This window comes from Carcharhinus amblyrhynchos, chromosome 4 (genome assembly GCF_965287045.1).
Source record: "Carcharhinus amblyrhynchos chromosome 4, sCarAmb.v2.hapA, whole genome shotgun sequence".
NCBI lineage: Eukaryota > Metazoa > Chordata > Chondrichthyes > Carcharhiniformes > Carcharhinidae > Carcharhinus > Carcharhinus amblyrhynchos.
The window spans coordinates 1,309,206-1,583,625 of NC_137327.1; the positions used below are offsets into that span (position 1 = coordinate 1,309,206).

General features: G+C 44.9%; 4 protein-coding genes across 14 annotated transcripts in view; 3 read left to right on the top strand and 1 right to left on the bottom strand.

The window, feature by feature from the left end:
* The window catches only part of galns (galactosamine (N-acetyl)-6-sulfatase), a 49,505-nt gene extending 26,297 nt beyond the window's left edge, over window positions 1-23,208 (top strand). Inside the window, exons 10-14 of the mRNA XM_080186633.1 lie at window positions 3,805-3,941; window positions 5,720-5,822; window positions 11,716-11,837; window positions 16,050-16,167; window positions 22,981-23,208. Coding sequence (XP_080042759.1) covers window positions 3,805-3,941; window positions 5,720-5,822; window positions 11,716-11,837; window positions 16,050-16,167; window positions 22,981-23,067 — 567 coding nt within the window. The 3' untranslated portion in view covers window positions 23,068-23,208. The remainder of the gene's footprint in view (window positions 1-3,804; window positions 3,942-5,719; window positions 5,823-11,715; window positions 11,838-16,049; window positions 16,168-22,980) is intronic.
* Window positions 23,209-54,633: 31,425 nt separating this feature from the next.
* On the top strand, window positions 54,634-234,249 carry zc3h18 (zinc finger CCCH-type containing 18). Of its 11 annotated transcripts, none has more exons than XM_080186637.1 (20): window positions 54,634-54,766; window positions 66,635-67,380; window positions 85,914-85,998; window positions 90,555-90,703; window positions 90,938-90,952; window positions 101,226-101,318; window positions 105,103-105,251; window positions 108,727-108,759; window positions 111,749-111,860; window positions 114,614-114,891; window positions 177,130-177,318; window positions 179,131-179,268; window positions 188,165-188,299; window positions 196,339-196,488; window positions 197,750-197,890; window positions 201,879-202,039; window positions 211,455-211,630; window positions 212,572-212,668; window positions 217,773-217,878; window positions 228,094-234,249. In XM_080186637.1, exons 2-20 carry the CDS (start codon window positions 66,652-66,654, stop codon window positions 228,317-228,319), a joined length of 3,162 nt encoding a protein of 1,053 aa, XP_080042763.1. In that variant the 5' UTR covers window positions 54,634-54,766; window positions 66,635-66,651; the 3' UTR covers window positions 228,320-234,249. The 11 variants fall into 11 exon arrangements, with proteins under 11 accessions (XP_080042763.1, XP_080042762.1, XP_080042766.1 ...); XM_080186636.1 differs by lacking the exon at window positions 54,634-54,766 and adding an exon at window positions 54,830-54,979; XM_080186640.1 differs by lacking the exon at window positions 54,634-54,766 and adding an exon at window positions 54,830-54,979 and having other exon boundaries at window positions 114,617-114,891.
* Window positions 234,250-242,529: 8,280 nt separating this feature from the next.
* Window positions 242,530-243,570, top strand: LOC145341727 (interleukin-17C-like). The gene is made up of 3 exons (XM_080186588.1): window positions 242,530-242,568; window positions 242,854-243,119; window positions 243,330-243,570. The coding sequence occupies exons 1-3, from the start codon at window positions 242,551-242,553 to the stop codon at window positions 243,568-243,570; spliced, it is 525 nt and encodes a 174-aa protein (XP_080042714.1). The 5' UTR covers window positions 242,530-242,550.
* Window positions 243,571-251,649: 8,079 nt separating this feature from the next.
* LOC145341728 (interleukin-17C-like) lies at window positions 251,650-252,690 on the bottom strand. Its single transcript, XM_080186589.1, has 3 exons — window positions 252,652-252,690; window positions 252,101-252,366; window positions 251,650-251,890 (listed from the first exon to the last, which is right to left on the bottom strand). Exons 1-3 carry the CDS (start codon window positions 252,667-252,669, stop codon window positions 251,650-251,652), a joined length of 525 nt encoding a protein of 174 aa, XP_080042715.1. The 5' UTR covers window positions 252,670-252,690.
* Window positions 252,691-274,420: the final 21,730 nt, after the last annotated feature.

Below are 274,420 nucleotides of genomic sequence, written 5' to 3' on the forward strand. Positions count from 1 at the left end.
CTCACACACACGCACCCTGCTCATACACACACACCTGCTCTCACAAACACACATCCCTGCTCATACACACACACATACACACACCTGCTCACACACACACACACACACACCTGCGCGCACACACACACCTGCTCTCACACACACGCATCCTGCTCATACACACACACCTGCTCTCACACACACACATCCCTGCTCATACACACACACATACACACACCTGCTCGCGCACACACACACACACACACGCACCCTGCTCATACACACACACCTGCTCACACACACACACACACCTGCTCAGATACACATACCCACCCTGCTCACACACACACACACCCTGCTCATACACACACACCTGCTCACTCACACACACACACACCTGTTCACACACACACATCTGCTCACACACACACACACCCACCCTGCTCACACACACACACCCTGCTCATACACACACCTGCTCACTCACACACACACACACCTGCTCACACACACACACATCTGCTCTCACACACACACACCTGCTCGCGCACACACACTCACACACACACACACACACACCTGCTCGCGCACACACACACACACACACCTGCTCACTCACACACACACACCTGCTCAGATACACACACCCACCCTGCTCACTCACACACACACCTGCTCACACACACGCACACCTGCTCGCGCACACACACACACACACACCTGCTCACTCACACACACACACCTGCTCAGATACACACACCCACCCTGCTCACTCACACACACACCTGCTCACACACACACACACCTGCGCGCACACACACACCTGCTCTCACACACACGCATCCTGCTCATACACACACACCTGCTCTCACACACACACATCCCTGCTCATACACACACACATACACACACCTGCTCACACACACACACACACTTGCACCCTTCTCATACACACACACACCTGCTCACTCACACACACACACCTGCTCAGATACACATACCCACCCTGCTCACACACACACACACCCTGCTCACACACACACACCCTGCTCACACACACACACCTGCTCACACACACACACCTGCTCACACACACACACCTGCTCACTCACACACACCCTGCTCACACACACACATCTGCTCACACACACACACACCCACCCTGCTCTCACACACACACACACACACACACACACCTGCTCACACACACACACACCTGCTCAGATACACATACCCACCCTGCTCACACACACACACACCCTGCTCACACACACACACCCTGCTCACACACACACACCTGCTCACACACACACCCTGCTCACACACACACACCTGCTCACACACACACACCTGCTCACACACACACACCTGCTCACACACACACACCTGCTCACACACACACACCTGCTCACTCACACACACCCTGCTCACACACACACACCTGCTCACTCACACACACCCTGCTCACACACACACACTGCTCACACACACACACACCCACCCTGCTCTCACACACACACACACACACACACACACCTGCTCACTCACACACACACCTGCTCACACACACACACACCTGCTCACTCACACACACCTGCTCACTCACACACACACCTGCTCACTCACACACACCTGCTCACACACACACACCTGCTCACTCACACACACACCTGCTCACACACACACACCTGCTCACTCACACACACACCTGCTCACTCACACACACCTGCTCACTCACACACACCTGCTCACTCACACACACCTGCTCACTCACACACACCTGCTCACTCACACACACCTGCTCACACACACACACCTGCTCACACACACACCCTGCTCACACACACACACCTGCTCACTCACACACACCTGCTCACTCACACACACCTGCTCACTCACACACACCTGCTCACACACACACACCTGCTCACTCACACACACCTGCTCACTCACACACACCTGCTCACTCACACACACCTGCTCACACACACACACCTGCTCACACACACACACACCTGCTCACACACACACACCTGCTCACTCACACACACCTGCTCACACACACACACCTGCTCACTCACACACACCTGCTCACACACACACACCTGCTCACTCACACACACCTGCTCACTCACACACACCTGCTCACACACACACACCTGCTCACACACACACACCTGCTCACACACACACACACCTGCTCACACACACACACCTGCTCACTCACACACACCTGCTCACACACACACACCTGCTCACTCACACACACCTGCTCACACACACACACCTGCTCACTCACACACACCTGCTCACACACACACACCTGCTCACACACACACACCTGCTCACTCACACACACCTGCTCACACACACACACCTGCTCACTCACACACACCTGCTCACACACACACACCTGCTCACCACACACACACCTGCTCACTCACACACACCTGCTCACACACACACACCTGCTCACTCACACACACCTGCTCACACACACACACCTGCTCACTCACACACACCTGCTCACACACACACACCTGCTCACACACACACATCTGCTCACACACACACACACCCACCCTGCTCACACACACACACACACACACACACACACACCTGCTCACACACACACACACCTGCTCACACACACACACCTGCTCACACACACACCCTGCTCACACACACACACCTGCTCACACACACACACACCACCCTGCTCTCACACACACACACACACACACACCTGCTCACACACACACACACCCACCCTGCTCTCACACACACACACCTGCTCACACACACACACACCCTGCTCTCACACACACACACACACACACACCTGCTCACACACACACACACCCTGCTCACACACACACACCTGCTCACACACACACACACCTGCTCACACACACACACCTGCTCACACACACACACACCTGCTCACACACACACACACCTGCTCACACACACACACCCTGCTCACACACACACACCTGCTCACACACACACACACCTGCTCACACACACACACACCTGCTCACACACACACACCTGCTCACACACACACACACCTGCTCACACACACACACACCTGCTCACACACACACACCCTGCTCACACACACACACCTGCTCACACACACACACACCTGCTCACACACACACACCCTGCTCACACACACACACCTGCTCACACACACACACCCTGCTCACACACACACACACCCTGCTCACACACACACACCTGCTCACACACACACACCTGCTCACACACACACACCCTGCTCACACACACACACCTGCTCACACACACACACCCTGCTCACACACACACACACACACACCTGCTCACACACACACACCTGCTCACACACACACACACCTGCTCACACACACACACACCTGCTCACACACACACATAAATGTAAACAGAGACATGGTGCTAATACTAGCGAGGAGTGTCAGTAACAAGGGAGAGTACGCACACGTTATCCTTACCCCCACTTTACTGATGTCATGTCCCTCAATCAGACATTGAATGCCTTTAAACGACGGAGACACTGGGAATTCCGCAGTAACTTCAATGGTGTTTACGTTTAAGGCTTCCCGTGTGCCAAGTCCCCAGCCTGGCACTGGCATCCTAACTCAGTTGGCAGCAAGGCTGGAAGGTCAGCAGCTGATCTCCGGACATGGACTTTGGGCTGGAGGAAGAAGGCCGTACAATCCCTCCCAATAAATGTCCCTCTGACACCAAACTCACCACAGGGAAAGGCTTAAATTTCACCCTGGAGTCTTGGAACTGATGTTTGTTTTGTGGTCGCAGGTCAGTCACCAGCTGGGCACTGTCATGGATCTGTTTACAACCAGCCTGACCCTGGCTGGGATCCAACCACCTACTGACCGGCAACTGGATGGGATTGACCTTTCACCAGTGCTGTTGCAGAATAAAATTATCAGCAGGTACATGTTTGATTCAGGGAGGAGAGTGGGATATTTATTTTTCTTAAAAATGATAGCTGTTCATTGTGGGGAGAACTGTTGAACTGTTAGAGCCTGAAACTCGAGAGAAAACTTTCCACTGTAACTGAGATCAGAATCAAACATTCCAGATCATTTATATACAGAGTAAAGCTCCCTCTACACTGTCCCCATCAAACACTCCCAGGACAGGTACAGCACGGGGTTAGATACAGAGTAAAGCTCCCTCTACACTGTCCCCATCAAACACTCCCAGGACAGGGGATAGATAGAGTAAATGGTGGTAAGCTTTTTCCGCTATTAGAAATGGATAGAACGAGGGGTCACGGGCTTAGGGTGAGGGGGGCTAGGTATAAGACAAATATTAGAGGGCAGTTTTTCACGCAAAGGGTAGTGGGGGTGTGGAATGCACTGCCGAGTAAGGTGGTGGAAGCAGGCACGCTAGGGTTGTTTAAGAGTCACTTAGACAGCCACATGAGCGGTCTACATATAGGGGGATATAGCAGGCCTAACTAAACATTGTAGGCTTGGGATTACGTTTTTGCCTCAGGGATGTTACAGTCTTTGCCTGTTTAATAATGAATTTTTTTGTCTCCACAGGCATTTAAGTCCAGCAAGGGGCATGCATGCGGCAGGTTGTAGTGGGCTGCTCTTGGACGTTGCTTCGGGAGTTGCCTATTGCTTCATGTCGTTAGTGTGCTTAAACTGGACCATCTCGAGGGCAACATGACAGCTCAGAGACTATCTCTGTTGCTGTGCGGACACATGGATTTGGGCCTGTGTCTGTGGGAGTTTGCACGTTCTCCCCGTGGTTGCGTGGGTTTCCTCCGGGTACTCCGGTTTCCTCTCACATCCCAAAGATGTGCTTTTAGGCTGATTGACTGGGTACTAAATTGTCCCTATATTGGACCTCCCTGATCCTCGCACATTAGGCGTAGACTAAAATCATGAATAGGACACTGAGACAGTGGGACGGCGGCGCGGGCTCGTTGGGCCGAAGGGCCTGTTTCCCGTGCTGTGTTGTTCTTTGTTCTTTGTTCTTTGACAGGTACAGCACGGGGTTAGATACAGATTAAAGCTCCCTCCACACTGTCCCCCCATCAAACACTCCCAGGACAGGTACAGCACGGGGTTAGATACAGAGTAAAACTCCCTCTACACTGTCCCCATCAAACACTCCCAGGACAGGTACAGCACGGGCTTAGATACAGAGTAAAACTCCCTCTACACTGTCCCCATCAAACACTCCCAGGACAGGTACAGCACGGGCTTAGATACAGAGTAAAACTCCCTCTACACTGTCCCCATCAAACACTCCCAGGACAGGTACAGCACGGGCTTAGATACAGAGTAAAACTCCCTCTACACTGTCCCCCATCAAACACTCCCAGGACAGGTACAGCACGGGGTTAGATACAGAGTAAAGCTCCCTCTACACTGTCCCCCCATCAAACACTCCCAGGACAGGAACGGATTGCTAGATTTGATACAGGCCACTTTGGCCAGACTGATTGTACACCAGACTCCTGAGGAGATAGTGGTCTATTTGCTGTGATCTGAATTTCAGTCCAGATCCTGGAAATTAAATTTGTCACAGGATTACAGAGATTATATTCTCCCTCCCTCCTTCCTGAAGTATCAGAAATTTCAAAATTAATTTAATTCTGGATTTCACTGTCTATCTTCTGGTAAAATGTGAGTCGTATGATGAGGATTTTATTGTTGAGTTTTATTGCAGCTCCTGCTTTCTCACTCTGCAGGCCAGTGTTTTATTACCGAGGGAATGAACTGATGGCTGTGCGCCTCGGACTGTACAAGGCACATTACTGGACATGGACTAACTCCTGGGAGGAATTACAGCGGGTGAGATTCTCCATGGACTGAAGCAGGAGCAGGGAACACACTGGGAAACAGGCTTGATAATAAGAGGACAAAACAGGCTTGATAATAAGAGGACAAAACAGGCTTGATAATAAGAGGACAAAGGGGATGAAAAGGAGATAAAGCCCAAGCACGCTGAATACTGCCAGAGAGAAAGAAAGAGAAAGCTCAACATAATATATTGCCTTATCCTATCTCTCAGAACTATGTTCTCTACAATTAGTAACTCAGTTAAAGTGAGAACTCGACCATGTGCAACAAAATCCCACCAACAGCAGAAGATAATGAACTATTTTTGTGTTTCTGCTGTTGCTGGCTGAGATTCGAGAATGTGGACCAGCCAGGAACCAGAAAGAGAATGGAAGAGAGAAGCGAAAGTACATGTTGGTCCTTTAGAAGCAGAGAGAAATTAATAAGGGAATGATGAAACATTAGAGATAGTCAACAAGTATTTTGTGTCTCTTTACAGGGGAAGTTATATTCCCAGAAATAGAGGGTAATCTAGAGGCTAGTAATGGTGAGGAAATTCACGTAATTAATACCAGCAGAGAAAAGATATTGAAGATCCTCAAGAGACTAAAATGCTTTATTAAAAGGCAATTGGAGTACTAGAATAAATACAACTTTCTACAATTATACTGAGCTTTGTTGAGACCAGGGGATGTATTTTCCCACTCTGCCCAACATGGGAATTGGAGCAAGCGAGGGACGGTCTATGGAAAGGCCCATTGAACTGGAGTGGGATTTTCCAGTGTTGGGGTAAGTGCAGCCGGAAAAACCTCACCCCACATCTTGAATACCCTTTGCAGTTTTAGTCTCCATAATTAAGGAAGGATATACTTGTAGCCAAGCTTCACTAGATTGGAGTCAGATTTGAGAGTTGTCTCATGATGAGAGGCCAAGTAAATTGGATCAATGAAGGAAGGAGAAGTGACCTCATTAAAACATCCAAAATTAGGATTTGGTTCAATAGGATGGACACTGAAAAGTTGTTTCCTCCTGGCTGGGGAATCTGGAACATGAGGGCACAGTCTCAGGTTCAGGGACTGACCATTTAGGACTGAGATGAGGAGAAATCTTTTCACTCAAAGGGTTGTGAACTGTTGGAATTTTCTACCTCACAGAATTATGGATGTTCCATTGTTGAATATATTTAAGGTTGAGATAGACAGAGATTTGACCTCTCAAGGAATCGAGATAGATAGGGAGCAGGTGGAAAAGTGCAGTTGATACCTAAGATCAGCCATGATCGTAACGAATGTAGAGCAGAATGAGGGTCACAAGGTCTGCTCTCATTTTTATTCATAATGTTCCCATCTTGGCAAGATCTTTGAACAGTTGAATAATATTATGAGGGATATACATGGGAAGAAAGGTTTCCCCTTAGTAGAGAGGTCGATAACCAGGGGCATAGATTTAAGGTAAGGGGCAGGAGATTTAGAGGGGACTTGAGGAAAACATTTCCACCCAGAGGGCGGTGGGAATCTGGAACTTGCTGCCTGAAAGATCAGTGAAGTCAAGAAGCCTCAACACTGAAGAAACATTCAGAAACATAATAGCATAATCAATTCAAATCAAAGTGAAGGAAAATGGGATTAGAATAGATTGGTGCTTGATGTTCAGCATAAATATGATGGGCTGAAGGGCCTCTTTCAGTGATATAAAACTCTCTGAGTCCCAGTGGAGCTCTGCATTCACCTGGGCTATAAAATTCCCCCATTATTTCATGTTCCATGTTGTGTTACCAATATCTATTGGTCCTTGTGCATGAGTCGCAAAAACCCAGCCTGCAGGTGCAGCAGGTGGTCAGGAAGGCGAATGGGATGCTGGCCTTCATAGCGAGGGGGATTGAATATAAAAGTAGGGAGGTCTTGCTGCAGCTATATAGGGCATTGGTGAGGCCGCAGCTGGAGTACTGTGTGCAGTTTTGGGCGCCGCACCTGCGCAAAGATATTTTGGCCTTGGAGGGAGTGCAGAGGAGGTTTACTAGGCTGATACCAGAGTTGAGGGGGTTGAGCTATGAGGAGAGGCTGAATAAACTGGGCTTGTACTCGTTAGAGTTCAGAAGAATGACGGGAGATCTCATTGAGACGTATAAGATGATGAATGGGATGGATAGGATAGAGGTGGAGAGACTCTTCCCGCTCAAAAAAGACAGTAGGACTAGGGGGCACAGCCTCAAGATAAAAGGGGGGCAGTTTAGAACGGAGTTGAGGAGGAACTTCTTCACTCAAAGGGTGGTGAATCTCTGGAATTCTCTGCGCGTTGAAGTGGTGGAGGCTGCCTCGCTAAATATTTTTAAGATGCGGGTTGATGGGTTTTTGATAAGAGAGGGGATTAAGGGTTATGGGGAGAGGGCGGGAAAGTGGAACTGAGCAGCGACAGATCAGCCATGATCTTATTGAATGGCGGGGCAGGCTCGAAGGGCTAGATGGCCTACTCCTGCTCCTATTTCTTATGTTCTTATGTTCTATTCAGCACCAACATTCTGGAACATTAATAACAGCTTTCTTTTCTACAATTTGTCCCATTTACCCCGGCTGAGAGAAGAGGGAAATAAATTCCCTATTCCCTCAGGTTCCCACTTCTGATCATTGTCCAGTGACCCTTGGGTTAGAGAAGAGTAATCAACCAGGGTTCATCCTCCCAATCACCATTCAATAATCCCTGTGTTTGAGAGAAATCAATTTGAGCTGCTGCTCACTGCCCAGTGACTCTGGGTTAGAGAGAGAATAGAAATCTCCAGTGAAGATTCCTGCTCCTGATTACTGTCCAGTGTGCCCTGGGTTTGAGGAAATGGAAATGAGCCAAAGTCTTTGTGCTTGATCACTTGTTGCACTGGCTGCTGGAACCACATTCAATGTGGAAATCTGGTCAACTCCCCATTAAGAAGTCTCACAACACCAGGTTAAAATTCAACAGGTTTATTTGGTAGCAAAAGCCACTAGCTTTCCATTACCCAGCTCCCAATCAGTCAGATCCTCCCTTCCTCCGGATGTGACATATTCTGAATAAAACTGTCCAGAATTTCCTGCTGATCTCTGTAGTGTCAGTCAGTCCAGTTCAATTACATTGCAACTGGAAAGATTTGAGATGGAGACATTACTGGAGACCTGTTTGCTCAGGACATTATCACCGTCCACAAACTGTGACCCTCTGCAGTTCAAACACAACCTGCTCTGCCATATCTTAGCCATAGAATCCCAATAATGCAGAAGGAGGCCATTCAGCCCATCAAATCTGCACCAACAATAATCCTATCTTAATCCTATGTATTTACCCTCCTTACCCCCTGAAACTAGGGTCAATTTAGCAGCATCGATCAACCTAACCCATAAATCTTTGGACTGTGGGAGGAAACCAGAGGAAACCCACACAGACACGGGGAGAACGTGCAGACACCACGCAAACAGTGATCCAAGGCCGGAATTGAACCCAGGTTCCTGCTGCCCGTGAATAAATTATTTTATTTAATTAAGTAATTAATGTCTTTATTTGTAGGCATATCAAGTAGTTTAACGAGTGGAGCTAGAAATTGAATGCAGTACTTATACTTTTGTAGTTCTAATTTAAATTCCCACCGATCCGCATGTTTCATTAACACCTCTGCACTTCACATCTCGGATTTTGCTGTCTCCCACTCCCATTCTCAGCCACTCAGGTCAAATCAGTACCTCTTCCCTCTGTGCAACTGACTCACCAAGTAAGGTCACAGCACGCTCCATCAAGCTGGATTGCATTGCCACTTAGAGTCATAGAGGTTTACAGCATGGAAACAGGCCCCTCGGCCCAACTCATCCATGCCACCCTTTTTTTTAAACCCCAAAGTTAGTCCCAATTGCCCGCATTTGGCCCATATCCCTCTATGCCCATCGTACCCATGTAACTATCTAAATGCTTTTTAAAAGACAAAATTGTACCTGCCTCTACTACTACCTCTGGCAGCTTGTTCCAGACACTCACCACCCTCTGTGTGAAAAAATTGTCCCTCTGGACACTTTTGTATCTCTCCCCTCTCACCTTAAACCTGTGCCCTCTAGTTTTAGACTCCCATGCTTTTGGGAAAAGACATTGACTATCTACCTTGTCTTTGCCCCTCATTATTTTATAGACTTCTGTAAGATCACCCCTCAAACCTCCTACGTGCCAGAGAAAATTGTCCCGGTTTATCCAGCCTCTCCTTATAATTCAATCCATCAAGTCCCGGTAGCATCCTAGTAAATCTCTTCTGCATTCTTTCTAGTTTAATAATATCCTTTCTATAATAGGGTGACCAGAACTGCACAGTTTTCCAAGTGTGGCCTTACCAATGTCTTGAACGACTTCAACAAGACGTCCCAGCTCCTGTATTCAATGGCCTGACCAATGAAACCAAGCATGTCGAATGCCTTCTTCACCACTCTGTCCACCTGTGACTCCACTTTCAAGGAGTTATGAACATGTACCCCTAGATCTCATTGTTCTGTAACTCTCCCCAATGCCGTACCATTAACTGAGTAAATCCTGCCCTGGTTCAATCTACCAAAATGCATCACCTTGCATTTGTCTAAATCAAACTCCATCTGCTATTCGTCAGCCCACTGGCCCAATTAATCAAGATCCCGTTGCAATCAGAGATAACCTCTTTCACTGTCCACTATATCCTCAAACTTACTAACCATGCCTCCTATATTCTCAGTCAAATCATTAATACAAATGACAAATAACAGTGGGCCCAGCACTGACCCCTGAGGCACACCACTGGTCATAGGTCTGCAGTTTGAAAAACAACCCTCTACAACCACGCTCTGGTTTCTGTCAAGAAGCCAATTTTGTATCCGTTTAGATACCTCACCCTGGATCCCGTGAGATTTAACTTTATGCAACAATTTACTTTGTGCATAAAGAAAATCCCCTGTATTTATATCAATTCAAATTCCAAAGCCCTGATTCAGGCCTGCTGATTAGGTTCTAACTAACCGAGCAGCTGCCACCAATATGCAGCTTATTTACCACTGACCAAGGCAGAAACGCCCCACATGTTAGGTTAAAGTCAAGTTAAATAATACAAAACCTGACTAGATCTTTAGAAAGAGACCAACTGTGAAAATTCCCTCATGTAGCAAATGCCTCAAGTTAGGGAAGTATTCTGCCAGAGCAGTACTCTGTGGAGCTGGACTTCATGCAAGGATTAGGGTTATACAGGACTTCATGGCCACAGCATTCCCAGGATCCCACTTATGGTTAGCTGCAGCCGAGTTATTGCAGGCTCCTAGAGAGGCAGCAAATTTACTGCCCTTTCAATTTGAGACAGTCCATTTGACAGAAGATTTAATGCAGAAAAGGCACGAGAGTGCAAAGGAGATGAGCTCAGACAGTGTCAGAGCCAGAGGTTTCACACAGAAAGGAAGGAGGTCATTGTGCAATGGCACCTTACCCAAACAAGCAGTCACAGCTGGAGTATAGAGTTAATGGTGTAGTGGTATTGTCACTGGATTAGTAATCCAGAGACCCAGAGCAAGATTTGGGGACTAGGGTTCAAATCTCACCATGACTGCAATTTGAATTCAATAAAAATCTGGAATTCAGTAAAAATCTAATGATGACTTGATTATTGCAAAAGCCCATCTGGTTCACTGATATCCTGTAGAGAAGGAAATCTGCTGTCCTTACCCGGTCTGACCTACATGTGACTCCAGGATCCACATCCACAGCAGTGTGGTTGGCTCTTAACTGGCCTCTGAAATGGCCTTAGGGAAGGTCGATGATAGGTGGACAACAAACACTCGTCTAACCTCTCACAACCCTCATCCCCCATGTTCTCATTGTCTACTGGTGACTAAACAATTCTGACAGAATCTTTCCCAAAACTTAATTGTGTTTTATTTCATTTCAGGGAATTAACTTCTGCCCAGGACAGAATGTGACGGGTGTCACGACACATGATCAACAGGACTACACCATCCAACCCCTGCTCTTCCACCTTGGGAGGGACCCTGGAGAGAAATACCCTATCAGGTAATGGGGAGGGGGGGATCAGAAAAAATAAAATAAATAGGAAGCAGGCAGCTAAGGTAATTGTGGGACCTCAGCTGAAAGAGGCGGGTGAATTGATAACAGCAAACAAAGAAATGGCAAATGAGCTAAATAAATTTTTTGTATCAGTCTTCACTGTGGAAGACATTGCAAATATTCCTAAGATATCAGATGGACTGATTTCAAATAACATGATAGAACTTACAAAATTCCCAAACACAAGGGATAGAGTATCAGAGAAACTCAAGGGGCTAAAGGCAGACAAGTTGCCAGGACCCAATGAACTGCACACTAGGGTGTTAATGGAAGTGGCTGCAGAGATAGTGACCCATTGCTTGAAATTTTTTGTAACTCGCTAAATTTAGGAGGGTACCAGAAGATTGGAAAACAGCCAATATGACATCGTTGTTCAAAAAGGGAAAAGGGCAGAAGGCAGGGAGCTATAGACCAGTTAATTTGACATCTATTATTGAGAAGAAGCTGGGGTCAATAATCAAAGAGGAAATAGCTAATTCCTTAGGAAAGCTGAATATTATCAAACCTAGTCAACATGGTTTTATGAAAGGTAAATCATGTTTGACAAACCTGCTTGAATTCTTTGAGGATGTAACAGGGAGAGTAGATAGAGGGGAACCTGGAGATGTAACGTATTTAGATTTCCAAAAGGCATTTGACATAGTTCCGCGTAAGAGGCTGGTGCATAAAGTAAAAGGCAGTGTGTTAGCATGGAGTGAAAACTGGCTGTTACATAGAAAATAGAGGGTTGGAAATAAAGAGTCATTTTCAGAGTGGAAAGATGTAACTAGTGGAGTAGCACAGGGATCAGTTCTTGGCCCACAATTGCTCACTATTTACATTAATGACCTGGAAGAAGGAACAGAATGTAAGCTTTCCACATTTGCTAATGATAAGACAGGTGGAAGGGCAGGTTGTGATGAGGATACTGGGACTCTGCAATGGGATAGAAATAGACTGGGTGACTGGGTGAAAACCTGACAAATGGAGTTTAATGGCATGCACTTCGACCGGAGAAATCAAAAGGCATATTATTATCTAAATGGAGAGACTGCTGGTGAGTGAAGTGTAGAGGGATCTGGGTGTTCTAGTGCATGAATCACAAAAAGCTGGCAGGCAGGTGCAACAAGTAGTTAAGAAGGCAAACGGCATTTTGGCCTTTATTGCAAAAGGGCAGAGTTTAAAAATAGGGAGGTTTTGTTGTGATTGTACAGAGTGTTGATGAGACCTTGCTGAAATACTGCCACAATTTTGGTCCCCTTAACTAAGAAAGGATACAGTAACACTGGAGGCAGTCCAAAGGAGATTCACCAGGTTAATTCCTGGGATGAGAGGGTTTCCTGTTGAGAGAGACTGAATAGTCTGGGTCTGTATTCCTGGGAGTTTAGAAGAGTGAAGGGTGACCTTATTCAAATATAAGATCCTGAGGAGGCTTGACAGAGTAAATGGTGAGATGTTTTCACCAGTAGGACAGCCTACACGGGGACACAGCTACAAGATAAAGAGCCAGTCATTTAAAACTGAGGAATGTAGAAATTTCTTCTCGCAGAGGGTGGTGAATCTCTGGAACTCTGTGCCCCAAAGGGTGCTGGAGGCTGGATTATTAGAAGTATTTAAAATGGATAAATATTTGATAGATCGATGAATAGAGGGCTATTAATTAGATTCCAGTCTGTAACTCACTCCCAGGTATCTGTTATTCTATATATGAACCATCCCAAAACTCTCAATTAGATTCCAGTCTATAACTCACTCCCGGGTATCTGTTATTCTATGTATAAACTGCCCTGAATCCCTCGATTAGATTCCAGTCTGTAACGCACTCCCGGGTATCTGTTATTCTATATATAAACCATCCCAAAACTCTCAATTAGATTCCAGTCTATAACTCATTCCTGGGTATCTGTTATTCTATATATAAACCACCCCGAACCCCTCGATTAGATTCCAGTCTGTAATTCACTCCCGGGTATCTGTTATTCTATATATAAACCACCCTGAACCCCTCGATTAGATTCCAGTCTGTAACTCACTCCCGGGTATCTGTTATTCTATATATAAACCACCCCGAACCCCTCGATTAGATTCCTGTCTGTAACTCACTCCCAGGTATCTGTTATTCTATATATAAACCACCCCGAACCCCTCGATTAGATTCCAGTCTGTAACTCACTCCCGGGTATCTGTTATTCTATACATAAACCACCCCGAACGCCTCAATTAGATTCCAGTCTGTAACTCACTCCCGGGTATCTGTTATTCTATATATAAACCACCCCGAACCCCTCGATTAGATTCCAGTCTGTAATTCACTCCCGGGTATCTGTTATTCTATATATAAACCACCCCAAACCCCTCGATTAGATTCCAGTCTGTAACTCACTCCCGGGTATCTGTTATTCTATATATAAACCACCCTGAACCCCTCGATTAGATTCCAGTCTGTAACTCACTCCCAGGTATCTGTTATTCTATATATAAACCACCCCGAATCCCTCAATTAGATTCCTGTCTGTAACTCACTCCCAGGTTTCTGTTATTCTATATATAAACCACCCCGAACCCCTCGATTAGATTCCAGTCTGTAACTCACTCCCGGGTATCTGTTATTCTATATATAAACCACCCCGAACCCCTCGATTAGATTCCAGTCTGTAACTCACTCCCAGGTATCTGCTATTCTATATGTAAACCACCCCGAACCCCTCGATTAGATTCCAGTCTGTAACTCACTCCCGGGTATCTGTTATTCTATATATAAACCAGCCCGAACCCCTCGATTAGATTCCAGTCTGTAACTCACTCCCGGGTATCTGTTATTCTATATATAAACCACCCCGAACCCCTCGATTAGATTCCAGTCTGTAACTCACTCCCGGGTATCTGTTATTCTATATATAAACCACCCCGAACCCCTCGATTAGATTCCACTCAGTAATTCACTCCCAGGTATCTGTTATTCTATATATAAACCACCCCGAACCCCTCGATTAGATTCCAGTCTGTAACTCACTCCCGGGTATCTGTTATTCTATATATAAACCACCCCGAACCCCTCGATTAGATTCCAGTCTGTAACTCACTCCCGGGTATCTGTTATTCTATATATAAACCACCCCGAACCCCTCGATTAGATTCCAGTCTGTAACTCACTCCAGGGTATCTGTTATTTTATATATAAACCATCCCGAACCCCTCGATTAGATTCCAGTCTGTAACTCACTCCCGGGTATCTGTTATTCTATATATAAACCACCCCGAACCCCTCGATTAGATTCCAGTCTGTAACTCACTCCCGGGTATCTGTTATTCTATATATAAACCACCCCGAACCCCTCGATTAGATTCCAGTCTGTAACTCACTCCCGGGTATCTGTTATTCTATATATAAACCACCCCGAACCCCTCGATTAGATTCCAGTCTGTAACTCACTCCAGGGTATCTGTTATTCTATATATAAACCACCCCGAACCCCTCGATTAGATTCCAGTCTGTAACTCATTCCCGGGTATCTGTTATTCTATATATAAACCACCCCAAACCCCTCGATTAGATTCCAGTCTGTAACTCACTCCAGGGTATCTGTTATTCTATATATACAGTAAAAAGTCTGACAACACCAGGTTTTAGTCCAACCTATTTATTTGATAATATACTCACTAGCTTTCGGGGTTACCCCCTTCGTCAGGGACTAACCCCGAAAGCTAGTGAGTATATTATCAAATAAATAGGTTGGACTAAAACCTGGTGTTGTCAGACTTTTTACTGTGTTTACGCCAGTCCAACGCCGGCATACCCACATCATTCTATATATAAACCACCCCAAACCCCTCGATTAGATTCCACTCAGTAACTCACTCCCAGGTTTCTGTTATTCTATATATAAAGCATCCCTCAATTAGATAGCTTCACTGTCCTTTCACAAGTTCCACTCTGTGGTTGGACAGCCCAAAAGCCCTCCATGTAAAAAGAGAAGTTATCCAGAGTTAACTGACCAGCTTCTAGCTGCTGAGATTATTCAGCAAGACTTGTTTAACGAACTCTGTGAGGCATGTTGGGCCATGAAGCCTTGTCTTGACTGAAGCTGAGTTTTATCAGAGAACACCTTTTTACACAGTTAATGCCCTGAAATTGCAGATAGGATCCAGCTTTCTCTGACTGTCATTCTCCACTTACAGGGTTTCCCACTGGGAATATGAGGCAGTAATGATAAAGATCACAGACGTTGTGCAACATCACAAAGCGTCCCTGGTGCCGGGAGAGCCACAGCTCAATGTCTGTGACCAGGCTGTCATGGTGAGTGGTTAGAATCATTCCATAAAGCACTGATTATAAACTCCAGCATTTACATACAAATTATTAAATATCCATGGAGGGGCTGAAAATAAAACTCTACCAGCGGCGTCACTGCCACCTGCTGGTCACAGTTTAGATTGCGTGTGCTTCGCCAGTCCCTCAGAGTCGAGAATGACTTCCTTCCACGCACTGACAAAGAGTCAACCAGGCTCGAAACGACAACTGTTCTCTCCACACAGATATTGTCAGAAGATGGAGAAGAGCTTTGGTGCGATGACAAAGCTTTGCTTGACCCCAGTCTGAATGTGAATTGTGCTTATGGTGGATCTGTAGATCAGGATCACAGTTTGCATGTCATTGTGGAATAGGGTGGAGGATTTTGGGGAAGCAAAAATGGAGGAGGACTCTCCATAATCGCTCATGGCTGACAATGTGAAAGGCCTTTGTGAGGTCAAAGAGGGCCATATACAAGGGGTTGGTGCTGTTCCTGCATTTCTCTTGTACTTACTGCATGGTGGAGATTGTGTCCAGTGTACCCCTCAGTGGGTGAAATCTGCATTGTGACTCTGGGAGGAGCTCTTCAGGCACAGGGAGAAGGTAATTGAGGAGGAATCTTGATGACCTTCCTTTTGGCTGACAGGAAAATTCCTGTGTAATTACTGAGTCAGATTTATCACCTTCTTAAAGATGGTTCCAGTTATGTGATCTTTGAGACCTCCTGCCATGTTCCAGTTAGATACAGGAAACAAGGGCATCTTTTCTCACCAAAAGTGCCACTGTGCCATGTTTCAGTCTTTCGATGGCGATTCCATTTTTCCTGACCCTTGTCATTCTTTAGCTGTTGGATAATCTTTTCTATCTGGTGCTGCCTTGGGGCTGTGCTGAGATGGTGATGGGAAGTGGGATGGAGTCAGGACACTCATGTTAAAGACAGAGTTTCTGTTAAGGAGGTTTTTGAAGTGCTCCTTCCTGCAGATCTCTTTGTTCTTGATGAGAACCTCTCCATTCTGGACCAGAAATGGCCTGAGGCCTTTGGTTCTTGGGCAATAGGTGGCCTTCACTGTTCTAAAGAAGCTCACACTTCCTGGCTGTCGGCACTTTCTCCACACACCATCTGTTCTTTAGTCTGTGAGTTTTTTGCTGGACCTCAGCTGACAGCCCTCTGCAGAGCCACTTTCTCTCTCTACGGAGCCGCTTTCTCTCTCTACGGAGCCGCTTTCTCTCTCTGCAGAGCCACTTTCTCTCTCTACGGAGCCACTTTCTCTCTCTGCAGAGCCACTTTCTCTCTCTACGGAGCCACTTTCTCACTCTACGGAGCCACTTTCTCTCTCTGCGGAGCCACTTTCTCTCTCTACGGAGCCACTTTCTCTCTCTACGGAGCCGCTTTCTCTCTCTGCGGAGCCACTTTCTCACTCTACGGAGCCACTTTCTCTCTCTGCGGAGCCACTTTCTCTCTCTACGGAGCCACTTCCTCTCTCTACGGAGCCACTTTCTCTCTCTACGGAGCCGCTTTCTCTCTCTGCGGAGCCACTTTCTCACTCTACGGAGCCACTTTCTCTCTCTGCGGAGCCACTTTCTCTCTCTACGGAGCCACTTTCTCTCTCTACGGAGCCACTTTCTCTCTCTGCGGAGCCACTTTCTCACTCTACGGAGCCACTTTCTCTCTCTGCGGAGCCACTTTCTCTCTCTGCGGAGCCACTTTCTCACTCTACGGAGCCACTTTCTCTCTCTACGGAGCCACTTTCTCTCTCTACGGAGCCACTTTCTCTCTCTGCGGAGCCACTTTCTCACTCTACGGAGCCACTTTCTCTCTCTACGGAGCCACTTTCTCTCTCTACGGAGCCACTTTCTCTCTCTGCGGAGCCACTTTCTCTCTCTGCGGAGCCACTTTCTCTCTCTGCGGAGCCACTTTCTCTCTCTACGGAGCCACTTTCTCTCTCTACGGAGCCACTTTCTCTCTCTGCGGAGCCACTTTCTCTCTCTGCGGAGCCACTTTCTCTCTCTGCGGAGCCACTTTCTCTCTCTACGGAGCCACTTTCTCTCTCTGCGGAGCCGCTTTCTCTCTCTGCGGAGCCGCTTTCTCTCTCTGCGGAGCCGCTTTCTCTCTCTGCGGAGCCGCTTTCTCTCTCTGCGGAGCCGCTTTCTCTCTCTGCGGAGCCGCTTTCTTTCTCTGCGGAGCCGCTTTCTCTCTCTGCGGAGCCACTTTCTCTCTCTGCGGAGCCACTTTCTCTGCGGAGCCACTTTCTCTCTCTACGGAGCCACTTTCTCTACGGAGCCACTTTCTCTCTCTACGGAGCCACTTTCTCTCTCTACGGAGCCACTTTCTCTGCGGGGCCACTTTCTCACTCTACGGAGCCACTTTCTCTCTCTACGGAGCCACTTTCTCTCTCTACGGAGCCACTTTCTCTGCGGAGCCACTTTCTCACTCTACGGAGCCACTTTCTCTCTCTGCGGAGCCACTTTCTCACTCTACGGAGCCACTTTCTCTCTCTGCGGAGCCACTTTCTCTCTCTACGGAGCCACTTTCTCTCTCTGCGGAGCCACTTTCTCTCTCTGCGGAGCCACTTTCTCTCTCTGCGGAGCCACTTTCTCACTCTGCGGAGCCACTTTCTCTGCGGAGCCACTTTCTCTGCGGAGCCACTTTCTCTGCGGAGCCACTTTCTCTGCGGAGCCACTTTCTCTCTCTACAGAGCCACTTTCTCTCTCTACGGAGCCACTTTCTCTGCGGAGCCACTTTCTCACTCTGCGGAGCCACTTTCTCTGCGGAGCCACTTTCTCTCTCTACAGAGCCACTTTCTCTCTCTGCGGAGCCACTTTCTCTCTCTACGGAGCCACTTTCTCTCTCTGCGGAGCCACTTTCTCTCTCTACGGAGCCACTTTCTCTCTCTACGGAGCCACTTTCTCTCTCTACGGAGCCACTTTCTCTCTCTACGGAGCCACTTTCTCTCTCTGCGGAGCCACTTTCTCTCTCTACGGAGCCACTTTCTCTCTCTACGGAGCCACTTTCTCTCTCTGCGGAGCCACTTTCTCTCTCTACGGAGCCACTTTCTCTCTCTACGGAGCCACTTTCTCTCTCTGCGGAGCCACTTTCTCTCTCTGCGGAGCCGCTTTCTCTCTCTGCGGAGCCGCTTTCTCTCTCTACGGAGCCGCTTTCTCTCTCTGCGGAGCCGCTTTCTCTCTCTACGGAGCCGCTTTCTCTCTCTGCAGAGCCACTTTCTCTCTCTACGGAGCCACTTTCTCTCTCTACGGAGCCACTTTCTCTCTCTGCGGAGCCACTTTCTCTCTCTACGGAGCCACTTTCTCTCTCTACGGAGCCACTTTCTCTCTCTGCGGAGCCACTTTCTCTCTCTACGGAGCCACTTTCTCTCTCTACGGAGCCGCTTTCTCTCTCTGCGGAGCCACTTTCTCTCTCTACGGAGCCACTTTCTCTCTCTCAGCTGTCTGTCTCACTTGGGAAGGAGCATTTTTCCCAATTCCCGGATTCAAGTCCCACTGTGACAGAAGGTGGAATTTAAATTTAGTAAAATATCTGAAATTAAAAGATTGTCAATTGTCCGAAAATCCCATCTGGGTCACTAATGTCTTTCGAGGAAGGAAATCTGCCATCCTTACCTGGTCTGGCCTACATGTGACTCAGACCCCAGCAATGCGGTTAACTCTGAAATAGCCAAGCAAAGCACTCAGCTTTTTTCAACCGCTACAAAGAAAACACAAAGGAATTAAACCAGACGAATCACCCAGCATTGACTGTAGCACCAGAAATAACAACAGCAAACATAGGCCTGTCAACCCTTCAAAGTCCTCCTTACTAACATCTGGGGAGAGCTGTCTCACAGACTAGGCAAGCAACTGCCTGGCATAGTCATTCTGACAAAATCATACCTTGCAGATAACATCCCAGACACCACCATTAGCATCCTTGGATAGGTCCTCTCCCAACAGCAGGACAAACCCAGCAGAGGTGGCAACACAGTGGTATACAGTCGGGAGGGAGATGCTCTGGGAGTCAGTAACATTGACTTTGGACCCCATGAAGTCTCATAACACCAAATCAAAAATGGGTAAGGAAACCACCTGCTGATTACCACATACCATTTTTTTAGGTGTCCAGATCACCGATTTGTCCTGGTCCCCATATGCTCCATATAGTTAAGAAAACCCATCAATACAACTCCTTCCTCAGAAGACTAAGGAAATTTGGTATGTTAACTAGGATTCTCACCAACTTTTATAGATGCACCATAGAAAGCATTCTTTCTGGTTGTATCACAGCTTGATATGGCTCCTACTCTGTCCAAGACGGCAAGAAATAACAAAGTGTCCTGAATGTAACCTAATCCATCAGGCAAACTAGCCTCCCATCCACTGACTCTGTCTACACTTCCTGCTGCCTCAGAAAAGCAGCCAGCATAATTAAGGACCCCACGCACCCTGGACATTCTCTCTTCCACCACCTTCCGTTGGGAAAAAGATACAAAAATCTGAGCTAACATACCAACTGACTCAAGAACAGCTTCTTCCCTGCTGCCATCAGACTTTTGAATGGACCTACCATGCAACAAGGTATTCATTCTCTATATCCTAGCGATGACTGTAACACTACATCCTGTACTCTCTCCTTTCCTTCTCTATGAACAGAATGCTTTGTCTGTATAGTGTGCAAGAAACAATACTTTTCATTGTATTCTAATACATTGACAATAATAAATAAAAACACTTCCCCTCTCAGCTGATGAATCAGTGCTCCGCCATGTTGAACACCACTTGGAGGCAGCATTGAAGGTGGCAAGGATGCAAAATGTATTCTGGGTGGAGAACATCAGTGTCCATTACCAACAGTGGCTCAGTGGACCCACCTGAGACCGAGCTGGCCAGGTCCTTAAGGACATCGCTGCTAAACTGTGACTGCAGCAGGTGGTGAGGCAACCTAAAGAGAGAAAAACTACTTAGAGAGCTCATCTTCCCCAACCTGTCCATTTCAGAGTTTTACCCTGGGAACATATTCCTTTGGATGAAAATTCTCACCTTCATCCTGACTTACTCATTTTCTATCTGTGAAATGTCAATCTTCCCCATAGGAAACTACTAGTAAAACCGTAAGACATGGGAGCAGAATTAGGCCACTCGACCTCAATTTTATCCAAATCATAGAACATAGAACATAGAACATTACAGCGCAGAACAGGCCCTTCGGCCCACGATGTTGCGCCGACCAGTTACAAAAACAATGACCCACTAGCCTATACCAATCCCTTTTTGTCCATAAACCTATCCAGAGATCTCTTAAACGCCCCCAAACTAGACGCATTTACAACTGCAGCAGGCAGGGCATTCCAATCCCTCACCACCCACTGGGTAAAGAACCTACCCCTGACATCCGTCCTGTAGCTACCCCCCCTTAATTTAAAGCCATGCCCCCTCGTGCTAGCTTTCTCCATCCGAGGAAAAAGGCTATCACTATCCACCCTATCTAAACCTCTAATCATCTTATATGTTTCAATAAGATCCCCTCTTAGCCGCCTTCTTTCCAACGAAAACAACCCTAAATCCCTCAGTCTCTCCTCATAGGACCTCCCCACCATACCAGGCAACATCCTAGTAAACCTCCTCTGCACCCTCTCCAACGCCTCCACATCCTTCTTGTAATGCGGGGACCAGAACTGCACACAGTACTCCAAGTGCGGCCGCACTAGAGTAGTGTACAGTTGCAACATTACACTGCGACTCCTAAATTCAATCCCCCTACCAATAAACGCCAAGACACCGTACGCCTTCTTAACAACCTTATCTACTTGATTCCCAACTTTCAGGGATCTATGTACACACACACCTAGATCCCTCTGTTCATCCACACTATTCAAAGTCCTCCCGTTAGCCCTATACTCGACACATCTGTTGCTCCTACCAAAGTGAATTACCTCACACTTCTCCGCATTAAATTCCATCCGCCACCTCTCGGCCCAGCTCTGCAACCTATCTAAGTCTCCCTGCAGACTATGACACCCTTCATCACTATCTACCACACCTCCAACTTTGGTGTCATCAGCAAATTTACTAATCCACCCAACTATACCCTCATCCAGATCATTAATAAAAATTACAAACAGCAGTGGCCCCAAAACAGATCCCTGAGGCACACCACTCGTAACTGTACTCCATGATGAATATTTACCATCCACCACCACCCTCTGTCTCCTATCTGCTAGCCAATTCCTGATCCAATTTCCTAGATTACCCACAATCCCATACATCTGCATTTTCTGCAGAAGCCTACCATGGTGAACCTTATCAAACGCCTTACTAAAATCCATGTATACCACGTCAACTGCCTTGCCCCCATCCACCTCTTTGGTCACCTTCTCAAAAAACTCAATAAGGTTAGTAAGGCACGACCTTCCCGCTACAAAACCATGCTGACTATTTCTAATCAATTCATTACACTCCAAATAACTATAAATCCTATCCCTAATAATTTTTTCTAAAACCTTGCCCACAACAGAAGTAAGACTCACCGGTCTATAATTCCCAGGGAAGTCTCTGTTCCCCTTCTTAAACAAATCATGAAAACATAAAATGCCAGTGAGCGTTGAGCAATGATTTCCCAAAGGAGACTTGACAACAGCCACTTGTCACCACCCCAAAAAACTGCTTTGAGCTGATATCTTAGTGTATCAACGCACTTCAGTTATTGGAGTCCGCTGGCACGGAAAACAAGGTAATGCAAAAAGCCCCTTTCCACACAGAATAGCAATGGATGGTAAATGGTGATTTTGGCGAAGTTATTAATTAACCTTTTCCATTTTCTGCCATCAGAATTGGAGTCCTCCGGGTTGTGAAAAGCTCAACAAATGTCTGAAAATTCCAAGGTCTAACCCATGGAAATGTGAATGGCCACATTAATATTGTTCACAGGGATCACAATTCACACTGGATCCTGGATAGTCAGCATCAACATTCCCAGGACAGCTGTACCAAAGTGAAAGACAACACATTGTGATGCTACTGTACCTTTAAAAAATATATTTTCAATTATGTCCTCTGCATTTTGTAAGGAAGCCTGTTTAGTTTTTGTTTTCCATTGTGGCACCGGCTACCTGCTTAGGTATCTTTTTAAAGAATAGCGAAAGAATGAAGTACTATGATGTGCAGATGCTGCCATTGGACTGAGGTAGGCACAGTAAGAGGTCATAACACCAGATTAAAGTCTAACAGGTTATTTGGTATCACGAGCTTTCAGAGTGCTGTTCCTTCATCAGGGGAGTGATGAAGGAGCAGTGCTCCGAAAGTTTGTGATACCAAATAACCTGTTGGACTTTAACCTGGTGTTGTGAGACTTCTTAAAGAAAAGGTCAGCACAGGGACAGGCCCTTCGGCCCTTCAAGACTGTGCTGATCATGATGCTCTAAACTTTAAAAAAACCTTCTGCCCTTACTTGGTCCGTATCCCTCAATTCCCTCCCTAATCATGTACCTCTCCAGATGCTTCTTAAATGTTGCTAATGTGCCTGCTTCCACCATCTCCTCTGGCAGCGCGTTCCAGACATCCGCCACACTCTGTTTGAAAAACCTTCCCCACACATCTTCCTTAAACTTTCCCCGCTCACCTTGAACCTGTGCCCCCTTGTAATTAACACTTCCACCCTGGGGAAAAGCCTCTGACCATCCACCCTATCTATGTCTCTCATCATTTTGTAGATCTCTATTAGGTCTCCCCTCAGCCTCTGTCTTTACAGTGAAAACAAGACTAGTTATTCAACCTCTCCTAATAGTCAATACGCTCAAGACCAGGCAATATCATGGTGAACGTTTTCTGCGTTCTCTCCAAAATTTCCACATTCTTCTCGTAACATGGTGACCAGAATTGCACGCAGTTTTCCAAATGTAGCTTAACCAAGGTTTTATATAGCTACTACATGTTTTCCCAACTCCTGTACTCAATACCCCAGGTGATGAACGGAAGCATGCCATAGACCTTCTTAATCACCTTGATCACCTGTATTGCCAATTTTAGAAAACTGTGGACTTGCACGCCTGGACCCCTCTGTACATTGTTGCTGCTTTAAATGACTTAAATGGAGTTTTGTTTATTTTTAACCTGGGCCTAATGGAATGTGCTGGAGTTTCAGGAATTTACAACCCTTTTGAATTGTCGGGAGATGAATGATTGACAGGTCAGGTGACAAGTTCTTCTACTTTCAGTTTTTGGCTGGTGGCTGCTGTTTTACTTAGGTGTGTGGACTCCTGGCTGAAGGCAGTGTCTCTCTCTCTCCCTGTTATTAGAAATTCTGCTGTGTTGGAAGCAGTTTTTCTTGCCTTTCTGGAGGCTAATAACTAGAGGCCAGCAGTGGCATTGACTCGGGAAGTTAGAGTTTCAATTCTATCCAGGTGACTAATTCATAGCAGGTATTGCTGAGCTGCAAAATCACTTGAGCATCCTTATTTTCTGTGCTAACTCTGGGGCAGGTGTATGTTTATGAGAAGGTTTGTTGTATTGGAACACTGCATTTAATCATTCAGGTTTATACAATATCATGATTTTTTTTATTGTAATTGGTAAAAGTTATTGCCAATTTTCTTTCTATGTGTTAACTATATTTTTAAATAAACTTTGTTTGATAAAAGCTCCCTGGTGGGTCATTTGAATCATACCTGAAGTGAAACATTACATGTTTACCCTAACCAAATTCAAACTACAAAACTTATAGTCCAGGCTGACTTCATAAAATACCTTGGAGTGGGTAGCACAGTGGTTAGCACTGCTGCCTCAGCGCCAGGTTTGATTCCCGGCTTGGGTCACTATCTGTGTGGAGACTGCATGTTCTCCCTGCCTCTGCATGCTCTGGTTTTCTCCCACAGTCTGAAAGGTGCTAGTTAGGTACGTTGGCCATGTTAAATTCTCCCTCAGTGTATCCAAACAGGCACCAGAGTGTGGTGACTGGGGGATTTTCACATCGTTTCATTGCAGTGTTAATGTAAGCCTTGTGACTAATAAATACATTTTACTTTTAGTTCTTGACCTGGATTATAATAACCTTCAGGAACTATTGCAGTGAGAGTCAGCATCTTCAGGAACTGTTCTCCAGTCAAAATCCCTGGAATCATTAAAAAACAATTGCAACGTGTTGGGGGGAAGATGGTGTGGAAAAGTTTGGAACCTCTCTGGATGTCAAATATAAAGAATAATCACAGAGACACTTTGAACAGATCAAGCAGCATCTGTGGAGAAAGAAAGTTAACCTTTATTTAGGTCAATGACCTTTAGTCCATGGTGGTAACAGAAAGTCTCATCCTCAACACCAGTGCTCCACAAGGCTGTGTTCTCAGCCCCCTACTATACTCCTTATACACCTATGATTTGTGGCCAAATTCCCCTCCAATCCAATTTTCAAGTTTGTTGATGACACCATAGTGAGTAGGATCTCAAACAATGATGAAACAGAGTACGGGAATGAGATAGAGAATCTGGTGCGGCAACAATAATCTGCCCTTCAATGTCAACAAAACAAAGATCGTTATTGACTTTGGGAAGTATTGTGGAGGACATGCCCCTGTCTATATAAATGGGGACAAAATAGAAATGATCGAGAGCTTCAAGTGTTTAGGTGTCCAGATCACCAACAACCTGTCCTAGACGCCAAGCCAACACTATTGTTAAGAAAGCCCACCAAATGCCTCTAGTTTCTCAGAAAACGGAGGAAATTTGGTATGTCCACGATAACGCTCACCAATTGTTCCTGATGTACAATAGAAAGCATTCTTTCTGGTTGTATCCTGCTCTGCCAAAACCACAAGAAACTACAAAGGGTCACAGATGAAACCCAGTCCATCACACAAACCAGCCTCCAATCACTGACACTGTCTACACTTCCCGCTGTCTTGGAAAAGCAGCCAGGATTAAGGATCCCGTGCACCCTGGACATTCTCTCTTCCGCCTTCTTCCATCGGGGAAAAGATACAAAAGTCTGAGGTTACACACCAATTGACTCAAGAACAGTTTCTTCTCTGCTACCGTCAGACTTTTGAATGGACCTACCTCGCATTAAGTTGATCTTTCTCGACACCCTAGCTATGACTGTAACACTACATTCTGCACTGTCTCGTTTCCTTCTCTATGTACAGTATGCTTTGTTTGTGTATTGCAAAAGAAACAATACTTTTCACTATACTTATTCAGGTGACAATTATAAATCAAATCAAAATTAAGTGTAGACATCAGGCTACTTCTTCTTCCAGGGGAAGGGATGTTCCAATACCGCACTCGGCCCGCTAAAAGCGATGTTCACTCTACAGTACCACACTCCGGCCACTAGAGGTGCTGCTCTATCAAGCAGTACCGCATTCCGGCCCCTAGAGACGCTGTTTTCGATGCAGTACCGCACTCTAGCCGCTAGTGATGCTGTTTTGGATGCAGTAAAAAGTCTGACAACACCAGGTTTTAGTCCAAACGATTTATTTGATAGTAAACGCACAAGCTTTCGAGGTTTCCCTCTTCGTCAGGTGAATGGAGAGTTCTGGCCTCAGACAGAGCATATAAAGCACAGACAGTGTAGAGATTACTGATTAGAATGCGAATCTTTACACCTAACCTGCTGTTCAAGACCTAAAGTGGCCGACAATGTGTGTGGAAGGAGTACTGATCACAGGTTAAAGGGAGTGCAGAGCAGGTTTACTAGGCTGATACCGGAGTTGAGGGGATTGAGCTATGAGGAGAGGATGAATAAACTAGGCTTGTACTCGTTAGAGTTTAGAAGAATGAGGGGAGATCTCATTGAGACGTATAAGATGATGAATGGGATGGATAGGATAGAGGTGGAGAGACTCTTCCCGCTCAAAAAAGACAGTAGGACTAGGGGGCACAGCCTCAAGATAAAGGGGAGGCGGTTTAGAACGGAGTTGAGGAGGAACTTCTTCACTCAAAGGGTGGTGAATCTCTGGAATTCTCTGCCCGTTGAAGTGGTGGAGGCTGCCTCGCTAAATATTTTTAAGAAGCGGGTTGATGGGTTCTTGATAAGAGAGGGGATTAAGGGTTATGGGGAGAGGGCGGGAAAGTGGAACTGAGCAGCGACAGATCAGCCATGATCTTATTGAATGGCGGGGCAGGCTCGAAGGGCTAGATGGCCTACTCCTGCTCCTATTTCTTATGTTCTTATGTCTCCAGACAGCACAGTGAGTGAGGTTTTGCAAACCCAGGCAAGTCACGGGGGTTACAGATAGTGCGACATGAACCCAAGATCCCTGTTGAGACCGTCCTCATGTGTGCGGAACTTGGCTATCAGTCTTTGCTCAGAGACTCTGCACTGTCGTGTGTCGTGAAGGCCGCCTTGGAGAACGCTTACCCGAAGGTCAGAGGCTGAATGCCCGTGACCACTGAAGTGTTCGCCAACAGGAAGGGAACAGTCTTGCTTGGTGATTGTCGAGCGATGTTCATTCATCCGTTGTGGTAGCGTCTGCATGGTCTCCCCAATGTACCATGCTTCGGGGCATCCTTTCTTGCAACGTATCAGGTAGACAACATTGACCGAGTTGCAAGAGTATTTACCGTGTACCTGGTGGATGGTATTCTCACGTGTGATGATGGTATCCATGTCGATGATCCAGCATGTCTTGCAGAGGTTGCTGTGGCAGGGTTGTGTGGTATTGTGGTCACTGTTCTCCTGAAGGCTGGGTAGTTTGCTGCAAACAATGGTCTGTTTGAGGTTGTGTGGTTGTCTGAAGGCAAGAAGTGGGGGTGTGGGGATAGCCCTGGCGAGATGTTCATCTTCATCAATGATATGTTGAAGACTCCGGAGAAGATGTCGTAGCTTCTCTGCTCCGGGGAAGTACTGGACGATGAAGAGTACTCTGTCCACTGTGTCCTGTGTTTGTCTTCTGAGGAGATCGGTGCGGTTTTTCGCTATGGTGTGTTGGAACTGTCGATCTATGAGTCGAGCACCATATCCTGTTCTTATGAGGGCATCTTTCAGCGTCTGGAGGTGTCTGTCACGATCCTCCTCATCTGAGCAGATCCTGTGTATACGGAGGGCTTGTCCGTAGGGGATGGCTTCTTTAACATGTTTAGGGTGGAAGCTGGAGAAGTGGAGCAATGTGAGATTGCCTGTGGGCTTGCAGTACAGTGAGGTGCTGAGGTGACCGTCCTTGATGGAGATGCATGTGTCCAAGAATGCAACCGATTCTGGGGAATAGTCCATGGTGAGTCTGATGGTGGGATGGAACTTGTTGATATCATCGTATAGTTGTTTCAGTGTTCGTTATGAGGCCAAAGGAAGAAAATGTCATTGATGTAGCTAGTGTATAGCATTGGTTGAAGATTCTGTGCAGTGAAGAAGTCTTGTTCGAACCTGTGCATGAAGATGTGCATGTAGTACCACACTCTGGCCGCTAGTGGCGCTGTTCCACCATGCGGTACCACACTCTGGCCGCTAGTGGCGCTGTTCCACCATGCGGTACCACACTCTGGCCGCTAGTGGCGCTGTTCCACCATGCGGTACCGCACTCTGGCCGCTAGTGGCGCTGTTCCGCCATGCAGTACCGCAGTCTGGCCGCTAGTGGCGCTGTTCCGCCATGCAGTACCGCATTCTGGCCGCTAGTGGCGGTGTTCCACCATGCAGTACCGCATTCTGGCCGCTAGTGGCGCTGTTCGACCATGCAGTACCGCACTCTGGCCGCTAGTGGCGCTGTTCCGCCATGCAGTACCGCACTCTGGCCGCTAGTGGCGCTGTTCCGCCATGCAGTACCGCACTCTGGCCGCTAGTGGCGGAGTTCCGCCATGCAGTACCGCACTCTGGCCGCTAGTGGCGCTGTTCCACCATGCAGTACCGCACTCTGGCCGCTAGTGGCGCTGTTCCACCATGCAGTACCGCACTCTGGCCGCTAGTGGCGCTGTTCCACCATGCGGTACCACAGTCTGGCCGCTAGTGGCGCTGTTCCACCATGCGGTACCACACTCTGGCCGCTAGTGGCGCTGTTCCACCATGCGGTACCGCACTCTGGCCGCTAGTGGCGCTGTTCCGCCATGCAGTACCGCATTCTGGCCGCTAGTGGCGGTGTTCCACCATGCAGTACCGCATTCTGGCCGCTAGTGGCGCTGTTCGACCATGCAGTACCGCACTCTGGCCGCTAGTGGCGCTGTTCCGCCATGCAGTACCGCACTCTGGCCACTAGTGGCGCTGTTCCGCCATGCAGTACCGCACTCTGGCCGCTAGTGGCGCTGTTCCACCATGCAGTACCGCACTCTGGCCGCTAGTGGCGCTGTTCCACCATGCAGTACCGCACTCTGGCCGCTAGTGGCGCTGTTCCGCCATGCAGTACCGCACTCTGGCCGCTAGTGGCGCTGTTCCGCCATGCAGTACCGCACTCTGGCCGCTAGTGGCGCTGTTCCGCCATGCAGTACCGCACTCTGGCCGCTAGTGGCGCTGTTCCGCCATGCAGTACCGCACTCTGCCCGCTAGTGGCGCTGTTCCGCCATGCAGTACCGCACTCTGGCCGCTAGTGGCGCTGTTCCACCATGCAGTACCGCACTCTGGCCGCTAGTGGCGCTGTTCCGCCATGCAGTACCGCACTCTGGCCGCTAGTGGCGCTGTTCCGCCATGCAGTACCGCACTCTGCCCGCTAGTGGCGCTGTTCCGCCATGCAGTACCGCACTCTGGCCGCTAGTGGCGCTGTTCCGCCATGCAGTACCGCACTCTGGCCGCTAGTGGCGCTGTTCCGCCATGCAGTACCGCACTCTGCCCGCTAGTGGCGCTGTTCCGCCATGCAGTACCGCACTCTGGCCGCTAGTGGCGCTGTTCCGCCATGCAGTACCGCACTCTGGCCGCTAGTGGCGGGGTTCCGGCAGGCGGTGCCGCTGCTTTGAGTGCTCCACAATTTAAATCCTGCTGTAATGCAAGTTAATTTTTGGTTAATTAGGAAAGGCAGCGTGGAATAGATAAATAAAAGCAAAAAATGCTGAACAAATTCAGCGACTTTAACGACATCTGTGGAAAGAGAATAGAGCCAACATTTCGTGTCAGGATGACCCATTGTTACCACAAAGGAACCCACTACCCCTGCAACAACCACCTGGCAGTGCCAGGGTACTGCCCAGTATGGCACCATCCCTGTGGGGGCTACACTCAACTGTGCAGCTCTGATGATTTCTGCACCCTAGGTGAATGGCATGGGGGATTTGTCATGATTCATGTTGCTGTACTCTCATGCTAACATCAATAGATAATTTAACATACGGGATAATGATCTTGAAATTGAGGCAAATGGGGATGTTAAATATTAAAGTCAAGATTCCCATTATGTCACTGGTGGGGTTGTGGGGGCAGGGTCAATTGCAACAGGCAATTCTGCCAGCTTCAAAGCTGTTTTGGGATTCTGCAGTATTCTCCATTCCTCTTGCTATTTCCACCCCCTGAAAATGGGAGCAGAAGATTCCATCACTATGGCTACAAGAGCAGGTCCAAGGGTGGGAATCCTGTGGTAAGTAACTCATCTCTTGACTCCCCAGAGCCTGTCCATCATTGATAAGACACAAGTCAGGATGTGATGGAATACCCTCTACTTGCAGTTCCAACAGCATTCAAGAAACTCAACATCATCCAATAGAAAGCAGCCCGCTTGAATGGCTTCCCTTCCACAAACATTCAATCCTTCCTCCACAGATGAACAGAGACTTTCATGTGTAAACATAGAAACATACCATGATGGTGTGCACCATCTACAAGGAACTCACCAAGATTCCTTAGGCAGCATCTTCCAAACTCGTGATTTTTACCATCTAAAGGACAAGAACATCAGATACCTGCAAACACCACACCTAGAGATTTCCTTTCAAGTCACTCACCATCCTGACTTAGAAATGCATTCACTGTCCTTGGATCAAAATCCTGGAACTCCCTCCCGAACAGTACTGTGGCTGTATCCATGCCTCAGACTGCAGTGATCCAAGAAGGCAGCTCACCATCACTTTCTGAAGGGCAATTAGGGATGGGCAATAAATGCTGGCTAGCCAGCGATACCCACATCCTGTAAATGAATTTAAAATTGGCATGTGACAGAAGTTCATAGTGTGCCTGGCGAAACTTAAATTCAGTTTATGAAATCTGGAATTCAAATCTACTTATCAGTAATGATGACCATGAACCATTGTTGTAAAAATCCATCTGGTTCACTAATGCCCTTTAAGGAAGGAAATCTGTTATTATTACCATGTCTAATCCACACGTGACTCCAGACCCACAAGAAGCCATTCAGTTCAAGGGCACTTAGGAGTTCCATCTCCCATGAAAGAATAAAAAAGGAATAAAAACCCTGTGTAATGTTTTGGTTGGGCCTCAGCTAGATGATTGTCTCCAGTTCTGGGCACCAAGCTTTATGAAGAATATAAGACATTAGGATACAGGAAAGATTCATGAGAATAGACAGGTTGCATCTAAACTGGAAGGACATAAATATTTTGGCCAGGAGGTTTGCTGGTGTCACAAGGGAGGATTTAAACTAGTTTGGCAGGGGGTGGGAACCAAAGCAAAGGTAAATTAGCTGAAGAGGAAGCAGAGAGTAGGGGCGGTAAGACTCAAAGAAACAGCAGGCAAGGGTGGGGTTGCTAATCAAAGAGGGTCTGGTAGACTGAAGTGCATTTGCTTCAATGCGAGAAGTGTAACAGGTAAGGCAGATAAACTTAGAGCTTGGAATAGTACTAAGAACTATGATGTTGTTGCCATTACAGAAACTTGGTTGAGGGAAGGACAGGATTGGCAGCTTAACGTTCCAGGATACAGATGTTTCAGGCGGGATAGAGGGGGATGTAAGAGGGGTGAGGGAGTTACACTACTGGTTATGGAGAATATCACAGCTTTACTCTGGGAGGACACCATGGAGGACTCATACAGTGAGGCAATATGGATGGAGCTCAGGAATAGGAAAGGTGTAATCACAATGTTAGGGGTAATGTGGGCTACCCAACTGCCAGTGGAAGATAGAGAAACAGATATGTAGGCAGATTTTGGTAAGGTGTAAAAGTCACAGGATTGTTGTGGTAGGAGATTTTAATTTCCCCTATATTGACTGGGATTCACTTAGTGCTAGGGGAATGGATGGGGCAGTGTTTGTAAGGAGCATTCAGGAGGGTATGTAGATAGTCCAACTAAGGAAGGGGTCATACTGGATCTGGTGTTGGGGAATGAGCCCAGCCAGGTGGTCAATCTTCCTCTATGGGAGCAGCTCGGGAACAGTGACCACAATTCAGTAAGCTTTAAGGTACTGATGGATAAAGGTAAGTGTAATCCTCAAATTAAGGTGCTAAATTGGGGGAAGGTTAATTATAACAATATTAGGCAGGAACTGGAGAATGTAGATTGGGGGCAGATGTTGAAAACTTCCAACATACCTGATGTTGAGTTGCCCTCAAAGTGTAAGTTGATAGGGATTCAGGACCTGCACATTCCTGTAAGGATGAAGGATAAGTGTGGCAAGTTTTGGAACTTGGATAACGAGAGATATTGTAAGTTTATTCAAAGAGAAAAGGGAAGCAATTGTCAAAGTGAGGAGGCTAGGAACACATGAAGCAAGTGTGGAATACAAGGAAAGTAGAAAGAAACTTAAGCAAGGAGTAAGAAGGGCTAAAAGGGGTCACGAAAAAGTGTTGGCCAGCAGGATTAAGGAAATTCCCAAGGCTTTTAATACATATATAAAGATCAAGAGGGTAGCCAGGGAGAGGGTTGGCCCACTCAAGGACAAGGGAGGAAATATTTGCATGGAACCAGAGGAAGTGTGCGAGGTATTAAGAACATAAGAACATAAGAAATAGGAGCAGGAGTAGGCCATCTAGCCCTTCGAGCTTGCCCCGCCATACAATAAGATCATGGCTGATCTGAAGTGGATCAGTTCCACTTTCCTGCTTTCTACCCATAACCCTTAATTCTCTCATCTATCAGAAATCTATCTACCCGTGACTTAAATATATTCAGCAAGGTAGCCTCCACCACTTCAATGGGCAGAGAATTCCAGAGATTCACCACCCTTTGGGTGAAGAAGTTCCTCCTCAATTCCATTCTAAACTGCCCCCTGCCTTATTTTGAGGCTGTGCTCTCTAGTTCTGCTATTCTTTCTAAAGCGGGAAGAATCTCTCTATCTCTACCCTATCTAGCACCTTTATTATCTTGTAAGTCTCTATAAGATTCCCCCTCAGCCTTCTAAACTCTAACAAGTACAGACCCAGTCTATTCAATCTCTCTTCACAGTCTAACCCCCTCATCTCCAGTATCAGCCTAGTGAACCTCCTCTGCACTCCCTCCAAGGCCAATATATCCTTTCGCAAGTGCGGCGACCAAAACTGCACACAGTACTCCAGTTGTGGCCTCACCAGTGCCCTGTACAGTTGCAGCAAGACCTCCCTGCTTTTATATTCTATCCCCCTCGCTATAAAGGCCAGCATCCCATTTGCCTTCCTGATCACCTGCTGCACCTGCAGACTGGGTTTTTGCGATTCATGCACAAGGACCCCGAGGTCCCTCTGCACCGTAGCATGCTGCAGCTTTTCACCCTTTAAATTATAATCCCTCCTACTATTATTTCTACCAAAGTGGATAACCTCACATTTGCTAACATTATACTCCATCTTCCAGGTCCTTGCCCAGATCCCTCTGCAGACTTTCCACGCCCTCTGCGCAATTTGCTTTTCCACTCAACTTCGTGTCATCAGCAAATTTTGTTACCCTACACTCAGCCCCCTCCTCCAGATCCTCTATATAAATTGCAAACAGTTGAGGCCCCAGCACCGATCCCTGTGGCACTCCACTAGTCACCAACTGCCAACCAGAAAAGCACCCATTGATACCAACTCTCTGCTTCCTGTTAGATAACCAATCCTCTATCCACGCTAACACCTTACCCCCAACTCCGTGCACCCTAACCTTCTGCAGCAACCTTTTGTGAGGCACCTTATCGAACCTTAAATGAGTACTTTGCGTCAGTATTCACCAAAGAGAAGGACTTAGTGAATGATGAATCTGGGAAAGGGTGTTTAGATAGTTTGAGTCATGTTGAGATCAAAAAAGAGGTATTGGGGTTCTTGAGAAACATTAAGGTAGACAAGTCCCCAGGGCCTGATGGGATATACCCCAGAATAATGAGAGAGGCAAGGGGAGAAATTGCTGGGGTCTTGAGAGAAATCTTTGTACCCTCACTGGCTAAAGGGGAGGTCCCAGAGGATTGGAGAATAGCCAATGTTGTTTCTTTCTTTAAGAAGGGTAGCAAGAATAATCCAGGTAATTACAGGCCAGTGAGCCTTACATCAGTGGTAGGGAAATTATTGGAGACGATTCTTCGAGACAGGATTTATTCCCACTTGGAAATAAGTGGACGTATTAGTGAGAGGCAACACGGTTTTGTGAAGGGGAGGTTGTGTCTCACTAACTTGATCATGTTTTTTGAGGAAGTGACAAAGATGATTGATGACGGTAGGGCAGTGGATGATGTCTACATGGACTACAGTAAGGCCTTTGACAAGGTCCCTCATGGCAGACTGGTGCAGAAGGTGATGTCGCATGGGATCAGAGGTGAGCTGGCAAGGTGGATACAAAACTGGCTTGGTCAAAGAAGACAGAGGGTTGCCGTGGAAAAGTACATTTCTGAATGGAGGGCTGTGACAAGTGGCATTCCTCAGGGATCAGTGCTGGGACCTTTGCTGTTTGTAATGTTTAAAATTATTTGGAGGAAAATGTAACTGGATTAATTAGTATGTTTGAGGACGACACAAAGATTGATGGATTTCCAGATAGCGATGAGACCATCAGAGGATACAGCAGGATATAGATCAGTTGGAGACTTGGGCAGAGAGATGGCAGATGGAGTTTAATCCGGACAAATGTGAGATAGTGCATTTGGAAGGTCTAATACAGATAGGAAATATACAGTAAATGGCAGAACGCTTAAGAGTATTGATAGGCAGAGGGATCTGGGTGTACAAGTACATAGGTCAATGAAATGGCAATGCAGGTGGAGAAGGTAGTCAAGAAGGCATACGGCATGCTTGCCTTCATTCCACATCTTCACTCAAAGGGTGGTGAATCTCTGGAATTCTCTGCCTGTTGAGGTGGTGGAGGCTGCCTCACTAAATATTTTTAAGATGCGGGTTGATGGGTTTTTGATAAGCGAGGGGATTAAGGGTTATGGGGAGAGGGCGGGAATGTGGAACTGAGACACGACAGATCAGCCATGATCTTATTGAATGGCGGGGCAGGCTCGAAGGGCTGGATGGCCTACTCCTGCTCCTATTCCTTATGTTCTTATGTTCTTATTGGTCGGGACATTGAGTTTAAAAATTGACAAGTCATGTTGCAGCTTTATAGAACCTTAGTTAGGCTGCATTTGGAATATAGTTTTCCTTTTTCTTTTTTTTCTTTTCAGAAGGTTTATTCTTATTTTTCCCCAGAGTGAAAAAACAAAAAAAGTGCCAGGCAAGATGTTGGAACACTCCTCTTGCAGGATGTGGGAGATCAGGGAGACCTCCAGTATCCTTGACGATAACACCTGCAAAACATGCATCCAGCTGCAGCTGCTAGCAAAGCGTGCTAGGGAACTGGAGAAGGAGCTTGATGACCTCTGTCTAATTTGGGAGAATGAAAAGGGAGGCAGTTACACCTAAGCAGCAGAGCACAGGAAATTGGGTTACTGTAAGGAGAGGAAATGGAAATGTGAAAGGACTGGCAGAGCAGGGTTCCCCTGGGGCCATTCCCCTCCACAACAGGTATACCGAATTGGATACTTTGTGGGGGATGCTTTACCTGGGACAAGCTGTGACAGCCGGAACTCTGATACCGAGTCTGATTCTGCAGCGCGAAAGGGTGGGAAGAAGAAGAGGAGAGCGGTAGTGATGGGGGACTCGATGGTTAGAGCTACGGACAGGAGATTCTGTGGTCGGGACAGAGACTCCCGCATGGTTTCTTGCCTCCCGGTGTCAAGGTCAGGGATGTCTCTGATCACGAGCACAGTGTTCTAAAGTGGGAAGGTGATCAGCCAGATGTCTGGTACACATTGGTACCAACGACGTAGGTAGGAAGAGCGAGGAGGTCCTAAAGAGAGAGTATAGAGAGCTTGGAAGGAACTTAAAAAGCAGGACCCCGAGAGTAGTAATCTCAGGATTGCTATCTGTACTACGTGCCAGTGAGGGTAAGAGTAGGATGCTTGGGCAGATGAACACGTGGCTGACGAACTGGTGTAGGGGGCAGGGTTTCAGATTTCGAGATCATTGGGACCTCTTCTGGGGCAGGTGGGACCTGTGCAAGAGGTTACATCTAAACTACAAGAGCACTAATATACTTGCAGGGAGGTTTGCTAGTGTTATTGGGGAGCGTTTAATCTAGATTTGCAGGGGGATGGGAACCAGAGTGCCAGAGCAGATAGTGGAGCGGGGGTAAAAAGACAGGTTAGTTCAAGCAAAATCACAAATGGAAGAGTTGAGGGTGGTGGAAATAATCTTTTGAGGTGTGTCTACACCAATGCCAGGAGTATTGTGGGGAAGGCAGCTGAGCTGAAGGTGTGGATTGACAGGTGGAAATATGACATTATAGCCATTAGTGAAACTTGGCTACAGCAGGGGCAGGACTGGCAGCTCAATGTTCCAGGGTTCCAATGTTTCAGGCGTGATAGAGGCAGAGGGATAAAAGGTGGGGGGTGGCATTGTTGGTCAGGGAGAATGTTACAGCGGTACTCAGGCAGGATAGGTTAGGGAGCTTGTCTACAGAGGCCCTATGGGTGGAGCTGAGAAACGGGAAGGGTATGACCACATTAATGGGGTTGTATTATAGACCACCCAATAGTCAGAGAGAATTGGAGGAGCAAATCTGCAGAGATAGCAAACAACTGCAGGAAACATAAAGTTGTGATAGTCGGGGATTTTAATTTTCCACATATAGATTGGGACTCGCATACTGTTAAAGGTTTAGACGGGGTAGAGTTTGTAAAATGTGTTCAGGAGAACTTTCTACATCAGTATATCGAGGTGCCAACTAGAGAGGATGGATATTGGATCTCCTATTGGGAAATGAGTTAGGGCAGGTGATGGATATGAATGTGAGGGAACACTTTGGATCCAGTGATCACAATGCCATTAGTTTCAACCTGATCATGGATAAGGATAGATCTAGTCCTCGGGTTGAAGTTCTGAACCGGAAAAAGGCCAAATTTGATGAAAAGAGAAGGGATCTGGGAAGTAGGATTGGCACAGGCTGGTCTCTGGTAAGGATGTAAATGGAAAGTGGGAGGCCTTCAAAGAAGAAATTTTGAGAGTGCGGAGTTTGTATGCTCCTGTCAGGATTAAAGGCAAAGTGAATAGGAGCAAGGAACCTTGGTTCTCGAGGGAGATTGTAACACTGATTGAGAGGAAGAGAGAGTTGTATGAAATGTACAGGCAGCAAGGAACAGATCAGATGCTCAAGGACTATAAAAAGTGCAATAAGCTACTTAAGAGGGAAATCAGGAGGGCTAAAAGAAGACATGAGGTTGCTTTGGCAGACAGAGTGAAGGAAAATCCAAAGAGCTTCTATAGGTATGTTAGGAGCAAAAGGACAGTGAGGGATAAAATTGGTCCTCTTGAAGACAAGAGTGGTAGACTGTGTATGGAACCAAAAGAGATGGGGGAAGATACTAAATGGGTTTTTTGCATCTGTATTTACTGAGGAAACAGGCATGGAGTCTATGGAAACAGGGCAAACAGGTGGGGAGGTCATGGAACCTTTACAGATTAAAGAGGAGGAGGTGCTGGCTGTCTTGAGGCAAATCAGAGTGGATAAATCCCCAGGACCGGACAGGGTATTCCCACAGACCTTGAAGGAGGCTAGTGTTGAACCTGCAGGGGCCCTGGCAGACATATTTAAAATGTCAGTATTCATGGGGGAGGTGCCAGATGATTGGAGGGTGGGTCATGTTGTTCCGCTGTTTAAAAAAGGTTCCAAAAGAAATCGAGAAAATTATAGGCCAGTAAGTTTGACGTCAGTGGTGGGCAAGTTATTGGAAGGTGTGATAAGGGATAGAATCTACAAATATTTGGATAGACAGGGACTTATTAGGGAGAGTCAACATGGCTTTGTGCGTGGTAGGTCATGTTTGGCCAATCGATTAGAGTTTTTCGAGGAGGTTACCAGGAAAGTGGATGAAGGGAAGGCGGTGGATGTTGTCTACCTGGATTTCAGCAAGGCCTTTGACAAGGTCCCTCATGGGAGATTAGTTAAGAAGGTTCAGTCGCTAGGTATAGATGGGGAGGTAGTAAATTGGATTAGACACTGGCTCAATGGAAGAAACCAGAGAGTGGTTGTGGAGGATTGCTTCTCTGAGTGGAGACCTGTGACTAGTGGAGTGCCGCAGGGATCAGAGCTGGGTCCACTGTTGTTTGTCATCTATATCAATGATCTGGATGATAAATGTGGTAAATTGGATCAGCAAATTTGCTGATGATACAAAGATTGGAGGTGTAGTGGACAGTGAGGAAGGTTTTCAAAGCTTGCAGAGGGATTTGGACCAACTAGAAAAATGGGCTGAAAAATGGCAAATGGAATTTAATGCAGACAAGTGTGAGGTATTGCACTTTGGAAGGACAAACCAAAGTAGAACGTACAGGGTAAATGGTAGGACTCTGAAGAGTGCAGTTGAACAGAGGGATCCGGGAATACAGGTACAGAATTCCCGAAAAGTGACGTCACAGGTGGATAGGATCGTAAAGAGTGCTTTTGGAACATTGGCCTTTATAAATCGGAGTAACAAGTATAAAGGTTGGAGTGTTATGGTAAGGTTATATAAGGCATTGGTGAGGCTGAATTTAGAGTATTGTGTACAGTTTTGGTCACCTAGTTACAGGAAGGATGTAAATAAGGTTGAAAGAGTGCAGAGAAGGTTCACAAGGATGTTGCTGGGACTTGAGAAGCTGAGTTACAGAGAGAGATTGAATAGGTTAGGACTTTATTCCCTGGAGTGTAGAAGAACGAGGGGAGATTTGATAGGTGTATAAGATTTTGATGGGTATCGATAGAGTGAATGCAAGCAGGCTTTTTCCAGTGAGGCTAGGGGAGAAAAAAACCAGACGGCATGGGTTAAGGGTGAAAGGAGAAAAGTTTAAAGGGAATATTAGGCGGGGGGGGCTTCTTCACACAGAGAGTGGTGGGAGTGTGGAATGAACTGCCGGATAAAGTGGTAAATGCGGGGTCACTTTTAACATTTAAGAAAAACTTGGACGGGTTTATGGATGAGAGGGGTGTAGAGGGGTATGGTCCAGGTGCAGGTCAGTGGGACTAGGCAAAAAATGGTTTGGCACAGACAAGAAGGGCCAAAAGTCCTGTTTCTGAGCTGTAATTTTCTATGGTTCAAATGTTCAATTCAGGTCGCCACACTATCAGAAGGATGTGGAGGCTTTGGAGAGGATACAGAAAAGATTTACCAGGATGTTGCCTGGTATGGAGAGCATTAGCTATGAGGAGAGGCTGGAGAAACTTGGTTTGTTCTCACTGGAGCAATGGAAGTTGAGACGTGACCTGATAGAAGTCTACAAGATTATGAGAGGCATGGACAGAGTGGATAGTCAGAAGCTTCTTCCCAGGGTGGAAGAGTCAATTACTAGGGGGCACAGGTTTAAGGTGCAAAGTTTAAAGAAGATGCAGATCTTTTACACAGAGGGTGGTGGGTGTCTGGAACTCATTGCCAGGGGAGGTAATGGAAGCGGATACGGTAGTGACTTTTAAGGGGCATCTTGACAAATACATGAATAGGATGGGCATAGACGGATATGGTTCCTGGCAGCGTAGGGGGTTTTAGTTCAGTCGGGCAGCATGGTTAGTGCAGGCTTGGAGGGCCGAAGGGCTTGTTCCTGTGCTGTAATTTTCTTTGTTCTAATGGTTCCAGGAATGAGAAGCTTTAATCATGCAGATAGATTAGACAAGTTGGGACTTTTCCACTTGGAAAAGAGAAGGTTGCAAGGAGATTCAATAGATGAGATGATAGATGAGATAAATCATATCTGAATGGAGCAGATGGGGATAAACTGTTTCCATTGATGGAAGGATGAAAAATCAGAGGGCACAAATTTAAAGTTTATTTATTAATCACAAGTAGGCTTACATTAACACTGCAATGAAGTTACTGTGAAAATCCCCTAGTCCCACTGTCCTGTGCATGTTCGGGTACACTGAGGAGAGTCTAGCATGGCCAATCCACCTAACCTGTATGTCTTTTGGACTGTGGCAGAAAACTGGAGCACCCAGAGGAAACCCATGCAGACATGGGGAGAACATGCAAACTCCACACAGACAGTGACCAAAGCCGGGAATCGAACCCGGGTCCCTGGCACTGTGAGGCAGCAGAGCTAACTACTGTGTCATTGTGCCATCCTAAAAGGTTTTGTAGACCTCTATCAAGTCTCTTCTTAGCCTCTGTCTTTCCAGTGAAACTCAAAAGTCCAGTGAACTCAAAGGATTAACTCTGATTCTCCCTCCACAGGTGCTGTCAGACTTCCAGCGTTTTCCAGCATTGTCTGTTGTTATTTCAGATTTCCAGCATCCACAGTACTTTGCTTTGACTTTAGGATTTGAAATGTGCTGCCTGAGAACAGGATTCAATAGCAGCTTTCAAAAGACAAATAGATCATTTTCTAAAGAAGAAACATTTGAAGGCACAGTGAAAAGGCACAAGATGAATTGAAGTTGCGTCAGCAGAGACAAAGGGGCCGAACGGCCTACTTCTGTGGAAATGTTTTCTCTGATGATAGTGAGTCATTGGAACTCCCTCAAAAGACAGTGGAAGCAAAGTCTTTGAATATTTTTAAGGCAGAGGTAGATAGATTCTTGATATACAATGGGGTGAAATGTTATCAGGGGAGATAAGAGTTTACACTCAAATCATAGAAACACAGAAATTAGAAGCAGGAGTGGGCCATTTGGCCCTGCGAGCCTGCTCTGCCATTCATTACGATCATGGCTGATCTCAAATTCAATATCCTGATCCCTCGTACTCTCCCCCCCAAATTCCTTGATCCCTTTAGCCCCAAGAGCTAAATCTAATTTATTTTTGAAATCAGACAACATTTTGGCCTCAACTCCTTTCTGTGGTAGTGAATTCCACACATTCACCACCCTCTGGGTGAAGAAATTTCTCCTCATCTCAGTTCTAAAAGGTTTATCCCTTATCCTCAAACTATGACCCCGAGCTCTGAACTCCCCCACCATTGGGAACATTCTTTCTGAATTTACCCTGTCTAACTCTGTTAGAATTTTATAAGTTTCTATGAGATCCCCTCTCACTTGATAGTCAGCAGCTAGTTCCAGACACCTGGCCTATAGACAAGGAAAATAAACCATGCATTGGACAAGGGAGTGATTCATGTTCTAATATCCAGACACAGTTGGAATGCCTAAAAGGTAGAGGAAACAATATTCGACTGAAGACCTCACATCAATTGGATATTATAATGAAGCAAGTGTAAGATGATTGTGATTGTTTTTAAAGACTACTTTTATATGACGTAGCCTTTATTAATAACTATGATTGGATGGAGATAACTCCTATTCTTCTAATTGATAGAACATAGAACATAGAACACTACAGCACAAACAGGCCCTTCGGCCCACAAGTTGCGCCGATCACATCATCACCTACCAACCTACAGACCTATCTATAACCCTCAATCTCATTAAACCCCATATACTCATCCAGGAGTCTTTTAAAAGACCCCAGCGAGTTCGCCTCCACCACCACTGACGGCAGCCGATTCCATTCACTCACCACCCTCTGAGTGAAAAACTTACCCCTAACATCACTTCTGAACCTCCCTCCCCGCACCTTAAATCTGTGTCCTCTCGTAGCGACCATTTCAACCCGGGGAAATAGCCTCTGAGAATCCACCCTATCTATTCCTCTCAACATTTTGTAAACTTCTATCAGGTCGCCTCTCAACCTTCGTCTCTCCAGGGAAAAGAGTCCCAGCTCCCTCAACCTAACTTCATAAGGCATGCCTCCCAGTCCAGGCAACATCCTTGTAAATCTCCTCTGTACCCTTTCAATAGCTTCTACATCTTTCCTATAGTGAGGCGACCAGAACTGCACACAATACTCTAAATGAGGCCTGACAAGGGTCTCATAAAGTTCCAGCATTACCTCCCGACTCCTAAACTCAATCCCTCGATTAATGAAGGCCAGTACACCATACGCCTTCTTGACCACCTCCTCCACCTGCGAGGCCGATTTAAGAGTCCTGTGGACCCGGACCCCAAGATCCTTCTGCTCCTCAACACTACTCAGACTTCTGCCCTTGATAGTGTACTCGTTCATCCCGTTGGTTCTGCCAAAATGGACGACTACACATTTATCCGCGTTGAAGTCCATCTGCCACTTCTCCGCCCAGTCCTGCATCCTATCTATGTCCTGCTGCAACTTTTGCCATCCTTCCAGATCATCCACAACACCACCGACCTTCGTGTCATCAGCGAACTTACTTACCCATCCCTCCACTTCCTCATCCAGGTCATTTATGAAAATGACAAACAACAAGGGTCCCAGAACAGATCCTTGAGGCACTCCGCTGGTGACTGACCTCCATTCAGAAAAAGCCCCATCCACAACCACTCTCTGCCTTCTGCAGGCAAGCCAGTTCTGGATCCACAAGGCCAAAGGCCCTTGGATGCCATGCCCTCTCACCTTCTCAAGAAGTCTTGCATGGGGGACCTTATCAAACGCCTTGCTGAAGTCCATGTACACTAAGTCCACGGCACTTCCTTCGTCAATGTGTTCAGTCACATTATCGAAGAACTCAACTAGGCTTGTAAGGCACGACCTGCCCTTGACAAATCCATGCTGACTATTCCTGATCATGTCAAACCTCTCCAAATGTTCGTAAATCTTGTCCCTCAGAAGCCTCTCCATCAGCTTACCAACCACTGAGGTCAGACTCACCGGTCGGTAATTTCCCGGGCTATCTCTGTTCCCTTTCTTGATATATGCTAATTATTTGTAAATGAAACTGAGGCTTTAATTTCCTATGTATTTCTAAATGTTTTACTCTGAATGGTCTGAACAACTTCATTCAGAGTCATTTAGCTATAGTATGCTTTAATAAATCATCTTGAAACCACTCTGTGTCTTTGTCTGACTACTTGAGGGGAAAGATAGTTTCAAATACAACCAAATCATCATAACAGGATGAGCTTTGACAACAAAACATGAGCTTTGACAAAGAGTCACATGGACTCGAAATGTCAGCTCTTTTCTCTCTTCACAGATGCTGCCGGACCTGCTGAGATTTTCCAGCATTTTCTCTTTTGGTTTCAAATTCCCGCATCCGCAATACTTTGCTTTTATCATAACAGCCCTGATGAATGAGCAGCGCTCTGAAAGCTCGTGCTATCAAATAAACCTGTTGGACTTTAATCTGGTGTCGTGAGGCTTCTTAATGTAACAGCCCTGGAAAAGTAGCAGCCCAAGGGATCTAGGACAATTTTGCAAACAAGATCCAAAATTAGCTGAGTAGCACGAAGCAGAGGGTGATAGTCAAAGGTTATTTTTGTGACTGGAATCCTGTGTTCAATGGTGTACTACAAGGATTGGTGCTGGATCGATTGCTGTTTATAGTGTACATAACTGATCTGGACATGAGGCATGGTAAGTAAGTTCACAGTTGACATAAAAATTGTGGTGTGGTAAATAGTGAGGAGATTACAGGATGATATAGAAAAGACTGCTTAGATAGGCAGAACAGTGGCAAATGGAACTTAACCCTGAAAAGTGTTTGGTAATGCATTTTGGGAGGACTAACTAGGCAAGGGAGTATACAATGAATGGTCAGATCCTAGAAAGTAGAGGATCAGAGGGTCCTTCGTGTGCATTTCCATAGATCTCAAAAGATAGCAGGACAGATAGATAAAGTGGTTACAAAGGCAAATGGGATACTTGCCTTTATTAACCGAGGCATAGGATATAAGAAGAGGGAGGTTATTGTTGAGCTGTATAAAATGCTGGAATATTGTGCAGTACTGGCCACCACATTATAGGAAGGGACTGCATGAGAGAAGGTGCATAATTTTCTATGTGTGAAACAGTCAAGGGACTGGACAACAAGAATGTGAGAAAGCAAACAAGGATGTCAATAATGCTTTGCAGAAATTGGAAGTATTTTTATTTTAATCCAAAGCTGTCATTATTGCTTACTTGCAGCACTTCAATTTATGGAGTAAAGTTTAAAGTTTATTTATTATTGTCACAAGTAGGCTTACATTGACACTGCAATGAAGATACTGTGAAAATCCCTTAGTCACCACACTCTGGCACCTGTTCATGTACACTGAAGGTCAATTTAGCATGGTCAATATGTCTAACCAGTATGTCTTTTGGTCTGTGGGAGGAAACTGGAGCATCCAGAGGAAAACTCACGTAGACATGAGGAGAATGTGCAGACTACTCATGGTGACTCAAGCCAGTAATTAAACCTGGGTTCCTGGCGCTGTGAGGCAGCAGTGCTAACCACTGTACCACCATGATGCCTATTCATTTTACAATATAAAGTATCAGAGTCCCATGCTAATGCATTATCAGACTTTTACCTTATGAACAGATGCCACAACTAGCTTTGCTAGTGTTCTTTATTTTTTGGTGGCAGATCATTTTCCTGTGGTAGCTTCTCAAGTTCAGAGACATATGAGAAATTATCTCATGCTGGAGAATATGATGGATACGATATTGAAAGGAACAATAGCTGGAATGGGTCGTAAGCATCCTGATTTGAAACCAGATGTGTCCAGAAAGCTTGAGTTGACCGTCCAAGGTGGGTGTTTATTTTGGAGAATCTGAGTGATCAACCACAGAATCCTAGAAACCCTACAATGCAGACAGTTGCCATTCGGCCCATCGAGTCTGCACCAACAACAATCCCATCCAGGTCCTATTCACATAACCCCACACATTTAACCCGCTAATCCCTCTAACCTACGCATCCCAGGGCACTAAGGGGCAATTTAGAATGGCCAATCAACCTACCCGCTCATCTTTGAAGTGTGGGAGGAAACAGGAGCACCCTGAGGAAACCCATCCAGACATGGGGAGAATGTGCAAACTCCACACAGACAGTGATCTGAGCTGGGAATTGAACCTGGGTCCCTAGAGCTGTGACGCAGCAGTGCTAACAACTGTGCCATCCTAGATCATGCTGCTCAGCATGGAAGAGTCTTTAACAACTACATGAAGAACATCCTGGTATAGTCTGGATGAAAGAATTAGCATGTAGTTATTTTCGGTGACTGGGTCTGGATTCTCAGATCGAAGAAAAAGAGGGATAGTGTCAAGCCTGTGCCTGAGTAAGAAATACACCACTGTTGTCTCCTTTGCACTCTTGCCTAAAATGTCATGGCAAGGTCTGTATTAGATTTTGTTGGTCAATCTGAAGGTTACATATTCTTAATCATAATTGATGCACACTCAGAGTGGCCAGAAGTTAGAATCATAGAAAAAGTACAGCACAAACAGGCCCTTCGGCCCACAAGTTGCGCTGATCTTATCTCTACCTACTAGGCTTACCTATAACCCTCAATCCTATTAAGTGCCATGTCCTCATCCAGAAGTCTCTTAAAAGACCCTAACGAATTTGCCTCCATCACCATGTTATCATGATTTTGATTTATTGTCACATGTATGAATATACAGTGAAAAATATTGCTCCTTGCAGCTATACAGACAAAGCATACCATAGATAGAGAAGAAAAGGAGAGGATGCAGAATGTAATATTAGTCACAGCTAGGATGTAGAGAAAGATCAACTTAATACAAGGAGGCCCATTGGCAACAGGGAAGAAGCTATTCTTGAATTGGTTGATACGAGTTCATACTTTTGTATCCTTTTTCCCGATGGAAGAAGATGGAAGAGTATGGCCAGTGAGCCTGGGGTCCTTGACTGTGTTGGCTGCTTTTCCGAGGCAGCGGGAAATGTAGACAGAGTCGATAGGGAGACAGAGATGGGGGACCGGTTTGCATTATGGACTGGGCTTCATTCATGACCCATTGTAGTTTCTTTCAGTGTTGGACACAGCAGGAGCCATATCAAGCTATGATACAACTAGAAAGAATGCTTCTATGGTACATCTGAGCAAGATGGGGAGAGTCGTAGTAGACATGCCAAATTTCCTTAGTCTCCTAAGAAAGTAGAGGCATTGTTGGATATCTACTACAACCGAACAAACAATTGAACAAAGAACAAAGAGAACAATGAACAAACTACATTACAGGAACAGGTCCTTTGGCCCTCCAAGCCTGTGCCAATCATGATGCCCTTACTAAACCAAAAACAAAACCTTTTGCCCTTACTTGGTCCGTGTCTCCATTCCCTCCCTATAAAGGTCCCCATCCAGATGCCTCTTAATTTGCTAATGTGCCTGCTTCCATCACCTCCTGTGGCAGTGCATTCCAGGCACCCACCACTCTGCATGAAAAACCTCCCTGCACATCACCCCTAAACTTTCCCCCTCTCACCGTAAACCTATGTCCCTTTGTAATAAGCCTCTGACTATCCACCTTGTCTAATCCTCTCATAATTTTTTATCAGGTCTCCCTCTGTCTTTCTGATGAAAACAATCCTGGTTTATTCAACTTCTCATAGTCAACAGCCGCGAGACCAGGCAACATCCTGGTAAACCTTCTTTGCACTCTCTCCAAAGCTTCCACATCCTTCTGGTAGTGTGATGAGCAGAACTACATGCAATACTCCAAATGCGGCCTAACCAAGGTTTCATATAGCTACAACATAATTCCCAAATATTGTGCTCAGTGCCCTGGCTGATGAAGGCAAGCATGCCGTATACCTTCTTAATCACCGTGGCCACCTGTGTTGCCACTTTTAGAGAACTGTGGATCTGCACACCCAGATCCCTCTGTATGTTAATGTTCTGAAGAGTTTTGCCATTTATAGAATAATTCACACCTAAATTTGATCCTCCAAAATGTATCAACCTGCATATGTCCAGATTAAACTCCATCTGCCATTTCTGTGCCCAGGTCCCTAATCTATCTATATCCTGTTGTATTCTCTGACAATCCCTGGCACTATCAGCAACTCCACCCATCTTTGTGTCATCTGTAAACTTACTAATCAGACCCCCACATGTTCCTCGAGATCATTTATATATACTGAAAACAAGACAGGTCCCAACTCTGATCCCTACAGAACCTCATTAGTTACAGATCTCCATTTTGAAAAGCACCCTTCCACTGCTACTCTCTGTCTTCTATAACCAAGTCAGTTCTGTACCCATCTAGTCAGTCCACACTGAATCCCATGTGATTTTAGTTTTTGTACCAGACTGCCATGTGGAACTTTGCCAAATACCTAATTAAAGTCGATATAAACTACAGAGAAATGTGAGGTAATTCACTTTGGTAGGAATAACAGATGTGTTGAGTATAGGGCTAACGGGAAGACTTTGAATAGTGTGGAGGAGCAGAGGGATCTAGGTGTATGTGTACATAGATCCCTGAAAGTTGGGAATCAAGTAGATAAGGTTGTTAAGAAGGCATACAGTGTCTTGGTGTTTATTGGTAGGGGGATTGAATTTAGGAGTCGTAGCGTTATGTTGCAACTGTACACAACTCTGGTGCGGCCGCACTTGGAGTATTGTGTGCAGTTCTGGTCCCCACATTACAGGAAGGATGTGGAGGCTTTGGAGAGGGTGCAGAGGAGGTTTACCAGGATGTTGCCTGGTATGGAGGGGAGATCCTATGAGGAGAGGCTGAGGGATTTGGGGTTGTTTTCGCTGGAAAGAAGGCGGCTAAGAGGGGATCTTATTGAAACATATAAGATGATTAGAGGTTTAGATAGGGTGGATAGTGATAGCCTTTTTCCTCTGATGGAAAAATCTAGCACGAGGGGGCATGGCTTTAAACTAAGGGGGGGTAGTTATAGGACAGATGTCAGGGGTAGGTTCTTTACCCAGAGGGTGGTGAGGGATTGGAATGCCCTGCCTGCTGCAGTTGTAAATGCGCCTAGTTTGGGGGCGTTTAAGAGGTCTGTGGACAGGTTTATGGACGAAAAGGGATTGGTTTAGGTTAGTGGGTCATTGTTGTTGTTTTTTTTATTTTAACTGGTCGGCGCATCATCGTGGGCCAAAGGGCCTGTTCTGCGCTGTAATGTTCTATGTTCTATGTACATCCACAGCCCTTCCCTCATCAATTTTCTTTGTCATCTCTTCAAAAAACTTAATCAAGTTGGTGAGACATGACCCTCCCCATACAAAACTATGCTGTCTATCACTAACTAATCCATTTTCCTCCAAATGTGCATATATCCTGTCCCTCTTCTCCAAAACATTCCCACCACTGTTGTCAGGTTCACTGGCCTATTATTTCCTGGATTATCCCTGCTTCCTTTCTTAAACTGAAAAGTGTGACAAAACTTTTGTAAGATTTGATAAAATGGAAAAATTATTAGTTCAGTTTACTTCTCAAGAGTAAATGGTATTCAGCATATAAAATCCACACTTTATCATCCATAATCAGTGATTTGTTGAAACATCCTTTAAAAGCTTCAAGAGAGCAAGGTTCATTATCATGTTATGTGAATAGCCTTTTGGCATCATATAGAAACACTACTCCTGTGACTACCTAAAGTTCACCTGCATCACTAGTCATAAAGAGAAAGTTGACAACTACATTTGATTTTTATTATCTTCCAGAAACTTTAGAGATAGTACAGTGTCAACAACAATCTCAAGTTTCTAGAAGGGAAATGAGAGCAAAACAGCACTCAATTCAACAAGATCAAGTGTTCACGCATAATAATGCAATGAGTGAGAAACCGGTCCAATTTCTTACACAGTTCAAACTGAAGATGAAATAGTTTGGTGACGCCATGCTAATTGTTGTCATCTCAAAATGATTTCTTTCGTCCCTAGTGTTGCGAATACTAGTACAAAAGCCTTAGTTGAATCTAAGTTGCCTGACGATTCTGTCTACGTGATTATTTGTGTGAGGATGATGCAGAATTAGTTCCAGGTGTTGTCTACTGAAGATCTGAAACATACTCCTAGGTTTAAAGCAGACAGCCAAATTCTAGAACACTGTATACCATCAAACAGGAATAGACATCCTCCTCACCGACTTTTTATTGATTGTGTATAATGATTAATGGTGCGTAATACTGTGTCCAAAGTGTTATTGATCGTATGTATAACATTGTAGTAACTTGTTGTCAGGACCACAAAAGCGGGAGGTATGTTACATATTTATGTGGTTCCATGATTGTTTTAAGAGCTGATCACATGATTTGATGCTGCTGTCATTAGGGTGTTTTATAGGCTGCTGCTTCACTTCATTTCCTGTTCTGTGCAGAGAACATCTCTTTCAATGCATCTACTGTACGTTACCATAAGACATAGGAGCAGAATTAGGCCACTCAGCCCTTCGAGTCTGCTTCGTCATTCAATCATGGCTGATATTTTTCTCATCCCCATTCTCCTGCCTTTTCCCCATAACCCTTGATCCCCTTATTAATCAAGAACCTATTTATCTCTGTCTTAAAGACACTCAATGACCTGGCCTCCACAGCCTTCTGTGGCAAGAGTTCCACAGATTCACCACTCTCTGGCTGAAGAAATTCCTTCTCATCTCTATTTTAAAGGTTCATTCCTTTAGTCTGAGGTTGTACCCTCTGGTTCAAGATTTTCCTACTAGCGGAAACATTCTCTACACGTCCACTCTATCCGGGCCTTGCAGTATCCTGTAAATTTCAAGATCCTCCCTCAAGCTTCTAGACTCCAATGCGTACAGACCCAGAGTCCTCAACCATTCCTCATACAACAAGCTCTTCATTCAAGGGATCATTCTTGTGAACCCCCTCTGGACTCTTTCCAAGGCCAGCATATCCTTCTTAGATATGGGGCCAAAACTCCTCACAGTCTCAGAAGTACTTTTAATCAATGGGCACAAATCACATCTTTACTTTTTGTATAAAATTTACAATCCCTAATAGAGTAAGGATGTTACAATCACTTCTTCAAAAAACTCCAGCAAATTAATTAACCATAATTTTCCCTTGACAAGTCTGTGCTGGCTCTCCTTATTGAACCCACATTTATCCATGTAACTCTCAACTTTGTCCCAACTTATTGCCTGTCGAAGTTTCTCCACCACCAATATTAAACTGGCTGACATATAATCGCTGGGCTTATTCTTTACATCCTTTTTTGAACAAGGAGGTAACATTTTCAATTCTCCAGATCCCTTGAATCTAAGAAAGACTGATAAATTCTGGCCAGTGCCTCCACAATTTTCAGCCTCACTTCCCTCAGATTCTTTATTTGATTTATTGTCACGTGTATTGGGATATAGTGAAAAGTATTGTTTCTTGCACGCTATACAGACAAAGCATACTGTAAATAGAGAAGGAACGGAGAGGGTGCAGAATATAAGGTGCAATAAGAAGTCTCACAACACCAGGTAAAAGTCCAACATGTTTATTTGGAATCATGAGCTTTTGGAGTGCTGCTCCTTCATCAGGTGAGTGTAGGGAGGTTCACAAACATGGCATATATAGACAGAAACACAATTGCAAGATAATTACAGATTGGAATGTGAAGAATGGTTGGACTGCGAGTCTTTACAGGTAATCAAGTCTTTACAGGTACAAACAGTGTGCATGGAGAAAAGAGTGTAGACAACATTGACTTTCCACCCATGCTGACTGTCCCTAATCAGTCCTTGCCTCCCTAAATGCTTGTAGATCCTGTTTCTCAGAGTACCTTCTAACCAACTTATCCACTACAGATGTTAGGCTTACCAGCCTGTAGTTCCCAGGCTTTTCCCTGCAGCCCTTCTTAAACCCTCCAATCTTCAGGCACCTCATCTGTGGCTGTCGATGATTCAAATATCTCTGCTAGAGCACCCGCAATTTCCACCGCAGCCTCCCACAACGTTCTGGGATACACTTCATCAGGTCCTGGGGATTTATCTATCTTGGTGCACTTTTAGACTTCCAGCACCTCTTTCTCTGTAATATGTACACTCCTCAAAACATCACAATTTATTTCCCCAAGTTCCCTAACATCTATGCCTTTCTCAACAGTAAATATTAATGAGAAATATTCATTTAGGATCTCACCCATCTCTTGTGGATCCGCACCCTTAAGAGGTCCTACTCTCTCCCTAGTTACTCTTTTGCTCTTTACATATTTGTAGAAGCTCAGAGAGGGGCATGTCGTCCATGATGCTTCCTGAAGTCAATGACAATCTCCTTCATTTTAGTGACACTGAGGGAGAGATTATTGTCGTCACACCAATTCACCAGATTCTCTATCTCTTTCCCGTACTCTATCCCATCATTGTTTGAGATCCAACCCACTATGGGCAGCACGGTGGCGCAGTGGTTAGCACTGCTCTTCACAGAGACAGGAATCTGGCTTCGATTCCTGACTTGGGTCACTGTCTGCGTGGAGTTTGCACATTCTCCCCGCGTCTGCGTGGATTTCCTTCGGGTGCTCTGGTTTCCTCCCACAGTCCAAAAGACTTGCTGGTTAGGTGCATTGGCCTTGGTTTACCTGAATAGGCGCTGGAGTGTGGCAACTGGGGGATTTTCGCAGTAATTTCATTGCAGTGTTACTGTTAGTTTACTTGTGACCCTCATAAATAAACTTTAAAAACCTTACACTGGTGTCATCAGCAAACTTGAAAATCAAATTGGGGTTAGGTTTAGGCACATTATCGATACTTAAGCACAGACACCATATCCAACATTTTCAATTTTAAATGTTACTAGTGTCAGAATTACTTCCTTCCTTGGTAACATGATTTTGAGATGCCAGCATTGGACTGGGGTAAACACTGTGTTTACTTCCTTGGTAACGACAGATGTGTTCATTGAATACCTCAGGTATGCCTTTTTTGATCCCTAATCGGCCCCCTTTCTTTTCCATCTTTTTACTATTTATACCCCATAGAAAACTTCTGACATTCCTTTCATCGTAGCTGTCAGTTTCTTTTCATGCTCTTGCTTTCACTTCAGTGCTGATGAAGTCATCTAGACCTAAAACATTGGCTCTACTCTCTTTCCAGATGCTGTCGATCTGCTGAGATTTTCCAGCATTTTTCTGAACCTTTAAATGATCATTGCACTCTAAATGTTCCCCCACTGACACTTGATCCACTTGGCTTACCTTATTCCCAGGAATCAGCTCTTACAGAACCTACTTTCTCATTGGACTAAAAACATTCTGCTGCAAAATCTCTTCCTGAACACACTCTAGGTGCACGTGCCTCTCGCTTCCCTTTGCATTACTATTATCCCAGTTTATATTCAAATAAAGTTCCCTTTTAACCACTCTATAATTTTTGCACCTCTCAGTGGTTTCCTTGCAGATTTGTTCTTCTCTGTCTTTCCCACTCCTTGGTGATCTCTCAGCTATATCGAGAAATGTAATTGCTCCCTTTTTTCCTTTCTTAGCTCTAATGAAACAGATTCTGTCCTAGACACCTGTAGACATCCTCTCTCTAGCACTGCAAAATTCTCCTTAATGAATACTGCCAGCCTTCCTTTTCTACCTTTCCTGAACACCTTGTTTCCAGGAATATTTAACACTGTCTTCCCCTTCTTTGGGCAAGGTCTCTTATAACCACATCATATTTCTACGTCAATCTGCACCTGTAACTCATCAGTCTTATTTACCACAGTCTGTGCATTCACATACATGCACCATGACCCTGATTTACACTTTCTCCCTTACTTTGATCCCAGCTAATATCTTACTATTTCTGACTCCAGTATTATGTAACTCCCCTGGTATTCTCCATTCCTCATTGATAACACCTCCTCATTCCCACAGCTGTACCGGGTTAGTTTAAATACAGAGAACACGCTTGCCGTGGTGCGTCATACCGTGGCACCCCTCGCCCTGACATGCCGTGGGGTGACACCCCTCACTTAGGTGTACTGTAGGGTGACACCCTTCACCCCGGGGGAACGTGCGGTGACACCCCTCTTCCTCGGGTGCTGGAGGGTGACACTTCTTACCCTGGTGATGCTCCTAACCCGAGTGACACCCCCTCACCCCATACAGTGACATCCCTCATCCTAGGTGAACTACAGAGTGACAGCCCTCACCCCAGGGCGCTGTAGGGTGACAGCCCTCACCCCGGGGCGCCGTAGGGTGACAGCCCTCACCCCGGGGCGCCGTAGGGTGACAGCCCTCACCCCGGGGCGCCGTACGGTGACAGCCCTCACCCCGGGGCGCCGTACGGTGACAGCCCTCACCCCGGGGCGCCGTACGGTGACAGCCCTCACCCCGGGGCGCCGTACGGTGACAGCCCTCACCCCGGGGCGCCGTACGGTGACAGCCCTCACCCCGGGGCGCCGTACGGTGACAGCCCTCACCCCGGGGCGCCGTACGGTGATACCCCTCACCCCGGGGCGCCGTACGGTGACAGCCCTCACCCCGGGGCGCCGTACAGTGACAGCCCTCACCCCGGGGCGCCGTACGGTGACAGCCCTCACCCCGGGGCGCCGTAGGGTGATACCCCTCACCCCGGGGCGCCGTACGGTGACAGCCCTCACCCCGGGGCGCCGTACGGTGACAGCCCTCACCCCGGGGCGCCATAGGGTGACAGCCCTCACCCCGGGGCGCCATAGGGTGACAGCCCTCACCCCGGGGCACTGTAGGGTGACAGCCCTCACCCTGGGGCGCCGTAGGGTGACAGCCCTCACCCTGGGGCGCCGTACGGTGATACCCCTCACCCCGGGGCGCCGTAGGGTGACAGCCCTCACCCCGGGGCGCCTAGGGTGACAGCCCTCACCCCGGGGCGCCGTAGGGTGACAGCCCTCACCCCGGGGCGCCATAGGGTGACAGCCCTCACCCCGGGGCGCTGTATGGTGAAAGCCCTCACCCCGGGGCGCCGTAGGGTGACAGCCCTCACCCCGGGGCGCCGTACGGTGATACCCCTCACCCCGGGGCGCCATACGGTGACAGCCCTCACCCCGGGGCGCCGTACGGTGATACCCCTCACCCCGGGGCGCCGTAGGATGACACCCCTCACCCCGGGGCGCCGTACGGTGACAGCCCTCACCCCGGGGCGCCGTACGGTGACAGCCCTCACCCCGGGGCGCCGTACGGTGACAGCCCTCACCCCGGGGCGCCGTAGGATGACACCCCTCACCCCGGGGCGCCGTACGGTGACAGCCCTCACCCCGGGGCGCCGTAGGATGACACCCCTCACCCCGGGGCGCCGTACGGTGACAGCCCTCACCCCGGGCGCCGTACGGTGACAGCCCTCACCCCGGGGCGCTGTACGGTGATACCCCTCACCCCGGGGCGCCGTACGGTGACAGCCCTCACCCCGGGGCGCCGTACGGTGACAGCCCTCACCCCGGGGCGCCTAGGGTGACAGCCCTCACCCCGGGGAGACTCCCACTACTCTGACTAGATCTGGAAATTGAGCCCGCCTCCCTCTGTGAAGTTCCTGGTCAGCTGATCAGAGGTGTCCAATGGGATGTGAGTAATGGCGGTCGGTTTGCTGTGTGCTTTCTAACGGGTTCGCGGTGCCAGCCTGTCCCCGCGGCCTACCTGCTTGGCCGGCCGCACCGAGCCGGGCCCGAGGAACCGCCGCCATTCCGCCCGGTGAGTGAGGGGGCGGGGCCCGCGCGCGGTCAGCTGACTGCCCCCTGGCCAATGGGCGGCCGCTAATGGCGGCGCTGCCCGGCTCGCGCGCTCGCTGCTGCCCCGAGCCCGGCCTCGCGCTCCCGCCGTTACCCTGGTTACCCGGCCCGGCCTCGAGCCCCGAGCCTGCAGCTTCGAGCCCGGAGCCCCAAGAGCCAGCCCGAGCCCGGCCAGGTGAGTGAGAGACAGAGCCGGGGGCCGACAGCCTCGGCAGCACCCCCCCCAAACCCCGTCCCCTCACACACACAGGCCCCGGCCCCGAGACCAGAGCCAGCCAGGTGAGTGAGTGAGAGAGAGCCGGGGGACCCACACTCGCGGCAAACAACCCCCCCTCCCCTCGGCCCCGAACCCGGCCCTTAGGCCTCGGCCTGCGCTGCCTTATCTCCTCATGGGCGGGAACGGGAGAGTAGGCCAGCATGGTCCAGGCCTCTCCGTAGGCCGGGCCGGCGGTGCTGTGAGAGCAGCGGGCGCCTCGCACATATTGGGCCTGGGAGTGGGATTGAGCACGGCCTGGCTGCCGGGAGAGCTGGCTCACATTCACTCCTCTGGGGCAGCACTGAGCTGGAGTGAGCCCCTGTCTGAACAGTGGCCGCTCCCCCTACTTTGTGCAGGCCTGAGGCCTCAGTTCCCATCTCCCAAGTTGGCCTTGTGTTCAGACTGGTTCCTGTAAATGCTGGCAGAGCCCTGTCTCTCATCCACAGCTCCTTACAGTCTTCCTGCTGCCTTCCCCGGGGTGAGGTGAGTTCCCACCCCCTGCCCTCTCGTCGGCAGCAGTTTGTGGTCACTGTGTCCAGTCAAACAAGTTCAGATTTCGGAGAAAAGTGCCAGGATCCCAAGGAACCCTCATATTTGCAGTGAGGGGTCCCAGGATCTGTGCTGTCTAAAGTCACACTTTCTCAATATTGAAGTTTTGCAGCAAGACCATCTATATAAGCTTTATCCACACTGCGGATGGTTTAAACGTGAAGCACAAGCATGTACTGGACACGGGAAAAGTTAACTTTATTTGGACTATTGGCAAATTCAGGAAATGGATGAACTTCAGCCCAAAAGATAGTGAAATGTTTTGACAGACTTGCCTTTTTCAAGTCTTTTGTTAGATTAGAGAAATGAAATAGTGCAAACTTCTAACAAATTTGAAAAGAAATGTGCTAAGGTGAATGGTACTTTAATTCTATTGTACAAATGCAGTGCTTTAAAGGAGTTCCTTCACTGTCACTCATCGTCCAGAATCCCTATCGTTAACGTAAACACGATACAGTCTGACACAGTGGCTCAGTCGTACAGTGTTTTATAGATGTATAGTCATAGAGGTTTACAGCATGGAAACAGGCCCTTTGGCCCGACTTCAGTATTGGAGCAGAAGTAGATCATTTAGCCCATCGAGTCTGCTAAATTCATTCAATGAGATCGCAACTGGTCTGATATGATAATCCTTGACTCCACTTTCCTCCCTTATCCCTATAACCCTCGATTCTCTTACTGATTAAAAATCTGTCAGTCTCAGCCTTGAACATTGTTAACGACCCAGCCTCAAAAGCTCGTTGCAGTAAAGAATTTCACAAATTTACTCCCCTCTGAGAGAAGTTCTTCATTTTGTTTAAATGAACAACGGAGCTTATATAATAATGCAAGTGACTAAGTTGCTCTGTGGAGTCTTTAGCAGTGACTGTGTGCGCTTGTCAAATCTCAAGTATCTCGGCTGAAGACAATGAGCATTTTGGACCATTTACGTAGTAAGTTGCAAGATTTATTGTTGAGCTGCTTTGTGTTTTTCCAGGTTGGTCTGAAGCTACATGTTTAATTTCAGTTAGCTGCTAGATTGCGGGTTGGTTAGTGGCTGAATCTGTTTTGTATTGTGACCTAATTGTATTTGACTGACTTCACAAATGGAACTTCGGCACACTGATCTATTTTAATTTGCCCACTGAAAAATGTACTGTTGGTATGATATCGCATATACAAGCCATGATAATCCAAATTCAATTTCCAGTGTGCTGAATATTTGCTCTCCAGGTAAGTTGGAGACGTTTGATTTGGTTGTTAAAGCCCCTTATCGGATGGGAAACCTAAGCCACTGTTCTCAGAAGATCAGTGACTTCTGGTCTCCTACAGCTGATGTAGGAGGGAGGGTTTTAGATATCTGGACCATTGGGGTCTCTTCCAGGGCAGGTGGGACCTGTACAAGAGGGACAGGTTGCATCTAAACTGGAAGGACATAAATATTCTGGCCAGGAGGTTTGCTGGCGTCACATGGGAGGATTTAAACTAGTTTGGCAGAGGGTGGGAACCAAAGCAAAGGTGAATTAGCTGAAGAGAAACCAGAGAGTAGGGCCAGTAAGACTCAGAGCAAACAGGGTATTGTTGCTAAACAGAGGGTCTGGTGGACTGAAGTGCATTTGTTTCAATGTGAGAAGTGTAACAGGTGAGGCAGATGAATTTAGAGCTTGGATTAGTACTAGGAACTATGATATTGTTGCCATTACAGAGACTTGGTTAAGGGAAGGACAGGATTGGCAGCTTAACGTTCCAAGATATAGATGTTTCAGGCAGGATAGAGGGGGATGTAAAAGGGGTGGGGGGATGCACTGCATGTTAGGGAAAATATCACAGCTGTACTGCAGGAAGACACCACGGAGAGCTCATACAGCGAGGCAGTATAGGTAGAGCTCAGGAATAGGAAGGATGCAGTTGCAATGTTAGGGGTTTACTATAGGCTGCTGAACTGCCAGTGGGAGGTAGAGGAACAGATATGAAGGCAGATTTTGGCAAGGTGTAGAAGTAACAGGATTGTTGTGGTACGAGATTTTAACTTCCCCTACATTGACTGAGACTCACTTAATCCTAGGGGCATGGATGGGGCAGTGTTTGTAAGGAGCATTCAGGAGGGCTTCTTGAAACAGAACGTAGAAATTGTTTCAAGGGAAGGGGCCATACTGGATCTAGTATTCGGGAATGAGCCCGGCCAGGTTGTGGATGTTTCAGTTGGGGAGCAGTTTGGGAACAGTTACCACTGTAAGCTTTAAGGTACTGATGGATAAAGATAAGTCTAGTCCTCAAGTAAAGGTGCTACAATGGGGGCAGGCTAATTATAACAATATTAGGGAGGGACTGGAGAATGTACATTGGGGCGGATGTTTGAGGGCAAATCAACATCTGGCATGTGGGAGGCTTTCAAGTGTAAGCTGGTAGGGATTCAGGACCAGTAGTCCTGTAAGGATAGAACATAGAACAGTACAGCACAGTGCAGGCCCTTTGGCCCTCGATGTTGTGCCGAGCTATGTCCAAACCCAAGATCGAGCTATCCAATAACTTCTTGAAAGTTCCTAAAGTGTCCGACTCCACTATCACAGCAGGCAGTCTATTCCACACCCCAACCACTCTCTGAGTAAAGAATCTACCTCGGACATCTCTCCTATATCTCCCACCATGAACCTTATAGTTATGCCCCCTAGTGACAGCTACATCCACCTGAGGAAATAGTCTGTGATAATGAGAGATATTGTGAGCCTAGTCAGAGAAAAAGGAAGCATTTGTCAAGGCTAGGAGGCTGGGAACACACAAAACAAGCGTGGAATACAAGTAAAGTAGAAAGAAACTTAAGCAAGGAGGAAGGAGGGGGTTAAAAGGGGTCACGAAAAACCATTGGCCAGTAGGATTAAAGAAAACCCCAAGGCTTTTTATACATATATAAAGAGCAAGAGGGTAGCCAGGGAGAAGGTTGGCCCACTCAAGGACAAGGGAGGGAACCTATGCGTGAGCCAGAGAAAATGGGTGAGGTATTAAATGAGTACTTTGCGTTGGTATTCACCAAAGAGAAGGACTTGGTAAATGATGAGTCTGGGAAAAAACGTAGATAGTTTGAGTCATGTTGAAATCAAAAAGGAGGTGGTATTGGGGTTCTTGAGAAACATTAATCATAGAAATCATAGAAACCTTACAGTACAGAAAGAGGCCGTTCGGCTCATCGAGTCTGCACCGACCACAATCCCACCTAGGCCCTAACCCATATCCCTCCATATTTACCCGCTAATCCCTCTAACCTTGCATTTCAGGACACTGGCTATGCTAAAAATTGCCCTTAATCAACCTAACCCGCACATCTTTGGAAGGAAACTGGAGTACTTGGAGGAAACCCACGCAGACACGAGGAGAATGTGCAAACTCCACACAGACAGTGACCCAAGCCGGGAATCGAACCCGGGTCCCTAGAGCTGTGAAGCAGCAATGCTAACCATGTGCTACTGTGCTGCTCAAAGGTAGATAATTAAGATAGTCAAGTCTCCAGGGCCTGATGGGATGTACCCCAGAATACTGAGAGAGGCAAGGGAGGAAATTGCTGGGGCCTTGAGAGAAATCTTTATATCCTAATTGGCTATAGGGGAGGTCCCAGAGGATTGGAGAATAGTCAGTGTTGCTCCTTTGTTTAAGAAGGGTAACAAGAATAATCCAGGTAATTAAAGGCCGTTGAGCCTGAATAGGGAAATTATTGGAGAGGATTCTTTGAAATAGCATTCTTTGAGACAAGATTTATTCCAACTTGGAAATAAGTGGATGCATTAGCAAGAGTCAACGTGATTTTGTGAAGGGGAGGTCATGTCTCACAAACTTGATTGAGTTTTTTGAGGAAGTGACAAAGATGATTGATGAGGGTAGGGCAGTGGATGTTGTCTACATGGACTTCAGTAAGGCCTTTGACAAGGCCCCTGAAAGCAGACTGGTGCATAGGTGGAGACGCATGGGATCAGAGCTGGCATGGTGCATGCAGAACTGGTTCGGTCATAGAAGACAGAGTATAGCAGTAGAAGGGTGCATTTCTGAGGATGGGATTGAAGAGATATGGTCCCTGGAAGGATAGGGAGTTTTAATTAAGTTGGGCAGCATGGTCAATGCAGGCTTGTTCCTGTGCTGTAATTTTCTTTGTCCTTCGTTGTGCTGGGTCTTGACTATGGGGGGGAATCTGCGTTAACAGTAATGCTACACATTCGTTTGTCAGTATCCATTGTCAGGCACAGACATGAAAAATGCGTAATTGCACAAAATAAGAGAGGTGCATGGGGCCCATGAAGTAATTAACAGCCTCGAGAGAGAAGGAAATCGAGGGTGGTGATGGAACAAAGAGTACTGCACGCTGCAAAATAACCTGCTCCCAAATCCACAAAATAGATGCAGATCTATTACATCTGGTAGTCAGCTTTGTAATTACAACTTATTGAAAGGTTTTGTCGGCAAAACAGTCAGAGATTCCAGAACTGAGTTCAAAATTTGTCCATTGGAGATTTTTTTAAATTGTCTTTCTTTTGCCCCCACACTCCTTGCTATGTGATTGTCATGCCCCTGCTTGGCAATAGTGTTTAAATTTATCGTCTTAGGGCTCTTCTGCAATTATTGACAAACTTCAGCAGCCCTGTGCCCTGATTTCTGTTATTCCAGAAAATGTCTTTTGAGTTGGAACAGAAACATAGGATATTTAGGATAGTGGATCCAGATGAATAGATGCTTGATCATCTTGCTGGAACCATGAGATTAGATGTCTGCACTTTTGAAAACTTTTGGCCTTGATCTTTAATGAACCTTTAGTGGGGTGGCACAGTGGTTAGCGCTGGCACATCATGACCAAGAACCTGAATTCAATTCTGGCCTTGGGTGACTTAGTGGAGTTTACACATTCTACCCATGTTTGTGTGAGTTTCCTCCTACAGTCCAAGTGTGTTTGGGTTGGGTTGATTGTCCTGCTAAATTGCCCCTTAGTGTCAGGGGGATTAACAGGGTAACAATGTGGGTTATGGAGATTGAGCCTGGGTGGGATTGTTGGCAGTGCAGGCTTGATGGGCTGAATGGCCTCCTTTTGCACTGTAGGGACTCTATGATTCTTCCTTCTTTCCCACACTCCCTCCTCGCTAAAATATGCTTGACTGCTGAAATGAACTCAGGGTCAACATAGTGTTAGAATATTGTGGACTGTTTCAAGTGCTGAACATAGATGAAACATTTCCTTCTAAATTAACCCCCTTTAAAAAACCTTGAGAATTTGGATGGTGTATATGTACTGTATATATTTCCATTGTACACAATTGTATTCTTCAGTGCTGCTTAGATAGTGAAAGTAACTTGAACATGCATTAGGGAACATAAACATTGTTCTGTTTTGAGTCTTGCCATTCAAATCAATAACTAAAGGACCGAAACAGGACATATAAAAGTCGATGACTGGAATTCAGTTGGAATTTGCATAGTTGCTATTTTATTCTCAGATGTTCCACAGCCAGAAGCTATAGAATTCTTACAATTCAGAAACATACCATTCAGCCTATTGAGCCTGCACTGCCTCTCCAAAGGATTACCCATGCAGGCCTTCCCCTCCTAATCCTGTAGACCTATCATGGCTAAATCACCTAACTTGCACGTCTTTGGACTATGGGAGGAAATTGGAGTACTCGGAGGAAAGCCACACAGACACAGAAGAATGTGCAAGCTCCACACAGACACTCAAATCTGAAATTGAACCTGGATCCCTGGTGCTGTCTTTGATTCTAGTAGTTTTAAGGAATATCCTGTGAGGACACCCAAGCTATGACTGTAACACTACATTCTGCACACTCTCGTTTCCTTTTCTATGAACAGTATGCTTTGCGCAAGAAGCAATAGTTTTCTCTGTATGCTAATACATGTGACAATAAATCAAATCAGTGCTAACCATGATGCCACTATGCTGTCCAAATGGCTTAGAAAAGACGAAAAGAAACAAGGAAACTACAGACCTGTAAATATAAAATCATTTAAAGGGAGCTTTGTGGAATCAGCTCATACTTAGAATAATAATAATCAGAGTAGCTGAACGCTTAGGCAAGTATGAGCTGATCAAAGAAAACATGAATTTGTCCAGGGAATCCATTTCTGATAAATCTTCTTGATTTTCTTGAGATATTTAACTTGAATGAGGAATATCTTTAGCTATTGTTCATATAAACTTCAAGATAGTCATAGATTTACAGCATGGGAACAGGCCCTTCAGCCCAACTTGTCCATGCCGCCCTGTTTTTAAAACCCCTAAACTAATCCCAATTTCCCATGTTTGGCCCACATCTCTCTATACCCATTGTACCCATGTAGCTATCTAAATGTTTTTTAAAAGATAACTTGCATCAAGTTCTGTTCCCCCTTCACCCCTATGCTCAGTAACCTACATTGACTCCCAGTTAAACAATACCTCAGTTTCCTGTAATTCTGGCCTCTTCACCATCCCATATTTTAATTCCTCCATCATTTGTGACTATGCTCTTGGCCCAAAGAGCTTCCCTTCCATAAACCTCTCGACCATTTCCTTTAGACACTTTCTAAATCCATCTCTTTGAGAAAGCTTTTGATCATCATATCTCCTTATGGTAGCTGGGTTTTAGATTTTGTTTGATAATGCTCCTGTGAAGCACTTTGTAACATTTAATTACATTAAAGGAGCTGTGTAGGTGCAAATTGTTGTGTTAAAGCTAAGTAAAGGATTGATAGAGTAGACAAGAGCAAAACTATTTTCTCCAGTAGGAAAATCCAGAACAAGGTAGCACTAAGTTAAAGTTAAGCTGTTTGGGTGTGATGACTATGAGAGGGCCACTATAGAATCATAAAATCCCTACAGTGCAGAAAGAGATCATTTGGCCCATGGAGTCTGCACTGACTCTTGAAAGAGCATCTTGCCCAGGCCTATCCCCATAACCCCATGCATTCACCATGGCTAATCCACCTAACCTACATGTCTTTGGACTGTGGGAGGAAACCCATGCAGATACGTGCAATCTCCCTACAGACAGTTATCTGGGTCCCTGATGCTGAGAGACAGCAGTGCCAACCACTGTGTTACTGTGCCATGGAGGTTAAAGAGAATGGGCCTTTACTGTCAAGTTTAGAAGCTTGCGAAATAATCTCACAAAAATAGTAAGATTCTGAGGAGTTTGACAGGGTAGGTGGTGAGAAGTTGTATTTTTGGTGGGAGTGCCTTGAATTAGGGAGCATTGTCTCAGATTAAAGGGCAGATCATTTAAGTCTGAGATGAGGAGAAATCTCTTCAATCAAGGTTGTAAATCTTTGGATGTGTTGTCATTGAATATATTCAAAACTGAAATAGATTTTTGGATTCTTAAGGCAATCTGGCAGTTTTGGAATTGGACAATAGTGTGGAGCTGGGGTCAAAAGTCAGCCAAGATCTTCTTATTAATTGGTAAAAGCAGGAGAGAAGTTTAGCAAGGAAATCCCAGAACTTGGGACTGAGGCAGCTGAAGGCATAGCTATTGGTTGTGGAGCAATTAAAATAGCAAGTATGCTAGATGCCATTACTGGAGGAGTTTTTTCTATTCATTCATGGGATTTGGGAATCTTTGGTTGGGCCAGCAATTATTGTCCATCCCTAATTGCCCATGAGCTAAATGGCTAGTTACATCATTTCAGAGGGCAGTTAAGAGTCACCCACATTGCTGTGGGTTTGGAGTCACATGTAGGTGAGGACAGCAGATTTCCTTCCCTAAAGGACATTAGTGAGCTAGATGGGTTTTTACAACAATCAGTAATGGTTTCATGATTGCCATTATACTATTTAATTATAGATTTTTATTGAATTTGTAAGTGAGGATCTTTCTTAATGTCCTGAGTTCTGAACCCAACATATAAAAACATGTTTTCACCATTCACCCCATCAAAATGTTTCATAATTTGAAGACTCCTCAATCAGATTATCTGCTAATTTTTGTCTTTAACAGAGAAAAGAGCCCCCATCTTCTCTGATCTTTAAGATGTTTTATTTGCTTTGCTGTACAAGTTATTGATGGTCTCTCTAACTTCTGATATCACCTTAGTTATTTATTTTTATAGCTTCTTTAATGTCGTGACTGATTTTTTTTCCTACCAAAGTTGATAACTTCACATCTTCCACATTATATCCTAATCTGCCATGTTCTTGATCAATCACTTAAACTGTTTTGAATCCCCTTGAAGCCTCTTCACAACTCTCATTCCCACTTAGTTTTGTGTCATCAGCAAACCTGTAAATATTGCAGTGAATCCACACATGGATTTAGGTTGTGAACATCTGCGGCCCAAGTACTGACCCTTGTTCAACCCCAAGAGTCACAGCCTGCCAATGTGAGAATGACCCATTTATCCCTACTCTGCTTTCTGTCTGCTAACCAATCCTTCATCCATATCCGTTTTTTGCCCCAATCTCATGAGTTAAAATTTTATTCACTCCCGAACTGTGTGGAATCTCATTGAAAGCCTTCTGGAAATCCAAATACACCAGATCCACCAGCTCCCCCTGATCTATTCTTCAAATTATACCCTCAAAAATCTCCCAACAGGTTGGTCAAAGATGATTTCCCTTTCATAAATCCATATTATCTCTGCCCAGTCATTATTTTCAGTTTCAATATTTTCCACATCCTTTTATAGATTCTAGCATTTCCCATATGATTAATATTAGGCTAACAAGACTAGTTCCCCATTTCCTCTTTCAAATAGTGTGGTTATATTTGCTACCTTCCAATCTGCAGGAACTATTCCAGATTCTGGAATTTTGGAATTTGACCAACAATGCATCCACTATCTCTACAGCCATCTCATTCAATACTTGGGTATTGCTGAGAAAAAGAGACATGGTGAAGATTTTCATACTCGACTCATCAAGGCATGTTGGAAGAATACCAGTATAAGGGGAGAACAACAATTTGTACTGAAGAGAATGCTGATTGGTTGGCAAATGGACTCTGGTAGAAGTGTTGCCATGCAGAATGCACCAATTGATAGTGACTGACATGATTCAATAATTGTTTGAAATTTAAACCAGGCAGCTTGACCCTGATTCAGCAAATGGCTGTCATTTGTTCAGCTGAAGTAAGCACAATGTGTGTACCTGTTCTTTCTGTGTGTAAGGAGCAGGGCTCTGTGTAATAATATATGTAGCTTCCAGTATGCATAAATGCGCCACTCTGTGAGCATGAATGACAATCCTAAATTGGTTGTCACACATTCGTTCTTAGCACACTGAGGATTATCTAGCAAATGTTGTCCAATCACAGACTTGCATCAAATGTTGGACTTTGTGTTTTGAGTTTCCAAATACAGGTGGTTTGGGTATGGTCTGTATCTTGTCCCAACCATTTTGCAATGGACAGGCTGTTTGATATGACCCATGCCAGTCTTTGAGACATTTAACCTACATACTTAACGTTGCACTGGCATTGAAATTCATTCATCACATTATTTATTTGTGTGATAGGCAGATGGTCTTTTTGCATTGATAACAGCACCTGTTACTGGTGAATACTACTCGAGTTATGACAGCATTGTATTTTTAAATACTTTTGAGATGCAGAACATCAGGGATTTATTCCATAAATTTCTCTAGTATTACTTCTTTATGAATGAGTTTCTATCAGTTCCTCATTCTTGCTTGTCCATTAATTCTGTAGTGTTCCTGGGAGGATTTTGTAACTTCCTCCATGAACACAGATGCAAAATATTTGTTAGTTTGTCAGCCATTCCCCATTATAATTCTGTCTCTGTGTGCACTGGGCCCATGTTTGCCTTTGCTGGTTCTTTCCTTTTTATTTCCTGTAGAGGCTTTCACAGTTGTTTTTGTATTTCCCTCTTTTACTTTTCATGTTCTGTTTTCTCTTTCTTTACATTTTCAGTCATTCTTTGCTGAATTCTAAAATGCACCCAATCCTCAGGCTCACTACATTTGTTGACAACTTTATTAGCTGTTCCTTTGAGCTAATACAACTTTTTAACTTGCGAGAAATGATCAACTGTAACCTCAGCTGGAGTATGATATCCAGTTTTAGGCCCCACACTTCAGGAAGCGTGCCAGGGTGTTGGAGAAGGTACAGAAGTGATTTACTGGCGTTGTACCAGGGATAAGAGACTTCAGTTATGGAGAGACTAGAAAGCTGGGTTTGTTCTTCTCAGAACAGAGAAGGTTGAAGTGTGATTGAAGGCCCCATGATTACTGAATTACCCTTGCTACACGCACCTCTAATTTCCTGATGTCGACTGGGCCCTACTTTACCACTACTGTTTGTTGACCTGTTAACTCCTGCCATTGTTTGCTGCCCTTGATGTTTCTTAGCTCTGGGAAATTTCTACCCCTCTCTCCCTGAACAGCATTGATACAATTTGTTGACTGCACCGATGTTGTTGTCTCCTTCAGTTCTGATTCTGCTGATTCTGGCCCTCCTTTCTTAAATTTGATCCCATTGTTAATTCTGTAAGTCAGCACTGGATGACCCACCTGCTTGTTATCTTGCTAAGATGTAATTGGCTTGGTTTCCAAGCTGTCTATTCTAGGTTGCCGCTTTGCTTTTTGGCTAAAGAGTATTTTTGCTGCCTTAGTTCATTCTTGACACTTCTCATCATGCACTTCAAATGGCTGTAACTATGACTCTAGCTCTCACTCTGACACTGGGTCATCCAGACTTGAAACGTTGGCTGTATTTTTTCTCCACGTATGCTGTCAGACCTGCTGAGATTTTCCTGCATTTTCTTTTACTGTTTCAGATTCCAGCATCCGCAGTATTTTCCTTTTATATTAGGCTGTAAAATGCTCTTTAGTTTAAAATTTCTGCTCTTTCCCCTTGGGATATATGTGTTTTGATTTTGTAGAAAGTTGATAGACCTGTGACTGAATTTTAAGAGTATTGACTATTCAGCTTGCTGTGGAACTTTGAGTCTGAAAATTTAGTGTAATGTTAATATGCTTAAATTCATAGTGAACTCAATAAAATGGGGAAAATGGCGGAGCACCCTGTGGGTGAAATATATTCACGTACTTTTCTCTTGTAACAGAATAACATTGTTCTCCAATGGATGTCCCTGATAGTCCTGATCGTGACCCTCGTTCCCCAGAGGACCAACTCTCTGAAGATGATGATCTTTTGCTTGAGAGAGGGCACGAAAACGATGATGAAGTGGATATAGGCAAACATTCAGACAATGATGGAGAATGCAATGACTCTGAGGATAATGACCATTGCAGTGATGCTGAGAATCACAGTATTGGTGAACCTGACAATGAGGGGAGTCGGGACGATGGGGAAACCCACGAATCAGAGGTGGAAGAGGAGGAGGAAAAGTTGAGAGAGGAAGGAGATTACAGTGAAGAGAGTGGAAATGACGGCGATAATGAGGAGCCACCTAAAGACTTGGATGCAGAATCTGACCGAGACAATGTTACAAGTCCAAAAAGAGTTTGCAATGCTGAACAAACTGAAAAGGCTGTCTCTGAGAAGCAGGATTCTCAGGCTGATGAGGAGGCTGCGAATGATTCCAAGGATGAAGCATCCTCTGTCATTAGGGACCTGGATGAACATGAATTGGACTATGATGAGGAGGTTCCTGAAGAACAGCCAGGGACTGTGACTGAAGACAGTGAGAAGCAAAGTACAGAGGAGAAAAGTAGTGATTCACCAAAGGAGGGGGAAATGGAAAAAAGTCAATTTGAAGAGGGAAAGTCTGAAAGAGACAGACAGGATTCATTTCGTGAGAGGAAAAAAGATGAGGATGATGGGGAGCTTGATGAAGGAGAAGTTGAGGTATGATCTTAAATAATTTTATTCCAAGCAATTATAAAATCCTTGTACTCTTGTATAGTATCTTGTACTCTTGCTTTGTTGTGTCTGCTGTGGTAGAGGTCTGGGTGTCTTGGTATAGTCCATGAATGATAAAATGTTAGCATGCAAGTAATTAGGAAAGCAAATAGAAACAAATGTTTGTCTTTATTGCACAGCGGATGGCATATAAAAGTAGGGACATCTTGCTGCAAATGTAAAGGGCATTGGTTCGACTGCATCTAGAATTCTTGTATAATTTTGGCCTCCTTATTTAAGGAGGCAAATACATGTATTGGAGGCAGTCAAAGAAGGTTCATTTGGGTGAGTTTTACAATGGAGGGGATGGCTTATGAGGCGAGGTTTAACATGTTGGGCCGAAAATCATTGGGAGTTTAGAAGCACAAGAGGTAACCTTATTGACACAATTCTGAGGAGGCTTGACAACGTAGATGCCGAGATGATGTTCCCCTTTGTAGATGAATCTACAACTAGGGGGCACAGTTTCAGAATAAGGGATCTTCTGTTTAAAACTGAGGAGGAGGAATTTATTCTTTCAGACAGTCATTAGTCTTTGGAATTCTGTCCCAGAGAATAATGGAGACTGGATCATTGCATATATTCAAGGGTGAGTTAGATGGATTATTGATTGGCAAAGGAGTCAACCAAAGGAAGGGACAGCCAGGGAAGTGGGGCTAAAGCCTTGATCAGATGAGCTTTGATCGTACTGAATGGTGATGCAGGCTCGAGCAACCAGTTGGCTTACTCCTTCTGTAGCTTGCTGGTGTCAAACTCTTCTGATACATATTACGAAAAGAAATTGATTGTCAGTGTATCGCTCTTTCACTTCCATTCTCCTTGTACCCTAACTTCTCCCTGCCCCTCTGGCCATCTTCATCATTCCTCTTTGATTTTTCCTTCCCATTTTTGCATTCTCCCTCTTCTCTCTCCTGGTTACACCTTTCCTGGTGCATCAGATCTGCCTCTCTCCTGGTGTGTGCCAGCTGTGGTTCTCTCCTGGTCACACCTCTCCCTGTGTGCCAGCTGTGGCTTTCTCCCAGTTGTTCTTCTCATATGTTCTGTGGTTCTGTCCTGCTCACTCCCATCTAGTTGTGTCAGCTCAGGCTCACTGGCTAGTATTTTCACTTTTGGGTCAGAAATTGAATGTTCAAGTTCCAGTCTTGGACTTGAGCACAAGAATCAAGGCTGGCACTCCATAGCAGAACTCCCCCTCAGCGCTGCACTGTCAGGGCTCTTTCTTTTGGCTGAGACATTAAATCCAGGCTCTGTCTGCTTGTCAGGTGAATGTGAAAAAAGATTCCATGGCACTATTTTGAAGAAGAGTAGGACATATTTCCCTGGTGTCCTGGCCAATATTTATTCATCAGTCAATATACGCAAAAACAATTGTTTGATCATTCTCACACTGCTGATTCTCAGAGTTTGCTGCATGCAAATTGGTAGCTGCAATTCCAACAGTGAAAGATGCTCGACAAACACTGGTCTTTACTTTCTTTTTGATCTTTCTGCTAATGACTGACTTTAAGACAGATTTTTTTTGTCATTAAAAATCATTAATGATGTGGCTTTTGAAGATGATGTGAACTGTAAAGAGGAAGGTATAAAAGTTCAAAAGGGTCCCTGTGCCTCGGGGATCAGTGCTGGACCCAGTGTTATTTGTCATTTATATTAATGATTTGGATGAGAATTTCGGAGGCATGATTAGTAAGTTTGTAGATGGCACCAAGATTGATGGCAGAGTGGACTGTGAAGAAGGTTACCTAGGATTGCAACAGGATCTTGATCAATTGGGCCAGTGGGCTGAGGAATGGCAGATGGAGTTTAATTTAGATAAATGCGAGGTGATGCATTTTGGTAGATCGAATTAGGACAGGACTGACTTAGTTAACGCGAGGGCACTGGGGAGAGGTATAGAACATAGATCTAGGGGTACAAGTTCATTGCTCCTTGAAAGTGGAATCACAGGTGGACAGAGTGATGAAGAGGGCAATTTGACATGCTTGGTTTCAATGGTCAGAACGTTGAATACAGGAGTTGGGACATGTTGTTGAAGTTGTACAAGACATTGGTAAGGCCACTTGGAATACTGTGTACATTTTAGGTCACCCTCTTACAGAAAGGATATTATTAAACTAGAAAGAGTGCAGAAGAGATTTTCTAGGATGCTACTGAGACTTGATGGTTTGAGTTATAAGGAGAGGCTGGATAGACTGGGACTTTTTTCTCTGGAGTGTAGAAGGCTGAGGGGTGATCTTGGAGGTCTATAAAATAACGAGGGGCATAGATCAACAGATAGTCAATATTTTTTCCCAAAGGTTGGGGAGTCTAAAACTATAGGTTTAAGATGAAAAGGGAGAGATAAAAAGTGTCCAGAGTGGCAATTTTTTTCACACAGAGATGGTGAGTGTCTGGAACACGCTGCCAGAGGTGGTAGTAGAGGCGAGTACAATTTTGTCTTTTAAAAAGCATTTAGACAGTTACATGGGTAAGATGGATATAGAGGATATGGGCCAAATGCGGACAATTGGGATTAGCTTAGGGGGTTTAGGAAAAAAGGGCGACATGCACAAGTTGGTCCAACGGGCCTGTTTCCATGTTGTAACCTCTATGGCTAAGTCTCCTGGCCTCATAGACTGCATCCCAGGGCACTGAAAGAGATGGCATGGGAAAGACCAAATGCACTAGTGGTAATTTACCAAAATTTGCTGGACTCTGGGGTTGTTCCTACAGATTAGAAGACAGCAAATGTGATGCCACTATTTAAAAAAAGAGGTAGACAAAAGGCAGGTAACGAGAGGCTGGTTAGCTTAACTTCTGCAGTAAGGAAAATGTTTGAATCTATCATCAAAGGAGAAATAGTGAGACATCTGGAAATAAATTGTCCCACTGGAAAGATGCGGCATGGGCTCATGAAGGGCAGGTCATGCCTGGCTAATTCGGTGGGGTTCTTTGAGAATGTTACGTTCTCAGTAAACAATGGGGAACTTGTGGATGTGGTTTATCTGGATTTCCAGAAGGTATTTGAAAAGGTGCCACACCAAAGGCTGCTGCGTAAGGTAAAGATGTATGGCATTACAGGTAATGTATTAGCATGGATAGAAGATTAGTTAACTAACAGAAAGCAAAGAGTGGGGGTAAATGGGTGTTTTTCTGGTTGACCATCAGTGACTAATGGTGTGCTTCAGGGATCAGTGTTGGGACCATAATTGTTTACGATTTGCGTAGATGATTTGGAGTGAGGGACCAAGTGTAGTGTGTCAAAATTCACAGATGACGCTAAGATGAGTGGCAGAGCAAATTGTGCAGAGGACACTGAAAGTCTGCAAAGGGATGTAGAAAGCTTAAGTGAGCGAGCCAGGGTCTGGCAATGGAATACAATGTTGATAAATGTGAGGTCATCCATTTTGATAGGAATAACAGCAAAATGGACTATTATTTAAAAGGTAAAACGTTGCAGCATGCTACTGTGCAGAGGGACCTGGGTGTCCTTGTGCAGGAATCTCAAGGAGATGGTTTGCAGGTGCAGCAGGTCATTAAGAAGGCAAATAGAGTTTTATCCTTCATTGCTAGAGGGATGGAGTTTAAAAACAGTGAGGTTATGTTGCAGCTGCTTCAGGTTCTGGTGAGGCTACACCTGGAGTACTGTATACAGTTTTGGTCTCCTTACTTGAGAAAGGATGTACTGGCACTGGAGGGGGTGCAGAGGAGATTCACTAGGTTGATACCAGAATTGAGAAAGTTGGCTTATGAGGAGAGGATGGGGCTGTACTGATTGAAATTCAGAGAAATGAAGGGAAATCTTATAGAAACATATAAGATTATGAAGAGCATAGGTAAGATAGAAGCAGGGAAGTTGTTTCCACTGGCAGGTGAAACTAGAGCTAGGGGACATAGCCTCAAAATAATGGGGAGCAGATTTAGGATCGAGTTGAGGAGGACCTTCTTTACCCAGAGATGGATCTGTGGAATTCCCTGCCCAGTGAAGCAGTTGAGGTTACCTCATTGAATGTTTTTAAGGCAAGGATAGATAAATTTTTAAACAGGTAGATGAATTAAGGGTTATGGTGAGCAGGCGTGTAAGTGGAGCTGAGCCCAGGAAAAGATCAGCCATGACCTTATTGAATGGTGGAGCAGGCTCAAGGGGCCCCATAGCCTACCCCACTCCTAGTTCTTATGTTATTATTAAACTTCTACGATTCTATGACATAGACAAGTTGAAGTGGGCAGATAGGTGGCAGATGAAGTTCTGTGTGGAGAAATGTGTGGTGACTCACTTTAGTAAGAAGAATGTGGAGAGACCATACAAAATATAAAATACAACTCTAAAGGGACTGCTGGTCCAGAGAGATCTGGGTGTATAGGTGCATAAATCACTGAAGGTCGCATGAGCATAGGTTCAGAGAGCCTTTAATAAAGCATATCGTATCCTGGGCTATATTAAGAGCCATGGAGTGCAGGAGCTTATCTCCCCTTTCTCCACTGGCTTCCTATCTCTAGCTTCCTTTTCCAAGGAATTATTGGAGCAGGAGTCGGCCATTAAGCCCCTTAAGCCTGGTCACCATTCAACTAGATTATGGTTGATCATCTATCTCAATGCTACTTTCCCATGCAATCCCCATATCGCTTGTTTTTAACCACTTCTCACATGCTATCTTCTTTCTGCCTTCCCAATCACATCTCTCTCTCCTCCTGCCTAGAATAAGGATGCTCACCACTGATATTCTCCTTCCTACATTCTAGCTCGCATCCATTCTCTTCAAATTTTAATGTTAGAATATGTCATGAATAGTTAAAAAAAAACTTTATTGATAAACTGCCTGGTATTACAGGTTTACAGCATGGAAATAGGCTCTTCTGCTCAACTTGTTCATGCCACTGTTTTTCTTTAACCACTAAGAAGTCCCAGATTCCAATTTCCCTGGATACCCATCCTACCCATGTAATTGTCTAAATGCTTTTTAAAAGATAAAATTGTACCCTCCTCTACTACTACCTCTGGTAGCTCGTTCCAGACCCTCGCCACCCTCTGTTTGAAAAAATTACCCCTCTGGATCCTTTTATATTTCTCCTGTCTCACCATAAAATTTTATCTGTCTAAACTGCAAAAGTGAATTCTAGCCTGGTGATTTATCCACTTTCAGGGATGCTAAATATTTTTATTTCTTCCCTCACTATGTTTACTTCATCCAGTAGTTCACACTCCTCCTCCTTAACTAAAATGGCTGCTTTGTTCCTTTTATAATAAGTATTCATTAAGATCCATGCCACCTCTTCTGCCTGGTGCATGTTACCTTTTTGGTCTTTAATGGCATTACTCTTTCCTTAGTTATCCCTTTGATCCTTTTGAAAGCATAGAACACCTTTGGGCTTTTTAGATTTTACTTGCCAATATATTTTCATATCTTTTCATTGCTTTCCTAATTTCTCTGTCAATTTTGTGCCTGCACTTCCTACGCTGAAGCTTTCAGCAAGATTGAGCTCTTGGTATCTGACGTTATGGATAGGCAATAAATGTTGACCTTGCCAGTAATGTTCAGATCCCAAATATGAATAAAGATAAACATATGCCTCTGTTTAATGCCACAGTTGTTTCATGGTCCTAGTTAGATTCTTAATTCTAGGTATTTTATTGAGCTTTTAAATTCCACCATCTGCTGTGATGGGATTTGAACCCAAGTCCCTGGAGCATTATCTTGGGTCACTGGATTACTAGTTAAGTGACAAAACCACTTTGCTGCTGTCTCCCCAAATATCATTATTTGCATTATTGGTCCAAACTTGGGTGTACTGAGTGCAATTTCTCGATCTCAAAACCTGGAAGTATTGTGCACAGCAAGGAGGACAGTGAGAATGCTAACAGTTTATCTAATTTCTACTTCATTGGTGCCATGGCTTCAGTTGCATAGGCCCAGATCTCTGGAATTTCCTCTCTAACTTGCATTGTCCTCCAAGACAGTTCTTAAAACTTGTCTTTGATCAAGCTTATTGGTCATCTGACCTAATACTACTACTATGATTTGGTGGATTACTTGTTTTAAAATGCTGTTGTGAAGCACCATGAGACAGTTATAATGTCAGAGGAGCAATACATATGCTGTTGCTGCTAAACTTAAAAGTAGAGTGTGAATGAGTGACTGCTGACTGTCAATAAGAGCTGAATAAATTGAACAGTGACCACCTCAAGCAATGTAGCTTTCAGCCTTGTGGTACAATGCAGTGGTGTCAGGTGCTGCTCTTGTTCTGAAATGTGGTGAAGATGCTGGCGTTGGACTGGGGTAAACACAGTAAGGAGTCTCGCAACACCAAGTTAAAGTCCAATTGGTTTATTTGGTAGCAAACACCACTAGCTTTTGGAGTGCTTGCTGCTCCTTTGTCAGGCAAGTGGGAGATCTTTTCACAAATAGGGCATGTAAAGACACAAACTCAGTTTATGGAATAATGATTGAAATGCGAGTCTTTATAGATAATCAAGTCTTAAAGGTACAGACAGTGTAAGTGGAGAGAGCATTAAGCACAAGTTAGAGATGTGTATTGCCTCCAGCCAGGACAGTTAGTGAGATTTTGCAAGTCCAGGCAAGCCACGAGAGTTACAGATAGTGTGACATGAGCCCAAGATCCTGGTTGAGGCCGTCCTCGTGCACAACTTAGCTATCAGTCTTTGCACAGCGACTCTGCACTGTCGTGTGTTGTGAAGGCCGCCTTGGAGAACGTTTACCTGAAGATCAGAAGCCGAATACCCATGACTGCTGAAATGTTCCCCAACAGGAAGAGAACAGTCTTGCCTGGTGATTGTCGAGCGGTGTTCATTCATCCATTGTTGTAGCGTCTGCATGGTCTCCGCAATGTACTATGCCTCGGGACATCCTTTCCTGCAGCGTATCAGGTAGACAATGCTGGCCAAGTTGCAAGAGTGTGGATGTGTACCTGGTGGATGGTGTTCTATTGTGAGATGGTGGCATCCGTGTCGATGATCTGGCATGCATGGGTATTTGGCCTCTGATCTTCGGGTAAGCATTTTCCAAGGTGGCCTTCACAACACACGATGGTGCAGAGTCACTGAGCAAAGACTGATAGCCAAGTTCCGCACACATGAGGACGGCCGCAACCGGGATTTTGGGTGCATGTCACACTATCTGTAACCCTCGTGACTTGCCTGGACTTGCAAAATCTCACTAACTGTCCTGTCTGGAGACAGTACACATCTCTTTAATTTTCCTTAATGCTCTCTCCACTTGCATTGTCTGTACCTTTAAGACTTGATTAGCTGTAAAGACTCGCATTTCAATCATTATTCTGTAAATTGAGTTTGTGCCTTTATATGCGCTGTTTGTGAAAAGATCTCCCACTCCCCTGATGAAGGAGCATCAAGCTCTCTGAAAGTTAGTGGCATTTACTACCAAACAAACCTGTTAGACTTTAACCTGGTGTTGCAAGACCCCTTACTGGTTCTGAAACTCGGAGCTCATGCTCCTCCGGAAGAAATGTCCTGGAATTCCCCCACCAAGTACATTCGGTACTGAAATGACCAGCAATCCCTGTATTCGTCTACTATTTAAACTAGCCAGAAATAAGACTCAAGTCTACTTATTGGTTGCTAAAGTAACCAATTATTAGACCAGCAACTAAATTTCTTAGTTTCATCTATTGCCATACGTTAGAGAGAGAAAGGACAATGTTAACACTAAGCATTTAATTACTTGCCTGCTGACCTGTGATATTAGAGATGGATAACATGCAGAGAAGGTTCACTAGATTGATTGTTGGTAGGGAGGGATTTTCTTATAAGGAAAGGTTGAGTAGCTTGGGGCTCTACTCATTGGCATTTAGAAGGATGAGAGGCAACCTTATTGAGACAAAGAATTCTCAGGGCTCGAAAGGATGGATGTTGAGATTATCTCCCCTTGCATGAGAGACCAAGACCAACGGGCAAAATCTCAGTGAAGGATTTCCCATTTAAGGCAGTGATGAGGAGGAATTTCTTCTGTGGCTGTGAATCTGTGGCTGTGGAGAGTCTGCAGAAGGATCTAGATAGGCTGGGCGAATGGGCCAGGAAATGGCAAATGGAATTTAATGTTGGCAAGTGTGAGGTGGTCCACTTTGGTAGGAAGAATGGTAGGAAGGACTATTACTTACGGGGCGAAAAACTGCAGCAGGCGACGGTGCAGAGGGACCTCGGGGTCCTTGTGCATGAGTCGCAAAAACCCAGCCTGCAGGTGCAGCAGGTGGTCAGGAAGGCGAATGGGATGCTGGCCTTCATAGCGAGGGGGATTGAATATAAAAGTAGGGAGGTCTTGCTGCAGCTGTATAGGGCATTGGTGAGGCCGCAGCTGGAGTACTGTGTGCAGTTTTGGGCGCCGCACCTGCGCAAGGATATTTTGGCCTTGGAGGGAGTGCAGAGGAGGTTTACTAGGCTGATACCGGAGTTGAGGGGGTTGAGCTATGAGGAGAGGCTGAATAAACTAGGCTTGTACTCGTTAGAGTTTAGAAGAATGAGGGGAGATCTCATTGAGACGTATAAGATGATGAATGGGATGGATAGGATAGAGGTGGAAAGACTCTTCCCGCTCAAAAAAGACAGTAGGACTAGGGGGCACAGCCTCAAGATAAAGGGGGGGCGGTTCAGAACGGAGTTGAGGAGGAACTTCTTCACTCAAAGGGTGGTGAATCTCTGGAATTCTCTGCCCGTTGAAGTGGTGGAGGCTGCCTCGCTAAATATTTTTAAGAAGCGGGTTGATGGGTTTTTGATAAGAGAGGGGATTAAGGGTTATGGGGAGAGGGCGGGAAAGTGGAACTGAGCCACGACAGATCAGCCATGATCTTATTGAATGGCGGGGCAGGCTCGAAGGGCCAGATGGCCTACTCCTGCTCCTATTTCTTATGTTCTTATGTTCTTATGAATCTATGAAATTATTTACTGTGGAAGGCTGGGTCATTAAGTATGTTCAAGGCTGAGATAGATTTTTAATCTGTAGTTGAATCAAGGGTATGGGAATAAGGTGAGAAAGTGAAGTTTATTAGCATATCAGATCTGTCATGGTCTCATTGAATGGTGGAACAGACTCAATGGGCTGAATGGCCTATGTCTTTGGTCTTACCTAAAAGACACAAATTTGAAATTTTGAGCCTGGGAAAATGTTTTGGTGATAATTGGAACACTGAAGTTCCTTTTATCAGAAACTGGTGGAGCAATATCTGTAATAGCTTTGAATAAGCAAGTAGGTAAATATTTAGATTCACAGAATTGCCCAGCGCAGGATGAAACATTCAGCCCATAATGTCTTTCATCTCACTGGAAGACCCATCCACATAGTCCCAATTCTTTGCTCTTTCTGCATCTTGTTTACATTTTGCTTTTGTGCTACTTATCTTTGTGTTATCTTTAGTGAATCTCTTCTGTACCCTGTCATGCCTCCATAATGTTTTTTGCGCTAAGAACATAAGGAATAGGAGCAGGAGTAGGCCATCTAGCCCTTTGAGCCTGCCCTGCCATTCAATAAGATCATGGCTGATCTGTCGTGGCTCAGTTCCACATTCCCGCCCTCTCCCCATAACCCTTAATCCCCTCACTTATCAAAAACCCATCAACCCGCATCATAAAAATATTTAGCGAGGCAGCCTCCACCACCTCAACGGGCAGAGAAATCCAGAGATTCACCACCCTTTGAGTGAAGAAGTTCCTCCTCAACTCCGTTCTAAACCGCCCCCCCTTTATTTTGAGGCTGTGCCCCCTAGTCCTACTGTCCTTTCTGAGCAGGAAGAGTCTCTCCACCTCTATCCTATCCATCCCATTCATCATCTTATACGTCTCAATGAGATCTCCCCTCATTCTTCTAAACTCTAACGAGTACAAGCCTAGTTTATTCAGCCTCTCCTCATAGCTCAACCCCTTCAACTCCGGCATCAGCCTAGTAAACCTCCACTGCACTCACTCCAAGGCCAAAATACCCTTGCGTAAGTACGGCGACCAAAACTGCACACAGTACTCCAGCTGCGGCCTCGCCAATGCCCTATACAGCTGCAGCAAGACCTCCCTACTTTTATATTCAATCCCCCTCGCTATGAAGGCCAGCATCCCATTCACCTTCCTGACCACCTGCTGCACCTGCAGGCTGGGTTTTGGCGACTCATGCACAAGGACCCCGAGGTCCCTCTGTATCGTCGCCTGCTGCAGTTTTTCGCCATGTAAGTAATAGTCCTTCCTACCAAAGTGGACCACCTCGCACTTGCCAACATTAAATTCCATTTGCTAGTTCCTGGCCCATTCACCCAGCCTATCTAGATCCTTCTGCAGACTCTCCACACCCTCCACGCAATTTGCCGTTCCACCAATCTTGGTGTCATCAGCAAATTTTGACACCATACACTCGGTTCCCTCCTCCAGATCACCTATATAAATGGTAAATAGCTGAGGCTCCAGCACCGACCCCTGGGGCGCTCCACTAGTCACCAACCGCCAATCCGAATAGCACCCATTAACCCCCACTCTCTGCCTCCTATTTGACAACCAATCCTCTATCCGCGCTAACACCCTACCCCCATCTCCATGCCCCCTTACCTTCTGCAATAACCTCTTGTGAGGTACCTTGTCAAACGCCTTCTGAAAATCAAGAAAGACCACATCCACCGGCTCTCCTCTATCCACCGCCCTAGACACATCCTCATAGAACTCCAATAAATTTGTCAGACACAACTTCCCCTTAACGAAACCGTGCTGTGTCTGCTCTATCAAGCGATTCCCCTCAAGATGCCTCGCTATTTCCTCCTTGATGACGGATTCTAACATTTTACCTACAACAGACGTTAAACTAACCGGCCTATAATTCCCTGCCTTTTGCCTGGCACCCTTTTTAAACAACGGCGTAACATTAGCCATTTTCCAATCTTCCGGCACTTCCCCGGAATCCAGCGACGTTTGGAAAATAACCACCACGGCATCCACTATCACCTCCGCCATTTCTTTCAGAACCCTCGGATGCATTCCATCCGGTCCTGGGGACTTGTCCACAATCAGTCCCTCCAGTCTGTCAAGCACCGCCTCTCTAGTAACAATAATGTCATTGAGACCCTCCAGTCCTTCCACCTTTCCATCGCTAACACCCGGCAACTAAGTTGACAAGTATGCTGTGACAATTGTCCTTTTAGTCTGTTATGTGATTAAGAAAAACAGGATTTTCTGCTTTTAAGTTTTTAATATTTGTATGTCCTCTTCTTTCTTTCCTGACATACCTAACCCCTCTCAGCATTAAAATTGATTTGACTTCTGTTTATCTGATCTCCTGTCCCTATAATTGCCTTTTAACTATATTTTAATTTCATTTGCAATAATTAATATTGTGGGGTAGATTTTCATTTTAATGTCTGGCATTGCAGATAAACATCTGTTATAGAAATCAAAGAACAAAAACAGCCTGGGAAACAGGCCCTTCGGCCCAGTGAGCCCGCACCGCCATTTTAACATTACCCCCTCCACCCATGACCCTTATCTATTGTTTTATGGCAACCCACATTGAGGGAAACTAATTTAGGGACAATTTATTACTCCCAATCAGCCTAATAGCACATCTTTGGGGTGTGGGAGAAAACCAGAGTACCCGGAGAAAACCCATGCAAGCACGGGGAGAATGCGCAAACTCCCACAGACACTGGCCCAAATCTGTGTCTGCACAGCAAACAGTGATAGTCACTGAGCTGTCGTGTTGCCCAGCATCTGGTCCAGTTTAAGCACACACTAGGCCACTCTCGAACATCCAAGAGCAGCCCAAGTACGACCCTTCGTGTGTATGCCCCTCGTCGGACAACAAGGCGGACCGACTTAAAACCTGTGAATTAAAAGAGAAAAACATTATTATCTTACCACATCCTTTTACCTTACCAGGGATGTCCCAATGCTAATGAACCTTATTTAAAACAATCTCCTATATCCTCCCATCTCCAACCCACTCATGTGCCTGTCTAAGTTACTCTTAAACAACTCCAGCGTGCCTGCCTCCACCACCTTACTTGGCACAGCATTCCATACCCCCACTACCCTCTGTGTGAAAAACCTCCCTCTAATATCCGTGTTATACCTCTCCCCCGTCACCTTAAGCCCATGGCCCCTCGTACTGTGTGTCTCTAACATAGGAACTAGCTTACCTCTGTTTACTCTATCTATACCCTTCATAATCTTATACACCTCTATTAGATCCCCCCTCAGTCGCCGTCTTTCAAGGGAAAACAGCCCCAATTTGCTCTGTGATTTGGAAATGCAAACTCAGCATTTTCTACAACAAACAATTGATCTACAGCGCAGGTTTCTGTTCATGTAGAAGTTGGAAATTTGCCCATATGTCCTTGTTACTCACATCTAAATTATATGCATATATGATCAACAGTTGTCTAACAATGACCACTGAAAGACATCATTATGTATAATTTGGTCTGAAAAATTATTAACCATTACTTCCTGTTCCTCAATCAACTTCTGACCAATGCTCCCACACTTCTTTATCAGTGTCCCTTTATTCTATCAGCAAGTCTATTCATGCAACAACTTATGACATATAAATACATGTATAAAGCTGTGTTGAGAACTGCTGGTTCAATTAATCAGTCAATTTGGATACATGAAGTGTGAATTAAAAAAAAAATATTTTGATGGTGCCTATTCTGCGCAATGGACATCCTAAAAGTCCGAAAGATGTGTTGGTTACTTGGATTGGCCATGCTAAATTCTCCTTCACTATTACCCAAAAAGGCGGTTCGGGTATACTGAGTGTGGCAACTAGGGGGTTTTCTCAATAGTTTCATTGTAGTGTAATGTAAGCCTACTTGTGATACCAATAAATAAACTTTAAAATGTGTTTTAGAGCTAATGAAGTGCTTTTGTAGTATAGTCATTGTTGTAAAGTAGGAAATCTGGCAGCCAATCTGTGCACAGCAAACTCCCACAAACACTAATGTCATAATGGTGTAAATCTATTTGTGATGTGGTTAACTAACTTGTTGGTGGTTTTTCAGGAAGTAATAGAGTGGGTTTAATGCAGTTGATTGATATATATGGACTTCGAATAGGTATTTGATATGTTTCCACACAACAGACCCATGAGCAGAGTTAGAGTTCATGGAATTAAAAGCATGGATATGCGTTTGGCTGAATGACAGGAAACAGAGTAATGGCTAATGGGGGTGTTCTTTGGACAGAAATATGGCTTGTAGACCTTCACATTGTCTGCACCTTTAAGACTTGATTAGCTGCAAAAACTCGCATTCTAATCAGTATTCTGTAAACTGAGTGTGTGTCTTCACATCCCCTGTTTGTGATCAGAACACTCCACTCACCTGATGAAGGGTCAGAGGCCCAAAAGCTAGTGGCTTTTGCGACTAAATAAACCTGTTGGACTTTAACCTGGTGTTGAGAGACTTCTTACTGTAGTAATGGTAATAATGTAGTAATAATGGTAGGAAGGATTATTACATACGTGGAGAAAAACTGCAGCAGGCGACAGTGCAGAGGGACCTCGGGGTCCTTGTGCATGAGTCGCAAAAACCCAGCTTGCAGGTGCAGCAGGTAGTCAGGAAGGCGAATGGGATGCTGGCCTTCATAGCGAGGGGGATTGAATATAAAAGTAGGGAGGTCTTGCTGCGGCTGTATAGGGTATTGGTGAGGCCGCAGCTGGAGTACTGTGTGCAGTTTTGGGCGCCGTACTTACGCAAGGATATTTTGGCCTTGGAGGGAGTGCAGAGGAGGTTTACTAGGCTGATGCCGGAGTTGAGGGGGTTGAGCTATGAGGAGAGGCTGAATAAACTAGGCTTGTACTCGTTAGAGTTTAGAAGAATGAGGGGAGATCTCGTTGAGATGTATAAGATGATGAATGGGATGGATAGGATAGAGGTAGAGAGACTCTTCCCGCTCAGAAAGGACAGTAGGACTAGGGGGCACAGCCTCAAAATAAAGGGGGGGCGGTTTAGAACGGAGTTGAGGAAGAACTTCTTCACTCAAAGGGTGGTGAATCTCTGGAATTCTCTGCCCGTTGAAGTGGTGGAGGCTACCTCGCTAAATATTTTTAAGACGCGGGTTGATGGGCTTTTGATAAGAGAGGGGATTAGGGGTGATGGGGAGAGGGCGGGAATGTGGAACTGAGCCACGACAGATCAGCCATGATCTTATTGAATGGTGGGGCAGGCTCGAAGGGCCAGATGGCCTACTCTTGCTCCTATTTCTTATGTTCTTATGTAGCATTCTCCAGGGGTCAGTGTTGGGACCCTTGCTCTTTCTCATACATATTGACTAGACTTTGGGGTATCAGACATGATTTCAAAATTTGCAGATGTTACAAAACTTGGAAGCATTGTGAGCCCCGAAGAGAGCAGTGTAGAACTTCAAATGATGTATGAGGAGAGATTGGCTAAGTTAGGATTGCTTTTGCTGGTGTTCAGATGAATGAGGGGGGGATCTCATTGAAATTTATAAAATTCTAATAGGATTAGAAAGGGTGAATGCAGGTAGGACATTCCCAATGGCGAGGGTGTCCAGAACCAGGGGTTGCAGTCTGAGGAGTCGAGGTAAACCATTTAGATTTTTCTTCACCCAAAAAGTGGTGCGCCTGTGGAATTCATTAACACAGAAAGTAGTTGATGCCAAAACATGGAATGTATCCGAGAGGTGGCTAGAACAAGAACAAAGAAAAGTACAGCACAGGAAGAGGCCATTCAGCCCTCCAAACCTGCGCCGATCATGATGCCTGTCTAAACTAAAACATTATGACTTAAAGTCCATGTCCTTCTATTCATCTAGTCGCCTCATAAATGCCGCTGTTGTACCTGCTCCCACCACTTCCCTGGTTAGTGTGTTCCATTCACCACTCTGTGTAAAGAAAAAAATCTTGCTTTGCACATCTCCTCTAAACTTTTCCCCATGCACTTTAAACCTGTATCATCTAGTACTTGATTTTTCTACTCCAAGAAAGCGCATCTGACTATCCACTCTGCCCATGCCACTCAGAATCTTGTAAACCTCTATCAGGTCACCCATCACCCTCCGTTGTTCAGTGAGAACAAACCAAGTTTATCCAACCTCTCCTCATAGCTAATACCTGCCAGACCAGGCAACATCCTGGTAATCCTCTTATGTACCCTCTCCAAAGCATCCACATCCTTCTGGTAGTGTGGCAACCGGAAATATACACTATATTCCAATTGAGGCCTAACTAAGATTCTGTACAGTTGCAGCATGACCTGCAAATCTTTATACTCAAAGCCCCAGACATAGTACTTGGGATGAATGGAATCAAAGGTTATCCTCCCCCAGAAGCAGAGAGAAAGCAGGATTAGGCTATTGAGTTGGATGATCAGCCATGATTGTAATGAATGGTGGAGTAGGCTTGGAAAGCCAAATGGCCTCCTCCTGCTCCTATCTTCTATGAATCTATGAAAAGGACACAGACAAGTTGATGGAGTGGGCTATCAAGTGGCAGATTCAGTTCAATACATGGACGTGTGAACTGATTCTTTTTGGTAGATAGACCCCCCCCCAAAGTCCATGCATTATCTACAAGGCACAAGTCAAGAGTGTGATGGAATACTCCCCACTTGTCCAACAACTTGTCCGCAGGTCCAACAACACTCAAGTAGCTTGACACCATCCATGACGAAGCAGCCTGCTTGATTGGCACCAAATCTACAAATATTCAATCTCTCTACCACTGATGCTCAGTAGCAGCAGTGTGTACTGTTATTGAAGTGGAAATTTTCCTGATTCTTGACTGTGGTCGAAAGACTCAACAAAGTTTGTTCCAACAAAATAACTTGTCTTTATTTCCGAAAGACTGCATGCAGTATTGGCAGAAACTTGAGTTCAGAGAGCCGTCATTACGACTTGCTAATTCTTCCTCAAGTCCGCGCTTACGTAAAGAATCAGTTCAGTATTTATACATAATCTTTATCAGTTTGCATGACCAGTGCTTATTCAGGAATTTGATCAACTAGTAGCATCATAAGTAATGTCATAAATAATGGTACAACTTGCTGACTTCCTAGAACTCTTTGGCTCATCATTCATACTTTTATCTTGTCCTTTTGATAGAATAGAAGAAGGCCGATGACTTTGTCACCTCTGACCTTATCTTGTCTCACTCATACAGCTCTAGGTCATGTGGAGTCAGCCTTATCAGAGATTAGGCACAGCTTGACCTTCTCCAGTCTTATTCATGTCTCAGGTTATGCAGAGTCAGTTTCCCTTATTTTGTACCAAATACTTGACCAATTTTCCCATCGTGCCACTACTTCGTTCATACAACTTCACATTACTATCTACAAGATGCACTGCAGCAATTCCCAAAGATTCTTAGACAGCACCTTCCAAACCCACAACCACTTCCATCTAGGAGGACAAGGTCAGCAGATACATGGGAACATCACCACCTGCAAGTTCCTCTCTAAGCCACTCACCATCCTGACTTGGAAATATGTCACAATTCCTTTGCAGTTGCTGGGTCAAAATCCTAGCATTCTCCTTACAGATGCTGCCAGACTTGCTGAGATTTTCCAGCATTTTCCCTTTTGGTTTCAGATTCCAGCATCCTCAGTAATTTGCTTTTATCCTGGAATTCCCTCCCTAATGGCATTGTGGGTCAACCCACAGCACGTGGACTGCAGCGATTCAAAAAGGCAGCTCACCACCATCTACTCAAGGGCAACTAGGGATGGGCAATGAATGCTGGCCAGCCAGTGACACCCATGTCCCACAAATGAATTAAAAAAAGAACATGGAGAGACAATAGGGACAGTATAGAAAGCAGGTACAATTCTAACAGGAGTGCAGGAGCACAGGGCAGGGCATGCCGAAAGATTTTATTAGTAGGGGCATAGAGTACAAGAGCAAGGAGGTTATAATAAACTTGTATAAAACACTAGTTCAGCCTCAATTGGAGGGAGGACGTGGAGACATTGGTGAAATGGTCCAGAAGTAAGAAACTTCAGTTAAGAAGATAGATTGGAGAAGTTAGGACAGTTTCTCTTGGAGAAGACATGGGTAGATAGGTTTTTGGTAGGCAAGGGGATTAAGGGTTATGAGGAGAAAGCGGGAAAGTGGAACTGAGCCACTTCAGATCAGCCATGATCTTATTGAATGGCGGGGAGGCTCGAGGGGCTAGATGGCTTACTCCTCCTGTTTCTTATGTTTCTTATGCTTAGAAGAGGAGGCTGAGAGGAAATTTGTTTGAGCTATTCAAACTCATGATGGGACTGGATAGAGTAGATTGGGAAAAATTTCTCGCTGGTGAAATAATCGAGATGAAGACAGCGTAGATTTAATCTGATAAAAGAAGCAATGGAGACATGAGGAAAAACATTTTCACAGCAAATGGCTAAGATCTTGAATACACTGTGCTGGAAGCGGGTTCAATCAAGGCAATTGGATTATTATCTGAAAAGGAATAACGTGCAGGGTCATGGAGAGAAGGTGGGGGAGTGGCACTAGGTGATTTGCTCATTGAGAGCCATCATGATACAGTGGACTAAATGGCCCCCTTCTACACTGTAACAACTCGTGAGATTCTATGATTTGAGGTGATAAGTATCAGCCAAGAGGTTGAGTTAGCTCATCTACTGTTGAAAATAGTGCTATGGGATTATTTGCATCTGGCCTACCCCTTCCAACTATACACAGGATCCTACTAATTTCTGGTAGTGAAGTACAGTTGAAATTCCGGAGCCACTGAAGTCACTTTTATAAAATCAGATGGTTGCTCCCATTAATGATGTGTCTTGTTCAGATTTTAGTATTTGTATCTTGGATGAAATGAGTCCTATTCATGTGAAATGAGTCCTATTCATGTGAACTGAATGGTCTGTGTTACTATATTATATCATTTATGTAAAACATTCTATCACTATTGACAATAGTCAAACAATAGGGGCAGCATGGTAGCGCTGCTGCTTCACAGCTCCGGGGTCCTGGGTTCGATTCCCAACTTGTCTGTGTGGAGTTTGCACATTCTCCTTGTGTCTGCGTGGGTTTCCTCCAGGTACTCTGGTTTCCTCCCACAGTCCAGAGACGTGTGGGTTAGGTTGATTGGCCGTGCTAATAAATTGCCCCTTAGTATCCTGGGATGCGTAGGTTAGAGGGATTAGTGGGTATAACATGTAGGGATATGGGGGTAGGGTCTGGGTGGGATTGTGCTCGTTGCAGACTCGATGGGCCGAAGGGCCTCTTTCTGCACTCTGTGATCTATGACAAATTATGCAGAGGTGTAAGTAATTTGAGGAAATAAAAAGTTTGCATAAGCTGTCATCCTCAAACATTGGGGACGTGAATTATTGTGGCAGTATATTGGAATCCAGTGTCATTACTGATGAGCAAACCTAGAACATGCTTTGGTAAATTCTCCAGCTGTGAATGTTGTAATCAATCTTGAATTTGGCCTTGCCTGCTTCCAACATTGGCTCCTACTCCAGGACTGCTAATGCCAGTTGTATTTGTTGTTTACACTCTGCCTCCTTTTTTAACCTGTTATTAGGATGATGACCTTGAGGAAGGCGAAGTAAAAGATCCCAACGAGAGAAAAGTCCGACCAAAGCCCGTCTGCAGATTCTACATTAAAGGTAATCACTGACTTTGAAGGACTGGAGGTAGAATAATTTGTCAGTGTTTGTGGGAGTTAGAATCTGCATCAGGTACCTCCCTGAAGTTTGCACATCACCTCCTCTCATATGGATGCTCTTATTGAATTTATGTTTAGATGTAAATTTAGTAGTTGTTTTTTCAGCTTGCAGTTGAGCTGAGGCATGATAAGAAAATGAAATTTGCATCAACTATGTTAACAGACGCATGCTGTTCCCAGTGAAGGCTTAATGGTGTTCTGTGTGCTTGTTGTGTAATTTGTTCTTGTGTCTAAAATTACTGGATTTTCTTTGAGAATTTTGGTGGCAGTAGCTGCACCATTCCAATTAGATTACCATTTTTTCATTTGCACTTGAAATGTTCCCTAGAGGTGGATTTGGTCCTTAGACTCTCTAGATCGCTGGTATTCCTTTCTTAGGCTCCTTTCATGGGCCTCCTCTTGCTGTTGGGTGTCCTCAAAGCATTGTGTCCCTTCCATCGGGAGGTTCCCCCAAGTTCCTTCTGAACAAGGGTCTCCCAGGCATTGACGTCTATGTTGCATTTCTTGAGGTAAGCCTTCAAGGTGTCTTTGAAGTGTGTCCTTTGTCCGCCTCTTGCTCCAGAGCCTTCCTTGAGCTGGGTGAAGATGATTTGCTTTGGCATTTGGGACTCTGGCATCCTAAGCATATGGCCAGCCTAGTGGAGTTGGTTTTGGATTATCACGGTCTCGATGCTGATGCTCTCGGCTCCTTCAGGAATGCTGTTACTAAGCCTGTCCTCCCAGCTGATGTAGAGAATCTGTCTCAGACTGCATTGATGGTACCTCTCCAAGGCCTCAAGGGGGCATGTGTACTTAGTCCAAGTTTCTGAGCCACGTAGAACAGTTGGGAAGATGATTGCCTTGTACAGGAGGGTCTTGGTTTTAGCATGAATGTCACAGTCTTTGAAGACTCGTCCTTGAGTATTAGAAAGTGGTGCTTGCAGATTGGATATGATGTTGGTTCCCTGCATCAGTGTCAGCCATAGATGAGCAATGCCCCTACCTGAGGAGCCAGTGTTCCACTTGTGGGAAAGTTGTTGAGTTTTCTTCTCCACAAGAAGGTATAACTACTGCCATATTTCCTCAGCTGCCCTTTGCCTACTCTTTGGGTCTTTTGCAGGGCAGTGATATGAGTGTTGCATTCACAGGCAACAAGGTCCTGTCTCCTTCTCCAGTCGTCACAGGGCTCCTCCCTCTGTGGCCAGATCTTAGACTTCCTAACCCACAGACCACAATCACTAAGCATCAGCAACAACAGCAGCTCCACGACCATCCTCAACACCGGTGCGCCACAAAGCTGTGTCCTCAGCCCCCTACTACATGCCTGTGGTTGTGTAGCCAAATTCCCCTCCAACTTGATTTTCAAGTTTGCTGAGGATATTACCGTAGTGGGTCAGATCTCAAACAGTGATGAGACAGAGTACAGGATTGAGGTAGAGAATCTGGTGAACTGGTGTGATGACAAGAATCTCTCCCTCAATGTTAACAAAACAAAGGAGATAGTCATTGACTTCAGGAATCATATTGGAGGATGTCAACAGAGTGATGTGGAAATGGTTGAGAGTTTCAAGGCATCCAGATCACCAAAGATGACACAAAGATGTATGAAGAAAATATACAAAGAAAAGTACAGCATAAGAACAGGCCTTTCGGCCCTCCAACCCTGTGCTGATCATGATGCTCTCGCTAAACTAAGAAAAAACTTCTGCCCTTTCTCGGTCCATATCCCTCTCTTTCTTCCCTATTCATGTACCCATCCAGATGCCTCTTAAATATTGCTAATGTGCCTGCTTCCACCACCACCTCTGGCAGTGTGTTCCAGGCACCTACCACTCTGCATGAAAACTTTTCCCCTCATATCTCCTTTAAACTTTCCCACTCTCACCTTGGATCTTTAATTACTTTAAAATTCAACCCACTGAACTATAGTTTGCTTTTGTTGGGGTTCTGTGATGTGGAAAAATTAACTAAAGTATGTCAATGTGGAGCAACAAAATTGTGAGCAGGAGTCTAAGAAGATTTAGGTGAACATGTGATATAAAAATATAAACAGTAGCTGGATTAGGCCATTCTGCCTCAAGTCTGTTCTGTCATTCAGTTTAATCATGCCTTACCTTTGACCTTAATTCCATTTTCCCACCCTACCCCCGTATCCCTTGATTCCTTGAGCATCCAAAAATATTTCAGTCTCAGGATTGAATATTCTCAATGACTTCAGTGTCCACAGCCTTTTGGGATTGAGAATTCTTAAGATTCACAAACTTCTCAGTGAGCAAATTCTTCCTCATCTGCATTCTAAATGGCCAATACCTTAATCTGAAGCCATGAATAGTGCTGTAGTTCTCAACTCAAGCAAAGGGAAATAGTTTTCAAAGAAAATAGGGAGGAAGAAATAAACAATTTAAAAAGAAATCCTCCATGATTTTCTGTCAGGGTTGCTCGCAGTAATATCCGAGATGAACCTTTAAGAACATAAGAAATAGGAGCAGCAGTAGGCCATCTAGCCCCTCGAGCCTGCCCTGCCATACAATAAGATCATGACTGATCTGATAGTGGATCAGTTCCACTTACCCAGCTGCTCTCCATAACCCCTAATTCCCTTATTGATCAGAACTCTATCTACCTGTGGCTTAAATACATTTAATGAGATAGTCTCCACTGCTTCAACGGGCAGAGAATTCCAAAGATTCACTAACCTCAGAGAAGAAGTTCCTCCTCAACTCTGTTCTAAATTGACTCCCCCTTATTTTGAGGCTGTGCCCTCTAGTTCTTGTTTCCTTTCTAACTGGAAATAATCTCCCTGCCTCCACCCTATCTAGCCCCTTCATTATCTTATATGTCTCTGAGATCACCCCTCAGCCTTCTAAACTCCAACGAGTACAGGCCCAATCAATCTCTTCTCAAAAGCTAACCCCCTCATCTCTGGTATCAACCTGGTGAACCTTCTCTGCACTCCCTCCAAGGCCAATATATCCTTTTGCAAATAAGGGGACCAAAATTGCACACAGTTGCGGCCTCACCAGTACCTTGTACAGTTGCAGCAAGACCTCCCTGCTTTTATACTGCATCTGATATTCCATCCTATACTTGCTGAGTACATATTTAAACTAAATTTATAAAATTCCACAGAACTGGCCCAATCTTTTATACTCCAAATTAATTCCTGGAAAGTCCAGAACAACCATGAGGTATTGGTGATCTTATCCTGTTCATGGCGAAGGGCAGTAATGCTTTCTATATATGTATAAAAAAATACATGGTGAAAGCTGGAAAGGATTACAAAAATTTGTCCCTCAACAGGTAAAATGATTGCTTCTTAATTGGACGACTGTGTCTATAGTCGCCGTTTTGGTAGACAGGACTAACTGAGCCTATCATAGTGACTGCTGTGATTGTTACAACCCTGACACGACCCAATGGTGAAGAACAATTAGCAGGAAAGCATAAAGGAGACAGCACTTTTCAAATTCACATCCTTCATCAGACAACAAGCAATGTCTAAAATGGACAGTGTCATTGGTGATGCATTCAAACAGTATAGCCTGGATAAGACAGATTGGAATGTAGATGATTGGAACTCAATCTGAGTTCCTTAGTTTTAATTATTAACTTTACAATCCTTATCCAAAATTAAAAGACTTTGAGGCTTGATGTACCTTTACATTAACACTGATACCTGAAGAATTCCTTGCTTGTCTTCAAATAGCCTAACTGGAACTGCCAAGCAAGGCCTTTGTTTTAACATCACTTCCAAAAGAAGGTATTGAGACTTTATTTTTTGAATACGTTATGGAGAAATGCAGCAAGGTTGGGGTAAGGAGGGAGAATTTCAGAGCACAGGAATATCTTGTTCTCCGTGCTCTGCTAGAGGGTGGAGCAGGAGCACACGTAGCCAGGCTTTGATGAGAAGAGGACACAGGACTGGAGAATGTTGCTGAGGTGAAGAAAGAAGGATCTTGCATTTATATAGCACCTTTCACACCTTCAAAGCCCAATGTGCTTTGCAGCTAGTTCTATTCACATGTTATATAAAAACTGCTGCCAAGTTATGTACCTCAGTCTCCCACAAACAAGTGATTTACCAGATAAATTATTATTTGTGGGATGAAGGGTGGCCAGTACTCTAGGAGAACTCCCAGCTTTCCTTCAAGTCCATGTCACCACCCAACAAGATCTGTTTAATGTCTTTCTGAAAAGTGGCAGATGCACAATCTACAATAGTTCAGTGACACTGTGTCAATATGATGTTTAAATCCTGGTATGGAGCTTGATCCCACAAATTTTACTGAAGCTGAGAATACTACTGTTCCAAGCCAACATGGAACACTGATCGCTCAAAATCACTGCCCCACTGGGGAGGACGTGTCATTCATTCTAACTCTGTTAAGTCTAACTAAATATCCACATAGATTAGCAAATAAAGATTAATTGAGTCCTTCACTGTTGGTTTGTGTTGAAACATGACTACTATGTTCTGGTTGTTCTGTCTTTTGAGTATTTAAATTTGTTGTTTTGTAGGTAACTGCACATGGGGAAATAATTGTCGGTTTATTCACCCGGGAATAAATGACAAAGGAAACTATTCACTGATAGCCAAACCAGATCCATTTTCACCTAATGGAGGGCATCACCTGGCTCCCCACCCATTGATGCAGGCTAACCCTTGGGTAAGTGATCATCGGTTGCTGTAATACTGAAATGGGCCATTTGGCCCATCAAAACTGTGATGGTGCTTTCGTTTGAATGAGCTGCCTCATCTAATCTTTCTCCCTTTTCATTCAATTATTGAAATCCCCTGAAAAAATATTTTTGAATTCTTTCCAATAGCCAGCCCAGAATCTTAAAACTAAATAAATATTTTCCGCACTTTTTAACAACCTGATTTTCTGTTTTCTTTCTAGGAAACGCACATCTTGGTGAGTAAGCTAAATTTATAAAATTCCACGGACCTGGCCCAATCACACAGTTATAAACTGTATCACCAAAAGCTTCCTAAACTGAGAAAGTTATAGTGGCAGGAGGAATTGTGAGAGAAGATGGAAGGGCAAAAAAAAGCTAAGGAGAGATTAGGGTATGTTTTAGAATGTGGAGGTGCCAGAGTTGGACTGGGGTAATCACAGTAAGAAGTCTCAACACCAGGTTAAAGTCCAACAAGTTTATTTGGCAGCACAAGCCACTAGCTTTTTAGAAACCATGAGGTTCAGTAAATGTTCAACCAGATTTGGGGGGTTCAGGTGCATAGCTCCTTAAAATGCCACAGATACAGAAACCAGTTAAGAAGGCCAGTGGAATCTTATCTAAAGGGCTGGAGTATAAGAATGCAGGTGTTATGCTGCAGTTGTACAAAACTCTAGTTAGACACCACTTAGAGCACTGAGAGCAGGTATGGGCACCACACCTTACGAAGGATGTTTTGGCCATGGAGGGAGTTCAATGCAGGTTTGCAAGAATGATATTTGGACTTTGGGAGTTAAGTTACAAGGAGAGATTCGATAAAGTAGGTTTTTATTCTCTTGAATTCAGAAGGTTGAGGGGTGATCTGATAAAGTCTACAAAATATTTCCAGGGAAGGCAGGGTGAATAAGGATAAACTGTTTCTATTGGTTGAAGGCTCTGGAAGCAGGGCCATAATCTAAAGATGAGGCCAAGCCATTCAGGAGAGATGTTAGAAACACTTTTACACACAGAGTGGGGGAGCTTTGGAATCAGCGGTGGATTCTAGTTCAGTTGTTAGGTTTACGTCTGAGGTAGACAAATATTTACTGAATAGGGGTATTAAGGGATATGGGTCTAGGGCAGTTACATGGAGTTTGGCCACAGTTCAGCCATGATCTTATTGAATGGAGGAGTGGGCTTGGGGACTGAATGACTTACATCTGTTCCAGAGTTCTTATGGTTCCTGAATTCAGATCACCCCTGTCTCATGTGCTAATACCATCATTAAATAACAAGACCACCCCTCCACTTTTTCTTAACTTCCTGCCCCTCCGAAGTGTCATGTATCCCTCAATATTCAGGTTCCAATCTATGTCTGTAATCGCTCACAGATCGTACGTATGATATTCCACCAATAGGACTGAAGACATGCTCCACATCTTTCCATGCTCTAGCCAATCTGTTCCAGAACAGCTATGACACTGGCATCTAACCAGAAACATAGAAAATTCCAGTACATGTTCTGTACATGAAAAACAGGACAAATCAAACCTGGCCAATTACCACCCTATTGGTACTCTCAAACATCAGTAAAATGATGGAAAAGGTCATCAACAATGCTATCAAGTGGCTCATGCTTACCAATAACCTGCTCACTAATGCTCAATTTGGGTCCTGCAGGGCCACTTAGCTTCTGACCTCATATCATGCTTGGGTAAGGCACGTAAAAGAGCTGAACTACAAAGGTGAGCATTACTACTCTGGACATCAAGGCTGCATTTAACCAGTAGCCCCAGCAAAACTGGAGTTAATGGGAAAGCAGAGGCAAACTCCCTGTTAATTGGAATCATATCTAGCACAAAGAAAGATTTTGTGGTTGTTGGAGGTGAAGCATCTCAATTCCAGGACATCACTGCAGGAGTTCCTCAGGCTAGTGTCCTAGGCCCAACCATCTTCAGCTGCTTCATTAATGACTTTCTTTCTATCATAAAGTCAGAAGTGTGATGTTCATAGCACTGTTTGCAACTCCTCAGAAACTGAAACAAAAACAGGAAACGCTGGAGAAATTCAGCAGGTCTGACAACATCAGTGGAGAGAGAAAAGAGCCAACGTGTCAAGTCTGGATGACTCTTGCTGGAGCTCTGCTGGAGGGTCATCCAGACTCGAAACGTTGGCTCTATTCTTTCTCCACAGATGCTGTCAGACCTGCTGAATTTCTCCAGCATTTTCTGTTTTTGTTTCAGATTCCAGCATCTGCAGTTTTTTGCCTTTATCCTCAGATATTGAAGCAGTCCGTGTTCAAATGCAGCAAGACCTGGATGATATCCAGGCCTGGACTGGCAAGTGGCAAATAACATTTGCACCACACAAGTGCCAGTTACTATCGGATGATGCCACCAAAGAGCAGCAAGTAGATGAACAAACAGAAAGGGCCTTGTATGACACCAGCGCTAACATTGTAGGAAAGGGAAGTGAAGCATTGCAAATGATACTCATTTCGATTAGCTAATACTGGAGCCAGACAGTTAGTCTCACCCTGCTGAACAACATGAACTGGAAGAAGAGAATATAGCCAACCATGCCAAAGATTGCAGGCAGAAGGTGAGAAGGGATTGTTTATCTTTGTCTCTGTCACGTAGCTTGATAGATATATTCCGGGCAAGAGGGGGATCAATTTCTATATCCCTAATTTCTTCTCTTACTACCCATCTATAAATGGGTGTTTGTTTTATTCTGATTTTCCCCCATTGTAAGTGGTGGTGTATTCTTCCCAACCCTTAAACCCGGAATGTTCCACTCCTTTAGAATAACACGCATTGCAAACTCAAGATATAAAAGGTTTGGTTATTTTTACACACACAGAAGAGCTGTTTGGCAGCTTTGCCCCTTTTGCATTCATACAATACAAAGATGAGTAAGGGAAAAGAATGAGGTTCAGGGACTGACCACAATAAAATGCAAGTTGGGGCTTTTACATGTATCCAGAATCCACAATCAAAAATCTAATGAAATGTTCCTTCAGAGGGGAAGTTGGACTGTTGCAAAGAGACGTTCACTACAGTTGAAGATATGTAAAGTTGCATTGTCTTGAAGGTTATGCTCCTGTGATTTGCTGTTTTGATGAGGAGCCAGGGCTTCAGGGGCCTTTGTCCACTTTCACACTGTTCAGAAACTTCCAAAGACTAGCAGATGATCTGCTGGAGCCATTTTATTAGCCCAGCATTTGTCCATTTTGAAAAAGAGAAAAAATATAGAATAAAGTAATCCAGCTATTTTTTCTTTATGAATGAATAAATTCATAGAAGGAATTCCAGTTTCCAGATCTACGATCAGGGGGCTTTAGAACACTCGGGGCTGGGTGTGGGTTAGATTGTTCTGCGCAATGCACAAGGGACTGCTGGACATCTCTACTCTGGGATTGCCAACCCCAGGAACCTCACAACTGAGCTGCCCTTGCCTGTTCAGCACCATTCACAACTCCTCAGATACTTGAAAGAAAAACAAATGCTGGAGAAACTCAGCAGACCTGACAGCACCTGTGGAACCTGTTCACCTATATAAGCTGGGGTTTAGTTGCTTGGACCAAGGGACGGGGGTTAGGCCAAGGGTCAGGAGAAAAGGCTATTTTAAAGGGTCTTTGGCTATTTTGGGGGATCCTAGTTTGGGGGCTAGAACAATTGAGAGAGTTCCAGTTTTTGGTGCTCACAGCAACAGGTGGAAGTTGGCCCCTGAATTTGGGGAGCCTTTCTAGGCTGGGATGACAGAGTTGACCTTCTGGCTGGGTTTCTTCCACAATCCATACTGGATATGGCTTTGGTGCAGTAACCTGGTGAGTTAAGTGTAGGGTTCAGTCTGGCTGGGGTCCTCACCAGTGAATTGTTATGGTTCTGGCTTCCAGGGCACTACAGCCCCCTGGGGAGGATGGTCAGCCCTGGCTATACCTCCAGTGGCTTATTAACTGGATGATGCATCACCTTCATTCTTTCCAGGCAAATTTGACAACTTCTCGGCTCCACATTTAAGACTCCATAAAATAATCAGTGAAATCAATCATGGCTTCCTGACCAGGCCTGCTGGCGTGGGAGAGGGCACTCCCCTGGCATGTTTCAGGTTCTCCAGAACACCCTGTAATGGAAGTGCTGCCCCAGCTACTTTCCCTGCTGAAGGCAGGTTTCTGTCCTGCTCTGGGATACCTGGTAATGATGTGGTTTAAGTCCAACTGATTTATTTGATAGTAAACGATCAAATAAATTTACTATCAAATAAATCGGTTGGACTTAAACCTGGTATTGTCATACCTGGTAATCTCAGTAAGAAGTCTGTCAACACCAGGTTAAAGTCCAACCAGTTTATTTAATAGTAATCCCACAGGCTTTTGGAAATGCTGTTCCTGGTGGGTTTACTATCACATAAACTGGGTGGACTTTAGGTCTTGAATAACTTTTTTGTTTCTGTCTTCACGGAGGAGGACGTGAATAATTTGCCAGGTGTTAGCGATGGAAAGGTGGTAGGACTGGAGGGTCTTAATGACATTACTGTTACTAGCGAGGCGGTGCTTGACAGACTGGAGGGGCTGATTGTGGACAAGTCGCCAGGACCGGATGGAATGCATCTGAGGGTTCTGAAAGAAATGGCGGAGGTGATAGTGGATGCCTTGGTGGTTATTTTCCAGACGTCGCTGGATTCCGGGGAAGTGCCGGAAGATTGGAAAACGGCTAATGTTACGCCGTTGTTTAAGAAGGGTGCCAGGCAAAAGGCAGGGAATTATAGGCCGGTTAGTTTAACGTCTATTGTAGGTAAAATGTTAGAATCCGTCACCAAGAAGGAAATAGCGAGGCATCTTGAGGGGAATCGCTTGATAGAGCAGACGCAGCACGGTTTCGTTAAGGGGAAGTCGTGTCTGACAAATTTACTGGAGTTCTATGAGGATGTGTCTAGGGTGGTGGATAGAGGAGAGCCAGTGGATGTGGTCTTTCTTGATTTTCAGAAGGCGTTTGACAAGGTACCTCACAAGAGGTTACTGCAGAAGGTCGGGGGACATGGAGTTGAGGGTAGGGTGTTAGCGTGGATAGAGGATTGGTTGTCAAATAGGAGGCAGAGAGTGGGGGTCAATGGGTGCTATTCGGATTGGCGGTTGGTGACTAGTGGAGTGCCCCGGGGGTTGGTGCTGCGGCCTCAGCTATTTACCATTTATATAGATGATCTGGAGGAGGGAACCGAGTGTATGGTGTCGAAATTTGCTGATGACACCAAGATTGGTGAAACGGCAAATTGTGCGGAGGGTGTGGAGAGTCTGCAGAAGGATCTAGATAGGCTGGGCGAATGGGCCAGGAAATGACAAATGGAATTTAATGTTGGCAAGTGTGAGGTGGTCCACTTTGGTAGGAAGAATGGTAGGAAGGATTATTACTTACGTGGCGAAAAACTGCAGCAGGCGACAGTGCAGAGGGACCTCGGGGTCCTTGTGCATGAGTCGCAAAAACCCAGCCTGCAGGTGCAGCAGGTGGTCAGGAAGGCGAATGAGATGCTGGCCTTCATAGCGAGGGGGATTGAATATAAAAGTAGGGAGGTCTTGCTGCAGCTGTATAGGGCATTGGTGAGGCCGCAGCTGGAGTACTGTGTGCAGTTTTGGGCGCCGTACTTGCGCAAGGATATTTTGGTCTTGGAGTGCAGAGGAGGTTTACTAGGCTGATACCGGAGTTGAGGGGGTTGAGCTATGAGGAGAGGCTGAATAAATTAGGCTTGTACTCGTTAGAGTTTAGAAGAATGAGGGGAGATCTCATTGAGACATATAAGATGATGAATGGGATGGATAGGATAGAGGTGGAGAGACTCTTCCCGCTCAAAGGACAGTGGGACTAGGGGGCACAGCCTCAAGATAAAGGGGGGGCGGTTTAGAACGGAGTTGAGGAGGAACTTCTTCACTCAAAGGGTGGTGAATCTCTGGAATTCTCTGCCCGTTGAAGTGGTGGAGGCTGCCTCGCTAAATATTTTTAAGACGCGGGTTGATGGGTTTTTGAAAAGAGAGGGGATTAAGGGTTATGGGGAGAGGGCGGGAATGTGGAACTGAGCCACGACAGATCAGCCATGATCTTATTGAATGGCGGGGCAGGCTCGAAGGGCTAGATGGCCTACTCCTATTTCTTATGTTCTTTTGTTAACCTGGTGTTGACAGACTTCTTACTGAGTTTACCCCAGTCCAACGCCGGCATCTCTACATCGTATCTGGTAATCCCATGGATCTCCTTCCAAATTCAGAAAGGTAGTTTTGGGTAGTAGCCAGCCCTCCAATTCACCCAGCAGGAGCGTACGCTCGTTTTGGTTTAATTCTGAAAGGGAAATTCCTCATGAAACGAACGTCTGTTTCAGGACTTCCCAGGCATCCCTGTGGAAAAAATGTTCCATGCAGCCAGACCTCCTCCTCCTCCTCCTTCAGTAGGGATATGAGCTCCCTTTTTAACTTTGTAGGATGGTCTGGGGTCTTTCAGTGCCTCTATTTAAAGCTCAAAAGAAGGATTTTTCTTCCCATTCCAAGTGGGACAAAAGTGGTTTTTATGCTGTGGTTGGGCAGATACTTGGTTGGAGGGATTCAAACACTGAATTCTGGGAAAGACAGTCAAAGATTGTCTGCCATATCCTTCAAGTCTACACCCCTTGGACTTAAGGAAGCAGGGAACAGGGTGAATGGCCAGGATGAGTAATAGTTTTATTGAAGACATCTAAAGTGGTGGTGAAGTTGCAGTTGACCAGATTAAAAACTAGAAATGTTGTGATGAAAAGAAGGCTAAAGGCTAGATAGTTGTGGTTCTGAAAATGCGGTTGTAAGTAATTTGGGCAAAAGATTTCTTTCTGGGCTGGACATGGAAGAGGTTGTTGGTGAGATTCATATAAGCATGCCATTAAAAACTGCATTGGTAGAGATTGATCCGGTTAGCTTAAGGGATCCTCACAGACTACTTTGTCGCTAATATTGAGACCATCTCAGCCACAAGTGCAATCTGAACTGAGCTGACCAAGGTGGTTGATGTACAGTAACTTTCAAACAATTGCAATTCACTGAGATTTCTGTACTACTCAAAGACTTGCTGTCAGGATGCAAGTTGAGGTTGATCCCAGCCTAGTTTAGCTGCCATCTTCAGGCTCAGCAAAGCATTGCAGCTTGTGGTAACCACCTGCAGGTGATAATGTTGAGTTAAACTAGCTGCAGTGCAAACCTCAGTGTTGTGATCCCAGCTAATATTAGCGACAAGTGAGATCCCAGGATGGAACCCCATTTAATAGATCCTAACTTTTTAGTTTCATGTTTAGAGACATGGAAGAGCAGTGACAGGACTGCTGATGTACTTTTAACAAAAGAACAAAACATTTATTAAACAAAATAATGAATACAATACACTACTACTTCACCTCAGCTATATCTTCACAGATACACACACATTTGTAAGGTTAAAAGTTACAACAAAAATCTTATACTCTATTGATCTCAGTAAATACACAGCTTATGTAAATCGAGAAAAGAAACATGGCCAGATGCCACACTCTAAAACCAAGTGACAGATGCCACCCAAAACATCATCTTGGATCACAGTATGAGCCAACTTCTTTCACTGCTGCTCTGGCTTTCACACAGGGATTTCCAATCTTTGTTCCTGAAGCACGTGGCTCGGAATCTTCTCCCAAACAGCACTTTTACTTGGATAACTTCACCGAGAATCCATATCCAAGATTTCGGCTTCTCTGATGATGTTTCTGTGCCATGGATCACCACGTGCATACAGTCTTCCATGCAATTTCATATATACCCAGCTATACCAGCAGAACACTATGTTTCACAGGCTGTGTTAAAGTCTGCACCATGCAGCCCTGTCTTTAACGAGAAGTCATTGCTCCTCATTTTAACTTCATTTGACTTCACAGAGCTCCTAGGGCTACCTCTGCCCCATTCCTAGTTTCTGGGACTTTTGTTCTTTAGCTTCTGCGACTTGCTGTCTGTTTGTGTGCAATCTGCAAGAGTTTCTGTGGAATGCTCCTTCCCACTGGGTTACCTGGTTTCAGATTCAAGTTTAAGTGTTTATGTTTTTCAGTGTGCGATTCTGATGCAACAGCTTAGTGTTTTTTAATCCTGTAATTGTTTTTACATCATAAAAGCTTCCTTATGATGCAGGCAATTTTAAAAGTGAAACTGGACAGACTTTCTGGGTACCTTTTTAGCATAAAGCTAAATTAAAGTTTTAACCCGTAGCGCACAAATACAGAAACAAATTGACCATACTTAAGCTTTTACCTTGTCCCTCACATACATAAAAAATAAATTAGTATATAAATTACTTTATATACAAATATAAATTACTATTTTCTAACATCAGTAAATATCATTAATCGCTGAGCAGGTTCTGCGTACGTTCACAGTCTACAGTGTCCAGTACTTTGCTTATTGTAAGATTGACTTTGTGCTGCTGTTTATTGATTGAAATATGGTGGGTGGTGGGGGAGGCAGTTACATTTGATTCGATAGTACAAAGAATGTCTTAGTTTACATTTTTCTTTTTTTTAAACACAACAATATAACTGGCACAGTTCGACACAATCATTTCGCCATATAGAAAAAAACAGTTGGTTTGTCTAACCCAGTGTTTTGACATAAAAAGGAAGATGGAGAGAAAAAGAACAAAATACTAAGAGGGAGAAGGGCACACACCCTTGTGTACATTGTACTGGGGACTGTATTGCATGTTCTAGGAAAGCCTTGCAGTAGTAAATCTGACACTGAAACCTGTATGTATCAGGTAGGGATCCAGTACTTTTAGGAATGGGTTTGACTTGGATCAAAGTATACAAGTTAGAAATTCTATTGGAATACACTCATAATTTTGTGCCAGTTCTGTACAGAAGGTGACTTGTCATTGATCCAAGAACGTAAAATATTTTTCTGTGCTACAAATGTTAGAATATGATGTAATCTTTTCTCATTTACATCAATTTTATGTTTATGTAGAAGCCCCAAAATCAAAAACACAGGATCCATCTCAAAGCTTGCATCAAATGTTTTTTTCCAGCTCTTTAAGTATACCTGACCAATAGTTTCTTAAAAATTTTGATACCAGATCAGATATAATCCACTATTACAAATTTACATTTTTTAGCAAAGTTGGAGGCATGGTGGGGTCCATCTTGATCCTTAAACTTGGTGTAATATACAGTTCGTGTAGAGTTTTTAGTTGGAATGCCTTTGCTGTATTACAGACAGAAATTTTATTTGCATTCTCCCAGATAACCCCGTAGATCTCTTCATCTACGTTCACCGTGAGTTCCTTTTCCCAAGTCTGCAGTACCTTTTGTGTATTGTCAGGATCTAGAACGTAACATGTCATAAAACATGCTAATTAGTTGCTTTGGTTCCATAAACATTAATTTTTTTCTATAGTAGAGACACTGGCATTAAGATGCAAAGTTGTTTTATTGAGAATAAAGTCCCTAATTTAAATCTCAAGTATTAAAAAAGTGTCTGATGATATCACATTGTTGACACAGTTGCTCAAAAGATAATGAGGAGGTCTCTCTAAACAGGTCCACCAACCTTGAGAGTCCCCTGTCACCCCAAATGTTAAAACCACGGTCCATGAGAGTTGGAGGAAAATCAGGATTTCCCTGTATCGGAGTGAGAGCAAAAGATAGAACAACCTTCCCTCTAAACTACAGGCTATTTTCCAAGCTCTGAGTATTATTAGATTCTTACATTTGCCTGGTACAGTTTTAAAGCCTCTTAAGAAACAAAAGAGTTTGTAAAGAATGTTCAGTCTGACAAACCTCAGCATCAAGCCAAATGGAAAGGGTCTCTTCTTGTCCATTCTGGCATAAATCTCAGATGAGAGGCTAGCTGATGGCACCCAAGGCTTTTTGATCTTTAAATTGCAATTTTGCCAGTTTTAAGCAAGGTTTCTTTTTGATCCATATGGAATGGCAAAGCCTCAGACTTGGCAAAATGTATTTTATAATCTGAGAGGGCCAAACTAACCAATAATGTCAGTGAAACAGGAGCAGAAATTTTAGGCTTAGACAAAAAAAAGTAACATGCTATAAGCATGTAATTTTATACTGCTTTCCACCTATAGTCAAACCAAATACCAAAGGGTTCTGTCTAATTGCCTCACTATTGACGTTATAGCAATTGCAAACAACAATGGGGATAGAGGGCAACTCTGCCAAAATTATCAGATATGTAACAGTGGGAACTGCAGCAAGTGGGTTTTTATAAAGTGTTTGTGTCCATTTAATAATATTCCCCCCACCCAATCCAAATTTGTGTGTGTTTGCATTCTAATTACCAGATGAGGAATAATTTAGTTTCACCGTATTGCTGCTACCTCCTGCTAGCTCCAGTAGATGGCGGTCAGTTTCTACTGAATGTTGAATTTACTGTGTGAGCTGCTGTTTGAGTCTGAAACTGCTGGAAATTGGGATCCAGGTTGCCATTGTTAAAGCTCTACACAGAATTATACAATGTTGTTTTCACAAAGGATTCTCTCATTCTAGGGTGCTCCAGTAATTGATGAATTGATGCCACCCATTCCGTTGGAACCTCCAGCAGAGAGCGCATGGGAGAGAGGCCTGCGACATGCAAAAGAGGTAAATCGACACTCACCTAAAATTGCACAAATTAATTCATCATTCTCACTCGAATGACAGCAGGTCTGCTGCCCCATCCCCAGGGCAGAGTGCCTTCCATACTGATTGGAATGTTGGCCTGAATTATGGGCTTTGAGTATCTGGAGTGGGATTTAAACCCATAACTTTCTGACCCCAGTTAGAATGTTTTTCACTGAGCATTGGCCCCAGGAACCTTGATGCACTAGCTACAAGGTTGTGGATATGTAGGGGTTGAGAATGGAGAGGCTGCTGGGTGTTAGGCTTGGTTTGCCAAATGACCTATTCCTGCTCCATGTGATTGGAATCATTTGACAAAAATAATTCCAACTTGAATTTAAGATATCGCATTCAAGACATCAGATCCAATACCTGAGGCTGCCAGTTACTCAGATTCTTTAGAGACAAATGTGTGGATCTGGAGGTGACTGAAGGGGGGAGGGTCAAAGTGAGAGTAAGGAGTGAATTGAAGCACAGAAGGTCAGGGGGCATGGAGTTGGGGGTAGGGTGTTAGCGTGGATAGAGGATTGGTTGTCAAATAGGAGGCTGAGGGTGGGGGTTAATGGGTGCTATTCGGATTGGCGGATGGTGACTAGTGGAGTGCCCCGGGGGTCGGTGCTGGGGCCTCAGCTATTTACCATTTATATACATGATCTGGAGGAGGGAACCGAGTGTATGGTGTCGAAATTTGCTGATGACACCAAAATTGGTGAAACGGCAAATTGTGCGGAGGGTGTGGAGAGTCTGCAGAAGGATCTAGATAGGCTGGGCGAATGGGCCAGGAACTGGCAAATGGAATTTAATGTTGGCAAGTGTGAGGTGGTCCACTTTGGTAGGAATAATGGTAGGAAGGACTATTACTTACGTGGCGAAAAACTGCAGCAGGTGACAGTGCAGAGGGACCTCGGGGTCCTTGTGCATGAGTCGCAAAAACCCAGCCTGCAGGTGCAGCAGGTGGTCAGGAAGGCTAATGGGATAGAACATAGAACATTACAGCGCAGAACAGGCCCTTCGGCCCACGATGTTGCGCCGACCAGTTAAAAAAACAATGACCCACTAATCTAAACCAATCCCTTTTCGTCCATAAACCTATCCACGGATCTCTTAAACACCCCCAAACTAGGCGCATTTACAACTGCAGCAGGCAGGGCATTCCAATCCCTCACCACCCTCTGGGTAAAGAACCTACCCCTGACATCCGTCCTATAACTACCCCCCCTTAATTTAAAGCCATGCCCCCTCGTGCTAGCTTTCTCCATCCGAGGAAAAAGGCTATCACTATCCACCCTATCTAAACCTCTAATCATCTTATATGTTTCAATAAGATCCCCTCTTAGCCTCCTTCTTTCTAGTGAAAACAACCCCAAATCCCTCAGTCTCTCCTCATAGGACCTCCCCTCCATACCAGGCAACATCCTGGTAAACCTCCTCTGCACCCTCTCCAAAGCCTCCACATCCTTCCTGTAGTGGGGACCAGAACTGCACACAGTACTCCAAGTGCGGCCGCACCAGAGTTGTGTACAGTTGCAACATGACGCTGCGACTCCTAAATTCAATCCCCCTACCAATAAACGCCAAGACACCGTATGCCTTCTTAACAACCTTATCTACTTGATTCCCGACTTTCAGGGATCTATGTACACATACACCTAGATCCCTCTGCTCATCCACACTATTCAAAGTCCTCCCGTTAGCCCTATACTCGACACATCTGTTATTCCTACCAAAGTGAATTACCTCACACTTCTCCGCATTAAACTCCATCCGCCACCTCTCGGCCCAGCTCTGCAACCTGTCTAAGTCTCCCTGCAAACTATGACACCCTTCCTCACAATCTACCACACCTCCGACTTTGGTGTCATCAGCAAATTTACTAATCCACCCAACTATACCCTCATCCAGATCATTAATAAAAATTACAAACAGCAGTGGCCCCAAAACAGATCCCTGAGGCACACCACTCGTAACCGAACTCCATGACAAATATTTACCATCAACCACCACCCTCTGTCTCCTATCTGCTAGCCAATTCCTGATCCAATTTCCTAGACTACCCTCAATCCCATACATCTGCATTTTCTGCAGAAGCCTACCATGGTGAACCTTATCAAACGCCTTACTAAAATCCATATATACCACGTCAACTGCCTTATCCCCATCCACCTCTTTGGTCACTTTCTCAAAAAACTCAATAAGGTTAGTAAGGCACGACCTACCTGCCACAAAACCATGCTGACTATCTCCAATCAATTCATTACTCTCCAAATAACTATAAAACCTATCCCTAATAATTTTTTCTAAAACCTTGCCCACAACAGAAGTAAGACTCACCGGTCTATAATTCCCGGGGAAGTCTCTGTTCCCCTTCTTAAACAATGGGACAACATTCGCTATCCTCCAATCTTCCGGTACTATACCAGAGACCAATGACGACCTGAAGATCAGAGCCAGAGGCGCTGCAATCACCTCTCTTGCCTCCCAGAGAATCCTAGGGTAAATCCCATCCGGACCAGGGGACTTATCTATTTTCAAACCCTCTAGAATATCCAGCACATCCCCCTTATCAACTGCAATACCGTCTATTTTACACCCCTGCAACCCAGTGTCCTCCTCAGCTATATTCATGTCCCCCTGCGTGAACACCGAAGAGAAATATTGGTTCAATGCCTCTCCAATCTCTTCCGGTTCCACACACAACTTCTCTCTACTGTCTGTAACTGGCCCTAATCTTGCCCTAACCAACCTTCTGTTCTTGACATACCTATAGAACGCCTTAATCCTATCAGCCAAAGTCTTCTCATGTCCTCTTTTAGCCCTTCTCAACTCACTCTTCAACTCCCTCCTAGCCAATCTAAAGCTTTCTAATGCTCTACCTGAGCCCTCAAGCCTCATCCGAACATAAGCCTCCTTTTTCTTTTTAACCAACGAATCAACTTTTTTAGTGCACCACGGTTCCCTAGCCCTACCAAATCCTCCTTGCCTGACAGGGACATACCTATCACGGACTCGCAGTAGCTGCTCCTTGAAAAAACTCCACATTTCGGACGTTCCCAGTCCCTGGATGCTGGCCTTCATAGCGAGGGGGATTGAATATAAAAGTAGGGAGGTCTTGCTACAGCTGTATAGGGCATTGGTGAGGCCGCAGCTGGAGTACTGTGTGCAGTTTTGGTCGCCGCACTTACGCAAGGATATTTTGGCCTTGGAGGGAGTGCAGAGGAGGTTGACTAGGCTGATACCGGAGTTGAGGGGGTTGAGCTATGAGGAGAGGCTGAATAAACTAGGCTTGTACTCATTAGAGTTTAGAAGAATGAGGGGAGATCTCATTGAGACATATAAGATGATGAATGGGATGGATAGGATAGAGGTGGAGAGACTCTTCCCGCTCAGAAAGGACAGTGGGACTAGGGGGCACAGCCTCAAGATAAAGGGGGGGCGGTTTAGAACGGAGTTGAGGAGGAACTTTTTCACTCAAAGGGTGGTGAATCTCTGGAATTCTCTGCCCGTTGAAGTGGTGGAGGCTGCCTCGCTAAATATTTTTAAGACGCAGGTTGATGGGTTTTTGATAAGCGAGGGGATTAGGGGTTATGGGGAGAGGGCGGGAATGTGGAACTGAGCCACGACAGATCAGCCATGATCTTATTGAATGGCGGGGCAGGCGCGAAGGGCTAGATGGCCTACTCCTGCTCCTATTTCTTATGTTCTTATGGATTGTTAGTGTGATGTTTAATTGAAGTTTGTCTTCAGTCTTTAAACCTTTTACTTTCAGATGCTGAAAAAAGCCACCATCAGGAAGGAGCAAGAACCAGACTTTGAGGAAAAGCGTTTCAATGTCACCATTGGAGATGACGATTTTGATAAGGAAAATGATTTTTATCGGGACTGGAATTACCATGTCAGAAGAGACAGAGAGCCAGGGTGAGCATTGAGAGCACAGAAGCTAGTTACTGTGTTAAATATAAACATGCTGCCTGCTGGGTAATGAGCAAGCAATCTGCTTGGGCTCCTGCACTCAGATAGGATAACGGAGCTAATGGCTCATTTAGTCTCTTTGTTTTCATATTAGATTCAAGGTGGCAGCAATGTTCTGTTCCAGATGTAGCTAATTTGTTTTGTACACTAATGATATCGAGTAACAAGACTTTATCATTGTCACCCCTCTTTACACCCTGTGAATAGTAGACATCTCGGGTGGGCTTTACCGAGCAGACCGCTGCAAGTTTCGTGGTAGGTTGAGGTGGCCTCCCATTGACTGGTGACAGGATCATAGAGTTATAGAGGTTTACAGCATGGAAACAGGCCCTTTGGCCCAACTTGTCCATGCCTCCCTTTTAAAACCCCTAAACTAATCCCAGTAGTTCGCATTTGGCCCATATCCCTTTATACCCATCATATCCATTATTTATCTAAATGCTTTTTGAAAGACAAAATTGTACCAGCCTCTACTACTATCTCTGGCAGCTTGTTCCAGACATTCACCACCCTCTGTGTGAAAAAATTGCCCCTCTGGACACTTCTGTATTTCTCCTCCTCACCTTAAACCTATGGCTTCTAGTTTTAAACTCCCCTACCTTTGGGAAAAGATATTGCCTAGCTGTCTTGTCAATGCCTCTCATTATTTTATAGACTTCTCAAACCTTCTACGCTCCAGTGAAAAAAGTCCCAGTCTATTCAGCCTCTCCTTATAAATCAATCCATCAAGTCCCGGTAGCATCCTAATAAACCTTTTCTGCACTCTTTCTAGCTCAATAATATCCTTTCTATAATAGGGTAACCAGAATTGTACACAGTATTCCAAGTGTGACCGTACCAATGTCTTGTACAACTTCAACAAGACGTCTCAACTCCTGTATTCAATGGCCTGACCAATGAAACCAAGCATGCTAAATGCCTTCTTCACCACTCTGTCCACCTGTGACTCCACTTTCAATGAGCTATGAACACGTACCCCTAGATCTCTTTGTTCTGTAACTCTCCCCAATGCCCTACCATTAACTGAGTAAGTCCTGCCCTGGTTCAGTATACCAAAATGTATTACCTCGCGTTTGTCTAAATTAAACTCCATCTGCCATTCATCAGCTCACTGGCCCAATTGATCAAGATCCTGCTGCAATTGGAGATGACCTTTCTCATTGTCCACCATGCTACCAATCTTGGTGTCATCTGCAAACTTACTAACCATGCCTCCTATATTCTCATCCAAATCATTAATATAAATGGCAGTAGACCCAGCACTAATCTGAGGCTGGTCACAGGCCTCTAGTTTGAAAAACAACACTCTACAGCCACACTCTGGCTTTTGTTAAGAACAGATTAGAGTCCAACCAGTTTATTTGATAGTAATCTTACAAGCTTTCGGAAACGGTGTTCCTTTGTCAGGTTTGTGGAAGGTTCTGATCAGAGGAGGGCATATAAAGTCATTCACAGTTTACAGAATACTGATTAGAATGCAAGTCTTTACAGCTAACCTGCTTTTCAAGTCTTAAAGATGCAGACAACTTGAGTGGAGATAGCTGTCTGGTTTTGCTAGTTGTTGCTGACCTTCGGGTAAGTGTTCTCCAAGGCGGCCTTCACGACACACGACAGCGCAGAGTCGCTGAGCAGAGACTGATAGCCAAGTTCCGCACACATGAGGACGGTCTCAACAGGGATCTTGGGTTCCTGTCACACTATCTGTAACCCCCTGACTTGCCTGGGTTTGCAAAACCTCACTCACTGTGCTGTCTGGAGACAATACACATCTCTGTAACCTGTGATCAGTGCTCCTTCCACTCACATTGTCGGCCATTTTAGGACTTGAACAGCAGGTTAGGTGTAAAGACTCACATTCTAATCAGTAATCTCTAAACCGTCTATGCTTTATGTGCTCTGTCTGAGGCCAGAACTCTCCATTCACCTGACGAAGAGGGAAACCTCGAAAGCTTGTGCGTTTACTATCAAATAAATCGGTTGGACTAAAACCTGGTGCTGTCAGACTTTTTACTGTGTTTACCCCAGTCCAACGCTGGCACATCCACATCTTTGCTAGTTGTTAACAGGGTTTCCTGTTGAATGCACCCCTTATCCCCATGGCAGGGGCATGCATCAGCTGAACTGGAAGATCCCACTGGCGTGAACGGCCAGGAAGTTCCAGCCTCGATTTCCTTGCCTAATTTAGAATACCCATGATTTTTGGTTAACCCTATTTAAAATTTCCATTTTTATTTCTATGTTCCCGATATCTCAAACTGCTGATAGTATTGAGTCGACATATTGTGAATTAGGATTCATCCACAAGTAAAACAGCTGCATGAAGAACAGTCCTTTTAAGTCCATGAAATTCAATTAATTGCATCAAAATCAAAGCAGTTGAACTGAGCTATTCTTCAAGGATCTGAATGCCAAAGCGCACAGTGTAGGGCAGTGGATTGGTCCAATTGGAACAATAATCAATAGTACAACTCCACTTTTAAAAACTGGGTCTGTAATTCTTCCTTTCACCCAGAGTATTGTTGGTATTTTCCTGATTTGCAGAAGTCCTTATTTGGTGACTAGCAAGCCATTATCAAAATAGTGAAGCTGGATGTATTAAATAATCAGAGTGCTCCCTGAGGGAGAGAGGTGACAGTTGAATCGAGGATCCTGTTGTTGATGAGGGCCAGCCATTTTTCCCATGAAAATGCGCATGTGTCTTTCTAAACCAGATCAGCATTACAATTGCCCCTGTTCCTCCTGCAAGGCTGATTGACCTTATTTGTACTAACTCTTTACTCCAGCCACTAGGAGCTGGCCAGGACACTACTCTGAAACCAGGGGCCCCTAATTCTGTGCTGAGCACTGAAGGCACTGTGCAACGATCCTAGCAGTTGTTTGCTCAGCCATTGGATATTAGGAAGGGTAATAACAAGGCACAGCCATATCTGAGGCCTCATCAGTAGGGATGAGTGTACCAGGATGAGTTCTTGGAGTAGCTTTAACGGTGAATGCATGCCAAAGAAACATAATTAAAAGTTGCCACCCTGGACTATGGCTGATACTGTTTCCAGGTTTGGACATTGGAATGTAATGCTGCGGTTGGGAGTATTTGGGATAAGTGTCAATGGTATGACTGGTTCATTATCCTGGAGAGTTTGTTGAAGGAGTTGTTGATTGTTAAGAAGTTGTCACGATGCCACCTTGACCAGGTTTGAGTTAGGCAAATTTATTGCTGCTTTAGTTACTGCTGTTAAGCAAGTGCCCCAACTATCACATTCAGCTGGAAAAATGAGACCTTGGCATTTGGTTCAGTAATTGAGCATGACTAAACTTCTAAGGCTGCTAATGAATTTAGGGTTTCAGCTCCTGTTCAAAGCATAGATAAATTTGAAAAACCAACCAAATAAATCCTTCTTCTACTTTCCTTCAAATGCACCAGCGACTTGGAGTACAGAGAGGCAATCAGTTACGGGTAAGGACTTTCACAGAATATTCTTCACCATTCTCAATGTTTTCATTCATACATATGCTGGTCAGACTGTACACCCTGTCTGAGCTCGAGCTTTGCATGAATATCATTGCTAATTTCATCTCTGAAACAAAGAAAGGAGGGGGAGACTGGAAGAATTTGTTCCCTGTATGTAGGGGGGGAATTTGCAATCCTTACTTGGTCTGTAATGTATGTGACTCCAGATCCACAGCAAGATGATTGACTCTTACCTACCTTCTGAAATGGCAAGCAAACCACTCCATTGTATTTTAATTAAAAACTGATCTCTGTGAATAAATTAAGACTACAGACCTTTAACAACTGGCAACAGCAGTCCAAGAGGCAAAGCAAACCTAATCTCGAGGATTAACCCATCCCTATTGAGCTCCTTTATAATTACGGTGTTGATTTTTTTTCTTCTCTTTCCTCCAAAGTCATTTTTACTCTAAATGAGTTAGAGTTGTATAAATGAAAGGGCTTACACAACTTGACCTCTCTGCCCAGTTTCACTGTGAAAGTGCCAGTATAAGTGACATTGATTTGAGAGTATTGTGTATATATAGACAGGTATGCTCATTTCAATCTTGATTGTAAAGTTCTGGGTTTGTTTTTGTTTATAAAGCGAGATTCTTCCAGTCCTTCTGCTTAAAATGCCAATCTTCTGCATTTCAAGCATATACCTTGTGCTTTTTCCAAATCACCATCCTTGGCACTCCAGTAGGAATTAACCATCCCAAACAGGCATGGCTGCTGAACACGCTGATGTCAAAACCAATGATTGCACAAGAAATATCCGCAGTATTCTTGTCTGGATACTCTAATAAAGATGACACATTTGCGCTGGGCTAGTGGTCCAAGGGAATAAGTTGGGCTGCCAAACGTTGGGATATGAACTGCTATTCATGATTCTCCATGGAACAGGTTCCCAATTCCACCAGGACTAATCGTAGCAGCTGCTCCCTCGACCCCACCATGATCGAGCTGCATTGAAGCATCAAGTAATAGGTTTTTGATCCAGTCATGAAAGGGAAATCATGTTTGACATACCTAGTAGCATAGATAAAGGGGAAACCAATGGCTTTGGTGTATTTGAATTTTCAGAAAGCCTTTGATAAAAAAAAGTCCCTCATCGGAGGTTAGAGTGAAAAAATTAAATCACACGGGATCAGGGCCAATATTTTAGCATGAATTGAGAATTGGTTGGCAGACAGGAAACCGTAGGAATAAATGGGTATTTTTCAGAGTAGCAGGTAGTGACTTGTGGGATACTGCAGGGATGAGTTCTTGGGCTCCACCTGTTTTCAATCTGATGAGAGAATAAAATGTAATATTTCCAAGTTTACTGTCAACATGAAACTTGGTGGGAATATGAGTGGTGAGGAGAATGTTAAGAGACTTCAGGTGATTTAGACAAATTGAGTGAATGGGCAAATACATGGCAGATGCAGTATAACTTGGATAAATGTGAAGTTATCCACTTTAAAGTTTATTTATTATTGTCTCAAGTAGGCTTACATAAACACTGCAATGAAGTTACTGTCCTTTAAAATCTCTAAGTCGCCACACTCCAGTGCCTGTTCGGGTGCACTGAGGGAGAATTTAGCATGGCCAGTGCACCTAACCAGCATGTCTTTTGGACTGTGGGAGGAAACCAGAGCTCCCAGAGGAAACCCACACAGCAATTGGGAGAACATGCAGATGCCACACAGTGACTTAAGCCAGGAATTGAGCCCAGGTCCCTGACTTTGAGAGGCAACAGCACTCACCACTGTGTCACCATGCAGATGGAGAAACAGAATGGCAGAGTTCTGTTTAAATGATGATAGATTGGGAAATGTTGATGTACAAAGTGACTTGTGTATCCTTGTACACCAATCACTAACAGCAAGCAGTTAAAAAGGCAAATGGTATTTTGGTTTTCATTGCAAAAGAACTTGAGTACAGGAGGAGCTGTGCAGGGCATTGGTGAGACCACACTTGGAGTAGTGTGTGCAATTTTGGTCTCCTTACCCAAGAAAGATTATACCTAAGGATAGACACAGCAAAAGTTCACCAGACTGATTCATAGAATGGCAGGATTGTTGTATGGGTTGACTAGGCTGGCATTTGCTGGAGTTTAGAAGAATGAGGGGACCTCATAAATTTACAAGATATAGGAGCAAAATTAGCCCATCAAGTCTGCTCATCCATTTGATCATGGTTGATATGCTCATCAAATATATAAAATTTGGACAGGGCTGGGCAGACAGGATGCAGAGATGTTGTTTCCTCTGGCTGGGGGAGAAAGGGTTCTAGAACAAGGGGTCACAATCTCAGGATACAGGTAGGCTATTTAGGATTGACCTCAATCAGTGGTGAACCTGTGAAATTCTGTACCACGCAAGGATGTGGAGGCAAAATCATTGAATATATTCAAGAAGGAAAAAAGTAGAATTTTTGACTCTAAAGGCATCAAGGAATGTGGAGATTACAGGAGTATGGTGTTAGGATCATGGATCATTAATCTTATTGAAAGGTGGAGCAGTCTTGAAGGGCTTAATGGCTTATTCCTCTTTTCTGTGTTTCTATTAAAACTCTCACTAGTTCAGTGTGCTTGGTGAACTGAGATTTATGAATAGGCACTGTCCTTGATGAATGTACAGATTGGACATGATGATACGAATGGTCCCACTGGGCTCAGAATTCCTATTCCTTATCGTTATCGAGCAACCACACTTCACCTAGTGGGGAAGTATTTATGAGAGGGCAGGATTAGACTGTTTGTGTCCAGCCCAGATGAACTGGTTGCTAGATTTTGTTGTCTAATCCTTTGCACAAAGAGTCATTAGTTGGGTCATCGCGGCTGCAGATAACCATAGAGCAACCGAAGTCACCTTTCTGTTTTTGGTGTGTTGTGAACACTCCTAATTCACACAAGATAGAATGGAAATTTGAATACACAAACTTAAGGTATGTTTTTCTTGGCCCTTAGGCCTGACCCCTATATAACTCCCTACTACGAACATGAAGTTGAACGGTACTGGCGTGATGGACAATACGAGAACTTCAGAGTCCAGTGGACAGAGGCAGACTATCATTATAGAGTAAGTATTTTGATAAATAAAGCATATTTCATTAAATATTACCCAATATTTCTGTTCATTCAGATCCTTAAATCAGTTCCTGCATTGAAATTGAGTTGATTTGCTGACAGTAAAAATGAGCTGTAGCTGTCGGAGTCATCGAGGTGGACAAGCTTGTTAGGGAATTGGCCTGTTTAACCAGCTGCAGGAAGAAGGCCAGAGCTTTTTCTTCATTTCTCTGTTCCTTCATTAATCCAAACATGGGCCACAGAATTAGACAGTTTAGGTAGCCAAAGCCCAGAACCCCATATGCTTTTTTTGTTTGAAGCTTTCAGTTGGTGGGCTCAAGCTCTGCTTGTCCCTAATTTGTTCCTAACCCGAAATTGTAGCCACTGTTAAAGGCTGGGCATCTGATGGGATCTGTGCACCCCAAGATTTCCACTGCTACTGCTAATCGAAGCTGAGTTGTTGTTAGAAGCTGTTTGCTTATTATTGCATTGAGGAAAGTGCTGATTTCTGCACGAGTAAACTATGATCGTAAAATTAGAACTGAATTTAGGTTTTGCATTAACACCATGGAAAAGGACACTTTTTGATTGTGTAACCTCTTTACATCAGAGGACCTATAAACTAGCGCAGAAACCAGTCATTTACCCAGCCAGCCCATGTTGTTTATTTTGCACACAGGCTTTGTCTGTTCTACCCCCCCTTTAAAATATTAAATCTAAAAATTAACATCAAGTTCTCTCTGCCATCTTTTGGATATTAATTCAGGCAGTTGGATAATTCAGCATTTTCAATGTATTAACTTGGAATGAATGAAAGTAGACTATTTTAATTCCTGGATACATTCAGCAGGTCAGGTAGTATCTTTGGGTAACACAAGTGAAGTAACACAAACATTTGGTTCAAATTGGGAGGCATCATAGATAAAGGGCATCGATAAAAGAATTGGACAAAGGGTGGGTGGAGCACACAGGCAGGAAAAGGTGACCAAAGGAGAGGGGATTGGTTTGTATTCTTGGTGTCAGCCTCCTTTCCTCTTTTATCAGGCTCTAGATTCATTAGATCCCACTTCTGCTTTGTTGTTTTCTCGTGCTTTACTTCACCTTGCTTATTTCCCAGCCTTTTAGCTGTACACACTCTCATTTCTTATTTCTTACATTATGCCTCATATTATCTCATTCCTGTATAATTTCATCTATTTAATAATCTGTGATTTTCACTTAAGTAATTGTGGTTCATTCTACTTTTTACGATAAAATCAGAAAATGTGGGTAATATTGACAGCCTGGAAGCAACTTGGAGTGAAAAAGTGTTAGTCTTCCAGGTCTGTAACCTCTCCAGAATATGAGCAAGGTCACAGACCTGAAACACAAACTCTCTTTCTCTCCACAAATGATTCCTGACCTGTTTGAGTATTTCCAGCATTTTCTGTTATTATTTTAAATTGCTGACATCTGCAGTTCTTTGCTTTTGGATTCTATTGTACTTGTTTTGTCATTGTCCTTTGCATCTGTCTGTTCATAGCTAATATCTTTCACTTCATATGAAGGGTCCACAGCTAAACATTAACTTCTTTCTTCACAGATGTGCCCCAACCTGATTAGTGTCTCCTGCAGTTTTTGGCTTTGTTTCAAAGTTCCAGCATCTACAAAACTGTTTTTTGCCTTTTTCATTCCAGCTCTCATGGCCACATATTCCATCTTGATCTGAGTCCCAGAATTGTAACTGGGAAAGATGAAAGGAAGGACTATTAACTCATGTTAAAAGATGCTCCATTAACACCAGTTATTGTAATGACTTAATCTGGGATTGTGTTTTGACCTCATCTGCCACACCCCCTTCCTATTGTGCAAATCTGCAGGAAATATTTACACTTGAAATAGCCCTTACAAGCATTACCTACCAATAATTACTCAGGCATGGAAAATATTTCACAATGTAATACTATTGAGAAATCGGTCGCCTGAGTGAGTTCTGAAGTGAAATTAATCCCTTTTTTCAACTTTGATCCTCCTTTCCTGCATTCCTCTTTCTGAAGGCTATGGTCTTTCTATAGCCAGGAACTCATTACTCTGCTCAACCTGATCAATTCCTCCCTTGTGTGATGGCCACACACTCACTCCAACAGTGGTCTGGGATGTGATCCTTTTCTCCATCCTTTAATCAGAGACCTCTCTGACCTAGCTAAAATAACCTAGTGCAGTACAGAGTGAGAATTTAATCTGTGACCATCTATTTTGTTCTATTCTGTGCGACTTGATACAGCACTATAACTAGTGCTGGTGTTACTACCCACTGCTACAGTCTGGTTTCTCTTGATCCTATAAATATTAGTGCTACTGTGGATGGCACAGTGGTTAGTTAGCACTGCCACCTCACAGCATCAGCAACCTGGGTTCAATTCTAACCTTGAGTGTATGTGTGGAGTTGGTACGTTATCCCTATGTCTACGTGGCTTTCTTTCGGGTGCTTTGGTTTCCTCCACACTCCGAAGATGTGCATGTGAGGTAAACTGGCTATGCCAAATTGCCCCTTAGTGCCCCAAGATGTGTAGATTAGAATCATTCGCCATAGTAAACATGTGGGATTCCAGGAATAGGCAGGGAAGAGGGCCTGGGTAAGAAGCTCTTAAGAGAATTGGTGCAGATGCAACGGGCTGAATAGTGTCTTCTGCAGTGTGTAGGGATTCTGAGTCAGGAGGAGTGAAAGACAAATATTATTGCTTCTTTAAGAATGGATGTAGAATGCAATCTTCTTTTCCTATCCAGCAGGAAAGGGAGCGGGAAAGAGAACGAGAAAGAGAGCGAGAAAGAGAACGTGACAGACACAGAGAACAGCGGGAAAGGGAAAGGGAAAGAGAAAGAGAACGAGGAAACAGGATACGAGAGAGAGAGCGGGACAGAGAGCGTGAACGTGACAAAGAACGGCAACGGAGAAAAGAAGAGTGGGAGAGAGAGCGTGCAAAGCGAGAAGAAAAGGATAGAGCGCAAAAAGACCGCGAGCGAGAGAAAGAAAAACCAAAGCAAAGATCACCGCCTCCAGCAAGGTAACATTTGTTCAATGTTCTGGTCACCTATCGCCTTTATAAGGGCAATGTTTTGGCATTGATTGTATCAATATTAGTAATATGCATGATGTGTATGTAATTTCCTTCGACCCACTCAGAGTAGCTGTTACATTTGAGTACCTCATGCTGATGCCTGTGAAATCCTAGTATCTGATGACTGGGAGAAAACTGTGACGAGCAGCAGCTGCACCTTCAATACTTTTTGTTTTGTTAACCAAGACATTGCATGAAATTAATTGCACAAAAAGTACCTAGCTGTATGTCATCAATATAGATCTTCCTTGACCCTCTTGATGCACATTGTGGTGCACAATATCGAGCCACCCAGAAAGGAAGGGCTGAGTATCCATCCCTCCTTGTGCTCAGGTCATGGTTGGAATACGGCAGCTGACCCCAACTTCTCAAGATCAGGGAGGAGGCAGGCAGCCACAGTTCCTGCTGCCAGTTGTTATCCAGTGGCCACAGCTGGGAGATGAAATAACAGGTTCAGACAGGAACTCCTTTGCAGTGTTCTTTGCTTCCAACCCACCCTTAATTTCAATAATTTGCTGCCACTCACTGTCTTAGCCCTTGCATGGAATAAGAACAATAAAAATTACAGCACAGGAACAGGCCCTTCGGCCCTCCAAGTCTGCACTGACCATACTGCCCGTCTGAACTAAAACCTGCTACCCTTCCAGGGACCATATCTTCATTCACATGTTGAATGGTCATTGAAACCCTATGGAGTTGTGCCCTTCAATCATCTGTAGTCACTATCCCTTCGAAAAGGAGACCAATGTGCAGAAGAATCTATAATAGTGTGTGTTCATAAAAGGGTGTGTCCCTCATGCACATGTGTACACTTTTATATAGTTGCATTTTTGACTATGGTGATAAACACTACAGATGTAGTGTGTCTAGAATCCTGGCATGAGTCAGTGATAGCTGAATTCCTCTGTTTGACAGTTCAGGACAGCAATTCATTTAGATGTTTAATGTGTTTTACATTGACATGAAAATGAGACTGCACAGGCATCCTGGGGCTAACCACTAATCACAACATCCATATCTGGCTGCACCTTTATGATTAAATGTCTTTGTACCTGACTGTCGTGATGCCCTTATTGAACTCCTCCCTATCTTTGTTGTGAACTGGTGTCATTAAACTCAGTTCTGGTTATCTTAATCCATATTCTCATGGCCTGATTGAGAATTTTACCAGGTATTTACTAAGTCATCAACAGCAAGAATGAAGAGGAAATGAGCTACAAGTTGTCAAGGGGAATATACTGTTTGTAATTTGAGACCAAGCAGGAAGTTTGGGAATGAGCTTTCAATGTTTACAAGTGTTTTGTGTGTATAGGGATCGGACTTTCAGACTTTAGTTATGAAATTTCACCCCTTTTTCTGGGACCTGTCACAATAACCACATTGGAAATCCAGTGACAGTTGGCTTTTTAGTCGATAGTGACAATAATTGCTTCCTGTTCTATTTATAACTGTAAATAGGACTTGATGCTTCAAATAGGTTTTCTCTCAGGATCCAGCTTAGGTTGGTCAGTCACTCAGTCAGTAGGTTGCTATAAGTCTATCACCGACAGCCCATTTACTATCTGCTTGTTATCTACCACTCTTCAATTCACCCATTCCCACTTTTGTTTTGGACTCCTGTATTCAAACACATCCAGAACATCAAACTTCAACCATATATAGATTAGAAGCCTTGCTTATACCGGAGTTGAGGGGATTGAGCTATGAGGAGAGGCTGAATAAACTAGGCTTGTACTCGTTAGAGTTTAGAAGAATGAGGGGAGATCTCATTGAGACGTATAAGATGATGAATGGGATGGATAGGATAGAGGTGGAGAGACTCTTCCCGCTCAAAAAAGACAGTAGGACTAGGGGGCACAGCCTCAAGATAAAGGGGAGGCAGTTTAGAACGGAGTTGAGGAGGAACTTCTTCACTCAAAGGGTGGTGAATCTCTGGAATTCTCTGCCCGTTGAAGTGGTGGAGGCTGCCTCGCTAAATATTTTTAAGAAGCGGGTTGATGGGTTTTTGATAAGAGAAGGGATTAAGGGTTATGGGGAGAGGGCGGGAAAGTGGAACTGAGCCACGACAGATCAGCCATGATCTTATTGAATGGCGGGGCAGGCTCGAAGGGCTAGATGGCCTACTCCTGCTCCTATTTCTTATGTTCTTATGTTCTTATAAAAACATAGAAGATTTGCAGCCTGAAGGAGGCCATTTAGCTCCTCATGTCTGTGTCAGTTTAACAATAGGTGTCCAGCCTTCCAGTATTTGGTCTGTAGACCTGTTGGACACTGCGTTCACATCTAGGTATTTTTAAATGTGATGCGGGTTTCTGCTTCTACCACCCGTTCAGGCAGTTAGTTTCAGATACCCATTCCCTCCAGCTGAAAAGACTTCTCCTCAACTCCTCTCTAATCCTTCTGCTAATTACTTTAAGTCAGTGCCACTGCTCTTTGGTAAGGGAAATCGCTGTGGCACTCCACTAGTCACCAACCGGTATAGCACCCATTGATACCAACTCTTTGCTTCCTATAAGACAGCCAATCCTCTATCCACGCTAACACCTTACCCCCAACTCCGTGCACCCTAACCTTCTGTAGCAACCTTTTGTGAGGCACCTTATCAAATGCCTTTTGGAAATCTAAAAATTCCACACCCACCGGTTCCCCTCTGTCTACCGCACTAGTCACATCCTCATAGAAATCCAATAAATTTGTCAAAGATGACTTCCCCATAACGAATCCATGCTGCGTCTGCTCGATCAAACCATTCTTTTCTAGGTGCCTCGCTATTTCTTCTTTGATGATGGACTCTAGCATTTTTCCAACTACAGACGTTAAACTAACCGGCCTATAATTCCCTGCCTTTTGTCTGCTACCTTTTTTAAAAGCGGCGTAACATTAGCTGTTTTCCAATCTTCCGGCACTTCCCCGGAGAACAGCGAATTTTGATAAATAGGACCTCAAACAATGATGAGAGTGTACAGGAATGAGATAGAGAATCTGGTGAATGAGTGTGACAACCAGAATCCCTCAATGTCAAAATGAAGGAGATTGTCACCGACTTAAGGAAGCGTAAAGGAAAACATGTCCCTGTCTATATCAACAGGGATGAAGTAGAAAGGGTCAAGAGCTTCATGTTTTTAGGTGTCCAGAGCATTAACAACCTGCCTTGGTCCCCCCATGCTGATACTATAGTTAAGAACGCCCACCGGCACCTCTGCTTTCTCAGAAGACTAAGGAAATTTAGCATGTCACCTACAGCCCTCACTAACTTTTACAGATGCACCATAGAAAGCATTTTCTGGTTGTATCACAGCTTGGTATGGCCCCTGTTGTGCCCAAGACCGCAAGAAACTACAAAATCATAGAAACTCTACAGTGCAGAAGGAGGGCATTCGGCCCATCGAGTCTGCACCGACCACAATCCCACCCAGATCCTACCCCATATCCCTACGTATTTACCCGCTAATCCCGCAAACCTACGCATGTCAGGACTCGGGCAATTTTTAGCATGACCAATGACCTAATCCCTTTGGACTGTGGAAGGAAACCAGAGCACCCGGAGGAAACCCACACAGACATGAGGAGCATGTGCAAACTCCACACAGTGACCCAAGCCAGGAATCGAACACAGGCCCCTGGAGCTGTAAAGCAGCAGTGCTAACCATTGTGCTACTGTGCTGTCTACGTGACAGTTCGTGAATGTAGCCCAATCCATCATGCAAACTAGCCTCCCATCCATTGACTCTGTCTACACTTGCCGCTGCCGCAAAAAAGCAGCCAGTATAATTAAGGATCCCATACACCCCGGACATTCCCTCTTTCACCTTTTTACTTCGGGAAAAAGATACAGAAGTCTGAGCTAACGTACCAACCAACTCAAGAACAGCTTCTTCCCTGCTGCTGTCAGACTTTTGAATGGACTTACCTCATATTAAGCTTATCTTTCTCTACATCCTAGCTATGACTGTAACACTACATTCTGCACTCTCTCCTTTCCTTCTCTATGAATGGTATGCTTTGTCAGTATAGCGCGCAAGAAACAATACTTTTTATTATGTTAATACGTGTGACAATAATAAATCAAATCAATGGAGAGAAAAATAGAGAAAATGTTTCTTGTCTGTATAACTCTTCCTAAGAGCTCTGAAGCACGGTCATGCAGACTTGCAACATTGCTGCTGTATTTTTTCTAGAGTGGTGCTCTCAGATCTGTTGAGCCTTTTTTCAGCATCTTCTGTTTTTATTCCAGATTTTCAGATCAGCAGTATTTTGCTTTTGTCTTTGTATTGATTTTTAAAAACTGCAAATACTGCAACATTAAATTAAGTTTGGCCATGCTCAGTGGTGGCACTGGCCTTTCAGTCAAAAGGTTGCCACCTCAAGGCCAACTCCAGGACTTGAATATGTAATCTATGACTAAGTGCAGTACAAATCTTGTGCTGTTTTCATTTTATTTTACATTTCTGATTGTTGCGTTGGCTTATGGTGCTAATCTTCAGATGAGATATTAATATGCTGTAAGACCATATGAGCAGAATTAAGCATCTCCCAGCACCAGCAACAAGAGCAGAAGAACCCCTGACACAACATTAGCAGTATTCTAGAAAATCTGCCGGCCATACCATGACTATAACGGAAATGAACAAATTTAACATCAGTCCTGATGACAACAGCAGCAGCACTAACAGCAATGAATACAACTACCCAGAAAATGCTCCACCATTCAGTTATGGCTGATATTTTTCTCATCCACATTCTCCTGTCTTTTCCCCATAACCCCGATCTTCTTATATATCAAAAACCTATCTATCACTGTCTTAAAGACACTCAATGACCTGGCTTCCACAGCCTTCTGTGGTAAAGAGTTCCACAGATTCGCCACTCTCTGGTTGAAGAAATTCCTCCTCTGTTTTAAAGAATTGTCCCTTTAGCCTGACGCTGTGCCCTCAGGTTCAAGTTCTTCCTACTGGTGGAAACATTCTCTCCACATCCACTCTATCCAGGCCTCACAGTATCTTGTAAGTTTCAATAAGATTCCCCTCTCCAAGGTCAGTACATCTTTCCTTCGATATGAGGCTCAAAACTGCTCTCAGTACACCAAATGGGGTCTGACCAGAGCCTTATACAGCCTCAGATGTACATCCCTGCTCTTGTATTCTAGCCCTCTCGACATGAATGCTAACATTGCGTTTGCCTTCCTAACTGCTGACTGAACGTGCAAGTTAACCTGAAGAGAATCTTGAACAAGGACTCCCAAGTCCCTTTGTTTCTGATTTCCTAAGCATTCTCCATTTAGAAAATAGTCTATGCCTCCATTCCTCCTTCCAAAGTGCATGACTTCACACTTTTTAACATTGTATTCCATCTGCCACATCTTTGCCCACTCTCCTAACCTGTCCAACTCCCTTTGCACCCCCCCCCCACATATCTTTGTATCATCTGTAAACTTAACAACAGTGCCTTTAGTTTCTTCTTCCAAATGGTTAATGTATATTGTGAAAAGTTGTGGTCCCAGCACTGACCCCTGAGGCACACCACTAGTCACCAGCTGCTGTCCTGAAAAAGTCCCCTTTATCCCCACTCTCTGCCTCCTGCCAGTCAAAAGTCTGACAACACCAGGTTTTAGTCCAACCTATTTATTTGATAATATTCTCACAAGCTTTCGAGGGGTTACCCTCTTCGTCAGGTGAATCACCTGACGAAGAGGGTAACCCCTCGAAAGCTTGTGAGAATATTATCAAATAAATAGGTTGGACTAAAACCTGGTGTTGTCAGACTTTTTACTGTGTTTACGCCAGTCCAACGCCGGCATACCCACATCATGTCCTGCCAGTCAGCCAATCCTCCATCCATGCCAGGATCTTACCCTTAATACCATGGGCACTTAACTTATTTAACAGTCTCCTATGCGGCCTTTTGGAAATCTAAATGAGTCATAATCACTGCTTCTCCTTTATCTAACTTCCTTCTTGTCTCCTCAAAGAACTCTAACAGATTTGTCAGACATGACCTCCTCGTGATGAAGCCATGCTGACACAGTCCTATTTTAGCACTTCCAAGAACTCTGCAATCTCATCTTTAATAATGGACTCTCAAATATTGCCCATGACTGAAGTCAGGCTAACCTGCCTATAATTTCCTGTCTGTTGCCTTCCTCCCTTCTTAAATAGCGGTGTTACATTAGCTGCTTTCCAGTCCTTTGAGACCCTCCCTGCCTCACGTGATTCCTAAAACATCACCACCAGTGCCTCCACAATTTCCTCAGCTATCTCTTTTAGAACCCTGTGATGTAGTCCATCCGGTCCAAGTGACTTATCCATCTTCAAACCTTTCAGTTTCCCCAGAACCCTTAGAGCATAGAGCATTACAGCGCTGTGCAGGCCCTTCGGCCCTCGATGTTGCGCCGACCAGTGGAACGAATCTAATGACCCTCTAACCTAAACTAATCCAATGTTATCCATATGCCTATCCACTGACCATTTGAACGCCCTTAAAGTTGGCGAGTCCACAACTGCTGCAGGCAGGGAATTCCCCGTCCTTACTACCCGCTGAGTAAAGAACCTACCTCTGACATCTGTCCTATAATTATCACCCCTCAATTTAAAGCTATGTCCCCTCATGTTAGCCATCACCATCTGAAGGAAAAGGCTCTTACTGTCTATCCTATCTAACCCTCTGACCATCTTGTATGTCTCAATTAGGTCACCTCTAACCTTCTCTCTAACAAAAATAACCTCAAGTCCCTCAGCCTTTCCTCATAAGACCTTCCCACCATACCAGGCAAAATCCTGGTAAACCTCCTCTGCACCCTTTCCAATGCTTCCACATCTTTATTATAATGCGACAACCAGAACTGTACGCAATACTCCAAGTGCAGCCGCACCAGAGTTTTGTACAGTTGCAACATGATCTCTTGGTTCTGAAATTCAATCCCTCTACCAATAAAAGCTAACATACCGTACGCCTTCTTAACAACCTTATCAACCTGGGTGCCAGCTTAGTGATGGCCACTACACTCACCTGTGCCCCCTGATTCTCCTGGAGCTCTGGCATCCCACTGGTGTCTTCCACCATGAAGACTGATGCAAAGTAACTATTCAACTCCTTTGCCATTTCTCTGTTTCCTATTATTACTTCTCCAGCCCCATTTTCTGTGGTCCAATGTCTATTTTTGCCTCTCTCTTACCTTTTATATATTGAAAAAAAACTTCTCCTATCTTAACATAAGAAATAGGAGCAGGAGTAGGCCATTTAGCCTCGCGCCTGCCCCGCCATTCAATGAGATCATGGCTGATCTGAAAGTGGTTCAGTTCCACTTACCCGGCTGCTCCCCATAACCCTTAATTTCCTCATCGATCAGAAATCTATATACCTATGACTTCAACATATTTAACAAGGTAGCTTCCACCGCTTCAATGGTCAGAGAATTCCAGAGATTCACTACCCTCTGAGAGAAGTTCCTCCTTAACTCTGTTCTAATCTGACCCCCCTTATTTTTGAGGCTGTGTCCTCTGGCTCTTGTTTCCTTTCTAAGTGAAAAGAATCTCTCTGCCTCTACCCTATCTAGCCCCTTCATTATCTTATATGTCTCTATAAGATCCTCCTCAGCCTTTTAAACACTGAGTACAGGCCCTATCTACTGGATCTCTCCTGATAAGTTAACCCCTTCATCTCTGGTATCAACCTGGTGAACCTTCTCTGTACTCTCCCCAAAGCCAATATATCCTTTCGCAAATAAGGGGACGAAAATTGCACACAGTACTCCAGTTGGGGCTTCACCAGTGCCCTGTACAGTTGCAGCAAGACCTCCCTGCTTTTATATTCTATCCCCCTCGCTATAAAGGCCAACATTCCATTCGCCTTCTCGATCACCTGCTGCACCTGCAGACTGAATTTTTGCGATTCGTGCACAAGGACCCCAGGTCCCTCTGCACAGTAACATGTTGTAATTTTTCATCATTTAAATAATAGTCCATTTTACTATTATTCCTTCCAAAGTGGATAACCTCACACTTGCCAACGTTATACTGCATCTGCCAGATGCTCGCCCACTCACTCAGCCTATCCAAATCTCTCTGCAGACTCTCCGTGTCCTCCATGCAATTCGCTTTCCCACTCATTTTTGTGTCATCAGCAAACTTTGTTACCCTACACTCGTCCTGTGTATATGGTAAACAGTTGAGGCCCCAGCGCCAACCAATGCAGTACACCACTAGTCATCAACTGCTAGCCAGAAAAGCACCCATTTATTCCAACTCTCTGCTTCCTGTTAGATAACCAATCTTCAATCCACGCTAACACTTTACCCCCAACTCCATGTACCTTAATCTTCTGCAGCAACCTTTTGTGAGGCACCTTATCGAACGCCTTCTGGCAATCTAAAAACACCACATCCACCGGTTCCCCTCTGTCAACTGCACTAGTCACATTTCCATAAAAATCCAGTAAATTTGTCAAACATGACTTTCCCTTCATGAATCCATGCTGCGTCTGCTTGATCAAACCATTCTTTTCCAGGTGTCCTGCTATTTCTAATTTATTGATGGATTCTAGCATTTTCCCAACCACGTTCGTTAAGCTAACCGGCCTGTCGTTACCTGCCTTTTGTCTACTTCCTTTTTTAAACAGTGGCGTAACAGTAGCTGTTTTCCAATCAGCCGGCTCTTCCCCAGAGTCCAGTGAATTTTGATAAATTACTACTCACGCATCTGCTATTGCATCTACTATTACATCTGCCGTTTCTCCCAGTACCCTGGGATGCATTCCATCCAGGCCTGGGGACTTGTCTACCTTCAGTCCCATTAGTTTACCGAGCACTGCCTCTTTAGAACAGCACAAACAGGCCCTTCGGCCTACATGTTGCGCCATTCATATCCATGTAATAGTAATCGTTTTAAGGACCTCACCCCCTACAGTCCCACAACTGTTAATATTTTATAAGTTATTTGTGTCCTCTACCGTGAAGACCAACACAAAAAAACTTGTTTAAGGCCTCAGCCATTTCCACGTTTCCCATTATTAAATTCCCTTTCTCGTCTTCTAAGGGTGCAACATTTACTTTAGCCACTCTTTTCCTTTTTATTTATTTGTAAAAACTTTTACTATCAGTTTTTATATTTTGCACCAGTTTAGTTTCGTAATCTATCTTTCCTTTCTTTACTGCTTTCTTTCTTGTTCCTCATTGTCTTATAAAGCTTTCCCAATCTTTTAATTCCTCACTAGTTTTGGCCACTCTGTATGCATCAGTTTTTAATTTACTACTCCTTTATTTTCTTCGTTATTCATGGCTGGTTATCCCTTTGCTTACATTCCTCCTTTATCACTGGAATATATTTTTGCTGAGTACTCAGAAAAATATCCTTAAAAATCCTCCACTGTTCCTCAGCTGTCCTACCAACTAGTCTGTGCTCCCAGTCCACATTAGCCAATTCTGTCCTCATCCTATCGTACTCCCCTCTGTTCAAGCAGAGGACACTGGTTTGGGACCTACTTTCTCGCCCTCCATCTGTATTAGAAGTGCAACCATATTGTGATCACTCATCCCAAGAGGATCCCTCACAAAAAGATCTTTAATTCTACCTGTCTCATAACACAGTACCAGATCCAAGATAACTCGCTCCCTTGTAGGTTCTGTAACATACTGTTCAAGGAAACTATCCCGACAGCATTCTAAGAACTCTTCTTCAAGTCCACAGTGTCCGACTTGTGTCAACCAATGAATATGCAGGTTAAAATCCGCCATGATTATTGCCGTTCCCATTTTGCACGCATCCGTTATTTGCTTATTTATAGCCCACCCACCTCAAAGTTATTATTTGGGGGCCTATGAGGAGAGACTGAGGGATTTAGGGTTGTTTTCGTTGGAAAGAAGGCGGCTAAGAGGGGATCTTATTGAAACATATAAGATGATTAGAGGTTTAGATAGGGTGGATAGTGATAGCCTTTTTCCTCGGATGGAGAAAGCTAGCACGAGGGGGCATGGCTTTAAATTAAGGGGGGGTAGCTACAGGACGGATGTCAGGGGTAGGTTCTTTACCCAGCGGGTGGTGAAGGATTGGAATGCCCTGCCTGCTGCAGTTGTAAATGCGTCTAGTTTGGGGGCGTTTAAGAGATCTCTGGATAGGTTTATGGACGAAAAGGGATTGGTATAGGCTAGTGGGTCATTGTTTTTGTAACTGGTCGGCGCAACATCGTGGGCCGAAGGGCCTGTTCTGCGCTGTAATGTTCTATGTTCTATGTTCTATGTTCTATAGACCATGCCCACCAGCGACTTTCTCCCCTTCCTATTCCTTATCTCCACCCACAACGATTCCACGTTTTGCTCCATAGAGCCTATATCGTCTCTCACTACCGCCCTGATATTTTTTATTAACAGAGCTACCCCACCTCCTTTTTCTTCCTGTTTATCCTTCCTAAATGTCTGATACCCCTGGATATTCAGTTCCCAGTCCCGGTCACCCTGCAATCGCGTTTCTGTAATGGCCACTAGATCATACCCATTTGTACTGATTTGTGCCATCAACTCATTCACTTTGTTTCGAATGCTTTCTGTGTTCAGGTAAAGTGTCTTTATGCCAGCCTTTATCTGGACCCAATTTGTTGAAACGCTATCTTTTATATTACTGGCTAGCTTGATCTTCTCCCCCCTTATTGCTTTTAGTTGTCCTCGGCTCACTTTCAAAGGCTTCTCAATCCTCTGGCTTCTCACTAATCCTTGCCACTTTGTATGCTTTCTCTTTTGCCTGGATGCAGTCGTTGACTTCCCTCGTCAGCCATGGATGCTTTGTCCTCCATTAGCGTGTTTCCTCCTCCTTGAGATGAATTTCTGTTGTGCCTCCTGAATAAATCTCAAAAACTGCTGCCATTGCTGTTCCACTGTCTTCCCTGCTAGGCTCCCTTTCCAATCAACTCTGGCCAGCTCCTCCCTCATGTCTTTTTCCTCCCTCGCTGTCTGCTCAAGTGAACAAGTTCGACTGTATAACCACTAATTGAAGAGCAGGGGAAATTGCCTGGTGTTCTGATCAACATTTTTGCCCTCATTGCCACCACCAAAACAAGTGAATTACATGTGTATCTGTACAGTGTCAGGGTGAGTGAGTGAAGGTGAGGGTGGGTGTGTGGGGGTATAGGTGAGTATGCTACGTACAAATTGACTTCTCAACAGAACTGTCTGTTTAGTGTGGACGAACAGAGGGATCTAGGTGTATGTGTACATAGATCCCTGAAAGTTGGGAATCAAGTAGATAAGGTTGTTAAGAAGGCGTACGGTGTCTTGGCGTTTATTGGTAGGGGGATTGAATTTAGGAGTCGCAGCGTCATGTTGCAACTGTACACTACTCTAGTGCGGCCGCACTTGGAGTACTGTGTGCAGTTCTGGTCCCCGCATTACAAGAAGGATGTGGAGGCGTTGGAGAGGGTGCAGAGGAGGTTTACTAGGATGTTGCCTGGTATGGTGGGGAGGTCCTATGAGGAGAGACTGCGGGATTTAGGGTTGTTTTCGTTGGAAAGAAGGCGGCTAAGAGGGGATCTTATTGAAACATATAAGATGATTAGAGGTTTAGATAGGGTGGATAGTGATAGCCTTTTTCCTCGGATGGAGAAAGCTAGCACGAGGGGGCATGGCTTTAAATTAAGGGGGGGTAGCTACAGGACGGATGTCAGGGGCAGGTTCTTTACCCAGCGGGTGGTGAGGGATTGGAATGCCCTGCCTGCTGCAGTTGTAAATGCGTCTAGTTTGGGGGCGTTTAAGAGATCTCTGGATAGGTTTATGGACGAAAAGGGATTGGTATAGGCTAGTGGGTCATTGTTTTTGTAACTGGTCGGCGCAACATCGTGGGCCGAAGGGCCTGTTCTGCGCTGTTATGTTCTATGTTCTATGTTTAAGCAGATAGGTGCAAGGAAACAGAAAATGCTGGAAAATCTCAGCAGAGCTGACAACAACTGTGTGGAGAGGATAGAGCTAATGTTTCAAGTTGGCTCTGACAAAGGATCATCTAGACTCAACATTGGCTCTCTTTTCTCCCCACAGATGCTGTCCCACCTGCTGAGATTTTCCAGCAATTTCTGTTTTTGTTTCAGATTTCAGCATCCAAAGTATTTTGCTTTTAGCTTAGGCAGGTGAAAGGTTGGAGATGGGCATTGATAATGAGGTAGTTGTAGGCAAGCCCAGGTATAGAAATATTGGGCTCCTTTTTCTGAGCCCTTTAACCTCTTTCCCTTACTATGCACTCCAACATCTTCCAGACAGGTCTGAAGAGCGAAGGAAACAGCACCCAAACAACACCCCATGAAGTATGGAAGAGAGGAGAGATTGGGGAACCTGTTCAGTACAACATGTTGGCTGAATAGCTTGTCAATGGAGCTGATCTAGGCCCAGATTGGTTGCTTTGAACACTGACCAGTCTGACAGTAATCAAAATAGCCAATCCAGGGCTTAGGCCATCCCAATTTAGTAAGAAGTCTCACAACACCTCGTTAAAGTCCACAGGTTTATTTGGACTTCTTCATGTCCTGATGCAGGTGCTGTGCTCTCAAAGTTCATAATTCCAAATAAGCCTGTTGGACTTTAACCTGGTGTTGAGACTTGTTACTGTGCCCACCCCATTCCAATGCTGGCATCTCCACATCATGGCTCCCAACCTGATTGATAAGTTATCTGGCCAATGAGCATCCACTCTTCAGGCACCTGGTTGTAAATAGACTTATAACAGGAAGGATATGCGATCAGAAGCTCAGCTCAGGATCAGATAAGATGGTGTGGTTGAGAACAGAATAGTGGTGAGAGTGCTGAGTTTGGCTGGGGTGATGGCTAAGGAGAATGGCTTCACCAATGTCCAAATGAAGGAAATCACAGTGATGGAATGGTTAAAATCCAGAAGGAGGCCACTCAACTTGTCGTGTCCTTGTTGACTTTCTGTAAGAGCTACATAACTAGTCCCACTAATTTACCTTTTTCCAAAAGCCATGTTTTTTTTTTAGCTGCAGGCAATTTAGTTGTTGAAAGCCATGATTGAATCTGCCCTCTCAACATTCTGTCAGTGCACTCCAGACCCTAAACCATTCACCATGTAAAAGCATTTCTGTTTATGTCACTGCTGCTGCTTATGTCAAATGTCTTACATCAGTGTACAGGGATTCAAGGACAGGAGGGATAATGTACACTAGAGAGGATGTACTTTATCACATTGACTAAGGTTGTTACAGTGCTGCGGCACAGGTAAAAACATGAATGGAAAGATTCACTGAGTTGTGGGAAAGTTGGGCACACCCTAAAGATGATGGAGTACATACACATGCAGTATGTTTGTAACATTCCTTTAAACACACATCTGTGACCAAGCCCTTCCTGCTCCTTTGGAGTAATATTTATTCTTTCCCTTCCTCTATGTAACGACATGGGCATTTTTCTATGTTATAAAGATATAAATGAAAGTTGTTGCTGATCTCTGGGGAGGAAAGTTTACAAAGAGGAAGACTGAAATCATTTGCATGTTAGGTCATGTTTTTCATAAAGTTGAAAGATCATGTTTTGTGGATGATTATCTCAAAGATTCATTCATGGTATGCATTGAAATAGATCTGATCATGTTACCAAGATTGAATGGGTTGGAAATATAGCCCCATGGAACTATAAATAGAAAGGCTATTTTTAGCTATGATCTAATTATGCAGAAGAAATTAAAAATAAACTGAGTGGGAAAGATCTTCTGGCCAGCTAAATTACATTAGAACATAGGGGAATTCCTGGGAACTCTCCAATGAATACTGAGGACCTGGCTTCTATTGCAACTTGAAACCTAATTTAAATAGGCACACTCAACCTAGTCTCAGTAGGTGGTGACTGTGAGTACGTTGTATTATCCTGTCAAATTCTTTTTTGAATTGTGCAGCATTTGAGAGAATGGCCACACCATCCTTCTCAGTAACATTTCTTCCATTTTCCAGCTGGGTGGCAGTGCCCAAGCCGGATTCACCCCCCCAACCATCCAGCTCCACCTGTTGATAATTCCACTGTCTCTGATCTCTGATCAATCATGGTGCTTGTTTTGTCTCCGGTTATATTGAGAAGACACAAATCATTGTCTTTGGATCCCATCTCAAATTTTGTTCTAAAAGCACCAACTCCATTTTCTCCCCAGTTACTGAGTCTGAAACAGCCTGTTCACAACCTTCATATTTCAAAAGGTCGTGAATGTAGCCCAATCCATCACGCAAACCAGTTTCTCATCCATTGACTCTGTCTACACTTCTCGCTGCCTCAGCAAAGCAACCAGCATAATTAAGGACCCATACACCCCAGACATTCTCCCTTTCACCTTCTTCCTTTGGGAAAAAGATACAAAAGCCTGAGGTCACATACCAACCGACTCAACATTTCTTCCCTGCTGCCAGAAGACTTTTGAATGGACTTACCTTTCATTAAGTTGATCTTTTTCTGCAGCCAAGCTATGACTGTAATGCTACATTCTGCACGCTCGTTTCCTTCTCTATGAATGGTATGTTTTGTCTGCATCGCATGCGAGAAATAATACTTTTCACTGTATGATAATACATGTGACAAATTAAATCAAATCATATTTGACCTGAACTTCTGAACCACATCCTCTGCAGTACTAAGACTACTTGCTTCCATTTAGAAACACTTTGTCCCCGCTTCTGTCTCCACACATCTGCAGCTGAAATCCACATCTTTGGTGCTTCTAGACCTCGTAGTCTCCTGATAAAATCCTCCCTCTGTAGACTTGAACTCATCCAGAACTGAATTTGTGAATGCTTCAACCTTATCTTTTGTGCTGATGTGAGAATGGGGATATCTCTGGAGCCATCGTCTCCTGTGTGTTGTTTAATTGTCTATCACCATTCACAACCGGATATGGCAGAGAACTACAGAGCTTCAGATCTGATGCTTCGTTGTGGAATTGCTTAACTCTATCTATTACTTGCTGCTTATGCTGTTGGGCATCAAGTAGTCCTGTGTTGTAGCTTCACCAGGTGACACGTCATTTTTATGATGCGGGAATGCTGGCATTGGACTGGGGAATGCTCCGAAAGCTTGTGCTGCCAAATAAACCTATTGGACTTTAACCTGGTGTTGTGAGACTTCTAACTGTACCTCATCTTTATGTATGCCTCGTGTTGCATCTGGCATGCCCTCCTCCACACTTCATTGAACCAGGATTGATCCTTGGCTTGGTAACAGTAGAGTGGGGGATACTCCGGACCGTGAGGTTACAGATTGTGGTTGAGCACAATTACAGTAGCACAATGGTTAGCACTGTTGCTCACAGAACCAGGAACTGGGTTCGATTCCTGGCTTGGGTCACTATCTGTGTGGAGTTTACACATTCTCCCTGTATCCACATGGGTTTCCTCCGGGTGCTCTGGTTTTCTCCCACGTTCTGAAAGACATCCTGTTTAGGTGCATTGACCCGAACAGGTGCTAGACTGTGGCGACTAGCGGAATTTCACAGTAATTTCATTTCAGTGTTAATGTAAGCCTTACTTGAGACTAATAAATAAACCTTAACTTTAACTTCTGCTACTGATGGTCCACAGCACCGCATGGTGCCCAGTCCTAAGTTGTAAAATCTGTTAGAAGTCTATCCAATTTAGCACCATGTATCCTCCTCCTCCACCACCACGCCCCCGCCCTGCCCCCCTCTAGCTTTAGACTCCTCTATCTTTGGGAAATGATGTTGATTATCTAACTGATCTATGCCCCTCATTATTTTATAGACCTCTAAAATCACCCCCAAGTCTCCTGCGCTCCAGGGAGAAGAGTCCCAGTTTATCCAGCCTCTCCTTTACCTCAAACCATCAAGTCCCGGTAACATCCCAGTAAATCTTTTCTGCACTAACAAAGAACAGTACAGCACAGGAAACAGGCCCTTCGGTCCTCCAAGTCTGCACCGCTCATCCTTCCAACTGGACTATTTGTTTGTATCCCTCCATTCCCAGTCTGTTCATGTGGCTATCCAGATAAGTCTTAAACGATCCCAGCATGTCTGCCCTTACCACCTTGCTTGGCAGGGCATTCCAGGCCTCCACCACCCTCTGTGTAAAATACATCCCTCTGACATCTGTGTTAAACCTTGACCCCCTCACCTTGAACCTGTGACCCCTTGTGTTTGTCACCTCTGACCTGGGAAAAAGTTTCCCACTGTTTCCCCTATCTATGCCCTTCATAAGAACATAAGGAGTAGGAGTAGGTCATCTAGCCCTTCGAGCCTGCCCCGCCATTCAATAAGATCATGGCTGATCTGAAGTGGATCAGTTCCACTTTCCCGCTTTCTCCCTATAACCCTTAATTCTCCTGCCTATCAGAAACCTATCTACTCGTGACGTAAATATATTCAGTGAGGTAGCATCCACCACTTCAACGGGCAGAGAATTCCAGAGATTCACCACCCTTTGAGTGAAGAAGTTCCTCCTCAACTCCGATCTAAACTGCTCTCTCCCCCCCCGCCCCAAATACTGAGGCTGTGCCCGTGCCCTCTAGTCCTGCTATCCTTTCTAAGCGGGAAAAATCTCTCGACCTCTACCCTATCTATCCCCTTCATTATGTTATACATCTCTATAAAATCCCCTTAATTTTATACACCTCTATTAGGTCGCCCCTCATCCTCTGTCTTTCTAGGGAGAACAACCCCAGTTTACCCAATCTCTCTTCATAGCTAAGACCCTCCATACCAGGCAACATCCTGGTAAACCTTTTCTGTACTCTGCCCAAAGCCTCCACATCCTTCTGGTAGTGTGGTGACCAGAGTTGGATGCAGTATTCCAAATATGGCCTAACCAACGTTCTATATAGCTGCAACATCATATACCAACTTTTATACTCTATGCCCCACCCTATAAAGGCAAGCTTGCCATATGCCTTCTTCACCACCTTCTCCATCTCGTTGCCACCTTCAAGGATCTGTGGACCTGCACACCCAGGTCCGACTGTGTGTCACTCTTTCTAGTTTAATAATATCCTTTCTATAATAGGGTGGCCAGATCTATGCCACCAAGTTCTGGACTCCCCCACCATTGGGAACATTCTTTCAGAATCTACCCTGTCTAATCCTCTTAGAATTATATCAGTTTCTATGAGATCCCCTCTCGGTCTCCCAAACTCCAGTGAATATAATCCTAACCGATTTAGTTTCCTCATATGACAGACCAGCCATCCCAGAAATCAGCCTGGTAAACCTTTGCTGTACGCCCTCTATAGCAAGGACACTCTTCCTCAGAACACCTCAGAGATCCTTAAGGGGGAGGGGAGCCAGCCCCAAGTCGTGGTTCATGTAGGCACCCATGACATAGGTAGGAAAAGGGATGGGGATGTAAGACACAAATTCAGGGAGTTAGGGTGAATGCTTAGGGCTAAAACAAACAGAGTTGTTATCTCTGGTTTGTTACCCGTGCCACAGGATAGTGTGGAGAAGAATAGAGAGAGAGAACATTTGAACCCGTGGCTAAAGGGATGGTGCAGGAGGGAGGGTTTCAGATACATGGACAATTGGGGCTCATTCTGGGGTAGGTGGGACCTCTACAAAAGGGATGGTCTGCACCTGAACCAGAGGGGTACCAATATCTTGGGGGCAAAATTTGCCAATGCTGTTCAGAGGGGGGATGGGAACCTGAATTGTAGCTCCACTGTACAGGAGGTTGAGAATAGGGAGGTCATGGATAAGGTTTCTAGGTCGCAGCAGCGTGTTAGCAGATGGGAGGGTGGTTTGAAGTGTGTATACTTTAATGTTAGGAGCATACGCAATAAGATGGATGAACTTGCAGCCTGGATTGGTACCTGGGACTTCGATGTTGTGGCCATTTCAGAGACATGGATAGAGCAGGGACAGGAATGGTTCCGGGGTTCAGATGTTTCAGTCAGCAGAGAAGTTGGTAGAAGAGGGGGAGGCGTGGCATTGCTGGTCAAGGACAGTATTATGGTGGCAGAAAGGAGGTTTGATGTGGACCTGTGTATTGAGGTAGTATGGGCTGAAATTAGAAACAGGAAAGGAGGTCACCCTGCTGGGAGTTTTTATAGGCCTCCAAAAAGTTCCAGAGATGTAGAGGAAAGGGTTGCAAAGGTGATCCTGGATAGGAGCGAAAGTAACAGGGTAGTTGTTATGGGAGATTTTAACTTTACAAATATCGATTGGAAAAGCTATAGTTCAAACACGTTAGAGGGGTCAGTTTTTGTCCAATGTGTGCAGGAAGGTTTCCTGACACAGTATGTAGATAGGCCGGCAAGAGGTGAGGCCACATTGGATTTGGTACTGGGTAATGAACCAGACCAGGTGTTAGACTTGAAGGTAGGTGAGCACTTTGGTGATAGCGACCACAATTCAGTTATGTTTACCTTAGTGATGGAAAGGGATAGGTATATACCGAAGGGCAGAAGTTATAGCTGGGGGAAAGTAATTATGAGGCGATTAGATGAGATTTAGGATACGTAGGTTGGAGTAGGAAACTGCAGGGGCTGGGAATAACTGAAATGTGGAGCTTGTTCAAAGAGCAGCTACTGCCAGTCCTTGATAAATATGTACTTGTCAGGCAGGGAGGAAGTGGTCGAGCGAGGGAACCGTGGTGTACTAAGGAAGTTGAATCTCTGGTGAAGAGGAAGAGGGGGGCTTATGTAAAGATGAGACATGAAGCTCAGTTAGGGCACTGGAGAGTTACAACTTAGCCAGGAAGGAGCTAAAGAGAGAGTTAAGAAGAGCTAGAAGAGGACATGAGAAGACTTTGGTGGATAGGATCAAGGAGAACCCTAAAACTTTCTATAGGTATGTTGAGAATAAAAGATTGATTTGGGCAAGATTAGGGCCAGTCAGGGACAGTAGTGGGAAGTTGTGCGTGGAGCCTGAAGAGATAGGAGAGGCACTAAATGAATATTTTTCGTCAGTATTCACGCAGGAAAATGTCAGTGTAGTCGAGGAGAATACTGAGATGCAGGCTTTTAGACTAGACGGGATTGAGGTACATAAGGAGGAGGTGTTAGCAATTTAGCCTAGGATTTTCTGTGAGGCTGAGGAGGAGATTGCAGAGCCTTTGGCTTTAATCTTCATCTCGTCATTGGGTACAGGTATAGTGCCAGAAGACTGGAGGATAGCAAATGTTGTCCCCTTCTTCAAGAAGGGGTATCAGGTGCTCACACGGTGAAGCCTTCCATTGTTTGCTGGAGCAGACGAGTGAAGGAGCAGAGAGACAGATAAGAAATTACCTGTTTAAATAAGTTTAAAGCACTTTTGTAGTAAGAACTTACCTTGTAGAACTGTTTAAATCATTTAAAAGCATTTTTGCGGGCTTTTTGTGTTTACCGCTTTAAGAATTCTAAGGGAGTGGATAGCAGGGAGTTGTGGGGGAGCAGTCTTTAAAACAGCGCCAGGTTTAAAAGGAGGCCTGGTATAGACAGCGGGCAGCGGAGTGAGAGGGAAGCAGGGTGTGCTATTAGGGCTTAGGAGCAAAGAGCTAGGGAGAAAAAGGGCCAGGTAAGTTCGTGTTGAAATTTTCAATACTACTACAGTGAATAATGGAGGGGCATGTGATGTGTTGTTTCTGTATGATGTGGGAGCTGGTGGACCCCAGGGTCCTTCCCAGTGACCATGTCTGCAGTAAGTGCAGGTTGCTGGAGGAGCTCCAGCTCAAGGTAGATGAGCTGGCCTCTGAGCTACAGACACTGAGGCTCATCAGGGGGAGAGAGGGTGCCATTGTCAATGGGGTGCAAGTGACATCCACACCCCCTAGACTGGCTAACTCTAAGGGTCAGGAACAAGAGGGGGGTGGGGAGCGGAGGAAGGAGGGTGGGGAGCGGATGCCTCAGCCTCTCAATCTGCATAACAGGTTTGAGGTTCTTGCTTCCAGTCTGGACGAGAACGAGGGAGGTGAGGTTGGTGAGCAAACTGCACACAGTACAGTGATGCAGATGCAGGATATAGGCAAAGAGAAGGCGAAAAGGAACGTAGTAGTAATTGGGGATAGTGGGGTTAGGGGTATTGACACTGTCCTTTGTCGCAATGACAAAGTGCACAGAAGGGTGTGTTGTCTGCCTGGTGCTCGGGTACGGGATGTCGCATCTGGGCTGCAGAGGAACCTGGAGTGGAAGGGTGAGAATCCGGTCGTTGTAGTACATGTGGGTGCCAACGACGTAGGCAAAATGCGAACTGAGGATCTGGGGAGGGAGTATGAAAAGCTGGGAATGGAATTAAAAAGTAGAACCGACAAGGTGGTTATCTCTGGGCTACTGTCTGAACTGAGTGCAGACAGGCGTAAGGTTGATAAGATTAAGGAAGTGAATGGGTGGCTCAGGGATTGGTGTGGGAGGAATGGGTTTGAATTTATGGGGCATTGGCATCAGTACTGGGGTAGGTGGGACCTGTTCAGGTGGGATGGGGTTGGTCTGAACCGTGCTGGAACCAGAGTCCTGGCGAATCGTGTAAATAGGACTGTAGACAGGGCTTTAAACTAATTGGGTGGGGGGGGGGGGGGGGGGGGGGGGGGGGGGGCGGCGACGACGAGGGTAGGTGACATAACGGGGGCTAAAGTTAAGGAGAGGGTACAGGTAAGGGAAGAGGCTGAGGATGCCCCAATAATAAAGGGAGTAGGGGGCGTGAGTATGGTTGGTGGCGTTCCGGCAAATAGGGTCCAGGTGAAGGCTGGGATGAAGGCACTTTATCTGAATGCACGAAGCATTTGGAATAAAGTGGATGAGCTGGTGGCGCAGATCAGCACAAATGGATATGATCTGGTGGCCATTACAGAGACGTGGCTGCAAGGTGACAGGGACTGGGAGCTGAATGTCCAGAGGTATCAAGTGTTTAGGAAGGATAGGCGGGAGGAAAAAGGGCGGGGGGGGGGGCGTAGCTCTGCTGATTCAGGATAGCATCAGGGTGGTAGCAACGGATGATATAGGAACCAAAGAGCAGAAAGTGGAATCGTTGTGGGTAGAGATTAGGAACAGCAAAGGGAGGAAGACGCTGGTGGGCGTCGTCTATAGGCCCCCGAATAATGATCTGGAGGTGGGGCGGGCTGTTAACGCGCAAATAAGTGCGGCGTGCAGGAATGGGACGGCCGTAGTTATGGGGGATTTCAATCTGCATATTGATTGGCCGACCCATGTTGGACGCGGTGGGCTCGAGGAAGAGTTCTTGGAATGCTGCCGGGATAGTTTCCTTGAACAGTGTGTGTTGGAGCCGACGAGGGAACGAGCTATCTTGGATCTGGTGTTATGTAATGAGGCGGGAAGAATTAGGGACCTTGTGGTGAAGGATCCTCTTGGGGAGAGTGATCATTGTATGGTGGAGTTTCTGATGCAGATGGAGGAGGAGAAAGTGGGTTCCCGGACACACGTCCTTTGTTTGAACAGAGGGGAGTACGGTAGGATGAGAGAAGAATTGGCGAATGTTGACTGGGGGAGTGCGTTGGAAGGTAGGTCTGCTGAGGAGCAGTGGAGGATCTTTAAGGAGATCTTTCTTGGCGCTCAGCAGAAATTTATTCCGATGGTTAAAAAGGACCGTAGGAGGAGAGGCAATAAGCCGTGGATAACGAAGGAGGTGAAGGAAAGTGTTAAATCAAAAGCGGAGGCGTTTAGAGTAGCTAAGAGTAGTGGGCGAGAAGAGGATTGGGAGAGGTTTAAATGTCAACTAAAATTGACAAAGAAGTTGATAAAGAAGGGTAGGAGAAACTATGAAGCTGGGCTAGCGCTTAATATAAAAGAGGATAAGAAGAGTTTTTATAAATATATAAAAAGGAAGAGGCTGGCTAGGGTGAACGTTGGACCCTTAGAGGATGAGAGGGGGGACTCAATGGTAGGGGGTGGGGAAACGGCTGAGGTCTTGAATAACTTTTCTGTTTCGGTCTTCATGGAGGAGGACGTGAATAATTTGTCGGGTGTTAGCGATGGAAAGGTGGTAGGACTGGAGGGCCTGAATGACATTATTGTTACTAGAGAGGCGGTCCTCAACAGACTGGAGGGGCTGATTGTGGACAAGTCCCCAGGACCGGATGGAATGCATCCGAGGGTTCTGAAAGAAATGGCGGAGGTGATAGTGGATGCCTTGGTGGTTATTTTCCAGACGTCGCTGGATTCCGGGGAAGTGCCGGAAGATTGGAAAATGGCTAATGTTACGCCGTTGTTTAAGAAGGGTGGCAGGCAAAAGACAGGGAATTATAGGTCAGTTAGTTTAACATCTGTTGTAGGTAAAATGTTAGAATCCGTCATCAAGGAGGAAATAGCGAGGCATCTTGAGGGGAATTGCTTGATAGAGCAGACGTAGCACGGTTTCGTTAAGGGGAAGTCGTGTCTGACGAATTTATTGGAGTTCTATGAGGATGTGTCTAGGGCGGTGGATAGAGGAGAGCCGGTGGATGTGGTCTTTCTTGATTTTCAGAAGGCGTTTGACAAGGTACCTCACAAGAGGTTACTGCAGAAGGTAAGGGGGCATGGAGTTGGGGGTAGGGTGTTAGCGTGGATAGAGGATTGGTTGTCAAATAGGAGGCAGAGAGTGGGGGTTAATGGGTGCTATTCGGATTGGCGGTTGGTGACTAGTGGAGTGCCCCAGGGGTCGGTGCTGGAGCCTCAGCTATTTACCATTTATATAGATGATCTGGAGGAGGGAACCGAGTGTATGGTGTCAAAATTTGCTGATGACACCAAGATTGGTGAAACGGCAAATTGCGCGGAGGGTGTGGAGAGTCTGCAGAAGGATCTAGATAGGCTGGGCGAATGGGCCAGGAACTGGCAAATGGAATTCAATGTTGGCAAGTGCGAGGTGGTCCACTTTGGTAGGAATAATGGTAGGAAGGACTATTACTTACGTGGCGAAAAACTGCAGCATGCGACGGTGCAGAGGGACCTCGGGGTCCTTGTGCATGAGTTGCAAAAACCCAGCCTGCAGGTGCAGCAGGTGGTCAGGAACGCAAATGGGATGCTGGCCTTCATAGCGAGGGGGATTGAATATAAAAGTAGGGAGGTCTTGCTGCAGCTGTATAGGGCATTGGTGAGGCCGCAGCTGGAGTACTGTGTGCAGTTTTGGTCGCCGCACTTACGCAAGGATATTTTGGCCTTGGAGGGAGTGCAGAGGAGGTTTACTAGGCTGATACCGGAGTTGAGGGGGTTGAGCTATGAGGAGAGGCTGAATAAACTAGGCTTGTACTCGTTAGAGTTGAGAAGAATGAGGGGAGATCTCATTGAGACGTATACGATGATGAATGGGATGGATAGGATAGAGGTGGAGAGGCTCTTCCCGCTCAGAAAGGACAGTAGGACTAGGGGGCACAGCCTCAAGATAAAGGGGGGTGCGGTTTAGAACAGAGTTGAGGAGGAACTTCTTCACTCAAAGGGTGGTGAATCTCTGGAATTCTCTGCCCATTGAAGTGGTGGAGGCTGCCTCTCTAAATATTTTTAAGACGCGGCTTGATGGGCTTTTGATAAGCGAGGGGATTAAGGGTTATGGGAAGAGGGCGGGAATGTGGAACTGAGACATGACAGATCAGCCATGATCTTATTGAATGGCAGGGCAGGCTCGAGGGGCTAGATGGCCTACTCCTGCTCCTATTTCTTATGTTCTTATGAGTAGAGACCATCCTGGGAATTATCGACCGGTGAGCCTTACTTCTGTTGTGGGTAAAGTTTTGGAAAGAATTATAAGAGATAGGATTTATAATCATCTAGAGAGAAATAAATTGATTAAATATAGTCAACACGGTTTTGTGAAGGGTAGGTTGTGCCTCACAAACCTTATCGAGTTCTTTGAGAAGGTGACCAAAGAGGTGGATAAGGGTAAATCAGTTGACGTGGTGTATTTGGATTTTAGCAAAGCGTTTGATAAGGTTCCCCATGGTAGGCTACTGCAGAAAATACAGATGCATGGGATTGAGGGTGATTTAGCAGTTTGGATCAGGAATTGGCTAGCTGATAGAAGACAGAGGGTGGTGGGAAATATTCAACCTGGAGTTCAGTTACATGTGGTGTGCCTCAGGGATTTGTTATGGTGCCACTGCTGTTTGTCATTTTTATAAATGACCTGGATGAGGGTGTAGAAGGATGGGTTAGTAAATTTGCTGACGACACCAAAGTCGGAGGAGTTGTAGACAGTGAGGGTGGATGTTACAGTTTGCAGAGCTGGGCTGAGAGGTGGCAGATGGAGTTTAATGCGGAATAGTGAGAGGTGATTCACTTCGGAAAGAGTAACAGGAGTACAGAATATAGGGCTGATGGAAGGACTCTTAGTAGTGTCGACGAGCAGAGAGATCTCGGTGTACACTTGCATAGGTCCCTGAAAGTTGGCACCCAGATTGTTAAGAAGGCGTACAGTGTGTTAGCTTTTATTGGTAGAGGGATTGACTTTCGGAGCTGAGAGATCATGTTGCAACTATACAAAACTCTGGTGTGGCTGCACTTGGAGTATTGCGTATAGTTTTGGTCGCCGCATTATAAGAAAGATGTGGAAGCACTGGGAAGGGTGCAGAGAAGGTTTACCAGGATGTTGCCTGGTGTGGTGGGAAGGTCTTATGAGGAAAGGCTGAGGGACTTGAGGTTATTTTCGTTAGAGAGAAGAAGGTTACGAGGTGACCTAATTGAGACATACAAGATGATCAAAGGATTGGATAGGGTGGACAGTGAGAGCGTTTTTCCTCGGATGGTGATGGCTAACACGAGGGGACATAGCTCTAAATTGAGGGGTGATAATTATAGGCTGGATGTCAGAGGTAAGTTCTTTAATCAGAGGGTAGTAAGGGTGTGGAATGCCCTGCCTGCAGCAGTTGTGAACTCGCCAACTTTAAGGGCATTCAAATGGTCAGTGTATAGGCATATGGATAATATTGGAATTGTTTAGGTTAGAGGGGTCATTAGATTCGTTCCACTGGTCGGTGCAACATCAAGGGCCGAAGGGCCTGTACTGCACTGTAATGTTCTATGCCCACAATACTCCAGAAGTGGTGTCACCAATGTTCTATACAATTGCAGCAAAACATCCCTATCCCTGTACTTGAATCATCTTGCTATGAAGGCCAACGTACCTTGAGACATTGATAGGGTGCAGAGCTGGGCCAAAAAGTGGCAGATGGTGTTTAACCCTGATAAATGTGAGGTGATTCATTTTGGTAGGACAACCTTGAATGCAGATTACAGGGTCAACAGCAGGGTTCTGAGGAATTGGAGGAACGGAGAGATCTTGGGGTTCATATCCACAGATCTCTGAAGGTTGCCACTCAAGTGAATAGAGCTGTGAAGAAGGCTTATAGTGTGTTAGCGTTTATTAACAGGGGGTTTGAGTTTAAGAGCCGTGGGGTTATGCTGCAACTATACCAGACATTAGTGGGACCACATTTGGAATATTGTGTGCAGTTCTGGCCACCACACTGTAAGAAGGATGTGGAAGCATTGGAGAGAGTGCAGAGGAGATTTACCAGGATGATGCCTGGTTTTGAGGAAAGGTTGAGGGAGCTGGGGCTTTTCTCTTTGGAGCGGAGGAGGATGAAAGGCGACTTAATAGAGGTTTATAAGATGATGAGAAGGATTGATAGAGTGGATGTGCAGAGACTATTTCCTTGGGTGGATGTAGCTGTTACTAGGAGGCGTAACTATAAGGTTCGTGGTGGGAGATATAGGAGGGATGTCCGAGGTAGATTCTTTCCTCAGAGAGTGGTTGTGGTGTGGAATGCATTGCCTGCTGTGATAGCGGCGTCGGACACTTTAGGAACTTTCAATCGGTTATTGGATAGGCACATGGAGCACACCAGAATTATAGGGAGGGGATAGCTTGATCTTGGGATTGGACATAGCTCGGCACAACATTGAGGACCGAAGGGCCTTTGTACTGTGCTGTTATGCTCTATGTACCATTTGCTGCCTTTATTGTCTGCTGTATCTTCGCACCTATTTTCAGCGGCTGATGCATGAGGACTCGAAGGTCTCATTGAGTATCCACCTCTTTCAGTTTTTACATCCATTCAAGTAACAATCTGTCTTCCTATTGTTGCTACCAAAGTGAGTAACTTCACATTTATCCACGTTTATATTGCATCTGCCGTGCATATGTCCACACACTCAGCTGGTCCAAATCATGCTGAAGCATCTCTGCATCCTCCTCATACTCACCATCCCACCCAACTTTATATCATCTACAAATTTGGAGGTAATACATTCTGTTCCCTCTTCCAAATCATTAATTTATGATGTGAACAGTTGGGGCCCTTGCACAGACTCTTGCAGAACCCTATTATCACTGACTGCACAATCAGAAAAAGACCCTTTGTTTTTGCAACACTTTGCTTCCTATTTGCTAACCATCTTCCTATCCATCTCAAGACATTACCTGCGATTCCATGTACTTGAACTTTACATCGTAGTCTGTTACATGAGACCTTGTTGAAAGCTTTCCAAAAGTCTAAATAAACCACATCCACTGGTTTCCCTCGGTCAACTCTACTCGTTACATTCTCAAGGAACGTCTTGTTGAAGTTGTACAAAGCATTGGTAAGATCACACTTGGAATAGTGTTTACAATTCTGGTCACCCTATTGTAGAAAGGATATTATTAAACTAGAGAGAGTGCAGAAAAGATTTACTAGGATGCTATCAGGACTTGACGATTCGAGTTATAAAGAGAGGATGAATAAACTGGGACTTTTTTTTCTCTGGAGTGTAGAAGGCTAAGGGGTGATCTTATAGAAGTCTATAAAATAATGAGGGGCACAGATCAGCTAGATAGTCAATATCTTTTTCCATAGGAAGGGGAGTCTAAAACTAGAGGGCATAAATTTAAGGTGAGAGGGGAGAGATAGAAAAATGCCTAGAGGGGCAGTTTTTTCACACAGGGTGGTGAGTGTCTGGAACTAGCTGGCAGAGTAGTCGTAGAGGCAGGTACAATTTTGTCTTTTAAAAAGCATTTAGACAGTTACACGGGTAAGATGGGTATTGAGGGATATGGGCCAAATGTGGGCAATTGGATTAGCTTAGCAGTTTAAAAAGGTGGCATGGACAAGTTGGGTCGAAGGGTCTGTTTCCATGCTGTAAACCTCTATGACTCATAGATTCGTCAAGTATGATTTCAAAGAACAAAGAAAATTACAGCACGTGAACAGGCCCTTTGGCCTTCTAAGCCTGCACTGACTATGCTTCCCAACTGAACTAAAACCTCCTACCCTTCCGGGGTCTGTATCCCTCTATTCCCAACCTGTTCATGTATTTGTCCAAACGCCCCTTAAAACTCACTCTTGTAAATCCATGCTGACTTTTTCTGATTCTCCCAGTGCCTTCCATATGCTGAGTTATGAAATCCTTGATAATACGCTCTAGCAACTTCCCCAGTTAGGCTCACTGCTCTATAGTCCCTTGTTTCCTCTACCTCCCTTTTTGAATAATGGTGTTACATTCACTACCCTCCAATCTGTAGGAACTATTCCAGAGTCCAAAGAATTTTGGAAAATAACCATCAATGGATGTACTATTTCAAGGGCCACTTCCTTAAGCACTCTGGGATAAAGATCATCAGGACCTGGAGATTTATCCAACTTTAATCCCATCAATTTCCCCAAAACCATTTCTCTACTAACGCTGATTTCCTTCAGCTCCTCGCTAAAACTTGTTTCTGTCAGCACTTCTGGTGCATTATTCGTGTCTTCCTTTGTGAAGACTGAAGCAAAGTACAAATTAAATTCCTTTATTTTTGTCAATCCTTTTCTCTTTACATATCTATGGAAACTTTTATAGTGAGTTCTTGTGTTCCCCACTAGCTTGCTTTCATACTCGATTTTTCTCTTCTTAATCAATCTCTTAGTCCTCCTTTGCTGAACTTTAAACTGCTCCCAATCCTCAGGCCTATTACTATTTTTCTTCCAATTTGTTTAGAATCGTAAAAACCCTACAGTGCAGAAAGGCCATTTGGCCCATCGAGTCTGAATTGACCACAATCCCACGCAGGCCCCACCTCAATTCCCTACATATTTACCTGTTAATCCCTCTAACCGATGCATCTCAGGACACTAAGGGACAATTCTAGCATGGCCAATCAACCTAACCCGCACATCTTTGGACTGTGGGAGGAAACCCACACAGCCACGGGGAAAATACGCAAACTCCACACAGACAGTGACCCAAGCCGGAATCGAACCCAGGTCCCTGGAGCTGTGTAGCAGCAGTGTTAACCACGGTGCTACTGTGCCGCCCAGTATACTACTACTTTGAATTTGATACTGTCTCTAATTTCCCTTGTAAGCCATGGTTTGGCCGCAATTTCCTTGTACTCTTGCACCAAACAGGAATAAACAACATCTGGTGTTCATCTATTTGCTCTTTAAATGCCTGCCGTTGCCTGTCCACTATCTTTCCTTTCAGTAATGTTTCCCAGTCTATCATGGCCAATTCGTGCCTTTTTTTTTATTCACTCGTGGGACATGGGCATCGCTGGCTGGGTCAGCAATTATTGCCCATCTCTAGTTGCCCTTGAGAAGGTGGTGGTGAACTGCCTTCTTAAATTGCTGCACTCCATGTTATCTATGTCATATTATCATAGTTCCCTTTATTGAGATTCAGAACCCTGGCCTCAGAATCAACTACATCACTATCCCACCTTGATGAAGAATTCTACCTTATTATGGTCACTCGTCCCCAGGAGTTCTCTCATAACTAGATTGCCAACTAATCCTTTCTCATTGCACAACATCCAGTCCAAGATCACTTGTTCCCTTGTTGGTTCGTCAACTTATTGGTCTAGAAAACCATCCTGTATGTGCTCCAGAAATTCCTCCTCTATTGTACTGTGATTAATTTGATTCTCCCAATCTAAATGCAGATTAAAGTCGCCCATAATCTCAGATGTTCACTTAACATATACATCTTTGATTTCCTGCCTAATTCTTTTTCCAACATTACCACTACAGTTAGTGGCCTGTATACCACCCCCACCAATGTTTTTTGCCCCTTGTTTCTTAACTCCATCCATACAGATTTGACATCATCCATGCTTATATCTTTCCACAATATCAATATCATCTTTAAAAAACAATGCAACTCCATCACCTTTTCCTCTCCATCTGTCCTTCCTAAACACTAAATAGCCCTCAATGTTTATTTCCCGTCCTTGCTCACGTCTGCGTAATGCCAACTATATCAGACCCCTTTACATCTATTGGTGCAACTAATTCATCTGTTTTGTTTCAAATGCTCCGAGCAAACCTTAAGGTGGGTATTTTTAACATTTCTTTTCCCTTTCCTACCATTTTATACTCGGTCTTCATCTGCCTCTGGCCATTGATTTCTCTGCTTATCACTTTCCTTATTCGCCTTACTCTCTTTCCTTTTGTTCTTAATTCCCCTGCTCTGAATTCTTACATTGGTTCCCATTCCCCTGCCATATTAGTTTAAACCTTCCCCAATCACTCTAGCAAATATACCCCCTTCCAGGGACATCGTGGTGCAACAGATTTGGCTGTTGCTGTTTTCCCCTGAAAGGCCATTTCTCTCAACAGTATCCAAAATGCTCTATCTATTTTGCAGGGGAATAGCCACAGGAGATTCCTGAACTGCTTGCATAGCTGTCTTGCTGTACCTGGTGGTCACCCATTCCCTTCCTGTGGAATCTGAATCTGTGGTATGGCTATCTCTCTATACACGCTATCCATGATACTCTTGTGAATGCTCCACAGTGTCCCCAGCTGCTGCTGCAGCTCTGAAACACAGGCTTCCAGGAGCTGCAGCTGTATACACTTCCTGCACACATGCTGGCCCCGGGCACTGGAAACATTCCTGGTCTCCCACACGTAGCACGAAGAGCACACCACGGTCTGGAGCTTTCCTGTCATGTCTTACTCCTTTAAATTAAACTTTTGAAAGATGTTTTGTTTCAGATTCTATCCAATTCACTAGGGTGCCTCTTTTCTGTCCTTCGTTACTACCAAATACAACCTTTACAAACTATAAACCCCAGAAATTACCTTTGAGACTACAAGCAATAAAATTTTTAAATACTTATCTGACCTTTCTACTTTTCAATCAGCCCTTTCCCTTCTGTCCTCTATTACTGCAGCAAGGCAAGACTACACCTTGCTTGTACTCCTCTCAGTACCCTTTTTTTGGTTAGAAGCGGGAGGGAGGGAAACATTAGTGTAGTGTTCCGATTTTAAAACCACCCTGACACCAGTTCTTACTCTATCATGAATGCTGGGAGAAATCCTCTGCCACCTCTGCTGGATGTTCTTTTCCTGTTTGTCTCAGGAGGGGTTCTACCTCTACCCACTATACAGTCAGACTGACTGTGGCAACTTCTCCCAGCATGCCACTCGGTGAAGTCTCTCTGCTGGAGGAGTATTGATTCATCAGCTGAGGGGCAGGCGGGAGTGAGGGGCTGTTGGGATGGTGGTGGGGGGGGGGGGGGGGGGTGATAATCAGCTGGTGCCAAAAGACTTCATGATCCAGTATCTGTGTTGAGGATTCTCAGGGCAACTCCCTCCCGACTGTATTCAACTGTGCTGCCAGTTCTGCTGGGTCTGTCCTGCTGTGGGACAGGACATATCCAGGGATGTTAATGGTGGTGTCTGACACTTTGTAAGGAATGCTTGACTAGTCTGTGGCACAGCGCTTCCAATTTTGGAACAAGCCCCCAGATGTTAAGAAGGAGGATTTTGCAGAGTTGACAGGGCTGGGTTTGCCATTGTCATTTCTGGTATCTCGGTGAATGCCGGGTGGTGTGTCCAGTTTGTGTCCAGTTGGAGGGATGTCAGAAGTTGCAACGAGACATAGATAGGATGCAAGACTGAGCGGAGAAGTGGCAGATGGACTTCAGCCCGGACAAGTGTGTGGTGGTTCCATTTGGCAGGTCAAATGGGATGAAGGAATATAATATTAAGGGTAAGACTCTTGGCAGTGTGGAAGATCAGAAGGATCTTGGGATCTGGGTTCATAGAACTTTCAAATCGGCTTTGCAGGTAGAGGATGTGGTTAAGAAGGCGTATGGTGTACTGGCCTCCATCAATCGAGGAGTTGAGTTTAGGAGTTGGGAGATAATGCTGCAGCTGTATAAGACCCTGGTCAGACCCCACTTGGAGTACTGTGCTCAGTTCTGGTCGCCTCATTACAGGAAGGATGTGGAAGCCATAGAAAGGGTGCAGAGGAGATTTACAAGGATGTTGCCTGGATTGGGAGGCATGCCTTATGAGGATAGGTTGAGGGAGCTCAATTTTTTCTCCTTGGAGAGACAAAAGATGGGAGGTGACCTGATAGAGGCGTATAAGATGTTGAGAGGTATTGATCGAGTGGATTCTCAGAGGCTTTTTCCCAGGGCTGAAGTGGCTGCCACAAGAGGACACAGGTTTAGGGTGCTGGGAAGTAGGCACAGAGGAGGTGCTGGGGTAAATTTTTCACTTGAGTGTGGTGAGTGCATGGAATCAGCTGGTGGTGGTGGCAGTGGTGGTGGCGGCGGCAGTGGCGGATTCGATAGGGTCTTTTAAGAGACTTTTGGATTAGTACATGGGACTTCGTAAGATAAAGGGCGTAGGGTAAGGATTATAGGTATATAGGTATAGGGATATGTTTGGCACAACTTGTGGGCCAAAGGGCCTGTTTGTGCTGTAGCTTTTCTATGTTTCTATGTCATCATTAGCATTCTAATTCCAGATTTTATTGAATTCAAATTTCACCATCTGCCCTGGTGGGATTTGAACCTGGTTGCTCAGTATATTACCATGTGTCTTTGGATTACTAGTACAGCGACAATACCACTACACCACTACCTCCCCTAAAATTAGGGATTTGTAATTCCAGGTTTTTTATTTAGAGTGTAAATATGTGGTGGGATTTGAGCCAGGGTCTCAAGAGCGTTTACATGGAGGTCTTGTTACTAGTCCACTGACAATACCATTGTTTGATTTGATTTGATCTGAGTTACTGTCACATGTATTAGTATACAGTGGAAAGTATTGTTTCTTGCCCGTTGTACACATAAAACATACCATTCATAGAGGAGGAAAGGAGAGAGTGTAGAATGTAGTGTTACAGTCATGTGTGTGATCTATTACAGTATAGGCATACTAGAGTGTGATATGTAAAATACAGTAAGATCAGGGAGGTGGTAAAAGAGGGGGAGGTGTGGCATTGTTAGTCAGGGACAGTATTACGGTGGCAGAAAGGACATTTGTTGAGGACTCGTCTACTGAGGTGGTATGGGCTGAGGCTAGAAACAGGAAAGGAGAGGTCACCCTGCTGCGTTTTCTATAGGCCTCCAAAAAGTTCCAGAGATGTAGAGGAAAGAACTGCAAAATGATTCTGGATACAAGCGAAAGTAACAAGTAGTTGTTATGGGGAATTTTAACTTTACAAATATTGACTGGAAAAGCTATAGTTCGAGTACTTTAGATGGGTCAGTTTTTGTCCAGTGTGTGCAGGACGGTTTCCTGACACAGTATGTAGATAGGCCAACAAGAGGTTCACAGGTCAGCGCAACATCAAGGGCTGAAGGGCCTGTACTGCGCTGTAATGTTCTATGTGAAAGTATAGGTGTACCAGTGTGTGATCTGGAGTAACTGATGGTGTTCACTTCAGAAGAGGAATCAGTTCTGATTTTATTTACTAACTCGAGATAGATTAGTCACTTGCCTTGAGGGCTGCATCCACTTTATTAACTGAAGCCAGAGAGAGGCAAAGGCTGTATGTTATAACAAATATGCAAATTGTTTTTGGAGGGCAGCCAATGTTGCACCTTTATTCCATGAGGAAAAAGAAGGAAAAGCTGAGTAACTATCAACTAATGAGGTTAAAGTCAATTGTGGGCAAGCTCCTAACATCCTTAATTAATCATTAAGCATTTAGAAATGGATGCGTTGATCAAGTGCTGACACTTTATAAGGTTTTTATAAGGGAAAGTCATGTTTGACAGGTTTGAGAAGAGCTTTTGAGGATGTAGTTTGGACAGATCACAGATTAGGAATTAATGCAGGTGATGTACTGTATATAAATTTTCTGAAGGTGTTCAATGAAGTTTCAAGAGGTCAGTTGGAAAGTATTTATCTTATTGTGCACAAGGAATTCTTATCAGGAAATTGGTGATGGTCGGGCAATGAATAATTTGGTTAAATGTGTGTTTCTCAGGTTGACAGTGAATTGATTAGCATATTGTAACTTCTGGGGTCAATGCTTGTTCTGTTTTATAGGTAATTTGGACTTGGACATTGAGAATTTAAAACATGGAATGTAGAACAGTGCAGGCCGTTCTACCCTCGATGTTATGCCGAGCTTTGTCCGAACCCAAGGTCAAGCTATCCCACTCTCTATCATTCTGGTGTGTTCCATGTGCTTCTCCAATAACCGCTTGAAAGTTCCTAAAGTGTCTGACTCCACTATCACAGCAGGCAGTGCGTTCCACACCCCAACCACACTGAGTAAAGAATCTACCTCAGACATCCCTCCTATATCTCCCATCATGAATCTTATAGTTATGCCCCCTAAAACAGCTACATCCACCTGAGGAAATAGTCTCTGAATGTCCACTCTATCTATCCCCCTCGTCACCTTATGAACTTCAATTAAGTCACCTCTCATCCTCCGGTCTAAAGAGAAAAGCCCCAGCTCCCTCAACCTTTCCTCATAAGACCTACCCTCCAAACCAGGCAGCATCCTGATAAATCTCCTCTGCACTCTCTCCACAATGCTTCCACATCCTCCTTATAGTGAGGTGACCAGAACTGCACACACTATTCCAAATGTGGTCTCACCAGGGTCCTGTACAGTTGCAGCATAACCCCACGACTCTTAAACTCAAACCTCCTGTTAATAAATACTAACACACTATAAGCCTTCTTCATGGCTCGATTCACTTGAGTGGCAACCTTCAGAGAGCTGTGAATATGAACCCCAAGGTCTCGCTGTTCCTCCACATTCCTCAGAACACTGCCGTTGACCCTATAATCGGCAGTTAAGTTTGTCCTACCAAAATGAATCACCTCGCACTTATCAGGGTTAAACTCCATCTGCCACTTTTCGGCCCGGTTCTGCATCCTATCAATGTCTATTTGCAGCCTACAAGAGCCCTCCACCTCATCCGCTGTTCCATCAGTCTTGGTGTCATCAGCAAATTTATTAACCCACCCTTCAGCCCCTTCTTCCAAGTCATTGATAAAAATCACAAATAGCAGATGACCCCGCACTGATCCCTGTGATACACCGCTGGTAACTGGCCTCCAGTCTGAAAATTTTTCCTTCCTCCGTCTTCTATGAGATAGCAAAAAGTCTGACAACACCAGGTTTAAGTCCACCCGATTTATTTGATAGTAAACTCACAAGCTTTCGGGTTTGTCCCTTCGTCAGGTGAATAGAGAGTGCTGGCCTCAGACAGAGCATATAAAGCACAGACAGTTTACAGATTACTGATTAGAATGCGAATCTTTACACCTAACCTGCTGTTCAAGTCCTAAAGTGGCTGACAATGTGAGTGGAAGGAGCACTGATCACAGTTTAAAGAGATGTGTATTGTCTCCAGACAGTACAGTAAGTGATGTTTTGCAAACCCAGGCAAGTCACGGGGGTTACAGATAGTGCAACATGAACCCAAGATCCCTGTTGAGACCGTCCTTGTGTGCGCAGCTTGGCTATCAGTCTTTGCTCAGCGACTCTGCGCTGTCGTGTGCCGTGAAGGCCGCCTTGGAGAACGCTCACCTGAAGGTCAGAGGCTGAATGCCCATGACCACTGAAGTGTTCGCCAACAGGAAGGGAACAGTCTTGCTTGGTGATTGTTGAGCGATGTTCATTCATCCGTTGTCGTAGCGTCTGCATGGCCTCCCCAATGTACCATGCTTCAGGGCATCCTTTCTTGCAACGTATCAGGTAGACAAAGTTGGCCGAGTTGCAAGAGTATTTACCGTGTACCTGGTGGATGGTATTCTCACGTGTGATGATGCCATCCATGTCGATGATCCAGCATGTCTTGCAGAGGTTGCTGTGGCAGGGTTGTGTGGTATTGTGGTCACTGTTCTCCTGAAGGCTGGGTAGTTTGCTGTGAACAATGGTCTGTTTGAGGTTGTGTGGTTGTCTGAAAGCAAGAAGTGGGGGTGTGGGGATGGCCCTGGCGAGATGTTCGTCTTCATCAATGATATGTTGAAGACTCCGGAGAAGATGTTGTAGCTTCTCTGCTCTGGGGAAGTACTGGACGATGAAGAGTACTCTGTCCACCGTGTGCCGTGTTTGTCTTCTGAGGAGATCGGTGCGGTTTTTTGCTGTGGCGCATTGGAACTGTCGATCTGAGTCGGGCGCCATATCCTGTTCTTATGAGGGCATCTTTCAGCGTCTGGAGGTGTCTGTCACGATCCTCCTCATCTGAGCAAATCCTGTGTATACGGAGGGCTTGTCCGTAGGGGATGGCTTCTTTGACATGTTTAGGGTGGAAGCTGGAGAAGTGGAGCATTGTGAGATTGCCTGTGGGCTTGCAGTACAGTGAAGTGCTGAGGTGACCGTCCTTGATGGAGATGCATGTGTCCAAGAATGCAACCGATTCTGGGGAATAGTCCATGGTGAGTCTGATGGTGGGATGGAACTTGTTGATATCATCGTATAGTTGTTTCAGTGTTCGTTATGAGGCCAAAGGAAGAAAATGTCATTGATGTAGCTAGTGTATAGCATTGGTTGAAGATTCTGTGCAGTGAAGAAGTCTTGTTCGAACCTGTGCATGAAGATGTTGGCATATTGAGGTGTGAATTTGGTCCCCATGGCTGTACCATGTGTCTGGATGAAAAACTGGTTGTTGAAGGTGAAGACATTGTGGTCCAGGATAAAGCGGATGAGCTGTAAAATTGCATCTGGAAACTGGCAGTTGTTGGCGTTGAGTACTGAGGCAGTCGCAGCAATGCCATTGTTATGGGGGATGTTGGTGTAGAGCGCTGAGACATCCATTGTGACAAGGAGTGTCCCTGGTTCAACTGCTCCATGTGTGCTGAGTTTCTGTAGGAAGTCCATAGTGTCGTGACTTGGGTTCTAGTCGCACTATCTGTAACCCCCGTGACTTGCCTGGGTTTGCAAAACATCACTTACTGTACTGTCTGGAGACAATACACATCTCTTTAACCTGTGATCAGTGCTCCTTCCACTCACATTGTCGGCTACTTTAGGACTTGAACAGCAGGTTAGGTGTAAAGATTAGGTGGACAAGTCCCCAGGACCAGATGGAATGCATCCAAGGGTTCTGAAGAAAATGGCGGAGGTGATAGTGGATGCCTTGGTGATTATTTTCCAAACGTCGCTGGATTCCGGGGAAGTGCCAGAAGATTGGAAAACGGCTGATATTACGCCGTTGTTTAAGAAGGGTGGCAGGCAAAAGGCGGGGAATTATAGGCCGGTTAGTTTAATGTCTGTTGTAGGAAAAATGTTAGAATCCGTGATCAAGGAGAAAATAGCGAGGCATCTTGAGGAGAATTGTTTGGTAGAGCAGACGCAGCATGGTTTCGTTAAGCGGAAGTCGTGTCTGACGAATTTATTGGAGTTCTATGAGGATGTGTCTAGGGCGGTGATAAAGGGGGGGCCGGTTTAGAATAGAGTTGAGGAAGAACTTCTTCACGCAGAGGGTGGTGAATCTCTGGAATTCTCTGCCCGTTGAGGTGGTGGAGGCTGCCTCGCTAAATATTTTTAAGACGCGGGTTGATGGGTTTTTGATAAGCGAGGGGATTAAGGGTTATGGGGAGAGGGCGGGAATGTGGAACTGAGCCACGACAGATCAGCCATGATCTTATTGAATGGCAGGGCAGGCTCGAGGGGCCAGATGGCCTACTCCTGCTCCTATTTCTTATGTTCTTATTCGCATTCTAATCAGTAATCTGTAAACTGTCTGTGCTTTATATGCTCTGTCTGAGGCCAGAACTCTCCATTCACCTGATGAAGGGACAAACCCGAAAGCTAGTGAGTTTACTATCAAATAAATCGGTTGGACTTAAACCTGGTGTTGTCAGACTTTTTACTGTGTTTACCCCAGTCCAACATCGGCATATCCACATCATGACTTCTATGAGATAGCCAGTTTGTTATCCAATCGGCCAAACTTCCTTCTATCCCACACCTCCTTACTTTCTTCATGAGCCGACCATGGGGGACCTTATCAAACGCCTTAGTAAAATTCATGTACACGACATCAACTGCTCTACCTTCGTCTATACACTTAGTTACCTCCTCAAAGAACTCATTCAGATTTGTGAGGGAGGACTTAGCCCTCACAAAACCATGCTGACTATCCCGAATTAAGCTACATCTTTCCAAATGGTCATAAATCCTATCCCTCAGGACCCTTTCCATTTAATATTGAAATGTACTAATGACAGGTGGCAGATACAGTTCAAGTGAGGTGATTTATTCTGAGGAGAGAAAGCAAAGAATGGTTAAAAAAAAATACATTTACTAGGAATTCCATCAAAGAGCCAGCACAGATATAATGGAATGAATGGTCCCTTTCTTTAGTGTATGGTTCTGTGGTACTATCCCAGAGTAGACAGCTGAAGCTGATGGGTGAGAGTAGGCACACAATGATAGTGTCAGTATGTGTTTTGTCCTGGAACAATAATCTTGAGGCCTGATAGAACATGCAAGTAGAAATGTGTGGATGGAATGCCACTCAGTTTGGATTCAGAAAAGGATGAGTAGGATTACCGGATTATCAGAGGGATGAATGATCTTGATTCATTAGGCCACAGGCAGCCAAAGGGACCTGGCAAACAGCATTGACAGGTCGCAATGAAAAAAGGACATTGACCATAGTAGATTAGCTGAAGTTTGCAAAGTGTGGAGGTGGGGTAATTGAGGTAAGTGCTAAATAAATCAATCATTGTGGTAATGATAAAATGGAAACTGGTTTCAAAAACTGGTTGGAGTGGCTGAAAGCAGTATAAACCAACAGCATAATCATAGATGATAAAGGCTTTTGCAACAGATCATGGGTGAAGTAAAAGGCTCGGCTGAGTATCACAGTCTTGCAGCGTTGGATTTAGACTGTAGAGTTAGCAGGGGAGAGTGGATGTTGAGTTAAAAGTATGTTTGTTGACATTGAATTAATGGAACCCTGATTCGACCAACACTTCAAGAGCCATTAAGCTTGGTGAATGCGGCTTGAATCTATTGTGAAATATCAAGACAGCATCGCCTTATGTTCTGTGCTCAGTTCTAAAACAAACCTGATTGTCAAATCATTCTGCTCACAAGATGTAACCTCTTGTTAATTGCTTTATTCCCATATGCAATGGGAACATGCAGTGTTAGCATTCATGTCGAGAGGGCCAGAATACAAGAGCAGGGATGTACTTACAAGGCTGTATAAGGCTCTGGTCAGACTGCATTTGGAGTATTGTGAGCAGTTTTGGGCCCCTTGTCAAAGGAAAGATGCGCTGGCCTTGGAAAGGGTTCAGAGGCGGTTCACAAGGATGATCCCTGAAATGAAGAGCTTGTCGTATGAGGAACAGTTGAGGACTCCGGGTCTGTACTCGTTGGAGTTTAGAAGGTTGAGGGGAGATCTTATTGAAACTTACAGGATACTGTGAGGCCTGGATAGAGTGGACATGGAGAGGATGTTTCCACTAGTAGGAAAACTAGAACCAGGGGGCACAACGTCAGGCTAAAGGGGCGATCATTTAGAACAGAGATGAGAAGGAATTTCTTCAGCCAGAGAGTGGTGAATCTGTGGGACTCTTTGCTGCAGAAGGCTGTGGAGGCCAGGTCATTGAGTGTCTTTAAGACAGAGATAGATTCTTGATTAATAAGGGGATCAGGAGTTATAGAGAAAAGGCAGGGGGATGGGGATGAGAAAAATATCAGCCATGATTGAATGGCGGAGCAGATTCGATGGGCCTAGTGGCCTAATTTTACCTCTGTCTTATGGCCTTGTATTCCTTGATTTCCTGAATATCCAAAAAAAATTTGATTCTGCCTTGAATATTAACACTCAAAGCTTCCTGCAGTAGAGAATGCCAAAGAAATTTCTACTCATCTCTGTCCTTATTGTGAGTCTGTGACCCCTGTTCAAGACTGTTTAATGATACCAGTTTAAACCCCTTAACAATTTTATATGTTTCAATATGATCACTTCTCATTGTTCTAAACTCTGGGAACATAGACCTAGTATGCTCAATCTCTCCTTCTGATAAGCTGCTCATTGAGGAAGCAGCTTTACCCCATGTAAAACATCTCTGCAGCTTCTCTCCCAACTCCTCTTCAAGCTAATCTCATCCTAACTTCGATGGCAGTGGGCTAATTGGATCACAATTAGCACCAGTACAGACTTGCTGGGCCTCCTGTTTTGTACAAATCTGTGGGACTGTTAAATGGCTCAACTTGTAAGTACTTGGATACAGCTGAAGCATCTCCAGCAGTGTCTGTTCTTCCCAATCCCAATCCATCCCTGATTTTCCAAGATTCCTCAAGAATCTATTCTTGGCCACCTCTTCTTCATTTGCTGCTGCTCATCAGGAACATTTATTTCGCGATCGAGGATCAACCTCTCTAGATGTGATGCCATCTGGCTGTGTCTCGCTTGTCTGATTTCCAGTGCTGCATGAGTCATGTCTTCATCCTTTTCAATATTGAAAGATTGAAATTATTCCCTTCAGCCCCCACACTGGATCACTGTCTGACCACAGTCTCCAGCTGAGCATGGTTGTTCTCAGCCTCAACATCTTATTTGATCCCAGCTGAAATTCTCAGCTTCTCCATTACAAATTCCACCTACTTCAGTTCAGCAACATTACACACCCTTGAAACCCACATCCATGTTATCATCCCTTCCATGCTCTTGACTTTTCCAACATTCTCACTGTTGCACTCAGTCCCTTTCCTCCATAAATGTCAATTTATATTAAACTCAGCTGCATATAACTTATCCAACTAAGTATTGCTCACTTGCTCATGTCTTGCTGATCTACATGGGCTCCCAATCACCAATAAATTAAATATTGAAATAGCATACTTGTATTTAAATCCTTCATGGCCTCACTTCTAGTTAATCTCCATAATCATCTCCAACATATCCATCCATCCTTTTGAATGCACTGTTCTTCTGATAGCAGCCTCCTGTATGTCTTGTGATCAGTGGCAGCCACCACCTGCCCCACCTCTTCTCCCTCCTCACACTGGTGTACTTCTGCTCCCAACTTTTTAACAAACCTTCGGTAATCCATGTTGATCTCATTTATCATTAACTATTCCAACTTAGAGTTAGATCAGCAGGCGACGGTGCAGAGGGACCTCGGGGTCCTTGTGCATGAGTCGCAAAAACCCAGCCTGCAGGTGCAGCAGGTGGTCAGGAAGGCGAATGGGATGCTGGCCTTCATAGCGAGGGGGATTGAATATAAAAGTAGGGAGGTCTTGCTGCAGCTGTATAGGGCATTGGTGAGGCCGCAGCTGGAGTACTGTGTGCAGTTTTGGGCGCCGCACCTGCGCAAGGATATTTTGGCCTTGGAGGGAGTGCAGAGGAGGTTTACTAGGCTGATACCGGAGTTGAGGGGGTTGAGCTATGAGGAGAGGCTGAATAAACTAGGCTTGTACTCGTTAGAGTTTAGAAGAATGAGGGGAGATCTCATTGAGACGTATAAGATGATGAATGGGATGGATAGGATAGAGGTGGAAAGACTCTTCCCGCTCAAAAAAGACAGTAGGACTAGGGGGCACAGCCTCAAGATAAAGGGGGGGGCGGTTCAGAACGGAGTTGAGGAGGAACTTCTTCACTCAAAGGGTGGTGAATCTCTGGAATTCTCTGCCCGTTGAAGTGGTGGAGGCTGCCTCGCTAAATATTTTTAAGAAGCGGGTTGATGGGTTTTTGATAAGAGAGGGGATTAAGGGTTATGGGGAGAGGGCGGGAAAGTGGAACTGAGCCACGACAGATCAGCCATGATCTTATTGAATGGCGGGGCAGGCTCGAAGGGCCAGATGGCCTACTCCTGCTCCTATTTCTTATGTTCTTATGTTCTTATTATTTCTTTTGAGAGAGTCAAGGACCTCAGGAGCAGCATACCAAATCCTGTGATAAGTATAGATTCACAGCCATTGTTCAGAAGGGAGCAAAATGTATTCTTGAAAGCAGAAAATAGTAATTGGATTCTTGATGGGTTAGAGTGGTCTCTGGAACTCACCTTGTTCCTTTTAAGGATTGAAGAGCGTTTTTTTTGTCTTTCACAGGAAATTGTGTGATGGATAGCAAGATTTGAATCTATATGTACATAAGAACATAAGAAATAGGAGCAGGAGTAGGCCATCCAGCCCTTCGAGCCTGCCCCGCCATTCAATAAGATCATGGCTGATCTGTCGCTGCTCAGTTCCACTTTCCTGCCCTCTCCCCATGACCCTTAATCCCCTCTCCTATCAAAAACCCATCAACCCGCGTCTTAAAAATATTTAGCGAGGCAGCCTCCACCACTTCAATGGGCAGAGAATTCCAGAGATTCACCACCCTTTGAGTGAAGAAGTTCCTCCTCAACTCCGTTCTCAACCGCCCCCCTTTTATCTTGAGGCTGTGCCCCCTAGTCCTATTGTCTTTTTTGAGCGGGAAGAGTCTTTCCACCTCTATCCTATCCATCCCATTCATCATCTTATACGTCTCAATGAGATCTCCCCTCATTCTTCTTAACTCTAACGAGTACAAGCCCAGTTTATTCAGCCTCTCCTCATAGCTCAACCCCCTCAACTCCGGTATCAGCCTAGTAAACCACCTCTGCACTCCCTCCAAGGCCAAAATATCTTTGCGCAGGTGCGGCGCCCAAAACTGCACACAGTACTCCAGCTGCGGCCTCACCAATGCCCTATACAGCTGCAGCAAGACCTCCCTACTTTTATATTCAATCCGCCTCGCTATGAAGGCCAGCATCCCATTCGCCTTCCTGACCACCTGCTGCACCTGCAAGCTGGGTTTTTGCGACTCATGCACAAGGACCCCGAGGTCCCTCTGCACCGTCGCCTGTTGCAGTTTTTCGCCCCGTAAGTAATAGTCCTTCCTACCATTCTTCCTACCAAAGTGGACCACCTCACACTTGCCAACATTAAATTCCATTTGCCATTTCCTGGCCCATTCGCCCAGCCTATCTAGATCCTTCTGTAGACTCTCCACACCCTCCGCACAATTTGCCGTTCCCCCAATCTTGGTGTCATCAGCAAATTTCGACACCCTACACTCGGTTCCCTCCTCCAGATCATCTATATAAATGGTAAAAAGCTGAGGCCCCAGCACCGACCCCTGGGGCACTCCACTAGTCACCATCCGCCGATCCGAATAGCACCTGTTGACCCCCACTCTCTGCCTCCTATTTAGAACATAGAACACTACAGCACAAACAGGCCCTTCGGCCCACAAGTTGCGCCGATCACATCATCACCTACCAACCTACAGACCTATCTATAACCCTCAATCTCATTAAACCCCATATACTCATCCAGAAGTCTTTTAAAAGACCCCAGCGAGTTCGCCTCCACCACCACTGACGGCAGCCGATTCCGTTCACTCACCACCCTCTGAGTGAAAAACTTACCCCTAACATCACTTCTGAACCTCCCTCCCCGCACCTTAAATCTGTGTCCTCTCGTAGCGACCATTTCAAACCGGGGAAATAGCCTCTGAGAGTCCACCCTATCTATTCCTCTCAACATTTTGTAAACTTCTATCAGGTCGCCTCTCAACCTTCGTCTCTCCAGGGAAAAGAGTCCCAGCTCCCTCAACCTAACTTCATAAGGCATGCCTCCCAGTCCAGGCAACATCCTTGTAAATCTCCTCTGCACCCTTTCAATAGCTTCTACATCCTTCCTATAGTGAGGCGACCAGAACTGCGCACAATACTCCAAATGAGGCCTGACAAGGGTCTTATAAAGTTCCAGCATTACCTCCCGACTCCTAAACTCAATCCCTCGATTAATGAAGGCCAGTACACCATACGCCTTCTTGACCTCCTCCTCCACCTGCGAGGCCAATTTAAGAGTCCTGTGGACCCGGACCCCAAGATCCTTCTGCTCCTCAACACTACTCAGACTTCTGCCCTTGATAGTGTACTCGTTCATCCCGTTGGTTCTGCCAAAATGGACGACTACACATTTATCCGCGTTGAAGTCCATCTGCCACTTCTCCGCCCAGTCCTGCATCCTATCTATGTCCTGCTGCAGCTTTTGCCATCCTTCCAGATCATCCACAACACCACCGACCTTCGTGTCATCAGCGACAACCAATCCTCTATCCACGCTAACGCCCTACCCCCAACTCCATGTCCCTCGACCTTCTGCAATAACCTCTTGTGAGGCACTTTGTCAAACGCCTTCTGAAAATCTAGAAAGACCACATCCACCGGCTCTCCTCTATCCACTGCCCTAGACACATCCTCATAGAACTCCAGTAAATTTGTCAGACACGACTTCCCTTTAATGAAACCGTGCTGTGTCCGCTCTATCAAGCAATTCCCTTCAAGGTGCCTCGCAATTTCCTCCTTAATGACAGATTCTAACATTTTATCTACCACAGACGTTAAACTAACCGGCCTATAATTCCCCGCCTTTTGCCTGGCACCCTTCTTAAACAACGGCGTAACATTAGCCGTTTTCCAATCATCCGGCACTTCCCCGGAATCCAGCGACCATGTTTGGATGGCACTGGCTTAATGAAGCAGATTATCTGGTTTTAGCTGTTTCACATTCGCAATTTATTTTCTTCCTACTCTGAAATGCCCAGATAGAATGCTACTGTTGTGCTCCTGTCGAGTGACTAAGTGATGCAACATTGCATGTGAAAAGTCAGCACAATGCTGTGACCACATTGCACATTCATTTCCCTTTTGCTACAACACACAGGGAATGTCACACAATTTAATGGTAACTTCAGAAGAAGGGCAGCCTCCTAAAGACCCAGTCTTTTAAAAGGATTTTAGGACTCAGGTTTAAATTAGGAAAAATTTTACTCGACAGGATGCTGGGAACAATTCACACTAGCTGTTTTCTTTGTATTGTTGGATTAAAAACATTTTAAAGTTACAATATGATTGCCCTCCAGGTACCTTCAGAATTATGACATCCATGGGTGTGATATCCGCATTTCAAGTGAAACCCCCTTTAGATATACAATGAATGCAAAACCCTCTCTTTTTAATGTATTAAAGTTTTTATGTACAACACGTGTTTCCAATGTTCCTCTGAAATCATACGTAATTACTCCACCTTGTTGTGAATGCTTCTCTCATTTCAACTTACCGCTGTAATATGTTGATGTTTGTATTAAGTCTCAATTTATGTTTCCCAAGTTGGGCACTCCACATCCTCATTCATCGCAAAATTACCCACATTTGTGTTGTTTTTACTCCTGTCTACCTCCACTTTGTGGCCAATACTATGCAGTGCTAATGATAAATAGTGGTGTTTTCTCACAAAAGGTTAATTTACAAGGTTAGATCACATGGCGTTAGGGATAATTTATTATCTTGGATAGATGATTGGCTGATGGACAGAAGAGAGAGAGTTGGGATAAATGGGTTTTCTCTGGATGGCAGGAAGTAACAAGTGGAGTGCCACATGGTTCGGTCCTTGGGCCCCAGCTACTTACAATCTATATTAACTTGGATACAGGGATGGAAGGCTCTGGAGCCAAATTTGCGGATGAAACAAAAATAGGCGGACAGTAAATTGCAATGAGAAAATAACCTTACAAATGGAAATAGATAGATTAGAAGAGTGGGCCAAAATGTGGCAGATTGAGATTAACGTGGGTAAGTGTGAGGTGGTGCATTTTGGTTGGAAAAATTGGAAGGCGACTTACTGTCTAAATGGGGAGAGACTCCGGGGTGCTCTGGTGCAGAGGGATCTGGGTGTCCTCGTTCGTGAGTCACAGAAAACTAGCATGCAGCAAAAAAAGGCTTGCCTTGCACATCTTCTCTATCTTTGTAATTCTCTTCCCACAGCTTCCTTCTCCTGCCATACCATGGCCAAAGGCATTACTATGTCTCAGTAATTACATTTGATCATTGAATGTACAGTAAGTCCTCATTCAGAGTTGTGGTTGCCTTTGTATTTGCTGCTGATCCTGCTTCTCGAACCACCCGCTTGTCACACATCACTGACCCTCCCAGTCACTGCATACCTTCCTCTTGTCAACATTCTGCTATGTGACTTCTGCCTCTCCCTAACCCACCGTCACTGGCAACCTTCTGACTCTCCTGCTCCCCCACCCACTCTTAGTGCTGACCCTCCATTTTGTGGCCTTTCCCGCTCCCTGACTCGCCCTCTTGCCGAACTTCCCTCATATTTTTTAAACCATGACCCCAATTCTGGATTCTCCCAAAAGAGGAAGCATCCTCTCCAGAAACACCCTGTCAAGACCCATCAGGATCTTAGATGTTTCAATGAACTTGTCTTTAATCTTCGAGCAGATACAAACCTGGCCGTCCAACCGTTTTTCATAACACAGCCTTCTCTGAATTGCTTCCAACACATTCACATCTTTCTTTAAATAAGATGACCAATACTGTGCAGTACTCTGGATATAGTCTCGCCAGTGCTCCAAATAATCTCCTTACTTTTGATTCAGTTCCTCTCACGTTAATCAATAACATTGTATAATGTAGAAACTAGAAACAAGAGAATGCCCTTTGAGCCTGCTGTGCCATTCATTTTGATCATGGCTGATTGTCAAATTCAACATCCTGATTTCCCCCCTGCCCCCCAATAGCCCTTGATCCCTTTAACTACAAGAGCTGTATCTAATTTCTTCTTGAAATCACAATCGCAAAATGTGGATGTAAGTTGTTCGCAAAAATCACAATAATTGCAATTTACTATTTAGATGAAATAATCTTATTTTGTCCATTAGTTCTTTTTCATATTGTTTCATGGTAGCTTTTTCTCTGCTGCCATGAGACTTTTAAATGGACCTACCTTGCATTAAGTTGATTTTCTCTACACCCTAGCTATGACGGTAACATTGCATTCTGCACTCTCTCGTTTCCTTCTCTGTGAACGGTATGTTTTGTCTGTATAGCATGGAAGAAACAATACTTTTCATGTATGCTAATACATGTGACAATAAATCAAATCAAAAATCAAATCAATGTTTTGGCTTCTACTTTGTGGTAGTAAATTCCACACATTCATCACCCTCTAGGTGAAGAAATTTCTTCTCATCTCAGTTCTAAAAGGTTTATGCCTTGTCCTTTAATCTATGACTCTTAGTTCTGGACTCCCCCACCATCGGGAACATTCTTTCCGAATTCTCTGTATCCTGGTTTCCTGAAGTTAGGTCAGTCCTCTCCAATGTGCTAATATCATCGTTAATTAACAGAGCCACCCCTCCATCTTTTCCTAGCTTTCTGTCCTTTCGAAATGTCATTTATCCTTCAATATTCAGGTTGCAAACTATGAACTCTTGCAGCCATGTCTCCATAATGGCTATCAGATTGTACTAATCTATTTCTGTTTGTGCTATCAGTTCACCTGTTTTGTTTCGAATGCTAAGTGTATTCGAGATATAGTCGTCAGAATTCTACTGCCCTGCCTGCCACGGAATCAGGAGCGGCAAGGGACAGAAAACGGAAATGTCCACTGACTTCGGGCGGGAATTGCTGGTCTCGCTCAAGCAAAGCTGTAAAATAGTTTTGTCCTTTTATTATTTTGTAGCCTCTAGCCCTATCTACTGATTACACTTAGATTTATACTCTCTACCCTTTTCCATTACATCTGTTTATCATTTTCCATATTAATATCTTCCATATTAATACCTTGTCGCTATTTTATAACTTAATCTTCCCAAATTTAATTCCTTGTCCCCATTATTTGGTTTAATTTTTTTTTACCATAGTTATGTGGCTTGCTAGAACACTGGCTCTTCCACAGTTCAGCTGAAGACTATCCCAACAGTCCTGCCTCACTTTCCCCTGTACTAGAGCTGATACCTCATGTACCAGCACCCATTTCTACCACACCAGTCTTTGAGTTATGCATTTACTTCTCTAATCTTTCTTGCTCTATGCCAATTTGCACTGGCTCAGGTAATAATCCAGAGGTTATTACTTTTGAAGTTCTGCTACTTGGTGCCTAGCTCTTCATACTGAAAATACAGAGCCTCTATCTTCATCCTGCCTATGTTGATACGTCTGAATAGAGACGTAGAAGGTAGGAGCAGGAGGAGGCCATTTGACCCTTCCAGCCTGTTCCACCATTCATTAAGATCATGACTGGTCATCCAATTCAATAGCCTAACCCTGCTTTTTCTCCATAACCTTTAATCCCATTTGCCCCAAGTGCCATGTCCAGCCGCCTCTGAATACATTCAATGTTTTGGCATCAACTACTTCCTGTGGTAATGAATTCCACAGGCTCACCACTCTTTGGGTGAAGAAATGTCTCCTCATCTCTGTCCTAAATGGCCTCCCCTGAATCCTCAGACTGTGATCCCTGGTTCTGGATTCATCCACCATCGGGAACATCCTCCCGGCATCTACCCTGTCTAGTCCCATTAGAATTTTATAAGTCTCAATGCGATCCCCACCTCATTCATCTGAATTCCAGTGAAAACAATCCTAACCTAGTCAATCTCTCCTCATACATCAGTCCTGCCATCCCCAGAATCAGTCTTGTAAACCTTTGCTGTGCTCCCTTGAGTGCAAGGACATCCTTCCTCAGAATAGGAGACCAAAACTGCGGGTGAGGCCCTGTATAATTGCAACAACACATCCCTGCTCCTGTGCTCGAAACCCCTCGCGATGAAGGTCAACATGCCATTTGCCGCCTTTACCGCCTGCTGCACCTGCATGCTTACTTTCAGTGACTGCATTCTTCAACATTTCTGGTATCTTTTGTATCCTATTTTGTGAAGATAGAACCAAAGTATGTATTCAGTTACTCAACCATTTCTTTGTCTCCAATTATACATTCCCCCATTTCTCCCTTCACCAACCTCTTCCTCTTCACGTATCTATAGAAACTCTTACTGTCAGTCTTTATGTTCCCTGCAAGCTTACTTTCGTACTGTACTTTCCCCTTCTTAATCAATCCCTTGATCCTTCCTTGCTGAATTCTAAACTGCTGCCAACCCTCAGACCTATTATTTTTCTTGGCCAATCTATATGCTTCTTCCTTAAATTGTATACTCTCTCTAATTTCTTTGTAAGCCTTGGATTGGCCCTATTACCTATTTTGCTTTTGTGCCAGACAGGAATAAACAGTTCGCCCATGCATTCTTTGAATGTTTACCATTGCCTATCCACAGTTATCCCTTTAAGTAACTCTCCCCAATCTATCAAGGCCAACTCACGCCTCATATCCTTATAGTTTCCTTTATTAAGATTCAGCATCTCCCTCTTGATAAAAAAAAATCTATCATGTTATGGTTGTTCATCTCTAGGGGTGTCATACAGCTAGATTGGCAATGATTCCTTTCTCATTACACAGTACCCAGTCTAAGATGGCCTGCTCTCTAGTTGGTTCCTCCACATACTGGTCAAGAAAACCATCCCGTGTACACTCCAGGAATTCTTCCTCTACGGCATTGTGGCTACTTTGATTTGCCCAGTCAAAGTGCAGATTAAAATCACCCATCATCACCAATATTCCCTTCTCACATACATCACTAATTTTCTGTTTAATGCCATTCCCCATGTTACCGCAGTTTGGGGTCTGTATATGACACACACTAATGTTTTTTGCCCCTTGGTATTTCTCAACTCTACCTGTACAGACTCCATGTTGTCAGAGCCAATATCCTTTCTCGCTATTGTGTTATTTTCTCTTTAACCAGCAGTGCCACTCCACCACCTTTTCCCTTGTGCCTGTCCTTCCTAAATATTGAATACCCTGGGACATTCAATTCCCACCCCTGGTCACCCTGCAGCCATGTCTCCATAATCCCAATTATATTGTACCTGTTTACATCTATCTGCTCGATTAGTTCATCCATTTTATTGCAAATGCTCTGTGTATTAAGGCACAGAGCCTTTTAGCTTGTCTTTTTAACATTGTTTGCCTTACTCCCAATATTTTTCTCTATAGTCCTGTTTGAACTTTGTCCTTGGTTTCTCTGCCTATCACTTTTCTTATTCCCTTTTCTACCGTTTGTTTTTGTCCTTGCTCCCTCCTTGTCTGACTCCTTGCGTAGGTTCCCATCCCCCGGCATCAAACCTTCCCCAACTGTTCTCGCCAACAGTCCCACTAGGATATCAGTCCCAGTCCTGTCCAGGTGTAACCCGTCCAATTTGTACAGATCCCACCACCCCCAGAACCGATCCCAATGCCCCAGGAATCTGAAGCCCTCCCCCTGACACCGTCTCTTCAGCCACATATTTATCCGATATATCTGTCATTTCTACTCTGACTAGCAGGTGGCACTGGTAATAATCCTGAGATCACTGCTTTTAAGGTCTGACTTCTTAACTTTCTTCTTAGCTCCCTGTATTCTGCTTTTAGGACCTCATCCCTTTTTTTCACCTGTGTCGTTTGTACCGATGTGTACCATGACCAATGGCTGTTCACCCTCCCCCTCCAGAATGTCCAGTGCCTGCTCTGAGACATCCTTGACTCCAGCACCATATCACAATAACTCCTTCCTGAGTTTTGATAATAAACTAGACCTTTGACACACTCAATAGATTGTAAAGTTTAACAATCTGATAATATTTCATTCATGACACCTAACCAACTAGTAATTTTATGGATGCTTGTATTCCAAACCTATAATAACAAATTTAAATCTGAAAATTAGTAATTAAAATTTCCTTCCATCATTCAGAAACAATTGCATCATTTTGCATATTGTCTACGTTCATCCAATATTTCCAATACAAATTGAGGAAGTGCATCCTTTACCTCATCATGAATGGAATGGGTGATTAATTCAGTCATTTATTAGCTTCCTTTGTCATTTTTAAGTTCTGTTTGCATGCCACAAATTACACCCTGAGACAATATTCCAAAGAACCTTCTTTCCAGAACTTCCTTTGGAATTAGCCCTCTTGAAGTTTTGCCTTTTTTCTTTGCATGATATGTTGAATTCACTTGGAATGAAAGACAGCGATTTTGTTTCTCTAGTTTTTGTACTGTTATTTGCTCAATGGAAATCTGAAATTTTCCTATTTCATTTCCATCTGCCCCAGCTCTGAATTAGCCAGGGGATTCACATTTTGGCAGTTCCATATATCAGTGAAAGCTACCACCTTCCATATCACAACTGAAATTGGGAAGTTCACATTGAAAGATTAGCTTGTCGCTTAGAAGCAATGACAGAAACTATCATGGCGAGTCAGGAAATGGCAGACACTTTTGTGTGTCTTCACAATAGAAGGCATAAGTTTTACATGTGGAGGTGGTGGCATACTGATATTCCCCCAAGGCAACATCTAGGGACTTGGGTTCAAATTCTACCATGGTAGATGGTGAAATTTGAATTCAGTAAAAATCTGGAATTAAAAGTCTAATAATGACCACAAAATCATTGATTTTTTTTGCACAAAAAACCCGTGTCAGATCGTTCCCGGGTCGCAGAAAGTGGAGTGAAAATTGGTAGCGATGGCCCCCTTATCCACCCCCTCACTACCCAGATCGATTGTGGCCTCCGGGCCCCCCACCATTACTACCACCACCACTGATCTGAATATCTGGAACGTGCTGCCTGGAGAGGTGGTGGGAGCAGGTACGATGGCAACATTGAAGGAGCAGATAGACGAATACACGAATAAGATGGGAATGGAAGGATACAGACTCCGTAAATGCATATGGTTTTAGTTTAGGCAGGTATCATGATTGGCCCAGGCTTGGAGGGCCAAAGGCCCTGTTTCTGTGCTGTACTTTGTTCTTGTTCTTTGTTGCCTTAACCATCTCCTTTTGACATTCAAAGGCATCGCCATCGCTAAATCCTTCACCATCAATATCCTGGGGGTAACCATTGAGCTGAGACTTAACTTGATCAGCCATATAAATGGGCAGGTGGTGGTATAGTGGTATTGTAGTTGGACAAGTAATTCAGAGACCCAGGGTGATGTTCTGGGGAGCTGGGTTCGAATCCAAACAATCCAATAAAAATCTGCATTAAAGGGCTAATGACCATGAATCAATTGTCATTAAAGACCTGTCTGCTTTACTAATGTCCTTTCGGGAAAGAAATTTGCCATCCTTTCTTGGTTAGGCCTATGTGTTACTCCAGATCTTAAATTTCCTCTGAAATGGCCCAACAAGTTCATGGATAATAGCGGCTGTCCCGACCAGTGAGACCCACATCTCATGAATCAATAGAAACTCAAGATTACCCAGGACACAGTAACCCTCCTATTTGGTACTCCATTCACCAACATTCAGTGCCAACCCATTGGTGCATACAGGTTCACTGCAGCAATTTGCCAAACCTCCTTTGACGGCACTTACCAAACACATAACCTCTCCCACCTTGAAGGACATACATGGAGATACCACAATCAGTAAGTTCCCCTCCATGTTGGGTTGATGTATTACTTAGGACTTTATCATCATTTCTTCATTGGCATTGGGTCAAAATTCTGGAACTCCCTCTTTTACAGCACTGTGGGTGTACCTCATTGACTGCTGTGGTTGAAGAACAAGACGCCACCATCTCGAGGGAATAGGCAATAAATGCTGACTTAGCAGGTGGTACTCTCATCCCATGGGGGGAGAAAAACCCAATGGGGGAGGGAGTCCAATCTGAACCCAATCCTGCACTCCTCAGACCAATCCTGTATGTCTCTGCAGGACTCGCTGATAACTGGGAGACAAAATCTCAGGTCTTTCTTTCTCCTTCCCTCGACAGCCCAGGAATACTTGGGTAGCTATGGTAGGCCACCACTACTGGTAAATTTGACTGTGGTCTCAATACCTTAGTGCAATGCTGTGTTGTGCAGTTTCCCACTGGTCTTCATGCCTATCAGAATGAACAGTTTAGGCTTCCGATGCCATTTTATCAGCCAGTTGTAAATGCATTGAAAGTGGTGTGGTTTAGAGAGAGCAGGCCACAAAATATTTCAGATAGTTATTAGCCTGTTTAAACACTTCTAAACAAATGTGTTGCGTTAACTATGAAGTCTTAGTGTGGAGATGTGGAACAACAGAAGAATGGTGGCACAATGGTAAGCACTGCTGCCTCACAGTGTCAGGGACCCGGGTTCAATTCCGGCCTTGGGTCAATGTCTGTGTGGAGTTTGCACATTCTTCCCATGTCTGCGTGGGTTCCCACCAGATGCTCCAGTTTCCTCCCACAGTCCAAAGATGTGCAGGTAGGCTGAATGGCCATGCTAAACTAACCCTAGTATCAGGGAGATTAGCAGGTTAAATATGTAGGATTACGGGAATAGGGCCTGGGTGGGATTGTGGTCAGTGCAGACTCTATGGGCTGTAGGGATTTTATTCTGTGAACACTAGAGATCAGTATTCAGTAATTGAGATGGTACAAATTTAATCAAATTATTTCCACCAATACATGTCAGCCGCATTAAAATGAATTGCACTATTTACTATCAGGTGTATAGCACAGCAATTGGCTGCTTTGGTCAAGGTGAATGACAGTTATGCTAGTGTTTTGGGTTGACCTGATTGTGACCTTCTCTCCACTACCACTTGTGACCGAATAAATAGCAAATGATTCCTTGTACTATTATTGTGTAATGTAGTAATTAAGGAAGTTTGCACAACAATGATTTTTGTTGTAATAATTGCAATTGCTGCGACGTCTGGTATAACAGTTCAAAATTTTCTGAGCCTTTTGCTGGATGGCTTGGACATATGTTGTGATCTATATTGGGTTTGTCCTTTTACTTCTATCTCTGAAGCAGGCAGAAATTTTAAGATTTCTGTAGTAACTTGCCATGCAATTTTCATGAGGGTTTAATTTCTTTTATGGATATGTATGCTAAGCACAGCATTTGCTGCCCTTGAGTTGAATGACTTGTTAGGCAGAGGGCCCTACAGAATCAATTATATTGCTGTGGGAGTCTCATGAGAAGTCTCACGACTTTCCACACACCTGACGAAGGAACACCGTTTCCAAAATCTTGTGGGTTTACTATCAAATAAACTGGTTGGACTTTAACCTGGTGTCGTGAGACTTCTTACTGTGTTTACTCCAGTTCAATGCCGGCATCTCCACATCAGGAGTCTCTTGAGGCCAGACGAGGCAAGGATGGCAGATTAGGACATTAGTGAACTGAATGGGTTTTTGTGACAATTGATATTTTTGTGGTCACCATTAATGAGGCTAACTTTATATTCCAGAATTATTAATTGAATTTAAATGCCACAAGCCGCCATGCTGAGATTTGAACTTGTATCCCCAGGGCATTAACTTGGGTTTCTGGATTAGTGGTCCAGTAATGTTACCACTACTGCATTATAAAGTGATAGATCAATGGTAACTCAGTAGAAAACACTCTATAGCATGTTCAGTATAGTCCCTCTAACTTGTTCACTACTGGGATCACGTTTTCAATTTGAGATTCTATTTTGTAAGTGGAAGTAATGAACTGGTGCTTAAAAAAAATAAGGTTTATTTATTAGTCACAAGTAAGGCTTACGTTAACACTGCAATGAAGTTGCTATGAAATTTCCTAGTTGTCACAATCCAGTGGCTGTCGGGTCAATGCACCTAACCAGCACGTCTTTCAGAATATGGAAGGAAACCCATGCAGCCATGGGGAGAACGTGCAAACTCTGCACAGACAAGCTGGGAATCAAACCCAGGTCTCTAGTACTGTGAGGCAGCAGTGCTAACTAACCACTGTGCCACTGTGCTACCCTTGGTGTGAACTGTCGTAATTAGTGTAAACATTTCCTGTAGACAGTAAAGGTAAATAAATCATTCCCACATTCTGAGGTGTCGCATTTGAATGGAGCATGTAATATTGCAATAGCTGAGATCACAAGGAGCAGGAATAGACAATCAAACCTGCTTATTCCTCTAACCTAAGGGAGGGGGTGAGGGAATATCAGGCAAGATCTTTCTTTCTTTTTATCTAGAGGGAATGGCAGGAAAGGCAGTGCAATGTTCCTCCTGCAGGATGTTTGGGGTGAGGGATGCCGTCAATGTCCCTGCTGATTTCACCTGTGGGAAATGCAACCATCTCCAGCTCCTCAAAAACCACGTTAGGAAACTGGAGCTGGATGAACTTCGGATTATTTGGGAGGCAGAGGTGATCATAGATAAAAGCTTCAGGGATTTTGATACTCCGAAGAATGAAGATAGATGAGTGATGAGAGGGGCTGGGAGGAAGCAGCCAGTGCAGGGATCTCCTGTGGTTGTTCCCCTCAGCAACAAGTATATCTCATTGGATACTGTTGAGGGGTGACCTACCGGTGGTAAGCCAGGGTGACTGGATTGCCAGCACTGAGTTCGTCCCTGTACCTCAGAAGGGAAGGGGGGGCGAGCAGGAGAGCAATAGTAATTGGGGACGCGATGGTTAGAGGGACAGATAGGAGGTTCTGCGGCAACAAAAGAGACTCACGGATGGTATGTTGCCTCCCGGTGCAAGAGTCTATGATGTCTTAGACTGTGTTTTCAGGATCCTTAAGGGGGAGGAGGATCAGTCACAGAGCAGTTGATGTCGTGTACTTAGATTTTAGTAAGGCGTTTGATAAGGTTCTCCATAATAGGTCATGAAGAAAGTAAGGAGGTGTGGGATAGAAGGAAACTTGGCCGATTAGTTAAGAAACTGGCTATCACAGATTATGGGGATAGAGCCTGGGTGGGGCTGTGGTCAGTGTATACTTGATGGGCCAAATGGCCTCCTTCTGCACTGTAGGATTCCATGCTTCAAAATTGAACTATCCACAGAAAACTTGAAACATTAGCTCTTCTCGCGCCAAAGAAGCTGTCAGACCTGCTGAGATTTTCCAGCATTCATGGTAATTTGCTTTCATCAAAATGACAGTGATGAGGTAATGTGTTTTTATGATGTTGATTGTGGAATAAATGTTGGCCAAGGTACAGGGGAATAACTCAAATAAAAGCAAAATACTGTAGATGCTGGAATTCTGAACTAAAAACAGAACATACTGGATTAATTCAGCAGGTCTGGCAGCATCTATGAATTATAGATCATAGGATCATACAATCTACAGTGCAGAATTGAGTCTGCACCAATAACAATCCCACCCAGGTCCTATCCCTGTAACCCCCGTGAATTTACCCTCTGCATCCCCCTGACACTAAGGTGCAATTTATCATGGCCAATCAACCTAACTCGCATATCTTTGGAGTGTGAAGGGAAAGAGAGTTAACATTTTGACTCCATACGACTTCTACAGAACTGAAAAGGGGTAGAAATATGAAGAACTATATACTTGAGGAGTGGGGCAGAATGGAAAGTTAGTGATAGTTTGGAGCTAAGGAGAGATTGACAAAGGTGACATGGGCATGACACCAGCTGTTAATGGTGCCGTTATGGACTGAAGAGCATTAATAGTGGCAAAGGTAGGAGAGCAGATTGTGTTAATGGGAGAACAGAGATCAGTGCTCAGTGAAAGCAAGTCTGAAGAGCAAGGGGCAGTGGCCATGTGAAGCGGGGGTGGGGGTTGTGTTGGGACAAACCAGAGGAACTGAATAACAGGAAACAAAAGGGGGGGGATCAAGATGGAGGGGAAAGTTCACGTTCTAAAGTTGTTGAACTTAGTGTTGAGCCCAGAGCACTATATCATGCCTAATTAGAAGATGTGTTCCATTTTCTGTGTTTCTCTCTCCAGAAATGCTACCAGAGCTGCCGAGTTTCTCCAGGATTTTCTGTTTTTATTACTGGGATTAACTCCCTTGCTCTGATGCAAAGTAGTATGGTATCTATTTATGTCCACCTGAGGGGTCATGTAGGCTTCAGTTTAATGTCTCGTTTAAAAGGTGGCGCTCCTTCCAGTACTGCGCTGGATTGTCAGCCTAGGTTTTTATGCTCAAGTGAACCCAAAACTGACAACTGATCTACAGCTGCCACGAATAGAGATGTAAGGCAACAAAAAATGCAAGGAAGTTGTACTAAACTTTTATAAAATACTGGTTGGTTCTCAGCTGGAGTATGTTTCCAACTCTGGGCATCAAAAAGTCTTGGCTTTACAAGCAGATGCAACTGAGATTTACTGGAATAGCACCAGAAATGAGGGACTTCTGTTACTTGGAGTGCCAGGACTAGCTTGGATTATTCGCTTTAGAGCTGCAGAGTTTCAGAGAAGATTTAATCGGCTTGTTCAAAGTAACAGAGTTTTGATAGAGTAAATACAGAGAAACTGTTTCCAGTGCAGAAGGTCAATAGCTGAGTGAAATTTAAGGGAATTGGCAAAAGAACAAAAAGTGACGTGAGAAAAAAAATTTACACAGCGAGGCAGTTCCAGGATTTTGATATGCAGAGGCAGTTTACACAGTTTTTAATTATTTGTTAACAATTTTGATAATGAAGGGGGCATGAATCACATAAAAAATTGACCACGTGATTGATAGTAAGGAGGATTGTGTAGACTGCAGGTAGATATCAGTGGAATGCTGAGGTGGACAGAAAAGTGATAAGTGGAGTTCACATTGGAGAAGTGTGGGGTGATGCATTTGGGAGGTCAAACAAGGTAAAGGGAGAAAACTGAAAGTTTTAGAGGAAGTGAGAAACCTTGAGTGAATCACATAGAACAAAGAAAATTACAGCATAGGAACAGGCCCTTCAGCCCTCCAAGCCTGCACCGACCATGCTGTCCAACTTAACTAAAATCCCCATCCTTCCGGGGACCATATCCCTCTCTTCCCATCCTATTCATGTAATTGTTAAGACTCTCCTTAAAAGTCACTACCGTATCCACTTCTACTACTTCCCCCGGCAATGAGTTCCAGGCACTCGCTGCTGTCTGTGTACATAAGAACTACAGGCAAGAATAGGCCATCTGCCCCTCGAGTCTGCTCCGCCATTCAATAAGATCATGGCTGATCTTTTTGTGGACTCAGCTCCACTTACCTGTCCACTCACCATAACCCTTAAAAACATTCAATGAGGTAGTCTCAACTGCTTCACTGGGCAGGGAATTCCACAAATTCATAACCCTTTGTGTGAAGAAGTTCCTCCTCAACTCAGTCCAAAATCTGCTTCCCCTTATTTTGAGACTATGCCCCTAGTTCTAGTTTCACCCGCCAGTGAAAACAACTTCCCTGCTTCTATCTTATTTATTCCCTTCATAATGTTATATGTTTCTATAAGATCTCCCCTCATTCCTCTGAATTCCAATGAGTAAAGCAGTGTAGTTTTGAGTGTAAAAAATCTGTCTTGTACATCTCTTTTAAACTTTGCCCTTCGTACCTTAAACCTGTGCCCCCTAGTAATCAACTCTTCCACCTGTGGAAAAAGCTTCTGACTATCCACTCTGTCCGTGCCTGTCATAATCTTGTAGACTTCTAATAGGTCACCCCTCAACCTCCAAAGAACGAAGAACATTACAGCACAGAAACAGACCCTTCAGCCGTCCAAGCCTACACCGACTTAACTAAAACCCCTACCCTTCCTGGGACCACACCGCTCTATTCCCATCCTATTCATGTACTTGTCAAGACGCCCCTTAAAAGTCATTACTGTATCTGCTTCCACTACCTCCCCGGCAACGAATTCCAGGCACCCGCTACTCTGTGTGTAAAAAATCTGCCTCGTACATCTCCTTTAAACCTTGCCCCTCGCACCTTAAACCTATGCCCCCTAGTAATTGACCCTTTCATCCTGGGAAAAAGCTTCTGACTATCCACTCTGTCCATGCCTCTCATAATCTTGTAGACTTCTGTCAGGTCTCCCCTCAACCTCTGTCATTCCAGTGAGAACAAACCAAGTTTCTCCAACCTCTCCTCATAGCTAATGCCCTCCATACCTGGCAACATCCTGGTAAATCTTTTCTGTACTCTCTCCAAGCCTCCACATCCTTCTGGTAGCATAGCGACCAGAATTGAACACTATATTCCAAGTGCAGCCTAACTAAGGTTCTATAAAGCTGCAACATGACTTGCCAATTTTTAAACTGAATGCCCCAGCTGATGAAGGCAAACATGCTGTATGCCTTCTTGACTACCTTCTCCACCTGCATTGCCACTTTGTGACCTCTGTACCTGTACACCCAGATTCCTTTGCTGATCAATACTCCCAAGGGTTCTGCCATTTACTATATATTTCCTAACTGTATTAGACTTTCCAAAATGCGTTACCTCACGTTTGTCTGGATTAAACTCTATCTGCTATCTCTCTGCCCAAGTCTCCAGCTAACCTATATCCTGCTGTATCCTCTGATGGTCCTCATCGTTATCTGCAAATCCACCAACCTTAGTGTCGTCTGCAAACTTACTAATCAATTCAGTTACATTTTCCTCCAAATCATTTATATATATTACAAACTGCAAAGGTTCCAGCATTGATCCCTGAAGAACACCACTTGTCATAGCCCTCCATTCAGAAACGTACCCTTCCTCTGCTACCCTCTGTCTTTTTTGACCGAGCCAGTTTTGTATCCACCTTGCCAGCTTACCTCTGATCCCAAGCGACTTCACCTTCAGCACCAGCCTGTCATGAGGGACCGTGTCAAAGGTCTTACTGAAGTCACGTAGACAACATCCATTGCCCTACCTTCATCAATCATCTTCGTCACTTCCTCGAAAAACGAATCAAGTTCATGAGACATGACCTCCCCTTCACAAAACCATGTTGCCTCTCACTAATACATATATTAATCATTTGGATGAGAATTTACGAGGCATAGTTAGTAAGTTTGCAGATGACACCAAGATTGTGGACATAGTGGACAGTGAAGGAGCTTATCTAGAATTCCGACAGGATCTTGATCAATTGGACCAGTGGGCTGCTGAATGGCAGATGGAGTTTAATTCAGATAAATGCAAGGTGATGCACTTTGGTAGATTGAATCAGGGCAGGACTTACTTAGTTAATGGTAGGACGTTGGGGAGAGTTATAGAACAAAAGTCATTGAGGGGCACAGGTTCATAGCTCCTTGAAAGTGGAGTCACAGGTGGATAGAGTGGTGAAGAAGGCATTCAGCATGTTTGGTTTCATTGGTCAGAACATTGAATACAGGAGTTGGGATGTCTTGTTGAAGTTGTATAAGGCATTGGTAAGGCTACACTTGGAATACTGTGTACAGTTCTGGCCACCCTATTATTAAAAAAAATCATTAAACTAGAAAGAGTGCAGAAAAGATTTACTAGAACAGCACCAAGACTTGATGGCTCGAGTTGTGAGGAGAGGCTGGATAGACTGGGATTTTTTTTCTCTGGAGCATAGGAGGCCTAGGGCTGATCTTAGGTCTATAAAATAATGAGGGGCATAGATCAGCTAGATAGTCAACATCTTTTTCCAAAGGCAGGGGAGTCTAAAACTAGAGGGCATAGGTTTAAGTTGAGAGGGGAAGATACAGAAGGGTCCAGAGGGGCAATTTTTCCACACAGAGGGTGGTGAGTGTCTGGAAGAGTAAACGCAGGTACAATTTTGCCTTTTAAAAAGCATTTAGACAGTTCATTGGCAAGATGTGTATAGAGGGATATGGGCCAAATGCGAGAAATTGGAACTAGCTTAGTGGTTTAAAAAAAAGTGCGGTATGGACAAATTGGGCCGGAGAGCTTGTTTCCACGCTGTAAACCTTTTTGACTCTATGATCTATCTCACTCCAGCTGACTGGTCCTGTGCAAGCTCACTGGTCTTCCATCCTCAATGATGGAGGAGCCCAGCACATCAATGCAAAAGATAAAGCTGAAGCATTCATAGAATCTTCAGCCAGAAGTGCCAAATGGATGATCCATCTCAGCCTCCTCCAGTAGACCCCAACATCTCAGATTCCAATATCCAGCCAATTCGATTCACTCCCCGCGATATCCAGAAACGGTTGGAGGCACTGGATACTGCAAAGGCGATGGGCCCTGATAACATTCCAGTGATAGTACTGAAGACTTGTGCTCCAGAACTTGCTGCTCCCCTAGCCAAGCTCTTCCAGTACAGTTACAACACTGGCATCTACCCAACAATGTGGAAAATTGTCCAGGTATGTCCTGTACACACAAAACAGGACAAATCCAACCCAGCCAATTACCACTCAGTCTACTCTTGATCATTCGTAAAGTGATGGAGGGGTTCATCAACAATGCTGTCAAGCAGCATTTAGTTAGCAATAATCTTTTCAGTGACATTCAGTTTGGGTTTCGTCAGGGTCACTCAGCTCCTGACCTCATTACAGCCTTGGTTCAAACGTGGACAAAAGAGCTGAATTCCAGAGGTGAGGTAAGAGTGACAGCCCTCGACGTCAAGTGACAGCCCTCGACGTCAAGTGACAGCCCTCGACGTCAAGTGACAGCCCTCGACGTCAAGTGACAGCCCTCGACGTCAAGTGACAGCCCTCGACGTCAAGTGACAGCCCTCGACGTCAAGTGACAGCCCTCGACGTCAAGTGACAGCCCTCGACGTCAAGTGACAGCCCTCGACATCGACCAAATGTGGCATCAAAGAGCCCTAATTAAACTGGAATCAATGGGTATCGGGGGCAAATTCTCCGCTGGTTGGAGTCGCACCTGACACACGAAGATGGTTGTGGAAGGTCAGTCATCTCAGCTCCAGGACATAGCAACATAAAAAATAGGTGCAGGTGCAGGTGTAGACCATTCGACCCTTTGAGCCTGCACCATCATTCAATTTGATCATGCACTTTCAGTATCCCACTCTGGCTTTCTCTCCATATCCCTTGGTCCTTTTAGCTGCAAGGGCCACGTCCAGCTCCCTCTTGAACATATCTAACAAACTAGCCCAACATCTTTCTGTGGTAGAGAATTCCACCGGGATTTTATATGTTTCTGAGATCTCTGCAGGAGTCCCTCGGAGTCTAACAATTTTCAGCTGCTTCATCAATGACCTTCGTTCCGCTGTATGATCAGAAGTGGGGATGTTCGCTGATGATTGCACAATGTTCAGCACCATTCGCAACCCCTCAGATATTGAAGCAGTCCATGTTCAAATGCAGCAAGATCTGGATAATATCCAGGCTTGGGCTGACAAGGGGCTGGTAACATTCATGCCACACAAATGCCATCACCAGTAAGAGACACTCTAACCGCCAGCCCTTGACATTTACCATCATTGAATCCCACACTGTCAGTATCTTGGGGTTATCATTGACCAGAAACTCAACTGGACTCCCCACATAAACACTGGCTACAAGAACAGGTCAGAGGTCAGGAACACAGCAGCGAGTAACTCACTTCCTAACTCCCCAAATCCTGTCCAGCACCTACAAGGTACAAGTCAGGAGTGTGATGGAATATTCCCCACTTGGCTGGATGGGTGCAGCTGCAACGACACTAAAGAAGCTTGACACCATCCAAGACACAGCAACCCGCTTGTTAGGCACCAGATCCAGAAACATCCACTCCCTTCACCACCGACACTCAGTAGCAGCAGTATGTGCTATCTACAAGATGCATTACAGCCAATTAATCAAAGATCCGTAGACAGCACCTTCCATCACCGTGACCATTTTCATCTGGAAGGACAAGGGCAGTAGATACATTGGGAGCACCACCACCTGCGAGTTCCCCTCCAAGCCACTTAACACAGTGTCTTAGAAATATATCAGCCTTTCCTTCACTGTTGTTGGGTCAAAATCCTGGAATTCCCACTCTAACAGCATTCTGAGTCAACCACAGCACATGGACTGCAGCGATTCAAGAAGGCAGTTCACCATCACCTCCTTAAAGGCAATTAGGGATGGGCAATAAATGCTAGCCAACCAGCGATGCCCATGTCCCATGAATGAATAAAACAAAGTTCTAGTCCTCACCATTTTTAGCCATGTCTTTGTCATTGCCAGTACATGTTCCACGTAGCTATTTGTGCCAAACTTACTCACCATACTTCATTCATTTAAGTGCACGTATTCTGAGCTTGTCTTTGTATTCCTGGTTGTCTTCCCTATTCTGCTATCTGTTTTGGTACTACTACTTGGACGAGAAACACATTCATGCTTTTATGGAGCTTAATCCCTTGTCCTACTTCTATATGGTGCTATCCAGTTTAGCTTAAACCCTTCCCACAAGGACGTTCTGTTGAAATGCAGTGTTTGAATAGGTGCCCCATAATTGACCACAGTGCCCCAAGAATCTGAAGCCCTCAGTTATTACCACTTAAAACTCAGGGGTGGAGGAACCAATTTCCGGGGACAGCATAATATTGCACTAGTTGATGAACTTTAGCCAATAGTTGTGCGAAGCTGATCTTTAAGACTAGAATATAGATACTAACCATCTATATTGTAATTTCTAGCCGGCAAGTAGAACCACCCAAGAAAGAAGCTGCTCCAACAGCTACTGTAAAACGGGCAGATGAATGGAAAGACCCTTGGCGCCGATCCAAATCGCCCAAAAAAAGACCCGTTTCAACAACGTCACCAGGCCGTGGGCGCAAGCGACGAAGAACATCTGGATCATCTGTTTCAGTCTCTGGCTCATCGAGGTACGTTGGATTTTGGGGCTAAGTACATTTCAACACACCTTTCATCAAATCTAAGGCCATTTGCAAAATGGTTTTAAAAATGGGAAGATGCCACTTCCATGGCTTTCCCACTCCTCCTTGCCGGGGATGCTCAGTTGCCTTCACACAAAGGTCATGGCGAAAGGATTGGAGACCTGGGCCCTTCCCTTTAAAAATCACTTGAGTTTGCAGTGTTTCCCTTAGGAAAAGAGATTTGCCAGGGCCTTCTGTAAGCAAAGTCCAATCATACTATTTAAATGGAAATGGGATGGGTGGTAGGAGAAACAGTACGGGTGTGTGTTTGCAGTCTTCTGTTTTGGTTTCCATCTGCACTGTGGACTAGGCACTTCATCGCAGTCATACATAGAAAAGGTGATGCTGTGGCCTATCCTGAATCTTCACTGGATCTGGGGAGAGGCAGAAGAATTTCAGCTAGCCTTTAAATATTTAGATGCATGGGTAAATTCCAAACAGGATGTATTGGCTGCCAATGGAAAATCCAGCCAGAAGATGCCATTCATCAGGCCAGCCTGGAAAGCCTATGATTTTTGTTGCAGCTCACTGGATAGAACTCTTGCACTTGATTTAGAAGGTTGTGGATCCACACTTCCACTCTAAATCTAATCTAAATCTCCTCTCCACTACTGGATACATGCTTCACTGTTGGAGATATTTTATGTCAATTGATACAATAAGACAAGGCCTCATCTGCCCCTCAGGTGAACACAAATGACCCCATGACTCAGGGCAGGGGACTTTCCTTCTCAATCATAATCACAGCAAATTGTCTGCTTGGCCATCAGTGTTGTGAGATACTCAATGAATATTTCATAGCATTGACTGCACTTCAGAAAGTACTTCATTGATTGAGACTGTTTGGGTGTGCCATGAGGCCACAAAAGGTGTTGTTTTTCACTAAGCCCCATAAGCATTAAACCAAAATCCTTCCCTTCCCCTGCCTCCGCCCCATCCCCTGCCAAACATCTTCTGGACCATATGACTGCAGATGAATGCCAGAACTGTGCAATTAGTAATGGTCTGGCACATATGGGGTTAATATGATACCGGGTACAATACTGCCCACACAGTGATATCAGAAAGCACGTGGCCGAATTCCAGGGTCAGTCTCGTGTTGGACAGAGCTGTGTGTACCAACCAGCATGGAGATTGCTCCCAGCTTGTACCCTTTACTGTACATTTAAAAATAGTTCTGAGTCAAGAAAAACAATAATTTTCATTGTATACTAAGACTTGACAATAAATCAAATCAAAGCGATGCATTTGAATGTGCTGTTCTAGTCTTGTGCCAGGAGTGGGGAAAGGATGACAGGAAAATCTAGCTGAAGCATTCTGTTTGCCATCAATGTGTGATTTATAATTCCCTGTCTCCAGCCAGTGTCATCAACCCAGTGAAATGTAGAGTCTGCATCCAGTATAGACCTTCCAAATTTACTTTTACCGTATGCACCTGCAGCTTCCTAGGAATATAGCATTAAGAATGGCCTGCAAAGTTGCCGTGTTTTGGAGAGTTGTGTGTTTTAGTGTGGAACAAAATGCAGTTTTAGTGCCTGATTGAAGTTCAGTGGTTAATTTACTGCAGCCTAGCTCATGCCTCTTGTTAGATGTTATACCGACCTATAGCTTCCTGCTACCTGGTTTCCCTCTTGAATAGAGGTGTTACATTTTCAGTTTTCCAATCTGCTGGGTTTAGTGTTATCCTGCTATCTGTGTCTGTTTACTGCTCTAAACTATGATATTTGGAAGTCAGCATTGCTTTTTTAAAATCTTTTTCAGGTCGTCTTCTCGTTCTTCTTCCTATTCAGGATCTGGCTCATCCAGGTCACGATCAAGGTCGCACTCAAGATCTTCCTCTTACAGCTCCTATTCCAGCCATTCCTCCAGACACAGCTCCTATTCTGGAAGCAGATCAAGGTAAGATTCAAAGCCCATACTTCTAGAATGCAACAGCATGAATATGGATGCATATGCTGTGTCCATCTTGTATCCTGTTTTCAGTTCAATGGATGAACTCTTTTGTATTTCCTGCTCCATAAGAACATAAGAAATAGAAGCAGGAGTAGGCCATCTAGCCCTTCGAGCCTGCCCCGCCATTCAATAAGATCATGGCTGATCTGTCGCTGCTCAGTTCCACTTTCCCGCCCTCTCCCCATAACCCTTAATCCCCTCTCTTATCAAAAACCCATCAAGCCGCGTCTTAAAAATCCCCACTGGTAGAGATATCACAAGTTAGGAATTTGTTTTAAGAAATAATTAAGTATACTAAGCAAATGGTTGGCCTCTTGTGAGTGACTGTTGTTGGGGTTGTGATGGACCAGTCTGTCCAACTGCACACACCTGACAAGTTCACTTCTGACATTCACAAGGTAATCACGGGTAGATACCGTGACTTCCCAAAAGTCACGGGTAGATAGGTTCCTGATAGACAAGGGAATTAAGGGAAAGTGGAACTGGTCCACTTCAGATCAGCCATGATCTTATTGAATGGTGGGGCAGGCTTGAAGGGCTAGATGGCCTACTTTTGCTCCTATTTCTTATGTTCTTAATCCATGTACTTGACCTGCTTTTGTGTTGACCAAGGATTTCACTTAAAGAATAAGTAGAGTTCAAAGAAGCAATTGGGTGCAAATATTTGGAAGTCAAATTTAGCTGCTTGTTTTATCATTGCTGTTAAATGATTTTCCAAACAGAGGGACTCCTAGTCAAATCACACACAGGTGGAAGGGGGAGCTTGTGGTTCTACTACAACTTCCTCATCTATTTTCAGACAAAAGGGAAAGCCTGCAGTTGGACTGCAATATGTAAAATCTGTTGTTGAGATCAGAGTGTCAATAAGGAAGTGTCCAGTTCCACTTTATCCCTAAAAGAATTTTCAACACTGAATATAATTACAATTAGTTCTCTTTTTGGAACAAATTACTCTTTTCAAATGTGAGAACTGTAAAGTAGTGGTACTGGAGGGCTCCAATTATCTAATTGTAGAGTATAAGCTGTATGCCAGTTAACCTAACATCTGTCGAAGGGAAATTGCTAGAATCTATTATTAAAGAGCTATTAAATAGAAACAGGGCATTTAGAAAATAATGAAGGGACCAGGCAGAGTCAAAAAGGTTTTGTGAAATGGAAATTGTATTTCACAATTTATTAGCGTTCTTTGAGAAAGTAATATGTCAGATGGATAATGGGGAAGATGTAGGTATGAATTACTCAGACTTCCAAAAGGCATTGAGAAAATGTCACAATAAAGCTTGCTACACTGGATAAGAGAACGTAGTGTAGCAGGATATCAACATGAATAGAGGATTGTTTAGCCAACAGGAAGTAGTGTATGAGTCTTTTTTGGGATAACAGGGTGTGATTAGGAGAGAGCTACAGGAATCAGTACTCAACTATTTGCAATCTATAACAATGACTTAGATGAAGAGAACAAATGTGATACCAAGAGTTCAGGAGCAGTATCCCCCTGTTAGGATGAAGGGGGAAAGGTTGGCAAGTTGAGGGATCCCTGGCAGATGAGGGACATTGATGCTCTGATCTGAAAAAAGATGTGGAGTTTGCTACCAAATAAACCCGTTGGACTTTAACATGGTGTTGTGAGACTTCTTACTGGAAAAAGAAAGAAGCATTCATTGGGTTCAAGCAATTGGGAACAAATGAATCCCTCAATGAATATAAAAAGTATAAGAGTGCAGTTCAGAGGGAAATCAGGAGGGCAAAAAGTGAGTTCAAAATGGATCTGGCAGAATAATCCCAAGAGGTTCTATAACTATGTTAAAAGTAAAAGGGTGGCAAGAGAGAGAATTGGTCCTCCTAAAGATCAGTATGGAGGTGGGTGAGATTTTTAATGAATATTTCTCCTCTGTGTTTTTTGCAGAGAACCTCATGGGTGCTAAAGAAATAGGGGAAATAAGAGGTGATGTCTTGGGCCACATGCATATTACTAGGGAGGAGGTATGTGCAGCCTTAAAGTGCGTTAAGGTAGATAAATCCTCTGGGCCTGATCAAATGCATCCTCAGATCTTGTGGGAGGCTCAGGAAGAAATTACAAAGGCCCTTTCAGAGATACTTGCTTCATCGCTTTCCACTGGCAAAGTTCTGGAAGACTGGAGGGTGGCTAATGTTATTCCGTTGTTTAAGAAGGGTAGCAAAGGCTGACTTCAGTGGTTGGTAAGTTACTGGAGGGGATTCTGAGGGAAAGGATATATCAACATTTGGATAGTCATGGTCTGATTAGGGATAGTCAACATGGCTTTGTGCGTGGGAAGTCATGTGTAACAAATCTTTGAGTTTTTCGAAGAGGTAACCAAGAGGATGGATGATGGTAGGGAAATAAATGTTGTTCATATGGATTTTAGCAGGCCTTTGGCAAGGTCCCACAACAGGCAGGAAATCTAACTAAGTTAGTTTGGGTCAGATCCAGGGAGAGCTACCTAACTGGATTGAAAATTTGCTCGATGGTAGGAAGCTGAGGGTGATGGTTGAAGGTTGTTTCACAGACTCCCACAAGACTGGAGACCTGCAACTAGTGATGTGCCTCAAGGGTCGGTGTTTTTTTAATTCATTCATGGAACATGGGCCTTGCTGGCTGGCCAGCATTTATTGCCTGTTCATAGTTGTCCTTGAACTGAGTGCTTGCTAGGCCGTTTGAGGGCAATTGAGAGTCAACCACATTGCTGTGGCTCCGGAGTCTCACTTAGGCCAGACCAGGTAAGGACAACAGATTTTGTTCCCTAAAGGACGTTAGTGAGCCAGATGGGTTTTTCAGACAATCGCCAATGGTTTCATGGTCATCAGTAGGTTCTTAATTCCAGATATTTTTATCGAATTCAAATTCCACCATCTGCTGTGGTGGGATTCGAACCCAGGTCCTCAGAACATTAACTGAGTTTCTGGATTAATTGTCTAGTGATAATATTACTAAGTAGTTAGGAAGTGGGCCAAGGACTGGCAAATGGATTTCAATACACATAAGTGTGAGGTTGCATTTTGGGAAGTCAGACTCGATTAGGGCACTGGAGAGTTATAAATTAGCCAGGAAGGAGCTAAAGAGAGAGTTAAGAAGAGCTAGAAGACGACATGAGAAGACTTTGGCGGATAGGATCAAGGAGAACCCTAAAGCTTTCTTCAGGTATGTCAAGAATAAAAGATTGGTTAGGGCAAGATTAGGGCCAGTCAGAGACAGTAGTGGGAAGTTGTACGTGGAGCCTGAAGAGATAGGAGAGGCACTGAATGAGTATTTTTTCATCAGTATTCACGCAGGAAAATGTCAGTGTAGTCGAGAATACTGCGATACCAGGTTGTAGTCTAGACGGGATTGAGGTACATAAGGAGGAGGTGTTAGCAATTCTTGAGAACGCGAAAATAGATAAGTCCCCTGGGCTGGATGGGATTTACCCTAGGATTCTCTGGGGGGCTAGGGAGGAGATTGCAGAGCCTTTGGCTTTGATCTTCATGTCGTCATTGGCTACAGGTATAGTGCCGGAAGACTGGGGGATAGCAAATGTTGTCCCCTTGTTCAAGAAGGGGAGTAGAGACCATCCTGGGAATTATTGACCAGTAAGCCTTCCTTCTGTTGTGGGCAAAGTTTTGGAAAGAATTAGAAGGGATAAGATTTACAATCATCTAGAGAGAAATAAATTGATTAGGGATAGTCAACACGGTTTTGTGAAGGGTAGGTTGTGCCTCACAAACTTTATCGAGATTTTTGAAAAGGTGACCAAAGAGGTGGAAAAGGGTAAGGCAGTCGACGTGGTGTATATGGATTTTAGCAAAGCGTTTGATAAGGTTCCCCATGGTAGGCTATTGCAGAAAATGCAGATGCATGGGATTGAGGGTGATTTAGCAGTTTGGATCAGGAATTGGCTAGCTGATAGAAGACAGAGGGTGGTGGTTGATGGGAAATATTCAACCTGGAGTTCAGTTACAAGTGGTGTACCTCAAGGATCTGTTTTAGGGCCACTTCTGTTTGTCACTTTTATAAATGACCTGGATGAGGGTGTAGAAGGATGGATTAGTAAATTTGCTGACGACACCAAGGTCGGTGGAGTTGTAGACAGTGAGGGTGGATGTTACAGTTTGCAGAGGGACATAGATAAGCTGCAGAGCTGGGCCGAGAGGTGGCAAATGGAGTTTAATACGGAAAAGTGTGAGGTGATTCACTTCGGTAAGAATAACAGGAGTACAGAATATAGGGCTAATGGAAGGACTCTTAGTAGTGTTGATGAGCAGAGAGATCTCGGGGTATATGTGCACAGCTCCCTGAAAGTTGGCACCCAGGTTGATAAGGTTGTTAAGAAGGCATACGGTGTGTTAGCTTTTATTGGCAGAGGGATTGAATTTCGGAGCCGTGAGGTCATGTTGTGACTGTACAAAACTCTGATGCAGCTGCACTTGGAGTATTGCGTACAGTTCTGGTCGTCGCATTATAAGAAAGATGTGGAGGCATTGGAAGGGGTGCAGAGGTGGTTTACCAGGATGTTGCCTGGTATGGTGGGAAGGTCTTACGAGGAAAGGCTGAGGGACTTGAGGGTATTTTCATTAGAGAGAAGACTGTTATGAGGTGACCTAATTGAGGCATACAAGATGATCAGAGGGTTAGATAGGGTGGACAGTGAGAGTCTTTTTCCTTGGATGGTGATGGCTAACACGAGGGGACATAGCTTTAAATTAAGGGGTGCCAACTTTAAGGGCGTTCAAATGGTTAGTGGATAGGCATATGGATAACATTGGAATAGTTTAGGTTAGAGGGTCATTAGATTGGTTCCACTGGTCGGTGCAACATCGAGGGCTGAAGGGCCTGTACTGTGCTGTAATGTTCTATGTTCTATTAAGACTTATACAGTTAATGGTAGGGCCCTGGGGACGATTGAGGAACAGAGGGACCTAGTAGTACAAGTACATAATTTGTTGAAATGATGCCAGATGAAGTGGTAAATGCGGGTTCACTTTTAACATTTCAGAAAAACTTGGACAGGTTCATGGATGAGAGTGGTGTGGAGGGATATGGTCCAGGTACAGGTCAGTGGGACTAGGCAGAAAAATGGATTGGCACAGACAAGAAGGGCCAAAAAGCCTGTTTCTGTGCTGTAATGTTCTATGGTTTTGTGAAAAGCTGCACCACAGGTGGACAGAGTAGTGAAGAAGGTGTTTAGCATACCGGCCTTTAATCAGGGCATTGAGTGTAGGAATTGGGACATTATGTTACAGTTGTATAAGTCTGGTGAGGCCGCACTTGGAGTGTTGTATACAGTTTTTATCATCCTGTTATAGGAAAGACATTGATAAAACTGGAAAGAGTGCAGAGAAGATTTACGAGGATGTTGCCAGGACTAGTGAATCACAGATCATAAAAACCCTGCAGTATGGAAAGAGGCCATTTGGCCCATTGAGCCTGCACTGACCACAATCCCACCCAGGCCCTACCCCCATATCCCTACATACTTTACTCACTAATCCCTCTAACCTATGCATCTCAAAACACTAAGGGGCAATTTTAGCATGGCCAATCAACCTAACCCACACATCTTTGGACTGTGGGAGGAAACTGGAGCACCCGGAGGACCCAAGCAAACACGGGGAGAACATATACACTCCAGGCAGGCAGTGACCCATGCCGGGAACAGAACCTGGGTCCCTGGAGCTGTGAAGCAGCAGTGCTAACCACTGTGCCTCCATGCTGCCCTGAGTTAGTGGGCCTGAGTTGTATGGAGTGACTGGCCAGGCTAGAGCTTTATTTCTTGGAACATAGGAGAATGAGGGGTGCCCTTATTGAGGTTTATTAAATCATGAGGGGCATTGATAGGATGAACACAGACGGTCTTTTTCTCAGGTTAGGGGAATTGAAAACTGGAGGGCATAGGTTTAAAGTGAGAGGGGAAAGATTTAAAAGGGACCTGAGGGGAACTTCACGCAGGGGCTGTGCGCATGTAGAATGAGCTGCCAGAGAAAGTGGCTGAGGCAGGTACAATAATAACGTTTAAAAAGCATTTGGATAAGCATATGGGTGGGAAAGGATTAGAGGGATTTGGGCCAAATGCAGGGAGTTGGGACTAGCTGGGAGGATGCCATGGTCGGCATGGACTGAGTGGGCAAAAGGTCTCTTTCTGTGTTGTATTGCTCTTTGACTCTAAATGATAGCTAAATTTGCTGCTGTCATCAAGATGGATAGAAAACTAAGTTTCAAATGGAAGGTAGAGAGCCTGCAAAGGGATATAGATAGATCATGGGAGTGGGTAAAAATCTAACTGAGTACAATGTGAAAAAATGTGAACTTGCCCACTTTGGCAGGTAGAAAACAGCAGATTGTTTAAGTGGAGAAATCGCAGAACTCTGAGATGCAGAAGGACCTGAGTGTCCTAGTACATGAGTCCACAGAACATTACCATGCAGGTACAGCAAATGACTAGAAAGGCAAATGGAATATTGATGTTTATTGCAAGGGGAATGGAACATAAAGATGGGAAGTTTTACTGCAGCTGTACACAACAATGGTGAGACCATATCTGGAACACTGTGTACAGTTTTGCTCTCCTTTGAAAAATGATCTAATTGCAATAGAAACAGTTCAGAAAAGGTTCACCAGACTTGTTACTGGGACAAAGGGCCTATAAAGAGAGGTTAACCAAGTTGGGCCTACGCGCGATAAGAAGTGATCTAATATGTTTCAACAAGATACTGAGGAGCAAAAACAGAAAATGCTGGAAAATCTCAGCAGGTCTGACGGCACCTGTGGGGAGAGGATAGAGGCAAAGTTTCAAGTCCAGGTGTCCCTTCATTGGAAACATTCTGACCCGTTCTGACGAAGGATTATCTGGACTCAAAACGTTAGTTCTATTCTTTTCCCACAGATACTATCAGACCTGCTGAGCTTTTCCAGCATTTTCTGTTTTTGTTTCAGATTCCATCATCCACAGTATTTTGCTTTAAAGATACTGAGGAAACTTGTAAGGCTGATACGCCTTGGTATCTCTCCCTCGTTGTGTGAGGTTAACACCATGGAAAAGTGAATTATCTAGCATTGGTTTTTTTAGCTCATCGACCTCCATGAAGAAATACATCATTGGACCTTGAGTCTGGACCCTGGAACTCACGTAGGTTCCAATATTTATTTTCTTTGTCCTCTCTGCGCCATGGAGCCTATTTTCCCTATTCTTCTTTCACCATATGAATGTAAAGTGGGAGGAAGGGGGAACATCGCAAACCCTCTCTTACTGTTTGCAATGTGTGAAAATAAACAAACCCTTTGAGTTACTCCTATCAGGACTTTACTGTGTGATTACTGATAAAAAGTTAGATCACACCAAGCCGAGGAGTTAGGAAATACGCCACAGCTTAAAATAACAATCTATTTATAGATCGATGGTGAAAGGAGAAATTAATGCTGAAAGCCCCCTCCTATGCATAACAAGAAGCAAAATTCCCAACAGCCATTTAATTGGTGTTACTAGAACATAATCGAATTTAACTGTTTGGTCAGCTGTAGGTTAACTACACATCATACAACATCCTTTGGGATAAAGGAAGGAAATGCTTCTAATGTAATTGCATAACACAGAAGTATTTTTACCACATCAGTAACTGAACTGGTTTGGGCAGGCAGATTTGAAAGTTGTTTGTGATAAATGATTCCCTGGCGCAGCTGTGAAAGAACCTAGTTCGTCACCCGACTGACAGTTCAGACTTCCTGCCACTTTGTCATCTATGGCAAGTTTTGTCAATGAAATAAGAAGTGTTGGCTTCTCTTGAGTTGTGGGTGGAGTCAATCAGTGAAGTTTTTAGCAGTTTGAACGGGAAAGCTGGGGGAGTTGGATTGGCATTGCACAATAACTGCCTTCAAATCGTTTTTCATTTTCAGAGAAAAATGATAGTTTAGCAGATAATCATATAAATTATTCAGTACCTCGCACTGAAGGTAAGCGTGCAGGTACAGCAGGCAGTAATGAAGATAAATTGTATGTTGGTCTTCACAGCAGAAGATTGGAGTATTGGGATGTTTTGCTGCAATTGTATAGGGTGTTGGTGAGGCCACACCTGGAATATTGTATGCAGTTTTGATGTCCTTATCTGAGGAAGGATATCCTTGTTATAGAGGGAGTACAACAAAGGTTTACCAGGCTGATTCCTGGGATGGCAGGTCTGTCATATGAAGAGAGACCAAGTCGGTTCGGATTATATTCACTGGAGTTTAGAAGAGTGAGAGGTATCTCATAGAAACTTATAAAATGCTAACAGGGTTAGACAGGTAATTTCAGGAAGAATGTTCCCAATGTCGGTGGGGAGGGTGTGGGATTTCAAGAAGAAATTAGATATAGCACTTATGGCCAAAGGTATTGAGGGATATGGATAGGAAGGGGGAATTCCATGATCAACCACGATCAGAATAAATGGTGGAGCAGGCTCGGTGGGCCAAATGGCCTCCTCCTGCTTCTAGACTCTGTGTTTCTATGACAAGCTTGTTTTCTAAGCAAGATCTCCAATACCTTTCTCCCATGCTGTAGTTGACTGGTATGTTTACATTTAGTGGTGCATTTCAGATGTTGAAATTTCTTTGCATTACTAAAATTTTAAAACCAATGTTTTTCAATTTCATTTTGAAAAGGTGCTCAAATTTGGAAAGAATAAATTAAGATAGGGAGTTGAATGTGTCTGAGCTTTCTCGAATGATAGACTCTGAAAAGCCATGAGGGTCTAAAATCCAATAGACTGTTTCCTGCTCTCTCTCATCAAAGATTTCATGTGGAATATAAACAACCGTATGGAGAGGGATTTTAAAAAAATGGTAAACTCTTATTTGATATTCTGATTTCCTCAGGTCACGGTCATTCTCATCCTCACCCTCTCCAACTCCTTCACCAACACGAGCAAAAGATGCTGCAGGTGTAAAGACCAAAGGAGGAGCAGGTAGCATTGGCGGAGGTGGAGATGCCCCTGCTCCCACAGGAAAGAGGTAAAAATAAATACATTGCCCCAATTTACTTAATTCAACATTGTCTATATTACCAGTGATCTGTCAGAATTTTCACATGTTTAAGTTTCATGATGTATCTTTTGCTATTTAAGTTTATTTTAATTCCTGTACTCATGGTACCATAGGAATCAAACTAAACTTTTGTGATTCCTTAATTTTAGCTTCTTTTACAGTTTTGATAACTCAGGTAGTGATGGATCTCCTGTAAACTAAACTATGTGCAAATATACACTTACAACTTTTAAATCAGAATGCACTGGATGGAAGTGCACTTTATAGTGTAAAGCTGAACTGATGTGACCTTTGATTGGAAAAGATGTCCTTAAGCTTGAGTGTATGTACATTGTGTCCACAGCCATGGTCTCTACATTTTTCTGTATTTGTTTATTAGCGTTTTGTTTCTGTACTGAACAAATAACTTATATTAATGCCAGGAGCAGTAGAAGCTAACGAGATCAGTCATGATGAAGGGTTATGTTTGTGACATATGTTCGGTACAGAATTCATTAACCTTTTCCCTACTTCAGCCATTCCTTGTTTCTGTTTTCCAAAACCGGTTACCATAGTCCACATGATGATGTCATTTCTCCATTGGTCATAAGGTTCAGTGTCAGAGAGTAATGGTGGATAGTCATACCCTGACACTTCTACTCTGGGTTTAGTCATTTTGTTGTTGCCCATTCGCTCCTTCATTGATTGGAAATGCTGAGTGAAGTGTTCCTTTCTTTTCTTGAAACAGTCGTAACTTGCAGTCCTTTACTTGGACCAGCGACCACCCTCTGCTACCAATGATTCAGTTTCTCAGTTGCAATCCAGTTAAAGGAAACACAAGTCTTGCTTCTTCATAAACTCCCTTTATTTTCTGATTCAGCTCCACATACACATCCAACACTCAGTGCCACTTGTAACCTCTTTATATATCCCAGTGACTTCTATTAAATGATTAACATGCAAGTGAAGGGTAAATGTTAACTCATTCCTAACACACTGCTGCCACTGTGCGTCAGTGGAGGGAGTAAATGTTGAAGGTGGTGGATGTGATGCCTGCCAAGCGGTCTGCTTTGTCCTGGATGCTGCAGAGCTTTTTGTGTGTTGTTGGAGCTGCACTCATCCAGGCAAGTAGAGTGTATTCTATTACACTCCTGACTTGTGTCTCATAGATGGCTTTGGGGAGTCAGGAGGTGAGTTACTCACTGCAGAATTCCCTCTGACCTGCTCTTGCGGCAAAATTATTTATACGGCTAGTTCAGTTTCTGGTCATTGGTAACCCCAGGATGTTTATTGTGGGGAATTCATTGATGTTAATGCCATTCAGCATCCTGGGGAGATGGTTTGATTCTCTCTGTTATTGCCTGGCATTTTTGTGGTATGAATGTTACTTGGTACTTACCAGCCAAAGCCTGAATGATGTTGAGGCCTTGCTGCATTTGGACATGTATCTGAGGAGCGACTGATGTTAAACATTGTGCAATTATCAGTGAACATCCCTACTTTTGACTTACAATGGAGCGAAGGTCAACTATTAGTTAGCCAGTAATAGCCATTTGAATCGTATCCCTCAGTAGTTAATGGATTGGTGGGAAGGTCATCAATACAACAGTTGAAGATGGTTGTTGGGGGTAGACAGCAATGTGGAGGTTGAAGTTGCAATTAAATCAGCAAGATATTGAATGGTGGGTGGATCAGTATAAGTGGCCTACTTCTGTTTGTGTGAAAGCAAAATACTGCAGATGCTGCAAATCTGGAAAAAAAACAAAGTGCTTGATAATCTTAGCAGGTCTGGCAGCATCTATGGAGAAGGAAGCAGTTAATGTTTCAAATTCATATAACCTTCTACAGGACTGTGTGAGAAACGTATAGTTTCTGACACAGGCTAATTGAGCTAAAAGGCTAATTCTCATGCATCTTTTTTTTCATGTGATTCCCTCATCCTGGGGCTTGTGTTCCAGAAGGAGCTGCAGTAATGTTATGCAAGATTCAACAATCCCTCTGCACTGTGTTTGCAAATAATTTTTTCGCAGAATTTCATTGATCGCTAAGACAAAGGGTGACTTAGTGGTGCTAGTTTTACAATGTTAAGATGCCAGATTGCAACTTGTAATGGTATGGCAGATAAAGCATTGCCAACTGTGCCTAAGAGCTTGGTATGTATAGTTATTGCCACCAGTCCAATACCTTGTCCTGTACCTCCTCAGGTTATGGCCCCCACAGCAGAACTGCCCAGCACAGGGATGTTGCTTCACTTGCTGGTTTTTTTGGATATCTATTTTTCTTTCTGAGGAACCAAGCTCTAAGGTCACCCAAACGGATGGTCCATTCAATTGGACACGTGGCTGGAAAGTATCTGAGAAGACGGGATGTAAATCAAGAAATAGTGATCAGTTTGTGTAAAACTTGGGAAATAAGTTGATCTTTGGTTTTTGAAACAATTAAACCTCTTGTTCCCTACATCAACTGTGATTTCCAAGCAATGGAAACTATGACTTTTCTTCAAGAAGGTCTCTCCTCCGCTTCACATCCCTCATAATTCTTGAGGACCTTCTTGAGGACATTGAAATCCCAGGTATCACAATGGACTCAGTACCAAATTTAAAGCCCGTGGGATTAAAGCAGCATGAATATAAAATTGTCTAAGGGATAGGAAGTGAGTATAGTTGGTGGCGTTGCGGCAAATAGGGTCCAGGTGAAGGCTGGGATGAAAGCACTTTATCTGAATGCACGAAGCATTCGGAATAAAGTGGATGAGCTGATGGCGCAGATCGACACAAATGGATACGATCTGGTGGCCATTACAGAGACGTGGCTGCAGGGTGACAGGGACTGGGAGCTGAATGTACAGGGCTATCAAGTGTTTAGGAAGGATAGGCAGGAGGGAAAAGGGGGGGGGGCGTAGCTCTGCTGATTAAGGATAGCATCACGCTGGTAGCAAGGGATGATATTGGAGCCAAGGAGCAGAGGGTGGAATCGTTGTGGGTGGAGATTAGGAACAGCAAAGGGAGGAAGACGCTGGTGGGTGTCGTCTATAGGCCCCCGAATAATGATCTGGAGATGGGGCGGGCTGTTAACGCGCAAATAAGTGCGGCGTGCAGGAATGGGACAGCAGTAGTTATGGGGGATTTCAATCTGCATATTGATTGGTCGACCCATGTTGGACGCGGGGGGCTCGAGGAAGAGTTCTTGGAATGCTGCCGGGATAGTTTCCTCGAACAGTGTGTGTTGGAGCCGACGAGGGAGCGAGCTATCTTGGATCTGGTGCTATGTAATGAAGCGGGTAGAATTAGGGACCTTGTGGTGAAGGATCCTCTTGGGGAGAGTGATCATTGTATGGTGGAGTTTCTGGTGCAGATGGAGGAGGAGAAAGTGGGTTCCCGGACACGCGTCCTTTGTTTGGATAGAGGGGAGTACGGTAGGATGAGAGAAGAATTGGCGAATGTGGACTGGGAGAGCGCGTTGGAGGGAGGGTCTGTTGAGGAGCAGTGGAGGATCTTTAAGGAGATCTTTCTTGGTGCTCAACGGAAATTTATTCCGATGGTTAAAAAGGATAGTAGGAGGAGAGGTAATAAGCCGTGGATAACGAAGGAGGTGAAGGAAAGTGTTAAACTAAAAGCGGAGGAATTTAGAGTAGCTAAGAGTAGTGGGCGAGAAGAGGATTGGGAGAGGTTTAAATGTCAACAAAGATTGACAAAGAAGTTGATAAGGAAGGGTAGGAGAAACTTTGAAGCTGGGCTAGCGCTTAATATAAAAAAGGATAGCAAGAGTTTTTATAAATATATAAAAAGGAAGAGGCTGGCTAAGGTGAATGTTGGTCCTTTAGAGGATGAGAAAGGGGACCTAGTGGTAGGGGATGGGGATATGGCTAAGGTATTGAATAACTTTTTTGTTTCTGTCTTCACGGAGGAGGACGTGAATAATTTGCCGGGTGTTAGCGATGGAAAGGTGGTAGGACTGGAGGGTCTTAATGACATTACTGTTACTAGAAAGGCGGTGCTCGACAGACTGGAGGGGCTGATTGTGGACAAGTCCCCAGGACCGGATGGAATGCATCCGAGGGTTCTGAAAGAAATGGCGGAGGTGATAGTGGATGCCTTGGTGGTTATTTTCCAAACGTCGCTGGATTCCAGGGAAGTGCCGGATGATTGGAAAATGGCTAATGTTACGCCGTTGTTTAAGAAGGGTGCCAGGCAAAAGGCGGGGAATTATAGGCCGGTTAGTTTAACGTCTGTGGTAGGTAAAATGTTAGAATCTGTCATTAAGGAGGAAATTGCAAGGCATCTTGAAGGGAATTGCTTGATAGAGCAGACGCAGCACGGTTTCATTAAAGGGAAGTCGTGTCTGACAAATTTACTGGAGTTCTATGAGGATGTGTCTAGGGCGGTGGATAGAGGAGAGCCGGTGGATGTGGTCTTTCTAGATTTTCAGAAGGCGTTTGACAAAGTGCCTCACAAGAGGTTATTGCAGAAGGTCGAGGGACATGGAGTTGGGGGTAGGGTGTTAGCGTGGATAGAGGATTGGTTGTCAAATAGGAGGCAGAGAGTGGGGGTCAACAGGTGCTATTCGGATTGGCGGATGGTGACTAGTGGAGTGCCCCAGGGGTCGGTGCTGGGGCCTCAGCTTTTTACCATTTATATAGATGATCTGGAGGAGGGAACCGAGTGTAGAGTGTCGAAATTTGCTGATGACACCAAGATTGGGGGAACGGCAAATTGTGCGGAGGGTGTGGAGAGTCTGCAGAAGGATCTAGATAGGCTGGGCGAATGGGCCAGGAACTGGCAAATGGAATTTAATGTTGGCAAGTGTGAGGTGGTCCACTTTGGTAGGAAGAATGGTAGGAAGGACTATTACTTACGGGGCGAAAAACTGCAGCAGGCGACGGTGCAGAGGGACCTCGGGGTCCTTGTGCATGAGTCGCAAAAACCCAGCTTGCAGGTGCAACAGGTGGTCAGGAAGGCGAATGGGATGCTGGCCTTCATAGCGAGGCGGATTGAATATAAAAGTAGGGAGGTCTTGCTGCAGCTGTATAGGGCTATACAACTGAGGCCGCAACTGGAGTACTGTGTGCATTTTTGGGCGCCGCACCTGCGCAAAGATATTTTGGCCTTGGAGGGAGTGCAGAGGTGGTTTACTAGGCTGATACCGGAGTTGAGGGGGTTGAGCTATGAGGAGAGGCTGAATGAACTGGGCTTGTACTCGTTAGAGTTTAGAAGAATGAGGGGAGATCTCATTGAGACGTATAAGATGATGAATGGGATGGATAGGATAGAGGTGGAAAGACTCTTCCCGCTCAAAAAAGACAGTAGGACTAGGGGGCACAGCCTCAAGATAAAAGGGGGGCGGTTGAGAACAGAGTTGAGGAGGAACTTCTTCACTCAAAGGGTGGTGAATCTCTGGAATTCTCTGCCCGTTGAAGTGGTGGAGGCTGCCTCGCTAAATATTTTTAAGACGCGGGTTGATGGGTTTTTGATAAGAGAGGGGATTAAGGGTTATGGGGAGAGGGTGGGAAAGTGGAACTGAGCAGCGACAGATCAGCCATGATCTTATTGAATGGCGGGGCAGGCTCGAAGGGCTGGATGGCCTACTCCTGCTCCTATTTCTTATGTTCTTATGTTCTTAACACTGAGACCCAAGCGAGATCAGTGAAATGGGCAGGTGCACAACAGATAGAATCGATAGGGTGAATGAGAGGAGGCAATATGAACTAAATGGTATAGAATTAAAGGAGTGTGAAGATGCCAAGACAATTAGAGAAGGCTGCTAAAAAGGCATATGGGATTCTTCACTTAATAAAGAGGCAGAAATTACAGAAGCAAGGATATTCTGCTAAACCTTTATAAAACATTCATTTAACCCGAACTGAAGTATTTTGTTCATTTCTGGGCACCACACTTAATGAAAGTATCAAGGTTTTAGGCGAGGGTGTCGAGGAAATTTATTAGAATCGAACCAGGGATGAAGGACTTAAGTTATGTGGAGTGACTGGACTTATTCTCTTTTAAGCAGAGAAGCTTAAGGCGAAATTTAATTATGGCAAAAGAACATGAAATTTACAGAATGAGTTATGACCTGAACTGCACTGTGTGGAAGGCTGATGGGAGCAATTTTAATAACTTTCATAGCAAATTGATAAAATGCTTAATAAAAATTGCAAAGCTATGGGGAAGGAGCATATAGAAAGTGGGATTAATTGAATAGCTCTTTCAAAGAGCCGACACAGGAACCGTGAGCTAAATGGCCACCACCCCATAGAATAAATTATCACAGAGTCCCTGTAGTACAGAAGGAGGCCGTTCGACCCATTAAGTCTGTACCTACCACAATCCCACCCAGGCCCTATTCCCATAACACCACACATTTACCCTACTAATCCCTGTGACACTAGGGTTAATTTAGCACATTTTTTGCATATCCTGTTTGTATAAGATTCGGATCATTCTTGGCATCAGGAATTAACAGAATTGGTATGGCATAGGAGATGGTATTTTGGCCTGTCATGTCTGCACTGACTTTCCCAATGAGCAGCCAGCTAGTTTCACTTTCCTGTTTGCTGCTTGTAACCCTGCACATTCTTCCCTTTCGGATAATATTCCAAAAGCAATAAGACTGTTTTGAACTTGTCTCCACCACAGGCAGTACATTCCAGATCTCAATCCCTCATTGCGTGAAAAGGTTTTCCTCATATCACTATTGCTTCTTTTACTAATTACGTTAAATCTGGTGCCTCTTGTGCTTGATCCTTTCATGAATGGGAGCAGTTTCTCTTCCTCTGTTCTGTCTACACACCTCATGATTTTGAATACTCCTACCAAATCTTTTCTTGCCTTTTTCATCTCCAAGAAAAACTGTTTTAATTTTTTCAATCTATATTCATAACTGAAGTTCCATATCCTAGGAACCGTTCTCATGAATCTTTTCTGCACTTTCTCCAATGTCTTCACATCCTTTCTCAGATGTGGCACCTAGAACTGGGCACAATACTCCAGCTGAGACCAAACTAGTGACTTTTACAAGTTCAATAAAACCTCCTTGCTCTGATCCAGGATACTGTATGCTCTATTAATCACATGCTCAGCCTGTCCTGCAACCTTCATTGACTTGTGCACATATACAACCAGGTCCTTCTGCTCCTCTATTTCTTTTAAAATTATACCCACTGTATTATACTGTTTTCCCATATTTTTAATTCATTTCTCAGTCTGCATTGAACTTCATCAGCCACCAGTCCATCCATTCCACTGGTACCTTGGAGCAGTAATACTGCAGTGAATCAGAATGACTTCATCAAAGCAGCAGAAATTATACAATGATGTAATTCTGTTGGATATTCCAGTTTCACAACCTGAAACTGCTAATTCATTTAAAACATCAGTAGGCTGCAAAGCCCCATTAGAGATGTAATGATAATTTACTAGGATCGTCTAGTTTTAAATGTAGTCGATCGATAAATAGAATTAATGTGGGGGAGTAATTACTACTTGCATGGTTCACATTTGAACTACTTTCTTTTGCAGCATGCATTCAGGCCTTGATGAGTTGTTGAGCTGTCCTGTCGCCATCTCCCAGACATTCAAATGCTGCATTTCAGTCCATTAGAAATGTTGTTTATTAAGATACTTAATGCACAAGAAAGTTGCTGTAAATGATACCAAGTGGAGTGTCGAATTTCTCACTGTAAGAAAGCTTTCCATTAGATCTGATTAGTTTTTGGTATTGCAAATCAGCACGTGAAACCAGGAAACACTCTTAGCCTGCTCGGTTCAGATAACAGTTATCAACAGCAATTGGCTTGGTTATTTGTTCATTTACTTGTGAGTAATCAGCTTAGCTGTTGGGCTTGTAATTAATTGGCTGTCGTTCATTGGGTGGGATTTTACAGCCGTCCCAAAACTGTAAATCTTGCCCGAGGTCAACAGACTTTCCCATTTTCTGCCCCTCGCCTGCTCTGATTCTCATGGTGGGTGGGACAGTAAAATTCCGGCGGTAAGCTTCAATCAAAATCTCATCACCATCTTTATCTCAAACAGTGAAAAAACGGTAAAGAAACTGCCTTCACCGCAGCCAGCAGGACACGCAACAGGGGCAAAGGTTTCAAAGACCCCAGCAGAGGGCACAAAACCAACTGAGAACAGAGACGGGCGAAAGAAAGAACGACAGCCCCGGACCCCACCAAGGAGGTTTGACGGCAATTTAGATGCATTATCACTTTTGGATAGGCTCATTTATAACTTAATATTGTTAAAAGTCAAAACAAGTCTCTCAAAGATAATGCACAGCAAAAACTCTCTAAAACCATCCTATTTTGTTTGGTGCTGTCTTGGAACAGCTGGCCTGTTGTTGGAGAACTATTTGTTGGCTTCTTCTGGTCCAGTTTCTTTTAATCCTGCTACCCAAGTTAGTGGCTGGTGTTGTTCCAGACTTTTTTGACAATTTGTCCGCTTCTGTCAAATTTACTGCATTTCCTTTCAATTCAGTCTTCTGTGGGAAGTTTCATAGAAATTCTGCCCATCTGGAGTAGCTTGTGTTAAGTTAACACAAGTTGTATCTTACTACTTGCATTAGCCTTTGATTCAGATGGTTGTGGGTTCAAACTCCGAACATGTATTCCCAGTTAACGCTCCAGTGGTGAGGGAGTGCTACACTGCCAAAGGTCTTTCTTATGAGGTTTCAAACCAAAACTCCATCTGCATTTTCAAGTGGACATAAAATATCCCATGGCACTATTCAAAGAAGAGACATATAAAATTATGAAAGGGATAAATGAGATAGAAGCGTGGAGGTTGTCTCCACTGGCAAATGAAACTTGAACTAAGGGGCCCAGCCTCAAAATAAGGGGGACCAGATTTAGGACTGAGCTGAGGAGTAACTTCTTCACACAAAGGGTTGTAAATCTGGAATTCCCTGCCCAGTAAAGCAGTCGAGGCTCCTTTGTTGAATGTCTTTAAGGCAAAGATAGATTTTTGAACAGTAAAGGAATTGAGACTTATGGTGAGCAAGCGGGTATGTGGAGCTGAGTCCACGGAAAGGTCAGTCATGATCTTATTGAATGGCGGAGCAGGCTTGAGGGGCCAATTAGCCTACCCCTGCTTCTAGTCCTTATGTTCTAAGAACAGGGAAGGCCCACAGTGGTCCTTCAAGCAGCATCAATGAACATAATAATTGATGTATTTTATCATCCTTGTTGCTGTGATCTTGCTGTGCACAACATTAGCTGCACTATTTGTCTGTATAGGAATAGTGATTACATTGGGAAGCACCAAATGGTAGTTAAAGATGAAGTGTAAATGCACGATTTTCTGTTACAGTGCTACAATAGAAGGAAACTACATTTAAAATGTTCTTTGTTCTCTTGCATTGTTGTCTGAACAGAAAAGGTCAATATCTTAAATCTTCCTTCAGTTGCTTAATGAAACCTAAATACTCAATGTCCTCATGCAGGCGGACAGCAAGTGGCAGTGCAAGTGATAGTGGCAGCAGCTACAGTGGTTCAAGCTCTCGTTCACGGTCACATTCTCATTCAGCGTCTCGGTCAACATCAGCATCTGGTTCCCAATCTGCATCTGGTTCCCACAGATCGAGGTAAGACTGTCCACCAACTTGTATAAAGGCATTAATGTTAAACACAGCCTCCACCATGTACAGTGTCTGTTCCTGAAAGGTGAGTCTGTGACAGCAGTGCTTACTTTCAATGACTGGTGAATGAGCTGATGGCGCAGATCAGCATAAATGGGTATGATCTAGTGGCCATTACGGAAACGTGGTTGCAGGGTGACCGGGACTGGGAACTTAATATCCAGGGGTATCAGACCTTTAGGAAGGATAGACAGGAGGAAAGAGGAGGTGGGGTAGCTCTGTTAATAAAGGATAATATCAGGGCTGTAATGAGAGATGATATAGGCTCCAAAGAGCAAAACGTGGAATCATTGTGGGTGGAGATAAGGAACAGTAAGGGGAGAAAGTCACTGGTGGGTGTGATCTATAGGCCCCCAAATAATAACTTTGAAGTGGGGCGTGCAAATAAATGACGCGTGCAGAAACGGAACAGCGATAATTATGGGGGATTTTAATCTGCATATTGATTGGTTGACTCAAGTTGGATGTGGTGGGCTTGAGGAAGAGTTCTTAGAGCGCTGTCGGGATAGTTTCCTTGAACAGTATGTAATGGAACCTACGAGGGAGCGAGTTATCTTAGATCTGGTACTGTGTAACGAGGCAGGTAGAATTAGGGATCATCTTGGGACGAGTGGTCATAGAACATAAGAAATAGGAGCAGGAGTAGGCCATCTAGCCCCTTGAGCCTGCCCCGCCATTCAATAAGATCATGGCTGATCTGTCACGGCTCAGTTCCACATTCCCGCCCTCTCCCCATAACCCTTAATCCCCTTGCCTATCAAAAACCTATCAACCCGCATCTTAAAAATATTGAGCGAGGCGGCCTACACCACTTCAACGGGCAGAGAATTCCAGAGATTCACCACCCTTTGAGTGAAGAAGTTCCTCCTCAACTCCGTTCTAAACCGCCCCCCCCTTTATCCTGAGGCTGTGCCCTCTAGTCCTACTGTCCTTTCTGAGCGGGAAGAGCCTCTCCACCTCTATCCTATCCATCCCATTCAACATCTTATACGTCTCAATGAGATCTCCCCTCATTCTTCTAAACTCCAACAAGTACAAGCCCAGTCTATTCAGCCTCTCCTCATAGTTCAACCCCCTCAACTCCGGAATCAGCCTAGTAAACCTCCTCTGCACTCCCTCCAAGGCCAAAATATCCTTGCATAAGTGCGGCGACCAAAACTGCACACAGTACTCCAGCTGCGGCCTCACCAGCGCCCTGTACAGCTGCAGCAAGACCTCCCTACTTTTATATTCAATCCCCCTCGCTATGAAGGCCAGCATCCCATTTGCCTTCCTGACCACCTGCTGCACCTGCAGGCTGGGTTTTTGCGACTCATGCACAAGGACCCCGAGGTCCCTCTGCACCGTCGCCTGCTGCAGTTTTTCGCCCCGTAAGTAATAATCCTTCCTACCATTATTCCTACCAAAGTGGACAACCTCACATTTGCCAACATTAAATTCCAATAGTATGGTTGAATTTCTGATGCAGATGGAGGATGAGAAAGTCGGGTCCCAAACCTGTGTCCTCTGTTTGAACAGATGGGAGTATGATAAGATGAGGACGGAATTGGCGAATGTAGATTGGGGGCGCAGATTGGTTGGTAGGATGGCTGAGGAACAGTGGAGGATTTTTAAGATCTTTTTCGGTGCTCAGCAGAAATATATTCCGATGGTAAAGAAGGACTGTTAGAAAAGGGATAACCAGCCGTGGTTATCAAAGGAAATAAAGGAGAGAATTAAATTAAAAGCTGATGCGTTTAGAGTGGCTAAAAATAGTGGGCAATTAGAAGATTGGGAAAGATTTAAAAAACAACAAAGAATGACTAAGAAAGCGATAAAGAAAGGAAAGATAGAGTACGAAGCTAAACTAGCTCTAAATATAAAAAAAGATAGTAAATACAAATATATAAAGAAGAGGAGACTGGCTCGAGTGAATGTTGGACCCGTGGAGGACGAGAGGGGGGATTTAGCGGCGAGTAACGAGGAAATGGCTGAGGCTCTAAGTAAGTTTTTTGTGTCGATCTTCACGGAGGAGGACACAAATAGCTTGCCGCATATTAAAGATAGAAGGATGGTAGGAGATGAGGGCCTAAATTACTGTCACTAGAGAGGTAGTGCTTGTTAGACTAACGGCACTGAAGGTGGACAAGTCCCCGGGGCCAGGTGGAATACATCCCAGGGTTCTGAAAGAAATGGCAGAGGTTATAGCAGATGCCATAGTGATTATTTACCAAATTTCACTGGACTCTGGGGAAGTGCCGGAAGATTAGAAACTTCTAACGTTACGCTGCTGTTTAAAAAAGGTAGCAGACAAAAGGCAGGGAATTGTAGGCTGGTTAGCTCAACGTCCGTAGTTGGAAAAATGCTAGAATCCATCATCAAAGAAGAAATAGCAAGACATCTAGAAGAGTACGGTTTGATCAAGCAGACGCAGCACAGATTTGTGAAAGGGAAGTCGTGTTTGACGAATTTATTGGATTTCTATGAGGATGTGACGAGTGCAGTAGACAGAGGGGAACCGGTGGATGTGGCGTTTTTAGATTTCCAGAAGGCGTGCGATAAAATGCCTCACAAAAGGTTGCTGCAGAAGGTTAGGGTGCACGGAGTTGGGGGTAAGGTGTTAGCGTGGATTGAGGATTGGTTATCGAACAGGAAGCAGAGAGTTGGAATCAATGGGCGCTATTCTGGTTGGCGGCTGGTGACTAGTGTAGTGCCGCAGGGATCGGTGCTGGGGCCTCAACTGTTTACCATTTATATAGATGATCTGGAGGAGGGGGCTGAGTGTAGGGTGTCAAAATTTGCTGATGACATGAAGATGAGTGGAAAAGCGAATTGCGTGGAAGGCGTGGAAAGTCTGCAGAGAGATCTGGATAGGCTGAGTGAGTGGGTGAGGACCTGGCAGATGCAGTCTAACGTTAACAAATGTGAAACGTTAGCAAATAGAAATAATAGGAGGGATTATTATTGAAAGGGTGAAAAGCTGCAGCATGCTACAGTGCAGAGGGACCTGGGGGTCCTTGTGCACGATTTGCAAAAACCCAGTCTGCAGGTGCAGCAGGTGATCAAGAAGACGAATGGAATGTTGGCCTTTATAGCGAGGGGGATAGAATATAAAAGCAGGGAAGTCTTGCTGCAACTGTACAGGGCACTGGTGAGGCCGCAGCTGGAGTACTGTGTGCAGTTTTGGTCACCGCACTTGCGGAAGGATATTTTGGCCTTGGAGGGAGTACAGAGAAGGTTCACCAGGCTGATACCGGAGATGAGGGGGTTAGCTTATGAAGAGAGATTGAATAGACTGGGTCTGTACTTGTTGGAGTTTAAAAGGCTGAGGGGGAATCTTATAGAGACTTACAAGATAATGAATGGGCTAGATAGGGTAGAGGTAGAGAGATTCTTCCCGCTTAAAGTCACGGGTAGATAGATTTCTGATAGACAAGGGAATTAAGGGTTATGGGGAGAAAGCGGGAAAGTGGAACTGATTCACTTCAGATCAGCCATGATCTTAATGGCGGGGCAGGCTTGAAGGGCTAGATGGCCTACTCCTTCTATTTCTTATGTTCTTATGGTGCACAAGAACACCCAGGTCGCACTGCACGTTCCCCCCTCCCAATTTACAGCCATTCAGGTAGTAATCTGCTGCCTTGTTTTTGCTTCCGAAGTGAATAATCTCACACTTATCTAAATTATACTCCGGATGAAGGAGCAGCGCTCCAAAAGCTCTTGATTCCAAATAAACTTGTTGGACTTCAACCTGGTATTGTGAGACTTCTTATCGTGCCCACCCCAGTCCAATGCCGGCATCTCCACATCATGGCTACCAGTTTACGCGCTGTGACTCAGGAACTGACTGTGTCAGTGACCTTAGTTTACAACCCATCCAGCATTGACACCCAGAATGTATTTTATTCAGTGTCTGACATGAAATTGAAATATTCAAAGCATTAATTTGTTTTAGGTCGCTCAGTGTAAGCAGTGTGTCGTCTGTGTCAAGCGCATCATCAAGCAGCAGCTCTGTAAGAAGTGCCGACTCTGAGAATATGTATGCAGACTTAGCCAGCCCTGTCTCATCTGCCAGCTCACGATCACAAGCCCCTGCTCAGAAGCAGAAGGAAAAATGTACGTATATCTCTTTGAAATATTTATTGAAGTGGATTTTCCCTCTTCAGATTGCTACATGGGTCATTTTAAATTCTAATTTCTCCTAAGTTCTCACAAGTGAAAGGATACAGCATCACCTAGCATCGTCCAAAGCCTACTTACCAGAAGACTCAGCATCGATCCTTATTCTGCACTGAGTTAGCATGGGCCTCAGATGTATCTGTACAGTTCATTTCAGTAACCATGATTTAGGTATGACAAATAACAAGCCAGGGACTTCGAATCCTGATCCTGCTGCAAGATTGCATCTGTGAAATACTGGCAAGGATGTGATTGGGATTTGTTTTGTTGGACAATTGGCCAACATTCACTGTCACATATCAGTAGTGGGCACTTGGGTAAAGTGTTGGATTTTGGCCAGTACCTGTAGAAACACATTCACAGAAGGGAAGATTACTGGGGAGGTAGAAAGTGGATATTTTAGTTATGTGGGTTTCATTGGCTCAGCCAGCATTCATTGCCCATCCCTATTTGCCCTTGAGAAGATGGTGGTGAGCTGCCTTCTTAAACCGCTGAAGTCCATGTGGTGTAGGTACACCCACAATGTTGTTAGGGAGGGAGTTCCAGAATTTTGACCCAGCAGCAGTGAAGAAATGGCGATATATTTCCAAAATAGGGTGGTGAGTAGCTTGGAGGGGAACTTGCAGGTGTTGGTGTTCTCACGTATCCGTTGCCCTTGTCCTAGACAGTAGTGGTCATGGGTTTGGAAACTGCTACCTGAGGAATCTTCGAGTTGCTGCAGTGCATCTTGTAGATGGTATACACAGCTGCTACTATTCATTGTTGATGGAGGGATTGAATATAATAGCAGGGAGGTTATCCACTTTGGAAGGAATAATAGTAAAATGGAATATTATTTAAACGGTGAAAAATTGCAACATGCTACTGTGCAGAGGGACCTGGGGGTCCTTGTGCATGAATCGCAAAAACCCAGTCTGCAGGTGCAGCAGGTGATCAAGAAGGCGAATGGAATGTTGGCCTTTATCGCGAGGGGGATAGAATATAAACGCAGGGAGGTCTTGCTGCAGTTGTACTGATGAGGCCGCAACTAGAGCATTGTGTGCAATTTTGGTCCCCTTATTTGCGAAAGGATATATTGGCCTTGGAGGGAGTGCAGAGAAGGTTCACCAGGCTGATACCGGAGATGAGGGGGTTAGCTTATGAGGAGAGATTGATTGGGTCTGTACTCGCTGGAGTTTAGAAGGCTGAGAGGTGATCTCAAAGAGACATATAAGATAATGAAGGGGCTAGATAGGGTAGAGGCAGAGAGATCCTTTCCACTTAGAAAGGAAACAGGAACTAGAGGAGACAGCCTCAAAATAAGGGGGGGGGGGTCAGTTTAGAATAGAGTTGAGGAACTTCTTCTCTGAGGGTAGTGAATCTCTGGAATTCTCTGACCATATAAGCGGTGGAAGCTACCTTGTTGAATATGTTTAAGTCACAGGTAGATAGGTTTCTGATAGACAAAGGAATTAAGGGTTATGGGGAGCAGGCAGGTAAGTGGAACTTGAACCATTATCAGATCAGCCATGATCTTATTGAATGGCGGGTCACGCTCGAAGGGCTAGATGGCCTACTCCTGCTCTTACTTCTTATGTTCTTATGAGGTTATGATGGAGCTGTATAAAACACTTGTTAGGCCACAGCTAGAGTACTGTGTGCAGTTCTGGTCACCACACTATAGGAAGGATGTGATTGCACTGGAGAGAGTGCAGAGGAGATTCACCGGGATGATGTCTGGGCTGGAGCGTTTCAGCTATGAAGAGAGGCTGGTTAGACTGGTTGTTGACCTTCGAACAGAGAAGGCCAAGAGGGAACATGATGAGGTATACAAAATTGTGAGGGACATTGTATTGAGTCCATAGGAAGGAACATTTCCCCTTAGTAGAGGGGTCAATACCAGTGGACATAGATTTAAGGTAAAGAGTGGGAGATTTTGAGGGGAATTGAGGGAAAGAAATTTCACCCAGAGGGTGGGGAGGGTCTGGAACTCACTGCCTGAAAGGGAAGTAAAGGCAGGAACTCTCACAATGTTTAAGAAGCATTTAGATGAGCAGTTGAAACACCAAGGCATACACAGCTGTGGACAAAGTGCTGGAAAATGGAATTAGAATAGATAGGTGTTTGATGACTGGTGCAGACAGGATGAGCTGAAGGGCCTCTTTCTGTGCTGTAAGACTGTATAACTCTAACAGTTAAATGGTCCCAAACACTAAAATACATTCTAACTTTCTCCATTTGGTGACAGCTGAATATTGTCTTCCCAGCTCTTTGAATGGGATGTCAGCAGGTGACTGACTCTATCCTGAAATGTTCACCCTTTTAGTGAGGAGTTTGTTCTTTTACTGTGATACGCGTGGGATAGGGAATCGAATGTAGGTGGAAAAACTGAATCAACACACTACTAACATTTTGATTACGCAATAGAATCACAGAGATTTACAGCATGGAAACAGGCCCCTTAAAAAATTTTTCATGTAATTTAAAATGTAAGAGTGCAGCAAGAAATAAAATAGAAAGCAACCATGAACAGTCATGGTTTTCATTCCAGTGGTTTCTTACAACATGAATATACAGTATAGTGTGTTACCCATGCAGTACCACTCATACTAAATCTTAATCAAGAATTAGCGACTTTCATTCATGTAAAAAAAAACTGGCATGTTGACTGAACACGTGCCAGAAGCACAAGTCAATTGAATTTGAAGGGTATGGACCTGGAACCTTACATAGAACATAGAACATTACAGCACAGAACAGGCCCTTCGGCCCACGATGTTGCGCCGACCAGTTAAAAAGCAATGACCCTCTAACCTAAACCAATCCCTTTTCATCCATAAACCTATCCACGGATCTCTTAAACGCCCCCAAACTAGGCGCATTTACAACTGCAGCAGGCAGGGCATTCCAATCCCTCACCACCCTCTGGGTAAAGAAACTACCCCTGACATCCGTCCTATAACTACCACCCCTTAATTTAAAGCTATGCCCCCTCGTGCTAGCTTTCTCTTCCAAGAGGTTGTGTCTGCAAGATACTGTACACCTGCTTACTACAACTGCCCCTTTCACTCAGATTACCTTATCTGCTTTTCCCTTGAATCTTCTGTACAGCATCCTGTTCAGTTTCTTGGTTTCTGTTCTCTTAACTTCAGTCTTCCTAAGGTATTCTTCTTGTCCCAGTTCCTGGTAGTCTGTATTTTATCTTGTTCTTTGTAGCTCCCTTGTCCTCTCCAGCTTTCTTTTGGCATAGTTGAGAGATGTTCACTCCCCAACATTCTATCTCTAACTGCAAATGAATTCATCTAAAACAAAGCTTAAAAGTCTTCCTACTGAAAAAGTGTTGTATCTGCAGAATTGATGGTAGGAACAAGAGAGTTGCAAAACTAAAGAAGTTTTATTAATGAGATGTATTCAGTACAGGCTGCTGCTTTACTCTGTACAGTTACCTGCACTAATCATTGAGCAGAAATTATTACACAGTGCTCAGTGCATCTTCAATGCTGCTTCTCCAAAATCAAAGCACACAATTTCTCCTCTTCCCCACACCCCACCAATTATAAACATGCAACAAATTTAAACAAATGTAACATGAACCATAATCAAACCACAATAATCATGAAATCGGGTGTTTAGAGATTGTTTGCTGAACAATTGCCAATGAACTTCGGGTGTCTGCTTCTCGGCACTGGTTGTAACGTCTGGTTTTTTCGACTTTTCAAACATTGTCCGGTATTTGTAACTAGAAGTTGACTGGATACTTGGTGTTGTTTTCCATAACCGGTTCTAGAACATAGAACATTACAGTGCAGAACAGGCCCTTCGGCCCACAATGTTGCGCTGACCAGTTAGGTTCTGTCAGAGTTTCACGAAGGTTCAGCTCAGAACCTTGTGCTGTTTTGAATAGGATTCACTGTAGTTCTATTTCTGAAGGATCTGAAGGTTGTCGAGTGAAGAACCATGGTTCACAAAGGAGATTGAATGTCTTGTCAAGAGAAAAAAAATATATGTAAGGATGAAGAAACAAGGTTCTGTTGGGTCGCTTGGTAGCGAGGAATGAGTTAGAAAAAGGGCTTAGGAGAGCTAGGAGGGAACATGAGAAGTCCTTGGTGGGTCAGATAAAGGAAAACCCCAAGGCTTTTTACTCTTATGTGAAAAATAAAAGAATGACCAGGGTGAGGTTAGGGCCGATCAAGGATAGTAGTGGGAACTTGTGCATGGAGTCGGAAGAGATAGGAGAGGCGTTGAATGAATACTTCTCTTCAGTGTTCACTATGGAGAGGGGCCATGTTTTTGAGGATGAGTGCGTGATACAGGCTGATAGGATGCAGAAGATAGATGTTCTGAGGGAAGACGTATTAGCAATTTTGAAAAACCTGAGGGTCGATAAGTCTCCTGAGCCAGATGGGATACATCCTAGGATACTTTGGGAGGCAAGGGATGAGATTGCGGAGCCTTTAGCTTTGACCTTTGGGTCCTCACTATCCACGGGGATTGGAGACTGGCAAATGTTGTTCCTCTCTTCAAGAAAGGAAATAGGGACGACCCTGGTAATTATAGGCCAGTTAGTCTTTCTTCGGTGGTTGGTAAGTTAACTGAAAGGGTCCTGAGAGATAGTATTTATGACCAATTGGAAAGATGCAGCTTAATCCGGGATAATCAGCACGGTTTCATGAAGGGTAAGTCCTGCTTCTCAAATTTGATTGAATTCTTTGAGGAGGTAACTAAGTGTGTAGACAAAGGTACAGCAGTTGATGTCGTATACATGGATTTTATTAAGGCGTTTGATAAGGTTCCCCATGGTAGGCTCATGAAGAAAGTAAGGAGGTGTGGGATTGAAGGAAATTTGGCCAATTGGATAAGTAACTGGCTATCTCATAGAAGACAGGTGGTGGTGGTGGAGGGAAAATTTTCAGACTGGAGATTGGTGGAAAGGCAAATTGTGCGGAGGGTGGGGAGAGTCTGCAGAAGGATCTAGATAGGCTGGACGAATGGGCCAGGAACTGGCAAATGGAATTTAATGTTGGCAAGTGCGAGGTGGTCCACTTTGGTAGGAATAATGGTAGGAAGGATTATTACTTATGTGGAGAAAAACTGCAGCAGGCGACGGTGCAGAGGGACCTCGGGGTCCTTGTGCATGAGTCGCAAAAACCCAGCTTGCAGGTGCAGCAGGTGGTCAGGAAGGCGAATGGGATGCTGGCCTTCATAGCGAGGGGGATTGAATATAAAAGTAGGGAGGCCTTGCTGCGGCTATATAGGGCATTGGTGAGGCCGCAGCTGGAGTACTGTGTGCAGTTTTGGTCGCCGTACTTACGCAAGGATATTTTGGCCTTGGAGGGAGTGCAGAGGAGGTTTACTAGGCAGATGCCGGAGTTGAGGGGGTTGAGCTATGAGGAGAGGCTGAATAAACTAGGCTTGTACTCGTTAGAGTTTAGAAGAACGAGGGGAGATCTCATTGAGACATATAAGATGATGAATGGGATGGATAGGATAGAGGTGGAGAGACTCTTCCCGCTCAGAAAGGACAGTAGGACCAGGGGGCACAGCCTCAAAATAAAGGGGGCGCGGTTTAGGACGGAGTTGAGGAAGAACTTCTTCACTCAAAGGGTGGTGAATCTCTGGAATTCTCTGCCTGTTGAAGTGGTGGAGGCTACCTCACTGAATATTTTTAAGACATGGGTTGATGGGTTTTTGATAAGAGAGGGGTTTAAGGGTTATGGGGAGAGGGCGGGAATGTGGAACTGAGACACGACAGATCAGCCATGATCTTATTGAATGGCGGGGCAGGCTCGAAGGGCTAGATGGCCTACTCCTGCTCCTATTTCTTATGTTCTTATGTTACCAGCGGTATATCACAGGGATCAGTGCTGGGCCCTCTGCTATTTGTGATTTTTATCAGTGATTTGGAGGAGGAGGCTGAAGGGTTGATTAGTAAATTTGCTGATGACACCAAGATTGGTGGAGTAGTGGATGAGGTGGAGGGCCCTTGTAGGCTGCAAAGAGACGTTGATAGGATGCAGAGCTGGGCAGAAAAGTGGCAGATGGAGTTTAACCCTGATAAGTGTGAGGTGATTCATTTTGGTCGGACAAACATGAATGTGGATTACAGGGTCAATGGCAGGGTTCTGAGGAATGTGGAGGAACAGAGAGATCTTGGGGTTCATATCTACAGATCTCTGAAGGTTGCCACTCAAGTGGATAGAGCTGTGAAGAGGGCTTATAGTGTGTTAGTGTTTATTAACAGGGGGTTTGAGTTTAAGAGCCATGGAGTTATGTTGCAACTATATAGGACCTTGGTGAGACCACATGTGGAATATTGTGTGCAGTTCTGGTCACCTTACTACAAGAAGGATGTGGAACCATTGGAGAGAGTGCAGAGGAGATTTACCAGGATGCTGCCAGGTTTGGAGGGTAGGTCTTATGAGGAAAGGTTGAGGAAGTTGGGGCTTTTCTCTTTAGAGTGGAGGAGGATGAGAGGCGACTTAGAGGTTTATAAAATGATGAGGGCGATTGATAGAGTGGACATGTAGAGACTATTTCCTCAGGTGGATGTAGCTGTTACTAGGGGGCATAACTATAAGGTTCATGGTGGGAGATATAGGAGGGATGTCCGAGGTAGATTCTTTACTCAGAGAGTGGTTGGGGTGTGGAATGCACTGCCTGCTGTGATAGTGTGTTTAGGACTTTCAAGCGGTTATTGGATAGGCACATGGAGCACACCAGAATAATAGGGAGTGGGATAGTTTGATCTTGGGTTTGGACATAGCTAGGCACAACATCGAGGGCCAAAGGGCCTGTATTGTGCTATACTGTTCTATGTTTCTATTATTGGTTCTCCCCACCAACAGCTGGTTCATATGCCTCCTCCAGATGATATTATCCCAGGCCTGGTTGGTATACAACATAGGTCTGGCCTATGTGGTGATCGTGGTAGGAACCCATTTCTCTCAAAACTTAAAAGTTCAAAATTTCAAAGTGTCCTGCCCTGGTTTCATCTACCAAAATGCATCACCTCTCATTTATCTAAATTAAACTGCATTTGTCATTCGTCAGCCCACTGGCCCAATTGATCAAGATCCCATTGCAATCCTAGATAACCTTCTTCACTATCCACTATGCCAGCAATCTTGGTGTCATCTGCAAACTTGCTACCCATGCCTCCTAAATTCTTTGTTTTCTATCAGTCAGCCAATCATCATTCCAAGCCTATATTCTACCCCCAACCTCTTGGGATCTAACCTTCTGGATCAGTGTCTTGTGTGGCACCTTATCAAATACCTTTTGGAAGTCTGGATAGATCACATCCACAGGATTCCCATTATCTGCCCTGATGTCAAAGAACTCCAGCAAGTTTGTCAAACAAGACTTGCCCTTCACAAAACCATGCTGACACCGGTGAATTGAGCTTTGCTTTTCCAGATGCTTAGTCATCTCCTTAATGATTGACTCCAACAGCTTTCCCACCACAGAGGTCATGCTGACTGCTGTATAGTTTCCCACTTTTTGCCCCTCTTCTTGGCTCAGGTTGTGCCTCCTTTTAAAAAGCTAAAAGCAAGGTAGCTGCTGAAACACGTTGCAAACTGTGCACATGGAGGTCCTTTCATTAGAAAGGAAATGGCTGACATTTTCAGTAGGACCCTTTGATGAAAATGTGGAGTAATGGGACTCCTATGCTGAGCGGTTTGACTAGTCCACGTCTCCATGAACCCCAACTCCTCATGCACTTCCCATGGCATCTTCCCTTGCAGTCACGGAAGATGCAACATCTGCTCCTTTACTGTCCAAGGCCCAAACACTCCTTTCAGGTTAAGCAGCCTTTCAGCTGTACCTTCTTCAATTTAGTTTATTGTATTCACTGTTTCCAATGAGATCTCCTACGTTGGAGAGACTCAACACAGACTGGATGACTGCTTTGCAGAACATCTTTGCTCTGTCCACAAACATGACACAACCTTCCAGTCGCTTGCCATTTTAACTCAGCATCTTGCTCCCATGTCTACATGTCGGTCCTTGGCCTGCTGCATTTTTGTAGCAGAGTTCAGCTCAAACTGCAAGAGCAGCATCTTCTGATTAGGCAGCTTACAGCTCTCAGGACTCAGCATTGAGTTTAACAACTTTAGACTGTGACCTTTTCCTCAATCTTCACCCCCTTTGTTTTAAGAACATAAGAAATATATCATAGAATTGCACAATGCAGGAGGAGGCCATTTGGCCCATCGGGTCTGCACCGGCCACAATCCCCCAGGAGTAGGCCATCTAGCCCCTCGAACCTGCCCCGCCATTCAGTAAGATCATGGCTGATCTGAGGTGGATCAGTTCCATTTTCCTGCTTTCTCCCCATAACCCTTAATTCCCTTGTCTATCAGAAACCTACCCATGACTTAAATATATTTAGCGAGGCAGCCTCCACCACTTCAACGGGCAGAGAATTCCAGAGATTCACCACCCTTTGAGTGAAGAAGTTCCTCCTCAACTCTGATCTAAACTGCCTCCCCCCTTATCTTGAGGCTGTGCCCTCGAGTCTTCCTATCCTTTCTACGCAGAAAGAATCTCTCTACCTCTACCCTATCTATCCCCTTCATTATCTTATACGTCTCTATAAGATCTCCCCTCATCCTTCTAAACTCCAACGAGTACAGACCCAGTCTATTTAGTCTCTCTTCATAGTCTGATCCCCTCATCTCTGGTATCAGCCTAGTGAACCTCCTCTGCACTCCCTCCAAGGCCAAAATATCCTTGCGCAAGTGTGGCGACCAAAAGTGCACACAGTACTCCAGCTGCGGCCTCACCAGTGCCCTGTACAGTTGCAGCAAAACCTCCCTACTTTTATATTCTATCCCCCTCGCTATAAAGGTTTTATCCAAAATATTTTTGTCACAATGCACGCACACACACATACACCACCCGCCTCCCCCCCACTGCAAACCAGACTGGGCCAACTGTCATTTGTTTTTTAGTTTTGCTTCCAGTGAGCACTGACCTTTCTTCTCCCCTTACATTATGCTATCTTACCTTTATGCCACTAGCAGCACCCTCTATAACACTGTCATTAACACTCCCTTTGTCTTGTCGCCTGCACATCTTTGTTGCAATCTCTCCTTGCTGCTACCTACTACTAATACCCTACTCTGCTCCAACTGCTCTATGCCTTTTTATACTATTTTTATTCTTTAACTCTGACAAAGAATCATACAGTCTTGAAACATTAACTCTATTTCTCTCTCTACAGATGCTGCCAGACACACTTGAACTTGAACCTGATTTCCTTAGTATTAATAAAAGCTAATGTTTCACATTTTCTCTTCTGTTCTTGCTCACATTCTTTCCAGTTCAGTCACTAGGGGACCAACATTAAAGCATTTCAATCCATTTTCAGTGAAACCCAAAAGAGAGGAGGCACCAAGAGACAAGGAGCGCGAGGAAAGGCGGAAACGTGAGATTCCACCACAGCCACAGAAATCTTCCTCCACACCGAAACCCACCCAGATCAGCAAGCCCCCACAGCTTGTCTACAGTGCACACAAGGACATTAAACTGACGCTGCTAAACAAGGTAATGTACCTTGTTTAGATGTTAAATTGTTTTTGTGTACAATTTTAGTGAAATAAAGGACAATGATGCTGGAAAATGATTTCCGACTAGGTGCTTACTATACTGAGTAACTAGCTCAAGGCAGCAGCAAGTTCAGTGTCAACTCCAGCAGCTGCTGGAGTGAGTGGAGCATTTCATAATGGAAACAACAACAACTGGTAGAGTAAAGGGGGAAATCTTACTGTCCGTCGTTTTCTGATGAATGACGAGTCAGCTGGGAGTCAACCCAGATCAATGCTTGTGAAGTGAAGAGGACGGAGGAAAAAGAGGAACTATTCATCCCTTCCAGGATCAGGGCAAGAAATATTTTTTAAACCTGATTTGTTTTACAGTTCCTGACTTTGTGCTAATTCAAGAAGCTGGGGACTTCCTCTGCTTTATTCACCCTGCCTCTCCAAGTTTGCACAGTTCCTGCTAAATAACGAGAATATTTTGTGCCAGGCAGCCTGATTTTTTATTTATCCATTAGTGGGGCTTGGGTGTCGCTGGCTGGCCAGCATTTATTGCCTATCACTAGTTGCCTGAGGGCAGTTGAGAATCAAGCACATTGCTGTGGCTATGGAGTCGTGTAGGCCAAACTAGATAAGGGTAGCAGATTTCCTTCCCTCAAGGACATTAGCAGCATGGACTGCAGTGGTTCGAAAAGGCAGCTCACCATTAACTTGAGAGCAATTAGGGATGAGCAAAAAATGCTGTCCTCAGCAGTGATGCCCACATCCCATGGATGTTTTTTATTAATTGTGTGATTGGAGATGGCCAGAATTCTCTTCACTATAGACACTTTTCCTCTTCATGTAATAATTGATAGGTATTTATCAGAGATTTGAGGTGTGAGTGAGTGATATGGAAGAAGTGCCGGATCTGTAATTGGAGATTTTAACATTTTATTTTCCCTATTTCAGCCTGCTGATAAGGGCACCAGGAAACGGTATGAACCCTCTGATAAGGAGAGGCCATCCTCTCCGCCATCCAAACGGGTCACAGTGTCTCCAGAAAGAGGTGAGTACTTTCATGTGACCTGCTGCCAGATATTTCCTGTGAAATTTTCCAGCAGTGGGTGAAAATACAGAGGGAGGAAAGTGCAGCGGTTGCACAACGCAGAAAATCAGCGAATCTAACACCATAGAAGATTGAAGAACAATACAGCTCAGGAACAGGCCCTTCGGCCCTCCAAGCCTACACTGATCATGTGTTTCTAACTAGACTATCCATTTGTATCCCTCTATTCCCAGTCAGTTCATGTGGCTATCTAGTTAAGTCTTAAATGATCCTAGCATGTCTGCCTCAACCACCTTGCTTGATGGCGCATTCCAGGTCCCTACCTTTGTGCAAAGTACGTTCCCTGCATATCTGTATCGAACTTTGCTGCCCTTACCTTGAACTTGTGACCCCTTGTGTTTGTCATTTCCAACCTGGGAAAAAGCTTCCAACTGTTCACCCTATCTATGCCCTTCATAATTTTATAAACTTCTATCAGGTCGCCCCTCAACCTCCATCTTTCCAGGGAGAACTAACCCTAGTTTACTCAATCTCACCTCATAGCTAAGAACCTCCATACCAAGCCAGGAACAACTTTATTAATTATTTAGATAGTGGGGTAGTGAGCACATATCTAAGTTTGCTGATGACACAAGGAAAGGCGACATTGGAAGCAGTGTCAAAGGAAACATATATTGTATTAACAGGTGTTGATTGCAAGGAGGGTGCGCCACAATACAAGCAATTGAATTCATAAAAGTAGGATCAAAGATGGGCCATTGGTCTCCTCAAGCCTGCTCTTCCATTCAGTAACATCATTGCAGATCTGATTGTGGCCTTAAAACTCCATTTTCCTGCCTATCCCCTGAAATCCTTTGACTGCTTTATTGATCAAAACATCTGTGTAACTCAACCATGAGTATGTTTATTGACCAAGTCTTCACTGCTCTCTGTGGAAGAGATTTGCAAAGACAGACAACTATCAGAGAAAAAAAATCCTCCTTATCTCCATCGTAAATGGGAGACTCCTCATTTTAAACTTTACCCCACAATTATTAGAAGCCCTCGCAGACTAAACGTACTAGTTCAGCCTCAGCTGGAGTATTGCATCCAGTTCTGCGCTTTAGGAAGGATGCGAAGGCATTAGAGAGAGTGCAGAAAAGATTCATGAGAATGGTCTCAGGGATGAGGAACTTCAGTTATGAAGGTAGATTGGAGAGGTTGTAACTATTTTCCTTGGAGAAGAGAAGAGAAAACTGAGAGGAGGTTTGAACAAAATATTCAAAATCATGAGGATCCTTTACGGAGTAGAAATAGAGAAGCCATTCCCGATGGTAGAAGGATCAAGAGCAAGGGAGCGGAGAGTTAAAATAATTGGCAAAAGAAACAAAGCAACCAGAAACAAAACATTTTCACACTGTGACACGATAGCACAGTGGTTAGCACTGCTGCTTCAGAGCTCCAGGGACCTGGGTTCGATTCCAACCTTGGGTCACCGTCTGTGTGGAGTTTGCACATTCTCCTCGTGTCTGCGTGGGTTTTGTCCGGGTGCTCAGGTTTCCTCTCACGGTCCAAAGATGTGCGGGTTAGGTTGATTGGCCGTGCTAAAATTGCCCTTAGTGTCCTGAGATGCGTAGGTTAGAGGGGTTAGTGGGTAAATCTGTAGGGATATGCAGGTAGGGCCTGGGTGGGATTGTGGTCGGCGCAGACTCGATGGGCCAAATGGCCTCTTTCTGCACTGAAGGGTTCCTATGGTTCTATATGGTGGTTAAGGTCTGGAATGTACTGACTGACTGGTGGAGCCAGGCTCAATCAAAACCTTCAAAAGGGAATTGGACTGTTTTCTAAAAAAGAAGAATTTGCAGTGTTATGAAGAGAATGGTATAAGGTGAATTTCTCATTCAGAGCAGATATGATGGGTGAAATAGCCTCCTTACGTGCTGTTATAATTCTGTGATCTTAGATGTTTCATTAAGACTACTCCTCAAGATTCTTTTAAATTCCAGTGAGTATTGGACAGTCTTGTATCAGAAATCAATCAAGTGAACTTTCTCTGAACTTCCTGTAGTGCAAGTCTATCCTGCTTCAAATAAGGAGACTGAAACTGTATGCAATGCTCATGATCTCACCAGTTCCCAGTACAGTTGTAGAAAGACATCCCTCCATTTGTACTCCACCCATCGCAATAAAGGTCAACATTCCATTTGCCTTCCCAGTTATTTGTTACAAAGAACAACCCAGCATGGGAAACAGGCCCTTTGGCCCAACGAGCCCGCACCGCCGCATCACCCTACACCTATTCTACCCTGCGTGTCTACGAATGGAACCCCTAACTTAGCCAGATTCAGGGGAGAATAGTGTCAATTTGGTAAACCAATCAGCCTAAGAGCACATCTTTGGGGTGTGGGAGGAAACCGGAGCGCCCGGAGGAAACCCACGCAACCACAGGGAGAATGCGCAAACTCCCACAGACACAGGCCCAAATCCATGTATCTGCACAGCTAGCAGTGCTAGTCACTGAGCTGTTGCGGCGCCCGTCTACCGGTCCAGGATCAAGCACACACACCGACACGAAGTACTAGGCCACTCCCAGAACCTCCAAGAGCAGCCCACGCACGACCCACCGTGTGCATGCCCCTTGTTTGACAACGAGGTGGACCTCCACCTGCGGAATAAAAAGACAAAAATGTTAACTTACAAGTCTGCATTTCCGGTGTCTCCGGTGTTGTAAATGCATGCTACCTTTTTGTGATTCAGTTAGAAGAACGGTAAAATCCTTCTGTACTACAATATTCTGTAGTCTCTCCTCACATTTTCCCATATTATACTCCGCTTTAAGCCTAAAATGGTGAGAAGCCAGAAATAATGGAGGCTCAAATGAGGTCCAGATACATCAATCATTAAAATGTCATGAATAGATACAGAATCAGGAAGGTGAATAGAATGCTGAACTGTATCTAAAGACGAGAATACAATGGGAGAATTCATTCTACAACTGTAAAGAGGTCTGGTTATACTTCATTTTGAGCACAGTGTTCTCTTCTGAGAGTTGATACTGGGACAATTGTTAATTTTAAATCTGATTATAAATTTCTGTCAACTAAAGATACTGATAGATCTGCTGGGAATAGTGATCATAATGCATTTGAATTCCAGCTTAAATGAAGTTTGAAAGTAACGTACTCTAATGGGACACACACAAAGCTAAGTGCTTATGTATGAGGAGAATCATAGAGTCCCTACAGTGCAGGAGGAGGCCATTTGGCCCATTGAGTCTGCACCAACAACAATCCCACCCAGGCATTATCCCATAACATAACATTCCACTTTGGTAGGAAAAATGGTAGGAAGGACTATTACTTACGAGGCGAAAAATTGCAGCAGGCGACGGTGCAGAGGGACCTCGGGGTCCTTGTGCATGAGTCGCAAAAACCCAGCCTGCAGGTGCAGCAGGTGGTCAGGAAGGCGAATGGGATGCTGGCCTTCATAGCGAAGGGGATTGAATATAAAAGTAGGGAGGTCTTGCTGCAGCTGTATAGGGCATTGGTGAGGCTGCAACTGGAGTACTGTGTGCATTTTTGGGCGCCGCACCTGCGCAAAGATATTTTGGCCTTGGAGGGAGTGCAGAGGAGGTTTACTAGGCTGATACCGGAGTTGAGGGGGTTGAGCTATGAGGAGAGGCTGAATAAACTGGGCTTGTACTCGTTAGAGTTTAGAAGAATGAGAGGAGATCTCATTGAGACGTATAAGATGATGAATGGGATGGATAGGATAGAGGTGGAGAGACTCTTCCCGCTCAGAAAGGACAGTGGGACTAGGGGGCACAGCCTCAAGATAAAAGGGGGGCGGTTTAGAACGGAGTTGAGGAGGAACTTCTTCACTCAAAGGGTGGTGAATCTCTGGAATTCTCTGCCCGTTGAAGTGGTGGAGGCTGCCTCGCTAAATATTTTTAAGACGCGGGTTGATGGGTTTTTGATAGGAGAGGGGATTAAGGGTTATGGGGAGAGGGTGGGAAAGTGGAACTGAGCAGCGACAGATCAGCCATGATCTTATTGAATGGCGGGGCAGGCTCGAAGGGCTAGATGGCCTACTCCTGCTCCTATTTCTTATGTTCTTATGTTCTTATAACCCCACATATTTACCCCTCTAACCTATGCATCCCAGGACACTAAGGGACAATTTAGCATGGCCAATGCCTGACCCACACATCTTTGGACTGTGGGAGGAAACCAGAGCACCCAGAGGAAACCCACGCAGACATGGGGAGAATGTACAGACCCAGCACAGACGGTGACCCAAGCCAAGGATTGAACCCTGGTCCCTGGCGCTGTGAGGCAGCAGTGCTACCACTATGCCACCGTGCCGCCAGCTATGGTTGTTGGGTGAAAGACCATAAAGTATGACAAATAAACACTGGAAAACATATAAAGAAACTATTTAAAATGTTCAACAAAATGCCTTTCACTAAAAAAAAACAAAAGCTCTGCAAGAAATACTCAGCGATGGCTTCAGGACATTTAGGATACTATTAAATTAAAAGAAGCTTATAATGCTTCAAAGAACAGTACTAAGCCTGAGGGCTGGAAGTGTTTTGGAAGCCAGCAAAGAGCCACTAAAAAGTTGATTTTAAAAAAGGAAAAATGAATTGAGAGCAGCCAGGAACAAAAAAACAAGATTCATATCATAGAAGAATCATAGAATTCCTACAGTTCAGAAAAGACCAGTTGGCCCATCAAGTCTGCATCAAATCTCTGACAGAATATCTTACCCAAGTCCTCTCCCCTGCCCTATCCCTGCAACCTCACATCTTTACCATAGCTACTCCCCCTAACCTACACATCTTTGGACTGTGAGAGGAAACCCATGTAGGCATGGGAGGATGTGTGAACCTCCATACAGATTGTCACCAAAGGCTGGGAGCGGGCTCAAGAGGTCTTGTGGCCTAGTCCTGTTCCTATTTCTTATGTTCTTACATGCTGCTTAGAAGAGATAGCAGGGAAGAGGTTTTAATTTTAAGACATTGACATAGCTAGTGCTGGTGATCGCTTAAACAGTATGTTTCTTGGTGTTAGTGTGTGATATTGCCCTGTGTGTTTTTCTTGAATCCATGGTTCTCTATTTTCAGGGCATCGTGAGCGGAAGGCGTTTGGAAGGCCACCATCACCGAAGGGTGATCGTCAGAGTAACCGAGCACCAGCAGTGATTCGAGCATCTCCTGCACAAGCAGAGAGGTAAATACCTGTACAAGTGTCACCAACTGTGGATTACCTTGAAAACAGCTGCATTGAATTTACTTTCTAAAATGATAAGATGTAGGAGCACAAGTGGACTATTCGGCCCTTCGAGTCTGCTTCGCCGTTGATTGTCATCATGACTGATATGATATCATGATCCTCAACTCCCACTTCCCTGCCTTATCCCCATAACCCTCAGTTCCCTTACTGATTAAAAACCTGTCTATCTCAGCCTTGAACATACTCAATGACCCAGCCTCTACAATCCTCTGGTAAAAAAAATTCCACCCATTCACTCCCCTCTGAGAGAAAAAATTCCTCCTCATCTCTGTCTCAAATAGGTGACCCCTTACTCTGAGATTTTTCCCTCTGATCCTAGACTTTCCCACAAGAGGAAACAACCTCTCAGCATCTGCAGGTATTCGATGGGTGAAAGTGTGACAGAACACTCAGTAACAAGAGGAGCTCCGCCTCCAGCCTGCATTTACTGATCTGATTGATCTTGAAAATCATAGAATCCCTACAGAAGGAGACCATTCAGTCCATCGAGTCTGCACCAACCTCAGTCCTACCCAGGCTCTATTCCCGTAACTCCTCACATCCTCACCCTGATGCTAGGGTTAATTTAGTGAGGCCAATCAACCTAACCCACACATCTTTGGACTGTGGGAGGAAACTGGAGCACCCGGAGGAAACCCATGCAGACCTGGGCAGAAAAGCAACTGGTAGCAGTTCAGAACTGGCTTCTGGTCAGTTTTTAGGTTACTGTGTGCAAAATGAGGTACTATATTGTAATACATAATACAGGGAAGTACCAGAGTGCTGCATTACACCTGAGCCTCTTAGCAGATGTGATTGTTAAAAGCCAATCATACTGGGGGTGAGTATAGCAGAGCAAATAGTGGAACTGCAGTGAAATCTATGCTGTATGACACTTTGCAGATATTCACTCTGCAGGTTCTGAAATTCCAATCATTGAAGTATTTATGTTTTTCACTCTTAGTTTGTGGTACTTGGTGTAGTTAGTGAAAAAACAGAAAACACTGGAGACATTCAGATCAAGAAGGTTGCCTTGGGTGTTTTCTCCACGAAAGTTACCTGCTGAAACGAGCATCTGTAGTGTTTCTGTTCAAAGGCTGGGTGTTCTGGACACCAGTCTGTGCCAGTGCTACTGTAGAATTGACCTGTTATTGAGTGAGGGGATAGGACAACTTGGTGCATCATCATTTCCTCTTTCTTCTTTCTTTTCTTCTCTCCTCTCCTCTCCAACACACGTCCTCAATAAATTTATAAGCTGCCCTCGACTTTGACCAGTGGTTAGCAGTTTTCATGCTGTGAAAAGCAGATAGGAAGTGTAATCAGTCCTGCTAATGTTGGGGAAATATAATTTCATGCACATTGCATTCTTTTTGGCAGCAGGAGCCGACACAACCAATATAAAAAATCTGGGTGCAGTTTGAAACTCGACAGTACAGAAGGGGGGCCATTCGGTCCATCGAGTCTATGCTGACAGTTCCACCCAGGCCCTACCCCATAACCCCACATATTTACCCATCCAATCACTCTTACCTAAGCATCCTGAGACACTAGGGGCAAATTAGCATAGCAATCCATTGAACCCACACATCTTTGGACTGTGGGAGGAACCAGAGGAAACCCACGCAGACATGGGGAGAATGTGCAAACTCCACACAGTCACCCAAGCCGGAATCAAACCTGAGTCCCGGCAGCTGTGCTAACCACTGTGCCAGCGTGCCGCCCCACCTACTGAGTTCTTCAATCGGTATCAAGAATAACTTGTTTTTAAACATGAAACATCCCAAGGCATTTCACGGGTTTATAAAGCAAAATTTGAACCGAGCACATAAGGAAATATCAGGTCATTTATGGCCAAAAAGCTTGTTCAAGGAGGTACATTTTAAAGGATCATCTTACAGGAAGAATGAGAGGGTTGGGAAGGGAATTCCAGAGCTTAGGGCACAGGCAACCCAAGGTGGAGATATTAAAATTGGGGGTGCTAATGAGGCCAGAATTAGACATGTACATATATCTTGGACGGTTATAGAACTAGAGGAGATTATTTATGGAGAGAGGGAAGCCATGGAAGTATTTGGAAACATGGATGAAAATCAAGGTATTGCTTGACCTGGGACCCATGTAGATGAGTGAGCACAGATGTAATGCATGAACAGCACTTAACATGAGGTTGGCCATGGACAGCAGAGTTTTGAACGACATGAAGCTTACAGAGGGAGAAGGCCAGGTGAGTATTGGAATAGTTGAGTCTGGAGGTATAGTTGAGGGTTTCAGCAGCAAATGAGCTAAGTATGGCAATGTTACAGAGGTGGAAAGAGGCAGTCTTAGTGCAGCCACATATTCAGGAGCTCATCTAATGGTCAAACAAGACACCAAGGTTGGGAATAGTCTGATTCAGTCTTAGACATTTGCCAGAGAGAAATGGAATCTGTAGCTAGGATGAGGAGCAAATTCGGTAAGAGGGACAAAAGCACTGGCTTCAGTCTTGTCACCTTTTTTTGAAGTCTGCAGACATGTTGAGAAGATTGAAGAGGAATTATTCATCTTTGTTACAGTCACATAAGGTGCCAGGTGTCCTTGGTTAAGATCAGTTTTGGACTGTGGCAGGGTGGAAAACTGATTGCAGAGACTAAAACATGAAGTTCCAGGAAAGTGGACATGAAATTGGGAGGTGACAAGATGTTAGAAACGTAACTAAGAGCATGGGTAGGTCATTTCAAGTCTGCTTCATGGCTAATCTTCAGTGTCAATGCCTTATTCCTGCTTTCTCTCCATATCACTTGATGCCATTAAAATCTAAAAAATTATCCATCTATTTCTTGAACGTATTCAATGATTTTGCCTCCACAGCCTTATGTGGTAGAGAATTCCATAGGTTCACCCAGCTACAAGCAAAGAAATCTTTCCTCATCTCCATTTTAAATGGTCTACCCATATCCTTGAGACTATGTCCCCTGGTTCTAAATTCCCAAACCAGGGAAAACATACTCCCTGCATCTAGCCTAACTAGCTCTGTTAGAATTTTATATGTTTCAATTAGATCATCTTTCATCCTTCTAAACGGTCATCATATAGGCCCCGTTGAACAAATCTCTCCTCATAGGACAGTCCCACCAACCCCGGTATCAGCCAAGTGATCCTCCACTGTATTCCTTCTGTGGCAGATATGTCCTTCATTAGGTAGGGAAACCAAAGTGCTTGTGCTCTGGGTATAGTCTCACCAAGGTTCTATGTAACCGAGGTAAGACATCTCGACTTTTGAACTCAAATCCTCTTGTGGCACAGTGGTTAGCACTGCTGCCCCTCAGCATCAGGAACCGGGTTCAAGTACCAGCTTGGATCACTGTCTGTGTGGAGTTTGCACATTCTCCCCGTGTCTGCGTGGGTTTCCTCTCGGTGCTCTGGTTTCCTCCCACAGCCTGAAAAACATGTTCTTTAGGTGGATTGGCCATGCTAAATTCTCCCTTTGTGTACCCAAACAGGCGCTGGAGAGTGGCAACTAGGAGATTTTCACAGCAACTTAATGGCAGTGTTAATGTAAGCCTACTTGCGACTAGTAAATAAACTTTCACTTTGAAAGCCAGCGTACCCTTTATTTCCTAAATGTTTACTGCCTCCACATTCACTACCTGGTATATGTGGACCCACCCTGATCCCTTTGTGCATCCACACTTACCAATGTATCACCATTTAAATAATGCTCTTCCTTTCTATTTTAGTGTATAACTTCACATTTAACTGTGTTGTACTGCATCTGCTGTATGTTTGCCCACTCACAACTCGCCTAAATTACCTTGAAGCCTCCTTGCATCCTCACAACATTCAATTTGATTTATTATTGTCACATGTATTATCATATAGTGAAAAGTATTGTTTCTTGCATGCTATACACACACAACATACCGTTCATAGAGAAGGAAACAAGAGTGTGCAGAATGTAGTGTTACAGTTTTGTGTTATCAGAAGAATTGGAATGGTTCCATTTGGTTCCCTCATCCAGGTCATTTATATGCAAAGTAAGACATTTGGCCCATCGAGTCTGCAGCGACCACAATCCCACCCAGGCCCTATCCCCATGTATTTACCTGTGCTGGTCTCCCTTGACACTAGGGAGCAATTTAGCATGGCCAATCCACCTAACCCCGCACATCTTTGGACTGTGGGAAGAAACCGGAGCACCCGGAGGAGACCCTCTCAGACACGGAGAACGTGCAAACTCCACACAGATAGTAACCCAAACCAGGACTCGAACCCAGGTCCCTGGTACCGTGAGGCAGCAGTGCTAACCACTGTGCCATTGTGAACAGCTGGGCCCAAGCACTGATCCCTGTCTTGCCCCACTAGTCGCTATCTCCCACTCAGAAAAAGGCCCATTTTTTTTCCCACGCACTCTTTCTGCAACCAATTCCCAATCCAGGCAGGACATTGCTCCCTATTCCATGTGCTTTGCCCACTAACCTCTTTTGAAGGACTGAATAAAAAGCCATGTGGAAGTCCAAATACAAAATTACAACATGCTACTGTGCAGAGGGACCTGGGGGTTCTTGTGCATGAATCGCAAAATCTGTCTGCAGGTACAGCAGGTGATCAAGGCGGTGAATGGAATGTTGGCCTTTATAACGAGGGGGATAGAATATAAAAGCAGGGAGGTCTTGCTGCAACTGTACAAGGCACTGGTGAGGCCGCAACTAGAGTACTGTGTGCAGTTTTAGAACATAGAGAATAAAAAAACTACAGCACAAACAGGCCCTTTGGCCCACAAGTTGCGCTGATCATATCCCTACTACTAGGCCTACCTATAACCCTCAATCCCATGTACTCATCCAGAAGGCTGTTAAAAGACCCCAGCGAGTTCGCCTCCACACCACCGACGGCAGCCGATTCCACTCACCCACCACACTCTGAGTGAAAAACTTAACCCTGACATCTCCTCTGTACCTACTCCCCAGCACCTTAAACCTGTGTACTCTCGTAGCGACCATTTCAGCCCTGGGAAAAAGCCTCTGAGAATCCACCCAATCTATACTTATCAACATTTTATAAACCTCTATCAGGTCGCCTCTCATCCTTTGTCTCTCCAGGGAGAAGAGTCCTAGCTCCCTCAGCCTATCCTCATAAGGCATTCACCCAATTCAGGCAACATCCTTGTAAATCTCCTCTGCACCCTTTTAATAGCTTCCACATTCTTTTTTGTAGTGAGGCGACCAGAACTGCGCACAGTACTCCAAGTGGGGTCTGACTAGGGTCTTATAAAGCTGCAGCATTATCTCCCAACTCCTAAACTCAATCCCCCAATTGATTATCAAAGGATCCCTCGATTCCCCTTATTTACAAAAAGATATATTGGCCTTGGAGGGAGTACAGAGAAGGTTCACCAGGTTGATACCGGAGATGAGGGGGTTAGCTTATGAGGAGAGATTGAGTAGATTGGGCCTGTACTCGTTGGAGTTTAGAAGGCTTATAGAGACATATAAAATAATGAAGGGGCTAGATAGCGTAGAGGCAGAGAGATTCTTTCCGCTTAGAAAGGAAACCAGAACTAGAGGGCACAGCCTCAAAATAAGGGGGGGTCAGTTTAGAACAGAGTTGAGGAGGAGCTTCTTCTTTCAGAGGGTAGTGAATCTCTGGAATTCTCTGCCTATTGAAGTGGTGGAGGCTACCTCGCTGAATATGTTTTAAGTCACGGGTAGATAGGTTTCTGATAGACAAGGAAATTAAGGGTTATGGGGAGAAAGCGGGAAAGTGGAACTGATCCACTTCAGATCAGCCATGATCTTAATGAATGGCGGGGCAGGCTCGAGGGGCTAGATGGCCTACTCCTGCTCCTATTTCTTATGTTCTTATGTACACCACATCCACTGGTTCTCCCTTCTATATTCCACTAGTTACATCCTCAAAAACTCTGGTAGTTTTTGTTAAGTATGATTTGCCTTTCATAGAATCCCTACAGTGTTTCATGAACCTGTACTGGCTATGTCCAGTCCCGTTAGGCTTTCCAAACACATTACACCTTTTATAATAGATTCTAGCATTTTCTCCACAACTGATTCAGACGCGCTGCTTTGTAATTCTCCTTTTTCTCTCCTCCTCTTTATAAATAGTGGGGTTGCATTTCCCACCCTCCAATCTGTAGAAACTGCTTCGGAGTGTATAGAATTTTGGAAGATGACCACCAACGTATCCAGTACGTCCAGGGCTGCTTCCTTTACTGCCCTGAAGTGTAAATTATCAGGCCCTGGTGATTGTTCAGCCTTTAACTCCATTAATTTCCCCAGCACCATTATTACTGATTTCCTTCAGTTCCACCCCCTCACTACGCCCTGGTTCCCTCATATTTCTGGGGAGTTATTTGTGCTCTGTTTTGTGAATACCAAACCAAAAAATGTGTCCAATTCTTCTGCCATATCCTTGTTCCCATTATAATTTCTGACTGCCTTTACTAATCATGTCATCACGCATATAGAAATTTTTACGTTCTGTTTTGCAATTTTACTTTGGTGCTATATTTTCTCCCTCTTGATCAAATTTTTTTGTCCTTGTTTGCTGAATTCTAAAATGCTCCCAATCCTCAGGCTTGCTGCTTTTGCTGTCAATTTTACATGTCTCCTCTTGGATTTAATATTATCCCTAACTTTATTTGTAAGCCATGGTTAAACTATCTTTTCTCTCTTATTTTTGTGCCAGACAGGAATGAATAATTGTTGTCATTCATGCACATGTTCTTTAAATAGGAGCCACTGTCAACCCCCTTAATGGTGTTCCCCAATCTATCTTTATCAATACATACCTCACACCCTCATAGTTCCTTTTATTTAAGATTCAGGACCCTAGTTTTGGGTTTGACTACTTCATTCTCCATCTTAATGAAGAATATTATCATATTTTTCTCTTTCAATATTATCTCTTTCCCCCAGCAACCCCACACAGGTAGATTGTTAATTATTTCTCATTGCACAGGAGCGAGTCTAATATTGCCTGTTCTCTGGTTGGTTCCTCAATGTATTGATCTAAAAAGCCATCACTTACACTCCCCAGGAACAACTCCACAATACCATTCCTAGTTTTTTGTCCAATCTATATGTAAATTACTCCTATTGTATGCATCTCTACTTGTTTAATACTTATCCTTGCATCTCCATTACTGTGGGGCCTATAAGACTACCCCCAACAACCTTTTCTGCCCTTTGCTGTTTCTTATCTCAACCCATACAGATTCCACATCATAATTTTCGGAGTCAATATCCTTCCTCACTATTGCATTGATTTCCTCCTTTATTAACAAGGCTACCCCATCTCCTTTCCCTTTTTGTCTGTGCTTCTAAATGATGAATACTCCTGGACGTTCAGTTCCTACTTGTGGTACTCCTGCAACCATGTCTCTGTAATTACAACTGTCTCATAACCATTTAGATCTATTTGCATTGTTAATTACCATTATGTAAGTGCTCTGCGCATTAAGGCACAGTCTTTTTAATGTTGTTAGTCGTCTTAGCTTTATTTTGTGTGATGGCCCCTTTTGTTTTTTGCCCTTGCTTTTTCTGCCTTCCCCTTTTGTTCCTATCCTTGATTTTCCCTCCTCTGTTTCCCTGCTCAGGATCCCAACCCCCCAAATACATTGCATCTCATCCTGCCCAGATGTAACCTGTCCCACTTGTACCAATCGCACCTTCTCTGGAACTGATCCCAACGTCCCAGGAATCTTAATTTCTCCCTCCTACCCTATTTCTCCAGCCACATACTCCTCTGATATATCATGTTATTTTTACCCTCTCTAGCATATGGCACTGATAGTAATCCTGAGATTACTACCTTTGAGGTTCTACCTTTTAATTTACATCCCTATATTCTGCTTATAGGACTTCATCCCTTATTTTCACCTATGTTGTTGGTGCCAGTATATACCACAATCATTGGCTGTTCACTCTCCCCCTTCAGAATGCCCTGCAGCTGCTCCAAGACATCCATGGCCCTGACACCAGGAAAGCAACATACCATCCTGGAGAGCTTTTTGTGGCTGCAAAAGTGCCTGTCTGTTCCCCACACTATTGAATCCCTATCATTAACTATAGTCCTGCCATTCTTCTTCCCCTGCAGCAGAGGCACCCATGGTGTCATGGACTTGGCTTCCCCTGCTATCCCCTGAGAAGTCATCCCCCCAGTAGTATCTAAAACAGTTTATATGTTAGAGGGGAACAGCTACAGGGGCCTTCTGCATCACTTGCCTTCCTGTACTCTGTCTGGTGTTCGCCCACCCCTTTCTGCCCCTTCAATCTTTACCTGTGGTGTGACCATCTCACTGAATGATGGCAATCTCAACATCATGGATACTCCCCAATGAGTCCACCTATCTCCAGCTCTGAAATGTAATTAGCGCGTAGCTGCAGTTGGAGCCACTCTCTGCATATGTTTGCCAGCAACGCTGGTAGTTTCTGTGACTTCTCACATATCACAGGAGGAGCACATCGCAGGTGTGAGCTCTGTTGCTGTGACGTCCCTTCAGATTAAACTTGATGGTTACTCCCCTTAAAAAATACTAATTGTGCTAAGGACCGTATTTCACTCTGAACACTCCTGCTGTAATGCAGGACCTTGCCTGGAGATCTTATATTAAGTCTTATTGTTACGTCCCTTATGCTACTTATAGTATCTTATCCTTTGGCCCTAACCTTCTCAAATCCAAGCACAGCTACTTCTCAAAACAGTACACATTTTTCTAATTTACAGCAATTTGTAGACAATCCCTAACAACGGATTTTTACCAACCAATAAACTTATAGTTCACCTATGATGTCACTTTCTCTTCAACAAGAACTGACTGTAGGACACTCTTCCCAATCTGCTTCACTGGGATACTGACTGTAGGACACTCTTCCCAATCTGCTTCACTGGGATGCTGACTGTAGGACACTCTTCCCAATCTGCTTCACTGGGATGCTGACTGTAGAACACTCTTCCCAATCTGCTTCACTGGGATACTGACTGTAGGACACTCTTCCCAATCTGCTTCACTGGGATGCTGACTGTAGGACACTCTTCCCAATCTGCTTCACTGGGATGCTGACTGTAGGACACTCTTCCCAATCTGCTTCACTGGGATACTGACTGTAGGACACTCTTCCCAATCTGCTTCACTGGGATACTGACTGTAGGACACTCTTCCCAATCTGCTTCACTGGGATACTGACTGTAGGACACTCTTCCCAATCTGCTTCACTGGGATACTGACTGTAGGACACTCTTCCCAATCTGCTTCACTGGGATACTGACTGTAGGACACTCTTCCCAATCTGCTTCACTGGGATGCTGACTGTAGGACACTCTTCCCAATCTGCTTCACTGGGAGGTTGACTTCCCAGAACCCAAGGACTTTGGAGAGGAAAGGGCGATTGGATATAGGCTGGCAGTTTGCAAGACTGGTGAAGTGAGTTTGTTTCTTTGAGAGGGGTAAAAATTCTAGTTTTAAATTAGTACCAATACCAAAAGAGAGAATACTGTTAACAACGTTGGCTAGCATGGAGACCAGGAATGGAAGGTATTTACCCTGTAGTTAGTGAATAGGGTTGGGGAAGCAGGAGATGGGTCCAAAGTAATTGTCAGGATGAACTTGGAGAGGGCATGAGGGGAAGTAAGAGAGAAACTTGGCAGGTGGGGGGAGTTGTGGCAGTTTTGGAGGAAATGGGATTTGGTGGGTGGGTGAAAGGGCAAAGGCAGCTGATGGTCTCAGTCTTGGTGACAAAGTCCAGGAACTCATCATTCTTATTGTTGGCAGTGATGGTGAATGAGACATGGCAAGGATTTAGGAAGATTATTCAGAGCAGAAACAAACACCTCTTGTCTGTCTTTGCATTCTGGAATTGTCCTGGAATAGTGAGCAGGTTTTAATTTCAATAGTCAAGTGGTTATAGAATTGGACAAGCAAGCTGGGGACATAGGTCCAAGGTCCCATAATTGCAAATTCAATAAATGTGCTTATTTTTGACCTAACTCAGGAACAACTGTGAAAGATTGCCATAATCTGGTTTTCTGATGTCCTTCAGAAGCTAGAGCTGCTATCCTCTGGCCTGGATATGTCTCCAGATCCTTGTTCAGTAGTTGACTCTTGCCCTTGGGACAGCTAAGGATGGCAAGAAGTTTGGTTGTCTGATTTTAAACTTTTTATTTCCATCCCCTCTTTAGAAAACGGCCGCCTTCACCCCAGTCAAAGGTCTCGAGCAAAGTGACCAGCGTGTCTTCAAGCTCCAGCAAGTCTCACGACACAGCAGCCTCTGCCACCACTGCATCCTCGGCAAAGTCAAGCAAATCCAGCACATTATCGCGCAGGGAGGAGCTACTGAAACAGTTGAAGGCTGTAGAGGATGCCATCGCCCGCAAGCGAGCAAAGATCCCTGGCAAAGTCCAGTAGCTGTGAACCAATCGACACGGGACTGCAGTCTGTTGATTAGAAACAGCTGTCAGTATTTCCAGTGATTAAATCAGTGATTCTTTCAGGAAGTAGCCATGTTGGGGCTCCTTGGGTACCTCACTGCCATTCTCTCAACCTCCTCACATCCCAGTGGGTGACAGCTGCAGTTTAACTCCAAATCTGTCATCATGGAGAGATGGCTGCAGACTGCGTATTTAACACAGACTGACGCTGCAGTGGTAATCGATTCAAACAGTACAGTCAAGACTGGACCTGAACACGTGAAATCTCACCCTAGAGAAGCCACACCTTTTACACTGCTTTAGAAGTTCTTAGTGTGTGTGTTGTCTGAACGAATTCCCCAAATATTCATAATGTGTTACCAGAGAGCAGGTGAATGTGCTGTCAAACACTGCTTTCTCTTCCCCCTCCGTTTTTTGGGCAAACTTGTTCTTCTGGCTTCCCAAATAAATATTCATTCTTTTATTTTACACTTTTCAGATTTTTAATCTCATGCACACACCTTCTGGTTGTGTTGGATGTGTAGGTTGAAGACTGAGAACTCTGAAAAGATCATTCTGTTGACACACACAGCTGAGGTATTGCGGTAAAGCAGGTTTTTTTTACACGCAGATAACATCTGCTGAAGCTGGGTGGACAGAGTAATTGCATTGAATGGGCAGATAAATGTTCAGGATTGACTTTTTTTTACATGACTTTAATAAAGGATTTACTAGTTGTAAAGATTCAGAACAGTTTTGATTAGTAACCTAGCCTTAAAATAATGGAAGTGAGTTTTCGTCAACACTTCCGTTCTGAGACCCACTTCACAGATCAATCAGGTTCCTCCCTGTCCCTGCGTTTCACTTGTTGCATTTTGAAGGATATGGGAAAATGCAAAGTTCATTGGGCCTGAACTTGACTAATTTCAACTACATCCCTTCAGGCATGTTTCACATTAATGTTGAGACTTTCTACAAACTGTCTCTAACTGCCCTGCCCCAAGCCCCTGACTCTACCCTGTGACCTCTGGCATCAGTTCAAAACAGATGCAGCTGAAACACTTCAGGCTGTTGTTGTGCAGTAACTATCCTGTCCATCTCACAGCTGAAACTAATACACCTGCCTGGTAAGGGTGCCTGATTCCCTAGCCCGAGGGGTACAGTACACATCTCTCTCATCATCATCTATTCAATGTGTTTACAAACCTCACTTCCTGTCAGTGTTTATTGCTGATGATTATAAATGGTTCCAGGAAACTGTAATTAAATGTAATTAACAGATGCTGAATTAATCCAACACAGACTGAGGCCTTTTCTCAGTTTTCAAACTACACATCACCCCTTCCTTTTAAATCTGGAATAATATTAGTGTAAATTTCTAGTAATATTTTAAGGAATGATAGTTGTACAAAACTGTAGAAAATAATTTTGAATCCTAGTCCTTGGAATGGATGACGTGACTGGGAACTTGCTAATTTTGGAGTTGGGTTGCTCTTGGAATCACCTGAAGAGCAAAAAAAGATTTGAAGCCAAGTTTTAAGAACTTTTTTAAGCCAAAGCAGTTGGGATGCATCCGGTAACCAAGCTGTCAACTATACCTTTGTATGAGGCATAACTTCAAGCATCATGTGTCTGAGCTCAAATCTTCAGCTTTTAGTTAAAGCCATCTGCTATTGTTTTGTTTTGTTTTTCTATTCGTGTAGAAAACGTTGTCAGAATCTCATCATTAGCGGCCAGGCACTGATAAGGCTGAGATATCTTCCCAAACACTAAGACCAACCAGTGTGATAGAAACTGACAGTTGTGGCATAGGTTTCCCATCTGTGGTCACACTTTAGTGAGTATTTGGAACTGTACCCCAATCTAATGTTACTGTCTCAAGATGAGTCTGTGGTTGCTGTGTCAAAATAATGTGAATTGAACCCAGTTGCAGAACTGAAGTGTCTGGTGCAAATTGCTGAAGACACTGTTGCTACTCCACTTGTCCTTCCAAACTGTGTACGTTTATAATACAATTCTGCATTTTTCTTATTTGTTAGTGTGTAGGACTTTACATCTCATTGCATGATGAAGTTTTGTTGATCAGTGTCTCTTATTTTGGAGGTTGAGTGGTAGTCTGTAGGATTCATTAATACAAAGTACCCACTCAGTGATGTGTTAATGGAAGGGTTTCACTTGTAGATCACTCCATTATTAAACAACTCATCAGGAAAACATTTAAGTACACTTTCCAAATCCACCACACTGTGGCTCTGCAGAAGATGGTCAAACAGGTAAAGGTAGGGCTTAGATTGCAGGAGTGCCCCAACACTGCTTCACCAGTCTGCTTCTGCTGACAGCTTCCAATGGGAATTCCTTTTGCTGCAACTTTGTTTTTAAAGTTGGGGTTTTGCCTGGACAGTTTCTATAAATGAACTTGAGAATTGACTGAAGGGGGTGGTGGAAGAGAGGAGTGATTACAAAGCAGGAGGCTGTGGGCCGGATGGTCAGATTGTGTGTTGCTAATCTGTAGGAAGGAGTGGGCTGGGCTTTGTTTCCAGTGGTCAGTGGTGTTATTTTGCCCTTCAAGCTTTCTGTTGCTGGGATTACAGGAGGTGACCTTGGATACCTTTAAGTTAACTGTAACCTGGTCAATGGGTGAAAGAAGGCTATTGGATTCTGCGGATGCTTAAGTCGAAACTGTCCTCATTTAACCTCCAGTGGAGACGCAGATTTTGTGAACCCAGTGGATCAGAGGTTTCTGAATAGTTAATATCAAGTGTTCAATATTAAACACCTTCACCCATTGGAAGCAGCTGACAATCTTTGCATCATAGAATTCTACAGTACAGAAGGAGGTCATTCAGCTTATCGAGTCTGCACCAACCACAATCCCACCCAGACCCTATCCCCGTAACCCCATGCATTTACTCAAGCTAGTCCCCCTGACACTAAGGGGCAATTTAGCATGACCAATCCACACATCTTTGGACTGTGGGAGGAAACCGGAACACCCAGAGGAAACCCATGCAGACACGGAGAGAACGCGCAGACTCCACACAGTGAGCCAAGCCAGGAATCGAACCCCAGTCTCTGGCACTGTAAGGCAGCAGGGCTAATAACCACTGTGTTGCTGATAGAGTGAAGAGCCAAATAAAATATTGACAATATCTCTGATTTCAGTGTTTTATCCCCTGTTGAGTGAGCTGTACAGGGGTGATATTCTTCTGCAGGCTGTCATCGTGTCAAATGTGTAAAATTCCCTCTGCAACCCTTCAGAGTCCTGCAGTCTTTAGCATATATATATAGGGTTGTGTGTGTGAAAAGCCTAATGTGGTTATATCAGCATCAGCAACCAATTTTTACACAACACTGCTTTGGACCAAAGGGTTCCCTCACAAAAAGGCCTAAGGTAGGTTTGACGATCAGTTGCCTCTATTCTGATGTATACACAAGAGAATTGGATACCAGGCCGCTCCCTGTGTGTTTGCAGGGGTGGGGTGGACTGTTTGTATTTTGGGCACGTGATATTTGGAGTGAGGTTGAAGGTTGTTTATAATTACACTGGGGTGAGGGGATTAATGCAATTAGCTCTTGTGCCTGTGTTTCTGTAGATGTTGGGATCAAGACTGTCGATCTACAACGTGTTTAGACCATACTTATTAGGGAGAAGCTTCTTCATCTTACATTCTGCTTTGCAACAATAGAAGTATGTCAGTCACTCAAACTATATAATGTAATTAGTTTAAAAAGCACCACAATCAGGTGCTCAAAGTGGAGAAAAGCAGATCGTTTCTCTGATTGATATCTGGTTGTAATTGAGTGGTTGCAGCTTCATTAGCTTTCTATCATAACCTGGTTGCTTGCTACATTGCGCTCATTTGCTGGGATCCAAACTTAGGTTGCTGCTTTTTTTTGGCAATTGGCACTGAAGCTGGATTCCTGTGTGGGCTAGTAACTTCCTGAACCAACAGTCACCGGGAAGAACTTCAGTGCAGTTCGCTCTCTGCTCATTTTACAACTCTTAAGGGCAGCGTAAGGTATTTGCTAGTAATAATTGTATGCGATCAGATTATGCAGAAATCCCAGCAATTCAGAACCAGTCAATAGCTTCCAACTCCTTTTCTCTGCTTTTCCCCAAAGGTGCTGATATATCGATAAGGGTCCGTATCCCTTTGATATTGTGATCAAGGGATAATAGTATTCAGTCAACAGAAGCATTACATCCAAGACCTTCCTCACCCCAGTATCAATGGGCGTTTTCAGCGGAGTTTACTGGGATTCTAGTCCTGGAAGTCAGTTCAGTCGATTCTTCTCTCGGTCCCACTAGCCAGCTACCAAGTTTGGATCAGCAGACATCGCCAGGAAGTGAATTTGGGTCTTTACCTAAAATGGTTTTTTAAGAGCCTTTAAGCTACATGATATAATGATACATTAAATTAATATCATTTACCAGTAGCAAGGAAATGACATTTATCCACTAACTCAGACCCTTATGTAATTTATCGAAGTCGGTTCTATTACTGTTAAAACATCTGAACAACATGAAATCTAATTTAATCTTAGATATATCAGATATTGACATGCATAGTAGCAAATAGTGACTTTGCAGACAACGACCCAAGAGTTTCTCGCCGACGCAGCTAGGTAAGATGAAATGTCCACTCGGAACCTTAAATTGGCTAAATGTGGAGCTGGATTATTCTCCGGTGTTTGTAGAATGTGTGCAGTGTGTCTATCTGCAATGTTAGTGTTCATAGCCGCGTTCACCGACTCTGCCAGCAGCCTGTCTGTACCAGTGTGTTCAGTTTGTCTATGCAGTCCCCAGGTGGTACAGAGTAATAGAGGCTGGAAGTAACAGGCTGTCAGATATAGGGTCTCAAGGCTTGACCTCAGTTTTACCTTTGTAGAAACTGGCGTCTCTGCTGTGCATTTAAAGCAATTGATTTTGCATTTCTAAATTTTGGAGATGGAGTATCTGGATTGATGTGGAATAAGTAGTTTGAATATTTAAACTGAAATCGGCCATCTAGAGGCAACTTTGTGAAGCACAGCTTCAGACACTGGGATGGAGTGAAAAAATCAGTGACAGCATTCTTACTGCAAACTGGTGTGTGTAGGTATTAGCCAGCAGATCATTGTGTGGTATTTAAGAGCTCGGAGTATTTCGGCTGTTGCAGTAAAGAAGCCCAAATGCTTGATACAAAAGCGAAATACTGCGCATGCTGGAAATCTGAAATAAAACAATGTTGGAAATATCATTCTAATGAAAGTTTATCGCTATTTTTTCTTAACTCAGTTACCAGCTTTTTTTTATCTTTAAAAATAATGTATTATTTGCGTCCTCCCCTAATCCACCAGTTGCCTAGTTTAATGTCAGTCTAGCGCAGAGATGTAGGAGTGACCTGGAGGGATAAATGGTGCATGTTCCTGATCTCAGCTGCTCAAGGTGGGGACTTTGCAGGGAACCTTGGGTTAGAACATATCTTAATGGCATCGAGTCCCACCCAATCTGATGACAAGTTTCCAATGTTTAGTGCTGATTTCGCAATTACTCAAGTCAGTCTTCCCTTCAGTCGAAACCCACTGTCAGCCCACTTAACCCAGAGCCTGCAGCACTTGAAAGAATCCAGCACGCCTCTCTGTGTAAAGTAAATGTTCTGCTTAGGTTAACTCGCGGAGAAATGGATTGCAGCACAAAAGTTGATGCAGTGTTGCTTGGAGGAGACTAGATTCTGGCAATTGGTTTGTACAGAGGCCCATGTAAGACAGCCGTGATCAATGTCTCTCCGCTGGCTGTGCTGACTCTCAATGTTTCTTTCTATGAAGAATTTTATATTAATTGTAGTGATTGTATAAAATCTCTTAATCTTTTTGTATTATCCCCTCCCTGTAATTGGATGTTCCAAATCCTAGTCCCATAAAATAAACAATGTATCTCTTGTCTAACGCTGGTATATCTTTATTCCCTCAACTACATTTTGTGACTGATGATAAATGGAATATTTTTACCACTATGCAACTCTGCATTTCTAAAGCAGGGAAACTCCCACATTATGCTCTAATTGTGAAGCTATTTTAGACCTGGCACGTATTACTGCTACTGGCAAGTCGCCAGTGTTTGAACAAGAGGCAGGTTATGCAACAATCATGTAATAAATCCATCTGCATTCACACCTGCGTTTACATCTATCACTGGCTTACTGAGTTACAGCTTTGAGTATGGGATGATGGTGTCTTGCTCAGGGCAAACAGCTGGATTATGATTGGTGAAATTGTAGTTGAAAGGGCAGTAAGAATTGTGTTGCAGCAGTCTGTGCACTGTGTACAGTTCTGGTCACCCTATTATAGAAAGGATATTATTAACCTAGAAAGAGTGCGGAAAAGATTTACTAGGATGCTACTGGGATTTGATGGATTGAATTATAACAAGAGGCTGGATAGATTGGGTCTTTTTTCTCTGGCATGTAGGAGGTTTAGAGGTGATCCTATAGACCTGTATAAAATAATGAGTGGCACAGATCAGCTAGATAGTAAACATCTTTTCCCAAAGGTAGGCGAGTCTAAAACTAGAGGGCATAGTTTAAAGGTGAGAGGGGAGATATCAAAAGGGTCCAGAAGGGCAATTTTTTCAGAGGGTGGTGAATGTCTGGAACAAACTGCCAGAGGTAGTAGAGGCAGGTACAATTTTGCCTTAAAAAATGTTTTGATAGTTACATGGGTAAGATGGGTATAAAGGGATATGGGTCAAACACAGGCAACTGGGACTAGCTTAGGGGTTTAAAAAAAAGAGGTGGCATGGACAATTTGGGCCGAAGGACCTGTTTCTGTGCTACACACTTCTATAACTCTAGTCCAGCTAGAAGGTCATCCTGCCTCCTATTTAGAGCAAATTATTCAAGCCTTTCTCAATCCCAACTGCCTTCTCTCAATCTCTCATCTCCACCAGCCCCTATCCCTTGATCCTGCCAACTGACCTTTTTTTCAATATATTTCAATCCCACTTTGACTGAGAGGTTAAAAGAGAGGGATGGAATTTTTTTCCCTAAGTGGAAGGGATTGTTTTTATGTCAACCAGTTATTTGAGTAGGTTTGCACATTCTAACTAATTACTGAAAGTATCAGTAAATGATTAATTCAAGCAATACCAGAAATCTACCACCTCGCCTGCCACCAAATTAGCACGGGCGAGGGTCCAACAATGCAAATCTCCGTTAACCTCAGACAGGAACTTCTGGTCTTGTCTGAGTGAGGCTGTAAGTGCGCTGTTTCTGGCCACAGTTTATGTAGTGTGTCCAGAGGAAAATATTTCTAATGTGACCTATGGAAAATACTTGTGCACTTTTCCAAACATCCATTGTTCACATCTTCACCTCATTTAAATAATTCACTTGCAACCGTAGCCATGTGGCTTCAGTATTGTAACTGGCCAGTTAACCCCACAGGAACAATCTGCCCATTTACTTTCATGTTAATTTTGCTCTTTTTTCAGATTTTAAATTTGTCTGAATATATTATTCTGAATGACTATCTGTTATTTCTGGTCAATTTTAGAACCAGCATATGCTGAGCTAACCTGAGGGTTTCAATTCTAAATTACATGTCAGCTAATATCTAGCACTCCCTGGACAGGTACAGCATGAGATTAGATACAAAATAAAGCACCCTCTACACTGTCCCCCATCAAACACTCCCAGGATAGGTACAGCACGGGGTTAGATATAGAGTAAAACTCCCTCTACACTGTCCCCATCAAACATTCCCAGGACAGGTACAGCACGGGGTTAGATGCAGAGTAAAGCTCCATCTACACTGTCTGCATCAAACATGATGTGGAGATGCTGGCGTTGGACTGGGATAGACACAGTAAGAAGTCTCACAACCCCAGGTTAAAGTCCAACAGGTTTATTTGGTAGTAAATGCCACTAGCTTTTCGAATGCTGTTCCTTTGTCAGGTGAGTCACCTGTTGGACTTTAACCTGGTGTTGTGAGATTTCCCATCAAACACTCCCAAGACAGGGTTAGATACAGAGTAAATCTCACTCTACACTGTTCCCATCAAATACTCCAGTCTCTAAATGAGTTATTTAGTGTATATTGAAGCAATACCAAATAAAATTCCTGCTCCCAGGTGATTTAATTCCCATGGTTCTCATTTTCTGTAAGAGTACAATTGGATTGGTTTGTTGTTGCATTCTCTGTTGAGTTAACTTGACCTGCTGGAGGTGTGTTTAGCAAAAGGCTAACGCTAGGAAATTTATCACCATGTGTCAGTTAAAGAACCCCATTGACCTTATTCAGTTCTCTGATGTGTTGCACTTACCCAAGACAAGTTGCCTCCAGCCAAAGTTTGAGGTTCTGCTGGTTCCTTCGTTCCTTCTCTGTAACCCAGTCAACATCAGCAGCAGGGCAGATCAGTGTCCATTTGCAGCAATGTTTTCTGGAATCTAAGGCCTTGGTTTCATAACATAAGAACATAAGAAATAGGAGCAGGAGTAGGCCATCTAGCCCTTCGAGCCTGCCCCACCATTCAATAAGATCATGGCTGATCTGTCGTGGCTCAGTTCCACATTCCCGCCCTCTCCCCATAACCCTTAATCCCCTCGCTTATCAAAAACCCATCAACCCGCGTCTTAAAAATATTTAGTGAGGTAGCCTCCACCACCTCAATGGGCAGAGAATTCCAAAGATTCACCACCCTTTGAGTGAAGAAGTTCCTCCTCAACTCCGTCCTAAACCGCCCCCCCTTTATCTTGAGGCTGTGCCCCCTAGTCCTTTCTGAGCGGGAAGAGTCTCTCCACCTTTATCCTATCCATCCCATTTATCATCTTATACGTCTCAATGAGATCTCCCCTCGTTCTTCTAAACTCTAACGAGTACAAGCCTAGTTTATTCAGCCTCTCCTCATAGCTCAACCCCCTCAACTCCGGCATCAGCCTAGTAAACCTCCTCTGCACTCCCTCCAAGGCCAAAATATCCTTGTGTAAATACGGCGACCAAAACTGCACACAGTACTCCAGCTGCGGCCTCACCAATGCCCTATACAGCTGCAGCAAGACCTCCCTACTTTTATATTCAATCCCCCTCGCTATGAAGGCCAGCATCCCATTTGCCTTCCTGACCACCTGCTGCACCTGCAGGCTGGGTTTTTGCGACTCATGCACAAGGACCCCGAGGTCCCTCTGCACCGTCGCCTGCTGCAGTTTTTCGCCACGTAAGTAATAGTCCTTCCTACCATTATTCCTACCAAAGTGGACCATCTCGCACTTGCCAACATTGAATTCCATTTGCCAGTTCCTGGCCCATTTGCCCAGCCTATCTAGATCCTTCTGCAGACTCTCCACACCCTCCGCGCAATTTGCCGTTCCCCCAATCTTGGTGTCATCAGCAAATTTCGACACCATACACTCGGTTCCCTCCTCCAGATCATCTATATAAATGGTAAATAGCTGAGGCTCCAGCACCGACCCCTGGGGCACTCCACTAGTCACCATCCGCCAATCCGAATAGCACCCATTAACCCCCACTCTCTGCCTCCTATTTGACAACCAGTCCTCTATCCGCGCTAACACCCTACCCCCAACTCCATGTCCCCTGACCTCCTGCAATAACCTCTTGTGAGGCACCTTGTCAAACGCCTTCTGAAAATCAAGAAAGACGCTATTCATTTGTCAACCTTGGGATGTTCTGAACATTTCTGGTCATCTTCCAATCCACAGGAAGTTTTCAGCTCCAACCTGAATGAGGGGTTTGCAGTCTTCAGCCCCAGAGGGACATGCAGCTCAGTAAGGATTCATATCCAGCTCCGACCTTGATTGAATAAATCTATTTTAATGTTATTTAAATGGTTTGTTTTGATCGCTAACTTTTATTAACATTGTACTTGTGAAAAAGTATCATTAAATTAACAACTTTTTGTAAGAAAAATTAAAATGTTGTTGACTTGTATTTCATTATTATTTGCATTTGAGTTCCAGCATTGTGGCTCTTAAGATAGAACCACAGAAAATTCCAGCTCAGAAACAGGCCTTTTGGCCCTTCTTGTCTGTGCTGAACCATTTTCCTGCCTAGTCCCACTGACCTGCACCTGGACCATATCCCTCCACACCCCTCTCATCCATGAAATGTTAAAAGTGACCCCACATTTACCACTTTATCTGGCAGCTCATTCCACACTCCCACCACTCTGTGTGAAGAAGCCCCCATCCTAATATTCCCTTTAAACTTTTCTCCTTTCACCCTTAACCCATGCCGTCTGGTTTTTTTCTCCCCTAGCCTCAGTGGAAAAAGCCTCCTTGCATTCATTCTATCTATACCCATCAAAATCTTATACACCTCTATCAAATCTCCCCTCATTCTTCTACGCTCCAGGGAATAAAGTCCTAACCTATTCAATCTCTCTCTTTAACTCAGCTTCTCAAGTCCCAGCAACATCCTTGTGAACCTTCTCTGCACTCTTTCAACCTTATTTACATCCTTCCTGTAACTAGGTGACCAAAACTGTACACAATACTCTAAATTCAGCCTCACCAATGCCTTATATAACCTTACCATAACACTCCAACCTTTATACTTGTTACTCCGATTTATAAAGGCCAATGTTCCAAAAGCACTCTTTACAACCCTATCCACCTGTGACGTCACTTTTAGGGAATTCTGTGCCTGTACTCCCAGATCCCTCTCTTCAACTGTACGCTTCAGAGTCCTACCATTTACCCTGTACGTTCTACTTTGGTTTGTCCTTCCAAAGTGCAATACCTCACACTTGTCTGCATTAAATTCCATTTGCCATTTTTCAGCCCATTTTTCTAGTTGGTCCAAATCCCTCTGCAAGCTTTGAAAACCTTCCTCACTGTCCACTACACCTCCAATCTTTGTATCATCAGCAAATTTGCTGATCCAATTTACCACATTTATCATCCCGATCATTGATATAGATGACAAACAACAGTAGACCCAGCTCTGATCCCTGTGGCACTCCACTAGTCACAGGTCTCCACTCAGAGAAGCAATCCTCCATTACCACTCTCTGGCTTCTTCCATTGAGCCAGTGTCTAATCCAATTTACTACCTCCCCATGTATACCCAGTGACTGAACCTTCCTAACTAACCTCCCATGAGGGACCTTGTCAAAGGCCTTACTGAAGTCCAGGTAGACAACATCCACCGCCTTCCCTTCATCCACTTTCCTGGTAACCTCATCGAAAAACTCTAATAGATTGGTCAAACATGACCTACCACGCACAAAGCCATGTTGACTCTCCCTAATAAGTCCCTGACTATCCAAATATTTGTAGATCCTATCCCTTATCACACCTTCCAATAACTTGCCCACCACCAATGTCAAACTTACTGGCCTATAATTTCCTGGATTTCTTTTGGAACCTTTTTTAAACAACGGAACAACATGACCCACCCTCCAATCATCTGGCACCTCCCCCATGAATATGACATTTTAAATATGTCTGCCAGGGCCCCTGCAAGTTCAAGATATTGTATTATTGACTTCATTTTTAAAAATTGCCCTTCTGATTGCAAACCCCTGGTCTAAACCATTAGAGGAGCCAAAGTAATTTCCTTGCAAGTTTTCTTATTTGTTTATCGGGTGGTGCAGTGCTTAGCACTGCTGCTTCACAGCGCCAGGGACCTGGGTTCAATTCCCAGCTCAGGTCACTGTCTGCGTGGAGTTTGCACATTCTCCCCGTGTCTGCGTGAGTTTCCTCCGGGTGCTCCGGTTTTCTCCCACAGTCCAAAGATGTGCTGTTTAGGTGGATTAGCCTTGCTAAATTGTCAATGGTGTCCCAGGATGTATAGGGTAGATGGGTTAGCCATGATGAATGTGCAGGTTTACCTGGATAGGGCGGGGAGAGGAAGACACTTGGTTGGAGAGTGGGCCGAATGGCTTCCCTCTGCACCGTAGGGATTCTCTGATTCTACACTAAAGACAATGCGGGTCATCCTTAAGAAGGTGGTGGAGAGCGCCTTTCTTGAACTGTTGCAGTCCGTGTGATATTGGGACACCCACTGTGCTATTCCAGAATTTTGGCCCAATGACAATGAAGGAATGGATTTTATTTCCAAATCCGGATGGTGAGTGGCTTGGAGGGGAACCTCCAGGTGGGGGTGTTTCCAGGTATCTGCTGTCCTTGTCTTTCCAGATGGTAATGGTCGAGGGTTTGGAAGGTGCTGCCTGAGGAACCTTGGTGAGTTCCTGCACGGCATCTTATAGACGGTACACACGGCTGTCACTGTGTGTCGGGGGTGGGGGACTTGAATGTTTGTAGATGTGGTGCCAAACAAGGGCTGCTTTGTCCTGGATGGTATTGAGTTTCTTGAGTGTTGTTGGAGCTGCAGCCATCCAGGCAAGTGGAGAGTGTCCCACCACACTCCCGACTTGTACCTTGTAGATGGCGGATGGATTCTGGGGAGTCAGGAGGTGAGCGAACCCAATCTCTGTCCTATTCTTTCAGCTGCCCTTTCCCTTACATCATGCACTGAGTTCCTTCTGAACCTGGAACAATCTGGACAAAAATTATGTTCCAGTTCCACCAGTTATGGAATTCTGGATGGGATAAATGCTTACACTATATTTAATTATATAAATATTGACATCAATTAGTTTTGAAATTGACGATTCTAGAATGTTTCTGCCATCACTCAGTGCAGTATGACTCCTGTCCTAGTGTGTTGCAGACTGTGTTGTGTGGGGGTGGGGGTGGGGGTGGTGCTCCTATCCCCCTCTCAGTGCGGTATAACTCCTGTCCCAGTGTGTTGGGGGCTGGGTTGTATGGGGGTGGGGGTGGGGGTGGGGGGGGTGCTCCTATCTCAGTGCGGTATAACTCCTGTCCCAGTGTGTTGGGGGCTGGGTTGTGTGGGGGTGGGGGTGGGGGTGGGGGGGGTGCTCCTGTCCCTATCTCAGTGCGGTATAACTCCTGTCCCAGTGTGTTGGGGGCTGTGTTCTGTGGGGGTGGGGGTGGGGGTGGGGGGGTGCTCCTATCTCAGTGCGGTATAACTCCTGTCCCAGTGTGTTGGGGGCTGTGTTCTGTGGGGGTGGGGGTGGGGGTGGGGGGGTGCTCCTGTCTCAGTGCGGTATAACTCCTGTCCCAGTGTGTTGGGGGCTGGGTTGTGTGGGGGTGGGGGTGGGGGTGGGGGGGTGCTCCTATCCCCCTCTCAGTGCGGTATAACTCCTGTCCCAGTGTGTTGGGGGCTGGGTTGTGTGGGGGTGGGGGTGGGGGTGGGGGGTGCTCCTGTCCCTCTCAGTGCGGTATAACTCCTGTCCCAGTGTGTTGGGGGCTGGGTTGTGTGGGGGTGGGGGTGGGGGGGTGCTCCTATCTCAGTGCGGTATAACTCCTGTCCCAGTGTGTTGGGGGCTGTGTTCTGTGGGGGTGGGGGTGGGGGTGGGGGGGGTGCTCCTCTCTCAGTGCGGTATAACTCCTGTCCCAGTCTGTTGGGGGCTGGGTTGTGTGGGGGTGGGGGTGGGGGGGTGCTCCTCTCTCAGTGCGGTATAACTCCTGTCCCAGTCTGTTGGGGGCTGGGTTGTGTGGGGGTGGGGGGGGGTGCTCCTCTCTCAGTGCGGTATAACTCCTGTCCCAGTCTGTTGGGGGCTGGGTTGTGTGGGGGTGGGGGTGGGGGTGGGGGGGGTGCTCCTCTCTCAGTGCGGTATAACTCCTGTCCCAGTCTGTTGGGGGCTGGGTTGTGTGGGGGTGGGGGTGGGGTGGGGGGGGTGCTCCTCTCTCAGTGCGGTATAACTCCTGTCCCAGTCTGTTGGGGGCTGGGTTGTGTGGGGGTGGGGGTGGGGGGGTGCTCCTCTCTCAGTGCGGTATAACTCCTGTCCCAGTCTGTTGGGGGCTGGGTTGTGTGGGGGTGGGGGTGGGGGTGGGGGGGTGCTCCTCTCTCAGTGCGGTATAACTCCTGTCCCAGTCTGTTGGGGGCTGGGTTGTGTGGGGGTGGGGGTGGGGTGGGGGGGGTGCTCCTCTCTCAGTGCGGTATAACTCCTGTCCCAGTCTGTTGGGGGCTGGGTTGTGTGGGGGTGGCTCTCTCAGTCTCTCCATGGTAATCTGTCTCTCTCACAAACGGGTATTTTTACCTTTGAGAAGAACACGGAAGCAGCAAACATTTTCCTCACCGGGATTTCCAGCTCATTCTGATCCAATATAAAAGAGCGAATGGAATCAGGAATAGATCAGAAAGCGCTCAGGGCTGAACGCAGCAGAAGCGGAGGGAAAAACATTGGGAGCGAGTCAGAGAGAAATGGGAAGGACAGAGACGGTAAGAAAAGTTTCCGAGTGAGGGAGAGAGTGGGAATAGACAGAGTGTGAAAGGGAAAGACTGGAGAGAATCTCCCTGGATTGAGCCAGCCTGGAAAGCTGAGAGTCCTTCCTCTCCAATACTTTACACTCTGCCTGTGCGGCCATTCCTGGGCAAGTGTTCTATCCCACTGCAATCCTTTAATTCCAAAAGTGGGAACAGTTTGTGGGAGGGTGAGGTGGGAATCATGGGGTTTGGGAATCTCTGCAGTTTCTTGAGGTTTTTTTGTGTGATTTGTTCCTGAAGCTTCTCGTGGTCTTGCTGACTCTGACTGGCACAGTAAGGGCTGCAGCTCCTCTCTATTGTTGGGAGCCGGAGAAGATGGAGAGCTGGGGCACGGGGCTCCAGAAACTGCTGAGCAGGAGTAACATCAACCGCTTCCCCTCGGTCACCCTGGTGAAGGAGCTGGAACAGCAGAAACACAGCGGCTTGAAAAACTGTCCCAATCTCCAACAATATTCCTCACACAACAGCGCCATCCACCATCGCTCCATCTCCCCCTGGGAGTACAGGTAATGACATAGACAACATTCACCGTGTGGGCACAGAGGGGGCAAGGAGGGTGGCAGGGAGGGCCAGTGTGGGCAGGGGAAGGGGTAAGGGTGGTGGTGGGGGGACAGTGGGGGGGGCTGTAGCAGGGTAATGTTGGCAGGGGTGGGTAGACACAGACTGTGTCTTGTTCTCTCCTCTCTCTCTGAATGGTCTCTTTATTTTGATTGCAGGATTGATTACGATGAGAATCGATACCCTCCAAAACTGGCCTTTGCTCATTGCCTCTGTGATGGCTGCATTGATGCAGAGACTGGGGAGGAGACTCTCTCCTTCAACTCAGTGCTCCTGGAACAGACAATGTTGGTTTTGCAGCGTCAGACCTGCCCTGCGCACCCCGGGCAGTATAGCTTCAATCTGAAGTACATCAAGGTACCCATTGGCTGTACATGTGTCCTACCCAAGAAGAGCTGACGATCTCCTGTGGAACCATTGGCTGTCCCCTCTAGGAGGGATATTTACTACAACTCAGTAAAGTGTTTCTTGTGAAACACACAGCATATATTTTATGGATAGATGTCAACCAGACAGAGAGAGTCTGCTTCCGATTCCGATTATCTCAGAGACTTGGGCTACTGGCCACAGGAGTCACTGTGATAATCTGAACTTAACCCACCCCTGTATCAACCAACACTGACAACCAGTTAAACTGGACTGAGAGAGAGAGAGAGACTGGACTGAGAGAGAGAGAGAGAGACTGGATAGAGAGAGAGAGAGAGACTGGACTGAGAGAGAGAGACTGGACAGAGAGAGAGAGAGACTGGACTGAGAGAGAGAGGGAGAGAGACTGGACAGAGAGAGAGAGAGACTGGACTGAGAGAGAGAGAGAGAGAGACTGGACTGAGAGAGAGAGGGATCTGTGACGAGCTGGGGTGTGATGGAATTTTGCCTCTGGGATTTAGGGGATTGCATCCACGGTGAGTAGTTGTCCCTCTGGGGTGGGTAATATCTTTGTGGAGCTGAATCTCTCTGTGTGTGGTTGGATTGTCTCTGTGTTAAATACGTGTGTATTTGAATCCAGTATGTCATTGTGTGACTGCTCGCTTCATTTTATTTATTACAAAGATCTTCTTTTAATTTATTCCTGTGTAAACAGGCAAGATGTTTATTTCAGAGATTTAATTTATAAAGGAGCTTTGTGTATTTATAATAATTTAAAGATAAACTTCCTATTCACATTGTGAAATCACTGCCTGATGTTATTCTGTGATAAGATCTAATGATTTAATTTCTCGATGAGATATTAATACTTTATAATAAAGTACTGAACTGTGACTGGTGTGATGTTTATTACCTGGATCAGCGGGGCCGGTATGAATTGAAATAAACTGGTTCAAGGCAGTTTCCAGCCTTTAAGCTAAATGTTGTTTCCTGGTATTGAAGCGGCGAACTATCAGCTGCCTCAGCCAATGGGTTTGTTACTGAGCAGAGATTCTGACTTCAGATCCTTGAATGTGAATTTGATTTTGGTTATAAAAAATGTGGAAATTTCTAAAGTCTGCGTTCTGTGATAGTGCCTGTTGTTGTAAAGCTTTAATTTAAACCTCTTCCCAGCATTCCCGTTTAAAGAGACAAGGACAGTCATTCAATTATTTCTTTAATTAACAATTCCAATACCAACTCAAACATTAATAATTCATTGACTCTTTACTGAACTTTAACTCAAACTGAATATAACTTTAACTGAAAATAGATACCATTGAGTTTAGGAAAATCTTGGCCAAGAACTATCCTCGATGTAGAATCTACCTCGTTCTCTCTGAAGCCTCTCTCAGGGTGCAAAGTCTGGTTATTCTCTTGGAGTTATTGCTGACAAACAAAGGACATTTTTTATTCACAATTCTCCACTTGCTTACCGAAGATTCTGTGTCATCCAACCAATTGTGTTACCAGAAACTGATCACATGGCCTGAACATTCAGTAAAACTCCTTTTGAATGATGCCATCATGCTTTGCCCATTTGACATGTCCCACACATAGCAGCCATAAAAATCGGAGCCTCAACATCTCAGTAAATGTAAACAACTTCCCTGATCTGACCAACACAGGAAGCTTCAGGTTAGGATTAGGGTTAGACTAGACCCTAACCCTAATCCTAACCTAACCCTAACCTAACCCTAATGCAGACCATAGCCTCTTTACCACCTGCGTCTGCTTTTAATCTATATGGACCAAAATTCCCAGCATGCTTAGCTCTGAACCAGGGAAACCATTTTAAAGCTGCTATTGCCATTATTGTTGTTAAATCATTATTGTTCTTTCTCCATTCACATGGTGAATCTGTTGGATTGTTGTTAAAAAACATAATTCATTCACTAATGCCCTCTTGGGAAGGAAATCTGCCGTCCTTACCCAGTCTAGCTTCTAGTTTCTATTTGGACACTGGGAATTTATTTTTAAAATAACTATCAGTTCTTCTTAGAATGGGAACAATTCCATTTGTAAGGAATCATCTGGCCCGGATGGTATTTGATGGGGAATGCTGTTTGCTTGTTTGTACCATGATTATTTTGATTGACGGGGGGAGGGGGGGGGGGCGAGGGGGGGGGGGCGGGGGGGTGAGGGGGGAGGGGTGGGAGGGGGGGCGAGGGGGGGGGAGGGGGGGCGAGGGGGGGTGTGGGGGGCGAGGGGGGGCGGGGGGCGCGGGGGGGGGCGAGGGCGGGGGCGGGGTGGAGGGGGTCGGGGGGAGGGGGGCGGGGGGGGGCGAGGGGGGGTGGGGAGCTGGTTTAAAGGTGAAAACTTACTGAAAATCACAAGTCGGATGTTGCCTTAAATTTTGAATTTGTTTTAGAAGATCAGTTGGGGCTGAGCTGAGAAAGTGAAAAGCTTCCCGGCTCATTTTCCCTGGCCTTTCCTGAAATTGTGTGAATGTTAGGATAGAATGTGGAATCCGCATCTCATTGGAGCCTATCTCATTTTGGAAAATCTGAGAGACTGAACCGGGAAGGATGGATCTGGCCGTATTCTCCCCCACTCTGTCGTGGAAAAGACTTCTGGTTTCTGCTGGGACCAGTAGTCTATCTGCACACGAGGGAACTCCAGATCGACTGCTCCAAAACCATACAAACTTTATCCTTTTATTTTAAAGTCTGCCCTTCAACTGCCCATTTCTGCAGAGCCCCCTATCTGTCATTTGTGCTGGAGTATTTTTAGAAAGGGATAGATATACTTCCAGGTTACAATTGTGTGTTAACCAGTTCTTGCAACTTGCATTAAAAGAAGTTGTATTTTATAATAAATCCATTAGTCTGAGTTTATTGAAAGAAGCCAGATTTAAAGTCACTTTTATTTTGGGTCAGCAGCAGTGAATGTAACTAATCAATCATTTTATAAAGTTTATTTATTTATTAGTCGCAAGTAAGTCACATTAACACTGCAATGAAGTTACTGTGAAATTCCTCTAGTCGCCACACTCCAGCGCCTGTTCGAGTCAATGCACCCTAACCAGCACATCTTTCAGACTGTGGGAGGAAACTGGAGGAAACCCACACAGACACAATATGTGCAAACTCCACACAGACAGTGACCCAAGCCAGGAATTGAACCCAGCTCCCTGGAGCTGTGAGGCAGCAGTGCTAACCCACTGTGTCACCATGAATTTCCAATCTGGATTATAACTCTCCTTTATTTTTTATTTTGAGCCTTGCTTCCCTTGGCTAAACACACTCATTTATTAATTTTTTGCCTTCCAGTCTCACCTATGCTTTTCTCCCATCTTAATCTACACCCAAGTTCCCATTCTCCCGACAAGCAAGTTTAAACCTCTCCAGCAAGACCAGCAACTGTCAAAATATTGGTCCTGGCCTTGTCGAGGTGTAATCCAGCCGGATTGAACAGGCCCTGAACCTGTGCCAGCCTTCCGGAACTCCCCCCCCCATCACCATCACACCAGCCTTGCTGTAAACTGCAAAACCTCTTATTTCTGTTCTCACTGGCAGCCGCAGTGAGGGGAAAAACCTGCCAATGACTAGCTTTCAGCTCCTGCTTTTAAAGTATCTCCCAGCTCCCTGACATCTGCCTAGTTTTAGCAAAACAAAGGGTTTTGAATTAAAGAGATAATTATAGTAATCAGATTTACCAACATAAGAACTAAAAGCAGGAGTAGGTCATTCACCCACTCCAATCTGCTCTGCCGGTCAATATGATGATGGCTGATCTTGTTTTAGTCTCAACTCCACTTTCTTGCCTGCTCTCCATAGCCCTTCAACCATTACTAATTAAAATTAGTAATTTAGGGACCTTGGTGTGTTTGTCCTTAGATTTCTGAAGGTGGAAAGGCAGGTTTTCAGGATGGTGAGAAAGGCATATCGCACATTTGCTTTTATCAATCAGGGTATAGATTACACAAGAACATAAGAACATAAGAAATAGGAGCAGGAGTAGGCCATTTGGCCTCTCGAGCCTGCCCCGCCATTCAATAAGATCATGGCTGATCTGTCGTGGCTCAGTTCCACATTCCCGCCCTCTCCCCATAACCCTTAATCCCCTCTCTTATCAAAAACCCATCAACCCGCGTCTTATGGAATTGTATAGAACTTTGGTGAGACCACAGCTGGAGTACTGTGTGCAGTTCTGGTCGCCACATTATAGGAAGGATGTGATTGCACTGGAGGGGGTGCAGAGGAGATTCACCAGGATGCTGCCTGGGATGGAACATTTAAGTTATGAAGAGAGGTTGGATATGCTTGGGTTGTTTTTGTTGGAGCAGAGAAGACTGAGGGTGACCTGACTGAGGTGCACAAGATTATGAGAGAGATGGACAGAGTGGATAGGGAGCAGCTGTTCCTCCTGAGTTGAAGGATCAGTTGCGAAGGGACACAAGTTAAAAGTGAGGGGCAGGAGGTTTAGTGAGGATTTGAGGAAAATCATTTTTACCCAGAGGGTGGTGAGGGTCTGGAATGCGCTGTCTGGAAGGGTGGTGGAGGCGGGTTGCCTCACATCCTTTACAAAATACTTGGATAACACTTGGCACATCATAATATTCAAGACTATGAGCCAAGTGCTGGCAAGTGGTTTTAGGTGGGCAGGACAGGGCATTTCAAGCAGCAGTGCAGACTCAATGGGCCAAAGGGCACTGGAGTATCCTGTGATTCTGTGAAAAATCTATCTTTAAAGTGTGAGAGCAGATTGCAGTGATCAGTCAAAGGTTTGATGCCATTTGATGAGAGTCTGGAAATTATGCGCAGTTTATTCAGCAGTCAAGACACGGAAATCCTAAAGGGGGGAGTGTAAAATCCTGGACTAGATTCACTCCTAAAAATGGAGCTGAAGCTTTGTTTAAAAGTGAAAAACTTGTACTGGATTTCGGAATACAAACCACAAAGGGAAAGTGTTATTCTGAGAAGATTTAAAGCCTGTTTTTGGGATTGGAGGTTGGAACGCTCCTGTTTATAATCACCTGGGGGGAATTCTGAGGAGAAATCCACAGACACTAACTCAGGTTCAGAGCAGAGCATGTGTGTATTTTACCACAGCCAATCTGTGTGCCTAAAGGGACTTTGTATTACTGAGACCATTGTAGTTTAAGACATACTTAGTAATCCTTCTTAATCTTAAAATCTATTCGTAGTTGTTGAGCTAATGAGGGGAATAAATGAGTATTATTTAATAACACAATTTTTTCATATTCATTAATAAATTTTTTTATTGTATATAAAATTAATTAACGGCCTAATGATTCAGATCCTCCATACTTTCCAAAACAATTTATGATCTTACATTCTGGAATCTTCCTGTCCAGTTATAGTGTCAACTGGGATCGTAACATTGTAAAATCTAAACTGTCTTTTTACCTTCCCCATTATTACTGATGTGGAAAATGACCTCTGGCTGTTCACCATCCCTCCATGGGAGGTTCCACAGCCTCTCAGTAACATTCCTGATCCTGGCACAAAGGAGGTAACATACCCTCCTGGAGTCACATCTACCTGTTCCCTAACTATTGAATCCATTCTCACCATTGTTTTCCTGACCTTTCCCTGACCCTGAGTAAACTGAACCAGTGATGGTGCCATGGAACTGGCTCTGTATTCACAATAAAATGTCTGACAACACCAGGTTTTAGTCCAACCGATTTATTTGATAGTAAACTCACAAGCTTTCGGGTTAGTCCCTTCGTCAGGTGAATGGAGAGTTCTGGCCTCAGACAGAGCATATAAAGCACATGACTCTGTATTCACAACCCAGAGGCATCTCAACCTCACTAATCTCTTCCAGCAAACTCTTAAGCTCTACGGTGACTACACATGGAAACATATTGTCCACATAGCCTCAGGGTGGAACAGTAATGACACAATTTGCTGCTTAAACACATAAGCTCCTCCTACTGACAACATTTCCCACACATCTGGTTGTTCAGGGCACAAGAAACGTCAAGGGGTTCCCACGTGGCACAGGATGTGCATTCCATGGGATTGAGGTGCTCTGCCATGTCTCTACTTATTAGGCCATTATTTAAATTTATCAGAAATAAAACCTAACATTTAAAAACTCCAGATTTAAAATTAAAACCTAAAAGTTTTAAACATAGTTTAAGTATTCTAGCTCTTAGATCTGTATCTCAATCCTTACCTTCACTTGGTCTCTGTTTCCCAGGTCCCTTCCTTCCTGCAATGACTCTGATGTCATTACCTGTCTTTCAGTTATTCTCGAGGATGTTCTTATCTGTTGAACAGAATCAATTTTTGCAGAACCCCTTCTCCTAAGTTCTAACTTCCCCTTAAACAATTGTCCATCCTGAGCCTGCATCTTCAGGAAGTGTTACTCTACCCCACACCCCCCCAGCACCGCCCCCTCCCCTCCCCGGGCTGTCTCCTACTCAATGACACTTGACGTATCTGTCACACATCTGTCACACGCGTGTTTACTTGGGGCAAACTCACTCTCGGCCAACTCCCACAGATAGCAGTGCAGAAAAAGAGAGGCAGGTTAGAAACTGGAGAAGGAGAACTGAGGGACTAAGAGGAAATATCACTCAAGAAACATGAACTGGGTGTTCAAATAATTTAAAATGAAAATGGAATATTGGCTCTTAATTCAAGGGGCCAAGGATAAAGGGGTGGGAGGTACATTTGAGTTATATAAAACTCTGATAGGATCCTACCAGGATAACAGTTCAATCTGAGCAGCGCACTTCAGGAAAGACGATTGGACAGGTAGAGGCCAGCTTTACCAGCACTGAAAGAGTTAATTCAATCAGAACCAGTGACACAGAAAAGGTTTGTATTCCCTTGAGTGATGAAAATGAAGAGATAATTTGAATGAGTTGCAAAATGAAGGAAACAGGTTTGATACTAAACGGGTGCCAGGGTCTAGCAAAATATGGTATCAAATTAGAGTCAAACTATCAAGGAGAAATATCATTCAGAAGGTCGCAGAATTCAGGAACTCCCTCTCCACACAGTTCGGGAGACTGGGAATCAATTAAAAAATTCAAAATGTGAGATTGAAAGGCTTTTGTGTTACTGTTTCCAGGTGGACCATTCACACAGCAAACAGATCACTACAACTGTGTCCCTTATTTTATATATTAAAACATCACACCAGTCACAGTTCAGTACTTTATTATAAAGTATTAATATCTCATCGAGAAATTAAATCATTAGATCTCATCACAGAATAACATCAGGCAGTGATTTCACAATGTGAATAGGAAGTTTATCTTTAAATTATTATAAATACACAAAGCTCCTTTATAAATTAAATCTCTGAAATAAACATCTTGCCTGTTTACACAGGAATAAATTAAAAGATCTTTGTAATAAATAAAATGAAGCGAGCAGTCACACAATGACATACTGGATTCAAATACACACGTATTTAACACAGAGACAATCCAACCACACACAGAGAGATTCAGCTCCACAAAGATATTACCCACCCCAGAGGGACAATTACTCACCGTGGATGCAATCCCCTAAATCCCAGAGGCAAAATTCCATCACACCCCAGCTCGTCACAGATCCCTCTCTCTCTCAGTCCAGTCTCTCTCTCTCTCTCTCAGTCCAGTCTCTCTCTCTCTCTCTCAGTCCAGTCTCTCTCTCTCTCTGTCCAGTCTCTCTCTCTCTCTCTCTCAGTCCAGTCTCTCTCTCTCTTTGTCCAGTCTCTCTCTCTGTCCAGTCCCTCTCTCTCTCTCAGTCCAGTCTCTCTCTCTCTCTGTCCAGTCTCTCTCTCTCTCTCTCTGTCCAGTCTCTCTCTCTCTCTCTCTGTCCAGTCTCTCTCTCTCAGTCCAGTCTCTCTCTCTCTCTCTCTCAGTCCAGTTTAACTGGTTGTCAGTGTTGCTTGATACAGGGGTGGGTTAAGTTCAGATTATCACAGTGACTCCTGTGGCCAGTAGCCCAAGTCTCTGAGATAATCGGAATCGGAAGCAGACTCTCTCTGTCTGGTTGACATCTATCCATAAAATATATGCTGTGTGTTTCACAAGAAACACTTTACTGAGTTGTAGTAAATATCCCTCCTAGAGGGGACAGCCAATGGTTCCACAGGAGATCGTCAGCTCTTCTTGGGTAGGACACATGTACAGCCAATGGGTACCTTGATGTACTTCAGATTGAAGCTATACTGCCCGGGGTGCGCAGGGCAGGTCTGACGCTGCAAAACCAACATTGTCTGTTCCAGGAGCACTGAGTTGAAGGAGAGAGTCTCCTCCCCAGTCTCTGCATCAATGCAGCCATCACAGAGGCAATGAGCAAAGGCCAGTTTTGGAGGGTATCGATTCTCATCGTAATCAATCCTGCAATCAAAATAAAGAGACCATTCAGAGAGAGAGGAGAGAACAAGACACAGTCTGTGTCTACCCACCCCTGCCAACATTACCCTGCTACAGCCCCCCCCACTGTCCCCCCACCACCACCCTTACCCCTTCCCCTGCCCACACTGGCCCTCCCTGCCACCCTCCTTGCCCCCTCTGTGCCCACACGGTGAATGTTGTCTATGTCATTACCTGTACTCCCAGGGGGAGATGGAGCGATGGTGGATGGCGCTGTTGTGTGAGGAATATTGTTGGAGATTGGGACAGTTTTTCAAGCCGCTGTGTTTCTGCTGTTCCAGCTCCTTCACCAGGGTGACCGAGGGGAAGCGGTTGATGTTACTCCTGCTCAGCAGTTTCTGGAGCCCCGTGCCCCAGCTCTCCATCTTCTCCGGCTCCCAACAATAGAGAGGAGCTGCAGCCCTTACTGTGCCAGTCAGAGTCAGCAAGACCACGAGAAGCTTCAGGAACAAATCACACAAAAAAACCTCAAGAAACTGCAGAGATTCCCAAACCCCATGATTCCCACCTCACCCTCCCACAAACTGTTCCCACTTTTGGAATTAAAGGATTGCAGTGGGATAGAACACTTGCCCAGGAATGGCCGCACAGGCAGAGTGTAAAGTATTGGAGAGGAAGGACTCTCAGCTTTCCAGGCTGGCTCAATCCAGGGAGATTCTCTCCAGTCTTTCCCTTTCACACTCTGTCTATTCCCACTCTCTCCCTCACTCGGAAACTTTTCTTACCGTCTCTGTCCTTCCCATTTCTCTCTGACTCGCTCCCAATGTTTTTCCCTCCGCTTCTGCTGCGTTCAGCCCTGAGCGCTTTCTGATCTATTCCTGATTCCATTCGCTCTTTTATATTGGATCAGAATGAGCTGGAAATCCCGGTGAGGAAAATGTTTGCTGCTTCCGTGTTCTTCTCAAAGGTAAAAATACCCGTTTGTGAGAGAGACAGATTACCATGGAGAGACTGAGAGAGCCACCCCCACACAACCCAGCCCCCAACAGACTGGGACAGGAGTTATACCGCACTGAGAGAGGAGCACCCCCCCCACCCCACCCCCACCCCCACACAACCCAGCCCCCAACAGACTGGGACAGGAGTTATACCGCACTGAGAGAGGAGCACCCCCCCCACCCCCACCCCCACCCCCACACAACCCAGCCCCCAACAGACTGGGACAGGAGTTATACCGCACTGAGAGAGGAGCACCCCCCCACCCCCACCCCCACACAACCCAGCCCCCAACAGACTGGGACAGGAGTTATACCGCACTGAGAGAGGAGCACCCCCCCACCCCCACCCCCACACAACCCAGCCCCCAACACACTGGGACAGGAGTTATACCGCACTGAGAGAGGAGCACCCCCCCCCACCCCCACCCCCACACAACCCAGCCCCCAACACACTGGGACAGGAGTTATACCGCACTGAGAGAGGGATAGGAGCACCCCCCCACCCCCCCCCCCACCCCCACACAACCCAGCCCCCAACAGACTGGGACAGGAGTTATACCGCACTGAGAGAGGAGCACCCCCCCACCCCCCACCCCCACACAACCCAGCCCCCAACAGACTGGGACAGGAGTTATACCGCACTGAGAGAGGAGCACCCCCCCCACCCCCACCCCCACACAACCCAGCCCCCAACACACTGGGACAGGAGTTATACCGCACTGAGAGGGACAGGAGCACCCCCCCCCACCCCCACCCCCACACAACCCAGCCCCCAACACACTGGGACAGGAGTTATACTGCACTGAGAGAGGGATAGGAGCACCCCCCCCACCCCCACCCCCACACAACCCAGCCCCCAACAGACTGGGACAGGAGTTATACCGCACTGAGAGAGGAGCACCCCCCCACCCCCACCCCCACACAACCCAGCCCCCAACACACTGGGACAGGAGTTATACCGCACTGAGAGAGGGATAGGAGCACCCCCCCACCCCCACCCCCACACAACCCAGCCCCCAACACACTGGGACAGGAGTTATACCGCACTGAGAGAGGAGCACCCCCCCACCCCCACCCCCACACAACCCAGCCCCCAACACACTGGGACAGGAGTTATACCGCACTGAGAGGGACAGGAGCACCCCCCCCCACCCCCACCCCCACACAACCCAGCCCCCAACACACTGGGACAGGAGTTATACCGCACTGAGATAGGGATAGGAGCACCCCCCCCACCCCCACCCCCACACAACCCAGCCCCCAACACACTGGGACAGGAGTTATACCGCACTGAGATAGGGATAGGAGCACCCCCCCCACCCACCCCCACCCCCACACAACCCAGCCCCCAACACACTGGGACAGGAGTTATACCGCACTGAGATAGGAGCACCCCCCCACCCCCACCCCCACCCCCACACAACCCAGCCCCCAACAGACTGGGACAGGAGTTATACCGCACTGAGATAGGAGCACCCCCCCACCCCCACCCCCACACAACCCAGCCCCCAACACACTGGGACAGGAGTCATACTGCACTGAGTGAGGGCAGAAACATTCTAGAATCGTCAATTTCAAAACTAATTGATGTCAATATTTATATAATTAAATATAGTGTAAGCATTTATCCCATCCAGAATTCCATAACTGGTGGAACTGGAACATAATTTTTGTCCAGATTGTTCCAGGTTCAGAAGGAACTCAGTGCATGATGTAAGGGAAAGGGCAGCTGAAAGAATAGGACAGAGATTGGGTTCGCTCACCTCCTGACTCCCCAGAATCCATCCGCCATCTACAAGGTACAAGTCGGGAGTGTGGTGGGACACTCTCCACTTGCCTGGATGGCTGCAGCTCCAACAACACTCAAGAAACTCAATACCATCCAGGACAAAGCAGCCCTTGTTTGGCACCACATCTACAAACATTCAAGTCCCCCACCCCCGACACACAGTGACAGCCGTGTGTACCGTCTATAAGATGCCGTGCAGGAACTCACCAAGGTTCCTCAGGCAGCACCTTCCAAACCCTCGACCATTACCATCTGGAAAGACAAGGACAGCAGATACCTGGAAACACCCCCACCTGGAGGTTCCCCTCCAAGCCACTCACCATCCGGATTTGGAAATAAAATCCATTCCTTCATTGTCATTGGGCCAAAATTCTGGAATAGCACAGTGGGTGTCCCAATATCACACGGACTGCAACAGTTCAAGAAAGGCGCTCTCCACCACCTTCTTAAGGATGACCCGCATTGTCTTTAGTGTAGAATCAGAGAATCCCTACGGTGCAGAGGGAAGCCATTCGGCCCACTCTCCAACCAAGTGTCTTCCTCTCCCCGCCCTATCCAGGTAAACCTGCACATTCATCATGGCTAACCCATCTACCCTATACATCCTGGGACACCATTGACAATTTAGCAAGGCTAATCCACCTAAACAGCACATCTTTGGACTGTGGGAGAAAACCGGAGCACCCGGAGGAAACTCACGCAGACACGGGAAGAATGTGCAAACTCCACGCAGACAGTGACCTGAGCTGGGAATTGAACCCAGGTCCCTGGCGCTGTGAAGCAGCAGTGCTAAGCACTGCACCACCCGATAAACAAATAAGAAAACTTGCAAGGAAATTACTTTGGCTCCTCTAATGGTTTAGACCAGGGGTTTGCAATCAGAAGGGCAATTTTTAAAAATGAAGTCAATAGTACAATATCTTGAACTTGCAGGGGCCCTGGCAGACATATTTAAAATGTCATATTCATGGGGGAGGTGCCAGATGATTGGAGGGTGGGTCATGTTGTTCCGCTGTTTAAAAAAGGTTCCAAAAGAAATCCAGGAAATTATAGGCCAGTAAGTTTGACGTCAGTGGTGGGCAAGTTATTGGAAGGTGTGATAAGGGATAGGATCTACAAATATTTGGATAGACAGGGACTTATTAGGGAGAGTCAACATGGCTTTGTGCGTGGTAGGTCATGTTTGACCAATCTATTAGAGTTTTTCGATGAGGTTACCAGGAAAGTGGATGAAGGGAAGGCGGCGGATGTTGTCTACCTGGACTTCAGTAAGGCCTTTGACAAGGTCCCTCATGGGAGGTTAGTTAGGAAGGTTCAGTCACTGGGTATACATGGGGAGGTAGTAAATTGGATTAGACACTGGCTCAATGGAAGAAGCCAGAGAGTGGTAATGGAGGATTGCTTCTCTGAGTGGAGACCAGTGACTAGTGGAGTGCCACAGGGATCAGAGCTGGGTCTACTGTTGTTTGTCATCTATATCAATGATCTGGATGATAAATGTGGTAAATTGGATCAGCAAATTTGCTGATGATACAAAGATTGGAGGTGTAGTGGACAGTGAGGAAGGTTTTCAAAGCTTGCAGAGGGATTTGGACCAACTAGAAAAATGGGCTGAAAAATGGCAAATGGAATTTAATGCAGACAAGTGTGAGGTATTGCACTTTGGAAGGACAAACCAAAGTAGAACGTACAGGGTAAATGGTAGGACTCTGAAGAGTGCAGTTGGACAGAGGGATCCGGGAATACAGGTACAGAATTCCCGAAAAGTGACGTCACAGGTGGATAGGGTTGTAAAGAGTGCTTTTGGAACATTGGCCTTTATAAATCGGAGTATCGAGTATAAAGGTTGGAGTGTTATGGTAAGGTTATATAAGGCATTGGTGAGGCTGAATTTAGAGTATTGTGTACAGTTTTGGTCACCTAGTTACAGGAAGGATGTAAATAAGGTTGAAAGAGTGCAGAGAAGGTTCACAAGGATGTTGCTGGGACTTGAGAAGCTGAGTTACAGAGAGAGATTGAATAGGTTAGGACTTTATTCCCTGGAGCGTAGAAGAATGAGGGGAGATTTGATAGAGGTGTATAAGATTTTGATGGGTATCGATAGAGTGAATGCAAGCAGGCTTTTTCCAGTGAGGCAAGGGGAGAGAAAAAAACCAGACGGCATGGGTTAAGGGTGAAAGGAGAAAAGTTTAAAGGGAATATTAGGATGGGGGCTTCTTCACACAGAGAGTGGTGGGAGTGTGGAATGAGCTGCCGGATAAAGTGGTAAATGTGGGGTCACTTTTAACATTTCATGGATGAAAGGGGTGTGGAGGGATATGGTCCAGGTGCAGGTCAGTGGGACTAGGCAGAAAAATGGTTCAGCACAGACAAGAAGGGCCAAAAGGCCTGTTTCTGAGCTGTAATTTTCTGTGGTTCTATCTTAAGAGCCACAATGCTGGAACTCAAATGCAAATAATAATGAAATACAAGTCAACAACATTTTAATTTTTCTTACAAAAAGTTGTTAATTTAATGATACTTTTTCACAAGTACAATGTTAATAAAAGTTAGCGATCAAAACAAACCATTTAAATAACACTAAAATAGATTTATTCAATCAAGGTCGGAGCTGGATATGAATCCTTACTGAGCTGCATGTCCCTCTGGGGCTGAAGACTGCAAACCCCTCATTCAGGTTGGAGCTGAAAACTTCCTGTGGATTGGAAGATGACCAGAAATGTTCAGAACATCCCAAGGTTGACAAATGAACAGTGAAACCAAGGCCTTAGATTCCAGAAAACATTGCTGCAAGTGGACACTGATCTTAGAACATAGAACCTACAGTGCAGAAAGAGGCCCTTCGGCCCATCTGCACCAAACACCATCCCACCCAGACCCTACCCCCATATCCCAACATATTAGACCCATTAATCCCTCTAACCTATGCATCACTAGACACTAAGGGACAATTTCTTAGCATGGCCAATCAACCTAATCCACACATCTTTGGACTGTGGGAGGAAACTGGAGCACCCGGAGGAAACCCAGGCAGACACAAGGAGAATGTGCAAACTCCACACAGACAGTGAGCTGAGCCAGGAATCGCACCCAGGACCCTGGAGCTGTGAAGCAGCAGTGCTAACCAGTGGAGTGCCCCAGGGATCTGTTCTAGGACCCTTGCTGTTTGTCATTTTCATAAATGACCTGGATGAGGAAGTGGAGGGATGGGTCAGTAAGTTCGCTGATGACACGAAGGTCGGTGGTGTTGTGGATGGTCTGGAAGGATGTCAAAAGTTGCAGCAGGACATAAATAGGATGCAGGACTGGGCGGAGAAGTGGCAGATGGACTTCAATGCGGATAAATGTGTAGTCGTCCATTTTGGCTGAACCAATGGGATGAATGAGTACACTATCAAGAGCAGGAGTCTTAGCAGTGTTGAAGAGCAGAAGGATCTTGGGGTCCGGGTCCACAGGACTCTTAAATCGGCCTCGCAGGTGGAAGAGGTGGTCAAGAAGGCGTATGGTGTACTGGCCTTCATTAATCGAGGGATTGAGTTTAGGAATCGGGAGGTAATGCTGCAACTTTATAAGACCCTTGTCAGGCCTCACTTGGAGTACTGTGCGCAGTTCTGGTCGCCTCACTATAGGAAAGACGTAGAAGCTATTGAGAGGGTACAGAGGAGATTTACAAGGATGTTGCCTGGACTGGGAGGCATGCCTTATGAAGTTAGGTTGAGGGAGCTGGGACTCTTCTCCCTGGAGAGACGAAGGTTGAGAGGCGACCTGATAGAAGTTTATAAAATGTTGAGAGGAATAGATAGGGTGGATTCTCAGAGGCTATTTCCCCGGGTTGAGATGGTCACTACGAGAGGACACAGATTTAAGGTGCGGGGAGGAAAGTACAGAAGTGATGTTAGGGGTAAGTTTTTCACTCAGAGGGTGGTGAGTGAATGGGATCGGCTGCCGTCAGTGGTGGTGGAGGTGAACTCGCTGGGGTCTTTTAAAATACTTCTGGATGAGTATATGGAATTTAATGGGATTGGGGGTTATAGATAGGTCTATAGATTGGTAGGTGTTGATGTGATCGGCACAACTCGTGGGCCGAAGGGCCTGTTTGTGCTGTAGTGTTCTATGTTCTATGTTCTATGTTAACCACTGTGCTGCTGTGCTGCCCTGCTGCTAATGTTGACTGGGTTACAGAGAAGGAATGAAGGAACCAGCAGAACCTTAAACTTTGGCTGGAGGCAATTTGTCTTGGGTAAGTGCATCACATCAGGGAACTGAATAAGGTCAATGGGACTTTTGGCACTTTGATGTAGAGACTGACACGGCAATAGATCTTCTAGAGCCAGTCTTTTGATTCGATTCCAGTCTGTAATTCACTCCTGCATATCTGTTATTCTATATCTAAATCACCCCGAATCTCTCAATTAGATTTCAGTCTGTAACTCACTCCCCGAGAGCATGCCCTCCACCCTGGAAATCCTGGATGAACCTGTATCCTTGATCACCATTGCTGATGTCAGCAGCTTTCTCAAGGGTAAAAGCCCACGGAAAGTGACTGGCCCGGATGGGACACACACTCAGATCCTGCCCGGATCAGCTGGGGGGGATTCACAAACATCTTCAGCTTCTCTTTACAACAGTCTGAGATCTCTGTCTGATTCAAGAAGACGACCATCATCCCGGTACCTAAGAAAAACCAGGCAGTGTGGCCTTAATGTCCATCGGCCGGTGTCTCTGATATCCATCATTATGAAGTGATTCGAAAGGTTAGTCACGGCACGAATCAATTCCAGCCTCCCGGACTGCCCGGATCCATTACAGTTCACCTACCGCCGCCACAGGTCCACAGCAGACACCATCTCCCTGGTCCTGCACTCAACCCTGGAACACCCGGATAACAAGGACACCCTGTGCCAGACTCCTGTTTATTGACCACAGCTCAGCCTTCAACACCAATATTCCCACAAATCTCATCTCCAAACTCCGTGGTCTGGGCCTCGGCTCCTCCCTCAGTGACTGGATCCTGAACTTCTGAACTCACAGACCACAATCCATAAGGATCGGCAACAACACCTCCCCCACCATCATCCTCAACACCGGTACCCCACAAGGCTGTGTTCTCAGCCCCCTCACTATACCCCCTATACACCCATGGCTGTGCGGCCAAATTCCTCTCCAATCCAATTGGCTGATGACACCACCGCAGTGGGTCGGATCTCAAACAATGACGGGACAGAGAACAGGAATGAGATCGAGAATCTGGTGACCTGGTGCGACAACAATAATCCCTCCCTCAATGTCAACAAAACAAAGGAGATTGTCATTGACTTCAGGAAGTGTAAAGGAGAACATGCCCCTGTCTACATCAACCGGGATGAAGTAGAAAGGGTCCAGAGCTTCACATTTTTAGGTGTCCCAATCACCAACAACCTGTCCTGCTCCCCCCCCATGCCGACACTATAGTTAAGAAAGCCCCACCGACGCCTCTACTTTCTCAGAAGATGAAGGAAATTCGACATGTCAGCCACAACTCTCACCAACTTTTACAGATGCCCCATAGAAAGCATTCTCTCTGGTTGGATCACAGCTCGGTCTGGGCTCCTGCTCTGCCCAAGATTGCAAAGAACTAGAAAAGGTCGTGAATCCATCACACAAACCAGCCTCCCATCCACTGACTCTGTCTACACTTCCTGCTGCCTTGGCAAATCAACCTGCATAATTAAGGACCCCCCACACCCCGGACATTCTCACTTCCACCTTCTTCCATCAGGAAGAAGATACAAAAGTCTGAGGTCATGTATCAAGAACAGCTTCTTCCCTGCTGCTGTCAGACATTTGAATGGACTTACTTGCATTAAGTTGATCTTTCTCTACACCCGAGCTAGGACTGTAACACTACACTCTGCACGCTCTCCATTCCTTCTCTACGAACAGTATGTTTTGTCTGTATAGTGCGCAAGAAGCAATACTTTTCACTGTATGTTAATACATGTGACAATAATAAATCAAATCAAATCAGTTATTTTACATATGTAAACCACCTCGAACCCCTCGATTAGATTCCAGTCTGTAACTCACTCCCGGGTATCTGTTATTCTATATATAAACCATCCCGAACCCCTCGATTAGATTACAGTCTGTAACTCACTCCTGGGTATCTGTTATTCTGTATATAAACCACCCCGAACCCCTCGATTAGATTCCAGTCTGTAACTCACTCCCGGGTATCTGTTATTCTGTATATAAACCATCCCGAACCCCTCGCTTAGATTCCAGTCTGTAACTCACTCCCGGGTATCTGTTATTCTGTATATAAACCACCCCGAACCCCTCCATTAGATTCCAGTCTGTAACTCACTCCCGGGTATCTGTTATTCTGTATATAAACCATCCCGAACCCCTCGATTAGATTCCAGTCTGTAACTCACTCCCGGGTATCTGTTATTCTGTATATAAACCATCCCGAACCCCTCGATTAGATTCCAGACTGTAACTCACTCCCGGGTATCTGTTATTCTATATATAAACCACCCCGAACCCCTCGATTAGATTCCAGTCTGTAACTCACTCCCGGGTATCTGTTATTCTATATATAAACCATCCTGAACCCCTCGATTAGATTCCAGTCTGTAACTCACTCCCGGGTATCTGTTATTCTATATATAAACCACCTCGAACCCCTCGATTAGATTCCAGTCTGTAACTCACTCCCGGGTATCTGTTATTCTGTATATAAACCACCCCGAACCCCTCGCTTAGATTCCAGTCTGTAACTCACTCCCGGGTATCTGTTATTCTGTATATAAACCACCCCGAACCCCTCGATTAGATTCCAGTCTGTAACTCACTCCCGGGTATCTGTTATTCTATATATAAACCACCCCGAACCCCTCGATTAGATTCCAGTCTGTAATTCACTCCCGGGTATCTGTTATTCTGTATATAAACCACCCCGAACCCCTCGATTAGATTCCAGTCTGTAACTCACTCCCGGGTATCTGTTATTCTGTATATAAACCACCCTGAACCCCTCGATTAGATTCCAGTCTGTAACTCACTCCCGGGTATCTGTTATTCTATATATAAACCACCCCGAACCCCTCGATTAGATTCCAGTCTGTAACTCACTCCCGGGTATCTGTTATTCTGTATATAAACCACCCCGAACCCCTCGATTAGATTCCAGTCTGTAACTCACTCCCAGGTATCTGTTATTCTATATATAAACCACCCCGAACCCCTCGATTAGATTCCAGTCTGTAACTCACTCCCGGGTATCTGTTATTCTATATATAAACCACCCCGAACCCCTCGATTAGATTCCAGTCTGTAACTCACTCCCGGGTATCTGTTATTCTGTATATAAACCACCCCGAACCCCTCGATTAGATTCCAATCTGTAACTCACTCCCGGGTATCTGTTATTCTGTATATAAACCACCCTGAACCCCTCGATTAGATTCCAGTCTGTAACTCACTCCCGGGTATCTGTTATTCTGTATATAAACCACCTCGAACCCCTCGATTAGATTCCAGTCTGTAACTCACTCCCGGGTATCTGTTATTCTGTATATAAACCACCCCGAACCCCTCGATTAGATTCCAGTCTGTAACTCACTCCCGGGTATCTGTTATTCTGTATATAAACCACCTCGAACCCCTCGATTAGATTCCTGTCTGTAACTCACTCCCGGGTATCTGTTATTCTATATATAAACCAGCCCGAACCCCTCGATTAGATTCCAGTCTGTAACTCACTCCCGGGTATCTGTTATTCTATATATAAACCACCCCGAACCCCTCGATTAGATTCCAGTCTGTAACTCACTCCCGGGTATCTGTTATTCTATATATAAACCACCCCGAACCCCTCGATTAGATTCCAGTCTGTAACTCACTCCCGGGTATCTGTTATTCTATATATAAACCACCCTGAACCCCTCGATTAGATTCCAGTCTGTAACTCACTCCCGGGTATCTGTTATTCTATATATAAACCATCCCGAACCCCTCGATTAGATTCCAGTCTGTAACTCACTCCCGGGTATCTGTTATTCTATATATAAACCACCCCAAACCCCTCGATTAGATTCCTGTCTGTAACTCACTCCCGGGTATCTGTTATTCTATATATAAACCACCCCGAACCCCTCGATTAGATTCCAGTCTGTAACTCACTCCCGGGTATCTGTTATTCTATATATAAACCACCCCGAACCCCTCGATTAGATTCCAGTCTGTAACTCACTCCCGGGTATCTGTTATTCTATATATAAACCACCCTGAACCCCTCGATTAGATTCCAGTCTGTAACTCACTCCCGGGTATCTGTTATTCTATATATAAACCATCCCGAACCCCTCGATTAGATTCCAGTCTGTAACTCACTCCCGGGTATCTGTTATTCTATATATAAACCACCCCAAACCCCTCGATTAGATTCCAATCTGTAACTCCTGAGTATCTATTATTCTATATATTCTTGTTGAGTAATGTTACCCAGTTTGATAACAGAGATAAAACTGTGATTCTGACTCACTGCTCACTGAGTCAAACTCTGTTACTCTCCAGATATTTATATTTAATTTCATCACTCCACTCTGTGCATTTTTCTGAGTCACGATGTGGAGATGCTGGCATTGGACCGGGGTAAACGCAGTAAAAAGTCTCACAACACCGGGTTAGAGTCCAACCAGTTTATTTGATAGTAATCCCACATGGTTTTGGAAACGGTGTTCCTTCGTCAGGTATGTGGAAGGTTCTGATCAGAGACGGGTATATAAAGACACACACAGTTTACAGAATACTGATTAGAATGCGAGTCTTTACAGCTAACCTGCTATTCAAGGCTTAAAGGTGCAGACAATGTGAGTGAAGATAACATTAAGCACAGGTTAAAGAGATGTGTAGTGTCTTCAGACAGGACAGTAAGTGAGATGTTGCAAGTTCAGGCAAGTCGTGGGGGTTACAGATAGTGTGACATGAACCCAAGATCCTGGTTGGGGCCCAATGGCATTTATCCCAGGCTGCTTAGGGAGGCGAGAGATGAAATTGCTGGGCCTCTGACACAAATCTTTGTCTCTTCTCTGGACACAGGTGAGGTCCCAGAGGACTGGGGGATAGCGAACGTGGTACCGTTGTTTAAAAAGGGTAGGAGGGATAACCCTAGTAACTATAGGCCGGTGAGTTTGACGTCAGTGGTAGGCTGATGGAGAGGATTCTTAGGGATAGGATGTATGAGCACTTAGAGCTTTGCGATCTGAATAGGGATATGCAGCATGGCTTTGGAAAGGGGAAGTCTTGCCTTACGAATCTGGTAGAATTTTTTGAGGAGGTGACAAAAACCGTTGACAAAGGATGAGCTGTTGATGTCATCTATATGGATTTCAGTAAGGCGTTTGACAAAGTCCCTCATGGTAGGTTGGTTGAAAAGATTAAGGCTCATGGGATACGAGGCCAGGTATCTAGATGGGTAGAGAACTGGCTTGCTAAGAGGAGTAAAAAGTCTGACAACACCAGGTTTTAGTCCAAACAATTTATTTGATAGTAAACTCACAAGCTTTCGAGGTTTCCCTCTTCATCAGGTGAATGGAGAGTTCTGGCCTCAGACAGAGCATATAAAGCACAGACAGTTTACAGATTACTGATTAGAATGCGAATCTTTACACCTAACCTGCTGTTCAAGACCTGAAGTGTCTGACAATGTGAGTGGAAGGAGCACTGATCACAGGTTAAAGAGATGTGTACTGTCTCCAGACAGTACAGTAAGTGAGGTTTTGCAAACCCAGGCAAGTCACGGGGGTTACAGATAGTGCGACATGAACCCAAGATCCCTGTTGAGACCGTCCTCATGTGCGGAACTTGGCTATCAGTCTCTGTTCAACTACCTGATACGTTGCAAGAAAGGATGTCCCGAAGCATGGTACATTGGGGAGACCATGCAGACGCTACGACAACGGATGAATGAACATCGCTCAACAATCACCAGGCAAGACTGTTCCCTTCCTGTTGGCGAACACTTCAGTGGTCACGGGCATTCAGCCTCTGACCTTCGGGTAAGCATTCTCCAAGGCAGCCTTCACGGCACACGACAGCGCAGAGTCGCTGAACAGAGACTGATAGCCAAGTTCCGCACATGAGGACGGTCTCAACAGGGATCTTGGGTTCATGTCACACTATCTGTAACCCCCGTGACTTGCCTGGGTTTGCAAAACCTCACTTACTGTACTGTCTGGAGACAATACACATCTCTTTAAACTGTGATCAGTGCTCCTTCCACTCACATTGTCAACCACTTCAGGTCTTGAACAGCGGGTTAGGTGTAAGGATTCGCGTTCTAATCAGTAATCTCTAAACTGTCTGTGCTTTATATGCTCTGTCTGAGGCCAGAACTCTCCATTCACCTGACGAAGAGGTTAACCTCGAAAGCTTGTGAGTTTACTATCAAATAAATCGGTTGGACTGAAACCTGGTGTTGTCAGACTTTTTACTGTGTTTACGCCAGTCCAACGCCGGCATACCCACATCATTGCAAAGAGGAGACAGAGAGTAGTAGTGGAGGGGTCCTTTTCTAGCTGGAGGTCTGTCACTAGTGGTGTGCCGCAGGGCTCAGTACTGGGACCTCTTCTCTTTGTAGTATATATAAATGACTTGGAAGAGGGAGTAAGTGGTGTGATCAGCAAATTTGCAGATGACACCAAGATGGCTGGATTGGTGGGCAGTGAGGAGCAGTGCCTGGCAATACAACGGGATATTGATAGGCTGGTATATTGGGCAGATATATGGCAAATGGAGTTTAATCTGGATAAATGTGAGGTGATGCATTTTGGCCAGGATAGTGTAGGGAGGAGTTATATGATAAAGGGTAAGCCTATAAAGAGTATAGAAACGCAGTGAGACCTGGGGGTGCAAGTGCACAAGTCCTTGAAGGTGGCAATACAAGTGGAGAAGGTTGTGAAGGAAGCCTATGGCATGTTAGCCTTTATAGGAAGGGGTATAGAGTATAAGAGCTGGAGTCTAACGTTGCAGTTGTATAGAACGTTGGTTAGGCCACATTTAGATTACTGCATTCAGTTCTGGTCGCCTTACTACCGGAAGGACGTGGAGACTCTGGAGAGAGTGCAGAGGAGGTTTACCAGGATGTTGCCTGGTATGGAAGGACTGGGTTATGAGAAAAGATTGCGCAAATTGGGGCTCTTTTCCCTTGAAAGACGGCGACTGAGGGGGGATCTAATAGAAGTATGTAAGATTACGAAGGGTACATTTAGAGTAAACAGAGGTAAGCTATTTCCTATGTTAGAGACACACAGTACGTGGGGCCATGGGCTTGAGATGAGGAGGGAGAGGTATAACACAGATATTAGAGGGAGGTTTTTCACACAGAGGGTAGTGGGGGTATGGAATGCTCTGCCAAGTAAGGTGGTGGAGGCAGGCACGCTGGAGTTGTTTAAGAGTAACTTAGACAGGCACATGAGTGGGTTGGAGATGGGAGGATATAGGAGATTGTTTTAAATAAGGTTCATTAGCATTGGGACATCCCTGGTAAGGTAAAAGGATGTGGTATGATAATAATGTTTTTCTCTTTTAATTCACAGGTTTTAAGTCGGTCCGCCTTGTTGTCCGACGAGGGGCATACACACGAAGGGTCGTACTTGGGCTGCTCTTGGATGTTCGAGAGTGGCCTAGTGTGTGCTTAAACTGGACCAGATGCTGGGCAACACGACAGCTCAGTGACTATCACTGTTTGCTGTGCAGACACAGATTTGGGCCAGTGTCTGTGGGAGTTTGCGCATTCTCCCCGTGCTTGCATGGGTTTTCTCCGGGTACTCCGGTTTTCTCCCACACCCCAAAGATGTGCTGTTAGGCTGACTGGGAGTAATAAATTGTCCCTAAATTAGTTTCCCTCAATGTGGAACGCCATAAGCATAGATAAGGGTCATGGGTGGAGGGGGGACTGGTGGTGTTAAAATGGCGGCGTGGGCTCGTTGGGCCGAAGGGCCTGTTTCCCGGGCTGTTTTTGTTCTTTCTTCTTTGTTGCAGAAAAGATTTACTGGGATGCTACTGGGACTTGATGGATTGAGTTATAAGGAGAGGCTGGATAGACTGGGACTTTTTTCTCTGGAGCGTAGGAGGCTGAGGGGTGATCTTATAGAGATCTATAAAATAATCAGCTAGATAGTCAATATTTTTCCCAAAGGTAGGGGAGTCTAAATCTAGAAGGCATAGTTTTAAGGTGAGGGGGAGAGATATAAAAGTGTCCAGAGGGACAATGTTTTCACACAGAGGGTGGTGAGTGTCTGGAACGAGCTGCCAGAGGCAGTAGTAGAGGCAGGTACAATTTTGTCTTTTAAAAAGCATTTGGACAGTTACATGGGTACGATGGGTATAGAGGGATATGGGCCAAATGCGGGCAATTGGGATTAGCTTAGGGGGTTTAAAAAAAGGAGTGGCATGGACACATTGGACTAAAGGGCTTGTTTCCATGCTGTAAACCTCTCTGACTCTCTGGCTTATCTGCCACACCCACATCCAGAAAGTATTACAATAATTTGATTTCCTTGTTTCACATCTCCATACACACCCCCTTACTGCACAACTGCAGGAGGCAATGAACAAGGATGTAAACTCATTAATATACAGCTACATTTCATAATCATTCAAAAGTTACAGTTATTTTCCGTTATAGTATCCAGAAAATTTGACAAGGGAAGTATAATGACAACACTGAGTAGGGAAAACTCTGCAGGAACAGATATCCTGGAGATCTCAAAGACAGAATCTCAGGTCCAGGCAAAATCCTGAGGATGCTGGAATCTGAAACAAAAACAGGAAAGTGAACTGAGCTCTGAGAAAGGGTCATCCAGACCGGAAACATCAGCTCTATTCTCTCTCCACTGAGGCTGTCAGACCTGCTAAGATTTTCCAGCATTTTCTGTTTTTGTTGAGGGAAGAATTTATTTGGCTGGAGTTAAGAAACAAAAGTGGGGGGACAAAGACAGAACTGGGGAAATTCTATAGATTTTTACATTGTGAGAGAGGGATAGAGAAATACATCTGCAGGGAAATCACGGTGAGATGGAAGAACAATGGGGCAATATTGGGGAAATTTAATATCATTTAGGATAATGTTAGAGGAAGGGCCAGGTATGAGGCAGAGTTTCTGAATAATGTAGAGAAAACTTCCTTGACCAGCATGTTACACACCAACGGGAAAGAGATATTTAAATAAAAGCAAAGTACCACAGATGCTGGAAACCTGAAATAAAAGCAGAAAGTGCTACATAAAGTCAGCATGTCTGGAAACACGTGTGGAGAGAGAAGCAAAACATTCCAGATCCCTCCTTATCCAACACTGTCTGTTTTTATTAAAGTGAGGAGGCATTGCTGAACTGATACAGGGGAATGAGATGGGCCAAATGGACCAAGTGTCTGAGGGAGAATATTTGGGTAAAGTGATCATTATACAATAAGGTTCAGATTAGTATTAGAGAAAAGCAAGGAGCAATCTAAAATCAAACTCTTAAATTGGAAGAGGGCTGACCTCAATGGGATGAGGGAGGATGTTGCCGAAGCAAAATGGAACCAAAGGCTGACAGAGGAACATTGGGTGATGTTTACGGAGATGCTTCGGGTAAAGGCACTTTAACAAGGGAGGAAGATGAGGGCAGAAATCATCCAGTTACTTCGATGATGAAGGAATATCATGAAACAAAAAAGAAGATTGTGTGACGCATGTCGGATGGATTCTTATAACAAGAATCAGGTCAAGTACAACACATTGAGAATAGAATAAAGAGAAAAATAAGACTGGCAAAGAGTTTTTTTGATTCATTTATGGGATATGGGTGTCTCTGGTTGACCAGTATTTATTGCCCATCCTTAGGTGTCCGTCGGGAGGTGGGGGTGAGTGGCCTCCTTGAATCACCGCAGTCTCAGTTCTGTGGGTTGTCCCACAATGCCGTTCCAGACAGAATTCCAGGATTTGGATCCAGCGACAGGGAAGGAATGGCGATATATTTCCAAGTCAGGATGGTGAGTGGTTTGGAGGGGAACTTGCAAACGTTGGTGCTCCCATGTATCTGCTGTCCTTGTCCTTCTAGATGGAAGTGGTTGTGGGTTTGGGAGGTGCTGTCTAAGGATCTTTGATAAGTTGCTGCAGTGCATCTTGTGTGAGAAAAGGAAACAGGTATTACGAGGTGGAGTGGATCCTATTAAGGACAGAGAGGGTGATAAAGGCCAAGAGTTAAAGGGGAAGGCTAAAATACTTAATACCTCCTTGCATCAATATACAACCATGTGGATTAGGAGCAGCAGGAGGCCACTCGGTCCCCCGAGCCTGCTTCACCATTCAATAAGACCATGGCTGATCTGATTGTAAGCCCAATCCTGTCCTGCCTATCCCTACTAACCCTACACCCTCTTGTTAATCAAGAATCTATCTCGCTTTGCCTTAAAAATATTCAAAGACTTGGCCTTTCGAGAAAGGATTCCAGAGACTCACCGCCCTCTGAGAAATCTCCTCATCTCTGCCTGAAATTATTTTTAAACAAAGACTCCTCATTCTGGATTCACCCAGAAGAGGAATCACCCTTTAATATTTAATAGGAAGTAGGAATCTGACAAAACAGCAAAAGAATTTGAGATTGTGGAAGAAATGAAAAGTGGAATTGGCGGATAGTCTACTGGAAAGACTGGATCTGCTGAGAGTGGGTGGAAGTACATGGAACTTAGTGAGATAGAGGGTTATAGGGAAGCCTAGTAATCTCTAAGGTAGGGACATGTTCGGTATAACTTTGTGGGCCAAAGGGCCTGTATTGTGCTGTAGTTTTTCTATGATTCTATGTTTCTATGATACACAGTCCACGTTTCACAGGCATACAGGAGGGTAGTGAGTACCGCGGCGCTGTAGACCTTCAGTTTTGTTGCTGGGCTGATTCCTCGACGTTCCCATACAGTGGAGCGCAGTCTACCAAAAGCAGAACTTGCCTTTGCTATCCTGCAGTTAACTTCTGTATCAATAGTCACTGCTTGGGAGAGGGTGCTGCCAAGATAAGTGAACTGGTCCACTGCCTGTAGTTTCTGCCCTTTGATTGTGATTATGGATTCTGTGTGCGGTGCATGAGGAGCAGGCTGGGGCATGACTTTGGTAATTTTAATGTTGATGATAAATCCAAAGTTGTCACAAACCGTGGAAAATTTGTCCATACTGACTTGCATCTCTGGCTCTGAGCCAGTAAACAGGGCACAGTCATCAGCAAAGAGGAAATCTCTCAGAACAGTCTCCTTCACTTTGGTAACAGCTTGAAGTCTGCTCAGGTTGAAGAGTTTCCCATCCACTCTGTACTTGAGGCTGATTCCAGCAACACTGTCCTGGCAGGCATCATTCAGCATGGCAGTAAAGATCATGCTGAACAGTGTGGGTGTGAGCACACAGCCCTGTTTGATGCCATTGGTGACTGGGAATGCCTCAGAGGATTCTCCGCCATCCAGTCCTGACATGGAACTGGCAAACCACCTGAATGAATTTGGGGGGGCAGCCGAAATCAGCTGAAAGCCGAGATAAAGAAGATTGCAAAAGGAAATTGGACAGGCAGTTGAAAGAAATAAATTTGCAGGAAAAGGGGATTGGCTGGATTGCTGTACTGAGAGCCAGCAGTGACTCAATGTGTTCAATGGTCTCCTCCTATACTGTAATTCCCCTGAACTCTTTGATTAATATCTAAGTGAGGTATAATTCTGTTTTGTTATGTTAAAAATGTGATAATAGATACTCGTGGGCCGAAGGGCCTGTTTGAGCTGTAGTGTTCTAAGGTGCTGATAGATTATTGCTACAACACACTTTCTACATAACAAAGTTGCCAGGGAATATCGAGTAACATCATAGAACATAGAACATTACAGCGCAGAACAGGCCCTTCGGCCCACGATGTTGCGCCGACCAGTTTTTTAAAAAAAAACACTGACCCACTAATCTAAACCAATCCCTTTTCGTCCATAAACCTATCCACGGATCTCTTAAACGCCCCCAAACTAGGTGCATTTACAACTGCAGCAGGCAGGGCATTCCAGTCCCTCACCACCCTCTGGGTAAAGAACCTACCCCTGACATCCGTCCTATAACTACCACCCCTTAATTTAAAGCCATGCCCCCTCGTGCTAGCTTTCTCCATCCAAGGAAAAAGGCTATCACTATCCACCCTATCTAAACCTCTAATCATCTTATATGTTTCAATAAGATCCCCTCTTAGCCTCCTTCTTTCCAGCGAAAACAACCTCAAATCCCTCAGTCTCTCCTCATAGGATCTCCCCTGCATACCAGGCAACATCCTGGTAAACCTCCTCTGCACCCTCTCCAAAGCCTCCACATCCTTCCTATAATGTGGGGACCAGAACTGCACACAGTACTCCAAGTGCGGCCGCACCAGAGTTGTGTACAGTTGCAACATGACGCTGCGACTCCTAAATTCAATCCCCCTACCAATAAACGCCAAGACACCGTATGCCTTCTTAACAACCTTATCTACTTGATTCCCAACTTTCAGGGATCTATGTACACATACACCTAGATCCCTCTGCTCATCCACACTATTCAAAGTCCTCCCGTTAGCCCTATACTCGACACATCTGTTATTCCTACCAAAGTGAATTACCTCACACTTCTCCGCATTAAACTCCATCCACCACCTCTCGGCCCAGCTCTGCAACCTGTCTAAGTCTCCCTGCAAACTATGACACCCTTCCTCACAATCTACCACACCTCCGACTTTGGTGTCATCAGCAAACTTACTAATCCACCCAACTATACCCTCATCCAGATCATTAATAAAGATTACAAACAGCAGTGGCCCCAAAACAGATCCCTGAGGCACACCACTCGAAACCGAACTCCATGATGAATATTTACCATCAACCACCACCCTCTGTCTCCTATCTGATAGCCAATTCCTGATCCAAGTACCTAGATTACCCTCAATCCCATACATCTGCATTTTCTGCAGAAGCCTTCCATGGTGAACCTTATCAAACGCCTTACTAAAATCCATATATACCATGTCAACTGCCTTACCCCCATCCACCTCTTTGGTCACATTCTCAAAGAACTCAATAAGGTTAGTCGGGTCATGTCGGGTCAGACAATTGTTTATATCGAACCCGCAGTTTCACTGAAATCATACTTTATTCTGCAACTTCCTTTTTCATCCAAATGTACAGGTGGATTGAATCCAATGTTAGTATAAGTTTGACAGTGTGAGTATTGGGATGTGTGTGAGTTTCAGTGTGGGTGTGAGATTCCAAGTGTGTGTGTGTGTGAGTGTGAGTGTGTGTGAGTGTGTGTGTGAGTGTGTGTGTGAGTGTGTGTGAGTGTGTGAGTGTGAGTGTGTGTGTGAGTGTGTGTGTGTGAGTGTGTGTGAGTGTAAGTGTGTGAGAGTGTGTGTGTGTGTGAGTGTGAGTGTGTGTGAGTGTGTGTAAGTGTGAGTCAGTGTGAGTGAGTGTGTGTGTGAGTGTGTGAGTGTGAGTGTGTGTGAGTGTGTGTAAGTGTGAGTCAGTGTGAGTGAGTGTGTGTGTGAGTGTGTGAGTGTGAGTGTGTGTGAGTGTGTGAGTGTGAGTGTGTGTGAGTGTGTGTGTGTGAGTGTGTGTGTGAGAGTGTGTGTGAGTGTGTGTGAGTGTAAGTGTGTGAGAGTGTGTGTGTGTGAGTGTGTGTGTGTGTAAGTGTGAGTCAGTGTGAGTGAGTGTGTGTGTGTGAGTGTGTGAGTGTGTGTGAGTGTGAGTGAGTGTGAGTGTGTGCGTGTCTGTGAGTGTGTGTGTGTGAGTGAGTGTGAGTGTGTGTGTGTCTGTGAGTGTGAGTGTGAATGTGTGTGAGTGTGTGTGTGTGTCTGTGAGTGTGAGTGTGTGTGTGAGTGTGTGTGTGAGTGTGAGTGTGAATGAGTGTGAGTGTGAGTGAGTGTGTGTGTGTGTGTGTGAGTGAGTGTGAGTGAGTGTGAGGGTGAGTGAGTGTGAGTGTGAGTGAGTGTGAGTGTGAGTGAGTGTGTCTGTGAGTGTGAGTGTGTGTGTGTGAGTGTGAGTGAGTGTGTGTGAGTGAGTGTGTGAGTGTGAGTGAGTGTGAGTGTGAGTGTGAGTGAGTGTGAGTGTGTAAGTGTGAGTCAGTGTGAGTGAGTGTGAGTGTGAGTGTGAGTGAGTGTGAGTGTGTAAGTGTGAGTCAGTGTGAGTGTGAGTGAGTGTGAGTGTGAGTGTGTGTGTGGGTGTGAGATTCACCCTGGAATTGAACGATAACTCCCAGCATCTGTTCCAACTGCAAACCCTCTTCCCAACTCTTTCTCCCCCTCTTCTTTCCCCCTCCTCCCTCCCCACTCTCCTCTCTCCCCCTCCCTGCTCTCCCTGCCCCTTCCTCTCTCCCCGTCCTTTCTCCCCCTCCTCTCTTGCCACCTCCACCCCATAGGCAGAATGTCATAGAGTCATACAGCACAGAAACAGGCCCTTCGGCCCACCATGTTGATGCTGACCATCAAATACCAATCTATACTAATCCCATTTGCCAGCACTGGGACAACAGCCTGTTATGCCTTAGGGGGTTATTTGATTTGATTTGATTTATTATTGGCATATATATTAGTATACAGTGAAAATTATTGTTTCTTGCGCGCTATACAGACAAAACATACCGTTCATAGAGAAGGAAAGGAGAATGTGACAGTCACAGCGAGGGTGTAGAGAAAGATCAGCTTAATGCGAGGTCGGTCCATTCAAAAGTCTGACAGCAGCAGGGAAGAAGCTGTTCTTGGGTCGGTCGGTACGGGACCTCAGACTTTTGTATCTTTTTCCTGATGGAAGAAGGTGGAAGAGAGAATGTCCGGGGTGTGTGGGGTCATTAATTATCCTGGCTGCTTTTCCCCGAGGCAGCGGGACGTGTGGCCAGAGTCAGTGGATGGGAGGCTGGTTTGTGTGATGGATTGGGGCTACATTCATGACCTTTTGTAGTTCCTTGCGGTCTTGGGCAGAGCAGGAGCCCAGACCGAGCTGTGATACAACCAGAGAGAATGCTTCCTATGGGGCATCTGTAAAAGTTGATGACAGTCGTAGCGGACATGCCAAATTTCCTTAGTCTTCTGAGAAAGTAGAGGCGTTGATGGACTTTCTTAACTATAGTGTCGGCATGGGGGGGACCAGGTTGTTGGTGATTGGGACACCTAAAAACATGAAGCTTTCTACTTTGTCCCCATTGATATAGACAGGGGTATGTTCTCCTTTACACTTCCTGAAGTCAATGCCAACCTTCTTCGTTTTGTTGACATTGAGGGAGGGATTATTGTTGCTGCCCCAGGTCACCAGATGCTCGATCTCATTCCTGTTCTCTGTCTCATCATTGTTTGAGATCCGACCCACTACAGTGGGGTCATCAGCAAACCTGAAAATCGAACTGGAGAGGAATTTGGCCGCACAGCCATGGGTGTATAAGGGGTATAGTGAGGGGGCTGAGAACACAGCCTTGTGGGGCACCGGTGTTGAGGATGATGGTGGGGGAGGTGTTGTTGCCGATCCTTATGGATTGTGGTCTGTGAGTTAGGAAGTTCAGGATCCAGTCACAGAGGGAGGAGCCGAGGCCCAGACCACAGAGTTTGGAGATGAGATTTGTAGGAATATTGGTGTTGAAGGCTGAGCTGTGGTCGATAAACAGGAGTCTGACACAGGGTGTCCTTGTTATCCGGGTGTTCCAGGGTTGAGTGCAGGACCAGGGAGATGGTGTCTGCTGTGGACCTGTGGCGGCGGTAGGTGAACTGTAAT

Bases quoted from the DNA above. Each gene is read 5' to 3' on its own strand.
- zc3h18 (XM_080186637.1), top strand. From the start codon at position 66,652: ATGGATGTCCCTGATAGTCCTGATCGTGACCCTCGTTCCCCAGAGGAC. The intron at 105,252-108,726 runs GTGAGCATTGAG...CAAATGCACCAG, and splicing joins AGAAGAGACAGAGAGCCAGG to CGACTTGGAGTACAGAGAGG. The intron at 217,879-228,093 runs GTAAATACCTGT...TCCCCTCTTTAG, and splicing joins TCTCCTGCACAAGCAGAGAG to AAAACGGCCGCCTTCACCCC.
- LOC145341727 (XM_080186588.1), top strand. The intron at 243,120-243,329 runs GTAATGACATAG...TTTTGATTGCAG, and splicing joins ATCTCCCCCTGGGAGTACAG to GATTGATTACGATGAGAATC.
- LOC145341728 (XM_080186589.1), bottom strand. The intron at 251,891-252,100 runs GTAATGACATAG...TTTTGATTGCAG, and splicing joins ATCTCCCCCTGGGAGTACAG to GATTGATTACGATGAGAATC.